Source organism: Idiotropiscis lumnitzeri, chromosome 7 (genome assembly GCF_059441095.1).
Source record: "Idiotropiscis lumnitzeri isolate Australia: NSW breed Sydney's pygmy pipehorse chromosome 7, RoL_Ilum_1.0, whole genome shotgun sequence".
Lineage (NCBI taxonomy): Eukaryota > Metazoa > Chordata > Actinopteri > Syngnathiformes > Syngnathidae > Idiotropiscis > Idiotropiscis lumnitzeri.
Genome location: NC_142397.1, coordinates 16,134,232 through 16,422,589, shown reverse-complemented (window position 1 = coordinate 16,422,589; position 288,358 = coordinate 16,134,232). Strand labels below are relative to the sequence as shown.

Genomic DNA, 288,358 nt, shown 5'->3' with positions numbered 1-288,358 from the left:
CCAGGGGAGGTGTTCCGGGCATGTCCCACCGGCAGGAGGCCCAGAGGACGACCCAGGACACGCTGGAGAGACTACGTCTCCCGGCTGGCCTGGGAACGCCTGGGCATCCCTCCGGCAGAGCTGGAAGATGTGGCTGGGGAGCGGGAAGTCTGGGCTTCCCTGCTGAAGCTGCTGCCCCCGCGACCCGACCCCGGATAAGCGGCGGATAATGGATGGATGGATGGATGGATAATTAACCAACCAGTTCTGCAAATCTGCTTTTTGAATGCTTTTGACAGTTCCTTGAGACCACCCCAAGCCCCGCTCAAGAAGTGCACTACTGTTCAGGCACCCCTTCATTCTGATATCACTCCTTGCACGCCTGCATGCATGTCATAAATTTACAGCAGAGTGTGAGTATACACACACACACACACATATATATATATATATATATATATATATATATATATATATATATATATATCAATGTGTATTTCAACAACACACGTGCACACACACACGGAAACATGCCTCTCATTAATGTCTCAATATTTTTTTCCCACAATCAGAGGTTAACTAGAGTTTCTCTGAACAGATTTTGTTCAGCCTTAGTGAGTCCACTGTAGTCGACAGTTAAAATATGATGTTGTTCCCAACTGAACTCTTGTAAGAACATGTTGGGGTGGAAAATACGTTTCTACTAATCTTGTACTTACATCATATTCAGGAGAAGGAGGCTCCGGGCCTGCAGGTACTAAAACATTATGATAGAAATAATGTTATACATAATGAACATGAACGCAATCCAAATGTAAAAAAAGAAAACAAAAGGTAAAACTGTGCAGTATGAAAAAAAAATATTTGAGTATTCTTGATACATTATAAAATAAAATAATAAAATGTATGTGTATGTTTAAAGGTCACTTTTAACGTAAGTGGCATGTAAAAAACATACTGACAGAATTCATTGCACTGTTCCAATATTTCCAGTACCTTCAACTTCAGGTAAAAGCTGTTACTGTACATTTATTTATGACATGAGTGGGCATTTTTTACTTTTACCACCCACAGAACACAATCACTCCGTCACACTGTTCCTTACCTTTTGTACCCATTGAACTTTTCTTCTTGGTGCACTTGTATATGAGTATCATCAATGCAATTGTTATGCTCATATCTGCAGCAATGAGCATCCCGAATAGTGTGCCGTCCAGCTCGAAACAATCAGCGCAGACTGAAAGGAGGGAGCACACCATGTGAGACCTCAACATTTGGAAAGATAACATATAAACACACATACTGTGCGCACGTACCCTTGCCTTCCACATAGAAATAATATTTGGTTTTGCTGTTGTCATATTCACAATGGTAAAGGCCTTTGTTTTTGCCATCAACTGTCAAGGATTGGCTTGAAGTGTGCTGGAGTTCCCCTCTTTTGAACCAACTCCCCTTCTCTGGACATGTCATTGTGAAATTTTCCCTCCAGAATGACACTCCACCTTGTATGATAAAAGAAAATTCAGATGACATTAAGCGCGTCCTTTCAATCATCAGTTCAACTAAAACACAATTTTTTAATGTCTTAGCTCTCGTAACAAAATACTAATATCATACAAAAGTCAATAGTCAAAGTGTAATTTCATAATACAACTCAGACTTAATTTGAACCCTCATTTGTTCTACTCAAATACTAATTGTGACCATTTTCAATCTGTGGTCAACAACACCAATTGAAAGTGATTTCAATTATACAGCCTTCAAGAACAAAAAAAATCAAGCATTTACCTGTAGCCGCTTTCACAGCACTTATTATTAAAAGGTGGCAAAATAGCCAAGCGCTGATGTTCATATTCTTCTGAAGATTATATGTCAGGATTCTGTGTGTCCCCCCCTCCCGTAATAAGACTTTTCAGTAGTCAAAACTCCCCATGCATTCACTTCAACATTTACATCAAGCTTTGGGACCGAGCTCCTCTCTGTCTGACTTTCTCAATCTGACGTGCACACACGCGCACACGCGCGTATGCACGCACACTGCATAAGCACTATGGTAGCCATAAATTAAAGTGCCGTTCTGCCCTCTTATGGTATAACGGAGCACATACCGTACACAATGATAAAAGTGAAACATCAGAACGATAAAGACAAAACAAACATTCAAACGTTTTTTAAACGAGTTAATGGATACACGTCTTAATTATAATTATAATATTATAATAATTATAGCCTTAATTCACTTTGATTTGTTTGAAAACAATACGGATCTCCAACTCAAAATTAAGCATAAATACTGGGTAAACAGGAAATTACTTAGGTATTAATTGTGCAATCTAAAAGTAAACATCGAAGACTCAGCCTAGTTGGAACGTCATACCCATATGTTCTCTTGCTCAGCTATTTTCATTGTCATATTTACGCTCTTTTTTTCGTCCGGTTTATTTATTAATTTATTAATTAATTTACGTATTTATTTTTTTTTTTCCATAAAATATATACAACACAGCAATCGGGCAATCCAGTTAACACATTTTACATACACATACAACAATGTAATAAACACGAATTCTATATTAAAATCAATAAAATAACAGTAGTAATAATAAAGAAAACAAATAAAATAAATAAATCACTTTTCAAAACAGTGATATCAGTGAGCTACTCTTCAAACATTTCTGAAAGTATTGTAATTATTGCAAGAGACTTAAAATGTTTACCTACCACAATCAAAAATGATTTAAACCATGGGGTGGAATTCAGAAATGTACATTTATGGATGTAAAACTTAGAATTAGTTTTCCATTCTACGTAATCCATTTTTACGCAATTTGTAGTTCTCCAAATCAATCCAAAAGGCAGAATGGCTGGCGGGATAAAAAATAATAATATATCAGTCACACTTTGAGATTCAGTGGTACAAAAAGAACATTGCGGATTATTTACGTTTACAGCAGATGGCATTACGTCACGTTTTCTGTCAAATAAACGCGAACGTTCATCTTTCTTGCGCAACATCCATGGAGCCAACAGCAAAACAGGTTGGTTGAGAACCAAACATTTTTGCAATCGGTACGATAGCAAGGCAAGGAAAGGAAAGGAAAGGAAAGGAAAGGAAAGGAAAAGCAAGGGAAGGGAAGGGAAGGAGGCAGTAAGAAGAGTTGGAGGCATGCCACTGAGGTGGGTGGGAGGATTTGACTGACTTGAGAAAGATCAGTGGCGAGTCAGGACGCGTCCTTAGTGGTGAGACGAAGTACATCGAGGTGAGGACTCCCGAGTTGATTTCTCTCGCGCTCTCGCTCAAAGAAAAAGGAGAAGAAGAACTTTGCTGATTTTAGTCTTCCACGCTCAACGTGGGCTTGCTGGTTAGTCAGTCTCCCGTCGTCTTGATCACTGGACTATCTCCCAATGTGCGTAAAGGGGATTTTTTTCCTGTGTGGACTCGCAGCCTCAGGTGAGAGCATTTCACGTACGCATTCCTTCATTTTACATCAAACTAATACAGGACTTGGATACAAATTCCACATTGCTTTGAATGAGAATCAGCACGTGATTAATTGTTAAATCTGGGTGATAGCCTTGGGACCTTTAAAAGTACTTTCAAAGACGGAGACAATACTGCGACTGTGGAAGCCCCGGAGGGATTTCAACCTGCGTCTTGGAGCGCTCGTCATGCGTCATAACCTGGCGCAGTGGGGCCTTAAGGGAGGAATCAAGGGTGGAAATAGAATGCCTTGGCAGTAATTGCCAATCAGACAATTGTCAGTGCGACATTTTGTTTTGCCTCACTCATTTCCTCCCTTTTACTGGAATGTATATTTAATGGCACAGTTTGACGCACACAGTCGCAGGATATCCCGGATATGCCCATTGACATCACAACACCATGCCTGTACACAATGAAAACATAATAAGATGCTTCCGGTTAAAGCTACTTAGGTGTCAATGCAATGTCATCAATTAATCTGTCAATTGTAATGAATAAAGGTTATAATCTCAGTTAAATTGATTATAATGATTGTTCCCAATAACTGTCAAAGAGCTAGTAGCTTTAACATGTATGCTTCCAAAGTATCATGTGTCACTATTGATGGAGCATCAAGGAAGACGTCATGGACGCAAGTGCTGAACAAATAAGAGTACGTAGATCGGAAAAAGGTGTGTTTTAACCGATCACAATGCTACGGCATTGAGTCACTGCAATCGCATATTGCGGCTATCATCATCCTGGCAAACACTGAATGTCGTGCTCAAACAAGCACATCGTTTGTTTTTGTGAAGGGTTGACCTCAGGGCATAAAATTGCAACCACGTATAAAAAATAGGTATTATCTCATAAATATCTCTCTCTCTCTCTCTACATAACACCTATAATTTGTCAGAAAAGCTTGATCATATTGCGTGAACGCTGAATTCCTGAATGATTCCTTGATGCTTATTCAGCTTGTACAGTTTGAACAGATTTTGTTACAGGTGTAGAGCGAAAAAGAAAACCATTTACAGGGATTGTGATACCTTTTGTTTATCAATACTTCTGTGGGGATCAGCCGATCTTGCCGTCCCTTTAACCTTCATAGACACTTCTATAAGATTGAAGTTTGTACATAAACAGTTTAACCAATAATTATAACAATTCTGGTAACTACTGGCGGTAGCCTTAAAAATACATTTAGTTAGAAATTCAAGTTTAAGAAAATGTTACATGCAGACGGCAAAATTTACGAGTACTTATATATACTAGAGTGAGTGTCCTCTCTGTTCAAACAGAATTTTATTTACATTATTTTTGGGAGGCAGGGTACTTTATTGCCTTCCCTAACGTGATCATACATAACGAGGCTTTTTTAAAGCCAACAATGTTGACATGCGCCAACCTGTCCTGACTTTCTTGTTTAACACACATACATTGCACAATACACACATACACGCACTTGAGCGAGAGAGAAAGAGAGAGAGAGAGAACAGATGGCCGTTGTTGACTGCGGCATTCCGGCGCTTCCATTGGTTGTTTAGGCTTCAGCTTCATTCTGTTGGCAGTTGTACTACGTTGTTGACACTCTTTGCCAGGATGTTAACAGTTTGACGGTGTCTTTAATCTAACCACAACAGTGGATCAGTCTAACGAGGCTTCACTTTGATTGTTGACATGCTGAGCTGTGTTGACCACCTTGGAAGGATGTCTGGCCTTTGAGTCGACAACTGCTCGAGTGTAAGATCATTGTAATGGCCAGCACAGAGGACTCAGGACACATCTTTGGAAGCAAGGTGCTCCTTGTGAAGTGTTTTAGACGAACAAGGCTATGTTCGCTTCAAACAGGGATTCGGAATATTGATGGCTAAACAGGATAGGTTCTTTGGTTGAGTCAAGGTTCAAGTAGTGAATCTGTGACAGTCAGTTTTCCGAACCAGTGTGCAGTTGCAGTGCAGCAAACACAGTTTTAAGGAATTTTATCTTGCAAAGCAGCAGAACATGACAGCAATGTTATCTTAAAAATTCATCCTGGCAAGCTGGTTTGAGTGTTGCAGGTCATAAAAAAAAGACCTGGTGAATAAGAATCTTTTCAGGAGCGCAATGGGCCTGGTTTAGATGTGCTAAAAGTATCAACTTCATGATTTTAAATAAAAATGTATCAATAAAAATGCAAGAAAAGTGTAGGTGCGCGCGAGGCTGGCAAGTGGTGAGGTAAGAGACATTGCGCCAATGACGCAAGTTTAGAGTGAATAGATAAAACACATTTTTGTTCAGAGAGCCGCAATTAATAATCAATAAGTAATCAATTGCTCAATTAATTGAGAAATATTTGGTAATCGATTAGTCATTTAGAGACCTTTGTCCAAATCCTTTTCAGCCTCTCAATTGTAAATATTCTCCGACTTCTGACTTATTATTTTTGTGTTGAATCAACACATCTGCCTTTACTGTCCTTTGGAAAACAGTGATCAACGTTTTCTTCTTAATTAATCCAACCAGTCACATTAATAAAATTAATTAATTTATGTTTGTGCATTTTCATCAACGTCACTGTTGAAATAATGTCCTGTTTTTTTAATATAGGAATGGAAGCGAAAACTTCACTTTTTATCAACAAAATACCCAACGGCTGATGGATTGGTCACCATTTAATCGCCTATTGTCAACCCACTGCGACTTATATAATAAGAAACAAGTTTTTGGAACGTGGGAGGAGGCCAGAGCACCTAGAAAAAAAAAATTCAAACATGGAGAGAACGTGCTAACAGGAAGATACAATATTCAAACCGAGAACCTCTTAACTGTGAAGCACAATAGGTAACCACTACTTCACTTTTCTGCCAAAAATGTAACCAATTTCAAAGCTCGAAATATTTTTTTTCCTTTGCGGAGCAGTTTTGCGAATCATTGACTTAATTTGAGGGGCAACATTCTTATTTTTTGGAGCAGTTTTTTTTTCATCTTAATCCTGAAGGAATGATTTTATTACAGTAAGAATATGACATTATAACAAGTGGGTACTTGATTTTCTATTGTGAAAACAAACAAATATTCCTGCTAATCTGAATATGTTATACAACTTGTGTATTAATCATTTTTAAACCGTATATGGCTCTTCTTTTGACTGACAGCGTAGTGTACGGTAATTAATTTACGGTTCTATTTAGAAAATAAATTATTATTTTGCGTGCTAATCTGTTGTTCAAAGTTGAATGTTCTCATCTTTAACACTGCTCCAGCCAGACATCTGAGAAAAGTGGACTTGATCACCCCAAGGACTTAATTCCGTTGATAAAAACGGTAGATGTATCAGATTCGGTTATTTTAGAAATATTTATTTGTACATTATATATATTTTTTTAATTGGATGTGATTATAAGTTCAGTTTTAAGGTAATAATGTTTTTTTTTAATCAAATATTGGATGGAAAAAATAGTTATTGAACACATGAAGGTGATTTTCAAATGACCAGTTGTCTGTAAGGTGTGTACTAGTCAGACAATACACGGCAACATTCAATCGTAGTTGATGAATCACAATCCGCAACTTTTTTTTTCTTTTTTTCCCTCCATTAACTTTACTTTCTATGCATTCTTTGTACTTGACCAGGCGTTTCAGCTACATTGTATTCTCTTTAGCCTTCACTGCTGCCAGTTGTGGTCCACGTTGTTCTGTTTTGGGATGTTTAGTGTTCCTACTGACATTGCACTAGCACTAGAAACTGTAATGTGTCATCTTTTCCATTGTTAAACATAGTGCAGTTCACATTTGCTCTTTCATCATAACAATAACGTTTTGCTAACACACTCTGGAAGTTTGGCAAAATATAGCAGTTGTTACTCATGTATGCATATAAAGTCCACGTAGAGTACATTTCACTAGTCTCTGTCCTCCTTTGCTCATATACTGTTACCTGAAACTGTTCTTTCAGGCTTTGAATCCTGACCATGAAAGGCATGCCTTGTTTGAAAAAGCCCCCCCCCATCAAAAAAGAGTCTTCGAAACCCTTCTCAAACAAGACTAGAGTCTCTTTGTAATACACTGAGCTATTCATGTTTTATCCATGTCCTAAGTGTTTCCTCCACAACTGAAGAAACAGAGGCTCAGGTTCCCATTTGCTGCTCCCTTTGTTTCTGAGCCATGAGGAAGAGAGGAAAAACACAAATCAACCTGGCATAAAACCGTTCAGTACTTGATGTGCCCAGCCTTGGAGTCACGTCCTATCGCCTAATTAAGACATCAGGTGTTGCAGCTCTTCTGTTAAATGCATTAACACCTGTTGGTGACCACACAGGATGAAATCATAAATCCAACACAGGTCCTGTCTCCCTTGCCGTTCTTGTCACTTGACCCTTTGACCCTAACCACAGAGAGTCAACAAAATCTAATAAGATCCAATACACGGCAAGTTATAGAACCTTTATTAGAAATGCTTAGAATGACGTTACATTGTGCTGAGAGGTATTTTCTATAGCTTGTTTTGCTACATGAGAGAAACTAGTAGAAATTACTCTCAGTTTATAGTTCCATTTTTTTATCTTTATAGTTTACTTAGTAACTCACACACTGCCATTTCCAAGTTGACTTCAATATTTCAATAACATTTTGCATCAGGGAAGGGTCGGTCGGGGAGCATCTGATGTTCCACTGTAAATTTCAAACTTTGCTAATGCGCAACCACCAGTAGATGGCAGCATGCCCCATTTTAGAGATGCGATTAGCACAGTTTATGAGTCCACTGGGAAAATCAGCCGAATTTTATTAAACTTACCTTTTTTCTACTGCTGGTTATAAATGAACGGTCAAAATCAAATATTTTTTTTCCAGGCGAAAGGGGAGAGTGTTTTCTTTCATTTCGGAGAGTCAGTGTCTGTATAATCACAATATCTCAAATCGACCTGTTTGTAAGATATTTAATAATATGACTTTACAAAACTGTATTTCATATTTCAGATGTTGCTTGTCTCTCAAGCAATAAGAAAAGTTATCCTTCTTGGTCTTATGGAAACATAGTGGGGATTGCAGGTGAATTTACCTCACACGCGATTAGATAATAGATTTGGAGTCCAAGATGGCAGGGTGGACATTTCTTCCTCATATAACGGCTTCTGTATATTATTCCAATTTTAGCTGGGGTACAGCCCTGCGCCATGAGCACTGGACATACTTTGTGCACAGCAGACTACCCGTCGGCATAAAACTGAAAAAACAGCATTCGTGGTAGGGTTGTGCACTTTGAGGCTTCCATATATTCATCCACATTAGAGAAATATGCTATATTATATCAGCAAGTGAAACACTATCTCCTACTTTTCAGTTTCTTTGTAAGGCTTTTCAACAATCACGGGATACCTGCCAAGCCAAGCAAACCGACTCTCCCCAAAGTGGCCTTGACTTATTTTGCGCTGAATAAAAGATCCTTTGCTTTTTCTTTCTTCAGTTCTGACTGGCCAGTTGACCAGTGTCCTCCACTTTGGGCTTGTGATACAATACTGATAAGAAAAATAAAGTGCTTCCAGCAAGTTTATAGTTATCATCTTGGCCATAATTCAAAGGACAAATAGCAACATTGGTGTAATGACCAATGTAAATACAACACCCCCCCCACCCCCTCACACTAACACAAAGTGGCCCTCCATGCTGCAGCTCTGTAAGGCACATAGCTTTATCCTAAATGTTTCTCTTTCCTGCTCTTTCCCTCTAGAAGATGGGTGTGGTAGACGTTAGCCAAGCAGGATGTTCAAATTAAACAAGGGAAAGATTTAGAGCAGACAGAGAGATATGGTGGGGTGGAAGAATGGCCCGACAAAGCCCGAAACAAATACCACTTCAATACGTACGCCATCATCCCTTTCTCATTCATCAATTAAGCGCATGTTCTAAATTCAACTCTTTAGCCCTTCTCTTCCAGTGTAATCAAATGTTAAAACTTCATATGTTCACAGCAATTAACATTCAATAGTTAAAGAAAAGAAAACATGCGCCTTTAACTCGAAGAATCCACCAAAGCAATTGTGGTAATAAACGTAGTAGGAGACACTCTGCTATTTGCTCTTAATTGAAAATTAACCTGAATTCGTAATGCACTCGGCTCTGCTTGAAAGCGTAGATTAGCGACGCTTGTTTAAATTCAAGTACTGATTGGTTAAAGGAGATATGTGTAATGATGTGTTTATAGCTGTGAAGATGCTACGGGAAGTATGATGACTCAATTGAGCTTTTGAATAATTTGACTGGCGGAGGGATTTGCCATTGCTCATCTCAATGGTGACAGCTTTACTTCTTCCTGGAAAGTACCAAGTCGACTACGCAATACATTTATTCAATGTAAATAGTGCCCAAATTTCGGAATTTTTATGAAAAAAAAATCGCATGTAATTGTTTGTTGCCATGGCTCCCCACTACATTGCAGTAAGTCATTGCAAGGTTTTTTGTAAGTTCTTGTGCTCATAGCAATCACTGAATGTGTCCATTCAAAAGCGATTCAAGTACTGTCATCTGAAACTATCGCCACATTTGATCACGCTGACATATTTTTTGTTGATGGAAATGTGTCAACATTTGTCTTCTCTCAAGTTTCATCCGGCTAATTAAAAACACAATGCAGTGAAATAAGGATGTCCGAACCCAGTGATGAGAGAGACGCCTAGCTAATAGTGTACGGGGGCCGTCTGGGTGCCCTTCTCTCTCATTCCAGCCCACAGGAAACATTCCCCAGCCTGATAAGAAAGAGAACGTGCTGCCTAAGCTCCCAAGAGCTTGCTGACATTTTCCCAGCTATCTGCTACCTTGAAGGACGAATATGACTCAGAATGGTCCTTGAACTCTTTTACATCTGGAGCAATATGTTTTAGCGAGCATACCGTCACAAAGCATACTTGGTAGCACTTTTAGCTCCGAGATATTTTTCTACTATAAATATATCGTATCCACTAGCGGATGGTATTTACAGCAAGCACGTCTGCCTCACATACAAAAGCTCGGGGTTTGAATCTCTGTATGTTCTACCTGTACTTGCTAGAGTTATTATAGTTTTGTAATTTTAATTATAGTTAGTGTTTATTTCATTTGGTTATTTAAATTTTGTTTGTTTTAATTAGTTTTCAGTGCAGCTTTGTTGGTTATTATTAGTTTTAGTTTTTTTTTTTCCAAATACTTAGTTTTTGTTTTTAAAGAAACTGGTGTTTTACTTATGGGCAATATTAGAAAAACACAATGTTAAGTATTCTATTGCAAAAATTCAACAAAAATATACATACCTACAATAATATCATGCAGTGCATGATACCGCTTCTAAAGTTAGTTGTATGCAACCTAATTAAATAAAGCTAAGATGTCTTGTTACAACTTGTAAATTGGGATTTGTGGATTGGATTCTTGTTGAAAACCCAGTTGTAGAGTCGACTATTTTTTTGTACACTGTACGCATTTTTTTCCTATATGAAACAAAAAGGAAAACACTTTTTACCTAGCATTGCATTTTGGGCTGAGAGGAGGGGAGCTATTTGACCCAAAAGACGCTTCTCTTAGGAGCAAACGTCATCTGCTAGATCTTATTGGCTGCTGCTTGATGACATCGCTTCTGTATGACACACATAAAGAGAACTACAACTCCCAGACGACAGTTTGACTTTCCTTTTTAACGGCTCACGGCTGTCCAGTAATATTGGAATGAAATCATTTAAAATCAACTCCAAAAGATTGTGTATTAGATTAATAGCCAACAATGAAAACAAAATGCATTTTCGCTATATTTATAGTTAGTTTTATAAATGGAATGTGTAGTTTTCATTTTTAAAAAGCATTTTTGTTTTTATTTGATTTCATGAAAATCTTTTTTCAGTTTTAGTTTGAGTTATTTTGTTAGTTTTTGTTAACTAAAATAACCTTGGTACTTGCACAGGTTTTCTTTGGATTCCTCCAACATTCCAAAAATGCAACTGCTAGGCTGATTGAAAAAATAAAAATTGTCCCTAAAGGTGAATAAGATTAAGAATAATTGTTTGCCTCATCTTGTCCGGTGACTTCCCAAATTCAGCTTTGATAGCACACCCGTTTCCCTGAAGTACGCAATGTAAAATAGACAGGTGGATAGATTCTATCCACAACTGTAATGGCTGCAATCTGTTGTATGACTTTTGGATTGAGAGCTATCATTTTTTATTATTACTGGTAATTGAAATAACATATACATAAAAAATATTAACTTGATGGTAACACTGGGTTGACAAGCATCACTCTGGAAGGCCATTTGCTTTTGGACTGCTTGGGGATCAGTTTAATGTAGCATATAAATGACTATACATAATATTCATAATCACATTTTGTATAGCGTTCATTAGGGCCTCTCCAAGCTGACAACACAATAAATTCCGAGTGCGGATTTGCCATCAGCAATTTCACTCCAGTCCTGTAGATGGAGGTCATGCTCGTTCCAAATTTGTTGTAAGTCCTGTCACCAGTGGAGAAGCTCATTTTGCACAGTGATAAATAACGACTTCCTGCTTCCTAGCCAATTCAGAAAATACATTCAACATACAATCAACTTCTCTGACAAAATGGGATTTGAAAACGAATGAAGCAAGCATTGCATTGATTTAAATATTTATCTAAACACTCCTGCCCGAGCATGATACAGAATAACCTTTTTTTTCCCTCTTTATTTTTAATGACTTTTTAAAAACGATTTTTTTCTCCGGTATCTTATCTTTTTCCCTGTTCACATTTGTCTTGAATGGCTCTTCCAGTTGTGTTGATTGTGAAAGAGTATGTGATCTACAATGTTTGAATTCTATTTGCTAAATGTTTAAATATGGTCCTCTCATGTTGTTGACAGTCATCGACAGTAAATGCTTTCCACTAAAAATGGGAAAAAAAATCTTCCTGTATCCGCTGTGGACAATACCACAACACAACATGAACCAATATATTTGTGGAAAGTTTTTTTTTCTTTGTTTTTGTAATCTTGTGAAAACATTTCCTGCTGTTTGCGCTTGGTTGGGAGCAATAATAAAAGTGACGGTAGGATAACATGAGCAAGCAGCTTTATTGTGTTATTTTGGTTTTATTTTGGTAAACTGGTTTTGTTAGGGGCTCCTGGTGGCATGTTGCAATGACGTGCGCTAGCTGCCATGAGCAGAGTGAGGATGTTCACTCTGCACTCATGCAATCTTTTGTCTGCCTTTGAAAAATAGAAACATAGATTTGATATTATTATGGTGTTTTTCTCTGATAATAACTCGGATTTGGACTCCATAGAATGCATATTGCATGCGAATGAAAGTCCTCCGCTCCCCCACTTTGCATTCATCACTCCAGTCACCAGAAAGGGTGGGTGCATGGCTGCAATATAGAAAATAAATTATGCAAATATTTTTTTTTCAGTTGCCTAGGAAAGTCATTGTTTCTTCTTGCAACAGCCGCGGGGGTCACTGGGTACACTCCAAGCACGTACAAGGCAGAACGTTCATGAAGAGAATGATTCATATTGTGTTCATTCCAGTGTATTTATGCATCCTGGAAACCAGTTTACTGTATGTATTAACTTTGATCTGTATGTCCTCCGTTGTAGGTGTGCTGCAGGTCAGCGGGATCCGTATATACACGTCTGAGGATGTGGAGGCAGTCAACGGCACGGACATTCGACTCAAGTGTACATTCCATAGTTCCTCTACCATCAATCCCAATGACATCATCATCTCCTGGAGCTTCCGACCCCTTAAACCGGGCCGGGAAGAATCAGTAAGTTTCTAATTGTGACTCAACACATATGAGGGAGCATCTATCCCCATGGTTTATTGACATACACTCATTGATCAGAGCACCAAGTTCAACCCTGTGTGTGTGTCTTGCGGGAAAACAGTTCAATTTGATTTTCTATAGAAGCCTTATTCTCATTTGAGCTTCTAGCAAGCATGCAGGCGACCAAGTGAGATATTGTTTTGATGGTGACACAAGCTATTGAACTGATTTTAATGAAATGTTGCGTAACTGTGACACACACAAAGAAAGAACCCAACAATTGTTGATGCAAATGCAGATACAATTAAACTTGAATAGATAACTTTGGTAACTCTGTGGCAGATAGATAAATGATTCATTTATCCACAAAATAATTAAATTCGCAGACACTGGAAGGACTGTCTATAGCAGAACGCCCAGAAGTGATTTCACCAAGTAATTAAGACTTTCCTAACCTTATTTACATATGTTACATGACTAAAATCTCAGTGTCCCAAATAATTGGGTTCATTATTTTACCTGATAGCATCTAATGGGGAGAGCAATTATTTTTTTTCCTGCGAGTCACAAAAAAAAAAATCTGCTGAAAAAATTAATATTTGTATTATAATGCAAATAGGACAAAGAGCGTTTGAGTCCTATTGAAATCATTCCGCCTGCTCTCGAATAGAACTTAGTTTTTTCTCCTTATGTCATTGTCTTTGACGAAAGAAGCACCATGCTGAAGTTCAGATGGATGAATACAATTATGATAATTATTATGGTATTTTTTCGACTTTAATCAACAGTTCTGCCTCGGTAGGCATCTATTTTAGTGTGTGTATACTGCTGCAATCGACTTGCTTTTCCCTTCGTAGGTGTTTCACTACCAGCAGAAGCCATATCCTCCTCAGGATGGCATTTTTAGGAATCGCATTATCTGGGCTGGTGACATCATGAGCCAGGACGCCTCCATCATAATTCGTCAAGTGAAGTTCACCTACAACGGCACTTACACATGCCAGGTCAAGAACCCGCCGGATGTGCACGGCTCAGTTGGAGAGATTCGACTACGTGTTGTCACTACAGGTTAGAAGATTAGAGGTCATGTGAACAATTTTTTAATTACACACTCAAAAGATGGAAAAAGATGGCTGAGGAAAGCAAAGAATGATGCATTATGAATTTCGTCATAGCATTGATATCATGAAAACTGTAGAAAAAAGTCAGATTTTAATCATTTCTACAAACTCAACTGAATGTTAAAAAAAAAAAATCATGGGCGTGTCAAGACGAGAAAAATACCTCCCATGATATAGTTGATAAAAAGATGACTGAATGAATGTTATTATATCAATAACCTGTTCACAGAAGGCATCTTTTGCCGTTTCTTCTTCAGCGTCTTTCTCTGAGCTTCTGCTGCTGGCGTTTGCCATCGGGGGAGGGATTGCCGTCGTGGTTCTCCTCCTCCTCATCATCGTGTCTTGCAGGAGGTGCAAGAGGAAGAGACAGAGGCGGGAAGGGGAAGTGGAAGCTCCTCGCAAAGAGAGAAAAGACCCCACCTTATGGTAAGGCCAGCAGAAACGTGGCGGGAAAGGGAGAGGGGTGATAGAGAGAGGAACAGAAGAATCATAGACTTCCTCTCTCGCTCTCCATCTGACTGTGGGGGATCGGGCTTCCTGGTGCCTTTGACTCTTTCCCGCTGGACATTAAACTTCTTCCTTCCTCTCCAACCACCATCTTTGGATCAATTTGAAGGGCAGTTTCCAGTAAGGAGGAGCCAATTAGAACAGGCCCTTACTGTATGTAAAATGTTAAGTTTTTTTGTTTTTTTTAACATCACAATGTGCCTTTTACTTGGGCAGTGTTATTATTATTATTTTCAACCAGCACATCTTTTCCTGTTCCCTTCAATGGACTTGGAAAAAAAACCATTTCCTGTTTAGACAATATGTTTTGATGGTGTGGCATTCAAACAATGGTGCATTCCTAATGTTTACTTGCCGACAAATACATTTCAAATGGCAGTGCAGCATAAGATGTTTGATGCTGTCTTGTAAAAGCAAGCAAAAGGAACCAGGATATAATACGGTTTCATTTTATGGCTCTCGCGGCAATATTTAAGGTGCTTTAATTTGGAATCTCTTGTCAAAGGGGAAAAGCAGTCATTAAAAATGACAGTGGGAGTCAGCGCTAACCGTTCTAATGTTCCCCATTTGCTTTTCTAAATGTTTGGAATGACTCATTTTATGAAAAATGTCGTCGCTTGCTTGGGGGCTCCACTTTGCATTCTTGGGTTTTCAGATCTGCCTGTGAAATTCCTCTCGGTGAAGGTGAAGGCATCTTGCCTCTTGAGGAAAAAAGTGGCTCTAAATACAGGTGGTGGTTCAAATGGTCACAAGTAAATTTGATTCATTATGATAGACACGTTCTTGATACCGTGTGTGACTTATTGCCCTTTGTCCCTGCTGCTGTTTGTATCATCTGCTTGTCGTCCTTTCCTGTTTGTCTGCTGTCTCTCTCACATGCATGTACATGAAACGTTCATGAACGTGCATGCATGTATTTCACTCTTTGTGTGCGTTATGTTGCTCTCGTCTCCCAAACGGCACACGTCTTCCCGTGTCCTAGCCACCCAATGAGGGCCATCCACCTGTACCTATCACAGTCGTCCATAGAGATTGACAGTTCAGACGGAATGATCTCAGAGGCCAGCACTAAAGATCCCAGCTCCGATTCAGGCGGCCCGAGCTCAGATGACGACGATGACGACGACGATGACGAAGATGACAATTCAGACTAAAGAGGTGGGAACAGACATAGGGATGCCCATTTGCTCCCGCGAGATTTAACCCTTTTTAGGGCAAGTGATGGTTACTAAGTATACAGTAGACGCAGGGTGCACTGCTGCTTTTGAAGCCAAGCGCACTGTCATCATGAATTGAAGGAAAAACTGACGCTTGTCCTGTTTGAACAATTCAGAATAGGAACAAAGGGTTTGAGAGTCCTTGAAAGGGGATCAAAAGATATTTTTTTTTGGTCTTCTTTAGAAATATTTATACGACCAAACAAAGGCTGAGTCAAAGCATGTGACTGTTTTTTATATCCCATTGGCTGGGTTTGCACTGTTCCGTTCAATTACTTGAATTAAAAAAAAAAAAAGGTGTTTGTATACACACTCCTGCCTTAATTATTCGTGAGGGGGTGCACAGTTTTGATCTGAAAAACCTTTGAATGCAAACTGTCCCAATAACCTTCTCTCCATGCATCACATCTACTACCATGACTGTAAAGAAATGTTTTTTATTTTGTATTGATGATGTAATACTGATCAAAATGCATCAAAGTCTCTTGGTTTTCAGTTCATGCCTAAAGTATTTCATCCCTTTTTTATTTTGCTAGAGTATATGTTTGACATAGAATTTTGGATAATGATTTTCTAATAAAATGCCTTTTAAATATTTACTCCATTGTGCTTTGTATACTTAATGCCATACGAAGGAATAAATGAATGAGATCATGCCCTAGTTTTTAAATACACTCATGATTTGACATCCTTTTATCAAATTCATCTATTATGTAAGAGAGTAATCTGTTTCCCAGCATTTATTATGCATCATTATCTTTAATATAGTACAACTGATTGTGTGCATATGCTATGCAGAGCCTTCAATTGTTTAACTGAAAGCTTCAGTTTATTTTAATGCTGTGGTCTGCTGCCCTGACTTGAGCTGGACGAGGCTGGTCATGATTGCAAATAAGGTAACGGTGAAATGTCAATAGGTTGGTGTGAGTGTGTGTGTGCTTGTAAGTGTATTTGTGTGAGCTGATCAAAGTCTATCCCTCTGGGTGCAATTTAACTTCACCTGTGGCAAGGCCGACAGAGTGTGAACATGAAGGCGGGTTCACAGGGTTGACAGAAAATGTGTATTCATACAAACAAAATCAATGGATTGTCATATTCAGATAAAGCCTGAGAGTGATTTTTCTTTATTACTGCGACTTAATTGCTTTTGCAGAGCTGTGATATTTATATATCCATCTGGATTTATCTAGGATGTATGAACAAATGACTCCTATAACTACAATCTATATTGATATTGTCACATTCAGCATTTATAAACAATGTGTAAAAAAGATTGTTTTATCAATGTATAAGTAATGGAAAAATAAATTACTGAGACAAGTTTAGGAAAGTTTATTGGATTCTGTCACATAGAACAGACAACCCCCCCCCCAGAAAATAAATAAATAAATAAAACTTGTTTTATTCGAGGTCTAACTTCTAACTACACCAATTAAACCACACCTATAGCCTTTACATAATAATAATAATAATAATAATAATAATAATAATAATAATAATAATATAAAACTAATAATAGTTGTAGTTGATAGATTTTGACTTTAGTGATATCGATATTACTGCGATATTTAGCATGTACCTAAAGGAATGACATTATTACCTAATGAAAGAAGTCATTGTAAACAGCAAAATAAGCAAGCTCAATGTGCTCTCAGTTAATTTCTAATTATTATTCCCCTAGATAATGTACAACTCTTGGGTGATGTTGCACATTTAAGTTTGCATCTGACTGGTCATATATATGCATGTATGAATGTAGGTTTATATAAATCTGTATGTATATGTAGGTAGGCTGGCAGGAAAACAATCCTGGCTGTTCTTCAGCTGCTATAGCCTCACCCGTGTTCCTAATGATGACAAGTGCTACAGAAAATGGACACATGGATGCAAAATAGAGTCATCAGCAGCACCTGGTATGGCACTGTCTTTCCCACCTCGCATCATTAGATTTCTGATACAAGAACAACATCTGCTACTCTTACTCACTTCAATGAGGTCTGCATTGCGCACCTTCGGATGGGTTGTACCTGGCGTCTAAATTCCATTGCACGCTCGAGCACAGACAAACACACAAAATCATGGGCTTGGCATGTTAGACTGAAAGATCTCAGGAAGGAATTTCAAAGTGTAACACAAACAAACAGCTTCTCACAGAGTCACTTATTTTAATTGACACCATAATAAAGATTCATTTTTTGTTTCAATGTGTAGTGGGATTCCCACTGACTGCTGAATCACGCCATTCTTGTTTGTGAGAAACATTTCAATCTTGTTTCACAGAGTTCAGGTCACTCATCAAGTATTCTGGTTCACACAATATCAGAGTCCAAAGAAATTGTTGAAAAGACGGAAAAAGCTTTTCATCTCAAGAAATATGGTTGCATAGACACTTGTCCGGCCCCAACAATATGAAACCCATTTTTATCTGCTACACTTTTGTTTTGCAAAAGAGAAGATTTTAACTGAAACCGACACCAGACTGCTACAGCAGAAAGATACAGAGAGCCCCTGTGCTCGCACACAAAATACATTGCAGCACAATGCAGTGCTGGTTGCGTAAGAGGCATAAGGATTCATTGTCCTGGAGATGAGTCTAACAAAGTCAAGCATATTAGAGGATCTAACACAGGCGACACAGTCCATGCGGATGGCAGAAATCGTCACTTATTGAAAAGAGAAAGCGATATGACTCTAATCAGTGCAGGAACTAGTATTAATGTTTTATTACTGTATATTATACTGGATATACTACACTGAGCTTTGGCATACAGAGTGCTATACTATATACTGTATCTTTATATCAAACTAGACAGCTGAGTCGCTGATGAATGATCCACACCAAAGAGAGACATAAATATACTTCAAAAGAAACCTCCACAAACACCGGGTAAAGATAAACCCCAAAATACTTATACCAATTAGAAACAATTACAGCAGTAAAGACATGAGATTGGATTGCGGGATAGCTTAGTGGGGCTACAAATAGCAGGCTAGTCCCAGCAGGGCAGTCGATGTTTGGCTGGCATGGAAGATAAGGGAAAAAATTCAGCCTCAGTGGGATTGTAGATGATAATAAAAGACTCTCAAACTACTAATGGGCAGTTTGTACACATAAACCAAACGCACACATTGCTGCAATTGTACTTTTTTTTTCACAAACAGAGTAGAGTTATCGAAATCAATCATAAACACGAGAAAAAAAAATCTGGTCTAAGTCTTGGTTGCATATATTATCCAATTACAACATAAATAATTTTTCAATTTACAGCTACCAGAATTTTTTGGGAGTTAAAGCATAGATGTTATGATTTTTACCAAACCACGTCTACAACGTCTCAGTTGATGCTTATCAAAACCCATCACGTTCTGTTCTTCTGCAGTTTAGCGTTGGGGTTTCCACGTAGTCTGGCTGTCGGCGAGGTGGTGAATTATCCCAAATAAGCTGTTATGATTCTATCTGCCAAAATAAAGAGCAGCCCTACTATTTGTATATACAAGCAGTTAACTTGTTTAGCGGTACTGTGCAAAACCCACCACGTGCTTTGTTGCTTTAATTACCTTTTTGCTCACATTCACTGAGCCACAGTAACATTGTGAATAAGCCTTATGCAATGACTTGTTAAAAAAAAACGGTAATGCAAGATGTGTAATTATTTACCAGACCACCATTACACCTTTATTGTTGCACACTCCATGTTTTGGGAATCCCTTTGATAAATAGAAGCGTAGGAGTTTATAATTACATTAATTGGTGTTTACTTCTATTTGGGGTTAAGACAGGCTGATATCTATTCAAGGCTGACATTACGTAAATGCCGCAAATTGAAAATACAGCATTATTTTTCTAAGGACCCTGTCAGTCATGTTGCCTTAAAATCATCATCACTTTCCTCCCCTTCCAGCGTGAGGGGCACTCATGCTTAAACTGACTATATGCAACCTCACCCCTAAGTGGCTTTTTTTTATCCCTTTAAAAAAAAAAAAAGATAATAATATGCAAGTAATATTTACTCACAAACTCTCCTTGTAAGATGTATTTCTAATTTCTGAGAGAAAAAAAAGCATTACCAAGTTATACAACCAAAAAAAAAATGCAATGGTTTTTAGTCATGTAGTAAAAGATAGCAGCAAAGTATGTTCTCGGCATTTTCCTCCTGCGGATGTGACCCATCCGTCAACCCCACAATTAAGGGGCACCGTTTTGTTAATACTCCCAGAGTGGTCATTTTGAGGGTGGTCAAGCTTTGATGTGTTGCTCTGTTTACAGAGATTAACATTGTTCCAGGGCTTTTGACCTTTCCTGTCTCCGTCTGTTTATCATGACTAAGATGCCATTTTTTGTATGAAAAAACACACAAATATTTTAAAAATAGATTTATTTATGAGTCATTCCTGCGTTCAGTATTCCTGCGACACCAGGTTTCCATAGCAACATCTTTTCAGCAGCAGCATTGAATTTCGAGAAAAGTCACAATGGTCAACAAAAACAGTTGCATGGTAAATGCTTGAAAAATCTGCTTGAAAAATGATTGATAAGGCTTTGCCTGAGGATGATTGAGACAGCGAGTCCGATCAAGCGCAGCCTCTCCCCAGCAAAGAGGAGCCGTAACAACACGGTCGAAGGTATTATTATTATCTAATAGTCAAATATTGGCGGTTAGATGTGAGAGTCATGACATTTTTGGTTGTACAGGCCAAAGAGTATGTTAAATTAAATAATTCACATTCAATTATATTTGGTTTTACAATATACATTTACTAGGTATACTAAAAATACATAGCCTACTTGTTCCCTTCCCATCATATGAACAATAATAATAATAGAAAAAGAACAACAACAACAACCTAATAATGACTAGATTAAATTATTTTCCATTAAAGTTCAATTCAACATCAATGTGACATCAGTCAAATTGATCTTAAATTGGCATCAGATGCCCACTGGGTTGTTGAACAGTGTGGGAGAGATTGAAGCATGATTACAAGTTTTGAAAACAGACATTTAAAAATACAATTTTGATTCGGATTGAAACAATAAAGGATATTCTGATTTGGATGTGTTTTAAATAAGGTTTAAAATTCAAATATAGGCCAAGCCTCTATTTCGGGTTCACATTTTTCTATCCGACTCCAGAGGAGTCAGCGCCTCACCAGTCATGAATGGCACTGCACATCAATGATTTGTATGTTTTTCATAGATAGTCATTTATTGAAACAAAACAAAAGAATGGGGACCACATTAGAATGTGCTTAGTAACCTACGTCAACCTCATATTTTGCCCTACTATATGTAGCGTGCAACACGCTTGCACCATACTTTTTCTTTGGAATGCGGGGCCACCATAGGCCTTAAAACGAGTAATAAGAACTCGTTCGGTGAATGAAAATGCAGATACTCAAGTCAGTGAATTGTCTTTAGATATAAATGGTTGTTTATCTGCCCAGACTCAAAACGCAACCAGAGTGGATGGGCTAATTTCTCTCCACTGTGCTGCTCACTCTTGAACAATATAATTTAGGAATTTTAACAATCCAATAGAACATATGGTGACTGCTTCATTTTGTTTGAAATGTGAATGAGAACAGTTTAATTTGATTGACTCGCTGGTCAATACTGATCTCAAGTGTATTACATCCAATTCCAGCAGGACTTTTGCAACAGTGGCCTCTAGTGTAGCAATTTTTAAAATGGATGTTTGCAGTTGAACAGACACATTAGTGGTAAAGACGAATTTAAACTTTTTAAACGTTTGTCAGAACAATTATTTTAATAACGGACATATATTTTCCAATAAAAATATATTGGCCCCATTATTGACACACGAACACCATATCGATGAAAAATGTACTTTTATTTTTTTTTCATCATGATAAACAATAATGTAATTATTGTCCATACACATATTGCCTAGTATAATATTCTACTACAAATTCTAATACAAATCATGCGTTTGTATCGCAACTATTTTATTTTCCAAAGTGATCCATCAAGCCGCACTTCCTGATCCACCTGTTTGTCAGGTAGTTCATTTTGCTACGCAACAAAGACCTGAGTCACGCCGAACGAGACAATGAAAGGAGTTTTTCTAAAGCTTTGACGCAGTTCTTTTCTTTTTCCTTTTTTTTTGACTTACATTTTTGTGCCTACCACAAGTGGATGTTTCTTGACCTCCTAAAATGCATCGACAGTGCCACAGGAATAGTTCACTGAAAGACGTGCTGCTGTTGGATTTGCTCTTTTTTCTCAGTGAGTAAACAGGACATAGTTCGGCTTTCATTTTTTTTATTCACAAGCGCGTTATCCACGAGTATCGAATTTATATCGGTGACATAAAAGCGGTGGTAACACGTTAACATAATTTCCGTACGATGTCGTGGTGTATGTGTGGGAAAGATATGGTTAATTCGTCCACGTTACCGTATTTTTATAATGCACGCATCGATATTTATATTGTCATATCCCCGCTTTTAATAGTTAACAAAATATTTTTTGTTTGTGCCGTATACGAGCACACAAATCTATCTATTTTTCGTTTGCAAAACTTGCAGCTGCTTGTATTTGACACATCTTGATGGTCGTCCACGTAAATACGACACGTGACCCTTATGCCCTATTGCCTCATGCAAATTATAGTCACGTTGCAGGTGCGCAACAGTACATGGCTACTTCCCACTTTTTAAACTATTAATATAATCTCTTCAATATAATAATGACAGCTGTGAATCATGACAATGTGGTTCATTATGGTCATATCACAATACAATACTTACTCAGCATCTAATCTGATGTCTGTAAATTACTCATTTGCATAAAGTCTGGGTAGGACATGAACATACAATCTTGTTTGTTTAGATGTGAATTACCATTGATTTGTGATGTATGGAGGTTTGAACGTGCAAAAATTAATTAAATAAATAAATAAATACACCATGAAATGTTTAATTAAAATTGTCATTATTTGTCTCATTCATTCATTAAATATGGAATTAAATAAATCATATAAAGAAATAAATGCACCATTAAATAATTAAATAAAAGTGTCATTAATAAAATGTTATATTTATTAATTAAATATGGAATTAAATAAATCAATGTGTCATTATCTAATTAAATTATCAACGATTGTATGTAAAACAATAAATAAATAAACAAATATATATATATAAAATCATTGGTACATTAATTAATGACACATTGTTTCAATTAATAAATGAAACATTTAATTAATGACAATTTTATTTAATGGTGGATTTATTTATTCATCTGATTTATTTAATTCCATATTTGATGAATGCATGAAACCATTAATCAATTAAAAATTTCAGTGAAATATTTCATGGTTTATTTATTTAATTTTGGCGCTTTCAGTGCTCCATAAATATATAGCCAGAAGAGCGCCTAACAAGCACTGGACAATTTCTTACTTTTCCTTGTTGACTGATTGCTCACGTATCGCTAGCGAGCACAAGATGGCCAAGGTCAGATCAGAATGTTGCTTTTAATCGCTTTAGGGCTTGAGATGTTTTTTTTTGTTTGTTTGTTTTGTTTTTTAATTTTTTTATCCTCTCTGCTAAAAATGTATCATTTGTAGTATAGTGGAGTGTTATCGCTTTGCTAAAAAATCTAAACCTGCACAAACCCTCCCTTTTATATCTCTCCTTGTTCTTTGTCTCACTTCTGTGCTCTTCTTTGCAGCTCCTTCACTAGTCTCCTCCATCACTGTGAGTTCACCAGCAGAGCTCCACGCATCCACAGGAGATACCGTCACTCTGTCCTGCACTTTCAGTTCCACCAGTCGACCTACTAGCAAGATGACCATTGATTGGTCCTACAGACCCCAGACTGGAGGGCCACCACAAACTGTGAGTGAAGATCTTGATTACAATGAATCATATTTGAAACAATAACACATATCTGAACCTGAACAACATTTGTTACTCTCCTTGTCTAGTCCTGTAGATGTCAGTTGCAACCTTTTATTTATTTTTTTTTCAAAATCTTAGGGTTAACAATACAAAAACAAGGCCGACAACAAATCATCAGCGACAAAATTCAGGTCTTTATTTACCTGTGCAAGTGAACCCCCATTTATCGTGGGGTGGTACGTTCCCGACCAATATAGTGAGGCGATAAAGAGAGATTCTATGAAAACATATCCCCTCATGCTTTAAAATTGAAGTCCAAAATGCAGAGCTGGGCACTTGAGCCTTTTTTGCCGGTCAGACCCCTGCCCTCCAACCACGACCTATGTACCGTTCCGGCCTCAACTCTCTGGTCTTATTCATAAAAATTGTCGGGCATCCAGAGGGCCGTTTTAACAGGAAAACCGCAACCATAAATGTTTATATGCAAATCAATACACATGCATAAAATATTAAACTCAAACATTGTAGAATTTTGTAGTCATCGCAACTGAAGGACTAGTCCATCAGTCTGACAGAGTGCCCGCCTCTGGAAATCAATACATACGCATCAGTGAAGTTTTTACACCGTGAAGATTTCGGTGTCACTTTGAGTGCAGAAATCGAAGAGTGGAATAAAATGTTACCTTTCGAATTAATTATTTTTGCTGTAACATGTTACGGCTTGTCACTTCAGGGATCACCACAGCGAGTTACAGCCATTAATTGTATGGCACAAATTTGTATGGCCCTTCGTGATGCAACCCATTCATTTTTCTAGTCAGACTTGACAGGAGCGATGGCTGGGAATTTGGGTGCTGGCCATCAATCGAACCCACGTCATCTGCATAAAAAGCAGAAGCATGTACTCGGGTTGGGTGGCATTACAGTGATACGGTTAAAATAGCAACGTCTCTTTTTTCGGTTGGTAGTTGATACGCCAGCAGTGCAACAAGTTTCCATGATGCACAAGACATTGTGAAATACAACTTGTGGGGGGAGGAGGGATTGGTAGGGTGTGTTGACGATGAAGAAGCAAAATTTCAGGAAGGCGGCTGTTGGCGCATAAATATTGATGGATAGAACATAGATATTAAAAGATATTGCATTCTCTCTGAGTGGCTGCTGTGTTGAAGTGCCACATCTGCATGCACAATCTGTATCAAAATTGAGAAATACTTTAACGAGTTAAGAGCAAACTGTCCTCACTTCAGGAGTGGCTATTTTGGCAGGACAGAAAACACGCCACTTACAGTTTTGCGTGAACAACGAGTACAAATTCTGCCCCAGCTTGTGGCGTAGCGGTTTTAGCAAAAAAAAACAAAACAAAAAAAAAAAAGGCTAAAATGTGTGATGTTATTACCATACAACCTGGTGTAATGAGGAAACGGTGTCAACATTTGAATTCTGTCCAACCCTATCATGTACCAATGCAAATCCTAATTTTATCTTTAATTAATTGGAAATGAATGTGTTAAAGTCCAATGTGAGGACAACATTTTCAAATGTTATGTCTACCACGAGCGGCATGGTGGACAAGTAGTTCTATCCGTTCTAGTACTGACAAACCTCTCAGTCCGCTACTGTTGTCCTTTCTATTTCTATTTCTATTTCTTTTTGCTGACGACTGACAGATTTGTCTTGAATACAAGCAGGGTTGCTTCCATGGACTACATATGGAAACGTTTTGTGCTTGAAGACTGAAGCGATGACGGAAGCGCGGACTGACCGTTTTGACGATTACAGTTTGGTTTGGCCTGAAAAAAAAAAAAAAGACGGATTGATGATGACTGATGGGAGCCCAAGCCGCGGGTACCAAATGACAGACCGGCCAAATTTTGTAATTTGCCCACCTTTGGGTGTTTCCAGGTGGAGGAGCAGAACTTACTCAAACATGCCACACAGGCTTTTTTTCTCAGCATTCGTCTTTGCGTCTATATCCGCATTGTTTCCACTCCGGTGTTTTATGCATTCTATTCAAGGTACTATTCATTTGGTCTATTTTGTCTTTGATTGTTTTTATTTCCGGCCACTGGCATTCACTCTGAAACTGGTGCTACTTGGTGATAACGGGAAGTCAAACAATGACTACCTCTGTGTGGATTTGGCTGTGCTAAGATTGACACATGACTAAATGTAAATATGTTGTCACCCAAACCAGTTCCTCTCTTAGCAAAAGCCAATTTGCACCAAAATTACTTTCATTCCCGGAACAAATTCTTCTTGATCCCCTCGTTTTACATGCATGCCAAAGAACATTTGTCAGTCAGGCAGAAATAACTGGCACTAGAAAATAAAAAGACCAGAACAATCCAGAAACAGGGGTCCCCCTTAAATCAACGGGGCAGGCAACATTAAATTATGTTAATGATAATTATTTGCCACAAATTAGACTGTTTCTCCTCAGAAATCAATTGTATTCTGATTTGTGAGACAACTGTTAGCCTGTTATGAGGTATAAAGGTGTTGTGATATATCTATGCAGTTGCTGTAGTCCTTTTATGCCAGGCGTGGGGAAACTACGGCCCAGGGGCCACATGCGGCCTGTTAAACGTTTTAATCCGGTCCGCCGAACTTGAAAAAATAGAATTAATAAACTTTGTAATTTTTTGTATTTTTTTTTTTTTCTCCGATGAGGTGAGGTGACCAAAACACTCCATCCATCTGCTCCGGGTCAGGCCGCTCTATCAAATTTTAGAAGCCATTGTGGCCCGCCAATTAAAAAGTTTGCCCACCCCTGTTTTATGCACTGTTCTTCTATTATACCATATTGGCTTGATGCTTTGGAGTATTTAAGATCGACACATTGTCAGCACGTCATGCTTTCTTTCAGTGAGGGTGTCATCTTTTTCCATGTGTTCTGAATCCAGCTATGCTTGTATTTACCTGGAATTTTTGTACATATAGACTTTTACGTCACCACCATTGTCTGTCTGCCTGTGGGACCAAACCCCGTTCCTCATGTGACCAAAGGAGATGGAACTGGTGCCTAAGCGTACCTGAACACATCATCTGCTTGTCATCCATCCATTCATTATCGGTACCCCTTCTCCTCACAAGGATCGCGGGGGTGCTGTAGCCTATCCCAGCTATTTTCGGGCAGTAGGCGCGGTACACCCTGAACTGGTTGCCAGCCAATTGCAGGGCACACAAAGACGAACAACCATCCGCGCACACACTCATACCTAGTGGCAATTTAGAGTGTCCAATCAACCTGCCATGCATGTTTTTGGAATGTGTGAGAAAACTGGAGTACAAGGAGGAAACCCACGCAGGCACAGAGAGAACATGCAAATTCCACACAGGAAGGCTGGAGCCGGAATCGAACCCACGACCTCTGCACTGTGAGGCCATCGTGCCGCCCCATCTGCCAGTCAATGTATTTTTTTTAATAATTAAATTAATTAATATTTTTGGGGAATAAAACTACCAAAAATAATAGATCAGTATCACTGCTGAGTTAGCAATCCCCTTTTATCATTAATACCACGATGTTTTTTTTGTTGTTGTTTTTTTCACTGTGAATGCTCTGTCATATAGCATATTGCAAAAATATAAAATCCAGATAGAATTGAATTGTTAATCAGTTGCAATCTTTTGAAATGCTGCAGCTAAAGTCAAATGCAGGGTGATTAGAATTAGAATTAGAAATCCCTTTATTGTCATTGTACTCAAGTGTGCAACGAGATTAGAGGGCTCCCCTCTCCAGTGCAATACAACAATAATACAGACAAATATATAAATTAGATAAATAAATAAGAGAGTGCAATGGAATTTAGTACTGAATAGGGTATATAAAAACACATCACGATGCTGTTCTGCAAGGTAAGGGTGTTCTCGTGTGTGTGTGAGAGTTCAGAATGGAGATGGCTCTCGGTCCCAAAAAGAATCCTGTGCTTTTCTAAAGTACTACACCCGCCAACTGGTTTTTCTTTAACCCCACGAAAAATTACCAGGACCTTAATTTGGGTAAGAATTCCCATGTTGCAAATGCATAGAGTTCCTTCAAAAGGCTCTAGTTCCAGAGTAAACTTCCCTTGGTTCAAAAAAGGCTCAAGTCTCATTTATTACAATTGTGTGCTACTCCAACCCTTGCATGCTGTCACTGAATTAAGGATATGTTATAACATCCCACTGGCTGGATATCAATTCAATTTGTTCCCTAACGCCAGTCCTTTTTAATCAGCATTTGAGCCATTTTTTAGTCGAGTTCATTTTGCATTACAGTCCTTTCCAACTTTTAAATATCAGTTTCGTTCATTGCATGTGCGTTGTCATCTGTGTCAGTCTTATACTCCATCCCATTCCAGCCCAGCCTCTGTGTATGCGAACAGTTGCCGAAATTCCTTTCCTCTATGGTGGCATTGTGGTCTTCCAAAATGCAATCCGTGTTTCCATTCAGAATCATAACAGCACTCAATCCTCTAACTGTGCTCAATCAGGGTTGAGCCTCATTGACCAGTCCACTAAAAACCACCACATAACTTAAGGACTTCCATTTGGGCTTGAAGAGAGCCATCAAATGTGGTTCTGTGTAATTGCATTTGGACCACTGGAATCCATGCTGTGGTAGTTGCAACTCTATATGCCATCACTTCCTATAGGAGCACTCAAAGTGAAGTGAAAGCTAATGTTTTGTGGCTCCTTCTAATGTGGAGCACTGTTGGTTTAGTCATTAAGAGACAAAGTTGTCTGGCCTCAAAGTGTGTTGGAAGATGAGTCTATGTTAGCCTGCGCATGCATGTGTCTCAACATGTCATGACCTTGCAAAACTTTAACGCTATTGCAATAGGGTGCTGCAGGCAATCCTACTTTTTTGTTTGATAAATTATAGACGTGTAGCAGTCTGATTTCGCTGTGGATAGAACCAGGTCTGAATGTTTCCAATTTCTACTTTTCAGCCTGTATTTACTCCCCATCCAATTTCATTAGCTTTTTTGGCAGGTTTATATGTCTGAGAGTCCCGGGTCGTATATCATAGTGGGCTTGACTATGAATACGCATGTGAAAAGCTTCGTCATAAATACAATTATTCAGCCAAAGCAATCACAGTTGCCACAGTGGCCTGCAGAGTTGACTTGGTTCCACTGAGAATTAATTTGATTGATGGCCAAAGATGAGAAGTCTGCTCACTTACATAACAGTCCAAGCGCATTGCAAAATAGAGCAGTAACAATATGAATTGCACTGAAAAATGCTTAAAATACCTGCTATGATTGGGAAATATTTGAAATTGATCTTTGACATAAAAGTACATTAGTCATTTTTAATCTTTCGGCAACATGTTTTGCATTTAAAGTTTAATGCAAGCGTGAGCAAACTATGGTCCGTGGGCCACATGCTGCCGTTAAACGTTTTACTCCGGCCCGCCGAACTTGAAAAAAATTAAATGAATCATCCTTGTTCATGTTTTATTTTCTAAATACTGTGGTTTTTCAAAGACATATATATTGTTGTAAGGCTTTCGTTCACTTTCATTTAAAATTAAATGTATTTTTTTTTCTCCCATGAGGTGAGGTTACCAAAACACTCCATCCATCTGCTCCTGGTCCGGCCCCTTTGTCAAATTTTAGAGCCCATTGTGGCCCGCCAATCAAAAAGTTTGCCCACCCCTGGTTTAATGGCATCCATGTGCTTAGCACACAATGGGCTCTGTATTGGTTGGCCGTGTGTATCAAACCCTCTGAATCAATGTCAAAATCAATAAATTGAGCGCATTATTACAAACCCTGCGATTGCAATGAAGTTGGGTTCTTGTAAAATGTAAATAAAAACAGTCTTGTCAACCCATGTTGAATTTGCTCATTTTTAATTTGCTACAAATTAAAAAAGACCTAGGTAAGAGGAATGCTTACTAAAATTCATCCGGATGATTTTGTTACATGCAACTACCAGAAGAAATAAAACTGAGTAAATTAAACAAAAACCTTTTTCCAGCATGCATTCACTCCACTTAGTCAGTTTCTGCTTCTGCCAAGTCAACAACTGTGTGCCTCTTTGCAATCAATTTTAAAGGGAATGGGAGGCGCCACTTCCTTTGGCTGTGACTCAAGTCGGCTGTGTTCACTCCCACCACTACGCAAACCACCTGTTTCTAAATGTGCAGAGCTGTGTGCGTAAAAAAATACCAACTCTTATTTGTTACCCACCCTTTCCTTTTATGAGACTGTCCTTTGGGCCTGACTTACTCTGACCACGGCGGATAGTGAGCAGTCAAATGATCAGATAAAAAAAGGATAAATAATAGACCACAGAAGCACTACGCTTACAATCCGTCTATTAACATGGTTGTAAAAGGAGGCGGCTTATCAGTCATTTCTTCTTCAGACCACTATGTTTGCATTTGATTTTTTTTGTCTGAACTTTTATAGGAGTCATATAAACTATTGACATTGCTGTGATTGTACATAGTCTGGATTGGGTTGTTTTAAAAAAAAAAAAAAAGAAGGTCACATGTTTGTGCATTGCTTGGTCATGCTGCAAATATTGTAAAACTTTCTTTTTTAATGCAATGCTATGATGTGGTGTAACACGTTGAATGGTGTTACATGTTTAGAATGTAAATAGGTTAGGGTATAAGGTGCATATTGCATTTTATACTCCTTATTGTAGAATATTAACAATTGAATGTCTATTCTTTTGTACTCATCTTTACCTTAGGCAAAGAGTGACATGGAACATACAGAGGAGGATTCACGTAACAACTAAATACAACAACCATAATTTCCATTCTGCTTCTATTGATCAAAATTGTGACAACGGTGACAAGCCGCGCACTTCCCAACATGCTTTGCAGCAATCTTTGCACCAAAGTCGGCCTTGTCCTTTCTTTGCTTTTGTTTCTGTCACTTTATTTATGTAGAGTGACTAGGCGTGAGTTGTGACCGATAACAGCTCTTGAAGAAATGTGCATTCTCTTACCGCTCGTAGGAAAAAAAAACAAACACTTAAGCGCATCAGTGACTGCTAGTCTTTAACCACATATGAGGCCGTTCAAATATTATTGACATGCACATATATCACACCCACTTGCTATGTTTCCTTATCTTGTAATGGGTTGTTTTTTAACTTCTACTGTTGTGATCTTTCTTATTTATTCCATCGCTGGTACAATTTTGTGCTAGTGCAACAAAAGAACACTAAAAAGAGAAAAACTGAGCTAAAAACGTGAGTTAATCCTGCAAATGGTCACTTGAGCAAAAGTCTAACGAGGTCTCGCGAGTTGTCAACGACTACACTTGGACTTTGTCCCACTTCAGAGACAGTTTTACTCGAAAATGCTAGTTAAATTTCGACTTGGGCATTAGATTCGCAGGCTCCACTCTATCAGCACTGTATCGGAAAACAGCGTGCTGATCAAGAACACGTTTCTGAGTGCAGTATGTCTATAAAGTATTCTTGTAAATTAGAGTGACCTCTCAAAGCTTTCTCTGCTCTTCTTGATCACATCAATCATGATGAAATTAAAGTCCTTCAGATACATGGCATCCACTTTGTCAGCTAATGTGATCTGATTAACATATGTCGTGCCATCTATGTACTGTATCTAATTTTTGCAACATTGCATTTGCAAGTTGTTGGCTGAGAGAGTACTTGCGTGGCATCCTGGCAGCTGATGACTTTCCCCTCCAATATCCGTGATGCGCTGCTTGATAAAGCTTTTGGAAAGATGATCGTTGTTCAGTTGATGTCTTCTTGACATTTTAAGCCTATGTGTTGCGAACATTATTTTAGGGAAATGTAAGGCAACTTCAAATTGGCTGGATTAGAAATGTATCCAAGTTGAAGAAATGAATGCAATTCTTTCTGATGCGCTTTGAGACTACAGATGGTGGCCTTTGGGAGTCGATTTTATGTGGCAAATAGTATAAAAGCTTGGAGTTTCCCATCTATGTTTGTATGTACATATGTATGGGGAGAAGGGGGGGGGTTGTTGCCGACTTTGCGTTCCCAGCTCGTCTTCCAAGTTGGATTGATTCCCAAAATGTAATTTTGAAAAGGTTAAACTGGTCGGAAATGTGCAAGTGTAAGTGACACGTTCAACGACTGGACTGGCATGTACGTATAATACATTCTTTCCAGTTGTTAATGCATGTCGGTGTGAACACCAATAGTTAGGACAATGTTTTCATTTTTTATGAGTCTTATCTAATATATATATATATATATATATATATATATATATATATATATATATATATATATATATATATATATATATCACCTTGTCCGCAAATATGGCCGGGATAACCAGTCAGACTGACTTTAAGGAAACCAAGAAACAGATATGAAGATGCTTTATTTCTAGTGTGCTTTTCCCCATCCCTTTTGTATTTCTTTGAGAAACATTACGTCTGTTCCATTTTGATGCTGACTGCTGCAGTCGCTTTTTGTTTTTTTTAGGGGGATCAGATTTTTGTCCTTGTTTCTGAACATTGGTCTCTTCGCTCAGCTTGTCCCACCGCCATCTGTCTGGCCATCCGCTGCCAGACACTTTTCTTTAGATGAAAATGAGAACGTTCATTTAGAGTTCTGGTCAAATCTTTCTTCCTGTTCGTCACTGACACAAAATTGTCAGTTATGTATGCTTGTTTGTTGGTTTGTGTGCCATTTCAGATGTCAACTTTGATTGAGCTCTTCTTCCAAGTGAACAATAATTTGTATGCTTTATGCTTTATTTTAGTCTTTTATTTGCACTTTGAAATTTGCCTTGAACATAAAGCGCTTACTAAATAATTATGTGCCAAACCAAGTTTCAGACAGATTGACCATTTGGCAGCATCTTCCCATTTAACATTTTCAGACACTTATCTCTGTATGCCTCTCAGAGGAATTCATACCAAGAAATTGTGGATCTACATGAAACTTTATCTCCTTGTAGCTATTCGATCTTCAGCATTTGTCTATTGATTTCCTGGGTGGCATATGTTTATCTATCTTGGCGGAGGTCTGAGTGCTCTTGTTGAAAAAGAATACATTGTGGTGAATACAAATCAATGGCACCAACATGGTTTTGTTCACAAGCAGACGGGCTATTGTGCACTTATTTTACAGGGCTCCTAGTACTAAGAAAGAATTATGTTCCTACATCACTGACACAATATATATAAAAAACAGTTCAGTCCAGAGGTGTCCTGGCAAATTACTTTTTGTCACGGGCCACATCGTAGTTATAATTTCATTTTAGCGTTGTTAAAAGTGGAGACAAGATTGACCTTCGTGGGCCACATAAAATGTTGTTGTGAACCAGAGTTTGACACGCACTTCAGACCAAAAGTACAAAACCATCAACAAACGAGAAAAATGACTTACCTGCACTCAAGCGGTTCCCTCCCACACTGTTGGTAAATTGAGAACTTCTTGTTCATGCCGAACAGTAAGAAATCCATTGTGTGTTGTTACTTTTGGGGCCCCATTTTCATGCCCAACTTACTATGAGCGTAGGCGGCATTTTCTTTCTTTTGGTGTTTACACAGACGTGCAGAGTTAGAAGCAGGTGATTGCGCCATTGTGGGCGTGATCACAACCGACTTGGTTCCTGGCCAATGGAAGCGACTCCTCTCATTCTCTTTATATTTAGCGTAGTAGAGGTTGCAGAAAGTGACTCACTGGAGATTGATGCAAGTAAAGGACATTTATAAGGAACAAATTATGTAAAGTTTAATAGAGCTCTCACAAATCACTGATTGTTAGACCGCCTTCTACTTGGATTATGTGTTCATAACTGTGGGTGGGGGTGGGGGTTGGTATTTTAATAATATAATTAACATGAGAATAATGCAGTCAATTAATTCATTTTTAAAATGATTTAGAAAGGCGACTGGTTAGTACGATGGACGATGACTGGTTAGCACGATGGCTTCACAGTGCCGAGGTCGTGGGTTCGGCCTTCCTGTGTGGAGTTTGCATGTTGTCCCCGTGCCTGTGTGGGTTTCCTCTGGGTACTCCGGTTTCATCCCACATGCATGACAGGTTGATTGGACTCTCTAAATTGTCCCTATGTATGAGAGCGAGCGCGGATGGTTGCTCGTCTCTGTGTGCCCTGCGATTGGCTGGCAACCAGTTCAGGGTGTCCCCCGCCTACTGCCTACTTAGCTGGGATAGGCTCCAGCACCCCTCGCTGACCCTTGTGAGGAGAAGCAGTTCAGATAATGGATGGATGAGCGGATGGATGATTTAGAAAGTTTGAAGTATTCCATGAGTGTCATATGATGACATTCAACACAAATGTGCCCAGAGCGCAGAATCTGTCTGCCTGTACCTTAGTTACACCACCTGCACCGCTACTTAGAGCTGCTGTGGCAAGAAAACGTAGCATGTCGCAAATTCCCCCAAAATCAAAATGCGACAGTTTTATATGCCTGACATGCGGCATCTACGTAACTTAGACTTTAGACCAGGTGAAAGAGGGTCTAAATTGTGGTGCAGGTGGTGTAACACAATTTTGATGGATTTGATCGAGGAGCAGGCAGACAGATTTTGCGCCCCACTGATTTGTCTGGTTGTATTTCGGCCTATTTCATTCAGAAATTTGACAACTGTGTGCACCTAACCCTCTCAATCTATGCAAAAGTCAGTCATTGAATGCATCTTTATTATCATCATGTTTATTAAAACACTCCCCTGGGCTGTGGCACAGCTATGCAGGTGGCGATCACGCACAGATATGTCTGATCGTGGTAAAAGGTGCTGTCCAAGTTCTCACATCTCAGCAATTATCTGTGATTGCCACTGGGCCAGTGAGTTGAAATTAACATTGTCTGATCATCTTGATAATACTAGCACGAATGTGTCACGAGAGCTGTCCTTACTTGTCTACCAAGGTATGAACCTCTGAAGTTGTGGAGTTGCTATGGCAATGGCAGCGAGACTATTCTATTATTACTAACCAGTGTTCCATCAGAATCATTGCAAGACATCATTGTCAATATTTACTGCTCCTGACTACACCCCAAAACTCTTTATGGAGTACTAATGATTTTTACCTCTTTTTCCTGCTTTCCTCAGTTCTTCCACTTCTCTTCTCGTGCCTTCCCTCCTCTGGAGGGCCAGTTCAGCGGGCGTATTCAGTGGCGAGGAAGCCCGGCAAAGGGGGAAGCCTCCATCGTTCTGATCAATTCAACACTGAATGATAATGGAACCTACACATGCTCAGTCAGAAATCCCCCAGATGTCCATGGCAACCCAAACTCACACACAGTCCTCACTGTCACGCCGAAGGGTAAGCTGCTTCACATATCGCTTTCTCATTGTAACTACGCAGAGATTTTAATTTGCACACACTAAGGAAGGTTGCAATTGTCAAACCAGACCTGTTGCACCCACGTGTGATTTCACGAATGACAACTTGAAGGTGACTGTACCTGCAAAAATGTTTTTGATCTTAACTTATTCCCATTTCAAATGACTACACTTGACATTACGTCTCTGCAGGGTGTAAAGGTAACATTCCTCGGCCAACATGTATTTACTGCAGCTGACTCATCAACAGTTAATCTATTTGTATGATTTACACGTTGACTCATACTGTACGTCTGCCTCCCCAGTGAGATACAAAAGCACGTAATTATTTGAATCCAAGTTGTGTAGAAATGCAGATCACTATGTGCTGGTGCAAAGTGGATGTTTACTCCTAAACGGCTTGTTGATATGTATCTAAGGAGCGGTGCAACAAAGGCATTTATTCCTTAAAGGCTTGTTGATAGTACCTCACATTCACCTCCTTCTTCTTTTCCTCCTCAGTACCCAGCATTCGCTTCTCGGATGTTGCAGTCCTCCTCTTTTTCATCCTGATCCCTTCCACCATAATTTCCCTTGTTCTGATTGGTCAGATGCTCTGCCCCGAGAGGGAGCGCAGCCAATCCAAGGGCTACAGATCAGCCATCGAGGTCGCAGAGGGGTGAGTAGATTCAACCAAATCACACAAGTGGGTCCCTTGGGGTTTATCCAGCCTCTGAATTGCTCATATTTGACAAAGGTTAAAGAATAATTATGTTTGAGGTATAGGAATGGCCCAAATTTCCTTGACAAACCTGGCAAATGAATTATCAATTAGCGTTTATGTTCTTACTTATACGAATCGTACATGCGTTAGTTTCAGAGGCTGTAGATGTCGTACTAATGATTATGATAATAAACTCTGAACAATTAATTCGTTGCTCAAAGTAAAACTGGAGCATAAAAATGGAACGGCAGCCTCCAAGTTAAATCTTTTACTTGACAGGACAACAGAATCAAATCACACATGAGCAATATTGCAACAGACGTCATTATTGTTTTGTTCCAAAAAGGAGTTCACTAAAGTTTGCGTTCTCTTCATTTGGCCGTTGCACTTTACTGTTGTAATGTTGACTCACCATTGTTTCCTTTATGTTTGTTAGTGAGGAGTATGGCAATGACAGAGTGCGGGAAACATTCAAGACCGCCACATGCTGCGACCTCGGTTTGACGGTACGGTACAGTAAAGTACATATAGATGACAACACGAGATGCGTTTTGATTTAATTTTTTTTTTCAAGTTTTGTCTTCTTTCTATTAGCTCATCTTCATGTCTTGTGTTCTCGTTGTCTGTGTGTCCAGGACTCTGAGAGTGAGTACAGCGACAACGACATGAAACAGAACACACCCGCTATTGAAGGTTATGCTGAGTCTCAGTGCTAGAGTCCCCGACTTGCACACTTGTACATGTTAAGACCTGCCTGTGCCTTTCACGGGGTTTGTACTGAATGAAAATCAATTGTGAATTAATTTACGTGTCAACCTCTCAGCAGGTCACTTTTGTAAAAAGATGCATGTGATGATGTGAAGGAGATGTCGTTTGTCTAATTTATTGCCTATGTCGTAGCTGTTCATGTCTTGTGAGTTTTCATTTTCGTGTCAAATCACATATCATTTTTTTGGTAGTTAAATAAAGACTTTTTTTGAATGTCACTTAAAGTTATGACTGTACATACTTTGTATATATATATATATATATTATATATATATGACTTCATTTTAATTTTGTGAAATTGTATTTTTTTCATGCAAATGTCCTTGTTAGATTTAAAAAATATAAAAAATATATTTATATTTTTTGCGACTGCATTTTTATGATTTTCACATAATGAAGGAACAAACATGACTTTTGTGTGAGATGCGTCGTCAGGATTAGATAATTAGGACAATCCATGCCGAGTCAGCCTGTTGGTAAAGCTAATTGTAGTTTCCTCCTCTTTCTATTTGTTCTGTTGAACTATTCATGAATGGAAACTTAATATTAATGAATGTTCTTGAAGATTCCTTTAAAAACTCTCAAGGACAGGCTGGAGTTGTATGATGTGAGTGATAAAAAACACAGAATAAAACTGCAGGGGAAAAAATACATGCAATAAGCAATGAATGAGTGCTCATTCTGTCTAATTTATTTTCACTTTATTCAGCTCGTTCTCAACCACCAAGCGTTTAATAATTCAAACACTGCCATGCGGTAATAATTATCATTCCTACTTCATCTGAACTACCATGGCAACAGCTTTCTTATGGCAGGCAGAAACAATATTCAGGAAAATAATAGAAATATTTAGGGTGGCACGGTGGATGACTTGCTGGCACGATGGCCTCAGAGTGCAGAAGTGGTTGTGGGTTTGATTCCGGCTCCGGCTCTCCTCTGTGGAGTTAGCATGTCCCTGTGCCTGCGTGGGTTTCCTCTGGTTTTGGAGGAAAAAAACCTCCAAAAGCTCCAAAAGTACTCCGGCTTCCTCCCACATTCCAAAAACATGCATGGCAAGTCGCTTGAACGCTCTAAATTGCCCCTAGATATGAGTGTGAGCACGGATGGTTGTTCGTCTCTGTGTGCCCTGCGATTGGCTGGCAACCGGTTCAGGGTGTAGCCCGCCTACTGCCCGAAGACAGCTGGAATGGGCTCAGGCCAGAGCTATGTTTTCCGAGAGGAGCGCAAACATGATCGCACGAATATGGCGATGCAAAAAAAAAAAATGGCATAAACAAATCAGTTGTCACATACCTACAATGATGAAGACCATAAACAAAACGAGTTAACATTTAGACACACATCATTCTGGATTAAAATTTAAACATTTCTGTCAGACACATTCATTATGTGAAATGGAAAAATTCTGTCAGAAAATACAACAAATGGATACAGCGCAAAAAATGTGTGCAGGTTCCAAGATGCAAAACGCATTACAATTAAGTAATTACTGGTAGTTGGTGGTGAGTGTGGCTTTCAGTTTTCTGAAGTTTTAATCAGAAATTAAATATGAAGCATTAGTGAGGTCTCTGATCACCCGCATACTTATACTGCATATTCATCCTGTATAATAAATTATGTCATTGTAACATAAGTCAGGAGAATGAAACAAAAGCGGCATACTGTATGTGATATTTCAATGTATTGAAATGTTAATAGCCCTTATTAGTATTAGTTTGTGCCTACTCTAGTTAGGCAAATTGAACACGTTAACTACAGTGTGTTACGAAAAACGTGTCTCATCCCAACAGGATCTGAGATCACAACACATATTGCCGGAATAATTTCAAACTCTTGACAAAAGTAGGGCAAACCAGAAAGCATATACTCAGATAAACGAGGAATATTCTGTTTGCTAATGATGTCAAGCAGTTTTTGTGGATAAAAAATAGAATGGAAATTTGGATTATGCTACATTGTGAGAAGTTGGTCTTCCACTTCTTTATAATGTTAAATAATAAATTGAACGCTAAACATGCATCCTGCAGTGAAAATAAATTACATTTTTGCTGTATTACAAATGGATCAAATGGATTGTTCTTAAAGCTCATCCCGTATATGCTTTTGTCTGCTATCGGCCTGGAAAGATTTGTTTTGTGTTTGAATTTTACTCTTTATTTGGACTACAGTCGTGCCAACGCAGGACAATGTTATGTTCGGTGAGATTACTCTAAATAGACTTCAGAAAATGTCAAGATAAATGCCTTTTCGATGCTGTTTTAAGGTACTGAACTGAGAGACTTATTTTTATGACATTTATCTAACAACTGGAGATTAAGGGTCATTGTGTTTGACTACTTAACAAACTTCAAATCTTAAAAAAAAAAAAAAAAGACATGAATGCTATTGGTGCATAAACGGCCTGACAGGCAGACAGAGCAATTACGCAGCTAAAATGCGAAAAATACCAGGAGAGCAGTCCGTATGAGGAGCCTGGCCTGCGACAGACTGTCGACAAATCCAAGATGCCTTTGGCCCGAATTCAGTTGGATACGCAATGTCGGACATTTACGACATTCTTTCGTGATAGAGTTCTCCACATCCGATGAAATTCCCAAGACTCCACCTTGCGATGATTTTTACTTAACATGATGTAATTTCATTCTCTGCATTTCCTGTTGAAGGAAACCAGTGAAAATAGGTTAAATAACTTCAGGTTACGGAACCATCCTTACATATACAGTATTTCCCCTGTAGAGCATATTTCACCTTCACATGAATTGTAGCGATTACTACCATGCACCTTTATTTAACACACCAAATATTGACTTTAGATCCATCCATCATCCGCCCCGCATTTTCTCACGAGGGTGCCAGGCATCTTCAGGCGGTAGGCGGGGTACACCCTGAGCTGGTTGCCAGCCAGGGCACACAAAGACAAATAACCATTCACACTTAAAATCACACTTTGGGACAATTCCATTAACCTACAATGCATGTTTTTTGGGAATTGGGGAGTAGACCAAAGTACTCTGAGAAAATCCACTCACGAAAGGCGGAGCATTCAAACTGCACACAGGAAGGCCAGAGCCTGGAATCAAACCCTGGACCACTACTCTGTGCGGCATATATGCAAACCAGTCGTCCACCGTGCCGCCCATTGACATGCTTAAAGTAGTGATGGGGAAAATGAAGCTTCAAGATGCTTCATGAACCAATTATAAATTTTGACTCTTCTAGATGGCACTCTCTGTTCAACATCGGGTTGAAAACACACTGAGTTGCCATTTCTTGAAGCTTTTTCTTTAAACAAATAGCACCATCGAGAGAATTAAAAAAATATATATGACTGGTTCATGCAGCATCTTGAAGCTTAATTTTTATCATCATCTAGATTAAAGTTTCTTATACTACAAGTAAACCAGGTCCATTTGTTGTAAGATGTCAAAGGTGGTGAATTTCGTCAATGAATTATAATTATTTCTGAATACAAACTATATGAACAACAACTTGAAACTTGCTTTTTTTTTTTTTTTTTTTTTTTTTTGGAGGGGCAGGAGGTAATAAAACATCTTACCGTGAACTTTCTTCCTTGCCACAGGCCTGTCTGTCTGAGTCGTGTTCCGTGGGAGGCATTATACATTGTTCGCATCTGGTCTTTGGATTTCCCCCATTTGCTGCAATAACAAGAAAAAATTACCGTTAATCACTCCAGGCTGGTTAATTCACAAATGTTTGTCAAAATAATACAATACAAAATCTTGGGTCTGTGTTTCAAAGGCAACTGGGTGTGCATCCTGGCTTGTGCCTGCCAGCAGAAGTCCGCTGCCTCAGCGGCTGTGTACAATCTGACTGGATTCTTGGTATAGTTCCTGGTGATGTCACAACAAATCATTGTTTTTCACCTTGACTTTGACATACAAAACTTTGACTTTATAAAAAGTCATTAATTTTATTACATGTTACACTGCATTAAGTCTAAAATATCATAAATAACTCTGCACAATGTTAAAAAAAGAGTGCTGGGAAAGATGACGCATGGTGATGTCAAATAGCAACGTGATCGTGCCAGACTTGTGATCGCAACAAGCGGGAAGACTGTGGCTCAGGGGTGTAGGTCAATAGCCCCGCCACCCCCCCCACCCCCCCAGTGACGAGGGTCTGAAATAATCCTGTGAAAGAGAAGACAAATAGCACAACTTGTTCTTGACCTCCCTGTCTGTCCATGCCTCACCCCCCATTTCGTGTCCGGAGCATCTGCTGGAACTCGGAGCGGGGGTGGGGACTCGATCTTGTGGCACTACTGTGTGCGTTTTTCCTCTTATGAAAGACAAACACAAAGCATGGGCGTTTGCCTACATTACTATTTGCTGATGGTTCTAAATATAATTGTGGGGATAAATTAATGCACATTAAGTAAGACCCATGTGCAAAATGTGAGCAGAGAGAGGGAAAAAAATAGAGGAAGGAGGGGGGATAAGTCTGCCACACCCGGCCCTCTTACATCCTTCTCCTACCTTCATCCCTTTCTCTGTCTCTCGCACACACACACACACACACACCCCAACTCACTCCGCCTCCTCTGCTCTCCAAGTCTATCTGCTAGTGTTTCCATGAGAACAGCGCACTGGGCATGGGGGGTGGGCTGGTGGGATGATGGTGAGGGTGACGTGTCCTAAGCGCTCTGTGCGCGTATGCATGCATGCATCTATGCATGCGCTATCATCTCTGCTCACTGTCACATTTCTCTACTGGCAAGTGCAGCTGCTGGCGTGTCCAGAAAACATGCTTTGGGTATTGCCTTGGCAATTTGCATGTTGAGTTAACACTAATCTGAGTTAACAGAGTGCATTGCACACTGAGGGATAGGTAGCCCAAGAGGAAGGAAAAGGCACAATCTATTTGCAAGGGGAAAAAACTTGTTTGAAAAAGTGGGGGAGTGCCATAGTTGTGAAAGGGGACCACACGAGAGAAGATTAGAAGAACATTTAAGGAAAATACTGGAATGTCTTTTGGTCTTAATATTGTGAGTGGGCTCAGGTTTTTGCTGTAGCTTGCCTGTAAGGGGAGGAGATGTCAAAAAAGAAGAGTGCTGATATAAAATAGGTGGTGGGGGATCATATTTATGAGTGAGAAAAGGGGAATAGGGAAGTCGGGGATCGTGTGAAGGAAGGACAGAGGGATGGAAGGGGCGAGGCAAAGGGTGGGGTTTTAAAGGGCGGACTTGTAGTCATTGTCAGGCAAAGGGAGGGGGGGGGGAATCAAGAAAGAGAGAGAAAGAGAGAGCGAGAGAGAGGTGCAACCAGGCAGACTGACTGAAGAGAGCGTGTATGTGCAGACTGGTAAGAGTGAATGCACTAGGCAGCGTAGCTGTTGATACAGGCAGAGAGAGAGAAAGTGAATGTGTGTATGTGTGTGTGTGTGCACGAAAGTGAGCGAGTGTGTGCACGTGAGAGAGAGGGAGAGAGAGAGAGGGGTGAGAGTAGAAGAGAAAAGAAGGAAAAGGGAAAGAAAGAAGCCAAGAAGAAAAAGGGAGGATACTACGGCAACAACTATGCTGTGCTGCATAAGAAGAACCAAACCGGTAAAGTGCTCTGATTTGCTTTATCCATTTCCATCATGTGACAAAATGCTCCATCTCAACTTTAAACTTAAAAAGTGTTCCTTTGCTGTCGGTCAGAGGTTATAGAAGATGTGGATGTCAATGACTTGGACTTGGGGGCCCAGTTTGTCTTCCTAGTGGTTTCTCTACAGAGACCCCAGACACGCCTTGTGGATGCGATTATCCTCCATGAATGGATGTTGCGATGATGCCTCTCAGACCTCACAATGTATCGTTTGACCTGGAGCGGTGTTGTTAAAAGTGAAAGAATATTGAGATACATGTGATAGCTTATGCATTCTGTATCAACAGATCATTAATTCAAGACATTGTTCATATTAATTGCAGCAAACTTTCGCCCATTCCTAACAAGATGATTAAATCGATTGTCTTGAGAATGAGTAACACTCCAAAAAGTACATTTCCACAGTGAGGGTGAGAAAAAAAAAACAGGGTGGGGTGCAGAGTGAGTGAGCAGCACCATCATGTCAGCGGCCTCGGGGGATTAGAATGGGAATAAATGACTCTAAATAGATTATCATAGCCCTCCAGTTCTATGAGTGGATACTGCCAATGGAGGGTACAATGAAGTGTGCACTCGTTTAAAGGGTGTGAAAGGGTGGTGCTGGTTCGTTAGCTGAGAATTAAAAAAAGAAAAAACAGGCAGACAAGGTGCTGCATGGAAATGGGTGGATCCAAATAGTGCAAGAGAAAGAAGAGGTGCTCATCATTGCATTAGCCATCATGGGGATATTTTCTGTTTTGACTGACAAGAATCATTTCTCCTTTGCCATCGTTCATCAAACGAGAATGTGATTTTATCGAAGAGATGACATGCTAGACTTTGAGGGCACTTGATTGCTTCATTAATTTCTGGATGAGTCACATTGACTGTGGCAGGCAGAAGATCCAAAATGAAGTAAGGTATGACAGCTTAAAGAAAGAAGCAAGAATGGACTGAAGCAGTCGCCAGAGTACCTCAGAGAACATTTTTTATTGTACTGTAGATGCATGCAAGGGAGGATGGGAGAAAAACAAGTGCAGGTAAAAAAACAATTTAAATGAGATTTAATGTATGGGAGAAGGTAGATGAGGTGCAGTGAACGCAGAAAGGAAAAAACGTGGATGATGGCAGAACGGGGAATAATAGTTGGAGGAGGTGGGGAAGAAGGGGCGGAAACATGGAGGGGAAAAAAAGCCGGCATGCTGCACACTGCAACCATGTGGTGGGTGAGGCACCGGCTTTTAGCGAGCTTTCCCCACACTAAAGGCTGCTTCATGCATGAGTGCCATCACGGGGAAAAACGGCCATCATAGACTCAAAATGTTTGCCTCCCTACACCTGATTTCAGGGACTGACAGGAATTTGTGAAAAAGATTCTCCTTTTCTTGCTGAACAATGTTGTAATGGGCGCTGCAATAGTCAAGCGTTATGTGCTAAGGGAGTGGCAGTGAACTCCAGCTCATCTTTTGTCTTTGGACACAATTAAAATTGTGCATAATCTGTCGAGCAGCCTTTTTTTTTTGTCAAATTAGGTTCTCGTGTCTTTTAGTTCCAACAAAAAGTGCACTCTATTAAGAAGCAGAACCTGAATCAAATTCTACCTAATAGCTGCTCCTCAGCTCCACCCCACCACCATTTTTAGAGCTAATCCTCATATCAAAACCACACCTACCTGTCATGTCTGCCGTCACATTCAAATCCTCCCACTCCACCCCCAAAATCAAGACCCGCCCGCCAATAATGATTCTCTACGCCGCTTCAACTTAGATTTAGCTGTCGTGTCAGCCACAGCCTACATTACTTGTTCTTCCATTCTCCTGTGGCCACCAAATCATGTCCGACCGTCCTTTTTCCTCCAGCTCCTCTCCTCCCCCACCTGCAGCTCTCCACACCCATAGCTCCCTTGTCAGATCAACGGCGATTGCAGAGTCTTTGTTCAGACAGCCAGTGAGTGTAATTGAATTAAAGGCTGCTCCAGAGGATGTAATGATGCTAGCATATGGTCGCATATTCGTTGCCGCGGAACATTTGTCGTTAAGGAAGTCGTGCCTCCTCTCACATCACTCACTGATTGATGGGTAAAAAGGAGAGGTGACGCGGCGATGGCGGCCAGGGGCTACATGTGGCGATCGCCACCTGAGCCGCCCTCGACTCATCTGCAGGAGATAGTTGGCTAAAAGGGTGTGGTGAGTCTGCTTGGATGAGCGAGACAGAGAGAGGAGAGAGAGAGAGCGAGAGAGAGAGGGAGAGAGGATAGCTGCTTTGCTAAGAAACAAAGTGAAGACAGCACAGAGAACATGGGGCAGATGTTCAGCAGTGTCGCTTGGTGTCTGGATCATTTCGCCATCGGTCGCTAAAATCATCGCGGCAATTTGATCCTATTATGAATCTATTTTTTTTTTTTTTTCAGAAAACTCCTGACAGGTCTGACTGTGAACACACTGCAGAAATAATCATTAATCATAAATGAAACACTTTTTATATGTAGTTTCTGATCCATTGTAACGCAAGAAAAAAAAAATTCCTGTGGATGTTCCACTGCATTGAACTGAGTGCTGTGAAGGAAAAAGGAAACCACGTACCCGACGTGTTCATTTTTGTGACAAGTGGTTCCATGGTACATCAACCATCACTCAACCTAACACTCAACTGTCTAATCCCTTCCTCCCCTTTCTGAAACAAGTCCCCAACGAGACACTGAGGTGGCGGATTGCTACTTTGTGTCAATGTTGGGGGATGGGATGTGTGTGTGTGTGTGTGTGTGTGGTTCTCGATCTATAGCCAATGACTCTGGGTGTGGTTCTCACGACAGCTTGTTCCCATCCAAGGGCAGAGGCAGACAGACAGTGCAAGAGACAGGACATGTAATGGACACATCCAGTGGTCGGATTAAGTGCTGAACATACTCACTTTTATGACATGACTATGAGTCTGGTGGTTAATTTCATCAATGTTTTGCATTTAGTTTCGAAACGTAAGGATGACCGTTTATTCATCCCCCGCTAACTCCTCGCTGTCCCTTGTGTGCAATCATCTTGTAATCTTCCAATACCACCGCTCTTGTATGCAGATTGTGTAATTGGAACGAAAATCTATTCATATTGCAAACAGAGCTAGTTAAGACTGCACATTTTTAAAGACTAAAAAACTAGAGGCAAGTTTGACAAATTCCTCATAATACTGCTAAATCATCTGGGTGAAATGGTGGTCTCATGTGAACTGATGGGAGTGGTCTGTCGGTACCCGAGGGCAGTGCAGCTGAATTTTTGAATGAAAATGTGTGCCGCACAGATACCGAGGGGAATAGTGATTGCTGCAAGGTACGTGACCGGGGTTCAATTAACACTCAAAAGAAGCAGGTTTGCAGTGAGAGTATTTTGAAGCGGTGTATAATAAACGGGAGACACTGACGTTTAAAAATAAAATAAGGAAATATAGAAAAGTTTCCAATGACATTTTTTTTAAGTTCCTCGTAGGTTGGATAATTTATCAGACGTTTGATAAATTATCCTTGCAGTGAAACATAAAAGTCCGTAGAAAGTAGAAGTGTCAGCAAGTGAAGCATTTTGGATCGGAAACAAGGAAATCGGTATCAATAATGCAAATGATGATGCCACAAATGCGGTCAAACCAGGATGATGATCTTCCCTTCATCCTCATAAACCCTTATGAGATCACTGCTGGCACGTTATTACATTTGCACTCACACACCCTAATCTCTAAAGTAGCTGACAACCCCCTTCGATCCAATAATGATGTCATACCACCATATTCCCAGACACCCTCGTCTGTTGCTGTCTCCTACTCTCCGTGTCTGATTCATTGTATGCAGCCAGTAAGTAATTCTATTTAGAGTTAAGTGCTTGGGTCAAATTTTGGCAATTGTAAGCACCAATGAGATCAGTCGGGATAAAAGGCCCAATAAGTCACCGGGGGCCTTGCATATTACACACAGGATATGCTGGTGGTAATGTTAAACCACAATCCTGAACTTCGTGTTGTATTTTTAATATAAGGAGGCTAAATTGATTTAGATAGCATGTATCAAGAAGTGGACGTTCTGAGGCTTTAAATTATGGCCTTGGACCCCGAATGTGAATTTAGCCTCACATTGTCGTTGCTGCTGCAAAATTGTGCTGACACGGTGACCCTGGAGATGACATGTTGGTTTTTGGGTTTGCAGCTCTTAAATCATGTCGCACTTATGTGTGGATAAAAAGTCTCAAAAATTCAAACTCAGAGTATTCTTCGCCAATTAATTGCAATTACCCCAATGTCCAACTATTCGGTGGCGCCCCCTCTCTGCACTTTGACACTACGTCGCAGAGGACTCCTACTTCGCCAGCTGATTGCAGCCCCTGATTTATGAGCTCCCATTGGCTGGCAAGAGGTCTGGTACACCGCCGATCAGGAAAGTCTTTCATTGCACCAACCAGCAGACAGCACGGTGATGAGTTAGCACTCTGGTTGCCAAGGTAACCTTTGATAGTTGAAGGCACATGGTAGTGAATGCTGAGGAAATTGAAGCAGGCGGCTGGTTTCCTAGCAGCCAGATGAGTCACAGAGATCTGATTCTCAGAAAGCTAGACCCATTTTTTGGGGAGAACAACTTTATTATTTGATTTTGTTTTAATTTAGGAGACATTTGGGGATATTAGAGTACACCATCGAGATTTGTCATCTATAACATTTACTATTAACTAAATTATCTTCTGGAGCAATATCAAGCCGTACACCAATTTGTCATTTCGAAAAGTGGTCATGATTCACAACGGCACTACATAAAATCGTAAAATAGCTTCTGACTCCTTACAAATCATTGCTAAGAGAACGGACTGAACTCAATTAGACCCACAACAATAAATTGGTTCTGCATCTTTATCATTTGGCCTTACTTGTGTTACACTGCTTGCATGCACAATTTGCGTTTGCTTGATGTCGCTTATTCACATTTTTTGATGTTGTACATTTAGATGCTTTTGATTGGTTAGTGGAATAGTTAACCTAAATTTGTTTGCTTATTTATTTTGAATGTACTGTAACATTTTGTTTGCATTTTCAGTGCTCATCATTCTTTCCTTTATTTGATTTGATTTCTTTTCATTAGATGATTAAATGACTCATAACACAACCCACTATTTGATGGACAGCTTTGGAGCCAGTAACCAAAGGTAATATAATGGTGCCCTTTTAATAACTCCATGTCCTTTTCCTAACCATAGTCCTCATCCCGTCTTACACTTGCATTTTTTCCTAGTCCCAGAACGTTGACCCAACCTGTCCAGTACTTCTACATCAGGATTACCAATTTTCAAATTCACTAACACCTGTCCTTTTTCATTTTTAAAGCATTTACTTCTAGCCTTTTGTCTCCTCTGAACTTTCAACTAAATCCATTATTTACCGATAAGGTAAATAATAAGGTATGCCAGCATGACAGCTTGAGATCATTATTCTCAAGCAATATACTTCACCACCGTTATAGAATACTTGATCTTTTTACATTCATGCTGGTCACCGTGTCATTTTGTCCGGATATTTGAACGTAATTCCTTTCTTGGCGATTAGGTGGAGAAAAATGAGGATGTGGACCAGAAGATTGAGCAGGATGGCACCACCAACAAACCTGAAGACAAGGCTCATAAGGCTGCCACCAAAATACAGGCCAGCTTCCGTGGACACATAACTCGGAAAAAGATGAAAGATGGGGAGGAAGAGAAGGATGGCGACAATCCCGCTGCTGCAGAAGAAGCGACAGAGGGCGACGAGGACGTGAAGAAAGCTGAAGGATCCCCAGCTGAGGAAGGGGACGCTGTTGAAGAGAAGGGAAAAAAGGAAGCAGAAACGAGCCAAGCCAAAAGTCCCGTGGCAGAAAAGCCAGCTAACTCACCAGCAGCCGCCGCTCCCTCTCCAGCAGGAGCAACAACGTCTCCTGTAGGGGCAGCACCTGCCGCTGTCTCTCCCGCAGCGTCCACCGAGACCCCCAAAGAGGAGCCAAAGGCCGAGGAGAAAGCTGAAGAGAAGCCCAAAGATGCGGAGGACCCGGCTGCTGGGGCCAAGAGTCCCACCACATCCACAGTTGAGGAAAAGGTGGAGGACGGTGAAGAGAAAAAGGAGGAGGCCAGACAAGCCGACGTGCCTGCTGCTGTCAGCCCGGCAGCCGAGAAGGGGGAGCTTGACCAAACAAAAGATAAAGGTATTGATTATTCTTGTAAATGTTAACATTTCTTACTAACAAAAATATAAGTATCCAGAACCTCCCGCCCCGGCCCCCAAATAAAATCGCAGAGTTCTTTAGCGTATCGGAACCATAAATGCTGCCTTACATAACGTGAGGGTTACTGAGTTCGCTAATACGATCTTTGACACTCCACAATTAAAATGCCCAATAAAAATAATTGATGGGCTTTCCTCTCATCCACTTGACGAGCACCTCAGGAAATAGCTGCTTGCCAGGCCTTCAGAGCTTTTTGGCAGGCCTCTGCTGGTCGACACAGACATTGGAGCGCCACATTAGATGACCTGCAAGAAATAAACTCCATGCTGATGAGGCAGAGAATCGAATAGCAACGTGGCAGGAAACAGATGCCACCAAATAACTCATGCTGTTATCAGAAATAAGAACTAAAGAAAGAAATGATGAAAACTACATTCTATTCTCTCTCACAAAATTCATTTCACTCCAACTCATAGCGGGTGGCGCAATGTAGATCAACAAAAATGCCAAAAGTGTCATAACCAAGAATTTTATAGTTTGCAAAAATTAACAAAATAACTAAAATTAAAAGAAAATTTTCACAAACAAAATAAAGTAAAAATGAAAACGTGTTTTAGAAAAAAAATAACCGGATTTAAATCTTAGGTTTATAAAACATGAGCTTCATGTAGGAAGGTCAAGCATTTGAAAATTGTAGTTTACTTTATTACATATTGAGTGAGCCTTTTTTTTTATCCATCTTGTACTCAAATACTTCATGTATTAAAAAAAAAACTAAACCTGATACATAAACTAAAACTCATTTTTTTAAGATAAACATGCTCTAAAAACTAATAGCATTAATAAAGTCAAAACTAAATTCAAAACTAATTTCAAAAAAATCTATTACAACCACATTTGCATGGACTTGCAGGCAAATTCATAGGTCTTAATCAAATATTGAGGGATTACTGGTACCTCAAAAATCACAACAATTTGTTTCCCAATTAAATAATTACTCGTTATTAACCATGAAAGGAAAACCAATAGTTCCGAATGTAATCCAGAGCTGCTATTTGTGTTTCAAGGATTCTCCCGTCTGGGCCAGACAGGTACAGTACAGTTAACGGAGTATGCTCAGTCTGGAATAGGCGGAGGCGTGAGACACACACCCACACCCACAAACGCGCACACCAACTGGAGCGCTGCACCGAATCTAGGTCACCAAGCAGCACTGTCTCCGCGTTGTCATAGTTACCACCTCGATGGGATAGCTGGCCTGCATAGAGCAGAGCACAGATAACAGGTGTTCTTATTCAGATCAATGATTAATGAGCCTTACCGGTCACGATCCACACCGGGGATGTCTGTCACACACGAGGAACTGTTGGTCCCCATCTGCTTGATTACCAAAACTCAAGCATAAAGACAACCGGGCGGATTTTGAGGTGGATTCACCCTTTCTGACCAAAGTCAGCAAAGACTTTGATTTTTTTTCCCGATAAATAGTTGGCGATCGTAAATGCTAAACAATCATTTGTTTAATATTTAATATTTCCAGATTCTATACATCATTGAGTCTTTCAGAAAGTGTACAGTCATATCTCAATTTCTATCCTGTGGTCAACATATTTTGGCCAAAGAGGAAACGCATCATAAAATTCAAAAACCAGCATCTGTTGTAAGTGGCAATGTGGCATGGGTAACTTGCACATCTTTGAAGGGATCATTAATGGTGAAAGGACACATCCGGGTTTTGGAGCAACGTATGCTGCCATCCGAGCAACATCTTTTTCATGGACACCCCTAGCAAGACAAAGCCAAGGCACATTCTGCACGTGTTAAATCAGTGTGGCTTTGTAGTCCAAGAGTGGGAGTACTAGACTTGCTTGCCAGCAGTCCAGACCTGTCGCCCAGTGAAAATGTGTGCCGCATTGAGAAGCATAAATTCGACAACGGATACCTAGGACTTATTGAGCAACCTAAGAATGAGAAAGAATCTCACCTCCAAAGCTCCAACAATAGTGTCCTCAGTTCCCCAAAAACTTATGAGTGTTGTTAAAAGGAAAGGTGATGTAACACAGTGGTAAATATCCCAATTTTTTTTTATGTTTTACACAACATTCCATCTTCATTGGAATTGAGGTTTGAAGAAGCCAAAGGAATGATTTCAGAAGAAGTTCTCCAAGAGCTCTCTTTTGTGACGGTGAAAAATGATTCATATGAAATGTATTTATGGAGAACATTTAATGATCTCTGCAACTGTGTAAGCGCTCAAGTCGTTTAGATTTAGGAAATATACCATTACAACATATTACAGATAGATACATTAGAGAGTTGGACGTTATCAACGAGGCTGTGCTCCGCAACATAAATTGACAAACAAGAAGACAGCACAGAGCTTTGCAGATCTCCTTCCGTCCGTCCATCAATCCATTGATCTCATTTGGGTCACGGATCATCTACAGCCAATCCCAGCTAACTTTCGGCAAGAGGCTGGGCATATCCTAGACTGGTTGCCAGCCAATCACAGGGCATGTAGACAAACAGCCATTCTCTCACATATACACTTATGCATAAATTAGTCTTTAAAGGACCAAACATTCATGTTTTTCAAATGCTGGAGGAAGCCTGAAGTACTTGGAAACTGAAACTCCCCAAAGTTAGTTGAAAGATTTAAATTGCCTATAGGTGTGTGTCTTAACCCAGTAGTTGGCAAGCAAGAAGTCCAGCCTCTAACCATATGTCCAAAGTGAACCAAAAACCGAAATATTCTAAAGCGGATTTCTTCCAAGAAAATGATGATGACTGTCATCTCATCTTCCATCACCTTTTTTGAACTGGATTCTATGCAGCACATGGTGACTCAGACTGCGCTCACACTCGACCTGTAAGTTCTGCTCTATGACTCATCATGTCTTAAGTCCTCTCCTCATTTAAACATTAATGTATAAGCACTTACACATGATCAATCTGCTTCTCTTGGTCCCCGCCCGCCCCACACAGACTCTGGAGGGTACACACACACACGCACACGCACACGCACGTCACCTTCGAAGCTTCTAACGTGATGATGTCACCCTTCAATCTTCTATTAAAAGATGCTGAGCTCATTGTAGAGCAGTCTGTGAAATCACCCGCGACTTGAATAAGGTCGCGGTGATATTACAAACTCTGGAGTAAGCCCTCAAAATCAAAGGAGTACAGATGTTATCATTTCCTCCGTAAAACACTTTCACCACAAGGCAATAACGTACCCCACATGGATCATTATTATAAGTAAGCATATCAACTTCTTACGTTGTCTGTGCCAGTGGTTTATCCTGAGGCCATCACGTGATATCAGATATGACAGGTTGGAGGACTCTCACTTTAAATATTTAAAGCACCCATTAGGGGCACGCACGCTGCTTAATATTTACAGTCTGTATGATATCACAGTCATGAGCAACTTCTGGCTTACACTCTTAAGTGCTTATGGGTGAGCAACATCAGCTCGCACTTTAACTCAATGTACTTACAGTACATTCTTTGAAATAGTCTTTGACTCAATGGCTCTTGACGCAAATTCTTGACGCTCACAATCTCTAAGGGCCAGATAGAGTCTTATAATTATTCTCGGCCCTGATGTGAAAACGTTCTTTCTCTGGCTCAATTTCTTTCTCCTTTTATCCCCTCCTCTGAATCTCAATCCCTACCTCTCGTCCCCTCATTCTCCCAGATGCTGCAGAAGAGTCGAAAGCAGAGGGGGATACCCAAGCAGATGCAGACGTGGAGGCCACCGAGTCCAAGGACGACTGATGCGAAGTCTAACCTCCAAAAAGAAGAATTAAGAGAATGAAGAAAAACAAAAATCTAAAAAGGTTGCTCTTTGTCTTCCCAGTGCAAAGGCAGTCCGTTTTTATTTGTTTGTCATTTTTTGTGTGGCAATGATTTTCTCATGTTGGGGGAGTTTCCAGCGTGAAGTTTTTTGGCTCAAGCTAATATTATGATGACGTGGTGATGATGTTGTTGTTGTTGATGATTCTGAAATATGATTGTTATGCTGATGAGGAGAAAGATTTGATTTCTCGCATCTTTTGCCATGTATTGTAGGAGGTTTGGCAGTGGATTATAAAAGTCCCAACTGGATAGATACACATTTAATATGTATTGCAAATAAATGCAACTTTATCTGCTTTGCATTACCCTTTCCTACAAATTGCAATTAAAATCTGTATTTTTGCCAGTGCACGCACAAAAAAGCTGGTTTATATCATGTAACTCAAGTTTTCAGTACAATCCAAGTGTATCGAAAACACAGCAAACCGGAAATACACAAACATTATGATAATGAGAATGTATTCTTAAATGTGTATCTTTTCCAGTTGGAGAACTGTAAAGTGCAACATATAGGACAATACTATTACTCTCGCTACTACTCTGCTTGAGTCATTCAAGCTTGAATTAACACCCCTTTTACAAACTGTCTTTACCCTCATTTGCAGAATAGGACCTGTTGCCATTGAAATGCCATGATCGTATAATAAACTTTGAAATTCTGCTTTCGTATTATTACAAGAAATCTTATATTCTGCCACCCAAATATGAGAGCAGTAGCATGAACCATCGAACCAGATGCATGATGGGAACTCTCCCTCTAAGAGGAACTTTTTCGCATTTACCGAAACTTAAGAGGTGTGGCGGCTTCCTTTTGATGTCTTTGGTGTTGTTATGACAGTTTATATGAATTGGGATAATTCTCTTGCACAGACGTTAAGAAAAATACATAAAAAAAAGATGAACACACAAAATGAGCAAACAAACAAAAAAAAAAACTTTTCCTATGTTCCAGTGAGTGCAATGTCCAGTTTCAACCTAACAAAGAGTTCCAACTTGTGAAGAAAAAAAATGACAAATGGTTTCAATGTCTGTTTTCAAAATAAAGCAAATGTGCCAATTACCATCATTAACTGTGGTGTTTGTTTCAAAAGTTGATGCTAAGGAATTAGGTGCCAATGGACTGGCAACCTTAGTGAAGACAAGCGATATTGCTGTCCTGCGAAGTGTTCTGGGAAAAATGATACCAGCACAATGACACTCGGATTTCACAATTCAAACATATGATGAAGGCTGAAAAGTGTGAAACCATAGCCCAATTTTAGTTCTCACCACCGTGGAATCGTTATAATCGTGCATTAAACCTAATGCTATTATTTTCCCTCCCATCTGTTTCATTCCTCCTAACTACCGCATAAATGCTTGAAGCTTTTCATCTAATTATGTTGGACAAGTACCGTATAGTAGTGACGAGAGAATGTAGCTTCAAGATACTTCATGAAACAGCTGTGTTTCCTCTAGATGCCGCTGTTGGTTTAAAGAAGAGGGTTTAAGAAACGGCAAGTCTGTGTTTTCACCCCTATGATGAACAGAGAGTGCCATCTGTGGGAGTGAAAAATACAACAATTGGTCCATGAAGCATCGTGACTCGTCATTCTCCGACAGAAAAAGAAAAAGAAATCTGGTGACCTGTGGTTGTGTTGGCTGCTCAATCTCAGTTCCCTTTCTCCCGGCCTGCTGCTTTCTTTTTTAAAATTTGGCCTCACCAGTAAAGGAAGCTGGCTGCGGTCCCACTGCCAGTTCGTCTGGTTTTACACAGACTACAAAAACCTAATCTATATTCGAGCCGCCTGTAGAATTCCCATCAGGCACGTTTATTACCCATTTCGATTTCTCAATCACGTACCGAGCTCGGTCCAGAGCCTTCCAGCCAGATGCGCTAGCCAGGATTTATGGTCCTTCCGCTGAATAAATCTACTCCAAAGATGATCGTACCTGTGTCGCAGATTGCTCGGGCTCTCCAGTGAGACCTGGGGAAAAGTCAAAGGTTACATGCCAATGGGGAGACAGCTGTTCTCTATTTCCAATTGCTCAGAGGTTTTTGAACTTGAGAATCACCGCTGCCTGCTTGGTCTTTGCCTGCCTGGATTTCACCATCGTGTGTAGGGCCGTGATTTCATTTCCTATTCCAAGTTGCTGTCTACCCCGAAAACAGTGACGATAATAATCGAGCTTATTTTATGGATCAGTGGCCGTCCCTCCAGCTCGGTTCATCTCGCAGGTCTGGAGTGTGTTCTGCAAAGCAATGGCTGCATCTGCAAGTCTTCCCTCAAGATATCCCCCACAGTTCAAAAGCCAGGCACAGCGGGAAACTCACGACTTGGAAGCTGCACTCCTTTGTGTCGTCCATGAACCGGAGTACCTGGAGAAAACCCACGCAGGCACGGGGGAGAACATGCAAACTCCACACAGGAAGCCAGAGCCTGAATTGAACCCAACACCTCAGAATTGTGAGGCGGTCGTGCTTACCATTCGTCCACACAATCTTTTTCAGGAGGCCAAAAATGTACGCTTTTTGTATCATGTCTTTTTCTTTTAGTAGGTAAACAGTTATAAATAAAAAATGGATTGTAAAGAAATTATTTTCCCATAATTTATATTTCCCCCCTGTGACTTTCACTGAAATTAGTCTTCCTCACTGTTTTCGCCCCTTTTTTTTGTCACACTTTACTCACTTTCATCTGTTTACGCATCTTTTGATGGAAAGAGGTCTGTAGTTTGGAGACGCATTCCATGCCCTGTAGCCTTTATTGAATCCCTCTGCTTCAGGATGGAACATATCATCAAAGTAGGCCCACCATGCCAAGTTGACGACGTGCATACTCATTTTTTTCTATGATTTGAAGCTTTACTACACTTGACACCATCCACTTCTTCTCCACACAAAATTCCCAAGTACCCACGGTTAGAAAAAAAAGACAAAAAATGTGAGCACAAAACAAGTGGAAGTACTGTACCTTCACAATTGGAAGTTGTGAGATTTTCTGCTGCCATCTAGTGGCGGAGTGGGTGAAGCTAACTCATAAATCCACATTTTGCCAACGTCACAAAGATAAACGTCAACCTAGCAACGAAGTCAGTGCACTCTTAAGTCAAGCAAAAATTGTATTTGCTTCATCACTATGATTTTTAGTGAAACATATATTTTAAAAAAGTCCCCTTGTTGGACAGTTTTCACATTTTCTTTTTCTTTTTCGAACCATTGTGCTTTGGCCAGATGGAGTTTACATCAGCATGTATCCATTGTAAATGCCACTTATTCTCATTATAGTCGAGTGCCACCTGGAACCTATCCCAGTTGACACATTGGACCGTTCCCCAGCTAATGCCAGGGGTACATTAGCCGCTTGGTAAGACAACTAATTAAAAAACAAAACAAAAAAACAATTGTTTTATTGAGTTAATTTTGAAGTGAACTGCATTATAGTGTTTCCCAACATTTGTTGGGCCAAAGCACCCATTAAATACAAGAAAGCCTCACAGCATACCACCAAATTAAAGATAGTGCAGGAGGCTTTTTCCCAACTGTCTCCGAGCAGGTACACCCTGAACTGGTTGCCGGCCAACTGCAGGGCACACAAAGACGAACAACCACGCTCACAATCACACCAACGGCCAATTTAGAGTGTTCAATCAACCTACCATGCATATTTTTGGAACGTGGGAGGAGTTATCAATGGCATCGTTTTTCTTAGAAGTTTAGTTGGACTCTCATTTGTACGACTTCCAGGTTATCTCCATTTAAAAGCTGCACCATCCTACTTCACAGAGATGGGCACTTGACCCTTTTTTGACGGTCAGTCCCCTGCCCTTCTGCTGCAATTTGGCTGGCCTTACGGCCTCGACCCTCAGGCCTTCTTCAAAAAATTGCTGGTGCCCGCTTTATGGATATGGCTCTGTTGTGGGATGATTTGACACCTTGTGGAGGAAGTGCAACATTGGCAGTGATTTGGCACTAACAGCAAGGAAATTAGCCACACTAATGGAATGTCAGTGTCTTAATTGTAACACTTTTTCAACTGCTAGTGCCAGTTTTTGGCCTACTAGTATGCAATTAAACCTTACTAGTAAACTACTGTGTTGCACTAGTCACAAATGGGACATAATTGTCGCATACGATAGCCTCCTGGACACACTAGTACACTAAAATGCCCACGAGCAGTTTTGCCTTCTACTAACTTATGTTGACTATGCCAAAGTTGTTGAACTAGTGCGCAGAAAAATCTGAGTAGTGGAAGGCAGTAGTGGAAAAAAAGTTACTCATAAGACACATCTGTCTACTTGTCCATCTGACTCAAATGAAGCTTCAAATCTGCTTCATGATCCAGTAGTAGTATTTTTGGACTCCTGTAGATGGCACTCTCTGTTCAACATTGGGCTGAAAGCGCACTGACTTGCCATATTTTAAACCTTTTATTTAAACCAACAGTGCCATCTAGAGGACTCAGAAATACAACAACTGGTTCATGAAGCAAATTTGAAGCTTCATTTTCTCATCACTAGATCTGAGTTGTTCCATAAGAATGTAGAATTGCCTTACTAGTGAGGAAAGCGTATACTAGTACATGGATAATTATCAATGCTAATGAATAAATCCTAACTCGGCTTTCCATACTGACATACTCGTGATGAATTGGTTACACGGCAGGTTTTTCCCATGGACAAAAATGTTTATCAGAGAGATTGTAACAATACATATATTCTTTTATTAGCATGTTACATGGTCATAAACACAACAGTTTCATTTAAGATTCTGTGTGTCTACTCCAAAAAGTTACAAGACATCGCTAGTCACATTCAAATACATAACATTGATTTCAAACAACTTTTATTCTCTTTTATGAACATAATCTCATTTAGTTTTATTCCATAATATATATATTTTTTAAGAAATTGCAATTACCTTATGCCATAATAAAGGTAAGTAAAATAGACAAAAGTGGGACATTGCTGTTCCTTAATGCTTGATTGAATCTTAAGTACAAAAGCCATAGTTACATTTTCAGATTGAATTCTTGCACTTATTGGCTTTGCTGATTTCACAACATTCTACTGTAGAAACATCACACTGTATATACACACAGAGGACATAAAGAAAGAATAAGAAAGATTTGTCACCCTTCAACTTTTGCTTGCCACATGCCTTGTGTAAGCAGCAGTGGTAAGGCGTAAAACACGAACCAGGTGCCGATGGACTCCTTTCTAATAGTGATAGGAAAATTAAGTTTCATGAAGATCTTGTGCGAATTTTTTTTTACTCCTCTAGAGGGCGTTCTTGGTTTAAAGATAAAGGCCGGTGCAACGGAAATGTATTAAATTTCCACTGCATCTTTAAACCAAGAGTGCCATCTAGAGGAGTCAAGTGCTTCATGAAGCTTCATTTGTCCACGAGTACTTTCTAATTGCAGGGACACAATTGGACACCCATGTTTGAAGGAACATAAAAGATGGATGAATTGATTATATCTGTCGCACAGTTGTCCTCTTCTGAGCGCTATCGGTCCACAAACATGCATGCTAGGTTAAGTGAAGACTTGGAATTTCACAGTTGGTGTTGTCACATGTTTTTTGCCGATATGTGCCCTGCCTCGAGCTCACAGTCAGCTGTTACGTGACCCACCCGCAACCCTGAACAGGATACGCGGCAGAAAATGAATGAGGGAACCGACCTGTTGTCTATTTTGTAATGAATGTGGCGTTTGGCTCAGATAACGTCATCATCTTCATAATTTGATGATATGGAAGGTACCTATTGCAAGTGAAAGTATTTTTCCGTGATTAATATTTATTGATTCCTGTGGCACATAAAGAAAAAAAATGTGTATTAGCTCAGAAAAACAATCAGTGCATAATGAAAGCATACAACATTTTTGTGGAATGCACGAATGGAAATATATTTACCAGCCACAACATTATTACTACTTCTAATAAAATACAGCCAAAGTTGTATCAAATATTTAGCCTTTACTAAAAATAGTAATGCTTAATTTTGTATGTTTATTGTCGTGGTTTGGTTTTTAATGTCATTGAAGTCAACTACATCATACTGACAGATGCATTCAAATTGAAAATGCCATGTAGCTAAAAGAGGTAGCCATATTCTACCTATCTGACACCATGTTAATAAAAATTGAAAATTAATATTATTTACTTTTTATATGCCCAAATTGTTGTGCATCCTATCTTCTACTGGAGTGTGCAAGTGGTCGTTATGTTGTGGTTGGTCTATTCATCTTGGTAATATGCTAGGATGGCACTTGGGGTGTTGGTTGGACTCTGAGATGAACTGTGAAAAGGATCATTCAGGAAGTTGTTTCTGATTTTGTATCATGCAAAAAATTGCTAAATGGAAATTCCTCTTCTTTGGTTGTCTATGTGGTCTCTTACCGCAAGGTCAATTATCATCCTTCGTCAGTGACTGACAAAAGTCAGCTTTCCTCAGTCAAAGTGAGGCGGATGAACCAAGAAGGATGTACACATGAAACACGAGGACATAAATGTTGCCAGCATCATGAATGAAGCATTTTTTTTTGTGGGGGGGGTTGGAATTCCAGTTACCCAGTTAGTCAAGATTTATTTGCTTGGTCAGAAGCTAACATCGTGTGAGTGGATGAACATTCATTTAAATGTATTTTTATAGAACAAGTTTCTATAGCTTGAAATCAAAACTGGAGCGGACAGCTTTGCACACGCCACTATCAAGTCAGTGTGAATACACAAATGTTTTACAGTACTTTACCTTGTCACAACAGTGGAAATGTGACCAAGCAGCATGCAAGTGACTTGAGATGAACACAAGGTTTGGCGAAATAAATAAGAAACAACAACAGCATCCATGACTGCTGCTTGACTACCAGAGTAAACGCAGACATGTTGAAAGCATTTTGAGTGACGTGTTAGAGGGGGATGTGATGATGCAATAGCATGATGTAAACAAACATTCCATTTTTGCTGCTCTCATTTTGATTTCCTACAAACTTGAAATGACATTCTACTGCACATGTAAGCAAGGCCAGGTAAGACACAAGTTTTTCTTAATATTTTTGGAAAAAAACAAAAGCTTTTTTTTTTAAATCAGAGATGCAAGTAAACCTTTCTGCTATCGTTTTTTTTTTTGGCGCCGATTCCAAATTTGCCCTCATTTCTTCTCTAGCACATCAAGTTTTCACAAAAATAACAATAATAATGTAATATCAATTAAAACAATATGTTTAGTAAGATTTATTCAGTATGGTAAAATCCGTATTATGCAAGCTTTTTTCATAGGTCAAACACAATAAAAAATTAAAACATCTCAAAAACCTGATTTGCTAGGAAAAAAAATTGAGGACATTTTTGCAATCAGTATATGGCATGTGAAAATATGTCTGAATAAAAACTAATAAACTGAAACTGTCATAAATGCGTGAGGGACACTTAAAGCCATCTCTGATTATAGTTTGCTGTTGACTAGTGAGGGTGTACACACAATGGTGTACGATAAAGAAAAACATTTCAGCATCGCAATGAGTTCTCAGTGGAATTTCACCGATTCCTTTGAAATAGAAAGTCATTCACTGGGTCATACATTTTGATCTGTAACAGCAGAGAAAAAAGAAGTCACAAGCTAAAAGCAAGCGGTGTAGTTTACTGCATGGAGCTAAATGTGCAGTTTCAAGCTGCCCGGAAGTGAAGGCCAATGGCCAACGGCCAGGTTGGATGCTAATCAGACGGACGATGCAACGAGTTGCTCTGGTTGCCTCGTCACAGAGGAATACAAAATGTTACTGTACATTAAGTGACATTAGGACCTCTGAGTACTTCTTTCAACCTATTCTCATGAAAATATTTGAGGATTTGGACTAAGTTTCAATCTAATAATTGGTACTGGATACACATAGTGATGGTAAAATGAAACTTCAAATCTGCTCCATGAACCAGTAGTCGTATTTTTGGACTCCTGTAGATGGCACTCTCTGTTCAACATTGGGCTGAAACCACACTGACTTGCCATATTTTAAACCCTTTATTTAAACCAACACTGCCATCTAGTGGACTCAAAAATACAACAACTGGTTCATGAAGAAAATTTCAAGCTTCATTTTCCCATCACTAGATACTCACTTTAATTGTTACTTCTCCAATCACCCAATTTAAAAAAAAAATCATTTAATCAATACTCACACACACACAGTTTTGAAATGTTATGTTTGCTTATGACAGGTTTACAAATGCATGCAATGTATACACTTATAGGGTAAGAACTTCGAGACAACTGGAAATGTTCTCTTCATGTACAGGCGACATGTCAGCATGTCTTCCTGGCTCCCTTCCTTGCCGTATACTGGATGTGGCTTTAAAATTTGATGTCGGTAATGTGTCACCAATAGCACAGTTAATGGACACCTCAAGTTCTTGAACAGCACCATTTGTTTCATTTTGGTTAAGAAATACTTCAAACACACCTCCACGTCTTCCGTTTTTCACAGTTAAAAAAATTTAACTTGGAAACCTTTCAAAATGTTTGCAATTTCAAGCACCACAAGAACCACTAACCTTCAATTTTTTTTCAACTGAAAACATCTCACAAGAGTGAGATGACACTCCTGTTGTGAGGAAATATTCGACTGCTTGGCTTTTAGTCTGCCATCCTACTCAATTCTCATGAGAATAGGCCGCTTCGGATGATTGCGAGAAGTTTGGAGCAAAAACAGGGAGCGGGGGAAAAAAAAAAACGGTAGCAAAGTCACAAAATATGGATTAAATTCATACTCTGAATGGAATCTACTTGATCTCCATGTGACAACACGAATGCTGCATCAAGAAACTACTTCATCCTACGTTCAATATCTCATCATGTCAAATTTGGCAGATTATTCCAACTCATTAATGCACTGGATAAGCACTCCGTGAAATCTGGGATGCTTCAGGTGTTCCAGAGATAAACGATTGTTGGCATCCTCATAAGTGGAATATCTTTGTGTTTAATTCCACGAAGACACAAGTACACCAAATTCTAAACCAGCCGCAGAAAGCAGAAACAAAGAAGTGCGGACGTATTAAAAAGAGCAACATAATTCGTTAAAAGAGCACTGTTTGCTTTTTATGTCCTTCATATCTTTTCTTTTTCTCCCTTGTGTCTATGGACACAGATCGACAGACACAATATTTGCAAGCAGTGCTCGACAGCACGTAAGGTGTTCGTAACGATGCAAACAGTCTGGGGGGCGGAAAGGTCGGTGTAGCAATAAGGATGTCGGCGAGCAGGAGAGAAAGTGAATGGCAAGGTCAAAGGCCAAGTGGGAGGAAGGAGAGGAGAGGTATTAACACTGGAACAGAAGGCAGGCGATGCAGGCCAGAAGGAGCCACAGTGATTGAGATACGCAAGCTGAGCCGTTGAGGTCTCGGCCTGTTCCAGGTCCTGTGCACACAAACAAAGACGGCAGGAGGAAGACAGTCAAGAAAAGTGCTTTTAAGGAAACAACTTAAAACTGCCGTTTCCTGTCAACATGTCTTTTTTTGTACCCTTTATATAAGCTATGATATTTCTTGTTTTTATCTCGTGAGTCCTCATCCCGTCCTATAAACGGTACACTGGTACCATACCATGACCTAATTGTGCCGCAATATACGAGTTTTTCAAGATTGGTAGGCAAAATGTGTCTTTGGAGTGTGCGTCATTTACGCCACTCGAGCAAAGTCAAAGAAAAATGAGAGCAGCGGACCGCTCATGCACTTTCAACCATTCAATCACAAATCCAAAATGACTGGGACACGCCTCTTAAAGGCACACATACTGTACAACCTGGCAGTGGCTGTTGTTGTGACCAGAGTAACACAAGTAATAGTTTTGCATTTCTCATTAGTTATTTCTTCATTTTGTTTTGATTTATTTGTTTGTTAATGAAGTTTTAATTACTTTTTAGAGGGGGCTTGTTTGTATTAGCTTTAGTTTTTTTTGTTATTTTTTTAGTTTTTATATGTAGTATTTGTCAAGTGCAACGTTAAAAAAAAATCACTGAGTACTTTGTCATATGGTAAAGTAAACTGCAATTCCCAGTTGACTGGTCGATCTTTCTTCTTCTGCATGACTGAAAAGTAATACCAAATAAATACATTCAAAATAAACCCCCAAAAGTTCACTGACAAAATTAATTGACAAACACGAAAACAAAGGACATTTCTGCAATACTCTTGTAAATGTAAATTGTAGTTTCAGCTCATTTTTTTAAAGCACACTGTTTCCATTTTATTTCCTTCACCAAAATATTTTTTTTCAATTTCAGTTTTAGCCTTTTCATTTGTGTGAACCTTGTTTGTGACCAAGCTCCAATTGCCCCAACAAACTAGTAGTTACTCTTGATCAAACAAGTATATTTCTAAAAATTCTCTTTGACTGTGTTATTATGTGTTATATAATACAATGCAAATTTTCTTAATTAAAAACTCAAAATACAATTCAATTAATTTCAATAAAATATATTAATTAGATTTGTAATTTTTTTTTAAGTTCTGAACTTCGTGACACAAAAAATGAAACTTAAGTAAGTCAGGGTACCACAGTGCTGCTGGGCCAAGGTTGGCTTCTTTTTTTACCATGATGACTGGCGGCGGAGCCTAAAATTTGAAACTAAGGAGGCGTTACAGATTGCATCTCAAGAACTGTGGATGTGTCTTTTTGGCCTCCCGGATCTTCATTTTGACAAATATGCAGACAAAGTATTTGGCCGGCATGCCAGAGACCCGGACTTTACTGCAAGAAATAAAAATGTCACATTTTCATAATTTGACCCCTTTGAATACTTGAAATGACCAAGCTCACCCATTTTCAAGTTTGAAATCAAATTTGTTGACAGATTTCAGAACTTTGAGTGAGGCAATTTATTCCCAATCTTTTCATGGAGGTGAGCTTTCAACAAAACGGATTTCATTCATTCATTCGATAAACAAGATGCTTTTAGCTGTTCATATTAAGTTTTTGCGACTTAAATTTGAATTAATTAAATAATCTAGGGGAAAACATACACATTTAAAGGCTATTACCTCTGCACTGCAGACATTCCAGGACTTTTCTCAATACACTAATTTAAGACATAGCAATAATAGCCACGCGCAAGATACATTGACGTCAGAGCACTTAAACATTAAGCACAAACAGAACTAATGGTCACGTCAACATTTCAAGCAAGGCTAATTTGTCCCTGTAAGTGACTGAAACATGAGAATAGACTTTCATGCGGTATTGAAAATGGATGGATTGCCTTTTCTGTTTTTCATTCACGGTAAAGAATTTAGGTTTATGTTTTATGTTACAGCCCATTTGCAACAATGTTTTGTTTTAAATTAGTGTTCAATGTTTTCAAGATATTGCAAGTGCGTTAGTTTATACAGTACAATATACAAAATGTATTCAAAGGAATAAGAGTATAGCCAACTTGAATTTATGAGTTATTGAAAAAAAATTGTGGGTTGAATTCATTCAATTTTGTTTCTTCAAGTGACGGCACAAAATAAAATTATCTGCATTATGATACCTTTTTATGTGGATATACAAACTACTGACAAAAGGTATCTGAGATCAAAATTACACTGTGCCAAACGCTGTATATTCAATTCAATGGTGGTTTACATTTAATTCCTAAATTAATTAGACTTTTAATTTATTTTTTTTAGAAAGCCCGCCCCCCTAGTTTCGCAACTATTTTTTTGCGATTAGAAAAGATGGTTAAGGCCCCCTTGGACAAGACAAACGCTTGCATTAACAGTCTTTTCCCACCAAGTGGCGTCAAAGTTGCAACAGTGGAAATGTGACCAAGTTTCAAGAAATCCTGCATGCACCATTGTTGTCAGAAAAGGAAAAAAATTGCCTTATACTCACTGTAGAGGAAAACACTGGAATTTTGGACACCCAGTCGATTTGAGGCCACACAGGTATATTTGCTATAATCCTCTTCAGTGACACTTGCAATTGTGAGAATAGTATAAGTCCCAAGGACTTGGATGTTGATGCCCTGTACATTGGACAGCCTGCAATAGGAAAACACAATTTGAAAATTTCACTGAGAAACGAGTCGTTTTCACTTGTTTAAACCACTTGACATTGCACTTTTACTTAGAGGATCTTTACAAGCTGCTCACATTCTAACTCGCACCACCGAGCTCCTGACACGTCATTATGTCAACTTTGAAATGCAATTTAGTGCTGAGGAATCAATACGATTTGGATAGTCAGTTGGAACAATGGACAGTATACTGATGAGCTAACCTCTTCCCATTATGCAAGCCGCTAAATAAGACGGCCAACTTAATGGATCCTGTACGTCCCGCTATGATCAAGCCCCTTATATGATTTGGAAGAGTTCATTTAAGGTGCGTCCACTAATCCTGCTCATGTGTGGCTACTGTGAGGTGCCAGACGTTTATGCTGACACATATTGAGCATTAACATAAAAAAAAGAAAAAAAAGAAAATGAAAGCCATAAAGCTTGGATCACTCCCCTTGGGGCACCTCGGAGGGAGTGTGTGATGACGAGTGCATGTGAATGAGAAGCATAAACGGATAAGCACACAGCATTTTCTTTTCGATCTAAAAGATGCTGCCGCCAGACTTATCTTCATGACAAGAGGGCATGATGAAAAACGTGCGCCAGCAGACAAGCTGGGAGACGAAAACAATACACAGAACCACAGGGAGTTGAAAACTATAATCGCTACTGATTATAGATCACAATTGTGAAATAATAGCAGCGGGAACCCGTGTGATTTGTAAGGACGTTTGCATTCACACTCGCTGGACAATTTGTTTGCCATGGTGCTTCACTATTACAATTAAATTAACAATTCAAAATTTATACTATAATATATATATATATATATATATATTTATTACGCTGGTGTCAAACTCAAGTCCTGGGGGCCAGATCTGGCCCGCGACCTCATATTATGCGGCCCGAGAAGGGCAAATCATGTGCGTCAACTTCCTGTTTCTAGCATATTTTCTCCACTTTTAACAACATTGATATATGAGATATTGCCATTTATTCGTTAACAATCTTCCCCTTTTAAAATAAATTTAAAAATTGTTGAACAAACAACTGGCTTCCTGATTTTTAAAACTGGCTTTCCATCAATTTGTTGTGTGTATAATAATGTAAGGCGATCATCCATTTATATGGGTTCACAGTCATAACAGCTCTCTGAGGGAAACCATAACTACCATGTGGCAAGTGCACAAAAATGAGTTTGAAACCCCTGTTATACAACATAATACAATTCAACTTAATATATATATAGCGCATTTCACAACAGCTGCCGCTGCAACAACACACTAACATAAAATAACAACAATACAACAACAAAGACAGTGAGAGCAGTTAATTAAAACACCAATTAATGATTCCAACACATGCAGCATAGACACCACAAAAGAGCAGAACTGTGTCAGTGGAAAGCCAAAGAAGATAAATGTGTCTTCAAACGAGTTTTAAGAGTGGGGGGCTGCACAGAGGGGGCTTGGCTAACATACTAACGGAAGGTCATTGAGGAGGAAGGGTTGGCAAAAGAAAAGGCTCGATGCCCTCCTTGGCACCTCCAGTAGCGTTTGAGCCGCAGACTTGAGGCACTGGGCAGGTGATTTGGGGTGGAGGAGCTCAGAGAGGTATGCGGGCGCGAGGTTGGAAGATTGGAAGACACAAAGAAATATCGTAAAATGAACTTTAAAATGCACTGGGAGCCAGTTAAGAGAGGCCGAGATTTGGCTTATGTGATCCGTCTTCCAAGCTTCAGTTAGGAGGAGAGCAGCAGCAGTTTGGATCGATGTTTGAAGGAGAACTGGCTGACTCCGAAATAAAGTGCGTTACAATAATCTAGCCGGAATAGAACGAGGATGACATGCAAATTTTACATACAGGTCGGAATCGAGCCATGCCGCTCTGAACTGTCAGGCGGACATGCTAACCAATCCTCACCGTGCCGCTGTGAGTGGCATTTACTTGAAAAATCCAAGTAAAGGTTTTTTCACTCAGAAACTAAGTAAGAAGCGTTTTTAATAAAATTTTGAAAGTATATTAAATAAAAAAAAGTCACTCCAAGGTTGATTTTTATTTTGTAAACAGCAAATTTCACACAAAAATCTTTCATGTAAAATTTGCTTAGAACGTCAGAGTGAAAAAAAAGCTATTTTTTTCCCGTAAATATCACTCCCCATTTTTTTTTACAGTGTAGCCAGCTGCCTAAGATGAAAGAAGCTGGATTTAACAATGGCACTGATTTGCTATCCATTTAATGTTACGTTATAGTCCATGATAGTCTTTGCAACAGAGATCTGAAAACTGGAAAAGACAGAAAAGTAAAATGGACTTATTTTATAAGAAACATGAAACAAAGGCTTCTTATATTTTGTTTGGCAGATTAAAAATGCAACTTGCCAATGAATCCTATACTGTTGTAAAGATTTGGAAGGAACGCATTTGTGGGATCAATAGCGCAACTGAGTAAAACGTGCCAAATATTCACTGCTTATGCCAAATATTTTCCCCTGGAGTAATACTCTATTCCAAAATCAAGTTTGGTTTCATGTTTATGTATCTAGTATTTCGACATGTTCAACATGCTAGTAGAAATTATTCCAAAGTATCATTCATACAATATAAACTTAAGAAGGCAGTAAAATGAAAACACTTTTTTTGTTGTTTTTCTGATAAGGTTTTGGCATGTCGTTTCCTCATCAGTGAAACTAATTTCAGACAGGTTTGATAAATTCTCCAGGAGTGTCAACTAAAGGCAAATTATTAAAGGATGTTGCAGATTTTACACACAGTGGAGGGGAAACAAAGTGGATTTCTGATGATGAAGAGCTGGGAATAGTTTGATGTCTTGGAAAATAAATCAAACACAGAAAATTGTTGTCCTGTTAACTCATTAGTGTGTAACTCAGACAGGAAAATAGTTTGCTCCGATAAAGCTGTATTTAGGAACACTTCCGTCAGACAAATGTGTCATATTCACAGAGTGGCTGTTAAAAAACCTCAAGTGTGAAAAACATGATCGTATCTCTGGTGTCGCTGGAGACCCACAAAGCTCTCAACGCAAAGTCTTCCAAAGGCTCACATTCATGCAGAAAGCAGGATTTCAAACGGCAATTTTAAAATTTGAGAAACATTTACAATGAGCTTTGAAATACACAAAGTCAAATTTTCAAAGTGTTTTTTACTGGTGAGTGCTGAGCAACTGTGCACGGTCCAGATGGATGGAGTTCTGGATGGTGCATGGGTGGGCACTATTGCAATTTCAGCAATGACGGGGCAGAGTACTGTTTTGGGGTTAACGCATTCCAAAATGCTGCTGAGCCTGCAAGAGTTCCAGCAATACTGACACTTTCGGCAATCATTTGACAGCAAAAGTCTTTCACGCTGTTAAAATGACATTTTGGTATATGCTTACTAAAACTTATTTTGTAAAATGCTGAAGCAGTAACAGTAAAAAACAAAACTATTTAAACCCGTGCCAAACATTTGGATGGAACTGCCTCATGAAGTTGCCAGTTCAACGTTTCCAATTTTCCATCGGCAGAGGGTAACAGAAATCCATTCGACTGCGTATTCAGCGACCAGCGCGTACTCCGGATGATCCCTGTCATATAAAGCTCAAAACCTGGATTTGATCCTTTTGTTGAAACAAAGGGAAGCAGTCGCAAGCTGGAAGATGTAAAAGAATAATGACACATTATTGTCACACCTTTTCCTCTGAAAAACATCAGCGCATCGGTAGTTGGTTATCTCAAGCACAGTGGACGAGAGCATAATGATTTTCAAAGCTGATGACAAATTAAATCAAGTGCTATGTTTTGCAACGCTTTGTCAACAACAACAACAACAAAAAAAAAAAAGGCATTACAGCTGTGACAGCCTTGGACTGACTGAACAACTCACGTGTTCACGATAATCATTTGCATTCTTTAACCAGGTAATTGAGGAGCAAACAGTCAAGCAGAATTTCCACCAGATATTTAAATTTTGGCTCCGCTGTTTTTATCTTCCTCCCTTATATTAGTTTTTCACGCTGGTTGCACTCTAGTCTATTATGTGAAATATAGGCAATTGGCGTTGCCAACGGACATGTGAAACATCAAATGTCGGAGTCAGTGTCAGGCGTACAAATGACACATGGCGGAGTGTAGGATTGTGAATCGTTTGAATTGGAATTATGCCGGTTCTGATTGCGGTCTGATTTCCATTTCGATCAAATTCGGAGTGTCATCGCTCACTTCCTTGTTTTCAACCAAGCATGACATAGGCCCGTCAAAAGTCGGACCACTCTGGTTGAAATGGAGATGCTAACAATTATTATTTTGGGATGGACTCTTCTACAAATTTATTTCTATTAACTTTTCACTTTACAAGGACATTTTCAAAGGTTTATTTTTAACCAGTATTAATACCAAATTTAACTTGATAAAGGTTCAATTTAATTTCACCAGAGTGTTACGTTTGTAAACCACATATAAATAAATACACGCGAGTGTAAAGGTGTATACACTGATCTTCCATGGACGGGCTGTGTCGACAGACAAAAGCAGATCAATTTGGCACCCGTGTTCAGATTAGCAGCAGGTACAGTGTGTCTTTACAAAGTAATCATTTTTGCGGGGGATTGAATGTGAGCCGAATCGAGCGAGACGCTAAATCGATATCTTGTCAGTTACCTGTAATTAAAGCACAATTGTCTAGTGAAATCCATTTGGGGATTTATCCAAGTCTTTAATCAGAGCACCAATATGAGTCTCCTCATTTTCAAAAAGTAAAACAAGTATATGAGCAATTCCAGTGAAAGTGGAGTACAGGATACAGCGCATTCTCTTTGATTCCCGAGCACTAAACTGCAAAATCAACTAACCAGACACTGATAAATGGTATTAGGATGGTGCATTAGTATCAATACACGATGCCACTTGCAGTTTCTCTCAGTGCACGTTGACACAGGACTGGGAACAGGCACATAGCCAAAATCCTGCAAAGGGACAAAACAACTTGCATATCTCGAGGTTGTCAACGGCAGATAATGCAAAATATCTTAATGGCCATTTATCTTTCGCCCCACTTTTGTGATAGATCGTTTACTTTAGAGATTTGATCTGTGATAACATTTGCGACAGCTCCTCCAGCAGCTTTCTTTCTGCCTTTTGCTGAATTCTAGGGCAGCAGATTGGGTATGGCATGAAGGCGGTACTTTTGCAATGAGAGTGGAGGGAATTTGGGCTTACTTCACATTGAAATATTATGTCCCAGCTGTCATTATCCCGGAAAGTCATTACACTTCAGTCCTTGAGACTTGCATTACACTTGCACATCTGCTTCTCTCACACAATTTGCACTTTCACAAGGGAGCGCATGGTATTGTCTGCGTGTCAAGTCTGGCATCCCTTATGGTGAAATGACTTCCTCTCTTCGAAAGCTACCATTTTGCACTGCGATGTTCAATCAATAAGCTCTACATTATAATGCAAAGGTGTGAGTAAGTCACATATGTGCAAGTCACAAGCTAGTCTCAATTTGTAACCTTGAAGTCTAAAGCAAGTCCCTGTGGAAGTTACTGAGGAAAAAACAGTCAAGTCATTATTTTGTTCAAGCAAATCAAGTCATTCAATCTTGCTCAGTCACAAAAAATATTGGATTGACGAAAACATTTTTTGTTCATTAATCCCAACACCAAACAGTATATTTACACTTTATAAAGGCGAATAACAACAACAAAAATTATAATTAATGGTCTTCAGAAGTGCTTCATTGCTGTCGGTGTTTAGGTAGCCATTCCACAGCAACAAGTGGCGCTCACTGGGTTGCCAGGTTGGCGTTAGTGAAACAACAACTATAAAAAAAAACATTTCTTTCTTTCTTCGTTCCAAAAAGAAAAACTGTGATAAAATGAAAAATCCCAACGATAAACAAGATGACTTGTCAAGTAATGTAGATCAAGTAAATGTCATGATCCGCGTCGGGCATGACAGGGGTTTTGTTGTTTTCGTGTGCATGCGGTTTTGTTATTGTTTTCGTCACCTCCCTGCCATGTGCACTTTGTTTTGGTTTTGTCAGCTGAGTGGGGCGTTTCCCCTCAGCACTCGTCCTCACCAGTCACGCACCTGCTCATCATTACCCATCACACACCTGATCCCCATCTGCTCCCCTGATTACCGGACTATTTAAGCTTCCCATGCCATCAACCCAGTGTCGGATCATTATCCCGCTTGCTCCCTGTTGCTGCCTTACGGACTTTATGACTCTTGCATTGATCTCGTTCATGTACTTGTTTTTGTTCTCGCCCTCGCTCACGTCCCTTTGTACTTCGTCCCAGTTTATGTTCTCGTCCTGACCCAGTTTTGTCACGTTTAGCTTGTCTTTGTTATTTTGCACCCTGCCACGTTTGTTTGTCCACGCCACGTTGTTCGTCCTCATCTTGATTAATTTAATAAATTCCCCTTTAAGTTACCCTTATGCCTGGCTTCCCCGCATTCTTGGGTCCACCCTCCTCCTCGCCAACCGGCGACCCTGATAGAATGATCCGACCAACCACGGACCCAGCGGGAAGCTCTCGGCGACGTCATCGTCGTCGCTGCTCGGACTACCCCCCTCAGCCTGCCGCCCAATCCCGTGTCCTTCACGTAGGTTCAATTTTTCGTTCCCCGTTTGTTTCCTCCCCTGCGTTTCATGATAATGTTAAGGATTACCCACCTGTCATACCTCCCCATCTTATTATAGACTCCGATTACGAAGAGGAATTTGAGCGCCTTGCCATTTCACCCCCTCGCATTGTTGTAGACTCGGATCATGAGGATGATTTTGAATACATTTACGACCTGTTGTATGCTCAGCACGACACAGATGCAGTTAATACCAGTCACTTTCCTCCCCCCGAACAATTTCCGTCACCTTTTTCTTTTGACCGTTTTGAGACCACCTCCCACGTTATCTCGCGTCGTTCACCTCGTCCCAAATCACGTAGATCACGGCCACGTCGTTCACCACGTCCACAGTCTGTTTCCGCTCCTAGTCACGTTCCCCTCGCGTTTCATAGCTCACGTTCACCAGCACCAGTAGTCACGGTCCCTCATGTTTCCCGTTCCCCTGACTCCCTATGGCGGCAGGCTGATAGGGATCAGTTTCCCCGTTTCGGCTGCGCCCGGCCCGCTGCAGCCTCCACGTCAGCTGCGCAACCCACGCCGCCTCCACGTCAGCTGCAGCAACCCACGCCGCCTCCACGTCAGCTGCAGCAACCAGCGCCGCCTCCTCGTCAGCTGCAGCCTCCAGTGCCGGCCCCTCGTCAGCTGCAGCCCCCAGTGCCGGCTCCTCGTCAGCTGCAGCCCCCAGTGCCGGCTCCTCGTCAGTTGCAGCCCCCAGTGCCGGCTCCTCGCCAGCTGCAGCCTCCAGTGCCGGCTCCTCGTCAGCGGAAGACCCCCGTGCCGGTTCCTCGTCAGCGGAAGACCCCCGTGCCGGTTCCTCGTCCGCTGCAGCCTCCAGAGTCCCACTCTGGCTCCCCGCCAGCTGCTGAGCCCCGTCCAGGCTCCTCGTCAGCTGCTGAGCCCCGTCCCGGCTCCTCGTCAGCTGCTGAGCACAGTCTCGGCTCCTCGTCAGCTGCTGAGCCCCGTCTCGGCTCCTCGTCAGCTGCTGAGCCCCGTTCCGGCGCCCTGCCGATGGCCCAAGTCCATGTGGCGGCGGAGCACGTTCCGCGTCCGCCCCAAGTTTATGTTCCGGCGGTGCACGTCGTGCGTTCGCCCCAAGTCCATGTTCCGGTGGTGCGCGTCCTGCGTCCACCCCAAGTCCATGTCGCGGCGGAGCACGTTCCGCGTCTGCCCCAAGTCCATGTCCCGGCGGAGCACGTTGTGCGTCCGTCCCCAGTCCATGTCCCGGCGGAGCGCGTTGTGCGTCCGTCCCAGGTTCACGTTCAGGCGGAGCACGTTGTGCGTCCGTCCCAGGTTCACGTTCAGGCGGAGCACGTTGTGCGTCCGCCCCAGGTTCACGTTCAGGCGGAGCACGTTGTGCGTCCGCCCCAGGTTCACGTTCAGGCGGAGCACGTTGTGCGTCCGCCCCAGGTTCACGTTCAGGCGGAGCACGTTGTGCGTCCGCCCCAGGTTCACGTTCCGGCGGAGCACGTTGTGCGTCCGCCCCAGGTTCACGTTCCGGCGGAGCACATTGTGCGTCCGTCCCAAGCTCACGTTCCGGCGGAGCCTGTCCTGCGCCCGTTGCAAGGGCCTGCCCCGGCAGCGCTCGACGACCCACGGTCGCTCCTGGCTCCTGCCTCGGTGGTGGACGACGACACGCCGCCGCCTCTCGACTCTGCCTCGGCGGCCTTCGACGATGCGCCGCCGCTTCTCGTCACGGCCTCGGCGGCGTCCGACGGTCCACCGCCGCTCCACGTTCCTGTCTCGGCGGGCCTCGAGGACCAGCCGCCGCTCCACGTTCCTGTCTCGGCGGGGCTCGAGGACCAGCCGCCGCTCCACGTTCCTGTCTCAGCGGGGCTCGAGGACCAGCCGCCGCTCCACGTTCCTGTCTCGGCGAGGCTCGAGGACCAGCCGCCGCTCCACGTTCCTGTCTCGGCGGGGCTCGAGGACCAGCCGCCGCGCCACGTTCCTGTCTCGTCGACGCTCGACGACCAGCCGCCGCGCCACGTTCCTGCCTCGGCGGGGCTCGACCACCATCCGCCGTTCCACGTTCCTGACTCGGCGCGGCTCGACGACCAGCCGTCGCTCCAATCCCCTGCCTCGGTTGCGCCCCTCGACCCGCCGCCGCTTCTCATCTCAGCCTCGGCGGCGCATTCTAGGTGGCGATCTGGGCCTCCCAGACGTCCGCCTGAATGGCCACAACTGGACTTGCTGGGCTGGCCACCCGGACGGCCGCCCGAAGAGCCACGAAGGGACTTGCTGGTCTGGCCTCCCGGAAATCCGCCAGACCGGCCTCGTATCGGGGTGGTGGTCCCACCTCCCGACCCCTTCCGCCCACCCTCGTTTATGGACATGGGGTTCGTTTTGTTGATGTGTTTTTGTGGGACGTCTGGAATCCGTCCCTTGAGGGGGGGGTACTGTCATGATCCGCGTCGGGCATGACAGGGGTTTTGTTGTTTTCGTGTGCATGCGGTTTTGTTATTGTTTTCGTCACCTCCCTGCCATGTGCACTTTGTTTTGGTTTTGTCAGCTGAGTGGGGCGTTTCCCCTCAGCACTCGTCCTCACCAGTCACGCACCTGCTCATCATTACCCATCACACACCTGATCCCCATCTGCTCCCCTGATTACCGGACTATTTAAGCTTCCCATGCCATCAACCCAGTGTCGGATCATTATCCCGCTTGCTCCCTGTTGCTGCCTTACGGACTTTATGACTCTTGCATTGATCTCGTTCATGTACTTGTTTTTGTTCTCGCCCTCGCTCACGTCCCTTTGTACTTCGTCCCAGTTTATGTTCTCGTCCTGACCCAGTTTTGTCACGTTTAGCTTGTCTTTATTTTGCACCCTGCCACGTTTGTTTGTCCACGCCACGTTGTTCGTCCTCATCTTGATTAATTTAATAAATTCCCCTTTAAGTTACCCTTATGCCTGGCTTCCCCGCATTCTTGGGTCCACCCTCCTCCTCGCCAACCGGCGACCCTGATAGTAAAAGTCAAGCAGCGTCTCTTGGATACCAAGCACTCAAGTCTCAAATCAGCTTTTTGGCAAGCAATCACAACTCCTTAACATGGCAACTCTAGTCTGACTCGAGTCAAGTCACACAACTCAAGTCCCCCATCTCGGCTATAATAGCATTGTTGTCATTATCTAATTTTATTAATGATCAGATGAAATATTAAATCCATATAAATTGTTAGCCTCTCTGAGAACACATTTGCTGATTAACTTTTATGGAGAATATGGGTGCCGAGGTGCCAGCACTGGACTGGGCAAAAGACTCAAGTTTTAGCCTGGCTCAAAGACTGATGAATTGTTGAGTGATTTTTTTTTTTTTTCAATTTCAAATATAGTCGAGCATCAAACAGTTGTGCAGTGTACGGGGGTAATCAAGGAATGATTAGCTGCTCACGACCAACTGTGAAACGCTCAGATGCGTTTTCATGGGAGGAAGAGAGTATTTTCGACCCAGGAAGCATCACATGAGATCACTGACTAATAACATCCTCCCTCCTGGATTCTTGTTATGGCTACGTGTGATAAATGGCTGTAATCACTTGTGCTATAATTACGTGTGTTTGACTTTGTGCATCTTGCATCTTTTAGAGTCATAGGCGATGAATAATTGACCCTGCTTCCAACAATCATCTTCAATCAGGATGTATGACTGGATGCTATTTTACAGTGAAATATTGACAGAATAACCTTATCCTTCCCACACAAGAAAATCACTAAAATGGTTAGTGCCGTTGTCCCACAGTCTGTAGGTTCTTGTCTTTTTAGCTTGAATTTTATCAATGTTCTCCTTGTGAAGAAGAATCAATAAAAAGATTCATTCAATTCAGATTTTTTTTTCAAATGCAACCGAGGACACTTTCATATGTGGTACTAGAGCGAATACATATGGGATTTTTGGCAGTCAGACCGCAGCGCAGTATCAACAAATATATCTGACAATGACATTCTCCGCTGCCCAAAATGTGCTCCGAGTGCGAGGGGATTGAATCTGCAGTTGTTTTGTGTTTAATTAATTAATTAATTGAAAATTACCAACACTAATTGTGATAGCAGAAATTCAGCCACATAGATTAGTTATTTATTTATTTATTTACGGGCGGCAAGGAATGAGATCGAAAAGCCTCAACTAATTTCCTTCCAAATGCTTCATCTTTACCTCTTACCAAATCGCTCCTCAGCAGAAATGCCCCGACACGCTGGACCACATTTACTTCCGTAAACACTACGTCTTGAGTGATATCGTCTCTTCTTCTGTTCATGCGGGTCACTTTGGGATGCATATGTTCACGCATTTATAATGTAAAGTGAACACTTCCATACAAGTACACACACAACGTCCGATTCAAATTGAACATGCTGGAGTGTGAACCTAGCCCAAGATGTCCACAGGTGTAAATGTGAGAGTAAATGGTTGTCTGTGTTTGAGTCGATACGATAAGTGGTATTGGAACCAAACCCATGTTGCAACCAAAAAAGTAAAGTGACTGAATCACATTGTGATCAGCGACCAGTGTAGGGTGCAGCAAAATAGAGACATGGTTAAACAGATCAATTCCACACTCGACAACAGGAGTGCTCTGAACACTGATGTGGGAGTTTGGAAAGAAAGAAACAAACAAAAATAAGTAAACCATTTTTTTTTTTTTTTTACCTTTTCTCATCCCTGTACCATTCAAATTCAGCCGTGGGCACAGCCGTGGCTTCACACAACAGCGTCCCCATGCGGCCAAGCTGGGCCTCCAAGCTCTGGGTTCTCTTTATGGTTGGAGGGTCTGCACAGTTCAAAGGGATATTAACATCAGTTTCTTTTGTGCGCATGCAACTTATAAGCTAGAGTAAAAAAAACACCATCTAATCAAATGTCAGTGCAAATGACGCACGGCATATACGTCACCCAAAATTGAATTGCAATCTGAGTTAGCTTTTTATTGCCAAGAGTCAAGAGTGCTTCAAAAATGTTCACGCTGAAGAAATGACACCCTCCCACGCTACCTTCTGTAAGTCTCAAATCTTTCCTTCTTGACTTTTATCGGTTCCACGTTATAAGACAGGAAGTATGATGAGAATATTGATCAATACTTCCAAACGGCACTGAGATGCAGCCCACAATTACTTACAGTTGACGATCACATTGACGTATTTGACATCAGGTGTGGCAACATCGTTGCTGGCCTTGCATTCATAGCGACCTGCTTGCGTTCGCATTATACCGATGACGTCCAGGTACTCCTCTCCATCCAGCGGCTCAGCTGTAGAGAAACAGACACAGAAGATGCAACGAGTGAGATATTCCGACTTTTACCTGCTTTAAACCAGAACGAGTGTGACAAAGTGAATAAACACTGAGAAATCCTGATTCAATGTTAGTGTTTTAACATTTTGGTGACGCTAATAAAAACCATTCAATATTTTGGGTCAGCTTGTGTAGTAGTGTATATAAATAATTCCCTATTCAACACAAGTCACATTTTTTTTCTCTCACTAGTTTTTAATCTATTGACAGTCAGATATGTTATTTCGCATTGTTAAAATTTTAGGCATATGTTAGTATTTGCACAGTGACTCTGACATAAGAAAAACTTTTTTGCTTGAATGCTTCACTTAACAGAATGGTATTTGCATATGTGTTGGGCTTAAGATTGACATCTCCTTTCCATTTTATCCTGATAAGGGTGAGCTGGAGCCTTTGCCAGCCGACTTTGGGCGAGAGGCAGGATACATCTGGGACTGGTCGTCAGCCGACCAAGGCACATATTTTATATATAGAAATACAAACAGCAACGATTTCAACTATTGGACAGTCAAAAAGATTTTCAGCGTGAGGCTTTACTGGATGCTGCATCCGCTTCAGAGAAACCAGATCATAATTCTGAATTTCAATGTACCTTTGGCAAGAAAGCAGAGTGAACACAATCTGTCACATAAATAGGATAATCAACCTTTGCCTCTCAAAATAGTCACACTCTCATTTCATCTTTGTGACCAGCCACTTCTTCCCCGACAATCACACCAGGTTTTTGTGGCTCAATAAGAAGAATACAGTACAGTATATTGCATGTGGAGCCTCAAAACGCTCTTTGCTGCTGTTCCATTGCAGCATATTGGTAGAGTCCCCTGATGTTGGGCCGCATTGCTCGGAGTGTAGCAGGCTTCAGGAATACAGCGGCTTCAAAATCTGATTGTGAGTGATACAGAACTTGATTTGTATGTAAGAGGTCGTGGGATCAATATCCACTTTTAATGTGACCCTTCTCAGGGAGTACTTGAAAAGGCTGTTTATGACCAGAGGGCCCATTTGATTCCTCTGACATTCAGAAATAATGCATCTTTGATGCATGAATGGCGGCTGTTCTCTTAAAGGGGAAGTCAACCCAAAATATGTCTTTGCAAGAATCGAAACACTGCAAACGCAATATTAATCAGAATGCCGTGTTTCGACTTTAAGCAAAAATGTAAAATCATGACATAAAAGGTTTTCAAATTTAACCTTAAGTACCTATGAGCAATGTCTCAACCAGACAATACTCAGCTCTCGCAATGAGCATGAAAGCAAAGCTAAATTATAAGGCTTGTCAATGCAACCCAATTCTAAATAGAGGGTAAAAAAAACCCATTGTCAACACCAAATGAGAATGAAAAAGACAATTTAGAAATGGCGTGAATTTAATTGTGATGAGTCTCAGCAGCTTGTTTATTGATTTATAACAGCTCATTTCACTTTCAGTTGTCTCAACACAGGTGTTAAGAGCATATCATCAAAGTGTGAATGAGTGTGATTTAAGTAGCATGTAATGTGGCCTTCCCTACATTTTTATTTAATTGTAATACAACTTCCCGCATAAGTGTGTGTTATCTATTTAATGAAGGATAATAAAGATGGACTGGGTAATCTCGTCCAAAGGGAGTTGTGTTCGAGTGTGTGTGCAATACATGTGTGTATGTGCCCCGGCTTTGTATGAGCAGGCTTAATGTCTCGATGGTGAGCTTGGAGCACGTATGCATGAATGGTCATGAAGACACCTTGAAGGTTTCCTGGGGACATTGAAGACTAATTCACAGCGTGCACATTAGAAGAGGCTCATGAAGCTTGGAATTACACCGCATCACATCTATATATCACTGCTAATCGGGAGAAAGGAGCAAGTGTGTGTGACAGCGATGGAGAATGCGGATGGTAGAGGGACGTGGTTAGAATTCATTATAGTCGTGGATAACAAGCGTTCACATTATTTGCAGTGAGGAAAGCTTTCGACATAAAATACATGACTAAATGTGACATTCGACTGACATCAGTGGTGAGCGGTCAAGGCCTTCCCTGCATAACCAACCAAGAATCAAGAAATCATAATCATATTTATGATAAAAGTTCATTTGTGTTGCCAGGCAGATTTCATAGCGCCAGTGGCAGGTACTCTTCGTTTTCGCCTTCAGATTCAAGTGTGCTGGCGTGTGTCTTGCGTGAGTGATGGGGCTCTTAGAGTTGATAGACAGTTGCCATAGAGTTGACAGTAAGGACTTCGAGCAAGCCTCACGTTGAAGGTGCGAACACGTCCTGTGATTCGATAATCACTTTTGAGAGGGCAGCGCTCAGCACAATCAACAAATACAACACCACATACCCACCGACCGTTCAAAATTGTATTCTTGTTTTTTTTTCAACCCACAATAAACGAAGGAGTGGATTTGATTGCAGATATACTTGCAAAGCCATTTTCAAGACGGACCTTTCAAGAGAAACTCGCTCCAGTGAGCCGAGGTCGTCCATCACTCAGTAGTGCGGAAGTGTGCGTCTTTATATTATTTCTCCAGCCTTGATGTCATAAACGATGATGTTTTGAGGGGGCTTTATTCAAGTCAGACTAAGTAGGACTTCACGGAAGGCCTCGGTGTGAAATGCTGGTTACAACGATCAACTGAAAAACTAAATGCTTTATCGACAAGAAGTTTAATTTCAAATGACTGAGGCATCTTTTTATTTACAGTAACAATTTGCATGCAGTATACTTTTGAAAGTGGATGTAGGACAGCTCTCTGTCTGCCAAAGCACACTGTTTGTTGTGTATTCGCTTTTCATCTCACTTTGAACAATGTGCATGGCTTTTATGACAAAAGTCATTCTATGGCCTTAAATTGTACAGCATGAAACATGAAAGTCACGCGACATGTATTTTTGACAAGGTATTCTCAATATAGGTATTCTGCTGGGTCTCAATGTAATCATTATCATGAGATTAGTCTCCTGTGGGGACTACAATCAAGAATGAGAAAGGCATGGTTACCATTTTTAAAAATAATTGTTTGACGCTACATTTGCACATGTACCGTAATTAGACAAATCAATCGGCTTCCAATAATGGCCAACGCAAACAAAACTGTTAGGCATTCATTTTTTTTTAATTACAATGTATATGTAAGCAAGTACCATCATATTTGAGAACAATTCTCAGTCTTGTTAAATTTTTCTCCTGCATTTCTTCAACTGATCTTTCTGTCAATCTTTCATTTGTTTCCCAGTTTGATGCGTGCAATGCTACAAAATGCTTGTTGACGTTCTCCTCACGTTAAACTGCAGGAAGCCAAAGGCCTTCGGGGACAGGCAAAGTGAAAGAGAATGGAGACTCATTTCGAGTCAGGAAAGAATTACACTTATTCTAAATGGCTGGTGGATATTAATTAGCAATGCGCAGTCGGGTTTAGGTTGATGTGCAAGTTTTCAAAGTCACTTCGAACACCCGGTCGATACGAGGGAAAGGCGTTGTACATGTGCTCTGTCACCCGAATCAGTCGAAGGCATAGCAGTAGGGTTGATGCAGGTGGCGGAAGTGTGAAGACTGAGCAACATAAAACTTTAGCGAGGAAATGAATGCCAATCATTTGCATATCCACATCCATCTTTCATCCGCATGATTATACCACTGTGCAAAACATTGCATTTATTGATCAAATGCTGATATATGTTAAATATCGGATTTGAATTGCTTTGTATAAAAGACTATTTTCAATTTCTTTCCGCCGCTGTGTTTCTTGATATGTACAGTATATGCATATATCTGTGTGGGTGTGTGTGTGTGTGCGTGCGGGGGTGCCTGTGTGTGTGTGTGTGTATTTCTGAAATGCGTTCACAAAGCATCTTTTTGTAGTCAGTGTGAGTGAAACGATTGGTTGTCACTTATTAAGAGTTGCCTCAGTGTGGTGATAATGATACTATTGGCTAAATTACTAAAGTAGAAGCTCAGTCATGACTCATTGCAAGCCTGTGCCCTCATGCAAAAAGCCCATGGAATGCAAAGGCATAACTTATAAAATATGTTGTTAGTGCCTGTCACATTTTATATGATATAAGCACACTAAGGAGGTGTTTGGAAAGAAATGCATGCGCTCATTTTATGTATTACTCTGCATTTTGATGTTCTGATATGGTCGCCTCCTCTTTATGCACAAGGAGAACAACCCTACGAAGCATCTTTCTCACAGTCTGACAAAAAAAAAATCTCTTTCGCTTCTTTTCCATAAACAACTCGCTACTGCTGCTGTGCTGCTGACAGTGCAAACAAGACAGGAAAAGAGATTCTGACTTTTTGAAACAAAGAGATGGTTTTCTGAACCATGGAGTCATGATCTCAAGCTAGCCTAAAACATCTTGATGGGAATTTCATTTTGGGCTGTATTGAAACTAGACTTCATTTAATCTGGTCTCGTTTATTGAGATACATGTGTAAAAAAAAAAAGATCAAGATTTGGATCAAAGATCTGATTATAATTGTTTGTAAAATCTGAAGAATGCTCAAGTGGTTAACTGCTGGTACTGTTGTTTTCAAAAATAATCACAGTGCAACATGAATCAATTTGAACACCCCAATATTAATTTTCTTTATTTTCTGTAAATGTATTTAAAAAAAGAAAAAACTGATTTTCGGATATTTTTTCTTAATTTCTCAATTTAAAATATCATTTCAGTATTCCCAATATTGCATTGAGTTATACTCGTATTTATAAAATACACTATTATTTTGAACACAACCGCACAAAATAACACTGGCAATGTCAGCAACAGTATATGCATTATTGTGACTGTAGATTTTTTTCCTCATAAATTATACGGCCCACTAACATCTTCTAAAATCCTTCCAAAACATTTTTTTCTGTCCTCGTCTATTATTTGTATTACATTTTGCTTTTATCCATTCTCAAAAACTCAAGTATTATTCGCATAGTAATTTGATAAACTGGGATTTATTGTTTTGGAAACTACGTCTAGATGTCCCGAGGATCCACTTTAATACAAAATAAGTAATTGGGTAAGTTTTGATTTATGGCCGTTTTCTTGTTCCTCATCAGTGGCCCCGCCACGTTTGCAACAAATCCACTTGGGATGCTGTTATGATTCTTGGTGAGCAGCCAAAATGATGTTATTGTGGAGCCAACTTCTGCATCATGGCATATGAGGCGTATCACGGAAGACTACAGCAAACATCCTTCACAAAACTACAGAGGCTCTGCGGATAAACAGGATGTAACCTGGAAGTCCGGTACGCCAAAAAAAACATGTGAGGAGCATACTAATCTGTCCTTAGTTCTGTCGAGGAATTACATCAAAACCATCACATTACTAATTAGAAATGTATAATGTGAGTTATTAAATATCATATTGGTGTGAACGTACACCTTTTTGACAAGCCCTATGTACTGGTAAACTGGTATGGAATGTGACAAACCAAGAATAATGCGTATGCACTTTGAATATGTCATTAATATTTGTCAACTGTGGGCATGTCAAGCCAGGAGGAGTTCACGTCTCCATCGACTTCTGCGGTGTGTTCTTTGCTCATTTTCAGTCCTATGTGCCAACTTCTAGGCCGACGCAACATTTGGCCACGGCAGCCGAAGTGGGATTGGATGCGTAGGGGCCCTTCGGTTTCAACTGTGGGCAAACGGAAGCCTCCTGTTATAGCCATTTTATTTATTATTCATTACCTTAACTTAATTTGACTCGGTTGCATGAGAAGAGTAGCCCATTAAGTGACCTTTTGTCTCACCCAGGCACTGTATCCATATCGCTCTTCCTCCAGGCGACAGCCACACTCAGGATTTTCATGACTCCAGGCTTTAGAAAATGTTTCGAGACTGCAATAGAAAGTGCTGAGATTGTGCATACTCGTGACTTTAAACAACGGTGAGCTTCACTGCTCAGCCAGCCCGTATCGAAACAAACCATGTGCTCATTATCTTCACGGTGAGACGGTTACATAGTTCACATACATTAGTTCTCATTTTAAATAATTTCGTAAAGAGACTATAAGCGGATCTCAAATCTGCTGCGTGTCCTATCACCCAAGTACCGTAAAGAGAGCAAAAGCTTATTTCCATTTTCAGCAAACCACTGATTTACCCTTGACAATTAGTGTACAGAACTGCGCATGCACATTGAGCAAACACATTAAATAGCACAATTGTGACGTGCTGACAGGCATATTTTCTGAAATATTTTCAACTGCTTCCAGATATTATTCATTTTCTATAGCTCCTGCCCTCATTAGGTTGGTGAGCAAACTGGATCCTATCCCAGTTGCACGTTAAGCATGCTCAAAAACTAAACTATTATCTGCATAATAATTTGGTATTTTTTCAAGCGCAGACATATTTTTTTTTGTGTGAAGAGACCTACTGTAGATGCAACACGCCTCTTTGGAGCTGCGTGCGAACTGCAACACTATAAAAGGAGGTCAAAGTGGTTTTCATGAATGTGAATAAAAGGTGATTAGCATCGTTAAAAAAATTCACCCTCCACGAAAATGAGAAAATGATGACTTCATTTTTATGTTCATGTATTGCATTGGATGAGAACGTTGTCATCGACCTCCTCAACATGCTTGCCTCACAGGCACATCGCTGCTACTAACCTATATCATATTCGATCATATCTATGATCAATGTGTAAAAACAAAACCTGGACATGCGCCGGCTTGTTCCTATGGCGGCCACACGTAAAAATGCCGGACTCCATGACTAGGATGTTCAAAGTTTTTATTTTTCTGTCGGAAGAGAAGGAAAAACTCCTATATTGTTCACTCAAATCAACCCCCTGTGTAGATTTCAGCATGTGATAATTGGTGTTTGGTCAAAACCTAGCACTAAAGTCCATTATTGTGGAGCCCACAAAGGGAGTCGTGGGAGTTATCACAGACAGCATTTTATTGAACTTACATCACAAACTTCCAAGAGGCTTGGAAGATGAACAAGGGCGTACCATAACGCCTGAAGTTCAGGACGCCACACACACGGAACAATCAAATTAATCTTTGGTTTCGTGAGGGAATTAGGACAAAAGCACTACATTATTCTAAAGATAGTATTAACATTAGATATCATTTTGGAATGAAAGTACACTTTGTTCGCAACCCAAAATGTGATGAATTTGCTCTGCCCCTAATCTTAGCTATGTCAATTTTGAATTACTATTTTTTTTTTCACTCAAGAAAATACACTACAGACAAATAACTATTCACACTAATACACAATTTAAGTTTTCAGTAAAGATAACAGTCATGTTTTGAAAACAGAGAAGCAAGCTGAGGTACCTGGAGAAAACCCACACAAGACAGGGGGAGGGCCCAAAACAGGATAGCCTGATCTGAGATTGTAACCCATAAAGCAGTTAAATTAACAACTTATTATCCAGCAGGGAAATCAATGCAATGTTTTTTTTTTTCACCGTGTCAGCAGCCTAACACCTTTAAGTGCATTTAGTGTATCCGTGTTCATGATATACCCGCAATTACGGCCCACATACATCACAGGCCCGAATTCATATACAGTAAAGTGTACTTAATGTACTGTACCTACCCACATACAGCCGGAGTCCCACTGGGAGTGATTTGACCTAGATCACTCTGAGAGGGATCTGTTAGCACCTGACTTTTCACTCCCACATTCAGAATGCTTCCTTCACTGGAACAAAATGATGCGTGTCCACACGCAACCCCAACACTTACACCACTGAGCGAGCAGAACATCTCAACACTACTCCTTCTTGTCTCATTCCCTGCTGGGAGCCAAATACTGTACATCAGTATACAGTATGAAAGCTGTGTGTCTGTTCTGAATTATGCTTTGTCAGTGAGCGAGATGAGGAACAGAAAGAAACAAAAGCGGGGATGTGACGACTATAGACAAAACACGAATGGATGAAAGAATAAATGGCACATTATAGTAACTGACAGTGGAAGGGTTCATTTGCCTGATTTCCATTCCGAGGCAGCGTGAATGTGAGGGTGGATGGCTGTCTATGTCTATATGTGCCCTGTGATTGACTGGTTACTAATTCAGAGTGTAGTCTGCCTTTTGCTGAAAGTCAGCTTGGACAGGCTCCAGTACCCCGCAACCCCGAACAGGAAAAGCAGTACAAAAAAATGGATAGATGGGTAAGTGGAACAGCAGATGAAGAGAACATTTTACAGTTGAAGTAATAATCCAGGTGGGAATTCCTCTAAACCCTGTCCTGGAAAATGGCCGACACTGTGCCTTAGGAGCGATGTCAAGGACACTCAGCATCAAAACACAAAAAGCATCCCGTGCCAAGAAGCACTCCAAAAGGGTTAGGACTTCAATAGTAAGTATCGTAGGGCAGACGCGTTTGGGCTCTTGTCCAAATCTGTCCATTTGGGCGGATGACATTTTTGCTGTGGTATAGATTGCAAGATAAATCATATAGTCGTGAAGTCATGCAATGGAAGACTTGCTCGAGGGCACTGGCTCAGCCAATATGACTACTAGTGGACACTTAACAAGTGGTAAGAGACTGAAAATATTTTTTCCAGATGTGTGATGCTCTCGATAGAATCATGATGAAGTGAGTAACGGTGTTTATGACTTGAATTTAAACTGACTGAGTTTTTTCCTACAAGCCGCTGACGTCCAGATGTGTCTTTGCCTGAGTGGATCAAAGGATCAGTGTTCTTGTCTCCCCTGCTGCACTAGATGACTGGCAGACTTTATTACCCCTGAGCAGGAGAGATGCATAATTGAACAATATATGAAATATGGGGTTTTCTATAAGCAACGATAATTAACACTTCTCCAAAGCTTGGTGATGGAGTTTGTGAATGCATGTTGGAATAACAACTTGTACTGTAGGAGATGAAATAGTCCTAGAAAGAAATTTCAAGAAACGAGTGGGAACCCTCATGCAGTCGGATTAGAACCGTAATAAATCCTTATGATAATTGGAAGCTGCCTTTTTCATGCAGCGATACATACCTGTCTTTCATTTTCCTATTGAAAAACATGTGGATGCAGGAATTTTTTTAAGCAGGCTGTAGATCCAACCAGGCAAAGGTGGGTCCTTATTTTTCGTTATATTTAAACATATTGTGACAATGTTACCAGATACCAAGAAAAATTGGCTATCAAATCGGCTGCAAATCGATTCTCATCATTCACCCCAAAAGAGACCTTCAAAGGAATGACTCGATTTCAAACTCTAATCAGATCTCACTTGGATGTTGACATCTAAATGACTTTCAATGCTAACTAAATTAAGATTTGGAATACAGCTGACTGACTAATGAGTGGCTGATGGGTTGGAGAGAGAACAAACCGCGTCTTAGCACCCAACCAAGCACGTATGAAATACTGAGTGAAACGTGGCCCAGTAAGACTACCTGTTACGCATCACAAGCTCAAAGCCGTCATCACGGTGTCTGCGTCTCTTCTGAAACCAGAGATGCATTTCATCTCTGAGCGCATGGCCAAAAGTGACGGCACCCCCCGCAACAGCTCTTTGTCACTCAACAGAGGAGACAAAGAGAGGGAGAAAAACCTCACACTCGTTATATTGCGCTAGAGTGACACACTTGAACTGAGATTTACAAGTTTTGGTGCTTATTTGGTGAAAATAAATCCTTACTTGGGTCTGTAAAGTCAATAAATTTAGCAACAAAGAACTGTGCCAAGGGAATAAGCAATTAGATTTTTTAAATTATTATTATAATTATTATTGTCATTATTATTTTCTTATTTGATTGGTTGTTAGTGTCACATGGGGCGCTGTGCCGGCAGGAAGTTGATGAATCAGAAAAAACTTGATCAGAAGCCATTTTATGGACAGTGTGATTCATTAGACGGATTGTAAGATGTTTATCCTGGACTGGAATGAGATTTTACCACTGGATCTGTTAAGATAACTTTGTCTTTTCTTAATAAAAAGGTGTTGTAACATTTGTTTATGCCCTTTGTCTATCTATTTAATTAGAATGATAAAAATGTCATTATATTGGGGAAGACAGCCAGAATGACACGCTTAATAATAAGTGTTGCACCGCCAAATTTTACCTGAGGGGTTGAGCAGCCGCCAGGTAATTAGCGGGTCCGGCCTGCCAGTTGCCAAGCAGCTGAGTGTCACATTGCTGCCCTCATTCACCGCCATGTCTTCTGACATCTTGTAGATGTTTGCTGGAACTGCGGAGAAAAAAAAAAATGTAAACAATGCCCTATGCACACTTTCCCGAAATGCTTTTACTCACAGCTACTTCGTTATAATAACTGACAACTTCATTATTTCAGATACTTAAGTTCAAGCAGAAGTACTTTAACATTAACAAAGAGAAAAACAAGTTGACCTTGACTATCTTCGCTGAAGGAAGGCTTCTGAATATCTAGAGCGGTTTTTTTTTCGTTTTCTTTTTTTCCCCACTTTCAAAGCCTTTTGAGATACAGCACTTGGACTCTCAATCACCATATTTGTAATTTTCTGCTTGAGGACCAACCTCCAGAAAAATGCCGGAATATCGTATAGCTATGCAATGCAAAGGTGAAATGAAGAATACTTGCAATACAACACAGTGTTTGAACTTAACTTATGATTACAGTTTGTAACACGGATGAATTAAGAAGGTGCAGTCGGCTTTTTTAGTATGACAGCAAATAGGGATGGGATGTAGAAGACATATTAAGGGTTTAAGACACTGAGGGGCGGAAGGGCTCCGTAATATGTTTGAGAATGGCAAATGATCTATCACTGGATTTGGTACATAAAATATGTAAAACTTTATACTAAGCATTAGCTAAGCATTTATAAATACTGAAGCAATCATTTATGAAGCATTATTCTGTCTGACATGAATAATCATTTGCATATAGTTTGTAAATACAACAACAAATGTTAAACTCATCATTAATAAGCATATTAGTAAAGCATTGGTACTTAGTGAGTTTAATCATTTGTAATGCATGTTTTTCCACATGAATAATCACTACTCTGTAGTTCGTAAACAGTTCTAAATGGTTTACGCATTATTAATATGCTCATCCGTAACATGCTTCATGATTGCATTTTCATACTTTATAATTGGCAGATTCAACATAACTAGATTATGTGTTGCATCATTTACCAATCAGTCCTTTAGGAATAGTTAGTAGTTTGTAAGCTCATTTGGAAAGCTAACTACATACCAGTGATTATTCATGTGCAAAACATGCATTATAAATCATTAAACTCAATAATTACCGATGCTTTACTAATATGCTTATTCATGATGAGTAAAACATTTGTTGTTGTATTCACAAACTATATGCAAATGATTATTCATGTCAGAATAATGCTTTATAAACGATTGGTTCAGTATTTACAAATGCTTAGCTAATGCTTATTAGTGTGATACCATAAAATCATATGAATACTGTTAAGGGGGAGAGCTTCTAATTTCTTTAATACCTTATTCCGATGAGTAGCTTTGATATCAGCAAAAATGTTTAAATCAAGGTTGCCCATTATGAATGAAATTTTACTTTTTTGAACAAATGGCACAGTGGCAAAAAAGGCGGCGGAGTTGCTGTCATTTTTAAATAATTGTTTCAGCGTAAAAAATGTATTCGGTGATTTTCATTCATTTGAATATCTCATTGGTTTTAGAAAAAGGCGATCCAAAGATGATTGTTTTAATCATCATATAGACATGTGTGCCTCACAGTTCGGAGGTTTGATCCCGGGCTCCGAACTTCCTGTGTGGAGTTTACATGTTCTCCCTGTGCCTGCGTGGGTTTTCTCCGGGTATTCCCATTTCCTCCCACGTTGCAAAAACATGCATGGTAGGTTAAATTAACAATCTGAATTGTCCCTAAGTGTGACTGTGAGCCGTGGATGGTTTGTCTGTGTGTTCCGCAACCAGCCCGCTTCTGACTGCTGGGATAGGCTCCAGCACGCCCGCGACCCTTGTGAGGAGAAGCAGATGATGGATGGATGAATGGATGAAGAAATGTTGTCAGTAATCGGGACTGACAATGACTATCTGGTCATAAGAGAAGACTTTAACATTCATCTTGACAAAAATTTGGATAAAAATACCAAAGAAGTTTATGATATATTTGATACTTTTGGTGTCTCACAACACGTGAAAAGTCCAACGCATACTCAAGGTTACATTCTTGAACTCATCATCTCGAAAGGTATTGACATTTCAACAGTTGATATTAAAGATCTGGCCATTTCAGATCATTTCTGTGTGTTCTTTGAACAAAAAATAGAAAAACAAATACAAATACATTGTGGCCATTAATAAAAGCTATATTAGCAAGACACGAGCAATATGTTTCTGAAAATGATGACTATTTCACCATCTGTGAATGCAGAGACTGCAGATGAACTTCTTGGATGAATTCATCGGCGAAACCTCCAATGTCCTAGATGCTGTTGTTCCTATTAAAACTAAGACCATTTCATGTCGACCCAAAGCTCCTTGGAGGTGCATTACGAGCGCAATGACTTTGAAATCAAAGTGCAGGAAAGCGGAGCGTAAGTAGAGAAAAACTAAACTCCAAGTTCATTTTGACCTTTACAGACAATATCTTTGTAATTTTAACAAAGAGCTAGTAAAAGCTAGACAAATACACATTTCTGAAATCATTAGCAAGAATGAACAAATATTACAATAATTTGCTAAGGTCGACAAACTCACAATTCCCCCAAATCAAATAGAGACACAACTCCTCTCAACAGATAAACGCAATTAATTTGCCTGCTACTACTGGAAAAGTCATGTCAAACATTATTACAAACCAGCAAAATTACAAAATGATGCAGCGCTTAAAATCACCCAGGAATAATTCAATTACCATGACAGAAGTAGATATAGTGGATAAACGTTGAAACTTTGAGCAGAGAAGAAAATATAAGGGCATATGTCTGTCAGTTGTGGTTTAAGGTCCATCAGATATTAAATTAATTAAAAAACCCATCTAGACTGCACTACTCAATGTAACTGACTCGTGAAACTGCCTCAAAAATCCCAATTCTTCGTCAAGCAGTTTTTGAAGGTTTTTCAAAAAGTAACACCATCATTATTTTTACTTTGGTAACTATTACATCCATGAAGAAATAATTAGTCACTAATTCAATTACGATTTAGATAATATCGTTTGACTACAATAACTACGATTGCTTTACTTTTGTAAATGTAATTCATGCAACAAGAGTGCTGCGACTGCACTTCAACACCTGAGCACATATCTGAGCACAAAATCTCATCTCCGTGTCATGTGCTTGTGTGTCAAGTGTGGCAAGATGTTCTTTTAGTATCTTTAAGAATTTGGCATTTTGAATGAATGAATCAACGAATGGATGAATGGCTTGAATGAACAGTGTGAACAGATTTATTTTTTTTTTTTTTTGCAATGCTTGCTAATGGTTTCATAAAAATAAAACACTCAATTACAGAGTCCGTGGTTTGTCTGTCCAGGATTTTGGGTCATAAAAATGTAATGAGTTTAATTTAGATATTTGCGCTTTTTATAAAAACAGAGTTTTTTGAGTTACCCGCGCCTAAAAACATTCTTAAAAGTGCACAAGATAATGTGACTTTTGTGATTAAGAGTAAAGACAGGATAAAAAGGGCAACGAATTCTATTCAACAACACCTGGATGTAAATGCGAAAATGCGCATACTGTAGTTGCAGTAAAAATCGATTCACTGCTTAAAGTTGTGACACCCAAACCGGCAACACACTGGCATGACCTTTACTATTTAAATTCACACGTCTACATATTGCGGAGTTGCAGGTGTGTCTTTTAGACATATTCAGAGGGGTGAGGAGCACAATGCCCAAGAGGAGCCCGTCTGTCTGACTGGTCGGATCACACAAAGAAAAGATAAAAGGTGCAGGCATAATTTTCTGGAGAGTTCAAACAAAGAGCATTGCGATCCCAACACAAATCGCAGTCATCTGAATTAAAGATTAAACCAAGATTATGCTGGCCACTAGTGATGATCGGATCACCCTCTTGGACAGTCTTTCAAACATGGCCGAAGTGGTTCACCCGCAGCGATTGTCAATAGCCCTCTTGTCATATGTGTCAATGGAATGGCCCCATTTAATTGCATGAGGACATCCTGCAGCCAGCATAAAGAAGATTAAAAGAGATTGCAGTTTTATTTTTAAGGGATTCGGTCTATGCTTGAGGAGGGGAAAAAATGGAAACGTGAATTGTTGCTTTCATTAAAACATCACAGAGTTTCATTACGAAGGTTCAAAGCCAGGAGGAGAATATGTGTGGGAATTTATTTCTCGAAGGTTTATTAATATGGTTGTATTTAGCTGTTGCTCTACAAGCATTGTCAATTTAAAACCAATGTGACTCCTTATCGGAGTGTTCGTATTTTCGCACATGCACACAGTTTAGTACATTTGCAAAATTAAATGCATACCGACAACAATGACGGTGTCAAACCCGTCGAAATTCACTTGCTTTCTGCTGGAATTACAAAATAAGTCACAATGACTGACATAATAATTTTAGAACTGTTATCTCGGTAAAGCGAGCACATCTGAGAAAGATGCAAAGTGGAAAAGTGTGCTGTGGGTCTGACGAGTCCAGATTTCAAATTATTATTCGTTTCAAATTGTTTTAGGAAATTATGGATGCCGTGTCCTTCCGGCCAAAGCGTAAAAAGACCCAGATTGTTCTCAGTGAAAAATTCAAAAGCCGGCATCAGTGATGCCATGGGATACATTGGTGAAGACACCATTAATACTGGAAGTGACACGCAATCAAAGATACAATCAACAAACCACAGCTAAAAAAGAGCGTACAGTAGTAGAATAATTGATCCAGGGCACTACGTACGATAAGAAAATTGGACAGCGGAAAGAGCTCACCGAAGTGCCCGTTTTGCTTATTGCTAGATACATTACCCATTTATACAGCAAAAAGACTGGCTTTATCACCTTGTTGAAAACTAGACCAGAGGAGTAATAGCTACAGTTAGCCTCCATTTATGTGCTGCCTCGGCGCAAGTATTTTGCTCAAGTTTCCTCATCCCATTTGCACAACAGTACTTGTGTGAAAATCAGCTGAGAGCTGCAGGGGGTGTAATTTTATTTTGCAACAACAGCCATGCAAGCACACATGTGGTTGACTGTGGCAAAAATGTATAGACAGCAAGCTGAGACCTCATGCTTTGCACCTCAAACAAAATGTTATATTTTGTTTTTATATTATAATATAACTGAACTTTAATTCCAGCAGGAAAACACATTTATTTGTATCTAAAATAAATAAATAAAAGGAAGCAATGCTTTTTTTGAGTTTCCTCTTTCATTTGTTCTTATTGTTTCATTTAAATAGTTAGAACTTATGTACAGTATGACGTAAAAAAAGACAGGGAACGTACTAATACGTCTTTGGTAGAGAGCGCTATTGCTTTAAAAGACGTACTTGTACGTCTAAGGGAGTAAATGAGTTAAATAGTTAGAAAAAAATAATAATTCATAGATATTTTTTTTGAAAAAAAAAAAATCTGAGATATAATTTTGGGCTATATCGCCCAGCCCTATCAAAATGAGAGAATAAAAAAGTTGATCACTTTGAACATTAAATATTTTTTTGCAATGTATTCAATTGTATATTGTGTAGGTTGAAAAAGATTTGCAAATCATTGGATTCTTTTACCTTTTACACGACATCCCATACTCATTGGAATTAGGTTTTGTAGTTTTGTACTAATGGAAAAAAAGTCTGTAAATTTATTTTCCATCTCCTTTGTTGTTATGGCAAACATATTAAAACTAAAAGCCGAGTGGAAACGCAGACCCATAGTGGGCGGCACACCCCAATATTTGTCTCTTCATCTTTATGAAGTAAAAAAAAAGTTAAAAAAAATCATTTCAACCTGAGAAAGTACCAACAGCCAACTTTTGAATATGCTCACCTCATTAATTTAAGAAGTGAGTTTATTTTTCTGCTAGATGTTGTCCTGGTAGATTGAAACATATTGACTGTGGAAACTGTGACGGCACCTGACCTTTCCATCAAAAGTGCTTAATACTGTATATTGCAGTGCATATGATCCATTGTCATTCGCCTCATACAGTACTGCAAAAAGCAATACTACATAAAAACAACCTCACTGAGAACTAGGGACTAATTCATGTTTAAGAATTATGTTATATTAAGTCCTTGATGTACAATAATACTGTTCAATTGCTCTTTTCGAACATAAAGGCCATTATAGAGCCATTGTAGACTGAACCACATTTTGCCGATAGCAAAACAAGCAATAATGTGTACGTGTATGATCATACAACAGCAGACGCATTATGTCAAACAAAAAGACCAGCGCTTGAAATGGCGCAAAAACATGGAGCTCTTGGAAGAACACGGGCATTAGGAAGTAGCGAGCAAGATGGTGTGTGATGGAAGGAGGAAATGGCTTCAAAAGAATCGTTTGAATGGGTCCATTATCCCATGATAATTCAGAAAAGGTCACTTTACTTCCTGGGCCACGCTGCCGAGGAGAGGAGACACATACTTGAGCACACAAGCAATGCAACCCACTTGCCTGGATCATGCTCAGTGGCACTTTTGAGACGTTTCATAAATACCACAATGGGTTGAAATGAAAAAAAGAAGTGAAGAAGGAAATATTTGTTCGTCTTTTTAAATCTGTTTTGTTTTGATGCCAAAATGAGGTTAGGGGTTTGCATTCGGGTCAATACAAATATATTGAAAACAGATTAAGTCTCATCCGCTATGTATTGAAAGCGATAGGATATAAACATCTCTTTTTGGGGAGTGGTCAAAATAAATAATTTTGCAGTTTTTCATCATCAAGGAGAAGTGACTCTAACTCATTTACATATCACATCTCAGTGGACAAAACATATTGAGAAGGGGTCATAAGAGGAACGGAACAGCTGTCTGCAACTTTATAACCACTCTGCTATTGTGACATCTAGGAATGTTTCATGCCGATGCGTCCGAAAGGAAAATCTGTTTATGAATGTAAGATGGTAACAATTTGTTGCCGGGTCAAATTGGTTAAAACCATAGAACTAAAAAGAATTTGTGACAAAACAGTACAATGTTAAATAATTGATGAATATTAATGGAAGAAATATTCATTTAAATTAATTAAATGTAAATAGTTTAAATTAAGTTTTCAATTACTCAATTGAAATGATAACATGTCACATTTAAAGTTTAAATTAAAAAATAAAATTCTAATAGGATTTAAAAGAACAAATCTAAAATATATTTATTAGTATAATTTAAAATATAAAAATGAAAAACCTAATAATATGGCTAAACATATGACATAAGGCGTTAAAAAGCATTTTGACTGACTTTTAAAGGACAGATGTTAGCTAGCTTGATGTAAATACGACAAAAAAAAAGCTCAGAAAGGCAAAACTGAAATAAAAACACAAAAATACGTGTCCGAACACAAGACATCCCAATCTATCAAATTACTTCACGGAATAGAGTTCATTCTCTCATTTCTAATTAATCTCAGTGTTTCTTATATCTCTAATAGTTTTTTTTATTAAGTTGTTATTTACCTGACATGTTTCGGCGGGATTCTTTCGCCTTCTTCAGAGTGAAAGACTGCCGCCGAAACATGTCAGGTAAATCGCAACCTAAAAAAATCTGTCTGAGATAAAAGAAACAATGAGTTTGAATATCAAATTACCTTGAGGATAATGCATACATTTTTGAGCGTGCATATTTCGGGTCTCATAAAATATTATTTAAGAAATTACGATAAGTATCGACAGTAAATATAACTTTAACAATTATAATGCCAGCTCTACAATGAAAACATTAAATATTCACACAAACACTCACACACACTAACAGAAACGTACTGGCACGCGCACACACACATGCTCCTACCAATCTGAAAAGATTGCTCTACATTTCATAAAGATCTAATTGGATTGGTGTGAACCCAGGCTGTTAAATCAGGATTTGTTTCATGCGCAGTGCCCCCTGGTGCTTTCTTGTCTGAGCCCTGCTCAGTTCACCACTTTTGCTTGCACTGCAAATGTGCTTTTTCTGATCATTTGTTTTCCAATGATTTTTGCCATCCCTGCAAGCACATTGTCATCTTTGGTTATGTGGTCCTCTACTTGGGTGTGTTACTGAGGTCTACGTATGGCACCACGGAAATGTGGCACCTCTTGGTGTGGATGGCTCCCACAGGCAGTTTTTCCTCACCTGATTTTACAGTGCCATGCCATGTCTGGATCAGTTAACATGCATGTGTATTCGTGTGTATTTGGATGGGGCTCCCATGTATGTGAGATGAAAGGGCTGGGTTTTTATTTTGTGGCCATTTTTATTGTCTGTTTTTATCTCTGTAAAGCACTTTGTATTGCATTTCTAATATATTATATATATATATATCCATTTTATTTGATGTTTTGATTTGATATACTAAAAGACAAAGATGATTTTTATACAAGGCTAACAATAACTTTAGGAGCAATTTTTCTATTCTACAAATTTTGCGGAGCGGCAATCCCAGGGACCTTAAACTACGGTTTTATTAAATTTACGATTTTTTTTAATTTAGGACTTCAGCTTTTGAATATTTCAGTGTTATCAAACATTCCTGTTTTTATCAAATAAAATTATGTTGCCACTGCAATTGTTTGTTCAGTGCCCATCTCACTGTTTTTGAACAGTGGGAGGAAATCTGAGTACCTGCAGTGGATTTATGCAAGCACATGGACATCATGTCACTGGCAAATACATTTAGCGTATTTATCAGAGGTGTGCCTGAGATAAAAATTAAGTGGTGAACCACAACTACAGTAATATACAGTAATAAAACTAAACGGGACTTTGAGTGACACAGTAGAGAAAAAATAGCAGACAATCATGGAGAAAGAATCAATGTTTGCTTCTAGCTGTCACATTAGCTGAGACAAATGAAGTTCCTGGCAGAGTCTGGAGGTAGACACAGGCCATTCAATGATCAAGCAGTTAATAATCCGGCACAATGGCTTCAATGAAGACAGGGCAATTTGTTGCCATGGATCATCGATTCACATATTGACCTTTGAACACACAACTAATGGTTCATATCTTCTATTCTTAGTCGTACAATAGCTTCTATTTTTCTGTTGTTGTGTCTCTTGAAATTATATCTGCTGATATTGAAAGTGAATATAAAATGGATATTTCTTTAATGCAATTGATGCATTTGTGTTCCTTCATTTTTTAATTAATTTCTTAATTTTGAAGATGCGCTGGTAGCTTACCTTGTACAATGAGGTAGACCAATGAGGGCTTAGGCTGCTGCTTTGTCTGTATGGAGCAAGTGTACGACCCTTCATCATAAACATCCACCTGCATAATAATACATAATATAAGTTATTCATATTTCATTCTCATCACGAACAACAACATGATGAAATAACATTTTAAAAATAACACCATTTTGTATATATATATATATATATATATATATATGTCATGATTTGTATTAGTTATTTTTGTTTTAGTATTTAGTTTCATGTTTTGGCCTCGTGTTCCTGTGTCTTGTCTCGTCAATTCTATTGTGTCCACCTGTGTTCGTTTACCCAAGCCCTTGTGTTAACCAATCCGGTCTTTCCAACCCTCCGTGTCTTATCCAGGTGCTCCTCGTTGTCTCGTCAATTTGTGTGTATTTAGGTTTCTGGTTGCTTTCAGTTCCTGTTGGTCCATTGTCAGTGTCACTGTTGCTTGTCCCTGTCATTGGTTTCCTGTCGTTGTCCAGTTTTTCCAAGTTCCTCGTTTGCCTTTTGTTTTCTGTTTATTAAATGCCCTTTAAGTTACCCCTGCCTGGCTTCCCTGCGTTTGGGTCCTCATCTACCTCAACCCGTTACGTTATTTTTATATATATATATATATATATATATATATATATATATACAAAAACACAAAAAAATTGTTATATTTGAGTGATATTTATGCCTGTACAATGAAAGTTTGTTAGCAACGAATATTTTGAAGTGTGATGTTGATGCAATGGTATGAAGAAGCATGCAGGGCACATTTAAATCTTGATAAGTTATACAACCAGCAATAAGTAGAACACACAACCCCCTTTCCCCACAGTCATGCATCTTGTCTCCTCTCTTTTGTCACCTCTTGGGTCATTATTACCTTCTGTATGCGTAGGCTGTACTCAAGTTGTCCTTTTGTAACCAGATCGACTCTGGGGTCCAGAGACCACTTGTCCTCACCGGCAAAGATAATGTTTGATCGATTGAGCCAAGCCACCTTGGAGGCTTTGTCATCAACATAACACCTGTGGGCACATCAAGAGAAACTGATGAGAGGGGATAGAAATGGAAGTCTCAGTTTTTCGGCTATTGTGAACTAAACTATTGGTTCAGTTTAAAAAAATATGACTTTTATGATAGAAGTATATTTTCCTCACGAGGTCACTGTCACCGAGCAGAAGCAAGAAGGGGGCAGAATGCTCATTTAAAAATGCGGACAAAGCATAGCCTAAAGACAAAAAAAAAAATCTAAGCCTTATTACCAACACATTGTACTGACAATTGAATGCACACAAACATGATGAGTCAAATGCGGAAACGTGGCGACAGAGTGTTACAAAATTAACTGTTGTTTCCTCACCTTCAAAACAAATATTTGAAGTAAAAAAAAAATGTATCGATGCATGTATGTATGATGTCTGTATTGTTTGTTTTGTATCCTAATAATCAAATAGATATACTCAGTAACTACGTTTCGTATGCCAGACCCCATCTGGGTAATAACAATGTCATGATGACATTACTTAACTGTGGACACTTGAGAACTGTAGCAACCTGGTGCTAAATCTTTGTACAAACTTCCTCGTAGACAAGTACTGATTATGTTTATTTACTTCACATTAGCAGCACCAGTGGGGTTTATTGGCTTTGTCTTAGATCAACAACCGTGGTGCATTTTGCTCCAATGATCCTGACCCAAAAAAATGTCCCAAGCGCTTTACAACATATGATTAGATTATTGTGAATGTATTCTCCATTCCGAATTGATGATAGTTTCTAATCAATAACTGAAAAGTTATGTTCATTTGTCCATCACTAGAAAATGAAGGTTCATGAAACACTTTAGTAATTACTCTGGGTTTGAAGAAAAAGGCTAGTGCAATGGAAATTTAGAAAATTCCCACTGCCTCGTTAAGCCTAGAAAGCCATGTAGAGGAGTCAAAATGATCGCAAGTGCTTCATGAGGCTTTATTTATCCATCGCTATCTGATGGTGGATATACACGCATATTTCAGTGACTCCTTCAAACTCACAAAGCTATGCGGGGTGCTCTGGGTGTGCATTCGGAATCAAGCGTGTAGATTGTAAGGGAAGTGAAGTGAGGCTTTTTTTGGCAGGCGACCTTAAGTCATTAATGGTCGAGGTACATCCACCTCAGCCTGTTACACAGTGGGAGCTGGTTACGGGCTTCAGATCACAGCATGAGTCTCTGCTGAGCTTTCATTTCTTTGTGCAGAACTCATTCTATACATTTATTCATTCCATCTTTCTCACCAGCAATAATTGGGTCACATAGTTTTTCAAGATTCTACAATCTACCTTTGTGGCAAAAACATTTGTTCAGCAGGCTATATAATGAATTTTTGTTATAAAGCACATGAAGGATGCAGTGGAATTATGCACGCCTCCCTCCTTATATGTGACTTTATCTACTTTTGTATATTTTGTGAGAGTTTTGTGATCGGAGACTGTTTGGGTTGGATTGGTTTGATTGGCCATTTGCAACAAATCAAACTAGTCCAATTAGACTTTTCACTGTGGGTGCATCCACTGTGTCAATAGCTAATGAGCGGTTTCCCCAGCACTCATTTAGAATGACTTGCAGAAAGCTTTGTGGTTAATTTTGTTTTGTTCCAAGTCGTACTGATTCTGCAGTCTGAATTGTATCTTACCGTCGCATTGTTACACTTATCTATAAGTACCGCCTCTCCACACCATTGTCGTCCATCTCTTTGAAACTTCTTTCTTCTTTATTAATTAGTCATTTTCCCCATTGTGGATTTAATTAAATCTGTCTGTTAACTCAGTCACTACCAGCCAAGTAAAAAAATAAATAAACAATTTATATTTGACGTCTTGAGCCGTCAATGGCAGTAAATGAGTTAATAGCAGCACGGAACAGATATTAACCAAGTCAAATCAAAATCAAATGAAATTCTTTGAGTGACTTTGTGCACCAGATGTTCGTCTCCTACTTGTGCACCTTTCAAGATATAATTTGCAGGAGGACTTGCTCAGAATGTAGGGAATAAGTAGAAGTCTTTACTTCTCGCTCTGGATAATGAGGAACTTGCCGGGAAGCAGAGAACTTTATAATCTTTGTCAGAGTGGTCATCACAATTTCAGACAAACAGTGAAGGTGTGTCACAGTGAAGCTAGTTTGCTTCAGCTGTGACAGCGCCTTGGCGGACCAGAATGACAAAAAGAAGCTTGCTTCCAGGCAACATGATCAAATCATAGGAAAATATTGCCTTCGAAGTTAAAAAATAAAAAACTTTGTGGGTTTGCATCCTTGCAATATTTTTATTGGTAAAGGTTTCACTTTTATTGTGCTTTTTCTACCGTCACCCTACTCGAAATGCTCAAATGCTGATATCTGATTTGTCTACGAGTGAGCCCTCCACTGGGAGCAAATGGGGGTTCAATATCTTACGAAAAAAAAAAAAAACTGAACTACCTGAGCCAAACTGCATCTCACTAAATCAAATATAACAGCTGTAAAACGGTTCATTGGAACAAGTGTTGACCTAAGCTCTGTGTAATATTAACAACAATAACCATGATGATGGTGGCCCCTCCTACATACAGAAAGTATTTTAATATTTTCAGGATTCAGGGAATTTTACTGTCATATCAACACACACTTCCACATGATATGCCATAAAATATGATACCTGAGGTCCAAAGGCTTGTAAAAATAAAAAATATAACAACAACATGAGAAAAAAAAAATACCCATTTGTGTGTGTGTGTGTGTGTGTGTTCGTTTCACGGGCGACATCCACACACTGGCCTTTTGGATTGGAATGCATGATTGTGGATGTGGATATTGTCACTTATCCAGGTCATTTCTTTCTCAGGGCATCGAATTGTTGGAATGCATGAGTGCCAATAGCTCGCCTTTAATCAGGCCAAAAATAATTTGCTTTAGTGAACTGTGAAGTGCAACTAAACTGCCACAGCAATTTGAAGTCTTGTAGATGGAGGTGCATTGGTATCTGAGAAGTGCAGGAGTCTGGATCATTACCTCTTCCTAATTTCAGTGTTAGTATAACCTTAAAGCAAGAATACCTGCATAGAATGAACATAAAACCTTCACACCAAAAGGCCACAGCCTAAATCAGTGGTCGGCAACATGCCGCACAGTGGCCACAATTGTCTCCCCGCCAATCATATCTGGCCTGCTAAATGGAATTGATTGGGAGAAAAAAAAAAAGATAAATTGGAATGTCATGATATTCACGTAAAAAAAGGCCTCAATATCGTCTTGGTCTTTTTTTCGATACAAAATAATGAGCCGTTCTGCTTAAAAATGTAATTTTATTCGACTAGGAAGCGCTTCACTTGCATATTTCGGGTGCCTGTATTCACGAAACAAGCACCAGATTGGCTGCCTAAACCAAGTGGCGACGTCACCATGTCACTTGATATTATTAGAAGGAAAGCAAAATTTGCCTGATGAAAATGTCATTTCGACTTGCTTTAGAATTGACAAGTGTTTAATTATTTATTTATTCATTTTTTAAACCGCAAAGTAAAACTCACAAAGCCACATACATTCAAGCTCTACTAACACGATATATCTGCTTTGGGAAAGGTCAGTAAATAACAACAATAGAGTATCACAATGTTGCACATTTTTACATGAAGCTTAGAATCAACTAAAGGTTTGATAGAATTGCACTATGAGTCAGAGCAAGTTGCTCCCATTATCATTTCTAATGTAGGAGCTTGTTTTTATACCTTCTTACTGCACTAATCAGCATTTTCTCCCTTGTGGGCTCATTTTCCACATCGTATTAATTGGGTTCATAAGCATTCCATTTCATGCTGCTGCAACTAATTAGTGCATTTTAGTTGTGTTGTTGGACTTGAAAGGTTAATTAAGGGAGGTGTCAGCATATCAAACATGAGATTGACAGGCATCGGGTCAAATGATAAGGTCAGTATGTTCCTCTGTGATTTCCTGGGAGGGAAAGGCCGAAATCACGTTGGATGCTGGACTTGAGAGCCATTCGTAAAATAATTGGAATTATAATGAACCACTTGCAATTCACACATGACTCAACTGTCTCAAACTAATGAAGTGTTTCAATTCCTTAACAGCTCAAAACATTTCACTGTGGTCAGTATGTACTACATGCTATGCAAATATTAAAATAATTTAAGCCTTGTCAAAAAATGTATTAATTTGCTTCATTGTTTCACAATTTGTGCTGTAAACCAAAACACTTTCCAATGTGGTTAAAAATAAGACCTAATCATCACTCTTACAGCTGCTGCGGGCTCTTTCGTAGCATTTACTGTCGACGATAACAAAAGTGCTTAAACTGGTCCCCTGCGTGTGTGGAAGGCTAAATCAAGTTTACCACTGCTTCACACTGCACCAACTTAGACGTTCAAAGGTTTTAACTCTGGTTGGCTGATATGAAGACAATGTCGTACTTTGTAGGATTCTGACATGTTGAGCACATCACCAAATACTAAACCTGTAATATGGGGAATGAGTAATTTGACTTTTAACATTTTTTATTTCTTTTACCCAGTCAATGTTAAATTGGAACAATGAGGTATAATATTCCGAATAATTGAATCATTAATTTGTTCATTATTCACACCACAGAAATTTGCCGCTAAATTATTTAAAACCTTGTTATGGATATTGTCTGGGTCTTTTAAATAAAAGCAACCAAATCACCATCTTGTCTTAGGCCTGAAGATTTTGCCTTATCAGATCCAGCAAACACAGTAACAAATTCAACACATTGGGTCACTCACTGATCACACCTGTCATTATAATTTTTTTTGGAGAATTCAATGAACTTATGATAAGGCAGTGGAAGTTGGGTACACATAGCCTACCTTGGAATGTGGCCTGAGTAATGGTATTTCAAATGCCTTTAATATCTCATGGGTAATTACACTTGTTTTTTAGTCATTTAAACTTGATGGCTAATGACGGAAAAGTGCACCCAGTGATTTGAGAACGGCATGCAAATTAAAAAATAAAGAAAGAATTTGAACGCAACAGCCGAAAGTCACAGACAGTTCCTGCTGTGTGCTAGACATGGTAAATGTTACAGTAAGTAAGTGCCAGGCAGTATTTGACAACTTCTTGGAAATAAACTCTCTGTCAGACTCACTCAAAGGGAGAAATTATATTTATTGGGATCGAGCAAAATATAACTGATATGTAATTCATTAAATTCATAAATCAATTTAGATCATAGCAAACACGCTAAACACAAACTAGCACATTTTGACCTAAGACTAAACAGCTTTAGGTTTCAGGAATGAAAACAGGCAAGATGGGCAACAGATTAATCATCATCTTTACCATACACTTAAAAAAATGTTTTCGGGTATACTAAGCATAAATTTTGATTGATTTGTCATAATCACCGCTAGAAAGTCTGCTAGCTCAAACAATCAGAGTGATGAAAATGAAAATCTTCTGCCGGGTAGAATCATGTAAAGATCACATCTGTATTGAAGTTGGAGAATTTCAATCGTGTTTTCATTCTTCGGACAAGGCAGCGCTGAGGAGAGTCAATTAAACATTTTCCTCTCACATGCTGACCCCAAATCAATATCCAGTGGGCTCGGTGTGCCTTCTTCTGAGGCTCTGGGCATGTAAATTCTTCTGAAATGGTGTCTAGCAGCCGTGGCTTTTAGCTGTGTGGCATCGTGCCAAGACATCAGGGAGGGACAGAATCTCAGTCTGGAACCCTGTGTCCTACCAAACACTCTAACAGCTGGTCAAGTCATTAAGGGGAAATAGACAAATGTTATATTGTTTATTCTGGGTAGCAAGCACGTTTTTATTAGATGCAAGTGCTTGAAGCATCAAGAAAGAGTAAACGAGTAAAGGCCAGGCCAGTCCTATAAATGTTTGTACATTTTAGGTTATGTTTCATTAATGTGTTGCTGATTCAAGTGGTATATAGGCCAGTTTGATTTTTATCAACTTGCAAGGCTGCTATTCGCAGAGCTGCGTATTCCGACCGATTGATCGACCGGTACGTCGGGCCGTCACTGACGGACACCCGTTTTGCTGACCATTGACAGATAAACTTCCAGAATGCCTTGTGTGTTTGTTTGCAGTGGGTTACGTTAAAGTGGTCTGAATTGGCTATAAATGTGTGAGAGTGAGTTCTCCTGTTTTCAATACGATAACTGCAGTCTCCACTCTCCTAATTATAAGAAATATTTATCTCCCAGAAAGAAGCACAGGTGGCACGGCAGAGAGGTGGAAGCAGTCTGACAATTATACCTTCGGTATCTTTTTTAGAGACACACAAATGCAGTTTCTTAGTGTTTTGTGATTGTTATATGGTGAGTGAGCGAGTTGAATTTAAGATGGCGCTGTCAGTATTCCCAAGGTCCTTCGCTAATCAAGTGCCTCACACATTGTGTCAAATGTATGTGTGAATGCCTCATTGTGCAGAATTGTGGTACATCCCTGAACAAGGAAGCCAGAACATTTTTCAACATTTTTCCAAGTTTATTATAGGGGCAAACTTTGACTATAGTCATTTCAACCATCTTGTTTAAAATGTTGCTCCTAAGGAGAGATAGAAATTTTATTGAAGCAATAAACTGTCTATTCATCTATCATCCATCCAGTAAATATTTATTGAAAGAATGAAGAGCAGCATTTCATAAATAATATTTTTTAATAAGTGTAGCCAGTACATATTTGCTTTCTTGAACAAGAAGAATTTCAAAAGCCACAAGCCGTATGCAAGTTCCTCAATGTGCCATTGGTGAAAACAACTGACATATCAAATTTTCATGTACTACATTTTATTCGTTATATTTAAAGCACATTACAAAATGAATTATACACATAACCATGTATTTATTCATGTAAATAATTATGTGAGAAGTTAACTAGGCGACGAGGGAGTGAATGTTGATTGCATGAGGCAGTAATGATAATTTGTTTTGACATTAATTCTCTTTAAGCCTGACTTCCAAAGTCCTATTTTGGCTCGCGCCAAGTACACATTTTCACCTACGGATCTAAAAACAGTACATATGTGTGGAATCAAAGATGAAGAAAATAGTTTTCCTCATTAGTGTCTCGGGCTAATCAGGCTGAATTTAGCTGAAACGATGATGATAAATGTAGACTCGAAGACTGCAAGAATGGATTGATGGCTGCCATCCACTGGTATTAGAAGAAGCCATGACATTAGTATCCGCAGTTGTGCTCAAACAGTTCTTACTGTCCATGCACCGTGTTCTCTAGACAAGCGGTGCCATGGAAGTAAAAAGTTAACAATGCATAATTAAGCAATGCTTGAAAAGAAGATGAAAGTAAAAACATTTCTTAAATTGTCACTCAACTCGGGTTGTTAAGATAATGTAACATTTGTATCTGTTTATATCCGTGTCATACATTTCAACACATGAATATTGGGTCAGTCAGTGAAATCAACAGATCACATCGATCATCGATCGCAGCATCAAATATTGGCATTTTCAAAACTTCGCCTCTTGACAGATGGTGAGTTCCATCGTCATAGAGCACATCCACAGGTGTCTCTTTTGGCCCATTAATAATCTGGCCCTTTCTCTTCCTATCACTGCTCTCTGCTGTCTTCATTATCACATTTTCAAGCAAATTATCTCCTTTGGTGGCTTTGTTCCCGAACTTAATCACCCATTCCTTCTATCATGCATCCATTTTGTGATGCATTCATCACTTGTGCCAATCCTCTAAAATGTTGTTGCAGGAAGCGTTTTGGCTTTTGATGTATAAAAAAAAAAAAACATTTTGTGCAGCACATACCAATGAAGCTTCCGTTGTGGGAGATACGAAAGTGTCTGCGATGATGAAATAGATGTGACAGAATGGGAGGGAGAGAAAGAGGGACAGAGATAGAGTTTGGGTCTCTTTCTGTGCCTTGTAAACCACGAAAGAAAAAGTGACATTGAAAGGTGTGAGACTTGAAGTGGAGCGTGATGCACGGTCAAAGCATTTAGAATGATTCCAAGAAATTCAAATTAAGAGCCGATGTATAGAAACATCTGGATCCTTGTTAGGCGATGAAGCAAATTCTTTGAAGCTGTAGCAAGCTCGGTCATTTGTTTGACTGCTGGGTTGCATCTGTCTTTTATATTTTTTTAACACTTGATACACATGAAACAGAGGAGGATAGAAGCTAAGGGCCCAATATTAGTTCAAAGCAGTTTTCTAAGAGAGCTACTTAGCATCATCTAAGTATGTAGGTGTTATGGGATCAACATTCGCGGATAACTGGGGAGACTTAAGGTAGATTGATATCTACTGAAATGATCTGTTTGAAGGCTTTAACATAATCTTGATCAAATACAGCATCACTAAATACGGTGATTCATTGGTATGGAAGAGCAGCCTAGACAACAAACAATAGACCAGACAACAATAGACCAAAAGGACTTGTCTTGAGACGCAGAGGGACCTCTCGTTAATTTCTTTCAGCATCATGCTAAAGTGCATTTGCAGTGTTTCTATTCCAAAAGTAATTTTCCCAAAGACTAGAGGGTAAAGTGAGTTTTGAGCGCAAATGACAATAAGATTATGATGTTTTTTTCCAGTGAGAGGCCAGGCAGGCCCAAACAACAGAATCTGTGTGGAAGACAATAAAAGACGAAAGCAAATAGGACACATTTTCAAGGAGCACGTCTTCAAGGAGACATCAGCAATAAATAATGCGTATAAATCCATTGAGCTTGACTGTCTCTCTAAGACCCAGTTTAAAAAAAGACGAACAGAGTTTGGGAGTTTTCTTTCCCCAGTGCATTTTTAATTTCCATCTGGCATCAGCTAACAATTTACATATGCATTGAAGTAGGCACATATTTTACAAGATGCTGAAGAGAAAGGCAGTAATAAGGCACACAAAAGTACCATGCATGTGTAAGAACTGTAAACAAATAACTCCACCAACCACCACCAATTTGGATTTTTGGACTTTCTCACTCCGTTTGCTTTAAATGTAGAACATTGACACAAACTGAACACGTGGCTTTGATGCATTTGACATTTGGTTTGACATTAAACTATTCAATTGCAGCATTTTAACCACAAGTCTTCCACTCTGGTTCTTATTTCCTTTGTCTAGCTACCAGATACCGCTTTGAAACAAAGTTAAGCACCGCGACTTATTTTCTTTCTGTTACCAAGGCAACTATTAAACTCAATCACACAGCATTAAGATGCATTCAAAATGAGGCCTTCAAGTCTCTGTTCCCTCTGTATTTTCTTTCATACAAAACCCCCAATTTAGGTTTGTCAGAAGTCACCTTTGCTCTGCATAAAATACATTTTTACTATTTTTTCTGTCTCTATTCTTTATCAGCAGTACTAGGAATGTGAACGGGGAGGACCAAGTTGTGTCACGTACAATATATTGTGCCTTTTGAGGGAAGAACACAATTTATTTAAGGGCTTTCAGAATTAAAGTGTTAACTCGAGGTTAATTGAAAAATGAAGCCAGCGATATATTTTAACTCAGTTAAACTACGTTTTTCCATTTAGATCGTATTCAAGCATCAAAGAAAGCTATTAGAACAGTCTTTGATTTAAAATGCACTTCATATTTCATGATTTTACATTAATTACAAGATATTATTCAAGTAAATACCTGTTAAAAGCTTCACCAAAAATAGTAGTAGAAAAAAATGTATTAATCAACAATTAATTATGCAATTGTTTGCGATTAATTAAAAATGTAATCACTTGACAGTTACTAGTTTGTAAAAAACTAACTAAATGTATTGCACAGCAGGATAAAAAAAACAATTAAAATCCCAAGTTCAGAAAACAGATGCAATGAATGCAAAAAAAAAACAAAAAACATGAGAGTGACTCATGCCATATAAAAATACACAACGACCGAATTAACAGAGAGAGATTAAACAAAATACACCGATACGAGACACTAGCAAGGAACAAACTGATGATACCAAAGTCGATGACGGACAAAACAGGGGGCAGGGAAATACAAAACTACTAAACACAACTAAACAGATCACACAATTGTTTATTAAGATTTTTTGGGTCTGAGTGATACAAATCTCAACAGTAGCATTTCTTAACACAAAAATAGGTACTATGATAAAATAGAAAATAAACAAGCACAAGCAACTTGGTGTGCAAGCGCAAGCCTCAATAGCCCGCCCGTGGCGAGGGGTGTTAATGCAGGTCAAGTGATTCCACAGGCTGGCGGATTACGGTAGTTATATTTGGCAAAGACTACAGGAGGCAGACGGTTTGTCAATGGCAACACCAGCTAGGTCATTGTTGAAAAAAATAAAATAAAATACTGTATGTACCCAAAAAAACAACAGCTGTTCACTACATTTTGCCATGAACTCCTCTAAATGTAACCCTAATGCAGTGGAGAATACCTAAAACATGAGCATGTCATAAGCAGGTTAATCCACACTAAAGTGTTTAAAACCTGATTATTTTTGGCAAGCTTCTTTTGTCCATGTTTTGTGTTAGAAACTGGAGGATCCCTTACATGTCAGTCAAGCAGTAAGAAAGCATCTTAGGGTAATGGATAGAACACACAATCCCAAAATTACGTGACATCAAATTTAGCTGTTCCGAAAAAGGGTTAAACTACATTAACCCGCTTCCACACGTTGAACCATACTTCAAGCTGGAACATAATTTTTACATTCACACACAATTACAGGTCAACATTTTTCTGTAAGTGAGGGCTAAATATTTCAGCACTGCTAAATGCCACAGAGAAAATCACTTTTGCGCTTCCCACATGATTTTCCAGTAAATGGCATGTCACAGCTCAAACTTGCATTTGACCTATAGTGTGTTCATTTATAGATAATACAAAAATGACAACCACCAAATGATAACGATTACTCAAGAAAAGGATGATGTGCTTCCTGCTCTGATCCCTTAGGATGCCATAATTTGGTTGTTTATTGGAGATTCACAAATGTGCAATCAGACTGGCCTGGTCAGATCTCAGTCTGTATGCTACTCGCATTCGTTAAATTGTGTCATGGAAGATTAGATAAGCAAAATCTCAAACAAGTTTACCAACCACTGTTCCAATGCAGTTGGGAAATTGTTTGGTTGCCTTTTCCTGACACCGCGTGAAGAGTTCAGATTTCACGTCTGCCCCCCGTCAGTTTATATCAAGATAATGAACGTTTCGGCGCAAGGAAAGTGGTCTGGTTCTTTCAATATTCTGAATGAGGCTTTGTGGATGAGATATTGCATCTCATCTCATGTGTGCACACCATGTTGAGTTCATCAGTGTTGATTGGACCGAATCATTAGAGTGGCAACAGCTGGTTGTAGGAATTGCCAATTCCATCTTTGGATAGGATCAAGATTTGTTTTCTGTATTATGGGAGTGCACTTTAGAATTTTTTTTTTTCATTTCAAACTTTGCTTTTGTTCATCAACTTGAAACATTTTACTCTGTGTCACGGTGCCCCGCAAACAGCTGGGATGCAGCTCACCTGTCACCCTGAAGCTATGCCAACTAATGATGAAATACATACACACGATGTTTCTGAAGGCAAAAGTACCAATATCAGCATTAACTCCTCATTTATTATGGAGCTAAATGAACAATCAATAAGGCAATTATTTTTAAAAGCATGTCATGCAAGATTTTTTCAATTGATGAAGGTAATAAAAACAAATAAGTACATTGCAAATATTGAAATTGCAGGCAATTAGCCGTAAAATTTTGAAATTACTATGACTAAAGAAGACACTCACCAAGGGTGGTAACATTGATTTTATTGCAAAAAAAAAAAGAAGGAAAAAAAAAAAGAAAAAATGTTCCAGGAGACAACAAGGTTGAAAAATGTGCACACAATCGAAGCGGGGGATGTGGCTGTGTTTAGAACAAATATTTTCAAACTCATGAATCAAACACTAAAGCACCAGGAGTGTGTATAGAATATAGAACAATCTTTATCGGCTAATGGGATCTTCCAGGGTCTAACTAATGCAATTTTTCCTTTTTGTTCCTCTAACCGTGGGTGAAGTAATTTTGAACAGAATGCTAGTCAATTTCTGGTCTAATCTTCTGACAGTCTGCAAGAAAGCTAAAGTTCAACTGTCTGAAACTAACAAACAAATATGTTTCACCTGAAGAGGAGTAATGCGTTGCAATGGGCTGGTACAGTCCTGACCTAAAACCCCCACCACTGTCAAGTTTGTGGTTGAGGTATGGGAGAGGAGAGGAGGACCCAAATGCAGGAAAGTGAGACAGCAGTAATGTAACTGGTATTTGATTGAAGAAACAAAAAGCAAACGAGGAACTTGGATTAAATAAACAACAACAAACAAGAACTGAAAGCGAACAAGGAACTAAACACAAACAAAGTAACGAGACAATGAGGAACACCTGGACAAGACACAACGGGTTGATTGGTTCACACTCGGAGTAAGACGACAAGCACAGGTGAACACAATCAGATTGAGCACGAGCCACACATGAAAGACGGAAAAACATGAAACTAAATATTAAACCAAAAACAACAAACACAGACCATGACAACCACCCCATTAAAAAATGTGTTGACTTGATTGTAGGAGAACCTGTCACAATCAAACTGATTTGTTGAACAGTGAGGAGTGGGCAAACATTGAGAGACGGCTCTTCCAAAATTCTGCACATTTTAATGAAATCAGATGGTGCTTTAATAAGGTACAGTGGAACTTTGCCTGGTTTTCAAAATTACCCGGAGGAAATGTAAACAAATCTAATCATTTCCATTCTTAAAATATCACATCAAACCTTTATCAATTGTATATAATTGACTATGATGAGTCACACAGGTTTTGGTTGAATCCAGTAAGGCTGCAACGCCTCGTGTTCAGGGCCACAAGGGACCTGGAGGCTACGTCATCAGAATTTGGCATGGCATGGGCACGGTACACTTTGGACACGATGCCGCCAATACGAAAACATGTGACATATTCACCCTCACATTATCCGCGGGCAATTTCATATGCTTTTCAGAGATCATATGAACTCCCCACCAAAAGGTAAGAGACAAGATTCAAACCCAGAACTTTTTGACTGTGAGGTAGACATTTATATCATTTGTCAAGATATAAAGTATGTCACTTTACATCTTACCATACCACACACAAGTTGCATGTTGTATATTTAAGAGCTGATTAAACCCCTCCTCAAATGAAGATGGCCTTGAATTAAGATGAATTTATTCATTCCCGTTAGGAACATAAAACATGTACTGAGTGCACATATTCGAGAAAATAATATCAAAACGTGAAATGAGTTCTTGCACACATACTGCATTTATTTGATGACCGAACAAAGATGGCAGACGTCGGTTGCCTGCAGGAGCCTTTTACTTTTGCAAAGCGCCCGAGAATATCCCCACTAAACAGTCGCTCTACGCATTGGCAAAATGCAGTCTTTCCCCTTTCGTATGAAATGCATGCGTTGTGTAACATAAACCGTCTGTTACATAGTTTCACACTTTTGCAGAGCAATTGCGTGCCTTTCATTCAGATTAAGTTCATGTTCTTCCTGGCTTTACATTTATATCCATTTGCTGGCACTGAGATGAAGTTCTATCACAAGGTATTGATAAAAATACACACAGGTTCATGAAAAGTGTATGACTTTTTGTCCTGCACTGGTTTCAGTTTTGACTGACCAAAGCTGCAGACTTGAGGTCAATACTGTGTGTCGACGAGTCCATTTTCATCCCTGTGTCTATTTTCAAGTAAAAAAAAAAAGACTTTTGAGTTTCTTTAAGGGACAGTTCCACAGAATACGGATCACCAATATTGATGCAAAATATTTTACATTTTAAACTCAATCATTTGTGTGGTTAGATACATCTAATGAGATTACTGTGGAGTACGTAATTAATTAGACATGAATGAAACCAACAAAATACATGTATACATGAAAAACAATACATCAAATTAAATGTTAGTGCAAATATAACATTTAAAGAAAATCCAACAATAGTGACACAACTGAATTGAAACAGATATATTGCAAATTAAAGACAAATCTCATGAAAGCAAAGGGTCTCTTTGCCGGACAGATTGCAAAGATGTTCAATAGGATTCGGATCAGGGCTCATCGTATTTGAGCTTTGGGATTGGGCTTTTCATTCCATTGAGCAGAGATGGGCATTCCGTCCCCGGTATGGAATAATCCATCTGTCTGTCCTGGATGGACGCCATTTTTGGGTACTGAAGTTTTTTAAAAAGTTACTAAGGAAGGATGGACATTTTTTTTCATCCGTCCCTTTAACTGCCCCTAAATGGGTCAAGTATCCACGAACGCCCATTTAACTGAAAGAAACACGCCCAGCCTGTCTTGCGTGTGTAACCCGCCAAAACACTACTTTAGACCGAATGTGAAATATCACGACGCGTCAGGCCGTAGAAGGCTGAGCCCGCCTCCCAAGATGCTTAATGGCACTGAATGAATCTTTTTATGACTATTTTTAATTTCATTATAGCAGCTACTTATGTGTTGTGAAATACTAATGTTGCATTGCTTATCACCAAGACATTAAAAATATAAAGAAACAGTGACGTCATTTTTGTTTGTTTGATGGCAAGTCTTATGTGCAACAGCCAATCATGGCCTCACCGAAAATATTTGCTTCGCAGGCGTATACGCAACGCAATGTTTGCATGTGAGAGTCCAGCACGCTTTAAAAGTGTAGCATCATGTAACGTGGCAAGACATGTCGGAAAAAAATTACATATTTGGAAATAGTCGGTGTGAGCATAACTCGAGATGTCAACATACATTTTGGTGGCTATTGATGGCAGTTCTTGCACACGTTTAGTTTCCGATATTAAGTGTTAAGCTTCTCATGATAGGTCGCTGTACGGCAGGTGAGGTGGGACACATTACATTAGTGTCGGCAACCAAACCGCCATTTGATCGCTTTCATAAAAGAATAATGACTGACGGGGACGCAGGATGATTATTTTTATGAATAAGGACGGAGGGACGATGACGGAGGGTGCCCTGGTTGTGGACGGAGGGTTAAGTGCCCATTTCTGCCACTGAGGAACCAATGACCTGTGGCTGAGACCAATTTTTCAGGAATGACTTCATTGTACACCTGCATATAGTGGGAGACACTCTATGCTAAAGAAGCAAGAAGAAGCATTCCCTGAACATAAGAGCGGTTCCTCCACAATTAACATTATTACAATGATCTACAGAATCTATTTGATTGCAGCGATTGCCACAAAAAGTCGAATAGTATCATGCTCCTACTCCACAGCAACTCAGAAAGGATCAGCTGTAATAATAATCTTGTTTCAAAGGATTTTTTTTTACAGTAATATACTGTATTTGGAAGTGAACATTAATCCAAAATTGATGTTCCCAGTCTGGCCGTAATGCGTGCAATGCTGGTTTCTTGTCGTCCCAAAGCAATTTTCTTTAGGGAGAGTTACGAAACAGCCATTGTAGGGAGTAGTAATATCAGCCAAGTTTTCTCTTGAACAGATTTTCAAAATGTCCAAACACATAACTGTAGGCTTAGAACGAGAGGAAGATAACTTTTGTTTTTCATCCATTGCCTCCAAGAAAGTGTCATACTCCTAAAATACCTTGTGGATTAGTGTGAATTATTCAAATGCATTTAGAGGACATTAAGGATGACTCTTTGTCAGATTGGACTTGAGTCGTAAACGAAGGTAGGTAACATGTTGCATTGCAAGTTGGAGCGGACACGCAACAGGCAGAGGTTGGCTGAAAGAGTGTGTGCTTGTGAATATTTGCTTGAATTCGTGTATTCTTGTGAACACATTTTAAAACACTTTAAAACTTCATCTAAGACAGCAAGCTCCCCAGTTCACAGGTCTAATATTTATACAATATGTTGATAACAGATTGTCACGCATGGGCTCCAGATGGCATTTTGATGCAAAAATTTTCAAAACTGTATAAAAACTGCCAAAGCCTGGCATGTGTGGAAAAAAAGCCTTGTCTATTTCTGTTAGACCTGTGGCACTTTGTGCCAATTTAGATGATTATCTGTAAACTAACCTTGGGAGCTCAAATTTATTCTGTTTTATGGCAGCATTGGAAAGAAAATTAGTGCAGCAGGCCATGTAAAATGATTTTAATCCAGCATGAGCTTTGTGCGGTTGCATTCCGGGTTACTTGAGTACAGTTGATGTATTTAATACCATAAAATCCCCATGGCCTAAACTGTCAGCAATAAAATATTCTCCTTGTCACGCTGATGGTATTGTGTTTATTTGGAGTTACCTTTTAATTACGACAAGTTTATTTCCAGAAAAGCCATTGTTACCGTATCGAAATATCCTATCAAAATCAGCTTTATCATATTGAATTGCATTGTTTCAAAAAATCGTTAGCCCTTAACGTATCCTCACATAGCTACTTTAGATTTCCTACAAATGGGAGTTGGGTGACTTTCACAATTCTCAGTTCCCAACATATGTCTGTTTTAATGGCACTCTGGAGAGCAAAGCTGCAGCGATGATAATCTTCCCAGATGGAAAAAGCAGTAAAGCATCTTTTTTTTGCTTCATTAGAAGAAAGAGAAACTAGTTCCCTGTGCCTTGCAGTTGGAATGTTGCTAAAAAAAACAAACAAATATGAAAATGTGACTAATGCTTCAATTCGGGTTGTTTTGAACGCATAACTATCGAAAAGGGGATTTACTGTCAATGGCTCCCGGGAATCAGCCAGTAGTATAGGTATTTAGGTACAGTAATGCACCGGTGTTTTAAAAGAATCCACTTCATATTGCATTTATGAATGTTAATCATTTAATCCATATTTAGAATAGCTAATCAAAGATGGTCATTCTAAAATGCATGGAATCGATCATGCAAGGTTCAGGGATTTAAATAAAGTACATTCATAAAATTGACATGTCATTATCCACACCGCTTATCCTGTAAAGCAGGGCTGGGCAAACTTTTTGATTGGTGGGACAAAATGGGTTCTAAAATTTGACAGAGGGGCAGGACCAGGAGCAGACGGAAGGAATCTTTTGGTAACCTCACCACATCGGAGAAAAAAAATACATTTAATTTTAAATTAAAGCGAACAAAAGCATTACAACAATGTATATTTCTTTAAACCTCAGTATTTAGAAATTAAAACATTAACAAGGTTTATTCATTTAAATTTTTTCAAGTTTGTTGGCCCGGATTAAAACATTTAACGGGCCGCATGTGGCCCCCGGGCCGTATTTTGCCCACACCTGCTGTAAAGGGTTGCGGGGGGGTGCTTGAGCCTATCCCACCTGACTACAAGCGAAAGGAGCACTACATCCAGGGTAGACATAAACACCCTCACTGAGTGGGAACCGAACCCACACTGCAGGGACATAACTCAGGCGAATGTACCACGACACCATCAGTGACTCTGCTTTATAAAATTACATAATACAATTATTAACAAGAGCTTGGCTTCAGAGATTAGAACATCTTCTTTAATAATAAAAAAAAAAATGTCTGTGACTAAACCCATTCATCCTCAAATTCAGCATCGGGCCACTGTAAGTAATGAAAATTACATTAGCTAAGAAGCAGGTCTGTACAATGTGTTGAAAATGTCGCTAAAAGGAGAGAAAATGTTGACTATAATCTTTTAATATTGTAAGAAGCGATTCTTCATATCGTTGTCTAAATAGTTCTCAGAAACTGCTTGTGAAAGCTATGAGAATTTGTTAACCATGTTTACAAAACAATTAATAAAAAACCTAACAAGGCAAGATACAGATGAAATAGGACCACAGTTAAATATCTTCCGTACAATAGCGTTTTTACGGGTGATCCTTTGGCAAAGATGTGAATATAAAATATTGCCTCAAAGCAGAAAGAAATAAGAAGTGTTATAAAGACATTCACGGTCACTCAGAAATATCCAGTAGTAGAATACGTCTTTAGGCCCACAAGCACTCACTTGGGGTTGCCTATTATTTAAATGTATTACTCCATATTGTATTTGTATGATAACAATTCACATTTCTTCTTCACCACAAGTACATTAAAAAATGTGTAGCAGAGGTTCATGTTTCCCCAAGACCAATTCAATCTTCATTGAATAAATATACAAGGTCATATTATGAAAACGTCCCTGTGAATATTCTCATTGAGCCATTTCATCAGTTCATGCAACAGATTAGCTGAGACGCTATTAGCAACAAGCTAGTTTGAATAGCTTTAGCGCTGCCCTTATTAGCCTGTTGCATGAACAGAGGAAGTCGGATTGGATGAGAGACAAAAGGTCTTCAAAGACAACCTGAACCATCACCTGGAAAGCTTATTTGAGAACATATGAAGTGAATCTGAGGATTTCATCCCGGCCGCGGAACAGTGGACCATCTCTACACTCTCTGCAGTGCCCTCGAGGGTGCATGGGAGTCGCCCGACCAGTCTAAATGTGTTTTGTGGACTTGGTGATGTGGTACTGTTGGCTCTAACTCAAACAGGAGCGCTTCGCAGCCAAGTGTGAAGCGGTTGGGATGAAGATCAGAAATCTCTAAATCTAAGACCATGGTTCTCATTCGGAAAAGGGTTGAGTGCCCTTTCCAGGTGGGGAGGAGTTCAAGTATCTTGGGGTGTTGTTCTCAAGTAAGGGTAGGATTTTTATTCCCCAGCCATTATTTTTGTATTTATTCAATTACCTCTTTTTGTACTTATTATTTACTTCGACTTATACGTATATATATATATATATATATATATATATATATATATATATATACGTATATATATATATGTGTATATATATATATATATACGTATATATATATGTATATATATATATATATATATATATATATATATATATATGTTAACGATGGGCTAAAGGAACAGGAACTGGAGTACGAGCAGGTCTGACAAACACTAAAGGAGATTCTTCATAAAGGGTTAGAATTTGGAGACAAGTTTACTTCACAATTGAATCACTACTCACTACTGTATTATAAATACACTATGAACCCACTGGCTGATGCTACTCAGAGATGAGATGGAGTATCCAGAACTGCAAACTAAACCGAAACAAAACAAATGAACCCACAAATGCAAGCTCATTTAAAAATCAATCAGAGCATCACCTCAGCGAGTTCTCCTTGACACCTCGCTTCATCTCTCTTTCGGTTTCTCTCTGCACCGCTGCTGCTTCAGCCTCTAATGACTGGAACTTGTGAGCCATAACAACATTACAGTGTAACAGAGGGGTAACAAATGCATAGATTGAGGAAATGTAAGCATTTTAGATGTCAATTTTTCATTGAGCTTAAAGGAATTTGCAAAGATAGCCACTGCATTTTATTTTTGACAGGTTTGTGAACCCAGCGATGAAATACAATTTGCGAAATGCAGCTGATTTGTCAGGCTTCTGGTTGGAGCGGAATCAAAATAGCATGCGCCTGCTATTTGCTCACTCTCAATTACAGATTTTACTTTGCAATGGTGTATAAGGTAATGATGGTCGGCATCCCGACATTGTGGAATAAGGGCATTCAATGGTTATAAATGTGCTTGGCACTGGAATTCATAAATAAAATAACGTTGCATCGTCCAACTTATACCATCAGGAATTTCCATAATGAGTCACTCTCGTGATTTGTTACTATGTCAAGTGCACAGTAAAATTTAGTAGTGTACATTTTTCTTCGTCCGAGTAAACAGATTGAAAATTGAGACTAAAATATTCAGCGTAAAACAATTTACACAATCACAAAACACAAAATTTATTTTGAGAATATTACGCTGATTATTTTACTCTCAAATATTACTTTGTTTTCTGGGACCAAATATAGTCTTAGAGTATAATGTACTCTACAAAATTTACTGTATAGTCAGTGAACAGCTTGTATTACAGTGTAACTTTAGTATTCCCTCAAAACAACTCACAGCCATTAACGTCTAAACCGCTTGAAACCAAATTAGGTCCATACATCCAAAAGTGACAATGTCTACATTGGGCCCAATAAACTAAGCTCTTGGCGCCATGGAACTAGAGTTAATAGGCCTTAGGTATGAAGGGAGAGCGGGTGTGTTACATATGGTATTATTGCTCACATGCAATCTACTTGTCACTGCGAGTTCAATATGTCATATCATGGTAAAGAACTCTGAGGATTAAAAATCAAATAAATAAATAAGTAATGCCAGCATTGCTGCAGAAGTTGAGTGGGTGGGGGCCTGTGCCGATCAGTCGTCCCAGAAGGTGTGGTCAATGCACAAGAAAGCCAGAAAACTGTGTGTTGAACACAAGCAGATTAGAAAATGTGATCTGGTGGGATGATGAGACAATAATGAACTCTTTTGGTTCAGATGGAGTCAAGCATGCGTGGCAGTAACCACGATAAGGACCCCCAAACACACCTCCATGATGAGCATTGCCTTGCTAAAGAAGCTGAGGCGAAAGGTGTTGGACTGGCAGAGCATGTCACCAGATCTAAACCCTATTGAGCATCTCTTGGGCACCCTCAAATTGAAAGTCTCTAACATCCACCAGGCCTGTTATGTCATCATTGAGGAGTGGAAGAGGAGTTCAATTGCAATCTATGAAGCCCTGGTGAACCCGTTGCCCAAGAGTGTTAAGACAGTGCTGGAAAACATGGTCGCCACACAAAATATTGATGTTTTTTTTTTTTAGGGGGAGGACATTTTCAACCAGGGGCCAGTTTTATGACTATTTTATATTTTCTCAAAGTGTCATTTCCTCAGTTAAGTAAAGCCACTTTCCACTAGGCTTGCTTTACGGTTACAGATGTGCGCACTACTCCGATTGCATGTTACAATCAAATGTAGGACCTATTTGGAAGAAATGACAGGTGTTTTTCTCAGACTTTCCGCCTTTAGCAGATGCATTTAAAAGTATTCCTCCACCTCCTCATTTTGAGTTGTCCCTCTCTCAAGTGCCTGTGGAAACCAGAAATCTTGTTTTGTGTAAATGTATCTGAGTGTCTGCGCAGTGGCCCAGGGGTGCCAGAATGTGCAGCCGACTACTAATGGACCATGTTAGTGTCTCATTGAGCAAACAACAGATGGGAACATCTGAGCTCAAGTCTTCAGTCAATCCATCTTATATAAAACTCTTTCTCCTTTCCCCTACTTGCTTTCAACCTCTGGACTACATAAAAAAGTTTGCTGCGTGTTGTGAATATTTACAACTGGTATCTCCAGTACAAGGATGTGGCCTCAATTAGAGACCTTTTTAAGGCCCACGTTCAAGAAGAATGTAACATTCTCCAATGCACAAAATATTGGAAGAGTGAAGCCAGAAGTTTTACTTTTTTTTACAGGTATTTTCAGAACATCAGGACATGATACACTAAACTTAGAAGACCTTTTGTTTGACTTAACATCTTTGAATGAATGGAAAACTATTTTGCTGCACATTTGTCCCATTCATCCATACATCATTCGAGCCGCTTGCTAAATGCAAGGTGCGCAATTCCCGTGTGCCACCTCGCCAATGATGAGGTGAAAAGAGGAGTGGAGAGGTAAATATTTTCCACACGTCTTACTTGCAGTGGGGCAACCTACCAAGCTATCAATGCAAAAAGAAAAAAAACAAACCCGCCTGTATGCAAATTGCATACGGTCATTCCACAATCGCACGTGATTGGTTTCAGTATTATCGCCAGAGTCTCGTGAAACAATTTTCAATTACCCCCCCTTCCGTGATGGAAAAAAAATAAAAGTATGACATGACATAAAATGACTTTTCTTTAGGGTTAGTATGGTATATGGTATGTTATGTATGTTTCCCCCAAGAGATCTACTGACAAATCGCCCCTCCACCCCCCCCCCCCCCAAAAAAAAAAAATATATTACAGTCCACCTCCATTGCAGTTGAAAATAATTGCCCACAATAACTTGTAGCATCATCACTCAACAAGATGGAAGTAATTAATTCTATCAGTCTGTTATCGAAAATGGTTTACATATTTGAGGCCTTGGAGAGAAAGTGAGGCTTGACAAGCACCAGTTCCACATGGCTGCATTTAATTACGAGGAAAACTAGATGTGGGGGTGGTGCTTATGTTAACTGATTTTCCCTCTTTAATCAGTGTAATCTTCAGTCATTGCCACATCACAATTCGAGGTTAATCGTTGCAGAATGGGTCGCAGCTCAATTGGGCATGCTACCATACTAACTTCAGTCGAGTATTTTACACCAACAAGGCAGATCCTAAAATCCTCACCGCCCCTGTGAGCAAGAAAGTAATGCAGTTTAAGAAATAATGACAAAACAGCTCTTGCAACCACAAAATAGGGACGTTACTTACTCAAGCGCTTCCCAAACCAAGAATTTAAAAAAACAAATCAGGACTTCCAACCCCTGAGTAACCATTCATTCTTTTGAATAGAAATCACTGAAGAACTAATGTTCCAAATGCAGACACATAATTACTTGAACATTGTTTCCCACACCATTGAAATACTTGGGCGGGCCGCCCAAGTAACCAGACGGCCGCCCAAGAAGTTTTAAAGAGCATTTAATAAAAATATATATTTAAAAAAATAATAATCTAAATGAATAAATACATAAATAAATATTACCCTCTCAAAAAAAAAAAAAAACGGGTCGCGACCGGCGATACAGAATCCAACGCCGTCACTCAGGCCTGGTTTAAAAGTCCGTCACCATTTTGAGTTTGTCGGATATTAACAACGGAGTAACATCAACAAACTGGTTGTGTTAGTGCGTTCTGTTGTGTCTTCACTGTCAACCTTTAATGAACAAGCGATTTTGTTGTCATTCATTATCACCATCAGGGGAGATGCAGACAATATGGTGTTTATCTGATGTTCAGAATTCATTCGCACCAACACCATTGACAACCTTGTTCTGGTTTTATATGCGTGTTTTGCTGCCTTTGTCGCACACTTTCATTGAATAGGCACTTGTAACGATTTTGCATTCGTCCATGATCAGCTCCAGGGAAAGTGCATACAATATGGCTAAGTGCTTTCGCTCGTAGCAGTGCATTTGTAAATAACAAACTCGTTTCTCGTCTATGCAAGGAATTGACGGAATACCTTTAAAAAACAAGTGAACGAAAGGACTTGTCCGGCATGAATACACGCGTAGATTTAAGAAGTGTAACAACATGAAAGGCGGAGTGAGGCGTGATTCTCAATTGACGTTTTATTTGCAAAAAGACCGAAAACACGACCAACACACAAATAAACAAGGCATTATTTTGTGTGTGTGTGCACATGTGCATGTGTGAGGAAGCGCAAGAGAGAGAGTAAGAATTGGGGTGGGCGATTGGAGGCGATCTGCAGGATTATTACCGGGAACGCTGGCGGGTTAAATGAGCCAGAACGTTTGTTGTTACGTCTTATGTAACATTGCACATATGCGTTTGCAAGAATTGGCTCTTGGTATTCCTACGAACTGCAGCAAGCACTAAGTCATTAAGTAGTCTTTCAATAACAGAGCAAACAGCACTTTTCCTTCTTTCCTGTGGCACAAACGCAGGGAAATTCAGTTGTGCATTATGAAATTATTTTTATAAGATTTGATGAACAAGCAATTCTCTGCTATAGCCCCAAAAAACAAATGTAACCAAATTGCACACCTTCTTTGATACCGTACTATTTAATTTTTGTTTTAATATGGAGAAATGTAGGAAAATTTTTAATTTTTAAAAACAAATCCACACCAAAATCTGGTTCTGGTTCTTGATAAACTCTAAAGACCACGGCTGGACTCTGAACAACATATGTTGCATATGACATTTGATGAGCAGAAATTGGAAAGAAACATACACTTCATTGAGCATAAAATTTCGTCATCTGTTGAGTCATTTGTTCAACATTTTATCCGTCAATAAGACCACTAGATGCTTCTCAAGTGTAGCAATTGAGTAACGGCTAATGAGGATTATCTTTAAATAGACTACTCCTAAATCAACGTTCAAGATTTACCTTTAATACCCCTTTAATCTTGTTGCGTGGCAACACTTATGGGGAGCATGTGTAAAGGTGAATTACACTTTTCTGTTGACTGTAAGACGCAGTCGCCTGCCACTTTGAGTCGCCCTGATCTTCTTATGTGCGCTTCAAATACTACGCTCTCGTGTAAATTCACTTATCCCCACAGATTGTTTGAAATTCAACTCACAGTTCTCATGTGCACACCACAACACTTTTTGAAACAAGTAGTCTTTTGCCAAGAATTCTTTCACTTTGGGGGAGACAACAAACCAGCTTTTAATCGTTCTACCTGTGACTATGGACAAACAACATGAGTCCCGGTTCTGCCACTCAATTCTCTCAGAAATGCAGGCAAAACCAGGGCTACTCGCTGATTCACTGGTCTTGGCCTAACCCTCTGTTTCATGTCCTAAATACACTGCTGCTCTTATCTAAATGAACAGCTCCGGTCTGGTGGCGACGCGTGTACTCGTCAGCATACTGCCAAGTGTAGAGAAAAGCTGATGTGAATACAGACTATACATGCATGAGCGCTGAGCACGCAGCACGAATCCCACCTCTGTCCCCATGCCCGCTTGCAGGGGCCCTCACAAAAACAATCTTCATTTGAAACACAGCAACGTATGCATATGCATATTGATGAACCAAATGAATTTGGGCACATTATTAAAGGAATGCGGGAGTGGAGAAACACAAATATTACTTTTCGTATCAGACAATATAATTTAGGTTTTGCGGCGCTGCAAAGTTACATGTTTTCAATTCACATGCAAGGTATGCTTTTCAAATCGATTCACCAGGACATAGCAGATGAGAGAAGTAAGCGGCCTTGTTAGTGACAGGAAAACTAAACACGGCTAAAAAAGTTAATGCACAATATGAACTGTACGAGCCTGATGGGCTTAACTCTACCGCGGCCAATAATGTTCTCATATCGACACATGTCAAAATGAATATCTTTAGCCCCAGTGGATCTCTTAACTTCCGCTGACTAGAATCAAAGAAGGGGTTTTATATTAACTCACGACGAATTACTGAGATCATTTTGGCAAGATATTAAACAATGTGCTTCATTCACTCAAATATTTCATGTGAAGAACTTTAATTCCTCCCCTGCAACTTGAAGAACAATATGGCAATTGCTGACATATTCCTAAAAACATTATTAAGTGTGCTATTGTTGAGTAATTGTAGCTTCCTTTTAGTTTTAAGTAGTATAATACCGAATAATATTATTTAATTTTGAATTATCTGACAGGCTAATAAAGGATTCTTTGGGCATACAAAAAGTGTCACGTTTGGTCAAATTTTGTTAAAAAAAAAAAGAACCAAATTAAATTGGATTCCTTTTTTTCCTCCTTAATACATTTTCAAGTTATCAAATCAGGAGTTGATATTTATATATATATAGCAGATCCTCAGACTCTGGTATTAAGTATTATTATTATGATTATTATTATTTTGAAAACATGAGGAAAAACAAGGACAGATTCAGAATCATCGCAAAAAACATAAACTTGCTTTTGTGATTAGTAATTATTCATAACTTTAATATCCTACCGGTTTTCTATAGTGCGTTTTATCATACTCTGTTGATTATATGTGATTTTCTCACGTTCTACGTCTTTATAATGAGGGAGATTATGATAAATATGGTTCCTTTTCCCTTTAAGTGGAGCTGTTGTATTGCTGAAAGGGATTTATGCCTGGGGTATTTTTTTATGACTTTCAGGATTATAAACAGAGTGTTCAAACTCTGTCTATTGGTGATTTTCACAACTTCCTGCGGCTACTTTAATATTTTGGCTTTTGTGAGCGTGTGTAGGTGTGTGTGTGCGAGTGTGTGGCTGGAGGCACTGTCAAGTACAGTATAATGATCGTATGGCTTTATAATTCATGGATTCTTACATTCACATATCTGAAATTCTGATGCCATGCATTCAGCAATGTATAAACACTGAACAAAAGCCTGAAGCCTGCACATTTCTGAACAAGCGATTAAATGCAGATCTAGCCTCAAGCTACTGCACATGCAGGTCATCTATGAAACTATTAACATGAAATAGTTGGGGAGTGGTTGCGCTTATCAAGGATTAGTTGCAGCAGTAGGGCGGCGGGCTTACCTGTGGTGAGGCGTTGAAGTGCAATATATGGCCCATTCGAGAGGATGATGTACACGTTTCCCAGTGGGCATAAAAGATAAGCGACGGAGATTTGTTAGGAATCATGAGCAAATAAATAGGGAAAAACATTCAAAAACTCTTCCCATTACAAATGTTTTAGGAATACAACGGGTAAATGTGCCATCATATTGATACAACTTAAAGACCAAAATGCATAGGAAGCATGGAAAAATCGTCCATCACAGCTCAAATCCGACAGCCATACATCTCACTTTAAGACGGAGGCAAAGATGTGCGACCAAAGAAGTGACATATGAAACAGTGTCATCTATTAAGAGAAATCGTCTCACAGCGAGGCTTCTTCTTGTTGCCTTTATGATCGCTGACAGTGACCACACAAAAGAGGAAAATGCAATCCAACGGCATCAATATTACTGCTGTCACACTGGAACTATCAGTGCAAAGCTTCCTCGTTGGGGAACTTTTCTATGTGGAACTCTGGGACACTCACATTGCGGTTATGTTTTCTGGCTAAAGCAATCGCAAACTGTGTTTGTAACCTTGTTATTGAATTAATAATGTGCTCACCACCACCTGTTTGTTCTCTGTTTGTTCTACTGGGGGTGCAATGGAAAGAAGAAAGTGACAGAGAAAAATCAATAATCCGCTAATTTCCAGAGCTGGGCAGTCCCGGGGGCGGAACGGACCTGCGGAATTTTGGGGCGGGTGAGTTGTTTTCGGGAGATACATTTAAAAAAGAGTTTGACGAAGCAAGGCCGGAGGTGGATTTTAGTCCAGCCATTGGTCAACCTACTCGGTGAATTTGGCTGTAGCAACACTGAAGCTGTCACTGTCATCGCGGGGCGACAATTTTTGTGAATAACGCCGTAGCTTTGAGGCTGGATTGGTATCTGGGTCGTTACCGGAGGGCGGGGGACTGACCGGCAAAAAAGGGTTAAGTGCCCAGCTATGGTTATTTCCCACATATGCACCATACTGAAACTGGGCCAGGGAAAGAAAGGAAATAGTATGGCTTGTGTGAGTTATGAGGAAATGGATTGTTCTGCAATTAACTTGTCTCAGTCCACGCTTAAAGTGACGGAGAGGTGTGTGTTTGTGATCCCTTTTTACTAGGTCAAGTTACTGGGTGACACAAATTCTGGCAGGTACCAAATGTGTCAAAAGGATAAACCCAACAAATGTTGTGGCACTTTCATTTATATGGTAATGCATTTTCAAAAAAGTACGCTATACAGTAGTTCAGAATTGTGGGGATTTTTGTCTAGAATTATTCAATTAACCGTGATTAATCACAGACCTCATCCGATTAATCGCGATTGAAAAAAATTTAATGGTTGGCCAGCTCTAATTTTTAGTTTATTTTTTTTATGTATTACATCGTTATAATACTGCAGTTTTGATTTCACTGAAAATTAAATGTTCCATAATGAATAAAATCCTACAAGAAAAAAAAGGGGGAAAGTCAAACTTAATCAGGGATTAAGTAGATAAGAGACACAATTACAGAGTAAAATGGCAAATATTTTCTAGGTCATTGAAGAGCAAATTCAGAATAATATGTAACAAAAACCAATTGTCTTCTTTTCAAGTTGAATGAGCACTGGTTGAACATCATATGCAGTGACTAGTTAGAAAACCCCCCAGAAGAAAACAAAATTAACTGAACAGAAAAAGGAACACATCATGCATATCTCTGTGACAGCACGTTTTATTGCCAATCCAACTACGTTCATTTCTCCATGAAGTATTACATTTCTTTTTGTCAAAAGGTGGATGCACATTGATTATAGTGTTTCATGGAGCATTTCATGTCCAATGGTGTAAATTGTGCTGCTGAGACACAATATATGGGTGCAAACATTTCCCATTTTTTCAAATCTGACCTGGGCCACCTTCATATTTGTTTCTAGATCGGATACGTATCAATTTTTTGGCAATAAGACCACATTGACGGAGCTCAAAGTGTGCTGCACGTGGGTGGCGGGAGCGCGCTGTGAGCTGGAAGATCAAAGTTGTTTTGAGTAACACTATTGACTTTATATTTGACCTTATTTAATCCCACTTAAAACATTAAGCATAAAGCAGATTTTATGGAGATGGTAGTAATTCACCCACGCAGTTTGGTTCTTTTCTTTTAGTGATATCAAATGGCCTTGCCTCATTTCCTCAAAACAATGTGCTATTACTGCCGACCAATCGCTCTTCTGTAGAAATGCCCCAACACGCTGGACCACATTTACTTCCGTAATCACTACGTCGTGAATGAATATATAAAATAATTATATAAAAAGCTTACACACAAAAAAATAATAATAATAAATCTGATTTTACCCAAATATCCAAATTGAGCATTATGACCAGCAGTGTGAACCTAGCCAAAAGCCCAAAATGCTCGCAGCGCAGTTCGGAGAGATTCCATGCTCGGGAGACAACTGACATCACCCGCGAATCTGCAAGGTTGTTTTGTGAAACAGTTGTTGTCTTTGCATTTGACTTTAATTTCATCCCACTTGAAACATGAAGCATAAAGTAGAAATTTGTAGTTATAGAAGTCAGACAGTCAGATGGTTAATTTATTACGGCGTGGCAATGACGTCGTCTTTTGTAGACGTCTCCATCGAGTGAGGAGATCGAGAAGCATTGCCTCATATCCACAAAATATTTGTACCTCCTCCCACTTCGCTACTGTAGTGATATGGGATGATAAAATGAGCCCCTACACGAGAGACCTTATTTATTTTCCATAAACACTGTACCAAGTGACATTTTTTTTTTTTTTTTAATGCAAGTCACTTGTCTTTGTGCGCATGCCGGTCACATCACGTACGTGTTGCGTTCACAATTTGTTTTTGTGATGTCACATAAAAAGTGACTACATAAAAAGGACCTTGAACGCGTCTATCTATATATTTTTTATCTACTCAGTAAAATGTTGACATGACAATGACATCATTACACAGAAACTAGGTGTCGGCGCTCTGGTGACAATGTTGATGGCAAGACAAAATAATAGAGAGTAAAGAATTTGTGGGTTGCCAAAGTCCCATACTTACAAATACAGTGGTGCCTTAGACTTTTTTTTGTAATGCAATACATGTAAACACCTTAATTGTATTGTTTTTGACTTTTGAACATTTGGATTAAAACGGTGAGAAAATTCGATGAGGAGGCAATTCCTCTTGTATATGCTAATATCAAAGATGAGCTGATTGTATGAACAACAACAATTTACTTCACAATAAGATATTTAATACTGACAAAGAAATAAATGAAAGCTGCATCAGTCAAAGAAGTCGATATTTCAGAGTACATGGACTGAAGTACAACATATCGGTTTGAAAACAACATTTAACATCATGCCACGATGACTGAGCAAGAGTATATCAAAAAGATCTACTTCATTTTACATACCATATTAAACAACAAAACAAAAATAGACTGGTGTCTGGTCTAGTATTTGTCTTTATTTATTTTTTACATTTATTTAGTTTATTATAATTTAATAATCAGATGACATGTAATCTTCAACAGTGTCTCTTGTTACCCAAATAAAAGTTTCCTGAAAAAATTGTAAGTTTCAGTCACGTGTGAAGACCAATCCACAAGACCTCGCCTGTGCTGTATAGAGTCGTCTCAACCATGAAATCTTAATTGCAAAGCAGATCACTCCATAAAGGTTATACAATCTGTTTACAAATGTGTGACACTGCATGGCAATCCTTCTGGTAATGCTTGCAATTATTTCACAGCAGGGCTGCAAGTGGTTTCTATAGGTCATGAGGTTTAGTGGAACTCTGTAACAATCAGGCAGTCTTTATTTTCTCACTTGTTAAAACTGTTGGAACAACTTAATAAGAATAATACAAATGTTTGTAGCGCTGTGTCAAAAGGATTCATATTTTGATGGGTAGAAAGTAAATCAGGAAGGGGTCAAGGCTTGCACTTGCATGGAAATCAGAACGTGCCAGTTTTTCCACTCAGTGCGCTGTCTACTAAAATAGAGCTCATCAATTTACTCATTGTCCGTTGCCATCCATTATTATGTGAGTATATACAGATTATTACACACCAAACCTGCTGTGCCATTTATTGGACAGTTCCAGCTCATTAAGAAGCACATTCACTTTTAACCTCATCTTCTTCTCATATATCTGTGTGATTATAATCTGTCTTCTTAAATTCTACCTGCATTCTTATCTCAATCACACTACTCATTTTCATTTACTTTTCAGATCACAATCCACGCGTTGCTCCATTTTTGCTCTCTCTGGTCCATGCTGCGATCTTTGCTCATTTCTCAGTCCCACAGACAGCATAGGCGGCACAATATCCGGAAGGTGTCATGCAATACCAGCAGCATAACAAGCCATCCAAAAAGACTAGAATTGCTCTCAGTAGATCACAATTTTTTTTTCTAAGGCTGAGCAATTTTATTTTGGATCAGATACAAATCCTACAACTTTAGGCACAAAGTGTACATGAAAGTTGCGACGCTGACATTATGCATTGAGAAATTAAGAAACAATGGGAACTAAAAACAAAAATGCATAAAAAGTTTAATATATAACTTTCAATAGGATATCCATCCATCCTTTATCTAAGCCGCTTCTCCTCACAAAGGTGGCGGGGATGGTGGAGCCTATGCCAGCTGTCTTCGGGCAGTAGGCGGGGTACATTCTGAACTGGTAGCTTGCCAATCGCAGTCAGTATGATATCCGAAAACAAAAATATTTAATAGGTGTAGACCTTAAAAGATTCTTGGTGAACTAAAAATTGTGAGTTGAGGAATATTTTGTTGTCACTGACAGAGCCTCCATTCAGTTGAGTTCCCACTCAGTCATTGAGTGAATGTGTATATGTGCCCTCTGAATTTTCCAAGTTACCCAATCCCAGATTGTCTGGTCGACTCAGCTTGTTGATGAGTGTTAAAAAATGTGTTGGGCTGTTCATATATTATACCTTTAAAAATCAGAATCATGTACATTTCACAAAAGATAACAAAACCTCAATTTTACCAGTTATCGCCAAGTCTGATATAATACCCGCGTGACAGAATAAACCATCAAAAACCTGCTTTCTAAAAGTCAGAATGTTGCTATGTCTAAAAAAAAATCATTAGTTCAGGAAACATTAGTGACATTAAATGTTTACAGGAAACTGTGGAAAAGAAGAAAAAACAGATTGCTGTATTTTTGTATTTCTATCGAAGGAATGCATTTTCTACCTCTACTAGTTCTACTTGTCAGTGGACTTTAATCCAGCCGGCAAAGGAAAGTGGGGACTGCATAAGAAGATTTAAGGCTGACATCGTGTAGTTCCTGAGGTGCAGTCAGTTGTAAAAGAACATCTTTGATTAGGAAGTTCCCCTAACACTGCGGCCACACGCTGAGGCTCATGGTTACTTCCTGGTACTATCCTTATTGATGACAAGGATTGAGCACAGCCCCGGGGAAGCTATGAGTAATGGAGTTGTACAACATTAGGGTCGGCACTGGCATACAAAAGCACATAGATACTCCTATAGTCCTGTACAGAAAACCAAGCCACGCAATTAAACCACGCAAAGAATTTGAGTTCTGACAGTACACACATTTCTTTGTGTCAAGCAAAGGAATTGGCTGACATAATCAATAAAACAGAGAAGCATAGTGAATGCACAGCCTTGTCTAGCCATCCCACCCCATAGAGACATGACCAACATAGTACGGTTGCTGCAATCATTCAAAGGTTGGCAGCAAACACTCTTGCTATCTTCTTTTCTTATTGTTGATGAATACAATAAAGGAGGAGTGCGGTGGTTTGCATTTTATGTATTCATGCATGTTTGTAATGCAACTAACAGTTTATGTATTTATGAATAATGTGGTGTGTTGCGTTGCTGTTTTGGAAGGATTCTGGGCCAAATGTTTAACATAAACATGATGTGAGATAATGCTAGTGATGCCTGATATGGACATTCTCGATTGATACCGATAGTCAATTTCCTGCTGTGTATGGCTATGTTTGTTCTGCATATCATTCCAAATCCGCAAAAAAATATTGGTCAAGTTGTCATATAGGGAAGAATAAGTCCCGCTGTAAGCACAACTATACCATGTCAGCCATCTAGTGGTGAATGGTGATATTACAACTTAAAATTACAGTCGACCCTTGCATGCTTGCTGGTTAGCACCCACGAATTCATGTATCCGCAGATTTCTTTTCAGTATTTTCAATTTTTTGAGGGATATTGTTTTTAAATCATAAATGGAGTTAGTATTGTACCCAGCAGCTTTGGTTTGTTGCGTGGGGAGAACCTTGGTCAAAGATGTAGTTACTTCTGCTCAGTCAAGCCATTTGGATTTTGATCTCATGGTATTGTAAAATCCACTTGAATTATATAACGAGCCATCTACTGGAACACATATTTTAGTGTTGAAGATTCCCACAACAAGATCACTCACACACAATAACTGTTGCGTTGAAAGCAGGCAAGAACAGAGAAAAACATCTGACAGTGTTTGTGTAGTATAATAAAGCCTTGAGAATCTGTATGTCTCCAGTCTGCTGTGTTTGCCTACCAGATCGATTCTCTCTTCCAACGAATTCATTATCGGACGTTTTGGAAAGGCCCTAAAATGCAGTCGCAATTGGACTTAGCACCATAATCGTTTATCTATTTTTTTTGGCCCAGATCTACAAGGTACTGCAATGCAGCAGCACAATGCTCATAAAAACCAATTGAAACTACTCACAATATGTAACGACAGAGGACAAACTCAATTCAACTCAACTTTATTTGCAATAAAGTTGAGGTGAATTGAGTTTGGATTTCTGCCTCTATTGCAGGTTTAAATTGAACAAATTCATGAATCATGTCAGAGTTTTATTATTATGATGATGTGTACTGACATACATTGAGCAACTAGAATCTAACATGTTGGCAGCTTTGTTAAATGCCTCCCATTCCATCAACATGTGAATACACAATAAAACAAAATAACAAAACAATGTTCTTTTTTTTTTTTACATCTAGTAACTGAAGTCAGGTTGAATATCAGATATATTCAAATGTACTGCAGGAAGCAATATTTCCTTCAAAGCTGAGTGACTGCATGTTTGATAAACTGATGCAGTTCAGCAGAGAAAGACACAGATAGTGGCAAATCCATTCCTGTGAACAAAAGAGATGTATGCTCAGATGAGCAACAACTCCATACTTTAATGTGAACAATTCCAATATTTCTGGGTGCCACTTATAGCACCACATTTTCTCTCTTTGTACCTGGACAGTGCGTGCCTGATGCAACAAAAGAACACCACTGTGGTTTATCCTCTTGCCTGCAACGCCGCCTCGTCATAATTGCCTCGTATTGTGTTATGGCTTGAACTGAGGTAATTCGCAGAGCTTGATGTGGTGCCACAGATCCATACCATTTTTCCAAAACATCACTCACTTCGTCTTGACTGTCTGGACTTGGAATAGCTCCACACATGACTCCACTTTACGTTCTTCCATTGTGCCAGTGTGCAGAGTCAGACTGAGACTAACTGGATGAGTAGCATGGCGCAGTGCGACGCTTACGCATCAAACACATACAAAAGTCTATAAAACTATCAACTTTTTATTCTTTAGACAATATCAAATGTGTTCCTTTTAATGATGTACTGTACATTCGCGCATGAATTCAGGGCTCTCGTGATCTGATTGGATATCGCAACGGTCTATCAAGTGTAAAAGCTCCCTTGATTCGATAAAAACTCTAACGTAAAAAATGCAACACTAGGATATAATATGACATCAATGTGAAGAATATGATCATGATTTCTTGATTATGTTAGGCCAGCAGAGAAGAGTCGTGGCGTTTCCTTTTTAACTGTACTTTTACCTTGGCTGCTGGATACTACAATCGTGTGGATTACATGGACATTGGATTACAGTACAAACTAACCCGTTCTAGCGATTTTTTACCGCGTTTGTAATATCCCGGACGAGGCAGCTGGACCTCTGGGAAATGTTGTTGGGTCTAGCAGGCATTGTTGGTGGCAGAGGCAAACAAAAGCAGGGCTGCCGGGATGGGCTATGGTAAACTGAGAAAAAAAATGCTAACTTTGCCGCCAAGCCTCTCTGCCTTTCCCAGGCCAGATGCATTACACACAATACTTGATCTTGAACAACAACTAGCGTGAAATCACTTTTGTTCGAGTCGGTTGCATTTTATTACTAAGGGAAACCTGGCTCTGCACTCAGATTCCCCACGCTTCAGTGCAACTGTATATGAGGCTAACCACAGCACAAAGTGAAGAATATGATGTACAGTTTTTTTTTTTTTCTGAGTGATATTTTTGATCATTTGATTTTATTTTGGTGCTTGAAATTTGCCATTAGAACTCAAATATTTGGTGGTTGTGGTGCATTGTTGAAACATTACTACAAAGTCAAATTTACATTTCGAGTGATAGTTTCTTTGAAGCATTCATATTAAATATATTGAATAAAAATAACCTCTCTTCCAACTGAATTGTACCTGACAGAATTGAAAAAATATGAACATTCTGATAAGTTGTTCAGGAAGTGAATTTCTCAAGTTTGCAGCTCTGTGAATGTGATGCATTTGAATAGGTCGGTGCAACTAACTTTAGCTCTGTTGCAACCAAGAACAAAAGTTACCAGTGTTAGCAGTGCTACCAGTGCAAAAGTAACTTATTTTGTTATTTTCATTCGATTTTAGAGCATAAAGATCTGGTGGTGGAATAATGGTGGTGGAGCTCAGCGGTAACAATATTTCAGCATCGAGCCGCACGTCACTAATGTGCAGTTTGGAGTGAAGAAAAGCTGTTGTTTTGAACCACTCTATAGTCTACGGCTCCTTTGCTATAACAGTGGCTTTCTTTGTGAATCTCTGAGCACATGCACCCACACACTCACTATGAACGACTGCATTTGCTTCCAAGCTTGGCTTTGGGAGGACATTCCATTCCTTGCATATTAATCACCTCATTCATGAGGTGAGCAGGGTTTTGCTCTCCAGCCAACAATTAGTCTCTTCCTTCCTCTATTGGTGCTCCTCCTCCAGTTCCCAGAAGAAAAACACAAGCGTGGGTCAACCAGCCTATAATAAGATATCTACTAATAGGGATGTAGAATACTGACAGGCAAAGACAAAGCCTGAAACAGTTGTTGTACACAGGGGGTGGGTTAGAAATAATACTTATAAGAATCACGGAATATTGTGATACTCATTAAGGAAAATAACATGGGACCCCTGCCAATTAGACAGTCTGTACTAGATGTTTCAATGAGTTTTGTTAGAGTTTCACAAACATTTGATGAAGTTAAGTTCAGGGCTTTTGTCAGGCACCAATAAAAGCATGCAGTTTTGGACCACGTTTGGTACTCAAGGGCACAGTTAAACTCAAACAGAAAAAAAAATCCTCCCTACCCTGTTTTCACCACAGCCTCTTTTGCATGGATCTTGCAACAAGGGTTCAACATAAAACGTTTTATTTATTTTTGTCCTACACAGCGACCCAGCATCCCACAATCAGATTGTGTCTTCCAACATCAGTGCCAAGGTGTAGTGTGATAAACTGTATGAAATGCTCGGGCATTTCATTGGATTCCAATACATTAAAAGTGGGAGATGTGAGTATGAAGTGCAAAATCACTCGCCATTTGCCATTTACACAAACATCTCATTTCATGTTAGTACTGTTTGTACAGAAGAGTGAACCGGGAAAAACCCAATGTAAGTGGAGTATGGTGTCTGTATAGTGTAGATGTTTTGTTTCTGAAGCAATTTAGTTGGACAGGATTAAGAAGCGGAGTGGGGAAGCCATCATGTTCCCTCTAGAGTGAATGTTATCATTCTACTTGTTGGTCTTGCCTATAATGGTCTCAATTGTGAGCATGGACAAGGGCAAAGAACTAGTGACAAATCTGCAATAAATGTGATGGAACGTGGAACCGATTGTCACTTGATGATAAGGCCTTTATTTCACAGCGAGGACAGGGACTTTAATGACGTGGGGAGGGAGATGAGAGGAGCAGTAAAACGGCCAGACAGTGGGACCGCATGGCACCACTTAGTCCTTGCCAGTAATGGCTTGGACATCGCCATCCTTCTCTGTCACAGGGGTCAGGCTCTGCAATGTCTCCCTTTCCAGAATATATGTCTATTTCCCACACAAATGCTACAATGGTGCAACAGAGACCGTTGAAAGGAGGAGTGGGAGGGGATATAAAGAATAGGGTGAAAGGCGCCACAACCAAGAATGTAGATGCGCAGTTCATGAAAAGGGGGGACATTGGTTGACCCATCAACAGAGAAGAGACAATAGGAAGAAGACTGGAGACCATATATACACAAAGAATAAAGATTTTTTTTTTTATGCATTTAAATGAAGTTTATGTATGGTTTTTAAGTGACTGGAAACCAATTAATAGGCATTTGTTTTGTCAAATCAGCACGCATGTTTTAGTTGGAGAGCAAAATTGCTCAGAGTCCTTTCTGTCCGTCGCAATTCTCATTTTAATTTGTAACATGTTGGACAGACACGGAACTAGTCATTGTTTGCTGTGTGCAACTGGATCCGGGAAAGGCAACTGTGATGATGTCGAGGACCAGCAACTTTTTTCCAGAGAGCTCCCCAACCTTTGAGAATTCCCAACGTTATGATAGCTAATCTACCTCCACACAACACACCTCTGGAAAATCATCTCACCTGCATACGAGGGATAGGCCAATTATCAGCACAAATATTTGGCATTTTGATGAATATCAGCATCAGCTCTTTTTTCAAATCTGAAGGCCGATAATGCTAGTATCTCAATGAGTTTCAAACGCTTCCGAACACAGCGAACATGTTTTCATCAGGGTTTGCTGAGTGTTAAAAAAGGTTGCAAAGATGTTCGCAGACAGTTTTTAAATGTTGCAAACTGTTTTTCTTGTTGCATCGAAATCATGAAAATGTTCAGTTTGTCTGTGGACATTGTCTCATTTTCAACCTAACCATAAAAACAAAATTCAATCAGTGAGATGACAGCTTAAGAGATCAATTTAAAACAGGGTTAACTTCAAATTACTTTTTATTTGAATTTATTCACATTTCCTCCTAAAAGTGATCATAGCGATCACAGTGTAGAAAGGACAACAACAAAAAAAAATGTTCACGCTACATCCGAGCTACAGAAAAAAAAAAAAAAAGTCTGTGTATGACGCAGCCGCTGGAGGTTTATTTAAAGATCATTAGCTGGCTAATTTACTTTTCAAATCCGCTTACCTTTTTATGCGATTATTATGGTGGGAAGTGTTTCGTCAAACCGAAGTGGGTTAATGGTTTGACTTCCCCTCTGTTCTCGGTAGCTGGGTTTATATGGAGCCATGTATTCCGATCAGGAAGGATCCGAATGACCAATCGGAATGAAAATGCTCCATATAAACACCCCAGTCAGAATAAAAAGGCTGAATCCGAATGGAATTGTATTCAGATTCATAGAGGTGGGATATTCCTTTTGCCAATCCGAACGATGACCAACACAATTCAATCGGAATGGCCAGACTTCATCCAGTCTGCGCATGCTCTGCTTTAATGTAAAAGCGTAGCACATCATCGTATACGCACAGTAGTTACCGGCAGTAAGGTTGTCCTGGTAACTTGTTTTTATCAAGATGCTGCGTTAATAAAAGTGTTAAAACAATCGTGACTACCATGCCAAATAGATGAATGAACTCCATCTTGACAAAGCACATGATTTTTACATCGTTCTCCGCGTGTCACACGGTTGTAAGATGGCTGATCTGATTAACAGGGAGTAGCAGGTAAACGGCGTATTGGAAAAGATCATGTCACATGTAAACAGGTGAGTCCTTCATTCGCAATGATTTCAATCAAAATGACAAAAAAGTCGCCATATAAACCCGGCTGTCATTCTCCTACTCCTCCTTCTTATTTGTCGCCTTTTTCGTCCCAATCTTCTTCGTCTCCTTCTTCTTTCTCCTTCTCCACAAATGTACCCAATGCAAGTAATTTCACACAGTTAGTAGTGCCGCTTTTGACGTGTTTTGAGACAATTTTTGTTGTTTGCCCATTTCATTGAGTAGTTTGAGATTAATTCTTAGCCACGTCGCGACCACATCACACACATGAGGGGCAGACTAAAATCCACCTCAGGCTTTGCTTAATTCAGCCGTGTTTTTATTTTGCCACCTCCCACCTCCCGCCCCAAATATGGGCCGGAGGTGTCAGGATTTGTATTTGTTATTTTTGGTTAGTATTTGGTTTCATGTTTTGGCCTTGTTCCTGTGTCTTGTCTCGTCTTGTCTATTGTGTCCACCTGTGTTCGTTTACCCAAGCCCTTGTGTTAACCAATCCGGTCCTTCCAACCCTCCGTGTCTTGTCCAGGTGCTCCTCGTTGTCTCGTCAATTTGTGTGTATTTAGTTCCCTGGTTGCTTTCATTTCTTGTTGGTTCATTGTCATTTTCACTGTCATTGTCCCTGTTACCTGTTCCTGTCGCTGGTCCCTGTCCCCTGTCCCTGTCGTTGGTTTCCTGTCGTTGTCCAGTTTTTCCAAGTTCCTCGTTTGCCTTTTGTTTTCTGTTTAATAAATGCCCTTTAAGTTACCCCTGCCTGGCTTCCCTGCGTTTGGGTCCTCACCTACCTCAACCCGGACCGTGACTGGAGGTCTGGAGTGTTCTGGACTGCCCAGCTCTGTCGACTACATATGTCGATTATCGGCCCCCTTGACTACGATACCAATAATCTGCATCATACTCCATACATGGCCAATGCACACCAGTCACGTGCACCTTATCCTGCAAACTGGATAAAACCCCACCTATACCGACCATCTTGCCTGCTGTTTATGGAGGCTGCTGAGCTTCAACAGTTTTTCAACACATCACACCTGTTCCCAAATCACAACACTGGTAACCTGTCAACACAAGAATTTATTTCAAAGTCCTCCTCTTGGTTGATAGAGATTTACCTGGCCTTGCACCTCAGTACACAGATGCTCATCAATTACACTCAGGCAAGAACTCTCAACTGTCAGGGGAGGCAGCTTTATGCATCTATGCCCCATGCGGAGGAACAACCTGCCTATGACAGCTAAACAGGCAACATCCGTGTCCACTTTCAAAAACAACTGACCTAAGTACGTTTTCACAAATGCATTTTACTTAATCCTTTGTACGTGTGTGTTTGCACCCATGTCTGTTCTGAGACATCTGTATCTTGTGCTGTTTTTTTTTTCTTCTTTACATTTGGAACTCTCAGTACTTTTTGTTGTTTGCACTATTATTGCGATATTATTGACTATTACTACCATATAACTGTTTTTAATCATTGAAATGAGTTTACCTTGTACATGAAATTCACTTTATACGTAAAAATAGATTGATTTGAATCATTGCTAGTGTTGTCACGATAGCAACATTGATACCATTGATACCATGCCCACATAAAATATAAATAAATAATATAAATATTGGTACTAAAACAATACTATTGCAAAATCTTAACAAGTAATGACATAATAGCTGAGCGCTAAACAACTTCAAATTAATTTTGTTAATTTGTTCATTCCAAAATATACTATAAAGTTATTAATTGGAAAAAAATATAAAATTAAAAATAAATTTGGACATTTTTAATTTTTTTTAACCACACTAATGATATTTTCAAATACATCCGGTATTGTGCAAATGATTAGGCTAACATAATATTTTTTTTTTTAACTTTTATGGATGGAGTTTCAAGCGGTCAAGGTGTTGATGGGGTCCGATTTGGTGGTATTACATATTGACTTTTTTCAGATGATAAATGGAAAATGGGGCTTCACTTGTATTGCGCTTTTCTACCTCCGAGGTACTCAGAGCACTTTAACAGTCTCCTCATCACCAACTCATGACGCAGCATCAAGAGCAACTCGGGACCCAGTTAGCCAATCCCACCCATCTTCAGGCAGTCGGCGGTGCACACCTTGAACTGATTGCCAGCCAATCGCAGCGCACACAAAGACAAACAACCACTCACACTCACAACCACACAATTACAACAATGGCCAATTTAGAGTGTGCCATGAACACCCTTAGGGATTTCTCCCGGAAGAACTGGAAGAAGTTGCTGGGGAGAGCGAAGTCAGGGTTTCCTTGCTAAAACTGCTACCCTCGCTACCTGAGCCTTGGTAAGTGCAAGAAAATGGGTGGATGATGTAAGGATGATTGGACTGGTATGTTTGTAAATACTGGGACATTTCTCATTTTGATGATGACTGAGGGATTCTGATCACTACAACTACCAATCTCAGCGATGATAAAATATTGTAGTTGAGCTTGTAGTATGAAGGGATTTGAGTTTCGTAACAACATTTAAAACAGCAATACTTGTAGTTTGTAATTGTATCCCAGTTTATCAGGATAATATAACATGAGCAGATGTAAAAATAAAAGTCACTTCGATGGTGAAATATAAAATGACTTTTAATACCACATTTATAATGCTGATAACATGTTGAGTGTAGTCTTTGCAGTTTACAGTGATGCAGGTCTCATTTGTTAATGAGGGCAATCTATGAAGCGACCTTGCGCTGAGCCATATGCCTCAATAAGCGATCCCTTCATCTATTTCAGCTAATGAATCATCTAATCAATATTAGTTCAGTGAGTGTCTCACACACATTGATACTCACACACATGCACGCACATGCACAAACACACTTTGTACAATTCTCAATACCATTACCATCCTTTGTTTTTTTGTCTTGTCTGTAGCAATTCCGTAGTACACTCTGTCTGCGGCTCAGCAATCTGTCAACCTTTAAAGATACGTCATATATTTTTGACATTTTTCAAGGGGTAAAATAAAAACTGGAATTCTGTGACATATTGTATACATTGGATAAAGTAAGGATGTGACTGAAATCAGGACAGTACTCCCTTATTTGGCTTGGCCAATTAAATGGCCAGACACAAATGTGCCAACTTGTGTCTCATATTGAACTTAATGAAATGTACATTTTAAAACACTGAGGTTTTTGAAACGGGAGAAAGAAACAACACACAAAGGTGTATTTACATATTCACTGCATTTTTAACAAGGGTCTGGCACAGCTGCAATTATTAACAGCCTGCAGGCAGAAAGCAACAACACAGGTCACTCCTGTTGTGGACCTAATTAGCGTCTCCATTGACGGGTAGAGCCAGACCAAAAAGGCAGGCCTGACAGAAGAACTCAACATGGAGAATTGTGGAAGATGCTTTAAAGATTGCTCAGATTCAAATCTACCGGGTTCTTCTCCTTAAAAATGGATGAATAGACAAATAACCTAAAGAGGAAAGATGTGTAATTGCTTTTTCGGCCTTGTCAGGGTAGTAGCCAGAAATCTTTAAGTAGGGTGGCTAGGCCATGTGTGCACTTGTTTTCATGCTTGTAATCGTTAATATGCAAATATATATTAATGAGGCAACGCTTTTGACATAACTATATCTTCCAAAATATTGCGAGTTTCGTTCTAATATTTTCCTACGATGGTTATATGTCCTCATATATTTTGGTGTTTTTTGTACAACAAAACAAATGTGTACAGCAACCCTACAATGACAGTGTCTCCAAAATCATCCAAAATACTGCAAGGTTTGTTCTAATATTTTCACAGAATGATTATCACATGCCTAGACTTGCGCACATTTTGGTGACAATCAGTTACGGTCACAACACTGCTATGTACAGGTTTTTTTTTTTTAATTTTTTTTTTTTTTTTATGAAAACGCTTTTATTCCTTATAAACATTGACAAATCGAATGCTCAAAAATGTATTTCAATCGTTCTGTTCCTTTTGTATAAATGAATTATAGTGGGGTGTGAATGAATCTAAGAATAGTGCAAAAATGGCAGGAAAGTCACAGGTATCAAAACCTTCCCTTGGATGCAGGGGTTGCCAGACAGTGACCTCGGCAAAAAGATATAAAGATATATAGCAATCTTAAACATGGCGGTAATATTGCATTTTGTAATTTTGCAAATACGGAAAAATTGCACTTGTAATTTCATTAGAGGCAATACGGATAACATGAAAATATGAATAATGAGCTTGAAAGGCATTGCACTTGAATAATGTAGAATATGGTCCAGATGTAAGTACACTGTAATAAGCATGATTGGGCTGAATATATATTTACCTCCAAAAATCTTGTAACCCATCCATTGAAAAATTGATTGTGCGTAGTTTGGTCAAATATGTTGGTGTAATCAATTTAAATAATTTATCAATTAGGTTTTATTAATTTCTCTTTCAATAAAATAAGATTAAAATCAATGTGTAGAATTTAATGATAATGTAAAAAAAAGTAATGTCAAGAATGTCACAAACCTAATAAGTGCTTCTCAATGGGATCTCTTTGGTATTAATCAAGAAAACAAAATAAACACGAGCAGTTTAGTCTGTCGGTAAAAGTCTCTATACAATGCTAATTAGCTATGTTCCTAATAATAGATATAGTTCAAATAGTACAGTGAACATTAACCTCAATATATATATATATATATATATATATATATATATATATATATATATATATATATGACCTACAATGACTGATAACACCTAATATTCGTTTCCCGTCATCTGGCGATTAGTATGGGTCTTGAACAAAGATGGCCAAAACATGCCTAATTCAAATTAAACTGAACTAATAAACTTACGAGCACAGGACTACTGGACTAGAACTCCACAAATGGAAAAACAACTTGGCCTTTTAGGGACACAATTTCATCTTATTACTCTGTATTACATCATGCGTACTGGTGTTTCTCATACGGGAACCTCAAAACTTGAACTGTCCGACATGAAATATTCTGGGTTAGGACAAAACATACAGGGTGACACTCGTCTAAACATTATATAACACGACATCATCCTTAAAAATCTAAATTCGAAATAGTGACTTGAAGTGAATTTGACTTCACTGCACTAATGTGGCAGCAGAATCAATTCATGTGGCGAGCACTTCCAGCCACCATGGAGCGTTTTAACCATTCGCTGCAGCAGCTTTCAGCCTTATGTTGCTACGTGAGATTTGGACAACAATAGTTTTATGAGCATAATACAATATGCTGACTACAGCATCACAATTCAGCTGACAATACAATGCACAGATGGTATAAACTCTCTTCACTCGTCCCTGATCTCTCTTCAAATGCAGTCCCCAACAACAAAGGGCAGACAATCAGAAGCATATGCTACAAAGGCTGTGAGAGGGAGGAGACGTGTAAACTGGTGGAATCTAACAGCTCGAGGGGGATAGAAAAGGTTTCACAGCCGCACATTCAAAATGAAAATGACTCAGCAGCCCCTGCAAAATCGGTTAAACAGAAACACATGCAAAATCGTATGCTATACAACATCTATTTTTTGCTGACAACCACACTAAAACAATGCCAAAGTGTTTACAGCTCACGGAGAGCAAGGTTGAGGCTGCAAACCTTTGCAAGCCACTCAAACAGCAGTTGGCATTTGGACTTTTATTAGCATACATCACTCACAGGAAAAGAAGCATGCAGAATGATTGCACTATGATGGATGAAGGGTTGGCACAGGAAGTAATGTTTGAGCCATAAGATGGGAGAAAACACAAGGACACACATGCACACACACACACACTCTCTCTCTCTTACAATGCTTGGGGCGTGCAGTTGATTAGCAATAACCTAGTTCAATAATATCCACTGCATGTAGGTCACAATGTAGGACCAGAGTGGTATAATGTGTGATCGCAATAATGTTAGCAGTCAACATGATGCATTGCAAACAGCTGCAGGTCTGCCAGAAATGTGCTTGTTGCGGTGATTAAGCATTTGTACTCAACAAATTATTAACATTATCTATAACATATCAGCCGTGCTAAGTAACAACCATAAGGATGACTCAACGCATATATCATACTTTAAAAATAATGTGTAAATTATTTTTCAAATGAGAGTTGTATTATACGCGTAATTTGTAAATACCTTCATAATTACAAAGAGGACAAGGCACCCCAACATTTTTAAGTCACGTTCATCCAATAAACATGAGAACACATTGTGGCACAGATTCATTACGCTCACCCGATGGCTTCATGTCATTTATCAAAAGCCACGATGCGTTTTGTTTGAGTGACACCATTTCATTATTAAAAGAAAAAAAATAATACAGATAATGATTGAATACACCATGGCCTTGTAGTTCGATGTGTGAGCCAGAAGAATGGAGCTCAATTTGGCATTACTTCACAAGTTCAACTCATTTAATCTGATTGCAGGGCACATGGTTCTGTTCCAATTGTATCCTGACCTGGATACAATTCACCAAAGGCAATTAGGACACATGGGAATTGATTAAAAAAAAAAAAAAAACCCTGACAGCAAGTGGGGGAGCATAAACATTAAATGATGAAGGGAAGATCTGTCTGCAAACCAAACCATGTTTAAATGTGTAATTAAATGAAAACCATTCAACAACTGTGTTTTAACTTCTGTTAGTGCCCTAACTATTTCCAAACTAGTTTGGGGCTGATGTGCAAGTTATATATATATTTTTAAGATCATTCCAATTCATTAAATAAAATCAGAGATTATCGTATGCTACGCGAAACATTAAATAAACAATAAACAATTAACAGGGGGAAGACTCAAAGAGACAATCAAAACTCACATCATGAAAAATAATACTTTTGCACTCAGTAGACAACTCATAATGAACAGAAGAACCTCGATTTAACGGACCTGGAACCAACGGACTCCAGCTTTAATGAACAAAATCTAGTGTCCGGTCAAAACTCCATTTGTACAGTAGTTGCCCAAGTTTGTTATTTACCGGCCATTGTCGTTTACTGGCGACGTAATCAGACAGTCACTGGTACATGTGCTGCTAAATATTTCTAGGTTGTTCTGTTGTTGTCACAGGACAGACAAGAGCAGGTTAACAGACGTGCCTTTGTGGCTGCCATGTAGGAAGGGGCAATTTCCCCAACGACAAGCTGTCTCCAAATACACAGACTGGGTTCTCCAAAAGCCAATTAGCAGGCTGGATCCTTTGACGGTTTCAAAGTCGCGAAGTGTGTCCTACTGGCGTCGAAATACCTAAACCTTCAACGCAGCCCGGAAACATGTGAATGTCCTGATAACGCTGTCTTTAAGATTATGGTTAGGGTTTGGTAGGAAATGCCCATAACAGTGACAAAAAAATACAAATAGAAAACAAGACGATGGGGTTGAAACAAGGCACGGGCCACAAAGAGTGCATGACTCACCACAAAAGAAACGATTCTCAGCAGCCTACCTATCACGCTAAAATAACCAATTTACGTTCATGCACAATAATCATGGGAAAATAGCCGATTCACGCAGGCCAAGTATTACTCACTCCGATGATTGCCCAATCAACATGTACAGGAGAGTTGCGGCAAAATAAGTAAATCACACATGCATAGAAAAAGAGCATATACTTCTTCACTTTCAGCAGACAAGAGCAAGAGCAGAACAATGTGATGTTATACATTTCTGCTCTGAAGCAGCCAATATTAATGTTATACTCTTGGCTAAATGGCATAGTCACAAACGTTGATACTGCCATGATTGTGTTTTTGTTTAAGTTACATTTGGTTTTATTTCATAGTCTTGTTTTCTCAAGTGCCTTTTTGTCTTCCACATTATCTTTTGTTTCCATCTGTTCTTGTCATCCTGGTCCACCAATCAGCTCCCTCCAACCATTTGTATCTTGTCCAGGTGTTTCTTGTTGTCTCGTCACTTGGCATTTATTTAGTTCCCAGCTCAGTCTTGGTTGGATTTGTTGTTGGTGTCGTGTCTTGTCATTGTTTCTTTTGGTGAGTGTTTTATTTCCTGGTGTTTCTTAACACCAAACTTTATTTTTATATTTATTTATTTTATTTTTTAGAACGTCATTTATTTTGTATTTAGCGCTTCCATCAGTAATGAGGCCAGTGTTTTTTGTTTTTTTTTGTTTTTTAGTACACCCTGCATTCCTGCCTCCCCGCTTTTGGGTCCGCAACACCCCAATAACCATGACCGATACATGAATGAGAAACCTAATGTTAATATATGTAATCTAAAAATTTGCTATATTGCAACTATTGGTGAAGCCGCAAATTTCACACAAAACTTTGTATTTGTGTGCTGTATTTCTTTAGCTCTATGTTTGTCACCTTCTGGCTATAGTGTTTATATGTTCTGAGTTAAATCAATTAAAAAAAAATGCAGCCTTCGCTCAGGGGCAGTCTCCATGGAACGGTCGGCCATAATTAAAGGCTGGATTTCAAGGCCATATGCCAGTGTGAATTTGACCACCATGTGTGGTCGTGTCACATCGGAAGTGATTTCAGGAGGCTGAAAACGCGGCCTTCGGAGTTTGCATCCTTTAAATTTGGACACAGACAATATTCCATCAAAGATAATGGAATGCATGAACATAAGCTAAGCATCAACCGAGGCATGTAGCTTAAAAGGGGCATGTCGAATCTAATTTATGTATGGCTGTTCAATGAAGTGAGAACTTGTCATATCGTATGTGTACAAGTCTCTCAAACGTACTATTTCTTGTACATGCAGTTGTTTTTGTCAAGCTCTTTACACACACAAATGCATGGCGTGAACGGTTAACTCAAATCCTTCCATTCAAGTAATGAGGGATCCCATTTTGAAGTATCACGTTCTGGCTAAAAAAGCTTATCACGACACAAATAAAGCACATAATGTATGATGATGTGTCCCACGAGCTTAATCTAATCTTAGGGAAATTGCATACTGGCCAGTACATCTGGCAGTAAGCTCAGCCTGTAGGCATGCACTGAAATCACTGCAGAAACATCATAAATAGGTCTTGGCTGAAACCTGGCAACTGTGTAACCACAATAAATGAGAGAAATGTTCCATATGAGACTGCTCTTTTATTGGATTATTTTTCAAAGCCAAAAAAATACAGATGATGCAAAAGAAACTTGAGTCTTTTTATGTAAGATGGAGCAATATCTGGGAACAACCTAGTATCTATAACTTATCAGAAGCTCGCGTTCTGAATGGCTGTGAGGCATTCCATGGTTCTACTGCCATCTAAAGAGGCGTATGGTGTCCATCTTGAAGTAACACATATGATTCTTTTAATTTCATGGAAAATAAAAACATCTGGTATGATCAGTGTATGACAACGCATACATAAAGTTGCATGGGAAAATATGTCAACACTTTGCAGGACTTATGCATTGTAGTAACTAATCATGCAGTACAACCTAATATTCACCTCTGGAACAACACATTTTATAAACTAATACCACAAAAACAAATCAATGTTTTCTCATTATAAAAACCTACAATCATTCACAGTTGGTGGGAATAGTATGGGAACCTTTGCGATTTAGACCAGAGATGTCACTGATCATCAACTGTGAATCCTTTTGAGACTCTTTTATGATATATAAAAATACAGGTAACACTATTTGAATGTGGGTTCATTCGACTGTCATAAGACTGTCATAATCATGACATGAACATGAATGAATCCTAACGACAAATGTCATTAAGTGCCATTCAGTAAAATATGTCACTTTTGATGCTAAGTTGAAATTGTTTAAGATGTTTTTGTCATCTTAAATAATGTCAACTTTGCACAAAAAATGACATCATTTACCAAATGACACTTAAGGACATCTGTCATTAGGATCATGTTAATGAGAGGTGTCATGTCATGATTATGACAGTCTTATGACAGTCTAATAAACCCACATTCAAATAGATAAAACATTTACCAAAATACATTGTCTTGGCTTTCATAACTGGTTAAGCCTCATTTTGCAGCAATAACCTCAATTAAATGTTTACTGTCATTACAGATCGGAACTGCACAACTCTCGCTCTCTTGTGAACATGCCATAGCATCACAGTCGGGTTGAGGTTAGGACTCAGCCACTCCAGGAGGTGTATCAACTTCTGGTGAAGATACTCTGTTCTTGAGTTATTTCTGTCTCAGATGGCCGGATTAGCAACGGTGCTGGACTTTCTCCATTTATGGACAATCAATCTTTGTGATGTCATGGACTGATGAACATCAGTCCATATAGAGATACGTCTGTGAACCATTCGAGCTTCTTGCTTCAAGTTCACAATTGTTAATTGTAGGTATTATGAGAACTCATTGGAGCAAGGGAGGTTGTACATCGGGCAGTGTTTCTTCAATATAGAAAAGTCAAAAGGGTTTTGTGCGTCTGTGCGTGTGTGTGCGTGTTTCCAGGGCAGTGGAGGCTTAAACACAACCTCATTACATTGAGTGGACTCTTGACTCTATTTTTTCCCCACCCTGCACTGTGAAAGTGTGTGTCCAATAAAAAAGATGAAAACATAATTGTTTGCCTGGTACTGATTTAAGATGACTGCTTTTGTCTGTTGTTATTTACATAAAGATAAGATCACATTTTAGGAACAATTTATGTCGAAACACGGGTCTTAAGAAAGGGTTCACATACTTATTCTCGCAACTGCACAATATCGCATGCGGTGATTCTCAAGAGACACTTTCCCATGGTCCTTATGTCGCAATCCACTTGAATAAAACTCAGACTATTCAAGTCATATTCTTTTTAAATGCACTTGGGCTGAAATATTGTCGCACACATGGACATGAATAAATCCAATCTCTAACTTTCACTGCAACAAAGCTCATCTGTGTTACAACCACATATGATGCAAAGAGCTGCACATTGTGTATTGACGGTCATGGGACTTCCAGCGTAAGATGTCCCAATAGGTGGCTCAGGGGCCTTAATGAACCTCAACAACTCTTAATTAGCCACAGATACATTGATATAGTCTTTACACATGAACATGTTAAAAACACGATTGTAACAAAATGTACATGGATGTTATTAATTTACAAACCCAACATTTTCCGACAATATCACGACCATGGGTCCGGCGATGTGTTCCACCATATTGCCTATAAACATCAACACGCAAGATAAATGGTTACCCAATCCAATGGGGTTCCAAATGGGCATCAGAAATGGAACATTAACACCATGCAGTTAACAACATGGTGGCAAGATCAAGTCGCCTCTCTACTCAATCGGCAGCAAAAGCAAACTAACTCGTGAAACTGCCATCATTAAGATTATAAAAATTGCTCAAGTTTGCTTTTGAAATGAATGCCATTCCATATTGCATGTGTTGGATGCGATGCATCTCAATGAGTGTATTTCTCACAACGAGGCAACCCCTCCAACAAACTCAGTTAACAAGTGATTTCCAGCTGTGTTTGGTGGATGCTGAGTTTATGTGATGATTTTTGGCGACAGCGTAGAGGACACTCACATCAACAAATGTGACTGAACCGTGTATCAACAGTGCTGGATTGAGGGGCCTCAATTGTTTGGATGCCATAAAGCAGTGGGGCAGATGAATGAAACCCTGACATTTCCTAAAACTGACTGTTCCCCCTGTCTCATTTTATGACGGACCTCTATGCAATTGTTTTTAATAGTCTAGAAGAGAAGAATGATGAGCGAGTAAAACGCTTCAATATAATCTGAGAGCACAAACACATACAGTAAACATCTTCATGATGAGCAAAACTTTTGGAGAAATATTGTATGGACTAATGAGACAAAAGCTGAAATCTTTGGCTCGTGTGTAAGCCATTACATCTGATGTAAAATTAAACACGGTGATGGTATGGGGATGACTTTGGGCTGCTTTGCTACTTCAGACCAACTTGAACATCCAGCCATCAGTTTGTGCAAAAACCTCAAGCGATCTTCAGTTATGCAGCAGGACTACAACCCAAAACTAACCAGCAAGTCCACAAAATAGAACATGTTGTTTTTGGGGTGGCCAAGTCAAATTCTGGACTAAAATCAGATTGAAATGCTGTGATACAGCATAATCCAGCAGTTCATACTCAAAAACTCTCCAATATTAAATGAAGGAAATGTGGGCCGAAATTCCGGTATCACCAGTTATCATATATGAAAATTCAGTTACTGGTTTCAGGGGGCAATTAATTTTTCACACTGAATCAAAACCTGGTACTATTTCACTTACTAAAGAAAATCATCATTTAGAAACTATTTAATATTTACTTAAGTTGTCTTTTCAACATCTTCAAATTGGTTGGATTTTATCACATGCAATGTCCGTCAATTGAAATGCTTCTCCTGGAGGAAGCAACAAGACAATTGGAGGGGCTTTAAAATGTGTTAGAACAACAACGTCTGCCTTTTATGCAGTAAAGGTTTCATGTCAAAGGACTTCATTAGGATGAACAGCGTATGAACTAATTATAATAGCAGTCTGCAAGGAAAACTTAATGAAAAGGAGCTTAAGAGATTGATGTGTTGCGCTACCCTAAGACCACGACATGAAGAAAAAGAACATAGAAAATGTAGAAGATGAACAGCCTGGAGCATTAACATTTCTGCCCACACAGAGATGAATCTCCTTTTTTTCTGCATATTCATTCACAGTCTTTTATTTGTTCTTATTTACCAAATTTGGGGACTTCTATGGTACACTTATGGACCTTTTTTTTATCAGCAAGCCTCGCCAGATCCCTTTTAACACTGCTATCCAATTTTGTCAGAACATTTAGATGGATTTTATGGCGTCTGAGAAACAAATTTCCCAACCAGATGTGGAGTTCCAATCTGATAACTACAGCTGTGTCTGCAGTCTGGATTCTCTGGTCGTTCAATTCAGATATCGGAGCATCATTTGAAAAAAAGATATGTGGATGCGACAAATCTGAACTTATCATTTCCTAATGACACGATTAGGACTAAATTTCCAGCCAAATGGCATTTTATTTATTTTTTTGCCACGTGACACCCGGCCGGTACTTGTCAACTTAACTCTATAAACAATATTCTGGTACCCAACTGTCAGTATCAGTCTTTGGACACAGCTAGCCTAGCACCCATTAGTTTGGTCTGGTTGGTCGTAATGGATGTGACACAAAAAAAATTTGTGAAAATGCATTTCTTGAAAGCCTTTGTTCTTTTCGCAACAGAATCAGGGCATTCCCAGATGCTTTGTGGATACATCAAGCAAACAATTTTAGTAAGGGTCAGTGCATAAAAATAACCCATTACAGCAAGCGGCCTGATAGACAGCTTTGATTTATTTATGAACAACTTCAGGTTTGGTGAAGGCCCACGCACTCGAGAGGTTTTACTTTTCAAGTTTATCTAATGTTCCTCAGAAATGTCTTAGAATGTTGCAAAAGTCAGAACACAAAGCCTTGAATTGGAGCAAGTTAGACAAAGTTCTCTCTTTTCATCAGATGCATTTCAATTCTAGTTTCTTATGTTTTCTGACCAAACTTTGTTAATACGCAGTCTATATAATAACACAACAATGCTAATCGACTCATCACTCATTTTACTAGGATTTCAGAGGTCCCTAACTAGAAATATTAATTAATTGCGTTGCTTGGCAACCTGGTCAACTCTTCTAAGCTTTCCATGATGACCATGGCATTCAAAATTACATTTATTGGATTTATTAAAAAGTGAATGCAAATACACAAGCTCCTTCCAAGTAGCCTGAAGAAGAGAAGCGCATGTCACTGGTGATAACTTTTGGGTTTGCGACGCAAGTTAATTTCGCAATCAAAGTGTACCATATTTTCAAAATGGATCGCTAGGGAATTTTCATGTCTCATGACTACTCCATGATCTAGAAATTAGGCCAACCCACAGACTTTGCTGACACACACCTCTTTGGTGGTTTCACAACACGGCGGTTGTATCAGGAGAATCGCTGCGTCTTGAAGGAATTGACTTTGGGGCCAACGGATGACGATGCCCCTTTGTGCGCAACCACCAAAGTGGCATGATTCCGTGAAGTCAAAGGGTCGCCCTAATTTCTGGATGGTGGCATTTTTATGATGAGAATTCCATAGAGCTCCATTCTGAAAATATGTCACACTTTGATTGTGAAAGGAACTTGCATCGTGAATTCACAAGTTATCGCCAGTGGCGTGTGCGCTGCTCATGTATAGTCTACTTTGAAGGGGTGGATGTTTTTGCATTAGTTGTTTAATATTGTAAATCCAGTCAAAGCAATTTGATCGGAATATCGTGCTCATAACAGAAAGCTTGGGTGACGACAGTGTGAATTGAGAGTAGACCAGTTTGCCAAACACCATGCTATTGTCAGTGGCCTAAATATTGAATTTGAGCAAATGGGAAAAAAAAACCTTGCATTTATTAATAGGTTAAGGACGACTCATGTCAGACGTCCAAGTGCGTCTTCGGGCACCGTTCAAGCAACGCACAAAAAATCAGGAACAGATAAATGCTGAAAAAGTTTCCACAATTCAGTCTGACATATTTTGTTGCTTGTGATTGCTTAAATGTTTTTAAACAAGTAAAATGTATTTGGAAATAATTCTATGATTTCACTTCACAGGGACTTTAAAATACTCAACACATAACGGCATGAGCTGGAATCCCACAGGTAATGGTAATCATGAGACTGTTTCTGTTTTATACTAATCTTACCCCTCTTCACTGATGTCATCAGTGGTATTATCAACAGTGATGGTGGTCAGAAATTTGTGTAGCCCCAGTTGAGCTCCATCAGCATTTTATATGATAATCTAAAATATATTTTAAAATGATTTTCTCAGTCTCCTTATCTATAAGTCAAGCACCCCTTTCGACCTGGGAGAGAAGAAAATCCTGGAGCCGTGTCTGATTATCACCATGACGACCCATAAAGAGGCAGTAGAGGTAGTGTGACCAAAATCATTTCATACGATGGTGAGAATTTCTTCAAACTTTTCCTTGGGACACTTGATTGATCTGAATATTGGCACTTATATAATAGGTATGCGTGTAAAAATTACAGCAGCAAATTCATTACCAGAGGTTGTTTTTTAACTCCCTCGTCTTGTAATGATTTCTACAAAAAAAAATTATAAAATGGCAGATGCAAGCTGATGTAATTTTTCTATGAAGAAGAATCTATTGGCAGAAAAAGAACAAGCATAATGCGCAATACCTGATGGAGTGCGGTTTGGGTCTTTTGGATACAGTCAAGAACACGCAGAAAAGTTCAGTCAATTTTTCCAAGATATTTTGGAAGTGAATTTTGGTAATCTGATATAATCAAATGATGAAGTTGTCAGGAATGTTTTCCGCATAACTATTTCTCAAAGGGGTATATCGATACCACTGCTGCATAATCTGAATATTGAGACAGGCGACCCCTGTGGAAGATGTTTTCAATTTGTGGGAAATATAAGGTGTATATTTTTAATGACGACCAATACAGTTTATTCATTTTTTATTTGAGCCCTTTTGAGATTGCAGCCGATGTATTTGACCGTGGCTGCTTACCCTTCAGACCTCATCTTGAGTCTCATCTTGTTAATCATCATCATTAAGCACATTGTGTAACTCTAACAATTATAATAATAGCTGCGTTTCCGGATAGCAGTAGCACAGACTGTCAAGACTGTGGTCAATTTCTTGACTCACCAAAAAGAAACTGGATTGACTACAGGAGAGAGGGCACTTGGCTATGTTTGTCCATCTGTTCTAGTTAGCAATCTATTTTCTGGTTCATGGAGAATGACGCAAGATGTTACAAACAGATGGCAGTCTTATTATTTTTATTTTATTTTGGGTGGTGGATGATGTAATCACTGACTCATAGTGACTGAAATGGCAATACCTTTAATCAAAATGTAAAATGTAAATAATTGGTTCTTCTTTGTGTCAATCCTCTCCTTTTGTTTAATTTTAATTATTTTTTTGTTCATCTATGGCAACTACCTTAAATACTTAATGAAGGAACCTACAGAATGGATGACTACATGATCGACATCAATTAAAACAATACACTCTTTTTTCAAGAGATGGGCATTTCGTCCCTGGGACGGCAGAGTGCGTCGGTCCGTCAGATGGTGATTTTTGGGTTGGTGGACGCAGGACGAGAAATTTTCTAAAAAGGACAGATTAAGCAAGGCTGAACGTGCGTTTTCGTCCGACCCCTTAAATGCACAGAACTCAAATATTTGCACTTGGAACAGAACAAATTCTTGTCATGTACTGTGTCTCCCCCTCTCTCTCTCTTTCTTTCTCTCTCTCACTCTCTCTCCCTCTCTCTCACATGCTCCAGTGAGCGAGCGAGCAGGAGATGGGCTGTATGAAGACGCAATTGAGAGGCAAAATAAGCATTTTATCCATTCATTATCTGTACCACTTCTCCTCACAAGGGTCCCGGGGGGTGCTGAAGCCTATCCCAGCCATCTTTGGGCAGTAGGCGGGGTACACCCTGAACTGGTTGCCAGCCATCGCAGGGCATAGACGAACAACCTCACACTCATACCTAAGGGCAATTTAGAGTTGTTGTTTTTGGAATGTAGAAGGGAACCGGAGTACCTGGAGGAAACCCATGCAGGTACACGGAGAACATGCAAACCACACAGGAAGGCCGGAGCCGGAATCGATCCCACGACCTCTGCACTGTGAGTCAATCGTGCTAACCACTCACCACCATGCCGCCCCCAAGCATTTCATGTTATATTTAATTTGAGAAAAGGCCTAATGTGACAAAAAAGGAACAATGCACTCCCAGCTTGCTTTGTGGCACTAAGGATTGCAAATAGCATTTAAAATGCATGTTTTGCATCTAATATATTTATTCAATCTAGATTTTATTGTTTCATTATTTGTGAGTATGCTATTCAGTTTGCAGTTGCGTAATTATTTTCGCTTTGATGTGACACCGTCATCCACAATGGCGTGTTGACAAATGACTTCAATACGCCTCCTCATTGAATGAATGTAACTAAATGTAAGTTTATTCTAGGACTGGGCGATATGACCTAAAATCAATATCGCGATAAATTGAGCAATTTTACCTCGATAGCCATAAATGCACAATACATTTCTGACCGTGGACCAAAATCAAATTAAATGCAGGAAATGCATATTCACTGTTTTTTTTTATTGACCAACTGGTACACATTACTTTCAATGGAAAATAAAAGTACAAAAATCATTTGTATTAGCATTCCCAATATCTTACTTTGCATGACTTGAACAATATCACAAAGAACAGGAGAAAAAGGGTACTTCTCGCAAAATCTTTTCTGCAAATAGATTGCGCCAAGGTGCTGTAATGCCATTTGCAAAGGCCTAGATTTGTGTGAAGGTCTCTTGTAAATAATATAAATAATGCCATGTGCAAAGGAGCTAGTGTGGTTGGTAAATAAAATGCTAAATAAAATGGGGAAAAAAAAGTCAATGCAAATAAACAAGTGTACATCATCAGGAATATGTGCTTACGATGCACTTTGTAGTTCGTGTTCTTTTGCTCAAACATCGTCTTTATGGAAACCAAAACATTTCCAAAGGACAGATGTCGAATTTCTTTTCGGGACAAGCGCAACAGGAACAACTTCAACGAAGGTTACTTCGTCTTCAGCCATGTCAGCCGCTTCTGGATTGAATCGCCAGCTACGACCGCGTCGTCAGTTTTCTTTCTTGTTCAGCTGTGTGGAGTCACGTGACTACAGCCGCTGTAGGGCATTAACATAGCTGCAGACAGCAAAGACTTCTTTTTTTTTTTTAAACACCGAATTTACCGACATGGGCAAAATGATGTCGGTCATTGAATTAAATTTCAGTAACGGTAAATTTTCGGTTTATCGCCCAGCCCTAGCTTATTCTGTTGCTCACAATAATAAAAGTGCAAATGTACCTCACTGCCTCGTGAGTGTCACAATATATCAGCTAAGGTAAGTGCAAATTAATTTCTATGGCAAAATATAGGTACTGAGGTTTGTGGCGGATATTGAAACATTTGCCATGAGCCTCTCTTTATGCAGAGCCTTTTTTTTTTGTGTTGCGCTCTTGAGGGCGGTGGGGTTAAATGCAAGGACGAAATCGCTTTAAAGGGATGAATACGGAGGACAGTTATTCTTATAAAAAAGTGTAAGGATGGAAGGGTTTCCAGGTCATGGTCGGAGGACGAGGGACGGAATGTCAAAATAGGGTAAAGTGCACACCTATGATTTTTTTCCATGGTTCTACCCTTGAAACTCTTACAATATGCCAACGTGATCTCGGCTTCTAATGTTTAGCTTCAAATTACCCAAAATGTCAACTCTAATATTCCCGGCCACCACACATCCACAAACGTCTGATAGAAAATGCTCCAGAATTCCTTCTTTCCAATTGGTCTTCTTCATTGTTTGATTTTGATTTTTTTCAGAAACTGACATCTACCACATTAGCAAAGCAATTCCATCATAGTCACATTTCTAATACTCGTGCTCTCAACCGCAACATAAATCACCAGAGCAGGGATGACCATCATTCTCATGAGAATGCCTGTGCCAAATCAATAATTTGTAATGTTGTATTAAAGTTTCTTTAAAAGACCTCTTTTAAGGTGTAGAATGGTATTTTTGTAAACAATTAAAGGTATTCAATTATGTTATATTATTTATGTGGGTTACCTAGCCCTGTAATTCTTAGACTGGAGTTTTTCTGTGCGTACTCTCCCACTCCAGTGCCACCTCTTCAAAGTAGACAGACACTCTGAGAAATTACAGTTGAAATACTAAAAAGTGTCTTTCTTGCTTACACAACAAAAGAGGGGTGATGATTTAATATTGAGGTGCTTCAAAAAAAATCCGATCTGAGTTATTCATAGACAAAATATGTTGAACTCTCACGGTGTGTATTTGTTTGAAAATGATCATTGGAATAAAAAATATGATGAAAGCACGGGATCCCTTTAAAGAGCCCCATGGAGCCCACTATACAGTATTGGAGTGTACACTTGAGAAGAAAGCTTTGACTTGTTTGGTCAGTAGAAGGCATTATTCAGATCCAGCTGAGCACAATCAAAGTATTTGGAACTAAAGACTCAGAACTACTTGAAACGACTTCATTAATTAAACTTTGCAGGATTGGCAAATTATCCAGACAAAAACAAATCCCTGCGCACTCTCCCCTTGTTACCTCTCTGTCCCAAAACAAAATTGGGACAAGACGATAATGACTCCACTGGCAGCCACTCAGCACGCACACTGTGGGATGAGCAAAAATGAAATTGATGTGAAAATCCGACGTTGGCCAGGGATGGAATGGAAGGGATTATTTTGACGATTGTACTAACACCGTGTCCCTCCCCTGTTCTTCCCTTTCCAAAACGCCACTCTTGCCATTCATCTATTCGTGCATGTGCAATTCTTGATTGGCGTGTGCTCTTGTGACAATAAAATTTATTTTCACTTGATCCTCGCCCATATCCCCAATTCCCTATCTGAATACAAGTAGAACTGTTGGACAATCCAATCCAATCAAAATGAAAAAGGAGGTAGCGAGAGAGAGGGAGGGAGAGAGAGAGGGGGGGTACTTGTTTTCTAACAGCTCAGCATGTAAAGACATAAGTGACAAAAGTAAAAGTCTTATTTTCTTCCGTGAAGTCATCAATTGATCACCAATCAGCCAAATTGTACTTGTTGTTGAGTTGTGCAAGTCTGTGCAGGTGGCGCATGCAGTGAACACATTGCCAAGCATGAATACCTTCTAACCCCACATCGACAACTCCTCAGATCATCGCGCATTTGCTACGGCCGGTAACACTGTTAGCAAACACTAATCTGTGCTGAACACTGAAGCTCTGCTCTGTGTAGTCCAGTGGCTCAACTCCAGCTGTTGCTAGGACATGGCAGATCTTTGGCCAGTCAAGATGCCAAGTCGTGGACAGAGAACCTCGGTGTGGGGGCACAATTGTGCAAATTAGGTAAACAGTTATGTCACAATCTGGAAAAAAAAAATTAGTGACTCGCAGCTGATACTATTGTGAAATGCAAAATAAAAGATTTACTGGGTAAATTCATTTCACACTGGCTGGGTAGGCAGGCAAGCCAGATCGCCAACTATATGAGCAATTTAAATGTCTATTTTCCTCCGCTTCGAAACTACAGACCACAACGCAAAAAAGGTGCTGTGAAGAGTGTTTTCAGTAACACGCATCTTGAATCAGTGGGAAGACAACTACTGGTATGTCATGCCCTAGATTGAAAATGCTAAGGTCTGTGCCCATGCTATCGAGGGTCAGATGTCACCATAAGAAGATTCAAGTGATTAGAACGTTAAAGCAGCTTGTGGACAAAAAGAAGACCCTCTGTAACCACCCCTTCATTCAAATAGTTACACAATCCTCATGAACTGTAGTCTATAGCCTTTCAAAGATGTGTAAAAATGTTAATCTATGCAAGTTGTGCATGACAACTGCTCTCAAATGAAATAGTCATTGCTCGATTAATCTGTTGATAGATTTCTTCTATAAAGAGAGTTCAGAGGTTAAGCATATTCTAATCTTTATATTTGAGGCTGAATGACATGTTAGGCAAAATTAAACAGTTTTAAAAAAAAAACATATATGATGTTTAAAAAGTGATAACTGCCACTCTTATAACACAAATTGAGAAACACTTAAATGAGTATACCCACAAGACAAGTGACTGTTGTACTACTTTGATTAAAAAGTAGCATCTTAAATTGAACTACTTTGAGCTTTGCAAAATACTTAGTTCATTATAACTTATATCTCGCATACGCATGTACATGAAATAATACCATATCGGGCCAAAACACATTTCTGTCATTTGATTAAATGCAACACTGCGTGACAAGTTCGAAGCATAATGATATATAGAATAGCACCCGAATCCGAGCTTTTGGTTTTTCAGCTGCAGATACCAAGCCCCAATCCAAGTCTTTTATAGCGCATTCTGCGTCACGGCTCGGCATGTGCTTTTCGCCGCGGCCGCTTCAGGAGCATAAATGTCGGATAGCGAGCTTCACGACAACTGGGGTGAAAAGTTGGACTTTGAACGATCGACTAACAATTAAAATTGTGAAAAGCTTCTCGGATTACGCATGACTCAGTTTCTTTCCTGCCTTGATTCTCTTGACAATCATTGACAGTTATGCATCGGTATTCTTAATACATTGCCAGCTGGTCTTCATATTTTACCTCTGCTGTCCTTTGTATTAACTTTGTAGTGATGTCTGTTGCTAATTTGAAACTCTTTGAGACGTTTCTGTGTTTAAGGGCTCTATAAATAACTATGACTAGACTTTATACTATGGTTATAATCACTCTGTTTTGGGGGGACTGTTCTGTCCCATGCAAATGAGAGTGCATACACATACATATATATATATATATATATATATATATATATATATATATATATATATATATATATATATATATATATGTGTGTGTGTGTGTATGTATGTATGACGTATTTTTATTGTGCTTCATTTCTTTTTTTTGTATTTATTATTATTTTTCTTTTGTTTTCATTTTAATTTTCAAAATGCGGTAGTGCTGCACCCTTTCGCCTTCCATTGGCATGCAGCAACTGTAGGAAGACGAAGCAATGTGCCAAAAGAGAAAAGGAAAAAAAAATCATTCATAATCTGCCACAAACGCATGGCTTACATCACGTGGTCACTGACATCTGCCCAGCAGAGGTGACAGCTTGCATAGTCTAGGACGTGATTATGTTGGATAAGGGCTGCTAGGGTATTACAGTAACAAAAAAATGACTACATGTAACTAACAAACTCAATTGGAAATAATGCAAATGTTTTATGCAAGTTCATATGGCACATTAATTAAAATGTTTCTCGTACTGCAGGCTGTTATTACTGTTGTTACCCACACCGGTAACAATGTTAACATAGCTTGCCTACAAGAATAACTCGGTGCGCACTTTGCTTTATTACACTGTGACAAGAGGCTCTTGTGTAATGAAGCGCCATCAATATGCCGCGTGCACCGCTTCTCCAACCAAAATACTCTCAAATATCAGCGCACATCAAATTGTCAGCCCTTTAACCAGAAAGGGGCTTGGTTAATGAGAAAAGTTACACTTCCAAAACACGTTGGCAACTGCTCCCTTCCACTTCCAACCAATCAGCAGCAATAAAGACAGAGCCGCCAAAGTTATAAAACGAGCCTTGTTTACCTTATAATGGCTGTGTCACCCTGGCGGACCGTGATGTTGTCGGTGGCCCGCTGCATATCCACACTCCGGACGGGGAATCCTGTAGGAATGAGACATAGCAGTCTGAAAAAAGAAGCCTGCAACTGCCTCCAAAACGATTTGCGTCCGACGAGCATTTTTTAAAGCTCTGCAGCGCGCGTTTCAGCAGCAATCCGAGAGATAGAAAAAAAAACAAAAAAAAAACAGAAATGATTCGGAGTAGTTGTCCAGAAGTCTTAAATAAACAATCAGGTCCAATATAGTCCAGTAAAGTACGTGGGTTTGAAAACATGCAGCGTTGTCCTCGCACGAAAGACCAAATGATGTGCAATGCTTTCGGTGTGCTGCGATATCTTTCTCTCTCACCCACCCCCACACCCCCTCACCCCACACCCCTCTCCCTCTCAGTCTCGCTCTCCTTCGCTCTCTCTGGTTATCCAGTGCCTGGCTGTGATGCTCCCAATTGGTTGTCAGGACAACAGCACCCCCCGAGGTCCCTTTAAGTGGCACACGGAGCAAGGAGGGGGCAAGAATATTGGAAAGACACATGGCCTTTTATGAAAGTCTCTTTAAAGTTAATTCATAGATTCTAAATAGAGTATATTATAATGCATGCTTGAAGTTAACTTTTGAGAATACAGAAAAAAAGAAATGCGATATAGTTTTAAACTGTTATTCACCATTATTTTTTTTTTTTAGATAATTTTCAAGCCGTGCTTACGTTGGGGGAGACCAGCGATTCATATGGGGCCCCTGGAATGAGTCACCCCCCCTCAATTTATATAAGATCTTGAGCTGCTGTGTGGTGTCGTTGAGACACCAATTGGCAGCCACATTACGTTTACCATGGCCAAATGTATTATGTTCATCAGGCTTTCGCTGGCTGAGCTAACAAGCTGGCTTGTTCTTTTCAGCTTCCATCCGGATGCCCTAATTGGGCATGATTGTTGAAATCTGATCACGGGTTACATACAGTATATTCAAATTTTATGTGAATCGATAGATAGATAGATAGATATTTGAGGCCGCTGAGATAAATCCTGTTCTTACCAGAACAATGATAAAAATAACATTTAATTGGTGTGGGATATGATGCAACCAGGCTCTAACCACTTTGAAATCTTTTTGGTCTCATTATCTGCATGGTATATTTAAATATTATTTTCTGCTGACTCCCGACCTACTTGTTTCCCTCTCCGCCATTCCATTTGGAGGAGTTTAACTGAGCTGAAGCAGTATAAGAGACTGTGGAAGAGAAAGTGCAACCAAGGTTGGACACTGTGTCCTGTGGTAGAAAGTTGGAGGTGCCAACAATGATGACTGCATATAAGTCATCCCTGAGTCCATTCTCACCTCCTCCATCACCAGCTGGCACTTGGCGGCAAGTCACCCTCTGTGCAGAGAAAATAATGTGCTGTAGTCTGCACGTCTGGCGAGCCTGAAGGCGAGCTGTAAAGATTGTGGTATCACTACAATCCCCTCTAGCAGAAGCGCTAAGTACTCCAAACACAAAACTGACACTACTATCCTCTTGTGAGCTGAAATACAATATGGATCTTTGTCAAAATCTACTCTTCTTTTATATGTGGAAAAATGAATGATCATGAATGATCAAAAGCTGTCCTGTGGAATGACGCTGCATCTGAATCTGATCCATTTCATACATTTGTGAGACGTTAACATTTCCAAAACAACTATTTCAAAAGCCTGTGCATGGGTAGTGAGTCATTGCTTTGCCAAATCTCATTTGATCAAGTTGTAACTGGTTGTGCTCGTTCGGAACAGCTAAGAGAAACCAACTTTAATCCAAAATGGTTACAATGGGTATGATTTTTGAATCAAGCAGAAACAAGTTTAGGCAATGGTCTGCTCTTCCAAGTTAATTCCAGGTAGATGGGCAATCACTGCAGATGGGTGGGGGACAACTTTCTATGCTTAGGTGTCCTTGACAAGGAGGAAGAAGAAACTGATTTGCCGAAGTCCATACAGAAGGTTGAAGCGTGCAAACGACGTTTAAAGAACTGCAAGCAGACCTCCCTGGGCGATGATGTACAGTTGGACATGGAGATAGCAGATGTGTGAAGTGGGAACTTCCCTGATCGTTCATTCTTCAATCCCTCAGGTAGCACTGCATTAAGAACCGGCATCATTGTAGGTTATCACCACAGGGGATCAGGAACACTTGAGAAAACTATTGCCAGTCAACACAGTTAGTCGCTACATAAACAAATGCAGGTTAAAACCCTACCATGCAAAGCAAAAGCCCATTCTCAACAACACTGAGACGCGCCGGCGGCTTCTCTGGGCGCAAGCTCATCTGAGATGGACTGATGCAAAGCGGAAAAGTCTGCTGTGGTCTGATGAGTCCACATTTCAATTTTGGAGGGTAAATTATGGATATCGTGTCTTCCTGGCCAAACAGGAAAGGTCCAAATGAATTGCTGTCAGTACAAAGCTCAAAAGCCAGCATTTGTGATGGTATGGAAGTGAGAAAATGACACATGTGACACAACAGCATGGCTTTGTATTGAAAAAGTGCAAATATTTGAACGGCCTGCCAGCAATGGAGATTTGTCTTGCATTAAAAATGTTGACTGTTGAGCAACTGAAGTTGGACATGACACAAGAATCAAGCTAGAATTCCAGCACAACCCGTGTCGCCGATTGTTAAACACTTATATTGAGTGTTGTTAAAAAGAAAGTTATTGTAACACACTGGTAATCATGCTCCTGTGCCAACTTTTTTTGAACATGTAGGAATCAAATTTACAATGAGTGAATATTTGCCTCCCCACCAAAGTTCATTCATTTGAACACTAAATATATTTTTAATTAGTAAGTATTCACCTAAATACAGGTTGAAAAGAAAAAAAAACAGGTAATTCCATCACAATTTTTGTGAACCTCTGGATAAACCAGACTTATTTTTAAGAAGATCACAACCCACCACGCACACACGAAGCAGACAAAGCACTTTAAATCTGCTTTTGCAAGAATGTCAAAGCTTGACAGGTTTCAGGTGGCCTGTGAGCAATTTAACATGTAAGCAGATGTCCAAATGAACTGTGTGTGTGTTGTTCACTTTTGAAGAGATGTGAGCTGTTTGGGAACTAACCGTTTCGGGCGGTTTAGGAGTGCTTTACTTGTTTGTTCCCCACATCTATGGGATCATATCTAAATCCCAGCTGCCTTTTCTTCACATCTGCGTAACGTCTGTTTAGATAATCCCACATTTCCCCCCCTCCTATGTCTTTGAAATCTTCCAACTTGTTGTTATATTCAAAGGTTTACAGTATATCCTAGCTAACACGGTTTTGCATACATAAAATGTTGTATAAGTGATATATATAGAGGAGGAATGAATAGTCCATTTTTTTCTTCATAATCGTGCAGATTATTTTTTGCAAGTAAATCAGTTAATACATTTTGGGGAACTTTTACACTAAAAAATGAAACAAAATAATTTAATTGAATCTTTTTGTAATATTTAGCAGCTTATTGGCTTTCTTATACATAACGGCAATTTCAAACATTGCGTCAGTTGCTGATGCTGTTTCTGCTAATTGATACTTTGTTTGAGAGTGGCGTGATCGCACAGAATCTGTAAATTGCCAAAGTTTGACCTCTTCCTGCACATAATGTTTTTCGTCTCAACATCCCAAAAAGACACATTGCGCACAGCCTCTATTCACACAAACAACGTGCCTCAATCTTCTTGAAAAAGAATTGCTTTAAAATGGCCTCTTAGGGTCATCTCTCCTCTTGCCATTTACTTCTATCAAAGAGTTAAGTCACACAGAGACCTTGAAGCAGAGGATTGGTTTAGCTTGACTGGGAATATGTTCAAGGTGAAATCCTTTGGGGGTAACAAGTACAATTCCAAGGATATCGTCGGAACAATTTCCACTGTGTACTTTTGACCACAACAAATCCCTGACAGAAAAATACGGTTGAATCGACATTGCAATATGGTTCGTCTTAAGCGTTGAATCTACGTTGAAACTAAACATTGAGCTTAATTCAAGCAAAATAGAACGTTCATTCAATGTAGATTTTGAATCACAAATTACAATGCTGACAAAATGTTGTTGAACCAACGTTGAGCGACCATCAGTCTGGTAAAGAAATTGAAATTTCTCACAGTCACCGTAACATATTCAATAAAAATTTCAAACAATAGTCATACCAGAGAGAAAAAGTTAAACACGCAAACTCTTTTCCAGATGTGGGCCTCATGCTAAATGTCACTTAACCAAAACAAAAAAAAAAACAGGAGGGGAGTGATAAGCAGAGATGGGCACTTGAGCCTATTTGGCCGGTTCATCCTTCATCCGCAACCTGGGCACCCATCTGTCCTTGTCCCTCCGTCCTTATTCATAAAATCATCGTCCCGCATTGAGTTCTGTTCAACCTCTTCCGAGCTTGCATTTCAGCAGTCCATCCTGCATGGATCATGCAGCAGGACAAACGACCCCAAACTGCCAGCAAGCCGACCCAGAAGGGCTCAAAAACAACAAAATTAACGTTTTAAAGTCCGAATTTAAATCCAATTGAGATGCTGTGGTGTGATATTCAACTGGCAGTTCATACTAGAAATCCCTCCAATATGGCAGTGATGAAGCTATTCTGCAAAGAAGAGTGGTCCAAAATCCCTCCATAGCTGTGTGAAATACTCATCACCAATTATTGCAAACATTTGATTTCAGTTATTGCTGTCAAAGGTAGCGGAACACGCTATTATGTTGAAGGGGAAATTACTTTTTCACATTTGGCTAGCTAGGTTTGTGTTGTTTTTCCCACTTGGTAAATAAAATCATCGTCTAGAAACTGCATTTTATAAATCCTCTGGTTGTCTCAGTGTAATATTAAAATTGGCTTGATGAAATGAAACCATTGTGAGTGATACATTTGCAAAAAAAAAAAAATAATATATATATATAAATTGTGTATGTTTTCCCTCACGACTTTGCAGTTTAGTTTGAAATTGTACATAAATGTGATGCACCATGCTTTTGTTCTTAACTCGATAACTTTGCAGCATCAGGGGCATCACGACGCATATGTGAAATTCCGCTCAACATTTATAAAGTAACAATCCAAAAATGGCAAGAAACAGTCCTATATGAATACAAAAAAAAATTGGAAAGAGAAAAACAGTTACAGTTACATAATCCTTATATCAAGTTCAATCCATTTAGAATTCAGGAGACGCGATTTTGTATCCAAATAAATATCTATGGTTAAACACTTTTTAAACAGTTTTACTGTTTTTTCGTTTTTCCCAATAGGAATGATGTTTTGAAATCAGATCAAATGGTTGACTCGCATCTGACAACGGAATGTGTGCCAGATTGCATCGTATCATTAAAATATATCAGGTTTTACAACGTTAATTGAGTGACTATTCATCCCAAATTCTGGGAATGTCTTGTCGGAAAAGACTTACATGATACAAAAGAACTTGATTCCACCAGGATTTTAACTCACAAAAATGCCCATCCATTTTCCTTTTCTTTTTAATTTTAGGCAAAGGAAAATCATCTCTCTCTTCTGTTCCACTATCTATTGAGTTCCGTCAATTCAAATTAAAACAAACAAACAATATTATGTGCTCATTGGAGTGACTGCATGCATATATTAATGGGGACATGCATGAATTCAAATGGTTTATCGTCCATGAAATTGCATATAATGGAAATTTGTCCATGGCTGATGCTCTGATTATCACCCAAGGCAGGAGCAGTAACGGAGGCAAATACTATGAAGGATTTGTGTGCGTGTGTGTGTGTGTCGGTGTGTGTGTGTGTGTGTGTGTGTGTTTGGAGCTTTAAGGGTGATGTTGTGTGGGCTGGGGAGTTGGATGGTAGCATTTCGAACATGGTATAGGAAGCGCGGCTACTTGCTTGTTTACAAGCCAATCTACATTGTCTGAAAAAGAGTCTCCTCTTTTGCTTCATAATTTGTAAAATACAACTACAATCAATGTTTCTTTTTCACAAATTTTTAACAGCCAAGCGAATAACGAGACCACCATAATGATTTAGTATTTTACCCAAGATATGTACCTCATCCCATCTTTTACAACTCATAACTGTACTCGAAGTTTAATGCCCCTCTACTTCTTTTTAGCTGAAGTGGCACATATATAGAGCGGCTCCATGGCGACCCAGTCAAAGCCTCCCTCGCATCCAAGCAGCCAGTTCCGTGGCTCAGCCTCATTTATTTATGACTTCCCCCAAGCTCACTTTCTCTCCTCTGGCTTTTTCAAACTGCTCACCACCTTTGTCACATTCACTCACTCACTTTTCAATGTTCAGCTATTTCCCGGTTTTTAAGAGTTTCCCTGTCTGAAAGACAGCATCAAGTTAAGGCACAGTCCCATTTGGCTCTATTATTTCAAGATCAGGTGGTTTGGGAGAATGTTTTTTTTTTTTTTTTCTAGCAATGCAGGGAGAGCCTCACAGAGCTGAAAGCGATTTGTTGATTGGCTCGGGAAATTCTTTAGTCAGAGGTTATATATACACATCCTGCATATTATGCTAATAGGTCTTCAAAGTCAGAACAGAAGTCCGTCCGTCTCAGACAGATCTTGTGTTTACGTGAATGAACAGACTAATGATGTTTACATCATATGATTGTGTTCCAGTCTGTATTATTGTACGTCAAATTCTGTACAGCTGTATTCTGTTGTTGATTCAGCCTTTGCTGAGTTGAATCAATAAGTTCTCTTAGAATAATAAGTATGCCAAAATGAGCCAACAAAAAAAAAGTAAAATTACTGAGATTTCAATAATTTCATCTATCAGTATTTGATGTTGATTATCTTATGCAGCTGTGGGTGGGACCGAGAGAAAAATGGCAAAAATTATTTGGTGTAGGTATTGTGCCTTTGTTTGTATAAATCACATTGAGTGGCCTTGTGCATAACATGTACTATAAAAACAAAGCTGCCCGTGCCTTACCTTTTGTACAGAGTAAGCGAGAGCCACAATAGCATCCCTGCATGCAGTCTGTACAATTTCCAAACAGAAGAGGTCTTTTAAAAAGTAAGAAACTGCACGATTGCTCTCAATCAGAGTTCACCAATTTTTGTCTATTCCTGTGTACAATTCAACCGAATGTACAGACACGGCTGACCCAGCTGGTGTGTAAAGCGAAAATGCAGGGCGGGTTTTTTGTTTCCTATTTAGTGTCTATTTTAAAACAGACTTACCTATGTCTGTGTGGTGGTTCTAGATCACCTGGGAAGCATATATATAACGCAAAAGCGAAAAGGCCTAAAAACTGGCTGTACTGGGGAACAACTCACATACATAGCCAAATGTGAAATCAGATGATGTAATATCTTCTACTTTCCCATAGAATGAAAAGTATCTCCAACACTACTTTCGGAAAATGCCTGGCTTCTCTATGTGTATCCAACGGAAATTGAAACTAAAACAGAGACACTGCATCCAAAACGGGCCTGCTTGCAAGCTACACCATCTGGATCTGCAGAGGTACAAAGGCATTTAGACAGATGGAATTAGTTCCATCGTCAAATATATGCTCCGAGGTAAGAGTTTTGGTTGAACACTCATAAAAACAGTTTGAGCAGCCAGTCTGGTCCGACGTCTAGAGCGCTCAAGATCATCAGAAGCTACAACCTGTTATGCAATTATGTTTTTCCCCCCACAATCAAAGTAATCATTCCAATCATAGCCAGAAATACAACAAAGTGTTCGTCTTAAAACGGATGAAATGATGGTTGATGATATAGCAATGAATTATTCCCACTTCTAGAAAATGAAACAGGACAAAGGATTTCATGTTTTATCTTGTTGAGACTGAAAGAAATTAAATAATGAAAGAAGCTCAGTAAAGAAGTATCATGTAAAGAAGTAACGTGTTCATCAAAAAGATTGGTTGAAAAGATTTTTCACAGAATGTCTGCTGGGGTCATTTAAAGGTTTGTAAATCTAGTTCCTTAATCTAGCTATAATCAAATTAAATACAATTATCTAACAACAAAAGTGTGGCTAATGAAAATGCTAACTGGCTAGCAACTCTGGGAAACCACAGGTGGCAGTAGCAAACAATCTAATGTCATCACTACACTTTGTCGACAGCCAAGTTGGAGCCGCCATTGAACGGCAACTACAGATTATGCCTCGAAGTAGCTGTTGTTTCAAAAGGACAAACATCATTACAGTATGCGCAACTGTGTAAAAAGTGTAAAATGGGCTAAATGCTTACAGTGTCACATGAATTGCATTTTTGCATTGTCAGGTCAACTGCTTTTTTTTTTGTTATTGTGCGGCAAAACACACACACACATTTCTTGGAAATCATGTTTATTTTGTCTGTGCAAGAAGTGAGAACATATTCAGCTTGCAGACAACACAAGCAAAATCATTCATTTCGAAGCATTGCCTCGGTATTCAAAGTGTGATCTGTGAGTTAGCCACAAAAATATAGCCCGCAAAACTTTACACAACAGAGTACAGATGCGGTCAGACAAAGCAGCTTTGATCAGAGTGTATGTCTATAGAACTGATAGATTGTTTGTCTTCACAATGTCACAGAATAAAAGCAGACGCAAGGTCAATGAAAGAAAAATGTACTGTGCAACAAAAATACTGAAAACTGGGACTCTGAGAGTACTAGAGAAAGAAGGTATCTGTCTCTATCACCAACCATCTCAAGGCAGGGATTTATCTGTATGTTATTCAGGTTCCGCCATTTTTCCAAGTTTGTGGGGAAAACCAAGGACAAAGCTTTCTGCAGAATCTGTCCTACTTGAGGAGGCGAGGTGGATGCAGAGGTTGTGGCCCAGTTAATGCCAGAAGCACAACCATAAATCAACCATAAATTATTAATTGAATTTAGTTAACAGCCCTGAGAATATCTTACGATGGATGTATATTGATTCAGGGTTTGAACCACAGGGTCTAAGGGTGGGCAAAGTATGGCGAGCAGGCAGCATGCGGCCCGCTTTCTTCTTGAACCCAGCGCACCAAGCATGTAATTTATTTATTTATTTTTTTTATATTATTGAAATTACTTTGCATTTTTTTCCTATGTGTGGTTAGTTAAATTAGAGTTTGTGGCAGTCAAAAGGAGCACACAGGACTGACTGCAAAAACATATTTATTCCATACAAATTTGCTCCAAAATCATTCACATAAACACGCCCCAAATTGTATGCCTGCTGGGTGAGAGGCATCGTCATGATGTCCGCCCCATAATCCATCCATTATCTGTACCGCTTCTCCTCACAAGGGTGGCAGGAGGTGCTGGAGCCGATCCCAGCTAACTTTGGGCAGAAGGCGGGATACACCCTTGAACTGGTTGCCTGCCTATCGCAGGGCACACTTAGACAAACAACCATCCGCGCTCAAACTCATACCTAGTGGCAATTTAGAGTGTCCAATCAAGCTGCCATGCATGTTTTTGGAATGTGGGAGGAAGTACCCGGAGGAAACCCACGCAGGCACGGACAGAGCATGCAAACTCCACACAGGAAGGCCGGAGCCGAAATCGAACCCACAACCTCTGCACTGTGAGGCCACCGTGCTAACCAGCCACCCTTTGTGCTGCCCCGCCACATAAAAAATCTATGAAGTGCTAGCTTCTGGCCCACCTGTTTGTTTTAGAAATCAAAGTCTAACTGCTGTTGAATAATAAAAATATGCATTTTTGTGAAGGTTTTATGCATTTACACAATCTTTGTTTTCTTACTACATATTAGAGAAAAAGAAAAAGAAATTCTCACATACATAAAAACTCAATCTCAACGTTTGATTGCCATATTATTTGATCTGCACTGAAAATGATGCTTCATTTACTCTTTTGGCGATGATAGAGTATCCCTTGCTGGGTTGGTCATGCACAGACTGTTGTGTAGCAAGTGACTGCTAGCATCAATCATTTTTGGCCTCATTAGAAAACTTTGGCCTGTCCATATGGCACACTGTTCATGGTCACTGCCTCCCAGAGGACATGATTTGGCTCTCTCATGTTTCACAGATGTTCAGCACTGGTCTTGCCGATTGTATTACAACACAGAGTGTAGATGCCTGTGGGGCAGGACAAGCCTTGCGGAGATGGGCACAGAGGAGAAACTAACACAGATTCACAGAAAAACAAAAAAGGAAAAAAAATGGTAACAGTTCAGAGAGTGTTTTATTTTAGATGTGTTTACGAACGATTGCATTTTCTGTTTAAAAACTAATTTTTTTTGCAAAAATGCCCTTCATTTTAATATTTGTCATTTATCCAATGCATAAATAATTAAAGTTAATTCCAGCATGCCTGTGATCCTTGTGAGGATAAGTGGCTCAAATAACGGATGGATTATTATTTTCTTAACTCTTTTTTTTTAATTGCATTTTCAGTCACAGAGGACACATGAACAGAACATATTTAGCTTGAACAAAATATTAATACAGCGCCCTAAGTAACAATACTATAAATGGAAACAACAAAACCTCTCAAAGCCCCATAGTATATATCTTTTTTTTCTCCAGATGTATACAATTCAAGAGAGACCTGATTCACGGTACATGTGATGGAGGGGCTGGTGAGTGGTGACTTCCACCAAAGTAAAAAGTCACCTTGCTAATAAGAGCAATCACATCATGATTAAATTTGGACAACTTTAATGACCTTGAGGATGTTCCAAATAACCCAACCAAAGGGTCTAGGTTGACCAAAGAGTCATAAACCTCCAAAATAGTATTAAACACCTCTACCCTAAAGCTACATAAAGCAGAGCGGTTTTGACGGTTTTGCAACAGCCGTACGGCTATTTGGCACAAATAATCGTTTGGGAATTGTAGTTCACTTTTTGTGTGCTGCCTCCAAGGAAAGTAATTGCGAAGTGTGATTGCATCGGAAGACGTTCTGAGCCCGCCTAACTAGTAGAATTGTTGTTTTCAAAGGTTAAACACTAATCAATGTCATATGACACACCTGGGCAACCACATATCTTTCAGTCAGATGTCCCAACTCTTGCTCACTTGAACAATGAGTGGACTCAAGCAAAATATGCTCAGTTATGTTTTAAATCGGGATGTAAATACGTAGAAACAAAAGATGAAATGTTTGGATTTTATTTATAATCCTAATTTGATGTCAAACCCAAATATTTAAAATTTGCTGCTGTAAGACAATACAAAATAACCCCCCCTCTCAACTCCCCCCAAAAAATAAAACTGGAAGTCACAGTATTTTTTTTTTTGCCATTTATGTTATAGAATCTCTCCATTAAGAAACCATACTAGAAGCCAGGAACTAAACAGAAACAAGAGAATTGTTGTGGCCAATGCAATAAATGTCACCTATCTCCACCATGACTGAAATGATTTTGGGAGTGACACCCACAAGATATCTGGAGATTGTAAACATGAGATAACAGATGTAATATTTTTAAATGCGCATAGTAGAAGAAATCTCTTGTGCGACTGCTACAGTAAGGGAAAACAAATCCTTAGCTTTTTCCTGCTAGTAACCTTGTACCTCACAGATGGCTTTGTCACTTTGGTAAGATGGCCAACAATTATTACAGAAACAAATAATTTTTTCATAGACAAGCGCATGTGCGCTCAGCATAAGAAATGCTGCACCTTGATTTTCGTGCAGAGACAAGTCTAGTTCCGACAGACCGAGGGTGTATCTGACAATTTTGTGATTGAAAGGACACTAGGTGATCTTTAAACCAGGTAAAAGCAGGTCTAAGTTGTAGCGCAGGTGGTCGGCTTTTGGTGCAATTAGACAGATACTGAGCGCCACGGACATGTGTGGTGGATGTCATTGTGTTTCATTCATCCTAAATACGTTCACGGGATGCATCTAACCCTCTGAATCATTCTAGAAATAAATGTATTGGACACATTATTATTATCATCATCTTAAATATATTTTTGCCATCCTCTCACTTCCCGCGGCACAGTTGTGTGTTTTTTACACGTGGACGCACGATCCGGGGTGCAAGGCGGTTTCCACGTGCTCACTTCACAGTGGCCAACTAAGTGCAAATCTCCTTTCACTTCCTTATAAAGCTAATTTGCGTGCATTTATATCCTGCATTCACTCCAACGAGTTAGTTCGGTTTCCACTATGCAGACGGTGTATTCCAAAAGAAGTAAGACTGTTCTTTGTGCTAGGCACGAAAAACTGTATTTTGTCTATGTAAAGCATCTGAATTTGGTGTGTATGTATGTGTATCTAAGCAAAAGCAAAGAGCTGTAGGGTGAAGGAGAATAAGAGGGTCCAGGAGAAGAGAAAGAAAAAGCAAGGACAAGAAAAGCAAGTGAACACAAAAGGAACAATTGCTTGGAGCGCTTTCCTCCCAGACACCAAAGAAGAGGTGCAATGAGAAGGAAAAGAAAGGAGGAGACAAAAACTTGAACTCCAGGCCCTTTGATAAACAGTGACTAACACATGCATGAACACAACTCATTTTCCCTCCCATGTGTTTTGTCTGTGCTTTGCATATCCTGACATTTCCACATCTTTGGCACTGAATGACTTAGATGAGATCCGGCTTTGAGGCAAAGACTGTGATTAGGATGTTCCTCGAGGGAAAGCTTTTCATCCTAACCACCAGGCCTTGTGTAAAATATCTCCCTCACAAAACCATTCTAATTTATCTTCTGTCATTTCTTGTCTTCAGACTGATTGAAGACGGTTTTTCTTTGTGTTTTCTGTAGGAATCCTTTATCAAGATCCAAATGAGTCATTTGACAGAAACACATAGTTTCTTCTAATCTATGTTTTCCGTCTAAGTATTCAAGGTAGTTGTGAGTGTTATGTTATCCCATCATTTTTTATTAGATTTTTTTTTTTACTCAGAATTCCCATCTCACATTTCACTCAGGTACCAGGAATTTTAATATTGTACCGGTTCTGAGACAAGATGCCTCTTGCTCAATTAGATTTTTTAGAAATCACTGGAACGAGCAATTTGACCAGATTTTGCCATGAGTCGATAAAACATTTGATAACGGTTTTGACTGTGTGCTTCCGATCCGTGGTTGGATAACAAGTCAGGCTTCAGAGCAGGAGTGGGCAATTAATATTGCAAAGGATTCACAAACTCAAACGCTTGCCGAGGGCAAAGCAAAACTGCTAACCTTATCTTTGGACTGTAATATTTTTAATTTGGTAAGAAATAACATATTGCCTTGCAATTGAACGAATTTCAACAATAATTTGGGTTAGAAAATAATCCCTTATGTGTTAACCAGCTCTGACTGGGCTTTCTGCTTAGATGTGGGTTTCTTTCATCTAATGACACAAGAGTTCACTCATGTGACGGCATGGCCCAGAGAGGCCATGCACTTCCCCAGATCAATATAGGGAGGTTGGTGTGCTTAAAAGTCTGTGTCATTTCCGGTCCTGTCCATCCATTATTGATGTCTCTTGATCTTTCAGCAGGCGAGGAAGTATAGAAACCATAATAAAATCAGCTAATTAATTTGCAAAATTATTGAACTAAGATATTCTTAACAGCAGAACTTAATTTATTTTTCCCCCCTCCTGCCATTAAAATGTGTTTAAAAAGAAATACTGGACTGGGAATTATTTGGTCTTCTGTCTGCAACTCCTTAAAAAAAATCCTTTGACATGCGAGATAAGACTTCACAGAGACTGCAGTTAGCTCAAGTTAATGTGAAAATCCGGGATATACTTGAACAGGGCAAGAGGATAATTGACTCTTGTGGACTGGCGATAACATTTCATCCCCACCATAACCTCCGAAAAAAAAAAGAGAGCTCCTCTTCAAATTAAAGGAATAAACTATTTGGCATCCGCTTCAGTCTTATCCAACCCTGAACACTGCAAATCTCTTAATTAATGTTGGCGTGTGCCAACACTATAATACGTTTGCTCTAAGATTTCCAAAATCTGTCCTTTCGTGCTCAGTATGTGCACTCGACGCATGTTCATTAACATTGTCGGTGTCTTCGCAGTCTTCACATTAAAGATTAAAATAAAAATAGTGTTGCAATGAGACTGATAAAACGAGGTGATTAATTATGAATGTTTTCCTGGTTTTGATGTCATGACTCGCTTTCTTTCTGTTAGGGAACATCTACGAGGGAACAAGACTCTTAAAAGATTGTTTCAAAGTTAAAATCTCAGTTTTACTTGTGACATAGTAACACACTGACTTTTTAAATAAATGAAAAAAATAATAAAAAAAAAAAAACGAGATATGATATACAAGTGCAGAGTTGAGATACACACAACATTTTGCAGCGAGAGCTACTTCTTGGGGACCGATGAATGCCAAGGGCTACCAGTTTTATACACGATTCAGAAATAACACATTTACTAACATTAACTTGAATTCCACGACAATGGTGAATTACCATTTATATACTTGAAGACACGGACCATGTTCATGATTTCTCCTGATAATTATCAACATACGCAACAACGCATACATTTTGGTGCGGATCGTTTGCCATTTTTGGACATTTTGAATGGACAAATTATGTCCAGTACCTCCACTGACTCCCAGCAAGACATGGGAAGACGGAAGAGGACGTGACTCAATTGCTGAGCAGAAAGGGGCGTTTTGCGAGTTAGTTATTCACTGATTTGTACAAAATAAATTGATGGGGTTGAAAATCCAAGCTAATATCATTTTCCTGATTGAATGACATGAAGAGATTTTTTGAGTGAAAAAATGAGAGATCGTCGCTGAAACGTTCCTTTAAATGAGGTTGGGGGCCATATTTGTCCTGTGAGCCTTAAGCATGACAGATGTCGATTGGCATATGAACAGTCATCTACGTGTGGCACCCCCCCAAAAAATAAAATAAATCATGCATTGTTTTTATTTTTGCCCTATTTGTTAGAATACCTTCTCAGTATATTGTAAAAATGTCACATAACAGGTAGTAGTAATTGGAACTTCAATTGTATTTCATTTACAAAGTCTTGCAGGGTCCAAACATTTACATGGAATAGATTAGCACAGAGATTGAAATCAGATCAAGGCTAACTCAACTCAAATATTCTCTGATCTTATTCAACTGGCAATTTTGGTTTGTAAAACTGGCAAGAAATATATATATATAATTTTTTGGATAGTCGGACCTGGCGAAATGGTTGTGGAGATATATTAAAACTGCTGTTTCAAAAAACAACGTGGACTTATCATGTCGACTTAATGCTCACATTTTTTTTTGGTGCTTGATCAGTACGGATCACGGATCAAATAATATCCGATGCACATTAGAAACCCACAAAAAATGTACCATTACGATCTTTGCATTATGTAATGGGGGGGAGGCATTTGAATTCCCACTTCAGTTTAGTTTTGCAGATGTACTGGGTTCTCCTGTGACATCTCAGTCACTGTCTCAAATACTTAGCGAACACCAAAGAAATAGTAGAAACGTCTGTCTCCAAAAGTACAGAAGAATGAATAAAACGAGAAAGGAAAAAAAAAAAGCTTTGAGCAAATTCTATCATGTGGATGAAAAGTGGCAATGCTGTATTTTGCTCAGAGTTCAGTTAACCAGCCCCTACCGGCACACAAATAAAAATGATTTTCAGCCTTAAAAATCATAGTTGGCCCCAACACATGGGATCAGATGAAGGGTGAAAGTGATGCAATGTGGCAATCAATTTTCCCAGCTGTAGCATTTACGGCATTTAATTCAATTAACGCCTCGTTTTTTTGGGGGTTTTTTTTTAGGCGATACTGGTGCGACACTGAGCCATTTAGGAAATGAGTAAGGCGATTTTCAAGCTGGCCTTTAAAACAGGAGGCGGTCTTGCGAGTGATTGATGGCCAAAATATAGTTGATTGAGACATGGCTGAGACTCGGTCGCCATATGTGATGGATGGAAAAGATGTGAAAAACAAATTGCACGAGAAATATGGGTGGTTGAAAGCCAAACTGATGGGAAGTAGATGATAAATGAATTCAAATTTTCCCTTAGCAAGCCATTATTGGAGATTTAAGATCTTCTACTGTCACCTTCCCACGCTAATGGAAAAGCAGCAAGCATGCACGGAGTCACAGATAAATACATCACTGTGACAAGAGGAGGGGAGAAGAACATGGGTGAGTACAGCGGAGTGGTGTTTGTGTACAACAGTCCAAGCAACACAAAAATACATCTTAAATTCTGTACTCCGGAATTATATCAATACATTTTCTCACACACCACCTAAAATCCACCAATTTAAAATCTTCAACATGCAAACATGCAAACTCCAGTTAGGAAAGCCGCAGCCCAAATTTGAAGCTTCGGCCTCAAAACTGTGAGGCATTTGTGCTAACCAGTCTCTACCATGCCATCACCACCTAAATGTTTTCAAAAAATGCAACAAGAGTTCAGAATCTTATATCTTATGTTACTATTTTCCAAAGTGTTTTCTGTGTTCTCTTATTTGTATTTTTCGAGTGAATGTCCGATAAACAAGTTAATCAGCGATGTTAAACTCAATCAAGGAATAATAAGAATGATGTGACACAGTGGTTACTTGAATATGAATTAAACAATATAATCAGTTTTGCACTTGCTCAATTATTTACAGCACGGATCCCAAACTACCAGGTTGTGAACTGATACTGGACCGCAAGGCATTTGGAGACTGAAAAAAAAAAACAAAAAAAAAATCTTAGCATTCTTTTTTTAGGGGAGTGGGTGATGGAGCTAAAATGGTGTTGTTTGCAAATCATTTGTTAAAAGACAGACATCTGAGTGAATGTAGTGAGCGGAATAATTTCATGAACTATTTTTTTTTTCCTAGTGCAGTTAAGGAGAAACTCCTACATTGCCGTACGAGGGACGGGGGCGTGCTACGGTGGCTCAGCATGGACAGGCTGCCCACGAGGCGGGTCACATTACTACACTATGATGAAATACTTTTCACATTACGGCATACAGCCGTACTATGCTACGAGTGGATGGAAATATTTCTCCAAAAATGAGGCGGATAAATATGCAAGTATATCCTCAAAACAATAAAAGCACAAAGAGAAATGCTCAATTTTTTTTGTAGCCTGGCGACATATCCCATTTTATGGCACGCTATTCTATTGAACACAAGCTGAGACCAGGTGGCTTATTGGAGTGAAAAACATCATTAGGTGGTATTGTATTTTGTATGTTTGTTTCCATGTCGGTCCATATATATGTATTTTTTTTTTTTGCATTTAGTTTTTTTAAACACTTTATTTTTCAAAATGTATTTAGGTACTACTTTTTGTTTTTACTTTCACATGTCATGCATTTTAATTTTATATTTTTTAAGTTATTTTTTATTATAATAATTGTAAGCAGTGTTAATGTTCTGAGCATGTTACAGTGGATTAGAACGTTATTAGGTATACATACTTTATGGGATGAAACCTAAAATTTTTTTTTGATGAACACTTAGGTCTGCTATGCTACTGTATTATACTGCAGGTCATTATTGCGGTACTTGAAGAGTGAAGTATTTTTGAGGTTCACCAAAAGTTCACCTCTGCAATTGAGTGTTGTCAGGATTTGAGATATCCAATTTGAGTTAGAAAGACATCAGTAGAACTGTGACATTGTGTCCTGTGTAGGGTGCACACTCTAAGTAAGGAATTTAAATTATATATATATTTTTTTAATAGTCATTGTCTGGAACGTTTACGGCTTCGGAGTATACGGTAATCATTACAGGGACTGTCTTACGACGGCACGTAAATGGTGGCAAGCAGTTCCCTTCAAGCCTATAAAAGAGTGCTGGGCCGTAAAGGAGCCAGATCAAGGAGATAAATACCAAATTACTCCAGCAGGGCATTGCAGGTAACAGATTTGCAGGCTAATCTGGTCATTATTACCTATTGTTGGACATTGGGCATGCCAACAAATCTTAGTTGTAACGTATGCTGTGCATAAACTATTGAGTATTGTGTATAAGTCTCAGGAGATTGATAGCTTCTTTTTTTTTTTTGTTAATGACCCTTTACACAGCACAATACAACAAATTGTGAAATAGATAGTTGGCAAAATTGGTTAATATTATAAAATAAGAAACTTTGATAGAGAAGAAACGGAAGAATACATCACATTTTGGTTAAGCTTCTCAAGAAACGAAGACAGTAAATTCACTTTCACCATTTGAGTCATGATTTTAATGAAACCGATCATTCTTCTTGAACACAGAAGAATCCTTCTAGCTAACTAATAGAGGAACAAAAAAGACAGACATACAGTACTCACAGTAAACAAGCAGGACGTTATCTGAGATATGAGAGCCTTTTTATTCATGTAGGTAACTTCAACACACGGATATGGATGTTTAAATTTACTGAATCCCAATCTCTGTTGGGACAGAGCTTAGCTGCTCTTCAATTATTAAGTTAAAGGGAACATCTCATGGATCATCGATGGTCAATTTTTCCCAATGAATATATGTAGTTTTTTTTTAAATTCGGAAAATTATTTTAGCTTGCCTTTTCAATTATATCAATTTGTTTTGGAGAAATAAGTACTAAATAACGAACTACTTTCAGAACGGCCCTCGCAAATAAGCAATATAGCAACGCCCCCAAATAAAAACCTCAGTAAAAACCTGTAAAAAAAACAACAACAAAAAAAAAAACAGACATGCACAGAAACAAACAAAAAAGCTAAGCACAATATTTTTGATTTTGTGGAGGTGATAGTGGCTTTTGCTCATAGGTGCAGATCATGTTCATATTTTTACAGGTTGAAGAGGACAGGATCAGGAATATGCGTATGAATTCTGGTAAAACAAATAAAATAAATTAATAAAATTCTGGTCACCATTTCAGAAACAGAAAGCCCTTTATTGTCATTGTATTCAGTGTGCAACAAGATTAGAGAACACTAGAAGACAACAGAATGTGAAAAACCAAAACAATATTTCAACGCTTGCTTCCCTACTACTACATGAACAGGCTGATATATGAAAAGAAAAAAGAAAAAGGAGATATGCACCAAAAATGGGCGGGGGGAATTTTAGTTCTGACATCATACCTATTATATAAGTGCCAATGTTCACCCCATCCAAGTGTCTCTTATATTACAGACACGTCTGCAAAAGAAGCATTAATCCTTCTTAATTACATGGCAAGCTCTTTAAGCCGCTCTATTAGTTATGATGTCATCCAAATAAAGGCACTTAATACTTTAATGCATCCCCCACTCTACTTCATTAAAACTAAAATCCAGAAAACAAAAATCCAGGTCTGCTGTGTCTTTCAACACATCTGTGAGGTTGTGTAGTTTCTCAAAAGCTGTGAACATTGTACACAACCAAAGAAAAATATTACCCAATCTATGCATGGGCTGTTCACTCATAGCTCAACATATGCAGAGATGTAAGGCATACATGCACAAAAATCACAAGGTTACATAATTGGCAAACAGGGACCATATTAAGTGTTTTTTATGTTTAGGATTAAAGTCATTTACATATCAGTAATGTGCTAATCCAGCTAATGTACACCCACAAAAGAACCCAGTATTTTAGAGCAGTGGTCCCCAACCACACTTTGGGCCGGTATGCAAAAAAAAAAATATATATATTTTTATTGTCTTGGTTGCCCATATTAAACACACACGCTTGTGAAATAAGTAATGATCATCACATAGAGGCTCAGCCTTATACAGTATAGTCAGTTCCACAACACTGCTAATTACAACCACAATAATAAACACACACAACAACACTAATTATTACCTGTCTAAGTTTGATTTTGTTCCTCAGGTTATTATTTTTGACAAAGTTCCTCTTCTAAAATTGGTCAAAGCGGACATAATGTTGTGGTCATTCGGTCACATGAGGATTTTTTTTTGTAAAATTAATTTGCTGAGAATTGTTGGTATATTTTCTTCAAGACAGGAAACATGTTGACTTTCTGTGGCTACAATCTCACACCAAACCATTGGCAAACTTCCGCCCAACCACCCCCTCCGCAACTCACGCAGAGCCACAGGCTGACAAGGCCTATTTGTCTCAGGTCAAATTGAGCTTTTCATCACATCATTGCTGAAGGACACTTTCCAAGTCCAAACACAAACTTATTTCAGTTGCCAGACCAAAGTGACGCACAGGAAGTGTTTTCACCTTTGCTTTGAGGTGAAAATAAATCAAACAAAGGAAGAAAAAAACAGTTTGATGGATGAGTTTAGGGTTGTAGTGCATTTGGGGAAATTCAAGAGACATAGATTTATGCTGTTTTCCTTATGTATGGGACTTTACTTTGCTGAATTTAAAGCAAACAAACTAGAGTATTGTGTTCTTTGATGTTCATATTAAACAGGCAAAGGCTTTGTTAATACTGCAGGTCAATCCCAATCAGTTCAATTTGAATTTTTTCGAAAGCGACCCAGATCTCTCATGTGATGCATTTTGCGTACACGCGTGTCACTTCATGGACACATTCCTGTCAAGGTGTGTCCTTGTTGTTTTACTTTTCTGATTTAAGTTTCATGTTTTTAGTCGTGTTCCTTTGTGTGTCTCATTTAGCTTATTGTGTCCACCTGTGTTTTTTGTGGCACTCCCAATCAGCTCCCTCCAAGCCTTTGTGTCTTGTCCAGGTGTTCCTTGTTGTCTCGTCAATATGTTTGTATTTAGTTCCCAGGTTCCTTTCCCTCCTTGTTGGGTTATTGTCTACTGCTGTGTGTATTGTCCTCATACATGCCAAGTCCTTTTCTTATCATTTTTTTGGTTATGCTGATCGATGTATGTTTAAATTTGATATGTACTTTAGTATTTTTGTTTATTCTTCTTTTTTTTGCCTTTTGGTTTGCTTTTAAAATAAACATGGATTGGATTCTTCCTCTATTCAAGTATGTGACACATCCCATTCACAGAAGTCACGTTTGTTTTTTGGAATGCAAGTCTTCAACCTTTTTTTGCACCATGGACGGATTCACCTAAGTACCATATGTGCTTATCATGGACCGGCAACCATTCGCCGAAGGGTAAAGCGGGTGGGGGGGGCGTGGGCGGCGGTAGTGCTAATTAAAAGAAATTGTGATTATCACGACTTTGTGTTCATTTTAAGTTGCCGCTTTGAAAGCATATGTGCTAAAAACTAAGGTAACTAGAGAGTACTTTGAAATTTTTTTAAGTAAATTGGGCGGCATGGTAGACGACTGGTTTGCATGTTAGCCTCACAGTGAAGAGGTCGTAGGATCAATTCCGACTCCGATCTTCCTGTGTGAAGTATGCATACTCCCCCGTGCCTGCGAGGGTTTTCTCCAGGTGCTCCGGTTCCCTCCCACGTTCCAAAAATGTGCATGGTAGGTTGATTGAACACTCTAAATTGTCCCTAGGTATGAGTGTGAGCGCGGATGGTTGTTCGTCTTTGTGTACCCTGGGATTGGATGGTGACCAGTTCAGGGTGTACCCCGCCGACTGCCCGAAGACAGACAGTTGGGATATATAGGACATATTTGACATGTCTTGTGACACTTGTGTCACAAAGAAAACAAACAAACGTACATTGCGCAAAAAAGCAAGATACATGTTCAGCAAAAGTATTTTTAGCCACGTGACAAATATTACATTTACACTGAAAGAAGCAAACTGAACTGTTAATCCATCCACTGTTTGGTGCAATGGAAAAAATGCTAATAGAATTAGACAGGAAGCAGAGTGTTTGTTTCGCAGCAAGGGAGAGACATCTGCTGGCGATTAGCTACTCTACAACCAGCCAGCTCATACAGCACCCTTAAATTTACCTTATTCTTGTGGACATGTATTAACAATAATAATCATAATAATCATAATCATCATGTCCACAAATATTTGCAAATCTGTGCAAATATTTTTTTAAACACATTTCTTCTCACTCAAAATTATTTCCCACCACACTTTCTTGCATTATTCTTGACAAATCGGTAAATGTCTTCACATCTGAAACAATGACTACATAGATTCCCCAATGGACGCTTGTTAATAATTTGCATAAACCCATTTGTTGTCTGGGTATAAGTATTACTTTGAATCAAGGAGTTCTTTAAAATAAATCATATTAAATTAAACACAACAGGTGGTTGACAATTTCCATTATGTCAACGTTTGCCGGTGTCTAATCTTGTCATATAAGCACCTTTTCCCCAACCATATGGTGACATTTTAAATATCAAGACTATTTTTTCAAGAGTAAAGTTGTCTTGACTGCCAACGCTCCTCTGTGATATAGAAATGTGTACCCTGCCATCTGCCACGCAACAGTTTTGTCACTTGAGATTTGTTAACTACTATACTGTGCAATTCACGATAAAGATCAGTTGTATCGTTTTTCAGCATCATCTCTAAATTAAGTGTGTGTTAATCTGTGCATGTGCTAATCCCACCCACTCAAACCAAAACAAGATGGTTTTAAGGGAGCCAACTACGCATATCTGAGAGTGTTGGCAGTTCCAGTATTTTAAATTGCATGATGTGAGACTGAAATTGGTCTCTGATAATATTAATACACATAATACACATACACATATCTAATTTATATATTTGTCTGTATTATTGTTGTATTGCACTGGAGAGGGGAGCCCTCTAATCTCGTTGCACACTTGAGTACAATGACAATAAAGGGATTTCTAATTCTAATTCTAATAAACTTGTTGTGTTAGTGCAGTGAGTCTCAACCTGTTTTCAGTGATGTACCCCTTGTGAAATATTTTTTCAGCCAAGTACTCCTTAACCAATTCAAAGCCTTTTTGGGTTTAAAAAAAAAAAAAACGACTTAAAACACGCCATCAGCCTCTGATTTAATTAAACTTTAGTTGCACCTTTCAATAAGTGCGTTTTTAAAATAATGAAATTAAATAACCTACTGAATAGAAAATTTATTTTTATGAACTTCTCTTATTCTTGAAACATGTAATGAATTCAATAATTATTTTTAAAGGATTTTTGCTGGTTTGTTTGTTTTATTTAAAATCTTGCATACCCCGTGGAGTTACTTCAAGTACCACAAGGGGTACAGTACCCCCATTTGAGAACCACTGTGTTAGAGGCCGGACGTTCCCAGTCGGTTCCCATGTGGTGTGGGTAAAACTTGTGACCGAAGCAATCATTCAAGTAGCCCCGACCTGGTTATATCTCCAATTAGCTTGACATGCATGTTTGTGAAATATAAGAGGAAACTGGAGTTCCTACAGAAAATGCAAGCAACCACTGTAGCCACACCCCTTTTTTGATTCATCCATTCATTCAGTTTTTTGTACTATATGACCATTTGCTATTCTGCCTGTCCTAATGCGGAGGTGATCTGTAGCCTATCCAAGTTGACACCCTGGACTGCTCAACAGCCAATCACGGGGCAGCGCACATATCGGCAAATGACCAGTTAACCAAACCCGCATGTTTTTGGAAGGAAGGAGGAAGGAAGAGAACCCGCAAGCACGGTGAGAACATGCAAACCCCACACACGAGTGCAGAGTTTCGAACCTATCAACTCTAAAGCTGATGTGCTAATCATGATGCCCCATAGAATAATCATTCGTGCCTAAATTTATATGTTGTGTGACTGTCGTGCTATTGGCAACAAGATAAAGTGACTTGGATAGTTAATTTGGCTACTTTTATTCTCTCACTTCTGAGCCTTTCTCCTGTTGCTATAGAAACATCAGAGAAAAAGGAGAAGTGATCTGCTTCACAGTGGCGTATGCACGTGTGTCCACGTGCAACAGTGACTTCAAAGAGGAATGTTGAGCTGTGTGTAATGAGCCCAATGTAGTGACGAGAGAAGCCGGCAACAAGTCAACCCCCCCCCCCCCCCCCCCCCCCCGATTGAGACTCAGTGAACATTGACGCAATGGCGTTCAAAGCGACTCCTTTTTAAAAAAAAAAATTCTTTTATTCTTGCTCCCAAAATTCAATGCCAGCACACTTTGTCAGTTCACATGCACACACGCATGCCCGCATACACACGCGCACACACACTCAAACACATTAATTTCCTAATTGGATTTATGAGTATGTCAATTAGCCCGTAATACTTTCTAATCTCCTTTATGGCAATATAGGCCTACCCTGAGTGTGGAGCTCAAAGCTTCTTTTGGTGACAGCAAAGAGAATCTAGAATTAGTGTGACTAATGTTCTAAGCTTAGCAACTGGTCCAAGAAATATGCATATTTGTGTGTCATCTTTGTGGCATCTGAAAAAGAATGCCCTTTCCTTCACTTGACAAAATGATGCGAAATCTCCAAAATGTCTTGAAGGGGTGCGTAGTCTATACAGTCGATAAGCATAAATTTGGCAAACTGTTTTGAACTGGACGCTAAGAACCAATTGGAACAATGCGTGTTGATGACATCATCATGTCTGCCTAAGTGTAAAAAATGTCTTGAAGCGTGTCTGACCAATGAGATGGTGGAGCTGTCAGCCTTACCCACCCATGTCACCCATCGGCTCTGTTTGCTCCGGAACTACCGGGGGAATGAAATTTGTATTATTTTCCGTTATTTTGCACCATACACTGCTGGATTTTAAAATTAAGTTTTGAGATCTCGATCTTTTTTGGTTGGTTTCAACTTACAGCATTTATCCTTATCAAATTCGCTTAGCTAAGAACCCATTCAAAAATGCATACCAACATAATTTTTGCATTCTTGACGTATACAATTACTTTGATGAGATTTAATCTATACCATGATCTGAATATAACCCATATTGCGCGTTATTATCACTCTAAGGCACACATGTTAAACTCAAGACTTCAATTTATGTGGCCTGCGCAGGGCACATCATGTGCTCAACGTCCTGTTTCTAGCACATTTTCTTCACTTTTAACAACATGGAGATATTGCCATCTATTTGTTATGAATCTTCCCCTTTTAAAATAAATTGAAGAATTGTTGAGCAAACAATTACTGACTAGCTTCTGATTTCCAAACTGGCTTTCCATCAGTTTGTTTTGTGTATGTAACAATGTAAGGTGATCATACATTTACATGGGTTCACAGTCATAACGGCCCTCTGAGGGAAACCATAACTATGATGTGGCCCGTCCACAAAAATGAGTTTGACACCCCTGCTTTAGGGTAAATCTGTCAATCCATTTTCTTAAACTACTTATCCTGTTAACCGTCGCGGGTAGCAGGCAAAAGGCAGACTACACTGGACTTCTTGCCAGTCAATCACAGGGCAGACAACCACTCAAACTCATGCTCACAATGGGAACTGAACCCCTGCCGCCTGAGTTGAAGTCAGGCCAATGAAGCACTACACTATTAGTAACAGGGGAGTAAATCACATGCTGATTTTCTTTCCCCAATGACTTTCTTATGCTCTTTATAACGTAAACTACGCAAGCATAACCTTCACGTCACATAAAGTTTATGGGATGAGAGGCAGCAGCTCGTGAAATGCATAAATAGCATAGAGGAATAAATAAATGCCATCACACTAAGGACATGTTGCCTGAAATATTACAGTGTAGCCTGTAGTGAGTGTAACAAGAATACAAAATACAATCTGCACCTGCACATTATTCGAATAAATTGTAAAAAGCTTTGTTTTGGCAGAACACAGAGCTATGGCATTTTTATAGTTAAGATGAGTAAAGTACATGCAGGAAAAAACACAAACATTTGAACAAAGCTCTTTTGGAAACAATGAAGATGATACATTTGTAAAGCCAAGCAGCTCATGCAGTGAAACCTGAAGGCCACTGGATGTCAGTAGATCCTCTTTTATTTTAGTTCTCGCCTTCAGACACCCGCCAGTCAAGTCAAAGCAACAGTCCACTCAAGTGTCTGAACCATTCTAGCTGTGTGTATCTCTTAGTAAATGCCGCACTATGTGTTATCTGTACTGCACACGTACTGTGTGTGTGTGTGTGTGCGTGTGCGTGTGCGTGTGCTTGTGTGTGCTTACGTGTGCTTCAAGGCACAGCTAAATCATTGCGGTGTGTGTGCTCACATTTGGACAGAAATCAAAAAAACTACAATGGAAGGCAAAAGAAAAATTCTGATGTAACAAATGTCACTCATGCCCACCTATGTGTACAGTGAAAGAAGAATTCAGCGTGTGTCTTTCCAATCATACATTTAATATACATATTAAATGTTTGCCCCATCACTTGTCTGTAATCTGCACAATCTTTACAGCCAATAAGAATTACTCAAAGTCCTCGGCCAACTTCCACTTGCATTGTACGGAAATACTTAATCCCGCATATCTTAAAACTGCTCCTTTGTGTATATCCACCAAGTAGTTGTGATATTGCTGGAACACAATCAGAATATATTTTATTGCCACGTCAATTCAATTCACAAAAGAAAAGAGAAAATAAGGATAAAGTTATAAGTGATAGGATCTTATTTAGTGTACATGAGTTTGAGAGCAAAAGTAAGAAGTTCATGTTGCAGGCGGTTCTGGTCCGGATGGCAGCATGGAGGGGCTATAATGTGATGTGCACGTCCCCTGGTCCTGGAGACGGACAGGTCCTTAATGTTTGGGATCTTACTGCGGATAGCCTTGTCAACCTGCGTCAATGGTGATGGACTTGAAGGAAGTCCATCCTGGAAGGAGTCCACAATAGAGATGGAGTCTGTGAGGATGCGGAGACACTGCGGAGCTGTAAACCTCCTGATGACCACAATCGTCTCTTTTGTTTTCTCAGTGTGAAATTCCAGATTGTTGCAATTGCATCAGTGTATTATCCATTGCGTGGAGGGAAATGGAGTGCTCTCCTGCTTTGAATAGCTGTCCACTTAATTTTTGTTCTTCTTTTGCACGCAAATTATTTGATGCTCCCTGAATTGATGCATCACACGATTAAATTGGCATAATGTTTTAAATCATGGAATTTAAGGTTGGAAAAAAAAAAAACAAACAAACCCAACAATTTATTTTTTGTAATTTGGGAAGCATTTTTATCATGAGAATGTTAGGTCTAATTCTGGATTGTAAGAGCCTATCCTCTTCAAATGATGATGTCTGAAGAGCTAGCATGCGAGTGCAACGTCCACAACTTGTAAGCAAATATTCGAGTAATTTGTGTTTGAAATTGCTCACAGCTTCGCTATTTAAACGCCATACTACCAATATCATCTGCTAAATCTGTCACCGGGAATTAAAAATATCTCAGTCTAAGTCATGGCTTGGTAACAAAGCAAAAAAATAAATAAAAAACATCATATTGATTTGTTTTTGTTGTATTCATTTCTTTCAACATATCCGCTAGTGGAGAAATCCAAAAGTAATTAAATGTACTAAATTTACATTAATATTACACTTTGACTTCATTACTAACTGCATTTTTTAACAGGTAACTAGTAACTGTACGTATATATCCATTTAGTAGTCAGATGCACCCCATGTTTGGAATAAATGGGTCATATATTCTCATACCTACCATTCCTGACTATTGTTATTCGGTTTTATAGTATTACTTGGTCAAGTCTCACCTCACAATTCATACTAAAAAAATAAATTACAGCATGTGTCATTCCTGTTCATATCGTATTGGACAATATCGAAATCTGAGGTGGAAAATGTTGTATCGAGACACCCCCAGTTGATAAAAGTGACTCTTCATGGCTGTCGCATTATTTTCAGCCCAAATACACCCTCATTAGCATCTATATACAGTATCGGTGTATAGTAGTTTAACCAAGACGATTGCAACCTGATGTGCATAGACACAAGATTGTATTTGCCTGACCCTGGGTATCAGCAATTCATATGGGTAAACTATTCAGTGAAACAGCCGAGAACAGATGTTGGTGCAGGTTTTCAGGTGAGTGTTATGACTAAATGCTTGCCAAATCAAAGCATACTTCAGAGAGAAAAGAGTGCGTAGAGAAATTGATTACATACGTGAAGCTGCAGCAGACAAATGTGCGTCTTTGTTGTCCGTTTCTTTTTTCTGTTCTTTGTAAAAACTGATGCTCCAATTGAAAATGTGGATCTGAAAAAAAACATCCAACCTACCGATGCTCTGTAGCACTTAAGCTCATTGGGGTTGCAGGTAACTGGAACGGGATCTCTTGACTGGGATGTGGATTTTCTAACAATTATTACAAAATGCTGTAGCAAAATGAAAGGTGATTTTAAAGCTGTTATGTAATATGAATCCAGTTAATGGCAGGGGGCATCATTTTCTTTTTTTTTTTTTTTTTTTTGGCACCGCATGCACACACCCACTCCTATGCTACATTTAGTCATGCTCAAGCACACTGACATACAAATGTTCTCCAGAACAGACGGTCACACGTATTACTCTATAAATATGCACATGCCTGCCAACGTGCAAATCTACAACTCACATGGTCACACATTCATTCCTTTCATTCCCCTCACACACACTGGCAAACACACCCCCACGCACACACACACACACCATGGCAAGAGTGGAGATTTTGCAATGCCAAATGATTACCTTAGTGAATCCCCTAACATAGGGATGATACATTCCAGATAAATCCAAATGCAGTCAAAGAAAAACAAATGTAGCTAAAAACTATATAACATAAAGGAAGGCATTGTGTTGCTTGCAATCTTGCTAATAATTACAACTCGGCTCAGGGTTATTAGTTGACTGAGTTAACTAGCGGAGCCATTTCGTCAGTTTGCGACTGTTGCGTGTTTTTACGGCGTTGCATTTCCTTCATAGAAGGTGGCGGAATACACCAAAAATCAGTAATCCGCCAATTAACGAAGAAGAAAAGAAAAAGAAGAAGAAGATGATGATGACGAACATTTCAGGATAGGAGTAGGAACGCTAGCAACGTTGGATTGGATTCTACCCTTGATCACAATGTGGAGTAGTATTCTGGTTAAGGGGAGCCATTTTAAACTTTGAAATAAAACGTTTTGGTGTTTTAGGAGTTCAAACAGATGCTATAGTAAACATTTCAATAGATAATGTGACATTTATGTGAGTGTTTGTAAAGCTCTTTGGGCAGCCACCGTACGATATGTAGTACACTCCATTTAGCATTTTAATTAATTAATTTTCATTATGTTGGACAATGACATGTTTTTTTTTTTCATTTATGATTACTTCCAATTAGAAATTGACGATTGACAGCCGTGGCACAAAGTAAACATAATTGTGCAATTTGTCAAAAGATTTTGAATGAGTCAGAAATTTAGTTTTTTTGGCTTTAAGGCCTCTTCAGTTGTTGCCTTGTTTGCTGCAATGTTTAGCTCTTGTGATGTGACTTTCAACGATAATACAATAATGAAAGTCGTACAAACAACATTTGCAATATTTTCTAAAGTATAGATGAGCATGATTGTTTTGATTGTAAAAGATTTTTGCTGATATGTACAATTTATCTCGTGTCTCATTTTTATGTAATATGCAATTCAATTTGGTTGCTCTTTCAAAACGTTTTTCTGCAAGTCAAAATAGATTAGCACAATGTTGCCTTGAGATATGAATTCCTTGACTTAGGAGTGGTTCGAGACGTAAGCTGTCACTCAGCCCTTAGGTGCAGTCGTGTTTTCTGTGTGCATTTTATTTGCAGGGTTTTGTGCACAACAAATGGTACTACTGCTTGTTTTTATACACTACAATATTGTTGAGTGTAATATTTCCTCATGGAAAAAAAAATGTTTGTTTTGGGGCGTCTGGAAAGAAATAATTGGATTTCCTTCATTTCAGTGGGGAAAGATGTTTTGCGATATGGGAAATGTATCTCTGGGTCTCTATCAATAACTTGCATCCCATGCTCAACTTGCCTGACAATATTCTGACTACAGAGCCAAGACAATGCCAATGCAAAAGAAAATACTTTCAAGAAAGGCAGAAAAGGTTTGGAATCAACACTTGCTTCTTTCACTAACTTATGACTCGAGTTCGATTATTCAAACTCACTGTCAAGCTCGCTCCCTCAAGTCATTACCGCGATCAATTTTCTATGGATTTAAAATATGGCTTTAAAATTGCCTGAGAGCACATCAATCACCACAGCAATAATAATAACAAGTTTAAATAACACAAGTCATTTGTAGTAAATCGTTTTTCATTTAATAATGAAATACCAGTTCTAAAGGTAGACGAATCACCAAAAAACATGAAAATCACACACTCACTAGAATACTGTTAATGGAGAAAAAATAAACTCGAACAGAGTTCTTGCAAGATCAACATCCTGCATAAACTCATTTATTTATGAAAAGAAAATTAAATGGGTATTCATCAAAATCGTGGCCCACATGTCTCACTTTTATTTTTTTTTTCAACACGGACAAAATTGCTCTTACAACTTATTCTTCCAAATCAAAACTCAAAAGGTGCAGGATTTTTCATTGGAATCATTACTTTTTATTTTTATTTCAGGCAATAGCAAAAACAACACAGACATTGTCATATTCCAACAAATTGGTAACAATTTTGCCTGAAAGGGAGTGGCCAGAAGAACAATTAAAATGAGCTAGTCTGCTACTAAAACCTTAGGACTCAATGCTGAGCAAGTACCCAATCAGCAATGAATATTACATTAACAAAAATAATAAAAATAAAAAAATAAATACCAAAATACGAATGACTTAATACTTATTTGTTGCCTATGGTAATGCCACCACATTATGTTGTAACAACCGTAATATGCAGAATTGGGATGTAAACAATGCAAACTTTGCCTTCTTAAGGGCAGTTAAAGGGACGGAATAAAAAACACGGTCCGTCCTTTTTAAAAACACTTCTCATCCTCCGGCCGCCATCCACAAAATGGCCGTGTTCCGGGAGGGCCATTTCTGGACAATATACTCGTAATAGTAAGGAACGGCTGGAGAGCACTGCTTTGATTTAAAGACCTTTTCTGAACACACTGTGGCAAGAAATAACATTTTAAACCTTTGAATATTTTTGCATTGTTGATGTTGTTTGCTATTCCAAAGTTTCACACCACACACAGACACAAAAGCTTTTCTGAGTAGTTAGAATTTTAGGTCGTACTGAGCTTCATTCAACTCTGCTGGAGCTCCAAACTTGCTTGCTTCAAAGCCGCCCATCGTCCAAGTTTCATCTGTAGTAAGCCGTAACAGAACGCGACAAACATGAAGGACCCCATCAGAAAGTCAGAGGGAGCTTGCTGACATCTATGGAAGACCACAGAATGACCTTTGGGAATGGAAAATTTAGAAGCCCCGTACCTCCACTGGCCATCATTGAAGCCGTGAGAGATGTGAGAAAACTTAGCAAGACTTTAATACGCCCGGGAAAAAAAGGCCATAAAAGCCGCAGCACACCACATTCTTGGCCAAACGGGACCGCCGTGGCCACCGGGGACATCGCTTTAAACGTAGCCCGAACAACACAGCTCCTTTCATTATTTCAGAGTTGAATTTTTAGGGAACCATTAAAATCCACTTGTTGCACTGGCCCTGCAATATGTCATAAACTGCAGCTGTGAAGAAACATGGTTATGTCATTGCAAGTGTCACTGCCGCATAGTAAACTATCTTGTGGAGCTCTTGGCCATCAGTAATGGGCCGTTTGGGGCAAGCTTGCAACAAGTGGCTCATCTCTTTGTTCATCTGTTTTGGGCAAACACCTGAAGAAGCACAGAGAGACGAGCACCTGGGCCATGCAATGCAAATCTTGCCAGTGGTTACTTGTTATTCTGTACCAGCTGTGACAGCATGCTGGTGTTGTTTTCACCTTGGGAGTTAGTGTGTTTGTGTCACTATAACTATATCAGGCAGCTGCAAAAAAAAAAAAAAAAAAAAAAAGACGTGTGTCCATTTTCAGTAAGGCATTCCCTTTATATTTCAATATTCTACATGATGTATAGAAACGTACACCACCATTTTAACTACTTGTATAGTCTTGCAGCAATTATTTTAGCATGTAAATTAGATATGTGGCAGTTAAAAGTTGTGCTGTGCACAGAATTATTTCACATGCTGTTACTTTACTTATTATGAGGAGCCCAGCAATATTGGGGGTGGGGGGGGGGATCTAACAAAATCTGAAATTGTACTTTTTGGGTGGATAGAAATGAGGGATTTTATTTTAAAGGGGAAGTCAATGCAAAATATTCTTAGCAAAAAGCGTAAGTGAGTTAGTGAAGCAGCAAAATGCATGCCATGTTTTCACCTGTTTTCTGAAGCTGAGATTGGTCATGATCTGAGCCCTGAGCAACTGCAATGTCATTTTCAGTCAATAAAAGTGACAAAATGGTCACCCCCTGAGATAGCTCGGGTGGAATTTGTTGCTTAACTCATATTGCACAAACGCAATATTAAGCCACTTAGATCATATTGTTGAAAATAATGTTTTGGGGTTGACCTCCCCTTTAAGGCCAATAATCATATCATACCTCCTGCGATCGGCTAATCTGGGAAAAAAGTAGTTCTTTTCTTTGGGTTCTCATGCAAATCTATATAATTTCACATAACTCCTATAAATGCTGACCAAAGGTAAAGAGTGCTATCAGTGTTTACTTTCTACACAGTTAAATGTCACGTTCCCGGAGACCAATCCTGACAGTAAATATTGTGAGGCTGTCACAGCAAAAGAAGGCAGGAAGTGCTGTTTGTATGAGTTGCTACGCATCAGTAATGTGGTAAATAAATAAAAAGGAAATGTGAATATTGTCTTTGCTGGTTTGCGCCCCTAAAATTTGGAGTCAGGGGCAATTATACTCCAAGTAAAAACGTTTGTTGGATTCCTGAGTAGATCCATCCATCCAGCCATCCAAACCGCTAATCTAGAACTATTTATTTGATCTAAAAAATAAATAAATAAATAAAATAAGACAAATTTCCTCGCTTCCAGCCCGCCAATCTCGTAGTATTAAACATATTTAGGTTTAAACTGAAACATGTCTTAAAGGACAGTCGCTTAAATATAAACTACTTTAAAAACAAAAAATAAAGTAACACGTAGAAACATACCATCCATCCATCCATTATGTGTACCGCTTCTCCTTACGAGGGTCGCGGAGGGTGCTAGAACTTATCCTAGCCATCTTCGGGCAGTAGGCGGGGTACACCGTGAACTGGTGCCAGCCAAACGCGGTGAAACATCTCAATTGGTCCAAATATTATAATCAGTACAATGATCTATATTATAACAACACTGAACACACTACCAATTTTCATTCAATGGCTAACTCTGGCAACAACGCCACGGATCAGACTCATTTCGAAACAGACGGCGATCACAGCATGCAGTACGAAAACTCAACAGAAACCTTACACAAGTGTAGCACTATTTGGCAAAAAACAATTTGCATCTACAAAGGAGCTTAAATTAATGGCTTTTTTATAATGTTAATGAGCCTAATGTCACTAATTAAGTTAAATATGATGCTTAAAAATGTAGGTGTACATTTACAGCCACATTAGACATTAAAGACACAAAATCTGTCTCAACATTGTTCCTCATAATAATAGTTATCACTGTCAAGAAGTAACATAATGTATTTTTGTGTACACAAAAACTCAAGTGGCTTTTTTCCTTTCGTGAGGTGGTTTTGAGAAGTTTTATTTATTTATTAGGTGTGTGTGGCAACTCTCTTCCACTGCTACACTCAGAAATATTTATTTGATTTGTATTTGTAATATTTTGCAGTCATTGGTGTCAAAATCTTTGATAATGTATTTGAAGCAAACAAACATCTGGAAAATATGGGTGATGGCGAGCACATGAAAGTAGCCAGTGTGCTTCCCACTAATTAGCTCTTTGCTCCCATGGAGCCTGACAGGCTCTTGTCCATGCCAGGTGAGGTTGGCCTGCTGTTGAATCTGAGATGAGGAGCGAGACAAAAAGCACCTTGACGCTTGTGGACAAGGGGAGTATGAAATACGTCTAATTATTTCAGACATGGTTGGATTAATCCACAGAAATCTATAAATAATAAATAAATAATAAAAGCAAAAGCTAAGATGAATGAGTGCAGCTGTCATTTGCAATGATAGAAAGTTGCAACTTGCATACAAGTGCTAAACCCCCCAAAAATAGACTATTTCAAGGGGGGGTAAATGAAAAGAAACCATTTTCGGTATTGCATCCGAAAATGAACAACTTCAATAAAAAAAACAAAATTCAATTAATCCTCGTGTTGACCAAAATGTGATTATTTTCTTCATGAAAGCGACTCGCGCTGTTTAATTAAAGCATTATTGTGTGACTGGGTGAGTCTTTTAAGAAGACAACTGAATGCAAACACTTTCTTTATTAGTCATTTTTTTTCCTCCTCCATTATTCCTGAGGATCAAAACCCTTTGAGTGTGTGTGCGCAAGCGTGAGTGTGCATGTGGTATGAGGAGTGACATTGAATGACTCGATGATGATGAGCAGAAAAAGAATAAATGTGGGAGGCGGAAAGAAGAGAAAAAGCACAGAGCAGCTGGAGACACTGGTGACTGTGTTTGTGGAGGCTGGCAAAACAAGGGGAAACAACAACAGCTTTGAAATTGAAGGTGATACCGTGAGAGACAAAGAGCAGAGGAGAAGACGGAGCATATCTAAACACCCACTGGCAGTTCAGCATGAATAGAAAACATCACTCCTTTGAAAGCTGGTGGTATCAGAGGAGAGACTCTTCCCCCGAAAGCTTTTAAATCTTCCCTTCTACTTTTGCAGTATAGATGCCCGTAGCCTGTGTGTAACATGTCATGTCTGTGTATTTATGTCTGTGATGTATATTTGTAGTACATGCGGCGGCTCTACCGTATGCAACGGTAATGTACCCCGTTACCCAGCAACTAAGGGAGTCGAGACCAATGGCTACGTCAGGAAGGGTATCCCAAAGTAAAGTCAGTTGAAATTAGGGCTGAATTTCGATTTCGAGTCGACACATTTATTTCGATTCGATTAGATTTTGGATTTACCATTCACTTTGATTTTCGATTCAATCAAGGATTTCACAATTTTACTTATGAATGGAAGGCATTCTCAGACGAACCAATGTTCCAATTAGTACAAACTACTTGTTGTAAAAAAGTCCAGTAGTAAAAATATGAATTCTTATTTTCAGTAAAAATTGAAGCCAGCACACTTCAATCATGTCCGTTTTATTTATCATGATCTGATCAAAACACTAAATGCATCAGCCTTGATGCTTGTTGGCGCTGACTTCGCTTGCTTCCGCTATTTAGTTTTGATACGCTACTTTCGCATAGACAACATCTCACATGATGCGTGTAGTCATGTAAACTTATGGGGAAAATATGTTATTAAAAGTATCGATATATGGTTTTATGAATTGATATCGGGCAATTAGTCATTTACTTCCATGTGTAGTATTTCAACATTGGTTGAAGTTTGGTAGTACTGTATATCATAAAATCTTTTTTTTTTTCGTGGATGAATTACAATACAGCAACATTTTGTGGTGGCCTGTTTTTTTTGTTTTTTTTCCCTCTCCAATTAAAAAATAAGTGGATGCTCCTCTGCTTTTGTCCTCTTTGTTCTCAGACGTGCAGATGTCAAAATGTGCCAAGATAGACAGGCTGATAAGAAATGCTTTTGTCATTAAGTAAGTTATTGAAAACTTAATGAACCTCTCAATACTAGAGTCTGAACTATTTGTCTCAATTTAACGACTCAGCACCGTTAGGCCTTACTTTAGCGAAACTAATTTCAGTAGAAGATAATATTAATTGGAAAAAAGGCCTTTTTTTGTGCTCAGTTTTAACTGGCATTGGAATAAAATGCTGCCATGTTACTAAGTAAGGTGAATCAAGAGTTCTGTGCTCATGGTTTGATCAGATGCTAACTAACTTTCTCAAAGATTTGACCAAAATTCCCATGAAGCGTTCATGCCTTTAAATTGAACACACGAACACGAGGCAGTATGACCTGAAATAAACAATGGCCTTTGTACTGATCAGCTTCAGTACAGGTCGTTGTCAACATGCAGAAGACAAAGTACCTTTGCGCTGGTTTCTGTCAAAGGCGGAAGATTTACGAGTATTAAGTTCCCATACAGTGAATTCCAGGCTTGCTATTTACTTTATATTTGCAGCACATTTGCGAGAACTGACAAAGTACAGTATATAATTTGCTATTTGAGGAAACAACACCTTTAAATCTTGATATAAAAAAAAAAAACATTGCGATCTAATTTGAGTTTCTGGGAATGAGATGATTTGCAACATTTGAATTATTTGCAATCTCGTTTGATTCCTTGACGTGTATATTAACTGACAGGCTGCTGTCAATAATCATCCCACTGAGGGACGACTTCATGGGTATTAATATTCATCACATATCATGCTGTTCATCACCGTTTGTCAGATTCATTACTTTTGATGAAATTAAACAAGGAAGGCAATATCGGTATTAAAACAAAAACATGACAGTGAAAGTTTGGAGTTGAATGTTTGTGCGGCTTTCATATATCCATCTTAATTTACTGCTGTCAGTAATCTGAAAGGCTACAATCAATCCATGTACAAGAATCATTTGAAAGAAAGTTTTCATAATTATATCTGATTATTTTATGTGTTTAGAGAGCTGAGCTGCATATTTGACGATCGCCTGTCCAAAAGTGAGTCTAGATACTGACTGACAATGTAATTAAAATAGACTTAAATTACATAAATGTGGAATGAGTCCGAGTTGAACGAACGGATATAATAGTAATTAAAGTAGGGCTACGTATCATGTTCAAGAAATGGACGGTGACAGAACTTGTAGTCTGACTGAAGCATTTGAGATTGAGACTCAAAGCGTACGTAAAAGTCCACTCAACTGCAATCCTTTTCTAACTGAATATTTGGGCATAAAAATGCGATTGGGTGACCTCTTTTGAACAGAACATTCGCAAGGAATCTTGGTCTTGGTAGTACAGGAAGTACAATCAACGACGATACTACTCACCGTGGCGAGAAGTGAAGCCACCGGCGGCCATCTTGCATTCCCACTCACTAAGCGAGCCTTACTTGAATTAAGCATTGATTTCTCTGCGATGTTTTCCCCGTTATCGTCCGTCTTTGTTGTGAAAATTACACAATGTGTATACATACATATGTATATGTGTGTATGAGTTCACACGTCTGGCGCGCCAACTCGCCGGAAATACACAAGAAGAGGTAAACCAATCATGGCGAAACTCTGAACTCTTGGGGCAAGGAGGAATTCATTAGCTTTATTCGTTTGGTGAGTAATATCAATATAAAGTTTTTTATTGTCAGTAGAAAGTAACGAGCGGAAATGACGTCTATTTGCATTCCAACATTGTCCTGGTGTCGCCGGTTAAACCGGGATACTCAAATGCGGGAACAACTCTCACGCATGTAAACGGGTTATCGCAAAACGTTATTCAGAACCAGTAATTTTGACCTTAACCCGAGTATTATTATTGTAAACGTAAACAGTGAGATTTCGACGAGCCAGGTAGCATCGCTTTTCCCTGATTTGTATTCACAGATGGACCAGGTGTCAGTTATAAAACATTTGGGCATCCGTGTTGTTTTTCAGGAATACAAGTATCCCTCCCTGTGATTGACTTCTCTGTTTACTTGTCACTAACTCCTCATGAGGAAGTGTGGGAGGTTAGAGATCTATTTACGCAAGCCAGATGCTTTAATGGAGCACAGCGTGACAGTGTGAAGCATGGAGCTGATGGAGGAGATTGTTAACAAGCTGGGGCAGCAACAACTTATGAGCAGGATTTTCAAAACTCTAACAAAAAGAAGTCAGCAGGCTGAGTGATGAAGCCCTGTGCTTCTTGAAAGTACGCCCTTCAGAAGCTTCTATGTGGAGGTTGGAGTGAATGTGAGAGGGCCCGGCCAGAACAGAAATACCCTTCACTGTCATTCCCACCAGCAGATAAACACTCAGCTGAAGCCCCCTTCACCTCACTCGAACAAAGAAATGCAACAAGCCAGTCTCAATTGCGACAATTAATGACTGGAATAAATTACTTTAGCTACGGTGAAAGTGGAACCAATGGCATTCCCTAACCATATTAGTTGGACGGTCTGTGAAGCAGGTGCTTTGAAGGATCAGAGTTGGCTACATTTGTCTGCGCATATTTTATCATCATTGCTTGAGCTTAGCTCTCAGACAACATTGAGCTTCTTAAAATTTCTATTTCATGATTTGTGTATTTTCACACATATTTTTCAGTGGTAGCTCTATTGCAGCACCTTCCAGTCCACCGAATAACAAATACACAATCACTCAGATGAAGATAGTAGATCCTCACTCACAGTAATGATTATTTCTGTCCTGTTGGTGTCATTGGTGCACTTACCTAGAAGAGAGAAAGTACAAAACACATGTATCAATACAGGTTGTCTTCTAGTAGCACCATTCGATTCTCACTACATTTTTCAAACTATTACATTTAAAAAGCATCAGACAGGACATTATTGCAAAATGATTAACCAGGCGGCAATGCGGTTGATAATTGGTTAGCACAATGGCCTCACAGTGCAAAGGTGCAGGGTTCAATTCTAGCTGTGGTCTTCCTGTGTGGAATTTGCTTGGTCTGCCAGAGCCCCCGTGGGTTTTCTCCGGGTACTCCGGTTTCTTGCGACATTCCAAAAACATGCATGGTAGGTTGATTGAACACTCTAAATTGGGCCTATGTGTAAGTGTTATAGTAGATGGTTGTTTGTCTTTGTGTGCCCTGCGATTGGCTGGAAACCAGTTCAGGGTGCAACTCACATACTACTGTCCGAAGACAGGTTTCAGCCCCGCAAAAAAAAAACAAAAAAAAAACAAACTAAATATATATATATATGTGTGTATTAATGTGGATCAACCAGACAGAATACTTACTTGGCAACCCTCACCATTAAAAATCCATCTATACAGACACAGACAATGGTTTTCGAAATCAAAGAAAAACGCTTTGGCATATATATTGAATAGAAACAATACAAAAATGATATACAGTAGCCAAATGTTTCAATGTATTCCAACTGTTGAACTATAACCGTGAGGCAAATTCACAATAATCTGAAGTGGAACTGATAAATGAGTAATGTGATATAATTTTTTAGATGAGTGCACCGGGAAATGGTAGATAAAGCATTAATTTCACAGTTCATACTACAAATCGTCCTCTTATCACTTCTTAGTAGTGGCTCACAGAGCTCGGAGCTGTCATATGTTAATTATGTGCTGATTCAAAAAATTATAGCACATTTTGTCAATTAGCAATCAAATGAATTTATTGCAGTATTTAGTCTTTGTACTTTTCTGTTTAACAGCAACATTTGTCTGGACCACAGAAGACGTAAAAAGTCCAGTGTATTATGTAGAATAGCCTTCAACAAAACCCTCTTCTCAGTTCTTTGTTCACTACACACACACACACACACACACACATCATCAAAGGGTTAGTTATTTTATTTGGGTAGTTTGATTTCTAGTATTATTATATAAAGCTTAACTTGTTAACATACAGTTTATGACAGTGTTAACATGGATCTTCTACTCCAGAATTATTGGTCAAATGTATTGTGATTATCTTATTTTTCACCTCAATAAAAGACAATTTTACTGGCCTGCTTTCAATTTCTTCATGCGGAAAGTTGCAATGTCATGATAGGAATATTTGGTAGAATTCATCAGCATATCTTCAAATCTTCTTCCAGATAAAAAAAATTGCATCTCAAAATCTGCATCCCAGCTGGCAAACTGGCACCAGTTTAAAACAGCATTTGCTTCAGTAATTGCCCCCCCCCCCAAAAAAAAGCTGAATTTTTAGAATTAGGAGTGGAAGCAATGTTGGCAGCTCATCAGTCTCTTCCTCATTCTTCATTATCACCCCCTCATTACATGAAACGCAGATTAGAGCAACTATTAGTTGAAATGATTTTTTCCCCCGAATCAAAATGAATAAAAGGTAAATTTGATTGTATGGGCAATGAATACATGACATATTTTTGTAATTATTGTTATTAATTCTGGGGAAAAATATCACCAGCTAAAAAAAGATACGTATATATATATTTTTTTAGTTTCACAGGAAGTAAAAAAAACAAAAAACTAACGAACAGATCAGATAAAATGTTCAGTGTATTCATTGGTGTAAATTCATCATAGCTACGTTTTTGTTTGTGGTTCGATGAGACCATTCTGAAAAAATGCAAGCGAGGTTCTATCAAACTAAAATTTTAAATGTCTCATTGGGCCCAAGTGAATTTCAAATGTTGGGGCATTTGATGCAACCTCATGATCACTAACGGATAATCATGCAGGCTTATTTTATTTTCATATTTGCGTACAATGAGTTGGTATTCATTTAGCCCTTCCCGTAAAAAAAAAGGCTAATATTCGGATGTGTCTTTTGTCCAAGAACAATGTTTAGACATGATAATAACCAAGAAATGTACAGTAGATGTTGAACATTCTCTCCCAAAAAGCCTTACAACAGCATACACATATTGGGTCAGTGGAGTTTATGAAATGGATTCCAATTTGCATTTAGAATACCCACGTGGCCAATTTCCTTTGGATGATGGGAAGCAAGCATGGGCAGAAAAAGCATTTTACCTCCTGAATAGTTACCGAGATTCCAAATGGAGCAAATGTTCACCCAGAGGGTTTCATTGAAAGAAGAGTAAGACTCAGAAGTAGAAAAAAAAAAAAAACCACATGTAGGTGCACCCCCCCCACACACACACACATACTCTGACATAATTATGCATTAATAAGAAGACCTTTTACATCTTCAAATGATGAAGCCTGAGTTTTGTGGAGATGAAGATTATGATTTGTCGTATTTAAGAAACCATTGGATTTCAATGTGGTTAGAAAGTTTTATCAGGATATCATCCAGTGTGATTTGCGGTCTCCATCTGCTGAGTGTTTCAGACGATTGCAGTATGTATACTAACCCATACAATTCATCGGTGACGTGATTGAATTATAATGACCTATATTACAGTTATCAGTATTGTGACAATACTACTAAAACAAATGAAAAACACTCACACAGCAATGTATCAAAATACTTAAGCTTGTAAATGATATTGGGCCCCCCCACAACCGGTCACTAGGCCAGCAGAAAATTTTGATAAGTGTTGTGAAAACAATATGGCAGTTACTTAGGAGCGTAATCACTGAAAATATAATGAAATTCATTTAGATTTAATTATATGCCGCAAGACGGTCTCCCCATGTCCCAAAATCATCTTTCTTTAAATAATTGTGGTAAAAGCCTCAAGATTAATTACCAGAAAATTCAAAACATAAATACTAAATAAACCTCTTCAATTAAAATGAAATGCAATTATAATCTGTGGAGAAATAAATAAAATCTCCGCAAACACCGCCAATAACAAAATGGGCCGGTTCCATTTGCATGCATGTCAATTAGGGAATATTAATGTTTATTTCAGAATTTTTTTTTTATAATCAATAATCAATTTAATATGTGTGTGTGGGGGTGGGTGTGTGTGTGTGTGTGTATGGTGGAATTGTAAAAGAGATGTTTATTATTATTTGTTTAACTTTAACTTTGAATTGACAAAAATCATTCTATTGTTTGCCACCGCCTGTTCTCAAAGTGACACTTGACACTGCCGACAACGCTGAACGATTGAGTAGCAGACATCATGAAACAATTCCCCTTGGTATTTGAATGCATTCACATTCAGCGGTTGCTCCTAAATCAGTGACTGTTGCTGGTTTCATAGACTTTCTTTTAGGTATCCCCACAAAAAAAAAAAGTCTAGTGGTGTGAGGTCTGGTGAATTTACAATCTATCAATAATTCGAGTCCTCGAAATTTGTCTTTGCACTTCAACTGCATCTTGATACTTGTAGCGTTTTGAATGAATTTCCTTTCTACAAAGTTTTGTCTGGCTGCCATCATTTGGTTCAAGTTGCAAAGAAAAAAGTAAACAATTTGAGTTATCAGCTGCGATGTATAATTTTTTGGGGATAGCATATATATATATATATATATATATATATATATATATATATATATTTATCTCACATTCAGGAGACCAGTTCCTTCTTTAAATCTTTTTCTTTATCACATTTCAACACATTATTTTTGCAGACAGTCATATATCAGGTCAAAACTAGATCTTACCACACCGTGTATGATGGAGGACCATTCCCCTTTATATACCAAGTTATTGTTGGAACAAACTTGGTTCCACTAGCATCTGTTCTGTTTTCCCTCCACCCTCCTTTATTCATTCAATTTGATTCATCTCATTGTGTCTGCTCCAGATGATAAAGAAAATGGATTCAGGATTCCTTCCGAAGGTTGGGACAAGGACATAAATTCAGTGTGTAGCAAGGTGGTCAATCTGATGCACCTTTAAATAACTCATTAAGCAGAGTGCATTGTTTTGAGGCATGCTTTCTTTCTCACAAAATATGGACAGAAAGAGAAGAAGCAAATGCCTCATTTCTATTCAGGTGGCCACACCTAATAAAGCTCTGCTTTTCTCATTTTTCTCATTCTGCTGACATGCCCTTTACAGATGGACAAATGGGATTAGAATGTACTGAAAAAGCAAAGTCAAACGATGTGATACAGAGCAGGCATTTCCATTTCAAGGACTGTTAAAAATCTGCTCCTTTTTTAAGGTATCACAATAATATGCTTATGCAACATTATTGAAGATTTTCATATTTCAACTTGACGCAGATTGACTGATTCGAAATATTACTGGTGTTGGAGGTTTGATTATATTAGAAGTTTTCTATGGGTGTTCGGCAAACAAGACTGTGAATCACTTTATTTGTTAGAACGTAGATATTTCTAAAAATGTATTTGCGGAAAATTTTTAGTTAGACACACATGATAGGAAAGACCACAAAAAATGGAGGGATGACATGATGTCATTGCCCACTCCTCACTTCTGAGATGTTGCTGGATATGGGAACGCTTGTAAATAATAGTTTCCCAAATATTCACAATTGATGTATGATGTATGTATAACACATGTATGTGGTTGAGTTTTTACAAGAGATACAATTGATATATTATGCAATATTTTTGTACTATAATAATTCAAGTCACTGAATCAAATCGTCTGCCTTCTGTCATTCCACGAGACTGCTAATTACACTTGTGTATTCAGTCAGCCAGATTTGTATGCTCAAGGTGAATCAGAAGTGCAGTATACAATGACAGTATCAGCAGTGATAAGACGTTATTTAAAGGCTAAAAGTCAAGAACAATAAAAAAAAAGGAAATACCATACTCGTATACTAGACTGCTCACTCATGTTCAATCCATACTTCATACCATGAATAGACAATTATCAGGTATTGCAAAATGTGCAGAATGCAGATGTGCAAATAATCAATGGTAGATGAGAACAACCAAAGACGAGTTGCCATTAAGTAAATAAATTGCCGGGGGGACAAATGAAACCTGGAGCCTTTTTGTCCTCCTCCTAGGAGCCTTAAAACGACAGTCTGAGGGCAAAAGCTCAAACTCATTTAGGTGGGGACGATTAGGACAATTCAAACAGCATTAGCCTTCCTCAGGACCTGTCTATCTATAATAGATAAACGTGATTACATGATTATTTTTGCAGCAGTTTGGACTGCAGAGTTCAAGTACATATATATATATATATATATATATATATATATATATATATTTATAGCATATTGTTGTGATAACAGGAATGGTTGTTGTTTCCCACTTGGTACCCGTATACCACTGCCGCAGTTCGATGATCAACTTAATGGTCCTGTCATCAGATTTGCGGCCACCTGTTTTGGACACTCAAGTGATGAGAGGGGTGGGGCTATCAACTGATCACCATTTGGTGGTGTGTTGGCTTTGATGGTGGTGGAAGATGCAGACCCAAACGTCTGGCAGAATCTACAGTCTGAAAATGGTTAAACTCCCACCTATGGCAGAGCTTCACCCACTTCACGGGAGACACTGAGACGGAGTGGACCACGTTCTTGATCTGGTTGCCAGACAATCGCACAAATAAACATACAACCAATCTCGCCCACCTATGGACATTTAAGAGCAGGGGTGTCAAACAATTTTTTTTCTCTCAGGCCGTATCATAGTTTTGGTTTCCCTCGGTGGGCCATTATGATAGTGAACCCATAGAAATCATCATCATCATATTATGGCATATATACTACAAACTGATGGAAATCTAGTTTTTCAAATCTGAATCCAAGAAAATGCTGTTTATCCAACTACAGTTCAATGCATTTGGCAGTGATCAGTGTGATTGGTAAAAAAATGCTTGCAGTATTTTAAAGTTATTAAAATTGAAGACAATTTGCAATTTTGGTATTTTTGCAAGAAACCTCAAGTTGCGCAGAATTTGCCGTTGTGGGCCTCATAAAATGATGAGGTGGGCCGGATTTGGCCCCCGGGACTTGAGTTTGATACCTGTGTTTTAGAGTGTATAATCAACCTACAATGTGTGTTTTTGGAATATGGTCGGGAACCTTAGTACAACACGCAGGCACTGGAGGAACAAGCAAACACCACACAGGAAGGCCGGAGCCCGGCGGAACCCATGACCTCTGCACTGCAAGCCGTTTGTGTTAACCAGTCAACCACCGTGCCGCCGTTTACAGTATGAATGACATGTATTAAGTTTAATTTTCTAATATCTATAACTCAAAAATAGATAAATAAAAAGGTTTCAGAGCATTGTAATTGCTGATGTTACCTGACGAGCTAATAATTTATTAAAATAACAGTAATATAGTGATTCAAACCTGTACATTACATCTTCCGCCATCACTCGAAGATGTGACACAAACAAACACCTGCTACAAAACGCTTCTGGCAAACACCAGAAGAGGCAGAGAATGGAAGGATGCCCCATGGCAAGGTAAGCCTCCTTGAAATTTTAAAAAGCAGACAAGGTTTTGCCACAGCAAACCATTATAAAGTGAATGAAAGTATCCTAGAGAAAAGACCCTGTACACGGACAAAAAGAAATTGTGTTGGTGTTTTAACACAGTCTGTCATCCAGCTGTAGGATAGTGTGGGCGTGTGTGCCGCATCCATTGGAAACATGCTTGACCTTTAGCTGTCAATCAAATACTTTCATCCGTACAATATGGGCTAAGAGCTGAAAACTCTGTGCAGCTGTGTTTAATAAACAGTTAACTTCCCCTTAAGTGTCTGTTATGTGAGGACGCAAACACAACAACAAAGAGTGAGGGCTAACGTACTTTTATCATCGTGTCGCCCATCTTCAAACATATTTGATTTAGAAATGAATCACAAAAATTATTTTATTGGGTCTTGAAATCAAATGGCAAAAAGTATAATTGTACAAAGCAGTTTTTGTGGGAGTGTAAAAAAAGGTTGTCGACGGTGCCCGGATGGATGTAATGATTGAGCCTTCCTTTGATATTGGTATTATGGGATGTAGCAGAAAGAACATCCCCTTAGATGCCAATATTATCTGTGAGAAGGTAAATACAGGGAATTCACTCAATTTTGTTTCATCAAGTGCGTGCACAAAATAAAATCATTTGGATCCAGATACATTTTTTACAGTTTACTTAAAGAATGTATATGGATCTGGATGATTTTATTTCCTGCAACTACTAGAAAAAAAATAATTGATTAAATCACTTTGAGAAGTGGTTCAGAGTGAGAAATGTTCATTTTGCCAACAGAGAATCTCTCCACCAAAGACGATCCAATCCGGTTCAAGCCTGTAACAATCCTAACATGTAAGAATTTGATTAAAATAAGAAAAGAAAAATGAGCCTAAGAGCTTCAGTCTAATAAAGGATAATGTGAATCATTTGCATATGAAATTGAAATTATGGATTTATACTACAAGCTGGTCTAGATCGACTTCCACCAGCCCATGGGTCAGGTCATGATTCACGCCTTTGAGTCGCCCTCCACTCACAACTCTCGCCGACTCTTTCTCAAAGCAATGGATATTGTCAAAGAATTTACGCCGAGGAAATATTGGTGTACATTTATGATCGCCACATATCAAACTGTCATCGGACAATCTCTGAAGGACGTAAAGGACAAAATAAACGCTTAATGTGTACTGGGAGAAATTGTACTTGGATTTTGTTTGCGATACCAAGGGCTGCTTTCCGCCAGAAATCCCAAACATGGCCATAAGTCAGGCAGTGACAGAGCAAAAACTGATGTGGCGGCTGAAATCTACTAACCTGCCACGCCATGTATTGTGTTTATAAAACGGGCAAAATTGCCACACAGTTCATTTAGCATTTTCTGGGAGGAATATGCAAATAGATGTCTTCAGCACCTGCAATGTGAGATCAAATCTGAGACAAATTGTGATGTATGATTTTGCATCTTTAAAAACTTGTAGAAACGAAAGTGTTGCCAGTCGAGCGCAGGCATAAATGAGAGGAGGAGGGGAGAACTTGTACATTCAGTTAACAATTTCGAAATATCACATACAAGAATTGACACAATCGATTGTTTATTCTACAAATCAATTTTGAAGCGTTTGAATTATTTGATGGCTGACTTGCAGACAGTCGCAACAACGACTGCAGTTCATCTATCTGGGAGTAGCAATTTTGGAGATAATTCATTCAAATGAAATACTGAAGATTGTGATTGAACTTGAAAGTATCGCTATGTATTTGAATAAACACAAATATGACTGAATTTGACGTGGAGTAAAACATTTTGGACTGGCAAATATGGTCGAACATATGCGCAAATCTGTTTGAACGTACATGGAGGCTAAATGCTACAATCGTAGCTTTTTTCAGCATAATGCCTTGGACTTGACAATGCAGAATCGTGAGTAAAAAAAACATAAAATAAATATATATATATATAATATATGTATAATATATGTAATTTTTTTGCATTAGCCAATATGTTTTATAATTGTATGGTTTTATTAAGTCTGCAGTTTATGATTTGTGTTTAGCCTACGGAGTAGGCGCAGTTGCGCTTGTGGCAGTCAATTCCCAGTGGCATCATGGGAAACAATGTCAAAAGGAGAAAACATGGCAGACATAATGATAAAACCATAAATATGTGAAAAAAAAAACAATGTTTATTGACTTAACTTATCAACGTATCAGTATAATGTAGACTAAATACAATTGCATTATGGGAAAAAAATGCTACATTTGTACCATTTAGCCGACAAGTAAGTTCGAAAATATTTGCAAATACATTTCAACTTATTTGTAAGTCAAAGCATTTTATTCCACATTGGCAATTCCGCGCTCCCATAAAATGTAACAAAATCTTTGAAAATACAACAAACTGTACTGTGAATATGCAGTATGTTGTCTATAGAATTCCAATGAATGTCCACTAAATGATGATACAATGGATGAAAAAGAGAACAAATTAGTTATATTATGGATGATTGTATAGAATAAATTTACTATATGTTCACTAGTTTATAAAAATAGAATTTAATTATTTTGGTCCCTCTGAGGTTTGTGATGTAAGTTTGATGTTAAAAATCGAAACAAGCGCTATAATCGCCCCCCTTCGCCAGTTATTTTGGGGAAGATTATCATACAAAGCCAAAATCCAATACACTTTCCAAAAGACTATCATTCGACTGTTCCACAGTTATGAAATGTACTTCTGCCGTCGAGCAGATCCTCACAAATAGCAGCAACACCTCACAGGCAACACACACTCCTTTCTCATCGCACGTTATCTTCCGAGAGAGATCATTTACTCACTCACGGTGCTCTTTTTTTATTTCTGTCTCTTTACCTTCTTTTTGGGAGCAACACTCACCTTAGTGGCACCTAATCTAATTTTCTTTTCGCTGATCCATTGGGACTGTAACTCCATTGCTCCATTCACCCGCATCCTTTTATACTTTGTGAGAAATTGTGTAGTCCAGATTCTTTTGTTGCTGTTGCATCACCCAGATAGCAGTGGGGGAGTGCAAGGGTGAAATGAGATACAGTACATCAGTACAGTCACTGATAACCAATATTCCAAGTATTCTTGTCAAACACTTAGTGTGATGCAAGGTCAATCTTCCATTTATCGAGTGTGCAATACCCATTGTCGTTGTTAACCGCCCTCCAACTCCTTCTTTTTACTCCTTCCTGGTGGTTTCTCTCCAAAGCCTTGACTTTTGGGCTGCACTGTTTCTCATATTTCTTCCAACTTTGTCACTTCAGCTGCTCTGTTTTCAAAACCACATTTTGTCATTTGAATTCACATTATTCAAATGACTTTATAAATATTAATGCTAAGGTCTCACATGGGCTGCGCAAGAGAAGCTACTGGCGCCCTTCTAATCCCACAACTCTGGTCAGGGAAATTAGTTGATACGACATCTGAATAGCAACTACTGCTACTATCTAAAAGTGACAAAGACAAGGGACATGGTTTTAATTGGAAATGAGAGTTTTTTTAATTGACTGATACCCAACCTTACCCAAAACATTTTCGACAAAACCAAGTGACCTTGTCACCGAAGAAAACTGCGGAAAATCCATGTGCACGTCAATTAGAAACAACGCACAAATGTCACTACTCAAAATTAAACCTCAGCACCTTATATGACAAGATCAGGCATCGCTAACATCATAATCTTCTGACTGACGTACCGTCATGTACTGATTTATTTCTGGTTTTCAGAAAAGCATTTGCAGTGAAGCTGTTATATTACACTTCATTTACCCGCTAATTTGCTATGCATAGTTGATTACTTTCCACTGTAACGCAGGATTTAAGACTTCTGAACTGTACCACCGAAGCACTTATTCCGGCGTATCACTACTCAGCATTTCTCGTTAGTTTAACTGTTATCATGCCTACTCTGTCTTCTCCTGTTCACTCTTCTTGCTTGCTGTGTCAAATGATTTGATACTCCCCGTCCTCCTCTACTGACAATACTCGTCGGCGATGTAGGTTATTCGTCGCCACGGAGGAAAGGATTACCGTATTTAAGTAGAGAGCAAGGTCTTAGCATTACGTGAGTAGTTTCTGAGCAGCCAGAAAAAACAGCAAGGGTGGGTGACTGCTCGACATGGACAAGGTTTTTTTTTTTTTTTTTTTTAACTGGCATTAAAGTAGTTCCCAAAAAAAAAATTTAAAAAAAGCATGCTTGACGTTCTGAGGCAGAAACAACAACTTTGTCAACATGCGTTTTCAAAGTTGTCGTTTGAACCTGAATCTACTGTCAGCCAAATTTAAAGCGTATAAACTGCATACGCCGTTATCACTACACTATTATCATTTCTGTTCACAAATTCTTTCGCAATTTCTGTTAGATAAACTTAATAAATGTTGCCTGTGAAGAACATGCTTCTTGGGTGTGACTTGATTTGATATGCAAAATGGCATCAGCACTCGGTGACAACTGACCACTCTGATTGGGTTTTTGCTATCAAATCAGAAACGCATTTATTTCGTATGGCTGTGGATGGTATGCGAAACAATGATTTATTGGCGATGTTCAACGATTTTAAAGGTTAAAGAGAAACACTACTGACGAGTATTAGAGAGAATGCTTGCACGCCTGCACTGAGAAAGGTTTGTGTTGAATTTACTTCATTTAATTGCGTCAAGTGGTTTTGTGCATGAAAATGGGAACACATTCCCACGTACATTATGTTAACACAAAAGCACTTATTTGTGCTCGTGAAATACCGTACGCCTGACTCCGACATTTGGCTTTATATGTGTTGTAACGCCACGCCCACCACTGAAAACCCTCTTTGACGTTTGTAGGGATGGAGAGGTATTTCTTGGCTATACAGTATAATTCATAATTCAGCTATGGACATTTTTTTTTTTCATGCTGCAGCCACTGTTGCTTCATCCAGCATGATGACAAAAATGCACCAACGAGCACCATATCTTGCAATGTTCAATTTGATCGACTCCATGAGTGCCTTCCACCAGGCTCCTTGTTTTGTCATATGCAAAACAATGCAAAATGATTCCGCTCATGTTTGGGGCATGCAGAGAGTGGGGGGGCCCTCCATCGACAACACATTTGGTGACACGTTCTTTCGCAAGCGCAGATTGAGGGCCGTGTTCAAGGAGAATAAAGTTCTCAAAAGTTCCATCATCCCTGTCTACAGGACTTTCTTGGGAGATGGTTGTTGACGATCGTGTGTATACAGGCATGGTCCAGGGGCATCAACTTGGGAAAACTTACATCCGAAGTCCCCTGCCACCCTCCACCACTGCCGTTGACTAATTATTTTTCGAGGGCATCATAATTGGCCGGTCGCCTCAGGCATCTACTGTGCTTGGCACACCAACAGTTAGCGTGGAGTCGCTTTGAACTAAGGAAGCTGCTGAAAAGATTTTTCCATTTTTTAATTTGTGAAATAAAGTCAGCCTGACCCATAACTAAACAAATCGATTCAATGCTTCAATGGTTCTATTTAAACACCAAACTGCAAAACTGTGGTGCAGTTATACAAACCACTCAATTACAATGCTTCATATGAAAAGGCTTTGGAAATCACAATGTTGCACGGTAGTTGCGTGCATGGAAATCAAGACTGTTTGATGTTGTGATTCAGAGATGGGTGTGTTTCTCTCCAAATATGGCTCCATTATCAAGTATGCCTGCAGTTGGAGAAGACATCGCTAATATAAAAAGGGGGTTGAAGTCTGCAGGCATTTTTCTATTTTGTTTCATTTAAGCCTCATTAAATATTTGTAAGCCTGCAGTCAGTCAAGTCACAAAGACATGCAAGATGCCTACTAACTATAAAAAGAAAAAGAGATTATAGGTATAATGCCGGGAAAAAGTATTTGCCCTCTATTCAAATTTTTTTTTTTTTGCATAGGCGCCATACTTTAAAGTTTAATATAAATATCAGACAAACTAAATAATCATAAAATGCCCCCGTGAAATAATTTTCGATTTGAAGGAAAAAGAAAACTATTCAATGTGTGAAAAAGCAATTATCCTTTTGCTCGAATCATGAATTAACTGAGGCTAATCGCATTTCTTGGAAATCTGAGTTCAAATACGGTAAACATTCAACAGTGGTGAACAGCAGGCAAACAAAAAACAAGAGAACAGTGATGACTGATCCCGGAGGTCACAAAGGAACTCAGGACACCATCTAAAGAACTGTCGACCTCCCTCACCTCAGTTAAGGTGAGTGTTCATGAATCAACAATAAGAAAAACTACATCCATCGCAGAGTTCCAAGGCGAAGACCACTGCTGGCCAAAAAGAACTTAAAGTCTAGTCTCATGTAGTGAAAAAAACACAAAAAAGTCTGAATGATACCCAAGAATTTTGTGAGAGATTGTGTGGACTAATGAGATAAAAGCTGAACTTTTTGGTGGCTTTGTTTCGTGTTGCAGCTGGCATATAATGCAACACGGCATTTCAGAAAAAAGAATATCGTGGCAACAGTCAAACGTGATGGTGGTAGTGTGACGGTCTAGGGCTTAGGGCTGCAGCTTACAATTATTTTAATTGATTAAACAGATACCCAAAAAAAAAAAAAATCACGTTTGAATTTCCATCACTTAAAAAAGCTTAAAAGAAGATGTCTAAATGATTCCATGATTATGAAAAATTATTATTGATTAATTTGATACACTACTTGTTGTCGATTAATCAATTAGTCATTGCACATCTATTGGGGTTGCTTAGCTAATTCAGGACCAGGGAACTTGCTGTAATTGAAGGAACCATGAATTCTGTTATTCACCAGAAAATCATAAAGGAGAAAAATAAAAGATCAAATCAACTTCTAAAGGGTTTAAAAAAATACAAAATGGTCCAACCACGTAATAGATTTAGGGGGAAGTTGTTTTTCACTTAATAAATAAAATCACCATTTACAATTACATTTGATGTTTATTTGGGTTATTTTTGTGTGCTATTTACATTTATTTGATAACCTTAAAAATTGAAGTGGGATGTTATGCAAAAAAGTAAGGATTTGAGAAGAGGCAATTTTTTTTCACTGCAATGTATATGATATTTTTATATGATGGAATAATTGTATATTATTGTTCTCGTATAAAAAGACATTGCTTGCTGTAAACTGCTTTGCGTTACGCCCACATATTCAGACACTAACCTATTCAACATTGCACACATTTTAACCACTTCATATTAGGTATTGCTATCACTTGTAACCTCCCCTTTAATCATAATAAAAGGCACAGAGGGTTGGCAAAATGTTGGATGACCTTGGTAAGCCGAAAGTGATCTGTCTGCCCTTCAGCAAAAGACAAGCTGTGGTTGTTGGCTTTATCTCCTGTGTCGATATGGTGTATGTCTATTTGAAAATATCTTTAATTGTACGGGATAATTCTAAAAATCATCTGCCTTGTGGAATTTTGAAGACATTCTGTACTCATCGCAGTGCCCTTGTAACCACTGAAACCCTAATTGCACTTTTTGTAACCGATCCAAATCGTATCCATCTACTTTTTGAACCGCTTAACCTCACGAGGGTCACTCATGAGCTTGAACCTATCCCGACTGACATTGTGCAATAGGCAGGGTCACCCTGAACAACTCTCCACCAAATCACTTATTACAAACATTCACACTCACATGCATACATATGGACAATTCAGTCTTCAATTAACCAAAGTTACGTCTTTCTTGGAATACAGGCGAAAGCCAGAGTTCTCGCTAGAAAATCCACGAGAGCGTGGGGAGAAAATACAAACAGGAGGGCTGCAACCCAGATTCAAACCCACATCCTCTGAACTGTGAGTCGAATGTGCTGACCACTCGTTCGCTTCTGTTGAACTATTGCCTAAGTGAATTGTAGCTCCTGTCTCAACATAATAAATGGCAATACAATATAATAGAACTATAGAATCATCTCTCAGACATCTGTTATATCAGCTTCAGAGCCGATCAATAACCTTCTAAATGCTCATTGCTCAGTGTCTTTTCTACAAAGTTCTTCGAGGCACAACACCAGTTCAGCATCACAACACTAAAACCAAGTGATGTGATGTTGGCCCATTCCTGAAAATAATTACCATATGGACATGACAACAGGGACCTCTGAACCCAAAACTGCACAGTCGAAGGTAACCTACAGTGGGTGGTCAAACAAGTCAAAATCCTGCCAAATGTTTCAAGGGAAAAGCGCTTCTACGTTTTTTTTTAAAGTTTTTTGGGTAACACTTTATTTGAAGTTTGTTCATTAGACTGTTATAATCATGACATGACACGTGGCATGAACATGAATAAATTCTTATGACATATGTCATTAAGTGTCATTTGGTAAATTATGTCACTTTTGATGCATTGGTCAATGTCCACTTTGCATCAAAAGTGACATAATTTACCGAATGACACTTAATGACATCTGTCATAAGTATTGATTCAAGTTCATGACAGGTGTAATGACATGATTATTACAGTCTTATGAACAAACTTCAAATAAAGTGTTATCGGTTTTTCTATCAAGAATAATTACTTAAAACATCTTTGTAATTCCAAGACAATTTATTCCATTGACTGAGAACTGATAACAATACGATACAATAAAATTTATATAGCGCATTTCATAACAGCTGGAGCTGTAACAAAGCACTTTCCATATGGTGTCATATAAATTAGAGGGAAATTAAAATAAATTAAAACACATAAACAATAGATACCAGAAGAAGAGCAGAACAGCGACAGTCTCATGTTGTGTCCGAAGCTAAAGAATAAAAATGTGTCTTCAAACGAGTTTTAAAATTGGACAGAAAGGGGGCTTGCCTAACATTCAATGGGCGGTCATGTGGTTGGGCAACTCAAATGTAGAGTTAGTCTAGGGATAGCCCGGAAAATACCCTTCAAACACTTCAAAATATTTTGGTTATTAACCTGTTTGTATTTTAGGGATGCATTTTTTTTAGAATATAGCTCAATTTTTAGCATTTATGAAATTCAGCAGTAAGAGTGACGTTGGTGACCTGAATCTCTCACCTTCACCTCAAGGACAGTTTCGCATGAGGAAACAACATTGAAAAAGTCTTTTTTTTTTTTTTTTTTTTTGCTTCAACTAAGTTGGCAACGGGCAGAAGAGATTGTAACATGATTTGTTATGACACATTTTGGGATCTTACATGCATACATTTGGTTTGTTTTCTGCTATTTATAAATGGTAATGTTATAAACAGTGCAAGGGTGGCACCGTGGCACGGTGGGCAACTGGTTAGCACGATGGCCACCCAGTACAGAGGTGCAGGTTTTGATTCTAGCTCCGGTCTTCCTGTGTGGAGTTTGCTTGTTCAATATATATATATATATATATATATATATATATATATATATAGCTAATTAAGTGACAATCATGCGTGCATTTTACATACCAATGCACCATCAACATTAAATTGAAATCAATTTTGCCCAAATGGCTCACATGGAATAAGCTGGACCACCACACTGCCTGGACTGACTATTGGGATGACTCTCTTCCCATAATCAACGAGAACATTTCCAAACCAGTCATTCTCCAAATGGTCAGCGCAGCATAAATTTAAATGCAATTAAGGTTGCCTGTGAATATTCATTATACTGAATGGTCACACAACATCAGTTAATGGGACAGAATTTTCCAAACCAATACACTTTTTTTAAATCCCTGAGCAGCCATACATGAAGGCAGCCTGTCACATATGAATTTCCTCTGCCACATAAAGATTTGTATTCGGGAATTGTGTTTCTGAAAAATAGGACTGCAGTACTTTGCTTGGAGTTTGTGCTGGTTGAGTACCCATTGAAGATTTAAAAACAGTCAAAGCTACATCTTAAGATGATCCTCACTTTCAGGCCCCCAAAAAGGATGATCTGTAATGTGTTCACACTCAATAGTTTTTTGTCAGCTAAACAAATAAATGGCCTATTCTTGTGATCACTGCTTTTAATAGAAATGTCAAAAGGGAGATATGAATGAGGGCCACTAAAGGTCAGAGAGTGGAAACAAATTGAAAAAAAGGAATAATAATGACAGACAATCCTATCCTTGCTCCCCTCTGATGGAATGTCCCTTGCCCATTGAAGTAGTAAATCTTGTAACAGACACCAGGCAGGTCTGCTATCACCGTGACCCATACAAAAGAATAAAAAAAACAAACATACAAAGGTGTGTCAGAAAAGTTCCAATACTAATGCTGCAAAGAGACATATTTCAAAGCAAAAATGAACACTCTGAAAGAATATTACTGTTGCAGTTCCATAGGGAAAAGAAGAGGGAAAAAGCATTGTTAGGGAAAAAGATGGGAACGTGATAAGAAAAGTAGGAAATATATACTCAAAAATCAGTAATGTTGAAAATAATTAAGGAGAGGAATACAAAAGAGGAAGTTGTACAGGACTAAATGATGTTATGTATGAATTAGGAAAAAGTGTGTAAGACGTGTGATTACTGGAGAGAGAGAGAGAGAGAGACAGAGAGACCAAAATGGTGTCTAAAAGTGGCGCAGCGTGAGTGGACAATTAGTGGTGTGCTTGGGGCGGAAGGAGATGGAGATGGGATCAAGTGTGTGTGAGGGGAGGACACTAAGATTGTTGGGGGGGTGAGTGCTAAAGACTTTAGTGCTGTAGGTGGCGGTATGCATCTGAACATTACTTGCAATCACCCATAAAATAAATTAAATTTAGTGAACTGAAATAATAATTTTGGAGTATTCAGGTGGTCTATTGTAACATTTTTCCAGAGATGGGCATTCTGTCCCAGGGAAGGAACAGTCTGGACGGCGCCCATTTTGGTGATGGAGGATGAGGATTTTTTTTTTTTTTTTAACTGGATGGTTTAAGCAAGGACAGAAGTGTTTTTTAATCTGTCCCTTTAACCGTCACTAACCGGGTCAAGTATCGTGGGGAAAGAATTCAAATATTTACCCTCTGAGCAGAATAAAATTTTGAAATGCCATTGCGTATACTGGCCCTTCAACTGAGAGCGAGGAGAGAGAGAGAAAGAGAGAGAGAGAGAGACTGAAGTGTGCAAAAACATTGAAGTGATACATGCGGTTGTGGAATGAATTAATTGAGAGCCAAAATAAGCATCTTTGGTTGCGATTAATTTGAGCAAAGGAATGAAGTGCGATAAATTGTTGTAAATAAATAAATTATTGGCTGCCCTCTCCCTCACTGTCGGACATCTACACCGCCCGGTGCCTCAGCAGGGCTCTCAATATCGTCAAAGACAATACCCACCCAAACTCACACCTGTTCGACCTGATGCCCTCTGGCAGGCGCTACAGGTGCATCAAATCAAGGACCAATCGACGAAGAAACAGTTTCTTTCCAAGAGCGATCTCCATTCTAAACGCTCACACAAACACACGACCACCCTTACCTTGCAGAACAGCATCGTGATGTGTTTTTATACATCCTATTCAGTATTATTTTCCATTGCACTAACTATTCTCTTATTTATCTAATTTATATATTTATCTGAATTATTGTTGTATTGCACTGGAGAGGGGAGCTCTCTAATCTCGGTGCACACTTCAGTACAATGAAAGGGATTTCTGATTCTGATTTCTGATTCTGAAATACAGCCATCTCTACAGTGTGACCTCAGTCCAAGCTCATCTGTGAATTTGCCTTGTGTGACAACAAGAGTCTGAGAATGTTTACGGTATGCGGTGTAACTATAGCTGCATTTGGTATCGTTTGGGGGAAAAAAAGCATCTACGAGTGTAACCATTATGAATAAAACCCCATTTAATAATGTGGAGACCTGCGTTTATTCGTCCGAAGCGGCTTATGTACGTACAAATCTGTTTTTATGGCTAGTTTTTGCTATTGTAGCTTTTAATCAGTTTTGTTTTGTAGTCCGGAAATGAAGTGGATGTGAATCAGAAATGAGCTAATTAATGAGCTTTAAATGTGAATTATGAAACCTGTGCTGTTAGACTCTCGTCATGTACTGACACTTTTGATTTATTTATTCATTATTAGATATTATTCATTTAATAGATACGCGATATGGTTGGATGCAAATGTTACTCAATCAGCCAAGTTACACTGAAAGCCATAAAATGGTGTCCATCAGTTATCACACCAACGTATGTCCCTTTTTACTACTTTTTACTATCACACTATACAATATCAGCTATGGTGAAAACTCAATTTAATCAGCGTATTACAGACTTATTTTGCAATGACAGATGTCCATTCATGAACTTTGGAATTCACACATCACAAGAGCATGAATGGTTTTCATTAATTATGGAACAGATGGATGATTCTTGTGTTTAAAAACTCAGATTTTCCTTAACTCATTCACTACCATTGACGGCTAAAGACGTCAAAGATCCTTTTTTTTTTTTTTTTAAGTCGGCTGGGAGTGAATGGTCGACGGTTGAGTGTTATAAAGCAGGGCGTTGACACGCATGTAAAAACTCATGTTCACCTCGAACTAGTTCAACTATAATTATTCCAAAATGACCTCATTTAACAATAAAGGGCAAATTGAATGAAATATTTTGTTGCATTTAACGAAAGCCCTGTGCGTTACAAAGCATTTTCCCAGCCACAAACACAACTGTTTCTGTATATAGAAAGTTGTCTTCTCTACAAAGTAGTGCAAACTTTACAAACTGCCTCTGTGAGCAGCCTTAATTTATTGCACCTGTATATCTTTTAACCAATGTTTAACATTTCTGATGTCTGAAGATGTTACTTTAAAGTGACCTGCTATTTTTGAATATCTACACTATACTGGTACCCTGGTACCGGTCGTCGGGCAACTTTGGACCAGGCCGCACAGATGAAAGAAAAAAAAAAAAATTACAGTACTTCCGGTTTATTTATTATACAAGGCTAAAAAATGCTGGGTTGATTGAATAAAACATTTAATAATCTATATCTATCCTAATCTATCCTTTAGGGAAAACACTCAACATTGACTTTCTATGAAGACAGTGAGTAAAGTTGTGTTAACAATCCCCAAAAATGCCAGTCTTTCAGAAGAGCTTTCAATGCCACGATGTTTCATTGCCCCCCCAACTGATGAGCATCTATCAGCTGTTCTGTTAAGGGTGAATGACATTTTTGGAGGAACAGCTGGCCCTTACGGAATTTTGCTCCTGGGGCAGTTCCATTTCACAACCTGCAGATGGCGATTTAATCAAAGTGATTCAATTGCAATTTATTTGCTTCCATTAAAGTTTAACTGTTTTTTAATTTAGTGTGTGTAGTGATTTGGCGTCTGTGTTCTTGCCATACACTGTATATGCTTCCTTTCTCAATCCGTCATCACAAAAGGCCGCCAATTTACTTGCCAACATACCGGGGAGAGGAGTTGGAGTGCTCATGATTCAGAGCAAAACGATTCGCACATCCTGCAGACCGAGTTAAAATGGTTGTTTTAAGTTGGTCTGCAGGATGAACCCTGCGCTCCTCCGCTGCTATGCTGCAGACGGGAATTAGCGGCACCAATTCAACAGAGGCTTTGAAGTCGGGAACACTTCACCCTTCGGAAGTGATCTGAAATCAGGGGAACTCTCCCAGAGGGATTTGCCAATACTGATAGCAATCCCTTCATTTGAAAGTCTCACTTTGTTCCTATTCACTTTTGATACATCTATTAATCCCCTTATGTATTGTCTGGACATGAAATCCAATTGATTTATTTCCAACTAAATATATGACGAGAATAAAGTTCAACTTATATCAAGTAATGACTGCCACACTCACTCGATGGGAGATTTTTTTTAAATACATCTGCATGATTGAATTAGACACAGATCCATATACGGTTCGAATATTTCCAAAAGTACGAACATGTTTCCATGAGGCCTTGCCTATCAGTATTGCGGTATTATGTCAATTGAGTAGGTGTGTGTACTGGCTCTCAAAAGTGCAGATCTACATGTTCATGTGTGAATGCACAACTATTGCTGTGTTTGTGTGCTACACATACAGACAATGCTTGAGCGTTTCCCTCCTTTGACCTCCTGCCCACTGTATCTCTCTTAACGTCGTGAATAACCTCCTGAAACCATTTGTGACACAAGGCCAAACCCAAACACAGGGCGGATGACCCTTATTTTCACAACAGCGCACACTCCTCACATCTGCGGCATATATTTCCATGAGTCAGGTTGCAATATGTTGCTGGAATCATCACCATGCTAAAACTGTTCAGGTATGAAATGTGCGACAGAAATAAAACATGTCATGTGCCTTTTAATACATACAGCATTTTGAGGTGGGATTCGATGTGCAATTACCTAAAATCAAAAGAAAGTTTTTTTTTATAGTTGATGTGTAGCAATACAACCGCATGTGAGGTGCGGGGTGGAATGTGGTACTCTTAGCTCTGATAAGATTTATGCTTTTAGGCATGCGAGTTGTGCGAGCATAATATATTCCTGCATTACGGCAGAGTTCAGCCTTGCTTTGCAGGGCAGAGATTACAACAGTGACACACCCGCTCAATCACGCAACATAATCAATCAGCCCAATAGAAACCACGTCAAGGTGGTCGCAATGAGAAAGCCATTAAACTGAATGGATTATGACAGAGGAATGAAATTACCTCATCTTAATTCTATAAAGTAGTGACATGGTGCACCATAAAACATATTGTCTATAAAAATGAACACGATGGTGCACCTGTGTTGCAATGCCCCACATACTGTATAGAAAGTGGTGTCTGTCTTTAGTTTGATTCATTCATTTGTCTTATAAACCTTCCACTAGAGAAATACAGACAGCAGGTTGGTAATTGTGATTTGCAATTGATGCTACTGCAATATGTGCCTTATCTATTTAATGAAAAATCTGCGCGCGCCAGCACAATATTTATCACAAGTTAATGTGTTATGTCAAAAACCAGTTTGCATACATCCATACCAATTGGTTAAATAATGTGCAGTAATTCTTCATTTAAAAGGGGTATTTATGAAATTTGCAATAAATGATTGGTTCATTGAAAAAAGTGGCACAGACCTCACCTTCTTGGGTTACTTAAGACTTTATGAAAGAATATTCAAATGCGATGCGATGCGATAACCGAAGTAATGAGATGAAACTTCAACACTCCTACCTTTCTTTGTCAGATCAAAAACACCAAATATAAGCAGTGATTCTGTCTATATTTTTTGAAATAAATTTTACAAATCAGCATTCTCAGAGTTGCAGTATATCCCCTTTGTTTGGTTGGCACCCTCATTAGCTCAAGTGAATTGTTCCTAGAATTAATGCTGGAGAAGACGTTACATCCTACACAATGCGGGGAAGTGTTCCGCTCTTCGGCAGAGATACAAATTACTTTATGTGAGTGGTCAGAATAGAGGTGTCTTTCTTGTTTCCAGAAGTAAAAAAAGGTGCTCAGTGCTCAGAGAGCGCTGACCTCCAACAAGCCTTCCAACATTTTTAAAATGTATAATAGTTGAGAACTCTGACAATATGCAAACTAAAAAATGGTGAGGTTTAATCTAATTTCTTCTGGATGCAATACAACAAAATCAGAGGTGGACGTGTCAGTAAATTTTGCCAGTCCGTCAAGTCGGGCCTCCGGAGTCCATATCCGTCAGTCCGTCATTATTTCAAACCAACAAAATGTGTCATCGTCAGGCAGTCACTCCATCATCGTTATTTGAATTGTGCTGGTATTGTCACTCTGAAGACACACCCGCCACACAAACAACGGAATTTCTTATGTCTGCCCATCAGTGGCATGTTAAGCTGCATGCTCGGTCATTGTTACAATTACTTTCTGTTTACTGCTTCTTCTTTCGTTCATTGGCGGAATACAATTACTACTCCAACTTGCAAACCAAAGTTAGAAGGAAAAGCTGTACTGCAGTCCCACACATTTCCGACGCGTCTGACAGCTGGTCACGTAACTTCATCACTCTCAATCATATAATAACTCAGCCCTACGTATATTGCCCTCTGGAAGATAATCGACGGCCGGGACTTTATCAGGAGTTGACATTTTTGAAGGGTGTGTCTCTGCGCGGCCGGGCACCAAAAAGGCCACAGCCCGGTGGTTGAAGACCACTGGGATATAGTTTCAGCTCTGAATCACAAGATTTACCTGCAGGATCACTTCTCATTATCATAGATAATACGGTATGTGTCATATTATTGGTAGCTACTTGATATTATTCTCACATTATTTTATAAAAACTTCACACAGTCAAGTGTGAAGTGGTTGTCTGTGTGGATCATGACCAAAAGAACAAGATCACTTCCAAATACAACTTCCCAAACTATATTTCTGTCTTTCTACCACGGAAATTGCAACTCTGGACAAACTATTCAATGACAGATTAGATGACCATTAATTACTCTGCTGCAGTCAGCATGGATTCAGAACAAACCGATCAACGGCATTCGTTTTAACAAAAGGCATCAAATAAATCACTGACACCATAGATAAGAAACTGGCAAGAGAACAGTTTATTGATCTCCAAAAAGCATCTGGAACTATACATCATGATACCAATGACTTATCCCTCAATTGGCTCTGAAGCTACTTAATGAAAAGGCAGCAGTTTATTAAATTGAGCTTGATTAAATCTAGTTAAACCTGGCATCGACAGATTCCGTGGCTCCTCATACAATAGTGACCTTTATTTTCATTTTAAAACATCATCAATTTGTGGTTTGGAAATAAGATTTTTCAGCAACAGCATTGGACAACTACCTCCCCCCTGAAAATAATTAATTATACCTGTCTATAATCAATGTAAGTTTAGGAAGTCGTCTCCATAGACATAGAGCTCAGACATGCAAGTGAACAGACAAACCAATAAGAAGGAAGACTAACTGAATATGTTTGACACCAGTTACAGAGTAAATTTAATAGAAGTATCATATTCAGTCTTGAGGGCACACGGATGAAATAGTCTGGTTGTGTGGCATACTGACATGCAGTTTCCTTTGAATCCATAGTTCATTTGAAATCATGCTGGGGGCAAATTAGTTTTGCATTCTGCACTCAGGATGGGAGAAATTATTTCCATGGCTGCAATCACTGTATTAACTTTGAGGATGAGAACAAATTGAAGAAGAACCTCAGGAGAAATGCTGTTTTCATTCAAGATCTGAGGGCAAACACGCACAGAATGACGCCGTGTGACAGCTTTCACTCAGTTGGACTAACGATGTAACTGAATGATGTCAAATTCCATTTCTCAGTCCCTTAAGATAAGGACTAGTGGGATGATTGTTCAATAACTTAAGATATCTGCAAGTCAGAGCTGCATGGAAAGGTCACACTAATACTGTATGTCTGTACTTTCAACGAGAGAGATGTACTCTGAACATTATAGTCACGTTGGACAATTTAAAGCTTTTCCAAGAGGACATAGTGGCCCACAGTAATGGTCCCGATGCTGTCTTTCTTTCGATGAGATATGAAAGTACCTTCAAGATGAAAAATATAGACTTCACAGTGACCCATTTGGACAACAGATGGCAGAGACTGCATATGATTTTGTGAAAAAAAAAAAAAGTTTAAAAAAAATATATGTTTTTCTTTGGGGGGGTGTGTCAATCAAGGGGTCACTCAGATGGGCCAGTTGCAAACACTGATATGTAGTAATTACCACCAGCTAACACTCCAGTCGTGGTGCCGTCATTAGGACGGTCAAGATACCATTGTTTGTCTGCGCTATACTGTTGCAGTATCGAAAATATAGAAAATATAGAAAATATATGTTTTCCGGACTATAAGACGCACATGTATGTAAGCCGTAGCAACTATTATGTAAAAAAAAAAAAGCCGCAGTTTTCTTTGTTGAAAAAAAAAATGTTTCCTGCATGTACAGAAGGATTTTGTACTGTGTGCACATAAAGGTACATAAACATATACTTAAAACATTTAGCATTTTAGAAGAAAGCAGTTAATTTGTGACCATTGGGAGTTTTGAATCAGATTGAATGTGGGGTCCCTCACGGGTCAGTACATGGACCTCTCCAGTGCAGTCTGTGTATGTTACCTTTGGGTCAAATGCTTCAGAACTGCAATGTTGGCTAACACAGTTATGCAGATGACACACATCTATATCTATCAATATCTGTTAATGACAGCAGTTTAATCAACGTATTGTGTCACTATCGAGAGCAAATTAACAACTAAATGAACCAAAATGTCCTTCAGCTAAACCAAAACAAAAAAGGTAATTTTTTTGGCTTCAAAGAAAAGATGGTCGCTTTTAGAAAACGTGAAGCTGCATTTAGCTGTTATGCTGCACAAAAATGGAAAAAGCTGCCAACCGAAGTGAAGTGAATCCCGAGTGTAAATGCTTTTAAATTTAGGTAAAAAACGTTGCTTTATTTTCCCTCAAACCTTTTGATTAAGGTCCTCTTACCAATTTTAAATCTTTTTTTCTTAAACACATTTTAGAAACCCACTTTTACCTCTTTACTTTAAAATCTTTAAGTTTCCAGTTGATACTACTTTTTTTTTTCTTTGCTTTGCTTTTGAATGTGTTTGGAAATGCTTGTAGGTGTTGTGTCTTTACCCTTGTGAAGCACATTGAGTTGCCTCGTCTGTGAAATGTGCTTTAATGTGCTTGCCATCGATTGATCTCGATCTAGATCATAACTTAAAACAACTCAATTACGTCCACTGTAATGACACAGCCACGATCCGTCCTATAAGAGCAAAATGTCTGAACTACATTCAACGTTCGTTGACCTGATGAGAAATGAGCAGGAATGAAGGACATGTTCAAGTCGCTCCTATTAATCTGAGGTTCACAATAGCTTCCACCAACCCAGCGGAGTGGATCATTGTAACAGATTCACACCCCAGAAGCCCTGTTGCATCACTTGCCATCATACAGCAAAGGTGAATTTTGAAAGGGGGGATAAAAAGCTAATGTGGCCTTTGTGAAGGATGGTATATATCATGATGGGACAGCGACCTGGCAAGGCAGAAAATTGGGATGGTAATGGAAAAGACAGCATTGAAGAGAAGTAATTGCTTAAAAAAATGGGAAATTAACGCTGACATTTTTCCTGTAGACAAGAGTCAAAAGAAGAATAAAGGGCACATTAAAATCATGCAAAGACCATTCATAAGGTAGGATATGTGGAACTCACCAAATCATTCTTTGCAAAATCACACCAGTTAAAATTTGCAGATATTGTATCATTTCAAACAGCAGAACTAGTGTGTAAGGTAAAACACACAAGGGTACCAGAAAACATTAAAAATTGTTTTCGGCATGGGGATGGGAATTATGATTGAAGGGGTAAACACAATTTTGAAGTAAAAAACATACAGAAAACTAGGAAAGGTTCTCGTTTGTCAAATTGTGGTGCAAAACTGAGGAATAGTATGGGTGAGGCACTAAAACAAAAAATTATTTCAAAAGAAGGCACAAAAATATGAGAACACCCTTACCTTGCAGAACAGCATTGTGATGTGTTTTTATATACCCTATTCAGTACTAAATTCCATTGCACTCTCTTATTTATTTATCTAATTTATATATTTGTCTGTATTATTGTTGTATTGCACTGGAGAGGGGAGCCCTCTAATCTCGTTGCACACTTGAGTACAATGACAATAAAGGGATTTCTAATTCTATATTGAGGAGGGAGAATAATGGTATGGTGGAAAGAGAGGGGTTTGTGGCCAAATAGTGAATGTATGGTTTATATGTGAGGTGTTTATATATTTTTGGTATCCATGTATATATGTAAACTGTATATGGATTTTGGATTTTTTTTTTTTGCGGGTTGTTTTGAGTTTAAAAGCCACTAGTCACAAAAAAAAAATCTATATGTACTGATAACGCCAACCAGAGCATCACTATCATTTAACCAATAGAGAAACGACGTGCTGCTCGCCTTGCTGATCGTTTCACTGTTTTCCCTTCCTGTATTTAATGAACTATGGATCTTGTTCAAAGTTAACAATTTGGCCTTTGCTATGTAATGGGTTGATTGACAAGGGATTGAAAAAAATGGTGATTAACAGCGAACTGCGCTGCCATATTGTACCAAGAACAGCAATGTGAGTGCCTTCACTGCAGGCCAATATTTTCTCATTTGAACATTCATTATTGTGTCAAAGGCAAACATTTAGCATGAAGGATGCAACGGATGGAAAGTGGAAGAGTTCAACCTCATGCATCATCAATATAGATTTTTTTTATATAATCTTAGAGTGATGAGGACATAAAGCAACCATTTTTTTGGCGGGGGGATACATCACAAAAGTGCTCTAATACAACAGTTGTCTTCTGCCAGGAATTCCCATCACACAATCTGGGAAGACTTCCCATTGACAAAACATTCTAACTAATAATCTTATCAATGTTGCTGCTTAGAATACAAATTTGATCTGTTTGCATGTAGGACAGAAAATTCAACAAAGGACTATCACGTTGTTGAGGCAACAAATTGGATGAGAGATACAGGCCTGAAAAATAAAGATAATAGAAATATATAATTAGATAATACACATTAAATCATGAAGGCATGGAAAGTGACTTTTAAAAACATTGACCTGTGTTTGTTTACGCCACAACTCTCACCAGCTGAGGTATTCTATCAGAGCATCTCTAATTGCACAGCATGCCAAAACTTGAGGAGGATGAGCTATAGCAGCAAAGACCTCAGAAGATTCCACTTCTGGCAGCTAAGATGCAAAATTGAAGCAACTGATAATTGAAAAATCGCCTCGTCTGAAGAGGCTGCTGCAACATTTGGAGTGTATGATACAGTCTGAATAGCATGAAAGTTGGCATTTTGTGTCAATTAGTAAAGGTGACTTGTATTAATGTAATGGTGTGAGATGTAAACGTTGATGCAGTTTAGCAGAGGTGGGCATCATCAGTCCGTCAGTATACGTACGTGGGCCCAGTCCGTCCCTCATCGGCGACAGACAATCAGTGTCAGGGACAAAATTTCCACGTCACAAGCAGGCACCTCACAAGCAGACACGCACCCAAAATGATTAAAAAAATAGATACACGCAAACGCACAGTGTGGTGATCATAAAGCAAGGACGGATGCCCGCCACTGCGATTTAGGGTACATAAGAGCATTGTTCAAAAACTGAACCGAAATGATTAGTGTTGCTAAGTCTTACTAAGTATTACCACATGACAAAAATGAAAGACAAAGAGGTCTTAAAAAGCACCTGAAGAAGACGCCAGTTTGACGTTGAAACTAGTGGAGGTAAATAAAAACATCATTGTCTTAAGAAAAGAAAAAAAAACAATTATTGAATATATAAGACCAGATGAACTCATTAACCAAGCGTTTTGTTTTGTTCCTGATAAGGCAACAGCCAAAGAAAAAATCCACTGTAGTGTAGCACGAAAACAAAAAGTATGAAATACAGTAATGGCGCGACTGACATGAAAACAACTTCAAAATACATTTTTCTCTAGATGAGAGGGTAGCAACTGGAAACAAAAGGGAAACGGAGAGAAGAAATGAGTTTGGGGGCAACAAAGTGGAGCAAACACATTGAATGCGAATGTCAAAACAATGCTGTTGGATTAAACAATACTTGATGTGTTGTATGGAGGACAAGTTATTATAACATGTAATAACATGTTTTGGTGTAACAGAGATGAGCCGGCTGCTCTCTCTACACACATTATACCAAGGTATGTTTTTTGAAGTAACACTATGTTACATACACATCAAAGTAGTATGTGCGAATAGAAGTGAACTATCAGCATTATTTTTATTAATTCCACTTGGTCCAGCTTTGGTTTCAACCAACTGAAACATTTAATTAATGACTTGCATTAAATTTATGTATCCTCTTCCTGCTTTTGAATAATACACATTCCTGTTCATGCTGAAATAATATGTTAAGCGCCAGGACTCATGCTTTTCATTTTCGTAGATTCTCCCAACCAGACTTCTGACGCACTCACACACTGTAGGTAGCGAAGGAAGGTGACCTCACCAAAGAGACAGGATTCATCATTTACTAAAAGGCAAGGTGTCTGGGAATACTGAGACTTGTGAATGTCATTTAAATGTGTGAATAATATAAAGCAAACCTTACATTTATGAAAGGCCTTACATGTCACAGTTCGGTGTCATTAGGTTATGCTCACCCGGAGTCCGCTCTGTCAGTCAATCTCGCCCACCTATTCAAGGGTCTCCTGAAGACTCACTCAGTCACTCAATGCGATTTTTTTTCTTTATTGTACATTTTCCATTTCAAACAGTGGCATGATAAATACTTTTAATAGTTGTGTGGAAGTCTCTTTTATGATATTATTAGTGTCATAAACCGTAACCACGTCCAAGCTTATAATTTTTCAGGTCATATTATCCCAGTATTATATTTTTGGGTGAGAGTTTTTATCCAATTAGAATTCAGCTAGCTTGTGTTACCTCGCAGACTTCATAGTACGCCTTCAGAATCAAGAATGCAGGTGTCTATGCTGTGTGAGTTGATGGGCTCTTAGCGTTGATAGACAGTTGCGATAGACAATCAGATCACAAGTTGGTTACAGTGAGCCTTTTCGCAGGCCTTACGTTGAATGTGCGAACTTGTCCTGTGATTCGATAATCACTTGTTAGAGGCGCAACAAATCGACACCAGACACCCAACGACCGTACGGAAATCTAAAATATATTTTTGCTTTTTTAACCCACAATGGCCAAAGGAGGGAAAATTGTGAATTTGATTGCAGATATACATGCAAAGTCATTTTCATGATGAACCTTTCAAGAGAAGCTTTCTCGTGTGCTGAGGTGGTCCAACACTCAATAGTGCGTAAGAGTGCGTCGGGATATTATTTCTTCAGCCATGGTGTCATAAATGGTGGTATTATCAGGGATATTTATTCAAGTCGGACTAAGTAGGACTTCACTGAAGGTTTAGGTGTGAAATTCACGGCCTGTCACTTCAACCATGCTTCAAGTGAGGGAAGTGCGGTCAGAGCAGGCAGGGAAGGCAAAACCTCCCTGTTCTATCCCCTGCAATTGAAGACTAAATTAAGATAACATATAACTTTTACATTTATCTATCTATAAAAAAATGTGTACACTCGGAACAAATGGAAAAAAATGTCCTATATGCAACACCTGTTCCCATACGTACATGACACACGTGAACGCAGTTGAATTGTTTTCATCCACTTGAAAGACATTTATTTTTTTTACCATGAGAGCTTGTTAATGTCTTTCTTCAGCTTTTGTGCGATTGCTGAACCATACAGTGCAATGCCACCTAATGAGGGGGAATTCCATCGAATCTGCAGAGAGAGCTGATCATTGGAGTTATAAATACAAATTACCACGATCCATCCACGTGTGTAAAAAAAAAGTAAGAAAAAAAGCCTGACCGCAGGTACAACATGTCCCTGATGCAGAATTGTTTTTGTGCAGACAAATAAAAAAATATTTAATTACCCAGTGAGGAGGCTCCGGGCCACAGTAGACAGCTGAGAAATAAGAGCAATGCGGTAAAGACTGGCAATGTGTTCAAAGGAGGCCAAAGTGGGGACAAGGCTGGACTCTCATGTGAGGATTAGTCAGGGTTTGAATGCCTTTTTTGTCACTCAAAAATGGGCATGATTGTCGAGACTGTTCCCGCAGTGAAAATATGGTGGGGCTAGAAAAGAGGTGAGACAATTTAGCTGGTGAATTGCAGCATACCATGATCTTAGGAGCTGACAAGAGGAGAAAAAAAGACAGAGATAAGATTGGTAGAGGATGAAAATATGATGCCGAGGGAAAAGACGAGATGAAAATTAGGAGCCCACCAAAAAAATTCTGATGAAAACACTCATCTCTCAGCAGGTTTCGATCGTTAAATCGTCATCCCTTTGAGATTCCTCACCTAGTGAAGCAAACGAATATACGCAACAAGAACCAAACCGGCAAAATACATCACTTTAGACACACACAAAAAAAGGTAACGATTTTTAAACAAGCATGTGCTACTGACTCTTTTCCTGATGATGCCACAACATGTTCTTAGGGTAAAACGTCCAAGTTACACTGCACCACAGCAAGCTCGTCAAAATGCAAATGGGATGTTTTTATTTCAACGCAGAAATAAAATGGTTTACTTCATTTATCAAAATACATTAAGTGCACACAGTCTAATCCTAATGAATCGCGACTTCTTGCCAACGGTTCCCGAACGAATAACTACAGAAAGCACATGCATCAAGGGAAGGGTGATGTATTACCATCACTACAGCTGACTGTGCACTTTGTGGTCTGTTTGCTAGTATGTATCCGCTTGTATGTTATCCACTTATATGTGCTTCATGAAACTTGGCATCAAGCACACTTTCATACTAAACCACAATTTTCCTCTTTAGTGATCACAATCCCTTTAGGAGCAGTGTATTATGAACAGATACAGATATGCGAGAAAATACACAATTCCTTAGATGCGATGCACCCATGGATCGTGTTTCCTGATTGTTTATCAGACAAACAGTCTTCCCTTCTCGTGTCTCTTTGATTTAACATTACATTTCATTTGTGTTATTCCAGGCTGTTTGATTAGGGTTCCAATTAAGTCAGCACAAAATCAAAGCAGCTCCACTCTTGGCATTTTTGAGGAATATTTTATTCACATGTTCCAGGAATTGTGGACACAATACAGATGGCAGGGGAGCACCTATGCAGACCGAGCCTCACCTGTACCAACACATCAAAGTTTGTTTACATGTCCTTGGGAAATCTACTGTTATTGCATCGCAAAAAGTTGCAAGAAAACTTCGGATGACTTGTGCATCTCAAGAAATATCAGGATATACGGCATAATTTGCTGTTATTTTTTTGTTGGTGTTTTTTTTTTTTTTTTACAAATAAAATGAACAGAACTGTCAGGAGACAAGGGAAATGTATGTGGCTTGGCTTCAGGCTATAATACCTCAGAAGCGGACTGATAGTGACTTTGTCCCTCCACTTTGGAAATAACCAACAGCAGTTGCGAACAAACTGCAGCTAGATTGCCCACGGTATTGCAACAGATGCAAACAGATTTCCTAGCCTCCTTTGTCGAGGTATTTATTCTTTCTATTGTAGTTGAGGAAATGATGTACTGCCCCAGGGAGTTCAAACTGTGGGAAAATGGACTGCATGGAAATCAATTCTGTATCTAACCCCTATGGGCAAGAAATTGATCTCTGAAAGGCAATGCTGAAAAGGCCTCAAGCCTCCTTTGTGTGTCACGTTCCAATGAAAACAACAAGAAGAACATCAACAACATCAACCCTGCCTTACTTCATGCAACTAGCACATTCATTGGGAATGTTGCTCGTGAAAACAACAGCTGCAACATTTCTGGAGTTCATAAACTGGGTGTTTTAGGTAATGTACTGCATCTGTTGTAATGTATTAGGGTTGAATTATTGTGGAAGACTTTTACTCTGTGGTACCTATTCATGCAATGAGTTGGGGACCAAAATATATATGTATATATTTTTGATTGAATGGATTTTATTTTTCAAAGCCAGTTTACTCATGTGTTGAAGAAGTGTACATATAGTCATTCAGTTATAGCAGTGACTCTCATTTTTTTTTAAATAATGTAGCATATAAAAAATACTTACCTATCCAAGTGCTAGACAAAGAACAACATTAAAATACAGGAGCATAATAAGCATATTATATAGATTTTTGGGGGCTTGTTAGAATTATTTCAACATATTTGGTATTGGAGAAATCCAAAAGGGAATTAATTCAATTACAATAATTTAACTTAAATTTAAACACTGGGATTATATTATTAACTTTTGTTTTTTTTACCAGGTAACTATTTACCGTATCGAAATACTTTTTTAAAGTACCCCTCCAACTATAGTTAAGACTATACAACCCATTCAGAAATACTAAATTCAAAATTGTATTAAAAACAACTGTTCATTTGCTATACCTAACCAAACCCAAGTCAATCTAACCTATTGATTCTGTGAGGGATCAATATTTAAATGTTATTTCTCAATGAATTAAATTTGTGGGAGAATGATATTTCTTACCTGTAATGTGATCGTGAAGCTACAACTTACATAGGCTACCACTTAAAAAGAGGGAAGCTCACCAACCAGTAAAGCAAAGAAACAGAAGCAGCAAAACTCACTTGCCAGCTCACCATGGTCAGATGGTCTCTCGGGTGTTTCATAACCATGTGCAGCATAAAGAGTTGTAAGCTTTGCGTTTTATTCATGTATTTTTTTTATCTAATTCTCGTGTATTCAGGATTTTATGATTTTGATTATTATGTATCAAGTTTGATAGCTAGTGCATTTTAAGCACGTTGTACAACCCTTTGGTTAAATGTGCTCTTTAAATAAGTAAATTTGGATTTGGTCCTCTGAAAACCTCAGTTAAAAAGGATGCGTTTCATGAGTCTGGTCTCATTGAACAGAACTAACAGTAAAGGATCATTCATTCATTGCCGTTTATTTAAGTCTATGCATCATCGTAATAAAAACAGTGCCATGACTTTGAGTAACATTATATTAATGAATATTATTATATTATTTCTCTAAGCAATCCCATCAACAACTCAAGGGACGTTACCATCCAGCGTCTAATGGTTTACCTTGGAGTATCTGCCAATCAGCTCTCAATAAAACAATTTTAAAGAGTATGATGCAAATTGAACTACATAGCCGTGTCTCTGTGAGTCTCTCTTTTATTGCGTCAACTTGTCACTTTGTTGCCTTAATTGTTTTCAGTAGACAATGGGATCTTTTTTTGAGCGCATCTGAAAAACATAACCGGGTCTACTCGATGTTGTAAAATACATGCACAGAGTAATACATATCATTTGTAGCTGTGCTTCAGTGCAATACAATACGACATAATTAATAGAGCGCATTTCACAACAGATCAAGGGCAACTACAGGGATGGTTATAAACACAACAATTATGAAATGTGATCATCAAAACAAACCCCTCAAGGTGTATAACATATCAGACAATGTATGTAAATCTAAAAATGTTTTTAAAAGTTAAGTGAACGGAGTCAACATCACAGAAAGATTGAGGAGTACCAGAGATGAGGGGCTTTGTGCCTGAAAGCCAAAATGAAATGCCAAAAGAAGTTAGATCAACTCCAGATAGTGAGGAGCATGAAGGAAGCAGCAGCTCATACGTTACTGCTTCCAGGACATTTGTAATGAATGGGAAAGTTGATGAATTGTTGTAGTCCCGAAGAGCCATGGCAGGATTTAAAGCTTCCCGTAAATGGATTTGAGGTGTCATCCAGACATACAGTCTCTTGAAATCACTCAAAAGTTGCTCAAATAACTCATAGCAAGTGAATATTTGTTATGGTGTGGATGGATGAATATATTTGTAGACCAAAGGAAGTAGGAAGACTGCACTGGTGATTCCTCCAGTGTTGTATGGGGAGATGTTTACATTTCAATTTCTGTAACACAATGAAATGGTTTGTCAAAAAATTACAGCAGACAGTCCAAGTCATCAAATGTATGTGCCAGTTTACATCAGAACATTATATATTATACGTTATACTGACAACATGACGAAGCAATTTCAGAATCAGAATGCCCTTGTACTCAGTGTTCAACAAGTTTGAAGAACTCCCCTCTCCAGAGCAACATCACAAATAATTTAATTTAATAAATCAATTAGACTTTTGTGTCCATAAAAATGTCACAAAGGCTTGTCGTTCCGATGGCACTGACATGTTCAGTGACATTTACTTTTGAGCAATGGAAAATGGCGTCTGCAGCGGAACTATGATGATCTTCTATTTGAACAAATTATTTTGACAAATACACAACTGCAATACAGTGAGCCGGTAGATATGTAGCATGAAGGCCAAAACTGACCAATAAAAAAAAATGACAATTTAGTATTCGTTCTGCCAGTGCTATATTTTACTACATTGGTTTTGCATTTAAAGTGAAAGATCCATGGATAAAAGAAGAAGTGAAAGGGTGAGGAGGTTAAAGAGGAGAGGCTCGGGCTGTGACTGACTGATTAAAATGACATTCTGTGTGTCAGATGTGGTGCTGTAGGGAGATTTCATATCCTCTCCTCCACACTCACCCACCACCCGTAATCGACAGAATTTATCAGCCTAATGTAGTTCACTGGACCTCTAAAATGGCACTGGAGATGGCTCAGCCAAAGTGCATGTAAAGCAGAATGAAAGAAGTAATGAGGTGAAGGATTGTGTTCAGTGCTCATCCGGAAGGTTGAATGTAATTATCATATTCCTCCCAAACATTTTGGACAGTTAGCTATCGACTGCAACAATAGACCAAAGCAGTTCCTTGCCAGACTGTACGAATGACAACAATGACAAGACACATCGTGTTGATGTCTTAATACCATATAGCAGGCATCCTTAAATAGTTAGCAATCCATTTATCTGAACATGTGCATCATACATGTTCATCCTCACCTTTTTGATATGCTATGATGGCAGATACAAACGTATAAGCAGGGCAATAGACTTGAATTTTAAATATGTATCACAAATGTTTGACTTCGGGGTGTGTTTAGGATAGGACACACACACACACACAAGCATGACACACATGCACACCCGCGCGCACACACACACACACGTATTAATCCTGAGCTGTGTGTCAGCTGGCATTTCCTATGCTAGTGGGAAATGAGCTGTGACAGACATTACTGCAGCACACACACAGAATAAGAAAGTAGTCCCTGCTTTTATGCTAGAAACACACTCAAGGTTACACTCCTTTGTGCTCTAAAAACATAGGGGGTAAAAGCAGCTAGATAGATAGACAGATAGAAAGATAGATAGATAGATAGATAGATAGATCACATCAATGAAACCTTGAGCGGCTGACAGACTTTTAATCAGTAGATTTCTTTCTATTGCATAAGACGAGTCGGAGGTTTTGGCAAGGGAACACTTCCTACTCATGACAACATGGAGTGCATTCTAATGGGAACAAGTGAAGCTGTAGCTCCATAAGTCCTTAACTCACAGAGCTGCATAACTTGTAAATCTTAATACAGAGCAAGTTTTCCCTTTATAGGGGCACCATTTTACAAGCGACTTCTGAGACACATGCATCTGTTGACATGCACGCCAGTGTGAGCCTATATGGCAATTAAAATGTGATCAATGCAAGGCACACTCGTTAAATGATAAATCTACTATACTCAACCGGGGATGGGTAGAGCAGACGGAAAGTGCTTGACGTGGCCAAACATGACACTGAGAGAATGGCAGTGCGGTATCCCTCTTATGGATATGTCACGTTAATGACATAATTGTAAATAATATATAACTCCCCGCCCACCCCATTTTGTTACGTTTTGCAGGCATGCAACTTATTAGGTTTAAGGCTCTGAATTACAATTGGGCTTGTTTATGGAAAGGTGACTTCAAGGAAATATCATTTCATTGGATGCTTGTTGTTGTTAAGTGTACGTAGTAATTAACTTTCATTCATTGTACATCTGATGTCTGATGTTTTTCTGCAATTCCGGCCAAAGGCTCCGTCTAAATTAGGGTACGGGCGGGCTAGACAAAATATTGGCATTTTCACAGATCCTGTGCATGCCGGTGAAATGTGGCACATTAAAAAGAAGGGAAAAACTGTTTTGCATTGTTGTGGGTGTGAACACAGCTGACTTGATTTTCAGCATTTCAAAGAGGCGACTCATTCATATTCTATTTCGTGGCAGAAGAAGACACCGATTTGCTTAAGTCCTTTGGCAGTACGAGTAACACAAAGTGCAAGATCCATGGGGGGGGGGGATTATGAAGTTGGCCAGGGAACTCACAGATCTGTGAAGAGGGCACTTGGAGACAGCCTTCCACCAGACTCAAATGTGTCCGCGTGTGAACATCAAGGCGTGCGTCTGCACTAAAATCAGGATTTGCCCGTTTTTACACTCAAGCACAGCTGTGTTGTCTTTGAATATACAGTCCTACAACTTTAAATAAAACAAGAAGCAGTAAATGACACAGTTTTTAGTTTTTTTTTTAGAATTATTGAAGTGGTAGTACAGTGTTATATGTGGTTAACACAAGTGATGGATAAATGAAGATTTATGAAGTCCTCTAGCCGGCCGGCACTCCTGGTTTAAAGGTGCAGTGGAACTTTAAGAAATATCCATTGGACTTTTTTTTTCTTTAAACAAAGAGCACCATCACGAGGAGTGAAAAAAATACCAGAAATGCTTCATGAAGCTTCATTTTCCCATCACTAGTTACCATAGATGAGCACTTAACTCCATTTTGCCTGCGCATCCTCCGACCCTCGATCTAGACATGGGCACCCTTCCGTCCGAACACTTCCGTCCTTATTCTTAAAAGTAATCATCCTTCTGTCCCGTCCGTCTTCGTCCCTTTAAAGTGATTCCGTCCTCACATTTCAACTCCCTGCCCTCGAAAAAATAAATAAATTAAAAAAAAGACCGTGTCCCTGATGATTGGGGTAACTCCTTGCGACCAAGATTGAGTCACTGTGGATACAGGTCTCAAAGTCACAGTGTAGTTAAATAACACTTGGCAATTTCACACTGCATACCTTTGTTTGTAAATGACTGCGTGAAATGGCCAACAATCCCTCTTGTTCTCAACACACCTCAAACATAAAAACAAATGTGGATTTGCCAGTAGAAGTCAGGACACTTGAGTGATTTACATCTCATTTATCTGTGACTTAATGATTGGATTGATATGAACAAGCACACTGCCATCAGACATTGTGCCGAACTACAACAAAATTACATTACAGATGGCATGTCAAACTTTTGACTTCATTGTCAGGAAGAACTTTAATCAATTTTGGTTGAATTTCCCAGATGGTGACATGTATCTAAAATTGAGTATCCATCAGCATTTTCCTTCTGTGCATGACCACAGAATGCAAATTATTGCATGTTAGACATTAGACTGAAATCATACATACATAAATACATACACACACACACATCTCTATGATCGATTGAGTGTATAACACCTTTGCTCTTTAAATGCTAAATTTAACATACACAACATATAGGAATTGCATAATCAAGACAGTGGAATCTCATTTTCCATTGTCAGACCAACTAAACGAACATAATAAAAGCACATTTCTACGCAAAAATGTACTTCACTTTACTTTCACATCATTATTGTCACTTTTTACTACCAGTTATAACGGGCCTAATTCCAGCTGTCAAGGGTGCCATGTTTGTGTAATTACACAGCGCTCCAGTATAAAGACTGCATGTGCAGGCAAGTGTGTCTGTGCTTCTACAAGACTGTCACTGCACATAAACAGCTGTTCTAGCCAGTGCCCATGTGGGAAATCTGGCATCATTAAGCAGCTGGGCAGCATCCTTCTGGGATGTGGGGACAGGTGGAGCAACTATAATAAAAGAAGACATCTCCAACTAGAGACTCAACAGTATGTGTGTAATCAGACTGCAGACTCAAATCATTCACATTCAGGTATCTTTGAAATAAGCACAGACACAATCCTGCCCACACCTCATTCTCTATCTCATTTGTCTTCCTTCGGAAAGTATGGACTAATAGTTGGGTGTGTGCCTTAGAGGAGGCACTGTGACCTAGAAACACACTGTCCTGTCACACTGGACTCGAGTGAGTCCACTGAGCTCCAAACAAATACCCAGGTGTCTGCACAGTGAAGCCTACCTGGAACAGAGATTATAGAAATTTTGATGTTACATTTAGTGACCAAATCATCCATTGCATTTTTCTTTTCTATGTTTTATATAATTCAACTGCCAGCTGCGAGTGGCCAGATTTCCACAAATTTACAAAACAACAAAGGCAAATAAAGCATATGCTGAACTTAATGAAGACGCACAAAGTAAACCTGCTCTCCATTAAAGGTTCTGTGTTTGGGGTCCCGGTTTTTTTTTTTTGAGCCAGTGATAATTCAATATTGTTTTTGTTTTTTGGTGAAATTACTTTCCACCACTGTGGGAATATCTTTATCCTTTTTTGTGCGCTGTTTTTACTATTCAAAAAAATCAATGACACTAAATTAGTTTTATAAAATACACCTGTAAGTCTGAAAAAAAAAGTGGATTTGCTAAAAGAAAATAAATTCAGCTAATTTGCTGAATAGAAATAGATTGTTGTAGGGCAGCCTCTTCCACCCACCATTTTAATTATAATTAGGGGAAGCCATTTCATTCTAAAAAGAAAAACTTTTCTGATCTTTGAAATGGAAGTCTCAAATTCAACCGGAACTCGTTCACTGATGTCAACACGGAAGGAAAAAAGGAATTTGGGTGCGAGTCTGATCTCTAATTTTAGTATATAAGTGCTGAATAATTTGGGTATAATTTTCTCTCTAGACATTTACAAAATTGCCTACTATTTTGCTGTTCAAAGTGGGATTTGCTCCACTTTAACACAATTCCAGCGAGATTTCTGTGAAAATTGTCCTCAGTCACTCAAGTGCTTAGTTCTTGTCTTTCACGATAACATTAGGTTAGCTTAGCAATTAGCATGGCTTCTCTATCTTTCCCTCCCTCTAATTGTTCCTTGTAATCCCATCGTGAGAATGTTACTGATATTTTAGGGGCCGGAACCGCAACGTGTATATCAGGCGGTAGTAGCGAGCAGAAGCTCATTGCTAAATTTGCTGTGTTGCTGCGGCGTCTCAACTTGACGTGCCAGCTGCAGGCGAAACTTTTTGGGACAGTGTTCACTGTTTAATTATCAAAAAATTAAATTTTGTTATTCTTAGTGTTTTGATGAACCTCAAAATGCAAACTGCTTTACTTGTGTAGTTTGAAGGAGTATCCACTGCCCAGCATGCCATGAGGGCCTTTTGTTGTTGTTGTTGTTGTCGAAAATAGTTATTAATAATTACGGGTTTGTTGTTGTTACTTTATTTTTCAACTGGAGATGCTTGAGAGAGGACTGGCTGACTCCAAAATAAAGTGGATTTTAGTAATCCATCTGAGACGTAACAAAAGCATGGGTAACTTGTTTGTTGAGAAAGGAGATGCTTTACCTTAGCCAGCTGCCTGTGATAAGAAAAAAAAAAGCAAATTTTAACTACAAAACCAATTGCTGGTCTAATTTAAAATCACTCTGCAATTTAAAACCCACATTCGAAACTGTTGGCTTTAGATAAGGCACCAGGGGGCCCAAATCAGATTAAAGATTAAATAAAGATTAAAGGCATAGAGAAAGTCCACGACCAGCAGTGGCGTAGATGCAAAGACCAGAAGAAAGTCCCAGCCGAAAGGGTGTCCAGAAAAACACACCTCCACATATCTGGTGCTGTAAATCCGTTTAGGCGAGCCATTAACAGCCAGTCATTATTCTTTTGGGTAGAACTGCGCCTTGATGTGCTGAAACCATGGCCTTGGGTTTTATCATCAAAACACAGGAAAGTTGACCATTACGGCGTTGATGCAAGCATTGGCATCTGACATTATTGCTCACGTCATGATCACCAATTGCGGAGATGGCGTAAATGATGAGACATGTCTCTCCACAAAAAAAATAAATAATAATAATTCAAATAATGTGCAGCTTTCTCATCAGGCAATCAAGCCACTTGCTTTCAACACATTCAAGTCCATCAGACACTTCCTTTGAACCAAGAAATGTGTATAACTCCCTCTCCTCACTTAAAAGTACAAAGGTACTACATTTCCCTGGTGAATGACTCCCCCTTGTGAGTCACCACAGCATCCTGATATGATCCATATTAGACACGGAATAAAATATTGCGTAGCTTTATTTATTTTTTTCCCATATAATAGATGTCAGAGTGTACTATAACCAAATATCCACCATGACACCCTGCTCCAATATAAAATCAGTAACAACCCACAGATGTTTTTGTTACCATGAAAATCAAGGCCATGAACCCATTACCTGCGTCCTAATTGAATGTAGAGAATGGACTGTTGTAGAACAGAAACAAGCATGTACTGAATAGACACAATGAGCCTTCTCCACAAGCACCTTCTGACTGCATTGTATCATGGCCAGGTTATCTTGTCCCATGACATATTGGGGTATAATCGGATTTCTTTTCTTTTTTTTTTTTTAACAAAAAAGGCAACATTGTTACTGTGTCACACAATCCAAGGGGCAACAAATTATAATTATATTAATGCTTTCATACATGCATTCTGTGTATAATGTTAGGGTGCGTGGGCAAGTCCACTGGCTTGAATTTGTGGAGTTAATTAGTGATTAATTAACTTCACTTCAAGCCAAATTTGAATTTTGCAATCCACCACTTGCTGATTGATATGATGAATTTAAGCATCAAAGTTTGCCAGGCTTGCAGAAACACTTGACTGATTAGTTAAGCAAACGCCATCAGCGATGATTTATGGTCAAAGACGACACTTTCACCATGCGTCAATGCACAAAATCAGCTCTACTCCATTTTTTAATCTTGTCAATCTCATCCTAAGATAATATTTGTTTTATACAAAATCAACATGATATTTGAGCTTGTCATAAAACTTGAGACATTGATGCAGGACGTATTAAAGTGTGAGTTACACAGCTGTTACGGCTTCATGTGTTGAGGTAATTACATGTGCGTCAATGTTGGCCTCAGCGTGTAGGACAGAAATGATTGCTTTTAACACAAGATGGCGTGGACAGTGAATTGTGGGTGTTCAACATCCTTAGATGCCGTTTTATATTCTGATGATGTTCATCACTCAACAGAATTAAAAAAAAATGTTAACTTCAGATGATCCGCAAATGATTTTCTGGTTTGGTTAACTTGGTTTTGGCATCAACAATAACCTAAAATTACAAATACGTACATCAATTAGGCTGTATTTATCAAAAGATTTTCACACACAAGAATGCAGCTCAAAGTTGTTCACATAATTAAAATCCACATGTCCATACCCACTCAGACCACCACTGTCCTACAAAGGTTCAAACATGAGCATCATTTGACGAAACAACATGGCAGGCCAGCAGTGGGCTCCCTCTGATGTAACGCGGAGAATTGTGAACGATTGTTAAAGTATATAAAGAAATGATCTAGAAACTAAAATAACAAACTTAAAATGTAAAAGCCACGTGAGAATAAAACAATGATAAAAGACTGGAAAATATACAAAGAAAAGAAATAATAAACAATTAGAAAACAAATGAAAAATATACTAACCACAATTCCATTCTTCATTGTACTTGTGAGAATGTACACTGCCTAAAAGAACATTATTTCTTATCTTTGTTGAGCTTTCATTGAATACTCAAGGCTGTCGCCTCTTGAGCTGAGCCTCAACTGACATGCGGTACTTCCAAGAGCTCATTTGGCACCATGGAACATGGCTGTCGCTGTGGAGGCATGTCCCAAGGGCAGCTGACTGTGTGTGTGGACGTGTGTGTCGGATATTACGAAGAATAGAAAGTGTGCTTCTGCCCCTTTGAGACAGACAATAGGTGAATTAAAATATAGAAAGAGCAACACATCTGCCAAAAACAGAGACTATTATAAAGTTTTTGTATCTCGAGGTCGACGTACAAGTAACACACATGAAATCATCTCAATTATTATGAAGTAAAGAGCACAAGTCAGCAGAGTGCATGTGAAGTGGCTCATGGTTCATTTGACCCACACTCAAGTGGAGTTTTTCTTTATTGTTGACATCGCTAAATCAATCACTCAAGGCTAAATGAGAAATGGCGCTTGTTAAAAAGGGAAGCCATTAAATCTATTCTGGGTTGTTCTAAGGTCTTATTAGCAAAGCAATAATTTACTTCATGTGGCCATTAAAGGCTTAGTGCTTCATGGAATACACCAGTTACGTACAAGGTGCACTATACCAGAAAGGCAAGTCTGCTGAGCTCATCTGTTTTCTGGGTTTGGTCATGTGATAATTGCAAGCTGAGGCCTGAGGCACCGTGGGATGATTTTCAGTCATGGAAGTTGCAATTGAAGGCAAAATGGCAAATGTGATTGACAAAAAGTGGTGGGTTTTTCTGGTTAATTAATATTCCACAAACTCAATCTTAATCAGAATGTTTAGACTAGTGACTGCACATTGAACACGTTATTGTACAGAACATTTAGGATTTGACTTCCATTCGAGCCAGGTTATGACATTGTAACTGTTTATCACTGGAAGGCAGCATTGGATTGTATTCATACTTGATATTATGATTGCATTTTTAGGAAGCTTGTAATCATTCAATACACTTTCTGTTCTTATTGTATTGTCTCCCACTAAGAGCAACTTAGAAAGGTTGCAGCCTAAATGAGAAAACAAACAAAGAAAAAAAAACATAACAAATGACATCCAATCTTTTAAAATCGCAAAGGGGAGACTGAAAACGATTTTTTTTTTCTTTTTGGTGAGAAGCTGCACTATGAATAATTAACTGCACACCCATACCTTGAGATATGGTATCTTAGATGGGAAATGTATTAATCAAAATGGACAAACAACCTTGTCCCGCTTTGTACGTTTCCTTGCAATCAACTAAAAACACACAGTTTCAAAGCAAACGATAAACACAACGTATTACCCTTGTTGCTCCATACAGACCTGGAGCCATTTGGAGTCGGCGCATAATTACATTTATCAGAATGCAGATTGTGATTGTTTTCTGCTTTAACATGGCTGTGGGCTACACAAATCGAAATGAGGAATGTGAGTAGCCTAACGGACTGAGTATGAAAACCATGAACATGATCAAGTGAATTATTGGCAAGAAATTATGGGTGCTAATCATTGCGTTCATTGTGCTTTTCAATTGAATATATTTTCTTTACTATTATTTTTTTTTGCAAACTCCACCCATAAAAATGTGCAGTTTATGAATTGCTGATTCAACCTGGACTATGTTAAATTTTGCGTATTTCTTTTTTTTTTCTCTCAGCAGCAAGTAAAACAGGCAGACTGTTTCGAGAATCATTTTCCACTCTTCTCATTTTTGGTTCATGCCGAAAGGAAACGGTAATGTGTTCATTATAAGGTGCCATCAGCAATTGGAGTGAAGGTGCCACATGGAATCGTATCAAAACAATAGAATGGGAAGCGACGGTTGGGTTTGTTGTGTGCGTGAGAGAAAAAAGCTGTGCTCATTTCATTGTCAATTCACCCCGAGTTAAATATACAATGACCATCGGTCACGAGTGAATTATTTGCTTCTTAAAATGCTCCGCAGAAGCATGTATGCATTATTAATGACATTTGACATTAACAATCATGACAATCTACAATAATCGTGTGATCGTACAGAGCCGAGCTGGGTGAGTCGGGAAGTTTCTCCAGCAAACAATTATTCTTGGCCAAGAACTTTCGGAAGCTCAGAGTTTTGTGAGCACGCTTGTTGTCATGCTGACGTAGCCGCGAGTTGTCCAGCCACAACTCTGGACTCTTGTGAGAACAGCGAGAACTTTGTATACGTTCTGGTTGATCATCTTGCCTAAACTGGAAGGGAACAAAATTATATTTTTGTTCTGGAACTTTCCTGACTCATCGCTTATGTATGTGTATTGCATTTGTATGTGTGGGTAACAATGCTGTTTAAATTAACAGTGCTAGGTCGAGAACGGACTTACCGATACGGTGTCACACACAGGTGCCGCACACTTGACACGCAGCCAAATAAAAAAAATAAAAATAAATGAAACAGTGTTGTTTGTTTACCCACAGACATCTATGACATCTCATAGCTAGGGCCAATTTAGAGTGTTCAATCAACCTACCCTGCATGGCTTTGGAATGTGGGAGGAAACCGGAGTACCCGGAGAAAACCCACGCAGGTTTGGGGGGAACATGCAAACTCCACACAGGACGGCCAAAGCCAAAATTGAACCCTGCCCCTCTATGAGGTGGACATGCCAACCGTGCCGCCGCGGACATATTTGTTTGAATTGATTACGTTGGTTAATTTTCTATATTTATAGCAATCTACTATACTACAATATGACCTTTGATATTATGCTGATAAGAAAATGTTGGTTCATGTGGTTACACTTGCGGATGTAAGGGTGCCTTTCATATTTGTCTGGAAAATAACAAAGTCAAGCAGTGGTCGTGGGTTTGATCCCGGCTCTGGCCTTCCTGTGTGGAGTTTGCATGTTCTCCCCGTGCCTGCGTGGGTACTCCGGTTTCCTCCCACATTCCAAAAACATGCATGGCAGGAAGATTGGACACTCTAAATTTGTCTCTAGGTGTGAGTGTGATCGCGGATGGTTGTCCGTCTCTGTGTGCCCTGCAATTGGCTGGCAACCAGTTCAGGGTGTCCCCCGCTTACTGCCGAAGATAGCTGGGATAGGCTCCAGCACCCCCAGCGACCCTTGTGAGGAGAAGCGGTATAGATAATGGATGGATGGATAACAAAGTCATTCAAGGAAAGCAGTCTTCATACATTTTCATTAGAAGCATGCAAACTTTCTTGAGCGAATGGACGGAGAATGAAATCATACATTCTCGATGAGAAGGAAAAATCGTGCTTCATGTCAATTACCTTTAAATGTTTTTTGTTTCAGTTTACAGACGCAAATTATGTCTCACACAATTTATTTTACATCTTTTTTAAACAAGCAAACTGCAGCAAACCATTGAGGGGATGTTTGTAGATTTTTAAATGCTAGATCAGTAATAATTTAGAACAAAAATGAACGACCCATGTGGGGTCTTATCAAAAGTAGAGATTTTAAAAAATATATAAAATTGACCAAATTTGGTCATCGGAAGCGTTAAGTTGTTTTTGTTCTTGCGCATGTCAGACGTGCTTCCCTTGGTTAAATAAATTTGATTGATCTCTGCCATTTTTTACTGGGTCCATATTGCCGCATACACAAATGTAACATAAAGTGATTACTTTGGGATTATTTTGAGGTGATCTGCCCATCCAATGCAACATTACTTTCAAAACCAAGGAGAGAACATTTGAAAAACTGCTCTGTAAGAGGCCAACACAATTGTCACAGTGCGCTGAAATGACCCAGGCACTCAGAAATGTGGCGCCGCACGGAGTTTTGTCATAAGTGACATAGCAAGATTCCTTCACCTCATTCAGAAGCTCCAAATTTGGAATTGAATGATTTTTGGTGGCATTTCAAAAACGTTCACACGAGGGGAACAAAATCCTCCCGCCGCTTCTGATTTTGCCTGTGCTTTGCTGGCACCGCTTTGCATGCAGGTATGCACTTGTTCTTCAGATGCGCCATCTAAAGACGCACAATCAGCCTGCGCAGTTCATCTCAGGTTGAAAAAAAGCACATTGTTGAAAATTTATCAATTTGCGTATACTGCTCCCACACTGCAGACAATAAAATGTGCAACAATCCTGCTCACTCCCGGTAGTGTTTATGCAAGCAATTCAGTTTCCGCCCCTTTTTTTTTTGCATGCACAAAACTTTCGTAAATGAGGCCCAAAGAATTCCTCATCACATCACAGGGCTTTGTGAGAGAGTACTCGACTCTCGCAGTCGCCTGCAGACAAACTGAGAAGCTTTGTTGGTTATAGAACTGCTCTTGCTGAGTTTCCTCAGCTTGTCAACAAGGGACACAGCTTGCATACATATCTGATGGAAATGCAAGAGCAAAGAGACCACAAATTGACAGATTCTACACATCATATCGCGTCAAAGCATTGTGAAGATGCCTATGTTGTTGTTCAAGTACCCTCAACGCATTCATTCATAAGTGAAAGGTCATCTTAATTTAGGATCTGCCTTGATATTATCATGGCCTATGTCTTGCACCACAGAAAGAAACTGACCAGACACATGCAGGGATGATTTGGTGTGGTGATGCAGCAGAACCCCAACAATCATGGGTAAGAAGATTAGCATCTCTCCAACAATAAGCTGCGATTTAGTGTTGAACTTTGGGTCATCCCATGCCAAATCACCCAGCGGGTTTAACCAAGAGGATTTTGATTTTAATGAAACTTGCTGCACTTGTTGATAGTGATGGCACAACACTAAAACTCAAATTGTAGGTCAATCGGAGCAAGGGTTTGGGAGGTGGCCGCCTTCCTTCGAACCAATATATCTCAGGAAGTACTCGGTCAATTTTCACAAAACTCATAATATTGGAAAGGGATAAGTCAACAAGAAATCCAAATCTGAGATGCAACATGACTCATTTTTGTTGCCTGAAACGTTTTTATGTTTTAGAAATGTGTGTTGGGCGTTCATGGAAAATAAAATGTTAAAGGTGAAGTCAACCCCCAAGTGATAATTTAACGAAGGTCTGACGTGTGTCTTTCAAAGATGTTCTATGCGCTTCCATGATTCTAAATCGGGTATTGGGTTTGTGGAATCTGAGCTAAAGGGGAAGTCAACCCAAACATTTTCTTTAAAAGAATATGTCCTATGCAGGCATTGTGATCAATATTGCGTTTGTGGAATATGAGCGAAGCACTGTGAAATCCACCCGTTTTTGTACATCCCCTTTTGTTTCTCGCTGTTGACAGAGAATGACATCACAGTTGCTCAGGGCTCAGATAATGACCATTCATGGCTCAACTTCAGAAAACAGTAAAGCCGTGATTGGTTGTTACCTGAGCAACTGTGATGTCATTTTCAGTCGACAGACGTGGCAAAATTCACCCCACTGTGAACATTTTCGCTGCAGTTCATGAAGTGTTTTCTTGATATGTTTGTATTTCACCTGTTATATATAATAATAGTATTCTAAGAACTAAATTAAAATTGTTGTTTTGTTTCTTTTATCAATACAAAAAAACATTACACATTAATTTCATCACTGAAACTAACACTCAAACTAATTCTAAAGGCTACTCGTCATACTCTTTCAAGGGTTAACAGCTTTGTATAATCACTATAACACTCAGGCACCTCCTCCAATCCCAATCACTACAAATGAAACTGTGATGGATATCTGACCATGACAGCCTTAAGTGTGCAACTACGTTGTCACAGCCGAAACCTTTTAACTTGATTAAAACTGTCTCCCAACCATTATTCATACGACAAGGGTTTAACCATGGAGTAAGAGAAGAGGAGGCTGGAGCACAGGATAAAATCGTTACTACTTTTCAAATGTACTTTTCCTCTAGTTATGTTTTTGTTTGCTCCAAAATGGCCTCTTAAAAGCTATTGCTGATGTTAAATATTATTTGATTCAATTTCGAGTCTGTGGTGTAATAACTACAATATGACAATCATAATTCAAGTCCATTCAATTCTCTGTTCTCATTGTTAAATGGACGCTTCATTGACGTTAACATTGGCACTTACTGTATAATAGGTTCGCATGTAAAAATGATATCAGTACTAAAATGCCCCCCAATAAAAGACTCTCTAGTAATATACGGGCTTTTTTTGTGAAGAGATGTACGTCAAGGCTTATTTCTTTCCGGTTTCAAGCGAGGAAAGCGAGGTAATAATTGCTCGAATTGTCAGTTTTGTTGTCTAAAACAGCAAATGATCGCCACCAAAATACAAATGCACATTACTACTCATGCCCACTTCAAACTGTGAAATTGTAAAAGCGTTCTGCACAATCGTTTGATTTTATTGCCATCAAATGGTAACTCATGAGATCACCTCCACAAAATAGAAATGCCAAGCCAATCGATTCTCCACTCACACAGGCTGAAGCGGACAAGAGTAAGAATTTGCACACGACCCCCGACTGGTTATAATTTGGACATTTAGCTACGCTAAGTCGTGTCAACTCTCTGGAGGCAGACGGCGGCGGACAGCAGCCAGCAGGCGGGCATGGACCTTTTGTGCCAATTGATCACCGTTTTTGTACGTTATAAGCAATGAAAGTATAATGATTTCCATTGGAGAGTTTGTAATCGGTACCTGAAGTGGCCCGAGTAAAACATGGAAAGAGCGGACAGGGGCGTGGCCATAGTCCTCATTAAAAGTAAGTATTTTTCAAGTCGTCACTTATTTCTAATTTCTCCAAAATGAATGGATTAAAAAAAAATAATAATAATAATAATAAATATATAAACTGAGCATGTTAGTGAAATCGGCCATCTTGGCTGGACCGAAACTTTAAGCAACGGTGAGAAAGTAGGCAACTTGTAACAGATAAATGTATTACTGTATTTAAATTGTCCAGTTGAGGCACCTGAATGGAACACAATCATGTAGTTAGCAGTACATAACTTAAAGCCATTGTTTATTATTCACTGATGCAATGAAACAAACCTTGTTGTGTTTGCTACATAAGATTGTAATGACTTCCTGTTTAGAGGGCCAGACTAAATTTTCAATACAGTGCCAAGTAGAACAAAACATGATATTCCTAATAGTACTTGGCAGCGCCCTCAGTTTAGGGAAATATACTACACTACCAATTTCACTTATTAAGTGAAAAACCTATAAACTGAGAAGTAGAACAATATATTATGACAAAGGGCTAAATTGAATATGTGTGGCTTATATAATTATTATATTGTTATTATGTATATATTATGTATACTGTGTGTATGCTGACCAACATAATTGCAGATCTCCATCTTGGAGAAACCTCGTAACAGCACAGTTTAGCTTCGACACCATTAACATACACCTGGACATTGGCGTGACATTGGAGAGTCAGTGAGGGGGCGCCACACAGAAGCAGCATATAGAATTGGGGCTTGATGCAGCTCGAGAAGCAATTTCCTGCAACCAGCATCCAAATTTCCATATTTTGTATATGTATTCAATCTGACAGCTTATAGTCACCAAGCCAAGGGCTCACAGAATCAACTGCAACTTTATTTTATCAAATTTTCTGTACCACTGTACAAAAGTGTCATCACTTGTCTCAGACTAGTATGTCTGCTCAAGTTGAGCTAAAACTTGACAATGACGCTGTGACAATTCCTGATTCAGCCATAAGTGTGGGAGTCTCACCTTCTTAAAGAAACTGATGCAAATAGGTTGAGAAGTCTGATCAGATAGTATCTGGGGGTTGGGAGTATAGATCCAATATTGCTCCTTAATTTTCACTATGAGATTATTATTATTTATTATTTATTTATTATTAATCAATATAGCGCTATAATCCCCATTCAACTGCACTGGCTTTCCTGAAACATTGAAAACCATATGACAATGACAGGCAGGTTTGATTTTGTTTTTAATTTTAATTTGCTGAGATCTATCAAAACACATATTTAGACCAATTATTGATGACTATGATGTTACTATGTCATGTGCAATTTTATGATTTTCTTTTTCCATCGCATGAAAAAAAAATAGCAAAAAAGAAAGTTCATCTCTCCTGATTTATTCTGGGGGGAGTCTCTGCAGACTTATTACCATGTACGTGTCAACATCGCCTGTCAGAGCAAGTACTTCCACCAGACTGAGACAACTGATCATGTTGACCATATCAATCCATGCATATATTCATATTCAGCCTATATACACAAATACAGTATTTTATGCATGAGCTCTGCTGCTGGAACAAATTGAATGGCGATCTTGACCAACATTAAAAATAAAAGGCTCTGCAGGGTGCAAACACAAGTGAATTATCATCTTTGCCTTTGTACCACATGCAGCAGAAGCCACAGAGAAACACACACACACACACACACACACTCACAAACCTTTTTAGTATTCTGACACTAAACAAACAAATATGACTGCCACTGCATGGGATGGAAACACAACACTGCACAAATACAGATAATATTCTCCTCAGACTGCGAAAGCTTCATTATTAATTGGAGAAAAGTTGCGTGTTACCTGTGTGTTAAGATCCATTTGCAGTGTAGTAGTTTTGGTGCAGAGAAAGGAAAGAAAGGGAAAAAACAATGTTAGCCATCTAGTAGTAGGAGTCTAGTGTAGTTAATGAAAAAAAAATGTCATTTTAGACTGAATCATGAATTAATATTCAGCCTTCAGAATCACAAACATTGTAACATTGCGTGGCGCACACATATGCATGAGAGATTCTCTCACACAGACACAACTAACCACTCAAGTCGCAACATGTCTAAGGATTCAAAGCAGCATTTTGATTTTTTACCAAAAAGGGAGCAACTACTATACTCAATTTGTCATATGTCAATTTTGTTTCTACAATGAGAATGTTTGCCACCCCTACACAGCTCACCTTTCAGCTCACAGTCCAGCAGATGAGTTATCCTGCGATGAGACATTGATGTTTTTCAACTAGACGATGATGGTAGTCTGTCATCCATCACTCCAAGGATGCATTAACTTTGTTGTGCGAGTCGCGCTCATCCTTCTCAGTAGTTATAATCTATGATTGATGGTGTCAAGCTTTAGTGTGGTACTCAAGAAAACCGGAGGCTGCTATTGCTGCCTAGGTGGCGTCAACAAATCATTCAGTAAAGGAGTTGAATTCTTTTGCGCACAAGCTTTACAATTTGTAATTTTTTCACGGAGTGAGCCAACAATCACTAAACCTGAATAGGGAAGAGATTCTATTATCTCTTAATATTATAGAATATAGATGGACGTTGACCCGCGGTCAGCGTATCTGGAGTATAGAAATTCTCTTCAACAAATGTAAATACATTGAGAAATATCACAAAAATAATATTTACAAATGCAAAAAAAAAAAAAAACATTGGACCGAATTGCTGTTGGTAGAATGCAGTATTTATTTCAGCAAATGCTAGACTAAATATTTTCTAGCTACACATCACCCGAATCAAATATTCAAACTGCTGTGCCTGCTTGCAATTCATGATGTAAGCTCTGATCTCCAGCTTCCTGACAAGGAGATCCCAGCAGCAATCTCTCTCTCCACAAACAGCTGCATCTAAATGCATCCAGCTGTCAAACTCCTGAAGTTTCCTCCCAATCGCACCCTTCCAGGTCTCATCGTCATTGCCCAAATGAGCATTTGAGTCCTTCAGCAGAACAAGAGAGTCTCTGGGGGGGAGCGCCCTCCAGCATACCCCACAAGGCCTCCAAAAAGGGTGGGCACTCTGAGCTGCTGTTTGGTGCATGGGCACAAACAAGAGTCGGGATCCGTCCCCTCACTCAAAGGCAGAGGAAGGCTACCCTCTCGTCCACCTGAGTAAATATCAACATACGGTAAGTATGCCCACACCTGCTTTGCGCCTCTCTCTGTGTGCAAATCCAGAATAGAAGAGCGTCCAGCCCCTCTCGCGAGGACCAATAGCAGAGCCCAAGCTGTTTGTGGAGATGAGTCCGACGATATCGATTCGGAACTTTTCTGCCTCACACACCAGCTCGGGCTCCTTTCCTACCAGAGAGGTGACTTTCTATTGTCCCCAGAGGTAGCTTCTGAAAGAAGGGCCAAGGTACGTGCCAATGGCTGCCTCTCAGTTCACAGAGCACCCCAACACTGTGGCCCCTCCCACAGGTGGTTGGTTCCAAGTTGGGCAAAGAGACTTCCTGTTTAGTTAGTTACATCTGATCTTTTTAGTTAGGATGCAATCTGATCAGTCATTTCAAATCATTCTTTAAAAAGAAATAAATAATGTGGGCTCCGGTCTAAAGATCACAAGGACAACGGGAGACTCGGACCGGGAAAAGGTCCAAAGGTCTTTGCCAGTCAGTGCACTTACTAAAAGGTCAAAAGTTGATTAAATGTGAAGGTGTAAAATAGTAAGGATTATAACACAGCCAGCCACACATGTTTTAAAATTTCTATTCGGTTGCAAACCTCGAAGATTTGTTTGGAGTAAAGAAATAAAATACATGCAACACTTCACCACTTTGTGTCATTATTACTCAAGTGTCTCAGGCTCAAGTCCACTTCCACTGTGCAGAGACCATGGAAATTTAAAAATGCTGGAGCATGGCAAAGTCTTGTCATGTCTTGACACTTGTCAAATAAGGCACCAAGGGTGCCCAAGCAGAGTACGGACGTGCCCTTCGACTATTATGTTGGGCTTTTTTTTTTTTTTGCAATATGAATTATTCTGACATCTCTTTCTAACCAGCAAAACAGTTTTTGAATATGTGTTGCCTCACAGAACAAATCCAGATCAACAACCAATGTGAGGACGGGGGAAAAAAATAACATGACCTCAGAATTTCCTGAGTGCCTACATTTTGAATATTATCCCTGCCACTCTTTCGCTGTTCCGTATCATGTCATTGTTTTTGGTTCGTTGCTCGGATATGAGAAACAGAACATTACTCCACCATTGCTGCACGTTCAATTACTTAATGAGTTGGATTGAGCCATCCCGGAAAGCCTCTTTATTGAAATTTTGTTGTATTCCACTCTCTTAAACGCATCCCTCCGGCGCAGTTGGAGTACATGCATTTAGACCGGATCCATAAGCATTTACAGGTCAGTTCCACTCAGAAGAACCTGACCTAAATATCTGTGTCTTTAGGGGAATAACGATCCAACTATTTAATCGATCAATCGATGTGTCTGCCCTGAGATCCAGCGACGTTGATCACCGCTGGACTAGTTTGCATCGATGCCTGCCACACATCATTTTATAAATTAGTGATCCATTAAATAGATATAATTAAAATAATTTTAGCATCAAAATTCCCAATACATTTCAATGTTGTTTTTCATCGACCTATTCATGCTTTCGCTCCTGCATCACCGGTAGGCTCCAGGAATTTACTTCAAGCCCACAACATGGATTATGGCGGCGAGAAAGAGGAGATTTTCAAGAAACAACAAAGCTTTTTTTTTCTGGAAAGAGAAAAGTGCACTGAAGGGGAGAAATATTATTTTGGTTTTGTAATGGATCTCTATACCTGAAATAGGAAGGGTTTCAAAAATGTTTCATAATACTTGTTGTGGAGTGTTAATCTTGAACAACTTGTTAATATAAGTAAAAAAAAAACTTGAAGGTAAGTTCAATAAAGGGACATTTTTTATATAGAGGTTCCTGAACTGATAAAATAAAATAAAAATTATTACGGTAATCAATGTGTGTGCTTTCTTAAGAAATAAAATGCAGACATTAACAATTGTATAAGGGAAAAAGTAATGTTTTCTAAGTCACCAATAAAGATTCCAATTATGTCATGGCTTTTCACTGTAACATAGTAATTAGAAAAATAGGAAATAACACAAACACACCAAAAGGTCATTGGCTAATACATCAACCTTATACTGTATAATCACAAGTATCATATTGGTGATACTGGCCCTTTTGAAGGACTTGATTACGGCTCCAGCTCTCCTGTGTGGAGTTTGCGTGTTCTGTCCATGGGTTCTCTCACTCCGGGTATTCCGATTTCCTCCCACATTCTAAAAATATGCACTGAAGTGTGATTGTGAGTGTGAATAGCTGTCTGTCTTTTTGTGCCCTGCGATTGGCTGGCAACCAGTTCAGGGTGTACCCCGCCGACTGCCCGAAGACAGCTAGGAAAGGCTCCAGCATGCCCCCGACCCGCGCGAGGAGAAATGGCTTAGTTAATTGATAGATGGATGGAATCTAGCGTTAAATTCTGTGTCGGCTGTGTGAAAGCGTATACAGTTGGCAGTATACGGCTTCACTGGGTTCTAGTGTTGGACGGATCTACCTATTTGGATCCGATGCACCCAGTTTCTGTGTGTCTTCCATTAAATGGACGTGTTTGCCCAATAAAGTGATCCATGTATTTCGTAATTGTGCAATGTACGGACTACAGAGCAGGCGAGATTATCTTGCTGCTATGCTATAATCCATCTATGATGGAGCTTTTTGACGCAACATCTCATTGGCGTGGAAATGTGTATTCTAATCTTATGTCAGTATTTGAACTCATTCTTTGAAGCGATCAAAACGCTGAGAGCTCTGATCATGAGAGCAATGAAGAATCAATGATGACTCAAACAATATTGTATGTATTTACGGCAGGGGTTTCCAAGTCTGGTCCTCAAAAGTTTCACATCTCCCTTCTTCCAACACATCTGATTCAAATGATCAGCTCATCAGCAAGGTTTGCAAAAGCCTGGTAACTATCCTGATCATTTGAATCAGGTCTGTTGGAAGATTGACACACCCAAACAGGCTGGACAGGAGAACTTGAGAAAAGGACTTGGGCGCCCCTGATCTGCACTTTCTATGACATGGAATGCCAGCTTTGAAACAAATCTCACTGACCTAACTTTCTTCATGTTATCCACATCTCAGCAAAAGGCTCACAGATCAACATGTGCCGTGTTGTCATTTTGAATTCCGATCACAGTCCAGTCTTTTAGTTTCCTTTTTGCGGAAGATTATGACACTACTCGCGACACAGTTGCCATCTTGGCTTCTCCTGTTGTGGCAGGCTGCTTCTTGTCATTCGCCGTTGCTAGAGGCTTTTAATGTCAAGCAGCTGGTTCAATGATGGGGGTTCTTCTGACAGATGGGTAACTCCTGGCAATGTGAAGCTGTGTTGATGTGCAATCTTGTCAGGAGATGTTGGGTCTCTCCCAGTCTGCTTCCTGCTGTTCCTTCACATATAGTGGCTCACCTGGACAAGTGTAGCCTTTCCTGGCACGTAACACTTGAATTTATAATAACAGACTTAAACATCATGGAGTATGAACGTAGTCTGAGTCCATCATCTTGTCAGGTTTTTGCTCCAAACAAAAAACTGCAGAAAGTCAAAATGTCAGGAAGACCATCATCATCAGTCTGTCATTATTTCAGGCATTATTTTAGCGCACTTTCTAAACCACAATTAGTCACCACTATTTGTGGACCGTCAGCACAAAAAAACAGTTTACAAGGACAACGGCACACAATTGTATGCATTTTGAAACTGCTTGGACCACTGGACACAAAATGTATCAAAATTATTGTACTATTCCTGCTCCCGTCTCTTGTTCCCAAACAGGCCCTTGTTTCCTTGCACTATTCTGTCAGTGATGCAAAATCAGCATCAGTCATCAGTCCGCCAATAACAATGACAGTCCGTTAGTGACGGACCGACAGACCTTCCGTCGGTACTGACGGACAGTTGACGACAGGTGAGAATGCAAACCTGCCCAAGATATGTTTTTTTCCTCCATCAGAGCTTGCATTTTAATATCTCACGATATGAAATGAGTGCTCAAGGGCTTCAAGGGGCTTTTAAACAATAAGACATGAACAACTTGTTATGTGTTTCTAGTTCACATGAAGCTGTTTTGTCTGCTCCAACTTCTTGTCAATCTATTGCTCATGAAGACTTCGACATCCCGCAGGTTCAGTGTGTTCCCCTGCCCATGAGGGAGCTGGCAGCTCTCATCAGGTGACGCTGGAGTTGACTCATTTCCTCCAGAAATCAATGGCCACATTTAATCTACTCACCGGAAGGTAATGGTTTTAACAATCCTTGATGGGTGGGGCCACCGTGTTTTGACTTTCATCCCAATCTGACAGGAATGACAAATGAGTTGTGTGCTCAGTCGCCCACCACAGTTCAAAAAACATTTAAAGGGCAAACAGCTAGATGTCTGCAAGTGTTGACACTGAAATTGATGCCAAAATGTCTCTTGGATCAATGAACACCACCGGACACCAAATTATTAAGTTTGGGGTTCAAGATGGGTTTCCTACGGCTTTAGTAAAATGCTTTTTAATTTCTTAATAAATTGTTATGACCAGCTTGTTATTCCATGTTTCTACAGTACATAAATGACATGTATTTGTTCTTAAGAGTCTCAACTAAAACCACATCAATGATTTGTTGATTCTGGTTTCATTAATGCGTTGTCACGTGATTTTTCAGAATTGTGCTTAACATTCAAATTGCCAAGCTATTTTTTCACGTCACATAATTAATGTCAGCGAATTAAGCTCTAGCCATGAAATGTATTTGTGATTGGCGATCTGTGCTTTCAAAATAACATTAACAGAGCATGGAGTAACTTGTGGGAAGGCAAACTAGTCATGTCATTTTAAAACAGAATTTCAGAACCATTAAAATAATTTTATATATACCAGACTATTGTAAAAAAAAATATGCTGGCATTATTGGTAAAGTTCAGTGTTAGTGCCAAACAACAAATTAAATTCAACAGTAATCATATTTCATGAGCTCTAAAGTTTAAAATGGGTAACAACAAAAACTGTGAGTGCAGAATATTTGCTAAAGATGGCAAAATTGGTCGTCATGATGGAAAGAGGACAGCACAAAAATGTTCCCAGGTCACGTTTACACTCCATATAAGGATTACGGTACATCAGAGCTCAAAAGTTGGCTGTAAAAATGAAAGCGAACACTGCAAATGTTAATTATTCAAAGAAGAGAGGACATGATAAGGGTAAGCACAGGATCTGAGCAGAGGAGCAGAAAGGTCTCGTAGCAGATGAGAGAACGGTCCGTGTTTGATGATGTTCAGCTTGTGTTTCATAGGTGCATGCAGCAATTCACTAAAATCCACCTAGTTCAGTCTTGGCTCGCCCAATCGGCCGTATAGACAGATGCTAGGGGTACCAAAACAGTTATACGGCGGAACAAAAATCACTTTGAATATTAATTTCTTGTTTCTATTCAATTTTAAAACGGAAGAGGTAGTCCGCCGACAGATTCAAATGCAATGCAATTTGTAATAACTGTAATATGAAAAAAAAAATCCAATAACTCCTGACAATTTTGGTATTTCCTTTTCACATATGTCAGGTTTTTAATCCCAGTTGGATGTTGTGCGAGTTAATATTATGTTAACCATCTTAATTGCTTTAAACTCTGCATCACACATTATAAATTAGTATAATTATTATTATTACATTTAATAATATTATATATATTTTTTGTAGGTGCATGGGTTGCGCCATAGAGTAATCTTGTCTAGAGTACCACATTGGCTTGGGCCAGCCCTGACCTAATTGGTTGCATGCGTTTTTGCAATATATTTGTAATTACATTCAAGTACTGGTGAAAATATAACTAAAACAGTGCATAAATGCACATTATGTGGGAAGCCAGCATATCTCAGTTCACTTAGGTTTGTCATTCATGAGTTGTTTTTTTCTTTTGAGTTATTCTTACATGATAACAAGTGGTGTTAGGTGAAGAACGCAAACTTAGCGTTGGCATGGATTGAGCCTCCTTGATGTCTCTCATTTATTCACTTATAAGACTCCATTGGTGCCTCAATACTAAGTTGTGCAATGCTTCCATCTGCCAAGCCGGGATGTGCTTCTCTTTGCCGTAAAAATGAAATGGTTTGTCATGTTCCAAGTTGTATTGTTTCAAAGATGCTTTGAGGGTGATGCATCACTTTATATTATGAAAGCAAGATGTTTAAATGTAGAAGACTGAAGATTAATTGCATACATAGACTTGCATTTATAATGAAGGGTATGAACATGGCATGAATCCTCCATGTTTCATGGTTGGTAAGGCATCTGCATCTCCAGGCAGGAGGCTTTTGTCTATTTTGTCCAATTTCCAGCAGTGTATACCATGTCTCATTTTCGGTGGTCAGAAGTGCTGCAGGCTCCTCCTACACAAAAACCTTTTGACCCACATCCTGCTTCAAAGCGGGCCACCTGCACGCTCACCGCAGCATTGTCGTTTCCCGCATGCCCGTCATTTCAGACTTTTCTCTGGAGGTGTTATGTCCCTGCTGAGCCTTTAGTTCTTGCTAGCGTTACCCATATGTGAGTCCATCTGCAACTCACACCACACACCAAAATACAATTTAGGACAAACGTCCAGAGCGTTAGAGAAAGACTGATCATAATATAATAATACAAGTGGTTTACCCCGGGGAAAAGAAATAAAAATAATCAATAAAATACAGATATTGTCAAATTTGGAATACCTATTCAGATGCAGTATGATTAAAGACAGGTGTTTACATTAGTGGTGCGCAGGTGCGCAGTGAGCTGAAATGATTTTCTGTGGCGGTTAATTGGTAATCAAATTAATCAATATTTATTTTGACAACAGTTTACGGATCTTGTTTCATTTTAAATTGCCAGAATTTTAGCCATTCAACAGTAAACTTTCTCAAATAACTGTAATCCTCTATGAGAGCAGACTTCTTAATTTTGTTGAATCAAAATATAACAACTGATTTTCTGAAGTTACACACCAAACCAGTTACTGAATCTTAATGAGTTCATGTTTTTGTATTTTCTGCATTGTCAATTAGAAAATATGATATTTTTAAATATAGGGATGGAAATGAACTTTATTTGATCTGATTCATCAACTAATCAACAGAATAATCAATTTTCAAACAAAATCATTAGCTGCAGCCCTAATTTATTGTGTACCGGGTTATTATGCACCACTGCACATTTGCTTACGGAGGATTGGGGGTGGGGATGGTGCTTGAGGTGCAAAGTGACTGCAAGAGGTGTGCTTCTTTCATTTCGAGCTGCTCCCATTCCAAACACTACAGTACCACAATACTGTTTCATTCTCATCCTGCCCTTGTAGAAATAAAAAAAAACAGCTAGCACTCCCGTGAGGGATTACAAATTACCCAATGACGAGATATTATTTCTCCGAAGTGGGTTGTTTGTGCCATAGATATGAACAAGATTTGGATATTAGACGCCACTTTGAGCCGCGTGCCGACAAAGATGCCAAGTTAGTGCGGGGAAGTGTCTGCACATTACACGTTTATTAACGGCATGAAAACTAAAATATTCCATCATCACTCAACACCTAATTTGATTCATTATCTTCAGATCATCATTTGTGGGGGAAAAAAAGAGCGCCAAGCAGCAACTGCTGTGCTCCATCGAGAATCAGGCCAAAATAGTAAAGCCCACCCCAGGTTTTACAAAGTAGTACTCAGCAAAACCTTGGCTTCTCACACGTGGTTGGGCATTTTATTTATCCTTTATTTAACCAAAAACGTTTTCTCGTACAATACAATGCCAACCTGGAGGCATGTGCCCTGTCAGTGTCTTGCTCAATGACACGTTGATAGCAGCATTCTAATTCTGTTTAGCATTCAGATAGAGTTGCATAAGGATTGGACAGCGCATCAAATAGGCTGGCTGGTAATTAGATCGACATTACCGATATCTGCCTTGTGATACAACTGTCACAGCATATTTACTAAAATGAAAAGTTCTATTGTATAAATTAATAATACAATGTATGAAGGGCTAGCCCGAGCCAATGTGGCACCCTAGGCGACATTTTATATGGCACTCCCCTTCATTGATGATTTACATACACTTTGAAAAGAAGTCAATTTTTAACATTTAATTCATAAGATAACGATACACAATTAAAAATATAAAATGTTGCATAATATATTCTTTCTTTCAAGACTTTCATGCCAAAACAAATCATTTGAGTGACTAGAAATTGTGACAAACCAAACGATGCAACAATTTGATATCTCTTTTTCCCATTTGCCCTCCTCTTTTTCTTGTTCCCAGTGTGCTGGGTAGTTTTGGTCATTTTGGCATGTTCATAATGATCTCTGGGATCACATGAGTAAAGTTGCTCCCCCTTCCACTGAGCAAGCAGTATACCAGTGAGCTAGAGAGAGTAATAGTCATAGGGCATCGCTCAAATTTGATATAATACAATACATCCAATTCATTTTTAATTATATATCACTCCTTATATTAGTCGCTGGCAATGAGGAGCTTTAAATGCATTTGCATTGGAATTAGATGAATTGCTTTGAGGAAAATGTACAGAAAAAAGATGAGAAAATCTAACAAGTAAAAGTAGTACTAGTAAGTAGTTTTTTTTTTTTTAATGTTGTTACACAAACATGGAAGCATTTTATTTTCATATATCATATGATGTGCAACTGTCACCATCATAAATTTAGAAAATTCCAGCGATTAACCCAGGTACTCAAGAGTTAATTCGCCGCAGGTGGCAAATAAAACGTAAGCCGCCGTTCTACCGAGACAGGAACGCTGATTTCAAATTAATTCCGCTTGCTCCTCTTCGGGTCCTCTATTTAATTGTTTCTATTAATTTCAATTTACTCTTCTTTACCTTTGACACATAACCAAGAGTTAACGGTAATAATTTTTTCTTTAATATGATTATATTGAAGGTGAATTTTCACTTGATTGTGGGTATCCTCAAGCGCGGCGTCCTTAGAATGTAATTTTCCAAGTCCATTTTCATGTTACAATTTATGAAAGCCTGCATTACAACTTAACCACAGTTATTATGCCGGAACGTCATTCGCCCCATCCACACTCTCAAAACTGGAGATGTACAGAATCAAAGAACAGCAAAAAACAATAAAATAAAACAAAAATGAAAACCACAATGTTTCACATCATTTCAGTACGCTTCTTCACTGCAACACATTATTGATCCAATTTTTGGTGTCTGGTTCAAACTGCTCTGCTTTACCCACAAGTACTTCTCGACAGAGTCGGTTTGTGTACTTGCGGTTTAGGAATCTCTTGTAAAAACACATTCTGGCTTGCCAAGTCTGAAATCAGCCCTGCTCCTTGGTGGAACCAACTGTTTCTCGAGCCGCCTCTATTCTTTCAAAACTGCCATTTTGGTCAATTCCAATCCATTGGTTCATTTCACCCAGATGAAAAAAAAGACCAATGTTTCCTAAGCATATAAATCAAACATGAATGTAAATCATTCATGACCACAGTTTCTAATTTGCAACAATTATTAGAAAGCTCTTGATAACCCAGAATTGGGAGGGTTTCAATCTCTCTGTCACACTTCATTAGTCTTGTTAATTAAAGCCTAATTTGCAGATTACAGAACAACAGCGCCCTATGATTCCCTTTTTCTTTTTTTTCCATTTCGAAAACAACGATCATAAAAAAGGAATGCTGCAAGTAGCTACAGCAAGTATTAATTATTACAAGCTTGTCATAATATTTGAGTCAGAAAACCTGAATAAAAAGCACCATATCATGTGAAGATGAAGTGTCTAGGTAAAATAATCTTTTTCCTTGCTGTATTGTGTTAGAGACGTATCTTAATGTTGCGCTGCTCCTTTTATGCTTTGTCCTTCATGATGTCATATAGGCCTGATGTCTCAAGAGTATTTAAGTTCGAGTTACTCGGTGGCACATTGGCAGTTCGTCAAGCTTTCTTGGTTTGAGGTTGTCAGCTTTCGTCCATGTCGTCTGAATACAGCCCTGCTCTCTGTTGTTACTTTGTGTTTATTACTTTTCAACTTCGGTGGCATGTTTGATTCTGGTCCAAATTCAGAATACAGAAATGACTGAAAGATAATTAAATAAAAACCTATCAATACATCTAATAATTTTACAGCTCCCATTGCTCTATATCAAATATTAAAATGTAATGTGTTCATTCAATGCATTAGAAAATATTTAAAAAAACAACATGCAAGCAGGTGACTCAATTCCCTCTCATTTAATGTAGTCACCTCGTAAACTATAGCAGTGACTGCTTTTACCATTACAGAAAGCAGTAGAACGAGGTAAGACAATGTTTTTTTCCCTCAGCACTTTTGATGAAACAAGAGCAAACCAATCAGGTGCAGGTGAACAGTGCATGCACCGAAGCATTGCCCCTTCGAAAATGATTGGAAGCTTCATAGAGAGCCACTTGTGGGCAATTGAGAAACCTAGACTACAAGTTGTTCAAGTTTACCTTGGATCTGTTTTTCTTCACTACAGGTTTATGATTCACCCAGATGGGTGTCTATATGTGCTTCCCACCTATGTTTCGCACCTCTTTTTCAGTGCAGACTGTTTTCCGAGGTTATTCACCGAGATGAGATTGCGAGTGCAAGCCTCAAGCAAGGCGACAGTGGCAAGCTTCAAGACACAAGCCTGTCACTAGTCAGCAAAAAATCAAAACAAGTTATAAAGTCAATCTGGCATTTTTGGGCTGCTTTATCCAATCTTAATGGATGCAAAAATGAGTTTTGAAATGAAGTTTTTATCAGTAAAATTACCTATTAAAACCATAAATAATACAATAAATGTGTGTGTGTCATGTATTTTGTTTCAATTAAATTAGCTTCATTTGAAAATCCTAATCTATTCTGTGCATTGTTGTTAACTGAACTCCTATTTTAAAAGCATTACCACTCTGTATGGTTTGAGAGTTAATGCCTGAAAGTCTCCAACCCTGATCTTTGGATCATGTCAAACCCAAAAGGTAAATATAGTGATTTAGCATGACAGGCCATTTAAGATAATGATAAAGACGTGCAAACAGTCAGAACTACAGCTGTTATCAAAACACATTTCTGAACAAAATTTGTATTCAAGCATTTCCAACAAATGTCAATTTTGGCCAACATTATCAGAGTGAGTACTGTTGGGACGGCATAGCTCAGTGGAGGAGTGGTTTTCTCTCAAGCCGATGGGTGCGGGTTCGATCCTCAACCCTTGTGACCATGTGGATATGTCCCTGAGCAATATTCTGAACCCCCTAGTTGCTTCTGATGCTGCAGCATCAGTAAGTAAATGAGGAAACAGTGTTAAAACGCTTGAGTAAGGTAGAAAAGCACTACACAAGTGAAAGCCCATTTACCATTCACCAAAGCTAATGGTTAAATAAAAGCAGCAAAGGATTTACATTTTTTCAATTATGCCAAGGACGCTAGTTGCGAGAATTTCATTAAATCCGCTGTTTTATTAAGCATTCCTCATTTTATTGGAACAAAAAAAAGTAATTGGGGCTGGTATGAATGTAATTGTCCACAACAACGTTTACTGTTGAATATGTATCTTTGATGAAATTCCAAAATGATAAATTATATGAGCTTGTGTTACTAATTAATGGATTATTTAATCAAAAGTACAAAGCACAAAGATAAACGTATTTAGAGTTTTTTGTAACAAAATTTTCAAAATTTCTTCCAGTTTGCATTTATTGAATTTGTTGATATAATGGTACATGAACCATTTTAAAAAAGCTTTTGAAATCGACTCATTTGTACTTCCAACCATTCTTCATACTGCTTGTCCTCATTAGAGTCACGGGTGAGCTGGAGCTTTGGACAAGGGGCTACCAGTTAATCGCAGTATAGTGGAATCACGAGTTACAAACGAACATTTTTTACGAACTTCTCTAGTAACTTCTACACTTTTGAAGAAAAAAAACAAAACAAAACATCTCTCTCGTTACAAATATGTTTCGTTATGCAAACCATCTCGACAAGGATGAGCGGACGGCTCTGTGTTGTGTTTCTCCTGCTATTCAACACATAAAACTTGATGTCTGGTCCGAAACAGCAATATAAAGTTGTTATTCGTGCAGCCCGACATTACACCGACGTCAGACTAAACGAATAAAGCTCGATTTTGGGCCGACAGACGTGTCGCAGACAAACGTAGCCGATTTTGAGTTGTCTTGATGTGATCATAGCCCGTGTAGTGTGACATACTCAACGATTGGTCGTTTTGCATTTGGGACGCTTCACGACCACTACGACGAAAGTCTGGCAAGTTAGAAATTTGTGTTCGTCTTGCCGCGTAATGATGCCCTATGTTGTCCTTCTATTGGTTCTTCCAAATTGAGCAATTGTAAGACAGCGCCTCACTACTTATGACGAGAGACTGAATGTGGCGCCCACATACAATCAAAATAGTGAAAAAAGGATATATTGGAACCTATACGTTCAACTCATGCTACTTTTGCCAACTTGGTCAAGCAGTGTAGTGTGGCGCCTCACCCGGACCAAGACACAGAGCGATATTATCCGGTGATAGTCTGGCAGCGCGGCCGTAGTGAGAAAAAAAAAACAAAAAAAAAAAACATTGATGAAAATCTGATTAGTAAGAAGAAACATTTTTAAAGGTGTGCGTGGGTGTGTGTGTGCGTGCATGGCCGTCAATTTGGTGCTGGTATGAGATTCTGAAAGTGTTGGGGAAGTATTATTTGCATGCCAACACAACAAATGAACACGACAGACAGACAGATAGACAGACAGTTCAATAGGTAATAGCCACATTCATTGATTACTTCCCGGCCAGAGCACCAATACCAAGAGCCATTCCGGGTCCAAAGCCTGGATGAAAAAACTTGGTTGGTTGTGTCAGGATTTGAAATGGCACTCTGGGTAAAAACGGTGCCAAACAAATCATACAAGCGACTTGCTGTGATGACGCCTGATGGTACAAGCCAAACATCACAATAACACTGACTCACCTTTCACCCACTTATTTGTTGTGGACCAATCGTTTTCAATCAGATTTATTATAAAATATCAAAATAAAAAACTGTAGCGCAAATGAAAGAGTTTGGATACTATTTTAGATGTTCCATAGTGTACTCGCTTATAGAGGAAAATGTAAATTTCTGAAGTGTAAAATGAAACAGTTAAGTGGAATGCAGGTGGTGGACTGACAGCTAGTCTATTTACAAATGGCCACCTTTCTACGCTGACAGATGCATGTGTGCGTGTGTATGAGCATCAACGCGCATGTGTGTGGGAGCGATCGAGAGGATTGACACCCAAGGAGCAGAAGAATTTGACAGATGAAAATAAAGCTGTAGACTGACAGCTCATATAAAAACTGTCAGACGTGAGACCAGAGACCCTCAGTCTGCTGACCTCTCAAGCTACTACTTAGGTACCAAACAAACAAATTAACCACAGCTTGCGTTCAACATAGCTGTCAGTCCAAATGCATGTCACGTTGAAGCGGAAGTATAAAAACAAGGAAAAAGGTTAAGCCTCCTGCATTTGAACTTACTGTATTTCTCATTCATTTATTTAAATTCCCTTCTATCCAGTTCAGGGTTGCTGGTAAAATGGAACCTAACCCTGCCAATTTTACTGCAACTACTTTTCATCTGTATTCAACTTCACAATTTCACATGGTTAGGCCAGTGAGCCACTCCGTTTTAGAGGGTTAGCTGCATGTTTGGTTGACTAAAGAGGTGTAAATATTTTTTAATCTCCAGAATCATTTGATCATAATCCACACTACTTTTTTTTGATCAGTTTAAGTTAAATATTCGGGAGCCATTGACAAAGGAAAAACTAAAAGTTGCAATTGGTGGAAAGGATAATCGACCCCTTGCCCCTCCTCAGACTCGTCATCAAAAGGAATGGGTTGCAATCTCTGTCATTGTCTCATATTGCCGGGAAATATATCTAAAATAGAGGCTATTCCCTAACGGTATGAAAGCCAACCACCAAACCAAACTTGCTGCACGAACTATTTAACATTTGATTATCTCATGAATGAAAGCAACGGAAAGTTGTAAAATGCCATTTTATATAATCAGTGAAATTTTCTTCCAGCCTTGGCTTTGCATCATAGAAAAAAACACACAAATATCCAAACCATTCTCCTGGCACAATCCTGCACACAGAACAAAACAAATTCATTGCTAAAGACTCACACTTCTCGGATTGTGTGGAAACCAAAGAGTGGAGTAAAATGCATTCATAAATAGCAGAGTGGCAGTATCAGGCTCTTCTCTTGCTTCAGATGCGCACTGTAGTTCGACACACAAGGCACGTATCTAATGATGCCACGGGTAACCCCCCTCCCCCAAAGCCCCCCTCCAGATTCTGCTTCAGTTGAACTATTGAGCAAGTGTTGCACACAAAGAAAGAAAGAGAGAGAGACTCAGAAACAAAGACTTCCATCTCAATGTGTTTGGAATCCCCCGATGTTCCGCATCATTTTTTCCAAACATCAGCATGTTCACAAAACCATGCGTGAGACTATAAATCAATGTCTGAGTCTTAAAAGAATTTTATTACTTCAGCCCACACCGTTTACAGAAATTATTTAAGACACACTCCCCATGCACATGTTTTAAAGTGTTATACGTGTAAAAATGGAGAGGATTTGAGTTTGTCAGCAGTCAGCAACATTCAGTCACTATGCAGCACACGGATCTAGTGATTTATTTATCCAAATCCAGTATATTCGTAATCAAGTTTTTAACTCATTAATCAGGCACATTTTCTGTAATTAACTGCAATCAATCACATTCTTCTACTTGACTTCAATTATTTTTCATCAAAGCTTGTAACAGATGGAAGAATATTGAGATTCAATGACTCTTCTTGTAGCCTTCTTTGGTCTTTGACTACAATTCTACTGCTAGATAATCCACGCAACTGTTGGGCAAAATGATCAAACCTTATTCAGCTTTACAAAATAAGCAATTGTTATACTCGTCTCATAGAAGCAATTCTGAAAACTCCTTGCTTCCATGTTTTCTTCTGCTCATTTTCACCCCACCCCAGCAGAGTTGATTTTCAAGTGGATGCAACTTGAGCAGAGTATTTGGCACTGTGATAATACACCAAAGGTAGACCGGTGGTCCACATGACTGCCTCACAGTACATAAGTGCAGGATTCGATTCCGGGTTCCGGCCTGCCTGCGTGGAGTTTGCATGTCCCCCCTGTTCCGGGGGGATTTCTATACCCCAGTTTCCTTCTGCAGTTTCCCCGGTGCTGGAGAGTGACCCGCGGGACGGAGGAGCCGTCCAAAATCACAACCAGCTGCCGCAGCATGAGCAAAAGTCCAAGTACACGTCCATTGTGTCTAGTGTTCATTTGGAGGTGACGTATACTGTACCTATGAATAATGCTAATTCTATTTTTAAATAAATAAATAAAGTAGGTAGATCACTTGGACCTGCTTACGTTATAAGTAGGTTGCATGCGGAAAAAGAGTGGGCACCCCTGCTCTAAATTGTCCCCAAGTGTAAACGCGCATTGTTTGGCTTTGTCCAGCATGCCCGTGACCCTTATACGCCAGCGCCAGCCTTCCTGTGTGGAGTTTTTGCGTTTGCAATTTGCAGTTTTTGCAATTTGCATTTAATGTAGAATCGTCCCAGACGCAAATTTTAAAAGTGTCATCACTGAACTTAGCTATGATGATTGCAATTTGTGTTGCCCGTCCAGCTGTCCAGAAATTTGCACTCAGGATTTGTTCCTCATCACTTGACTCTAGTCATGCCAAACACATTTGCTACAAAGCATTAATTGGGCTCAATTTGCCTCATTAACTCACAGAGGGACCTTCTTTTCTCAGAGATTCACTAAAATGAGAATCCATCAGTATGAGCCAGTTGTATTAGCTGCTGGAATGACATTATTAGAATACAGATATGTGGGTGTATTTAATGGTTGAACACGCACAAACTATTAAATACCATTAATCCTGTAATCCCATAAAACAGTCTTGCGTCTTCCGAAATTTTGCAACCGCTTACTCAATAAAACATTTGAATGATCGACAATGAGCTAGAGGAATCATCTTTCAGCACTCTTTGGCAATGAAATACATGTGACTGACCAGGTCAACTGACTGTAAACTCACAGGCCACTCGATTAGGTACAACTGCACAATCAACAAATGTCGTCATGAACATGCAATTGTGTTTTCTCACGCATCATTTTGACAAAAAGAATTGGAGTAACTTGAAATCTTGATGCATTTGTTGCTTTACTTCAATAGACTGGAAATACAGATTTGAAACAAATTATGTATCTTAATATGTATCTCGAATAAAAAAAATAAAAACGCTAGAAACACAACTGGCTCATTTATTAGATGAACCCAGTTTCATACTGTGTCGCTAATAAGCACCATAAAAGCCACTCGACAAAGACTTGAAGGCATTCTAAGCAGACGCATAGTCATTAACATTCATCAGAAGCTAGATGTTCTGTCAGATTGTTCCTCCTTCAGAGTGGCTGAGCTCATTTAAAGTAACGACCTATTTTCCTCCTACATTGCCAACGTGACAAGTGTCATTGCCTAAAAAATTCAATGACTATTTTAAATTCAAATCACAAACGTGCTCACGTCCAAACTGTGAGTTTAGACTCCGGGGATGAACAATCAAGCAGAGACCAGGAAATAATGTGACAAAAATGCAACACAAAAAAAGAGAACCAGAGAGAGAAAATAAATTTAAAAGAAAATTAAGAAATTACTAGTTGGTCTTCTGCCAAAAGTAAACAGCAGTGGGGTGAAAGATTTTTATCAGCCAAGAGACAAATGTTTTGAAAAATATATGAAAGGCCTTTTCTTGAGTGAAATATCAACTACACTGCTCGGTTTATATTTCGGTTATCTAAAATCATTATTGTTAAGCAGTGGCAGCTTGTCAATAGAGGGCGCTAGGGTGCTGCCCTCCCACCCAGATGAGTCACACTGAAAAGGACAAATATTAAATGAAGAAAACAAGACTGAAAGATTATAATAAAAGCACTTCAAAATATATGAATCTGTTTTTAGAATGAGCATAAATAGTATAACTGTTATTGTTGAGTAAAATTGACTCCAGCCAATCTGAGTGGCTCCTGCATGTTCTTGACTTTGAGAAGAACTTTCTTCATTCAATATAGTAGAGTTTCATTGAATTTTCAAACTATGATTACGATATTTTTTATAAAATGATCACATACATTTTGGTGACAATCATACATTTTTCTTTATTTAATATGTGACGTAACTTTGCTACTCAATGAGGCAACCTTACGACGTGACGATCATCCAAAATATTGCGAGTTTTGTTCTAATATTTTTAGAGAAATGTTTTCAGGCTGCATGCTTTGATACTTAATCGTCTTAGACCTTTTTTCAGGAAATCAGACGCCAATTATGTTTGCAATTTTTTTAAAATATTTTATAGTTTTCCCTATATACAATGACTAATCGAATGCTGGAAAATTTATTTTAATCGGTCTATTCCTTTAGTGGGCCTTTTAACAGTCTTGGCGAAATTACTTCAAATTACCTAGAAATTACTTTCGTTGTTTTTAGGCTATATCAATGTTATTTTGCATCTTTTACCTCGTTTTTTTTTACAATAAACTTAGGACATGTCAGAAGCATTTTAACAATCAGAGGCGATCGAGCCATCGCACCTGACTGTGTACGAGAGGCATAACCGGTCATGTGCCATCATCACACGATATGATTGCTGAACATGCTGGACGCAGCAAAAGACCAGCTATCGCTTACGATTTTTTCATCTAAAATAGACTTTTTGAGTGAACTACATGAAGTGATCCGTTCTTTCCTCAGTTCATTTGAGCTCAGCCACGAGTGTGTCAGCCAGAAACGGAAATGCAGCATCTGCTACTCAGACATGAAGCTTTAGCAAGCGACCAATGAACAGTCAGAGTGCAGTGCTACATCTGTATAGCATACACCAAAGAAGAAAAGAAAATGTGAGAAATAGAGAAACTAATGGTAATCACTAATGTAAAATGCATAGTCGGGGAAGAACAAAATAAGTGCTTAGGTGTAAAATACTTTTCACAGGAGTCTGTCTAGAGCTTCGTTAGGGTGGAGAGCCAACAAGTATCAACAGTAAATTACTCTTACAATTAAAAAGTACCTAGACATAAAATGAGCTGACGGCTACTTAAGCAAACACTCAAACACCTGAACATGCTTATGGCTATCAATCATGTTGAGGAGCTCAAAGTTGAAAGTATAAGCATTATTAGACTCATCGCTTTTAATGTTTTTGATGACATCATTTTCTATCTGGTCGGAATCAAATCGAAATTGCAATATCTGTCAGAAAAAAATTCAATGCAATTTTAAGGTTAGACAATGGCACATCCAGGAATCCATTAATATATGCGCACCATCACCATGCATTATGGTATCTGGGCAGTAAAGAGAGACATAAAGTGAGTGATGCATCTAGGTAATGCACTTCATCAAGTTGAGTAAGAAAATGTCACATGACATTTGATGTGTCTCTGAAATGTATGAAACGCAACCATCCGTAGGCAAATTGGAGTAGCGCAAATAGAAAAAAAGAGCATCAAGTACCTTCCCACACATTTATAGTTAACAACAAAAACTAATCCAAATATTAGTAATATATGGGCGACAGCAACAACAAGCTGCGGCATGTTGCTGAGACAAGATCAATAGAGAATATGATTGTAAATTGGGACAATTATGTCTGAAGTGACTTTCTGAACCAAAGTCCAATGCCTCCCGAGCCATGTCTTCTTCATGGATCATCAATCAGATGAGGAAAAAAATAACAAAAGGCATACAGGATGAGTCCCGCTCGAGTCTCGTTTATTGCTGCATTCTATCTGATGTACTCGCTGAGTGATCATGATAAAGTGCCTTTGATCTGCTTGATAGCCGTTTTTTTAAGAATAATTTTGAACCTTTGGGATTCTAAATGTTGAGTATTCAAGATGACTGCGATGATTTTACACCGCTGTATTTCACATTCAACAATATACTGTATATTTGATTAGAAAAAAAAAAAACACAATGATGACAGTGAGTGATCCCTCAAAGCCAATCAGTGATTAGCAGTCAGGAAACTAAAGTCACAAATATAACTTGTGATCCCTCTTATCGCAAAAATCTTGTATCAGACACTACAGCGGAATACATACTTAAAGATAATCTAGTCGATTTTGAACCTTGTGACCAAAGTCAGCAAAGACTCATTATCTGATGCCCCTAAAGATGATCTTGTAAAACTATTCTGTCGTGTGGATCGTATTACCTGTGACTTTCGTTGAGAATTGTTGAAAATATGTGCAAAGACTGACAACTATGTAGTAATCAATTGTGGATATAGAGCAGGGATGGGCAACTAAAATGCTGGGGGTGGTGACACAATTTTTCAGCAGTGCTACTCGGGGATCCACATCGCACCACACACTTCCAAAAATGCCATTTCAAAATATGGACAAAATATGTGCATATGCGCAAAATAAGAGTTACCAGGTTTTCTCAGTGCATGCATAAAAAAATCCACAATGTGAACCCAACAACAAAGGTTTTGAAAAAACAAAATAAACCCAAACTGTATTTTCCCCCAGTGCAAAGGGCTCTCTTGCATAAAAATCACCCTTCGAGGATGGCACAAAACAGCTGACAAAGAAAGCAACATTAAGAACTTACATGGCGCATTTATTTCCACAAAAATATACTCACTCAAAATTGTAATATTATTGAGGAACTGTGTTTCCTCTGCATATCAATCCAAATCCACCAAAAAATGATTAGGTCTCCTCATGTTGCAGATTAAAACCCAGTGTAAGTGCAATTAAGCCGTGTTTGCCATACTGTTGTGAATGGTGATATTAGAATTCATAAAATTACAGTCGCTGAATATTTGCAATATTCTTCCAATATTATGAAATGTTTTGGGTAATTCCCATTTTTCCGGGATTTGTTTTTCTCGCTCTACTCCCATTTTTTCGTGGAAAATATATCATCAATGTTTATCTGTGTTTTTTTAAGAACATTTATGGGATTCAAACTGAAAATGCATTTGATTAATTTTTGTGGATTTTGAAAAATCAATCAAGGTGCTCCTCAGGGTGTGGTTGTTGGCCACCGCAAATTGTCGCTGATATAGAATGTTTAATGCTTTTTCACCATTCATTTATCCTGACTGTTCCTTTTTTTGGAGTGTGTCTAAATTGTCATGAGTCTCCGGTACAGTGGTAAGGCCACTTGAGACTGTAGTTATGTGCACACATTAGAAATACGTTAGACGAAGTAGCATCCATTTACCAGGTCATCATAGCAAAGGTACAAGATCAGGGATCACCAACTCCAGTTTTCGAGGGTCCCTATCCACAACGTTTTAGAAGTCTCCCTCCTCCAACACACCTGATTCAAATGATAATCTCATCAGCAAGCTCTGCAGAAGCCTGACAACGATCCTGATCATTTCAATTGGTTGAGTTTTGACCCCTGTACTAGATTGACAGTTGAGTTTCAGTGCATTCAGCGGACACTCCTACACCATCTGAAACTGGAAAACAAAGTTTGAGTTTTATCAACTTTGAAGCCTTGTTTTTTTTATACTTGACATTTTTTTAATCATTTAAACGTGGCAGGGTTGTAATTATATTCTCCAGGGCATACTTTGCCTAGGACTTGATTATAGTAAATGGAATGTTTGGACTCCAACCCCATGGAGGCAGCTGGTAATCTTACCATGAGGGCTATTCAAATCATATATTAAATGAGTTGATGGAATTTATTGATTATTGTGTTTCTATCACATCCACACCCCTGTTTAAGTCACAGTTTACTTTATTAAGTCTAAAGGGTGACCACTATCCATTAGTATGTGTTGTCTGTGCCCCTGCATTATTCAAGTAATACAGTCCAATGGGTAATCGCTGGCATTTAATTACACAAACAGACCAAGACCTTTAAAACAATCCGGCACTAAGAAGCCCAACGCCATTTCATATCGAGTAATTTAACTTCATTTCAACTATGCATGCAGGCCTATACACTCCTAGTTACAGTAGTGAGGAGTGTTTTCAGCGCATTCGGCGTACACGCCCATAGCATTTCAGAACAGAAACAATGGCTCCCTTTTTCCACTTCTCATTTGAAATACTTGACGATGAATGAATCGTTCAAAGGTTGTTAAGTAGACTCTTTGTAGTGTGTTAAATTTACAAGACATCTATTTTTGCTTTACGGGGTCTTTCAGTTAAACCAATAAAACATGCTTTAACAGTCTTAAGTCATAATTCTGATTCGGATTCTATATAACTACTTATCCTGCGGGGCAAATAAGGGAGCAGAGAGCAGCACCGTTATTGGCAGCAGTTCACAAAATAGAAAATAAATACATACATACAGGCTTAGGAAGTAATGGAATGCTTATATTTATTTGCGTTACCTATTCGGGATACACTTTTTTTTTTAAACTGCATTCCATTACAGTTCCAGAAAAAAAAAAACAATCAGATTACAAGTACATGACAGCCCATTTGAAGGTGGCTTATTTTTGCAAGATTACATTTTTAATGCGGGGACAAAGACTCACTGGCCAAACAAGCTGTCCAAACTTAAATCTGTCTTAGTCTGCCTATCTATCCATCTCCGCAGCACAGGGCACACGTGGTTCGCATGTCACCCTCACTGTTCAAAATTCCCTCACGACAAGAAAATTACAGGCAAACGTCTGACAAACGTCTCGTGAACATTTGCGACTTTGAAAAAACCCTGATGAGAATGCAGCATTTGCTACCTTCACAAACACTCACAAAGGTTCGCTGCCCAGTGGGATAGGGGCTTAAGGAACTCTATCTTGGATTAATGATGCCACTGAAGTGTTGATCACTTGTTGGCTGCTAATGTTACAAAAAAAGAAAATTAAAACTTTTGAGGTTTCATGCTCTAACCAAATATGATTAATTACATTAGTTACATTTTCTTCAGTTATCAGGATTATACAAAAACTCCTAATCATAAAAGTATTTCAAAAATTCTAAAGATGACCAAAAAAAGAAAGGCCAAAAAATGAGTCCCATTAATATTTAATGTGGTTCCTGGTAGTTTGTTTTTGTATTACCAATGCAAGTTCTGCAGTGGGGTAAAAAAAAAAAAAGAAAAAAGAAAAATAGTTTGTTGGATTTACAAAACAAAAGTATGGATATTTGCTACACACTTAACATCATGTTTCACCAACATGAATATTGCCCAATAAATAAAGTCAAAGACATGTTGGCGAAACATGATTTGAATGCAGGCAACTATCTCCCATACTTTTTTATGTAAATCCAACAGACTGCATTTTCACCAGGTGGGTAATAGATAAATACTAATTATTATGTAATACACGCTCATGAGAGATATGGTCAAATTTGTGGTGAATCTCTGATCCAGATTTTTTGTTCCGTTTTGACAGAGGTCCGTGTTTTCTTATTGTATTTTCATACATTTCTAGTACCAACAGCACGCATCGCACGCACGCACTCACACACACGGACTCTAGCTCGGTCTCTATTCTTCAGGAAAGGTCCTTAAACAGCAACATCTGAAGTGAAAGTGAACATGAATCTGCAAGTCTACTTGGATAGTCCATCATAAAAGGGGATACGCGCGCGCCCCCGCGTAAGGGGACCCGTGCACGCGCGCACATACACACACACACAGTACAGGACGCGCGCAACTTTTGATTGCAACCAGTTTGCGCTCATCAAGCACAATGAAGTCAGCGGTTCCAACACCGGGACTTTCTGACAAGTGTTTTTCTTGTTGTTGTTTTTTTTACCGAATTCACTATCCAACGAATCATAAGCAAGACACAACAAACACTCCCGGCGTGTATTCTCCTCTAAGAAGAGTATTCCCCCTATGAAAAGCAGTAATTAAAAAATGCAGCAATTAAAAGCAAAACGTTCTCTTGCCTTGAAATCCAAAGAGGAAAGCGACCCCGGAAATCCATACGGTGTGTATCCACAAGTAAGCCATGATGTAAACTGGTTTGTTCTGAAAGCTCCGCGCACAGCCCGAAGATGTTCCGTCTTCTGAGGGTAATTTCCAGCAGAGAAAAAAGCGCAGCGACCGAAGCCGAGAGCGGCAGAGACGAAAAGCCCAACTGAACAGAGTCTGTCACTTCTTCCTCTGGTGCCTTCACAGACACTGAGATGTTAGCGACCTCTACCGGAGCGCAGTTCTTTGGCTTCCGTGCGTGTGCGCGTGCTTTTGTGCATCATATCATGAGTCTGATAGTATCATCATCATGTCACTTATAAAAGTGAAAGTCTTGGCCAAAGGAATTTTGAAGAACTATTAAACCACACGGACCACTGCACTGCCCTAATAAAATATAATTATGAATAAATCATGACTTTAGTTATTCACCTAAAGGAAGAACTCGTCTATTCACTGCCAACGTTCTAGTTAGGTTGTGTTGGGAATATTTTCAGTTTGTCAATACGTCTGTGTTTTGGTTCTTGGTCAGGAGAGTTACTGGTAATTTTGGATGTACTTCTTCCCCATGAGTGGAGATTCTTCATTCCTTCTACTTTGCCAGTATTAGTTCATTAGTATATTATACTCATTACATTACTATTATTAATATACTACTAATTAACGACTACTACCATTACTACATTCCTATACATATATATTTTTCATATTGTAATAATTTTTTTGTTTATTTTGCTTAGGGCCCCCCATTTGAGGCACATATTTCTAAAAATAAACATGTTATTTATTTATTGATTTTTTTAAATATGTATATATTTTAAAATTTTATCATTGTACAATATCTAATTTTGTGTTATGAAATTCAAATGTTGAGTTGCTTCTCATGAAACAAATTTAGAATATAAAGAAAAAGTGTCGTGATTTTTGTTTAATTGATGGCCAGTCTGCAACAGCCAATCTTACTTTGAATCATATTCAGTAAGCAGGAGTATACGCGACAAATACGTCCATGTTTGCATACTAGATTCCTGCACATTTTTCAAAGTGTGGCATTGTGTATTTGTGTTCCCTGTTCAAATCCAGGAAGTCAGCTCTTGGTTCCACTCATCTTGCCATAATAATTTGGATTCAATGGCTCCATTAAAGATGATGCGGTCAAAAATAAGACCACAGCCGTCGTTTAATGAGAGAATTCATGGCTAAATAAATAAGAATGCCACAAAGCTGGACTCTGGTGGAAAAATAGACAGGATGCAGGTCTGCAATCCTAAAAGACGGCTGCCGTTGTTACCAAATCATAGTGAAAGAGTACAAAAGGGAACACTTGTCAAGTCTTATTCAGGCAAATCATCATAATCCACGTACTCTATTTAAAATGATTGATTCTGCACTTAAGCCTCGACAGACGATTTGACTCGTCCCCCGAAATGTGAAGTGATTTCTGCAGTTTTTCACTGACAAACTGACAAGGTTGCAACAGCCAGGGCTCTCGTTTCAAGCGGCACACTTGACGCCTGTGTCCACATTCCTTGTTCCGCAGTGTTGGATTCCTTTCCCTATCATTTTTGGAGGATGTGGTTCGCCAAATGAGTCATCCGGCTTCCCTTGACTCCATTCCTCCTCACTTCTTGAGGGACAAAAAAAACCAAAAACAAAAACAACAAAAAAAACAAGCTTTCCACCAAAAATCTGTGGTTTTACTCATCAAAAAACTTAAATCACTACAGATTATTTAAGATGGGTGATCATTCTTAAACACAGAAAGTCAGTCTTTGGTCTCAAAAATGGGAACACCATGTTTTCTCTGCAAATCATTTCCATGAAGACTGAAACAGATGCAAAAAAAAAAAAAAAAAAAACTTGAAATCATCGCTCTCTGGAGGTAAATTCTTTAATTTGCACTGCTTTCTGTTGATTATTGTGTGTAATGAGAAATTCTACCATGGGCAGATGGCAAATTTAATGCATTTATAGAAAAATGTTTCCTCATTAGCTCGTGTCACTAATAGTTTTGCCAGAAACAACGAGACATGCAAATGTCGAAGGAGAAAATTAACATGCTTGAAAGAAAGAAAAGCTACTCTTGTCGATCTGTATTTTTCAGATATTTTTCTTTGCGTGCACACTATAGCATTCAGATAAAAAGCTCCACATAGCTTACTTCCCTTAAAGAGAAACATTGTCATTCATTTCACAGAACGGAGCACGTTCAAGTCTTACAGTGAACACAAAAGTTCAAAGCTCCTGACCGCTACGTGTCTTCATTCATTATTAATTTCGCTCTTACTGTGTTTCGGTCCTCCAGCATAACCTTAAGTGTCAGTATGAAGCCACAAGCGGGTAAATGTGGAGATGGATCGGAGAATATATGGATACAAGATACTGTAGTCATCGCTAAATAATGGGCGGTGGCCCGAATCCAAGGAGTACATAATGTTGATGAAGTGCGTTTGACTCCATTTTGACCAAATCCATCAACACACTCGTCCTACTAGCGCGCATGTGCACGGAAAATGCATAAGCTTAGTCCTCAACTCTATCCCTCACCAACAAGCTGACTGCCTTAGCGAAGTCTAGTACTACAATACTAGTGAGCATATCTAAATAATTGAACAATATGGCTTTTGCAAAGAAACTCAAGGTTGACCTGAAAAACCTTCAGTTCAAGTATCAGTGGACAGCCCAGTTTTGTTTTATTTCCCCATGCCAATGCAAAACCAACTTGCTTGATATGCACACAGACTGTTGATGTCAGCAAAGCGTGAGACTCTAAAGCAGCACTTCTACTCGATGCATGCCACCAGCTTTAATGCGGGGAATTAGCCAGATCAGCGTGTATATATATATATATATATATATATATATATATATATATATATATATATATATATATATATATATATATAACTGAATTGACTGAGTTAAAATATTTAACTGTATTCAAAATGTGGTAGATTCATCTCCAGAGTTAACTCACACACCCACACACACATGGTGGAGCCCATGCCATTTGACTTTTGGGTGAAAGTTACTCTAAACCCTGTCCTGGAGGGCACACATGAAATGCTGCTGACAATTGTCTCTGCACATAAAACAATATTTACCGGTCCAGTGAATTAAAAACTTCCAGACAATTTGGCCAGCGACCTGGCAACCTTGACATAATTTGTCCCCAACTGAGAACTGATTGGGGGACTGTATGAAGAACTATTTCACTACAATTAAAATGGAAAAATATATTGAGATCGTCAGCTAAAATAATAAAACATGTCTCTGCTCATATGTGTTAGTATTAATTGCTTGATTGATGAATTAATTACGTTATTAATCATTTTCATTGATAAGAAAAATTAACACGTGTTATTAATGTATTGAGTTCACTGTAAGAATTATGCTGTGACAGATTTTACTCCATGTACAGCACTTTGTGTTTTAAAGTGTTTTAAAGTGCTATATGAATATAGTTGAGTTGTGTTGAGTTGAGTAATAACTAGTTCACAAAATAAGGCAAACAAATAAAAAAAGCACAGTACTACATCACTAATAGCATTTTTGTAATAATTTACACTTAGGTATGTGTTCCACTAGCCAAAATTATACACGGTAACCCCACTAAGTGTCCAAAGCCTTTTGCTCGATTTCAGGACCAGGGACAGAGGCAGTAACTGATTCCTTGACTTTGCCACTAGGTCACAGATGGTGTAGGCAAGGCGAGGCCGATTTATATAGCACACTTCAACAAAGACATAAAGACAACAGATTTAATGGACAAACTGATGAACTTATTTTTTTAAATGCATATATTTATCTATTTAGCAAATATTGACTTATTTTGAATTCTATGCTTGCAAGAACAATCCCTCCAAAAAACAGCATCTTCACCCTTGGCGTATTTTGCGCTTCATAATGCACCACACATTTTCAGTGGGAAAACTTAACAAGACTTGTTAACTTCGATTGTGTCAGTCTGGACTGCCGGAAGGCCAGTCTAGCATTCACACTCTAACCACTAAGCCACACTGTAATAACACACACAGAAAGAGGCTTGGCATTGTCTTGCTGAAATGTGAAACAAATAAACCTGGATGTACCGACTTTTCAGCATTGATGGTTCTCTACCAATGAACAAATTACCCATGCTATGATCACTAACACCTCCATACCATTACGGACACTGCGTTTTAAACTTTGCACTGATAACAATTCGGACGGTCCTTTCTCCTTGGCCTGGATGACATGATGTCCATGAGTTCCAACAACAATTTGAATAAGGGACTGGTCAGACAACAGCATACCTTTCCACTTTGTGTGAGTCCATTGTGAACAACTGAACCTTTTTTATTTACCCAATCATGACAATCACCTGTTTCCAATTAACAAGTTGTTTTTTCCCCCTTAGCTTTTGTCAATTTCCCCAGTCCTCTGCAGTTCAAAAACAAACAAATAATAATGCTCATCAAAATTTATCATAAAATATATTGTCTTTGTAGAAAATGTTGAAAAGGATTCGTAAATAATTGTATGAGGTTTTATTTATTTTTTTACACAATGTCAAAATGTCATTGGAAAAATGTGGTTTGTACACTGACACCTCTTTGAAGCCCAAAAAGTCTGCGTCAAAGCATTTAATAATGCTATATAGTGTCTTCTCATTTTTATCACGACTGGTTTAATAAGTAATCATCAAAAAGAAAAAAAAAATGCCACACTTCTCTATATTATAATGCATGATGTGCAGAAATTGCTTCTGTGTGCTGAAATAGTGTATGCAATTATTTATTTATTTATACTTCATGAAACTCGTAAATGGGCGGCACGGTGGGCAACTGGTTAGCACGATGGCCTCACAGTGAGAGACAGCATCGGGCGTGGGTTCGATCCCGGCTCCGGCTATCCTGTGTGGAGTTTGCATGTTCTCCCCGTGCTTGCGTGGGTTTCCTCGGGGTACTCCGGTTTCCTTCCACATTTCAAAAACTTGCATGGCAGGTCGATTGAACACTCTAAATTGCCCCTCTGTATGAGTGTGAGTGCGGATGGTTGTCCGTCGCTGTGTGCCCTGCAATTGGCTGGCAACCAGTTCAGGGTGTCCCCCGCCTACTGCCCAAAGATAGCTGGAATAGGCTCCAGCACCCCCCGCGAGCCTAGTGAGGAGAAGCGGTACAGAAGATGGATGGATGGAAACTCGTAAATGTTTAAATTGAGACTCTCATGGAGGTCAGAAACACCAATAAGTCAAAGCTCTACAGAATGACAGTGGATAATAACTACTCCTTTTGTAAACAGCAGTGCCAGGCAAGCTCTGGAACTCAGAAATATTTATGCTTGTTTTAATTGAGAATATCAAGATCAAGTGCTGAGGTCACTTTCCTCCAATAATATCACACGCATCCTGAGCTCACAAGACACTTTGCCTTAGTAAGGCGGTCACACCGCCCTGTGTGATGACGTATTCATAAATATATGTAATCTCTATCTGTCTGCTCCATATGTACACTGGATTGAGATAAGATTGTTGTGACGTTGTTGCACGTTGCATTCATCACCCAGTTCCTTCATCTGTTACCTCCAAAATGGATCATGCATCAAGGTTTCGGAAGTAACTCTGCTCATGAGTCATGCAGCTCTAGTTTTTGACATTGCACTCTGTCCTGAAAAAAAACTTTCTTGTCTACTTCGAGTGACTTCATCCCAAAGGTTTGTGTCCCACCCGACCCACGGCTGATTACCTTAGACTCTACTGAGAGAGTTTGATTTACGACTGTTTTCCTCATTATGCTTATGCTCTAAGCACCAACACTGTGACTCCCTTCCGTAAAAACCTGTGAATGTTTCCCAAATGAACATGTCTTAATAACACACAGAAAAACAATGTCTCCAAAGTGACCCAAATGACATAATGTTCTAAGCATTACTGTCCCTGTGAAACACTTTGCTCTCTTTTATTGGGCCCATTTTCCACGTAGAACAATATCCTATTGTAATTTATAAGCAGTAATTTCATATACATAACAACTATGCCACATCTCCTGTTGGTGGACTCAGGCCTACACATTGGAAGATCCTGTTTGTCCTCTAACCGTTTCATAAAATCCTGGCCTGTTTCACTCTCCAACCGGCACAAGACGTGTTTATGACATGGCAATCCTCATTTGTCTTGTTATAGGAAACAGGCCAGGCTCGAGGGCCCCAGTTGGACTCCTATTTTTGGGACGGCGGATGAGAAGTTTTTAAAAGGATGGACCAAGCAAGGTCAGAAATGGGTTTTGGTCCATCCCGTTACTCAGCCCTAATCGGGTAAAGTACTGCGTCTATAGAATTCAAATATTTGCATTGGGAGCAGAATTAAATCTTGTAATTCTGTTGCGTGCACAGGCCCTTTAATTGAGTGTTCAACTGAGAGTGCGCCGGAGGAGCGAACGAGAGAGAGACAGAGTGAGTGAGCAAGCGGGAGAGAGAGAGACTCATAAAGACTGAAGCAATACGCTGGCTGTGTGAAGAAGCAATTGAGAACCAAAATAAGATATAATAACGTGGAGGCCCGTGGCTATTCGTCCGTAGCGGCTAATGTATGTATAAACAATTTTTATGACTACATTTTGCTATTGTGGCATTTAATCAGGTGTGTTTTTTAGTCTGGAAATTTTGGTAAGGTGACGAGAATGGGAAATAAGACAGATAATGAGATTTAGCTAATGTTTATGAATTATGATACTTCTGCCATTAGCCTCTCGCCAGACACTTTTTTTGGGGGGGGAGGGAGAGGCTGAGATGCATTTACAAAAGCTCTTTAAAAGGACGAACGTGGACGCTGGGTGATTATTTTTATGAATAAGGATAGAGGGTTAAGGACGGAAGGGTGCCCGGGTTGCGGACAGAGGACGGAGTGACAAAATTGGGTTGAATGCCCATGTCTGCTCTCAATAAACATATAACAATCAGCAACTCATCTCCAGTCCCCCACCGGACTCACCTTCACACATGACTTGGGCAAGTGCAACGCCTAGTGGTGAATGTGGTGATGGTTTTGCTACTTGCACCTTGACTAGAAATATTAAAATGTGCTAGTTTGTGCCTAACGTGTTCGTTTTTGAATTTTCTCTATAGGTTACATGTAAAATAAAAACAATTTCTAACACATTTTGATTGACAGATCCTGCATTTCGTTGTATTGGATACTTTTTTCTTCAATGTACTGATGCAGTTATAAAAAGAAAAACCCCATGTGTTTTAAGATCATATACGAGAAGTTCAACTGTTCTTCAAAAGTTTGGTTTTGAGTAATAAAAATCAGCAAAACATTTCGGGTGATTTGTGCACAGCTAAAATTACAAAGTGGGAATCAATCCTGCATTTTTCATAGAAAGAACTTAGTTGTACGATGCTCCAAAATAGGAAGAAGGACAGTGAGCTTCATTAGTATGGACAACCTTTATTTAAAGGCATGCAAATCTTCTCACTCACTCTCTCCACCCCGCTCTTGCTCGAAATTCATTTTCTCTGACCTGTCGCTTTTTTCTTCCATCCTTTTTTCCCTTGCCTTTTTTGATTCCCTTCACAGTGCTAATCAACTGTGGTGAGTGCGGCACTTCTTCAATTCTTTGCCCAGTAAGGCAGTTTCTAGTCTACACCTGCTCAGCCTGCATTGTACGGCGAGCTTAACAGAGCAAGAGCATTCCCTGCGTGCGTAACGGCAAGGCCGAGCCGCTGCCACGCCAGCTCCAACCTTCCCCGGTATTCTAGTCAGGACGTGGACGCCGCCAAACGCCACCCTCTGAGCAAGCAGATCCACCTAGGCTATCCATAAATTTTTTCACTTTCCCCGCATTCTTCTTCCTCTCTTCCTGGTGACGCCACACTACTCCCTGGTCCATAATTTTATCGGGAATTAAAGGTATGCACAAGCACAAGCCATTCAATTGGTACGCCATTTCACCTTTCCATTTTTTTTAGGGAATCCCACAAGATTACCATGGGATGGGAGTCAATTTATCTTAAATAATGGGATTGGAACTGGACAGGATAAAAAGTCCATTGGGAGCGGGATTCTCTTGTTAGTTTCTATTTTTTTTTTTTTACACAAATCAACATTTCTGTAGATGAGCCAGTTTTAGCTGAAAAGCTAGTTTCCAACCGTCGTCTCTGAGCAAGGTGTCAAATGCAGCAGCTGAAAACAAAATGACATCATCAGTTAATATAAAAACATATCCAACTATACAGAGAACACATTCCATTACATGCACAATACAAGAAGAAAACAAGCAGCGTTACAACAGGCAGGAATCACAAACAGTCCAAGTAAAAAAGTTAAGTCACTGGTTATTATATGTACAAACTTCATTTCCAAACAACCATTATGTGTATGGGGAGGAATAAAAACTCTCCCTGAAAAGGGACGATTTTATTTAGGAACTTTTCCTGACTAACAAATAATTGGAGGATGCTGATCTAGTGTTCCTCCTACTCATATTTAAGAAGTTAGAGAGAGGAGGTGGGGTCATGTAATGTAAAATTTTGAACAGTGACAAAATGTTCCAAATTTCGCAGTTTGTATTTGTCCAGTGTGTTGCAATGTCTATGTCAAAAAGGTTTCATTTCAAGAACTTTCAGTGCCTGCTTATAGACAGAATGGAATGTTGTCTTGTAGCCGTGCGACCTGCTGCTCAAACGAAATGACAGATGCGGCGAGATCGTCGGATGAAACAATAATTTAGCAGCTTCAGTGTTTAGATACTGTCTAAACCACCTAAAATCTGCTACATTTAATTTAACAGGTTAGTTAACTTTTGTTTTGTTATTTTTTTTACTTGCGTTTTAAGTGTGAACTGGAAATCTACAATTATTCCCGGAAATGTATATTGTTTTACTACAGTGAACTTCTGCCCTGCAACATTAGATTCTGCAGTGTTTCCTTGTAAAAAACATACACTCAGTTTTGGGAACATTTAAAGGTAGACATGAGTCTACATTTGGATTCAAGCTCCATGGTTTTTGAGAGTTTGTCAACCACTTCCTCCTCATCCTTCCCATGAACGTAAATCACAATGTCATTAGCGTATATTTATATTTCACATCCAGAGCATACAGATGGTCAAGTCATTGATGTAGAGACTAAATAGAATTAATCCCAGGATTGAACCCTGTGGCACACCACAATAGTTATCTACAAAACAAGACAGCTCATATATATATATATATATGTATATGTATATATATATATATGTATATCCCATATCACCGCTTATTACACTCACCTATTCTCATTCATCCAATGTTTGCCTTTTTTCTAGCCGTTTGTTTTTCAATATTTATGAAGTTTTATGATTTTTTATATGTTAAGAATAAATAAAATAAACCAGTCATATACATACTGAAATTTAGTGTGAGTTAGGAGTATTTTAAATCAAAATGTCAATCACTAATCTATCATCTCAAATGTATTCTTAATGTAGCACCTTCATGTATTAAGGCTTACTCAATGAGGATTTAGCCCCCCCACCCCAATTTGGTGCTAGAATTAACCAAACAGAGTGTGGTGCCCCTAGTGGTGATCAATGTTTACTGCAGGCATTAAATCTCAAATCACCGTTCATGTATTAATTATTTTTTGATACCTATCATGCATGCATACAGTATACTATATATGTGTGCATGCAACACGTCAACCTTGATTAAGCAAGTGAATATCATGTTGAGCAATGTTTGTTAGATCATATTTATTATTACGACTTGTTTTCCTCCCGGCAGTAGCCGACCTGACTGAACGGGAAAGAAGGATAACTCTCGTAAGGATTTTCTAGTTAGGTCTCTGCAGACTTGTTAGCTATTTCCCCTTCCATACGTCCTGTCAGTGCAAGTCCCCAACACAGATCAAAATGACTGATTGTGTGCAGTCTAATTGTTTTGCCGAACATACATAATGTTTTGTGGTCCACTTACTTATTTTGGATTCCATTGTTATTCTGTTAATTACATTCTATAATTTGAAATGTAGATCTTGTGGGAATTATTCACCCATTCTTGTCTTCCATATTTGTATTCTCTTTGGTGCAGTGTGTGAAAAATAGCGTGATGGGAAATATACTATTCGTGAAAGTTAAGTCTCTGTGTAGCCATTTTCACAGTTACTTTGCATTTGTCACTGGGATGTTGATGACATTAAATCCCCACGGAGCTCTATTGGATTAAGAGTTAATGTGAATGTCTTTGATTTTATGTTGTTTTCACATTTTAAGCAATACTTAGGTCAACCATGAAGTATTTTAATTCATATGATTTTTTTTAGACTCACAGATACATTTCTGGAGAGACTGACTCCTTCCTAGTGTTATTATTCTGTGACATCTGCCATCAAAATAATTTGCCCTGCCAATTAGTGGAGTTTTTTTTTTTTAGAACTTTCTTGTTAGAACATCCATCGATTCATTACCCGACTCGCTTCTCCTCGCAATGGTCGCGGACGTGCTGGAGCCTAACTCAGCTGCCTTCGGGCAGTAGGCGGGGTAAACCCTGAACTGGTTCCCAGCCAATCGCAGGGCACACAAAGGCAAACAACCACTCACGCTCACAATCACACCAAGGGATAATTTCGAGCGTCCAATCAACCTACCTTGCATTTTTTTGAATGTGTCAGGAAACCGGAGTACCCAGAGAAAACCCACACAGGCACGGGGAGAACATGCAAACGCCACACAGGAAGGCCGGAGCCGGGATCAAACCCTGCACATCTGAACTGTGAGGCCATCGTGCGAACCAGTCGTCCAACATTCAACCCGTTGATAGAACGTTTACGTATGGAATATGACTCTTCTTGAACAGTCAGCTATAGCTAAAAAAAAGAGTCTCCTGAGTATTCATGCATTGTGTTTTCAATACCAGGAAAAAAAGTGTTTCACAACATACGCGCATAAATTGCGTGAGATGGTCTTGAAAGAGTCACGAAAGACTCCTGCTCTCTTGTTGGCAAATGTAAAACATTTGTGGTGCTAATTAAAGCATAACTGCTTTGAGATTCACAGCAACTGCACTAATTGTTTCACATATGGTTTTGTGATTGTCACCCACTTTCATTCATTTAGAGAGCTAAGTAACGAACAAGAGGAATACTTCATTGATCCCACAGTGGGCAAATTCCTTGGTTACAGCAGCAAAATAAAGGTGTCGAGGGGACCAAAAAAAGTTAGAAAAAAAAATTTGCGTTTGTTTTTTAGTGACCTGTTTAGGTAGAACAGGATACATTTTTTTTTACACTTTTCCGCCATGCAGGCAGTGAGGGTTCAATTTCCACTCAGTAACGTATGAATCTGAGTTTAAATGTTTTTATGCCACTGATTGATTGGCGATCAACAGCCATTTCTTGCAGCTAGTTTGTTTCATTTTGTCATTTTGTTTCAAGTGGTAAACTACCCCGGGATCCACCCGTAACCATGCCACAAAGCCCGCCGCATCGTCAGTAACATATGCTTCTCTCAAAGACCAAACTGTGCAAGTCAAAGTACAAATGGTCCGTAAGCTAAACTTGTTACCTCCCAACCCTACACTTTGTAAGACTCACCGATGCAGTTCACCCCATCTGCTGTGGCGTTAAGTAAAAAGCACACCTTGCAGTTGATACCCAATACCCAACCTGTCCAGTTTGTACATGCATCTCATTATGTCCTTTTTATCAAAGTGAATCTTCTCCTTGTGTCTTTGTGAGTTTTGTCCAGGTACTCTGGATTTCTCCCACATTCCAAAAACATGCCTGATAGGTTCAGTTTAGACTTGAAATTGTCTGTAGGTGTGAATGTGATTGGTTGTGTGTTTATCTGTGCTCTATGATTGGCTACTGACCACAAGGTGTACCCCGGTGCTCTTCCAAAGCCAGTATTTTTCCATGGAAAAAAAATAGGTGAGTTTTACTGACAGTAATGGAGAAGAGATTTTAAAAATAACATTCACAATAAGGAGGTTTTGTGAATGCCGAACCGCAGATATATGGGGCTTCACTTCAGACTATAATGATATTATTTCAATTTCACCTAGAAGTCAGGTAATCCATTTGTTGGAGTACATTGCAATAAAATAGAGACAGATGATGGCAGGAACAAACGCATATATGACCTTTTCCAAACTGAGTTTGCTGATGTATGACAAAGGTTTTCAGAGAGATGCAAAAGTGGCTTGGTTTTGCTGGACAGGTAATTTATCTTGGTTATTTGGGGTACAAGTTTGTACATAATACGGGTTTGGTTCACCTTGTGAATAATGTTGTTGTTGTTTAAAGGTGAAGTTAGGTCAAAAATGTTCTTTACAATTTGTTCTATACGCCTGAACTAATTGAAACATAAATGAAGCAGCAAAATCGACCTTATTTTTTTTCTTTACGCATCTAAGTGGGTACAATGGTGTTCAATATTACAATATGGAATCTCTTAGACTGCACAAGATGGCGTGGGTCTTGGACTTCCAGCTGTTTCTTGGTGCTGGGGTTCTGTTAATTTCTCTGCATCTGTGTACTTGGCAATTGCCTGACTTTGGTTTATGACTCCCTCACTGACAGATGCTTGTTTTTCTGACGAATGACGGGAAACTTAAAAGAACTTGACAGACTAAGCACCGATAGATGTGAGTTTTTGTCCGTGAATGGAATCGTCAAGAACTGGGAGAGTACCAAAGGACCTTCTCAGGCCATCACTGAAAAACTCACTTTTCGCTGGTGACTGATGGAAACATGCGTCGCGTGTCTCGTGTGTGTTTGTTTCCAGACTATCGCTTGTCAATCTGGTGACCGTTTGTTTTGTTGGCTGCTAAATGCTATTGTTGTTGACAGTTCAACGATCCAAGTAGCTGGCTAGTTTTTTATACCTCTCGGTCCCACAGACTGCAATGACATTGTCCCACGTTGTTTTTATTTCATCACGCTGTGTGCGCGTGCTGCAAGTGTGTGCGTGTGATCTTGTATGTTCTAGACCATGGGTGGACAAACTTTTTGATTGGTGGGCCACAATGAGTTCTAAAATTGGACAGAGGGAGCAGATGGATGGAGGGTTTTGGTAACCTCACCTCATTGGAGAAAAAAAAAATAGATTTAATTTTAAATGAAAATGAACAAAAGCATTACAACAAAATATCGGACTTTGACTCACCAGAGTATTTAGAAAATAAAACATTAACAAGGTTTATTCATTTAATTTCTTTTTCAAGTTTGGCGGGCCGGTTTAAAACGTTTAACGGGTCGCATGTGGCCCCCAGGCCGTAGTTTGCCCACGGCTGTTCTAGAAAATGATTGCCTGTTGCCGCCGTAGAAGAAGAAGACGAAAAGTAATAATGTTTAATAAAGAAGAATCAATGTTTTACCAATGACGAAAGCGGGGTTGAAATAAGGATGACGGAGAGATGGACTGATGATGATAGACTTGGTCGACTTGACGACACACGATGACAGACAATTGGCCCAGTCGCCGGCAAATGATGAATGACAGACCAGCAAAATTTACCGACGGACAACCTCTGAAAATGTTATGTCTCGTGTTTTTAACCAGTATTGGCATAAACAAAATATAAACACACAGGCAAAAATGGGGGAGTAAAACAATGTAGGGAATACGTGGAACAAAAAAAAGATAGGACAAAATTGAAAAACTAAACTCAATTTGAACAGGCGATGCTTTTGTTTGCGCTGAGGCCTTTCTGTATTCCTGTTTCTGTTATCACTGTGCTTGCGTGTGTTCCTCCCCAGCCTCAAAACACGGCTGTTATTATTTTGGATCAACATTGACTGTGTGTTGTATTATTAAAGTGAATATGAATGGATGTCTGCTTGTCTTTGTTAGTCCTGTGATTGATTAATGGTCAGTCCGTGTGGGATATTTTTCAGTTTGCATATCCAAATTTGTTGAGCATTTTTGGAGGACTTTCATTAATTCACCGCCATTTTGCTCTCTATTGGTTTTTCCTGTGCAAAGTCATTTTCACCATCACCTTGCCTTGTTCTCTGTCAGTCCTTCTGTTCCGTTGTCCTTGTTCACTTCAGCATTGTCAGTTTGGAGGGCTCATTTAAAAAGGTTAAGCCTGACAATGGCAGACACAACATTTTAAGGCAGCAGAGAAAAAGGGAAGAGCTCTCTTTATAAAAAAAAAAAATAACTTAGCGAGAGAATGTGCATAACTGTGCAAAAAAAAAAAAAAAAAAAAAAAAGCAAACTGTTGTTTTATAAATCCTGCATGTACTTCCATAAACGAGCCCCGGGGCTCTTACATGCTGTGAACTTGGTGTCTTGCCAGAATGTGCTCGATATCCATGAACAGATAACAGTCTTCATATGTCTGCCACTTGTAACATGCATCTAGTCAGAGTGACTTGGACATGGCAAAAATACTGTTGCTGGTAAATCACAAAGCTCACTTGTTGAGCCAATGGTAACAAAGATTTCAGCGAAGAACATCCCAATTGTTTGCAGCACTGGTGAACATTGACAGAAAATGAGCTGCTCTTCGTACCTTTCTACTTTCAAGGTAGTCAAAGCGTTTCAAACCTCCATCCCATTTTACCATTCATACAGAGGTTGATGAAATATATTGTAGTGGATTGCATATAACAAATCGATGCATAGATAAATAACCCAGAAAAATGTTTTAAGCAAATGAATGAATGAATTTTAGACACACACACCTGATGAGCTCACTGACTAATGTTCTTGGGAATTTTAGTTCAGACATCCATGCGATGTATTTTTTTTCCCTTTTGGAAACCTATTTTCCTCTGACAGGACCCCTCATCTAGCTAACTTTATCTCATTTAGCCCTCAACTTCCCTTTTCATTATCCTCAAATCACAAAGGACATCAGTCAAGCAACCCACATCAACTGCAGTCAATAAGAGACAAAGCCTTTCCTGCTAAAGCCCCTCCTCCTTCCCTCCCATTGCTTTTGTCCAACAATTGTTTGCCTGTTATGCTGTGACAGACAGCAGAGTTCCATCTACTGCAGAGCATGGTCCATTGAAGACAAGAGACCAGCATCTCCTGTCATCCCCAACACATTTACTTGACCAAGGATTATTCTTCAGTTAAATTGTACATCCAGGCTTGAAAAAAAAAACAATGAGAGAGAGAGAGAGAGAGAATGTATAATTTAAAGTGGAGAGGGATGTCTGATGGATGCTGTTGACTTCATATGCTTTTCAACATTCTTTACTGCCATACAGCTGTTAAACCGAGTTGTATGTTTAAAAAAATAATTAAAAATAAATTATGTACTCACCATAAACGGTGATTACTCGTGAAGTATGAAGGCAAATGAAGTAAGAAATGGGGTGGGATGATTCTCTTCACATTAACAGCAAAACCAACTGACTTTATAACATACTTCGCTCTTGTCCTAATTTTACTATTATTGAAACTTACATCAGAAGTTGCAAAATTTTCTAGGATTTGTTATTTTGTATCTTGTTGTCTGAAGTGAATTGAAATGTGATGTTTCAAGAGTAAAATTTGGCTTGGGCGCCAACTTTAATACACAAAAGATGTCCGTGCTGATTGATGCTTATCACTGCGTTTAAAAGGACATCCCAAAAAGCATAATGAGGAAGAATGCAAAATGAGATGAAGATAATGTTATTCTATGCATCTCATTAAATGAAGACACGTGTCATGTCTCTGTATGCGTGTCTCCTCTCGCTGTCTTGTCTTGCTCACCCTTACAGTGCCTTTCCACTCCTGTGTCTTGTCAGTCCCGATTGCGTCACTTATTTAACCTCGTGTTTTATTCTGTCTTCCCGCCAGTTGCTTGTACTTTAGGGTCATGTTTCAACGTTCTTTCTCATGCCACTGACTCATGTAACGTTTTTCACTTGGTGGTAATTAGGCCATTAGGAAAGTACGTCACTGATGGTGTAGTGGTACACTCGCCCGAGTTGTGTGCGGGCAGCGTGGGTTCAGTTCCCACTCAGTGACGGTGTCTATGTCTGCCCTGTGACTGGCTGGCGACCAGTTCAGGGTGTAGTGCGCATTTCGCCCGTAGTCAGCTGGGATACGCTCCGGCATCCTCCCGCGACCCTGTACAGGATAAGCGGTGTGGATAATGACATGACATTAGGAAAGTGAGCTTTACCATCAATGGTAAAATATGACAAGTGCCTACGGTGGAATAAAAAATGGTACCAGTAATGGTAACAGGCAACAATGGTGGGGGAAATAAAGCACAAACAATTACTAATATCAATTCTGATGAAGAGTTTAGCGCTAGCAAAGGAGCATTTCACTTCTGCTTAGATTTATGTTGGAATCTGCTGGGAAATGGTACTGCTTTTATATGCTACCGAAATGAGCAAGAAAAGAGCACACAATAGCATTTGAGAATATTTTTTATAGCATTCATGCTCTCGTGGTTTCTGTTTAAAGCACTGCTCAGGCTCAGTCAAACAGCAGAGCTGTGAAAGTGCTCTGACTGAATGTTTTGTCCTGCTTTAAAAGGACAGTCGATGGAGGTCAGTTTGTGAGTGGATGGTTCTATCATCTATTGGAAGAGCTTGTGTTGCGCCATTGATTGACCACGAGGGAGCAGCTTTATCTTTGTCTCTGACAGACGACAAGCTTGGTAAGAAGATAGTAGGATAGCTCTCAATATAGAATTAATTGATAGGCAGGAGTCAAGGACCAAGAGAACAGGATTCTAATCGTGATTCTTTTTTACCATGACAACAAATACTGTGTTTAATTCCACTAATGATGAGGCGATTTTGCATTTCTGCAGGTCGTAGTTTTGGGGATATGCACTTTGTCCCGAACTGTGTGATATTAAATACTTTTTGTACTTCTTTTTGAATTTCCAAGTATAAATGACAAACCCCAATTCCAATGAAGCTGTTACAAAGTGTAAATCAATGAATAAAAACATTATCCACTCATATTTTTGGGTTTATAAAGCGGCACACATTTCAAGGAGAGGGTAGGCAAGTCCGGACTGCTGGCAGGTCAGTAATACTCGCAGCCTTTTACTATATGTACATTTTAATTATCCAGTAACGTAACATGTTTTTAAATTTGACATTATGTGGTTTGTCATGCAATAGCCTTTGAACGCCAGGAATGTGCAGAAATTCTGTGATTTTAATTTGGTGCTGTTGTCAGACTTAATATTTCAGGATGTGTCCACTTCGCGGTTCCTACACGCCCACTCAGCTCAGGAAAAATGTGACCGATATCGACAACAAGCAGTGTCTAAAATTTTGCATCTGCTGCTAATCTCGGAGGAGTTGAGAAATAAACGGCCTCAATTTATATTTGAAGAAATTACTAAGCTCTACTGACCGAAATTAACACCCAAACAGCAAATGGAAATACATCATTTAGACATACTTTGCAAACAAAATACACATTTGAAATTGTTCTCCTAAATAAACATATTTATAAACAAAAGGGACAGGTTTTCAATTCAATCCCCCCTCATTCAGATTCTCTGCGACACAGCTGCATGTGTCAGTGGGATCGCTCTGTGCCACTTGGTTTGTTCAAACAAAACAGCGATAATTAGATTCTGTCAAGTGATTTGTCTGCAGAATGACACACACACAGACACACATTGTGGTGGACATCTTTCACCTATTTTGCAGTTGTGTAAGAACTGAATAAGGTGAAGAGAGGACTCAAACATTGATTAACTTCTCCGTTCTGCCTGGTTCCACCCCACTGGTTATCACCAACTCCTCAAAAGAAAGTGTCAGAGGTTGCTAAATCTGTCTGAAGCAAAAGCTTGAGTCGCACATGCTGAAATAAACACACGGACTCTAGACTAAAATATCAACACATCAGAGATAAGTATAGAACACTTTTTGTTGCTCACTTCAATTAAATTTGATTAAAAGATCTTATCTAGATGAATCAACGGGGCCCCATTTTCGTTCCGGGTGAAAGTCTAGCACAAAGCCCAGTCCGTAGTTTCCTTTCTTTTGGTATTTCACTTGACTTTGTGCCAGCAAAAATGGGTGTAATGGAATGTTTCCACCTTTGTGCGCCATAATAGGATGGAAAGGAGTGTTTTCCCGGCATATTCTCACTGCATCCCTTATTTGCATGAAAATCTGCATGGGTGGTATGCCCGCGATTCTAGTTAGGGATGGCGATGCGGTGCAGAAAATTAATGGATGGATGGACTTAAAAGTCGGAGCGCCAAAGGTCGAGGGTGCATCCTATTGGGTTATGTTGTGGCGTTAACCCTTCTAGATATATAATATAAAACAACCTATGATGACTTCCTCTTACATACATGAGAGCAACAAGCTCATTTCTTTATTTTCTCTTTTCTCATAAGGGAGCCTCGGAGAGGCTAATCGTTATGATATTGAGTGAGTAGGGGGTTTCTCCAGAGCCCCAATGTACTTTTCATGATGCACCGGTGCACTGTCGGGCAGCAGCCATGAGTTATCCTCCCGCAGTCTTTGTCTTTTCTCATGCACTGAATGAAAAAAGGCAAATGGTTGCTTTGAAGATGTGATGGTAGCTCAACTGGCCCACTTTGAAAGGGAAAACTTATTTTAGTTTTGGTATGTCTTGTGATGCCAGTGCTGGAACTTTTCTGACACACCTTGTAAACCTGATCGCTGAGTGCACTGCGTTGAGTTTCACATAGTTTTACTGGTAGCAGGCAACAAGCTTTGCTTTAGGTGTCATAAGTTATTTAGAGATCCAATCTTGCAGCTGCTCTTTCAATAAAAGGTCTATGCCAGCAACAGCCATAGCCTGCTATAGTTTTAAGTCTCTGAGGTCCAGACGGCAGTAATCCAACTCACGCTCTCAAATTGATGTTTGCATTCTGCATTTTGTATATGTGACGAGACAGTCTCAGCACGTGATCATGCAACAGACCATTGTGATGGTTGTCATATCCACATTTTTATCCTTTCTGTAGGGAGGTTGATAATTTGGTTGAATAAACACAGCCAGCATACAGGCTCAGAATTATTGTTTTAACTGGATGAATATTTTTTTCTGCTAAGCTATGTAAAGTCAGACCCCCCCCAAAAAAAGATCACAACCTCCGCTAATTCATGCCAGCGACATCTTACATAAAAGTCAGCTGGTACTCTAATAAATAAAAACAGTATAGAATACTGACGGATATTGACGGTAGTTGGGGGACGGGTGATCACTGTGAAAATAATTATTTTGTT

General features: G+C 39.0%; 5 protein-coding genes and 1 long non-coding RNA gene across 9 annotated transcripts in view; 4 read left to right on the top strand and 2 right to left on the bottom strand.

Moving 5' to 3' along the window:
* cd3e (CD3 epsilon subunit of T-cell receptor complex) overlaps nucleotides 1-3,681 on the bottom strand; it is a 5,921-nt gene extending 2,240 nt beyond the window's left edge. Inside the window, exons 1-5 of one of the 3 annotated variants that reach the window (XM_088300930.1) lie at nucleotides 2,923-3,076; nucleotides 2,701-2,843; nucleotides 1,296-1,481; nucleotides 1,085-1,216; nucleotides 699-736 (exon numbers count right to left, since the gene is read on the bottom strand). In XM_088300930.1, coding sequence (XP_088157056.1) covers nucleotides 699-736; nucleotides 1,085-1,216; nucleotides 1,296-1,449 — 324 coding nt within the window. In that variant the 5' untranslated portion in view covers nucleotides 1,450-1,481; nucleotides 2,701-2,843; nucleotides 2,923-3,076. Of the gene's footprint in view, nucleotides 1-698; nucleotides 737-1,084; nucleotides 1,217-1,295; nucleotides 1,482-1,767; nucleotides 1,990-2,700; nucleotides 2,844-2,922; nucleotides 3,077-3,179 lie in introns of those variants that run through there. The other 2 variants (XM_088300931.1, XM_088300929.1) reach the window with 2 other exon arrangements.
* LOC148333750 (myelin protein zero-like protein 2) lies at nucleotides 3,063-16,633 on the top strand. Its single transcript, XM_088300928.1, has 5 exons — nucleotides 3,063-3,430; nucleotides 13,020-13,189; nucleotides 14,047-14,257; nucleotides 14,568-14,736; nucleotides 15,800-16,633. Exons 1-5 carry the CDS (start codon nucleotides 3,385-3,387, stop codon nucleotides 15,969-15,971), a joined length of 768 nt encoding a protein of 255 aa, XP_088157054.1. The 5' UTR covers nucleotides 3,063-3,384; the 3' UTR covers nucleotides 15,972-16,633.
* Nucleotides 16,634-22,026: 5,393 nt separating this feature from the next.
* On the top strand, nucleotides 22,027-36,866 carry mpzl3 (myelin protein zero-like 3). The gene is made up of 6 exons (XM_088300819.1): nucleotides 22,027-22,281; nucleotides 23,731-23,897; nucleotides 34,944-35,157; nucleotides 35,679-35,835; nucleotides 36,317-36,386; nucleotides 36,516-36,866. The coding sequence occupies exons 1-6, from the start codon at nucleotides 22,212-22,214 to the stop codon at nucleotides 36,594-36,596; spliced, it is 759 nt and encodes a 252-aa protein (XP_088156945.1). The 5' UTR covers nucleotides 22,027-22,211; the 3' UTR covers nucleotides 36,597-36,866.
* Nucleotides 36,867-41,895: 5,029 nt separating this feature from the next.
* gap43 (growth associated protein 43) lies at nucleotides 41,896-53,381 on the top strand. Its single transcript, XM_088300785.1, has 3 exons — nucleotides 41,896-42,211; nucleotides 47,802-48,429; nucleotides 52,151-53,381. Exons 1-3 carry the CDS (start codon nucleotides 42,029-42,031, stop codon nucleotides 52,228-52,230), a joined length of 891 nt encoding a protein of 296 aa, XP_088156911.1. The 5' UTR covers nucleotides 41,896-42,028; the 3' UTR covers nucleotides 52,231-53,381.
* Nucleotides 53,382-58,717: 5,336 nt separating this feature from the next.
* lsamp (limbic system associated membrane protein) lies at nucleotides 58,718-269,384 on the bottom strand. 2 transcript variants are annotated; one of them, XM_088300720.1, is made up of 9 exons: nucleotides 269,187-269,384; nucleotides 156,625-156,703; nucleotides 96,379-96,523; nucleotides 95,493-95,580; nucleotides 86,286-86,411; nucleotides 76,073-76,204; nucleotides 75,607-75,727; nucleotides 64,166-64,314; nucleotides 58,718-61,708 (listed from the first exon to the last, which is right to left on the bottom strand). In XM_088300720.1, exons 1-9 carry the CDS (start codon nucleotides 269,248-269,250, stop codon nucleotides 61,611-61,613), a joined length of 1,002 nt encoding a protein of 333 aa, XP_088156846.1. In that variant the 5' UTR covers nucleotides 269,251-269,384; the 3' UTR covers nucleotides 58,718-61,610. The 2 variants fall into 2 exon arrangements, with proteins under 2 accessions (XP_088156846.1, XP_088156845.1); XM_088300719.1 differs by lacking the exon at nucleotides 269,187-269,384 and having other exon boundaries at nucleotides 156,625-157,007.
* On the top strand, nucleotides 177,263-183,757 carry LOC148333747 (uncharacterized). The gene is made up of 3 exons (XR_015844289.1): nucleotides 177,263-177,491; nucleotides 179,872-180,012; nucleotides 182,981-183,757. It is a non-coding gene; the product is annotated as an uncharacterized LOC148333747 (long non-coding RNA).
* Nucleotides 269,385-288,358: the final 18,974 nt, after the last annotated feature.

Bases quoted from the DNA above. Each gene is read 5' to 3' on its own strand.
- LOC148333750 (XM_088300928.1), top strand. From the start codon at position 3,385: ATGTGCGTAAAGGGGATTTTTTTCCTGTGTGGACTCGCAGCCTCAG. The intron at 13,190-14,046 runs GTAAGTTTCTAA...TTCCCTTCGTAG, and splicing joins AACCGGGCCGGGAAGAATCA to GTGTTTCACTACCAGCAGAA. The intron at 14,737-15,799 runs GTAAGGCCAGCA...CCCGTGTCCTAG, and splicing joins AGAAAAGACCCCACCTTATG to CCACCCAATGAGGGCCATCC.
- gap43 (XM_088300785.1), top strand. From the start codon at position 42,029: ATGTGTGTATGTGTGTGTGTGTGCACGAAAGTGAGCGAGTGTGTGCAC. The intron at 42,212-47,801 runs GTAAAGTGCTCT...CTTGGCGATTAG, and splicing joins GCATAAGAAGAACCAAACCG to GTGGAGAAAAATGAGGATGT. The intron at 48,430-52,150 runs GTATTGATTATT...TCATTCTCCCAG, and splicing joins TGACCAAACAAAAGATAAAG to ATGCTGCAGAAGAGTCGAAA.
- mpzl3 (XM_088300819.1), top strand. From the start codon at position 22,212: ATGCATCGACAGTGCCACAGGAATAGTTCACTGAAAGACGTGCTGCTG. The intron at 23,898-34,943 runs GTGAGTGAAGAT...TGCTTTCCTCAG, and splicing joins CTGGAGGGCCACCACAAACT to TTCTTCCACTTCTCTTCTCG. The intron at 36,387-36,515 runs GTACGGTACAGT...CTGTGTGTCCAG, and splicing joins GCTGCGACCTCGGTTTGACG to GACTCTGAGAGTGAGTACAG.
- lsamp (XM_088300719.1), bottom strand. From the start codon at position 156,779: ATGCTCGTCGGACGCAAATCGTTTTGGAGGCAGTTGCAGGCTTCTTTT. The intron at 95,581-96,378 runs GTAATAATGACC...ATTATTATGCAG, and splicing joins ACAGCCTACGCATACAGAAG to GTGGATGTTTATGATGAAGG. The intron at 86,412-95,492 runs GTAAGCTACCAG...TTTTCTCCGCAG, and splicing joins GGTCTACCTCATTGTACAAG to TTCCAGCAAACATCTACAAG.